Source organism: Phacochoerus africanus, chromosome 16 (assembly GCF_016906955.1).
Source record: "Phacochoerus africanus isolate WHEZ1 chromosome 16, ROS_Pafr_v1, whole genome shotgun sequence".
Taxonomy (NCBI): domain Eukaryota; kingdom Metazoa; phylum Chordata; class Mammalia; order Artiodactyla; family Suidae; genus Phacochoerus; species Phacochoerus africanus.
Window position 1 is genome coordinate 6,531,677 of NC_062559.1, and position 288,358 is coordinate 6,820,034.

The 288,358-nt window shown below is 45.4% G+C and overlaps 9 protein-coding genes across 13 annotated transcripts; 4 read left to right on the forward strand and 5 right to left on the reverse strand.

Annotated features, from left to right (window-relative positions):
• Positions 1–4,655: 4,655 nt before the first annotated feature.
• LOC125117761 (olfactory receptor-like protein OLF3) lies at positions 4,656–5,613 on the reverse strand. Its single transcript, XM_047763850.1, is given in 2 exon segments — positions 4,656–5,219; positions 5,221–5,613. Coding segments are annotated over 2 exon segments (957 nt in total).
• Positions 5,614–24,382: 18,769 nt separating this feature from the next.
• On the reverse strand, positions 24,383–25,305 carry LOC125117788 (olfactory receptor-like protein OLF3). Its single transcript, XM_047763866.1, is given in 3 exon segments — positions 24,383–24,943; positions 24,945–25,008; positions 25,010–25,305. Coding segments are annotated over 3 exon segments (921 nt in total).
• Positions 25,306–54,793: 29,488 nt separating this feature from the next.
• Positions 54,794–110,542, forward strand: TCAF1 (TRPM8 channel associated factor 1). Of its 4 annotated transcripts, none has more exons than XM_047763294.1 (9): positions 54,794–54,950; positions 85,834–86,466; positions 99,455–100,449; positions 100,740–100,837; positions 101,948–102,161; positions 102,416–102,655; positions 104,391–104,728; positions 106,619–106,869; positions 109,753–110,542. In XM_047763294.1, the coding sequence occupies exons 2-9, from the start codon at positions 85,847–85,849 to the stop codon at positions 109,760–109,762; spliced, it is 2,766 nt and encodes a 921-aa protein (XP_047619250.1). In that variant the 5' UTR covers positions 54,794–54,950; positions 85,834–85,846; the 3' UTR covers positions 109,763–110,542. The 4 variants fall into 4 exon arrangements, with proteins under 4 accessions (XP_047619250.1, XP_047619253.1, XP_047619249.1 ...); XM_047763297.1 differs by lacking the exon at positions 54,794–54,950 and adding an exon at positions 77,448–77,614 and having other exon boundaries at positions 106,619–106,895; XM_047763293.1 differs by lacking the exon at positions 54,794–54,950 and adding an exon at positions 77,448–77,614.
• A 12,505-nt stretch (positions 110,543–123,047) lies between these two features.
• On the forward strand, positions 123,048–191,323 carry TCAF2 (TRPM8 channel associated factor 2). Of its 2 annotated transcripts, none has more exons than XM_047763208.1 (8): positions 123,048–123,214; positions 174,891–175,524; positions 182,022–183,013; positions 183,284–183,381; positions 184,586–184,799; positions 185,095–185,334; positions 187,756–188,093; positions 190,759–191,323. In XM_047763208.1, the coding sequence occupies exons 2-8, from the start codon at positions 174,902–174,904 to the stop codon at positions 191,227–191,229; spliced, it is 2,976 nt and encodes a 991-aa protein (XP_047619164.1). In that variant the 5' UTR covers positions 123,048–123,214; positions 174,891–174,901; the 3' UTR covers positions 191,230–191,323. The 2 variants fall into 2 exon arrangements, with proteins under 2 accessions (XP_047619164.1, XP_047619165.1); XM_047763209.1 differs by lacking the exon at positions 123,048–123,214 and adding an exon at positions 140,061–140,445.
• LOC125117765 (leukocyte immunoglobulin-like receptor subfamily A member 6) lies at positions 136,266–141,476 on the reverse strand. Its single transcript, XM_047763855.1, is given in 10 exon segments — positions 136,266–136,410; positions 136,413–136,436; positions 137,458–137,589; positions 137,592–137,885; positions 138,104–138,398; positions 138,507–138,718; positions 139,020–139,151; positions 139,220–139,332; positions 140,427–140,543; positions 141,325–141,476. Coding segments are annotated over 10 exon segments (1,566 nt in total). The 3' UTR covers positions 136,266–136,315.
• Positions 191,324–229,614: 38,291 nt separating the features above from the next.
• On the forward strand, positions 229,615–230,592 carry LOC125117766 (olfactory receptor 10AC1-like). The gene has a single exon (XM_047763856.1). The coding sequence runs from the start codon at positions 229,615–229,617 to the stop codon at positions 230,590–230,592; it is 978 nt and encodes a 325-aa protein (XP_047619812.1).
• Positions 230,593–230,953: 361 nt separating this feature from the next.
• On the forward strand, positions 230,954–231,653 carry LOC125117758 (small integral membrane protein 15-like). The gene has a single exon (XM_047763849.1). The coding sequence runs from the start codon at positions 231,468–231,470 to the stop codon at positions 231,651–231,653; it is 186 nt and encodes a 61-aa protein (XP_047619805.1). The 5' UTR covers positions 230,954–231,467.
• A 21,184-nt stretch (positions 231,654–252,837) lies between these two features.
• On the reverse strand, positions 252,838–254,375 carry TAS2R41 (taste 2 receptor member 41). The gene has a single exon (XM_047763857.1). The coding sequence runs from the start codon at positions 254,373–254,375 to the stop codon at positions 253,452–253,454; it is 924 nt and encodes a 307-aa protein (XP_047619813.1). The 3' UTR covers positions 252,838–253,451.
• Positions 254,376–279,585: 25,210 nt separating this feature from the next.
• TAS2R60 (taste 2 receptor member 60) lies at positions 279,586–280,554 on the reverse strand. The gene has a single exon (XM_047763859.1). The coding sequence runs from the start codon at positions 280,552–280,554 to the stop codon at positions 279,586–279,588; it is 969 nt and encodes a 322-aa protein (XP_047619815.1).
• Positions 280,555–288,358: the final 7,804 nt, after the last annotated feature.

A 288,358-nucleotide genomic window follows, 5' to 3' on the forward strand; every position in this document is an offset into this window, starting at 1 on the left:
TTATTATATCATGGACATGATATTATTCTCAAATATTTTTCAGTGTCCAACTTTCTAAAGGCGTATTTGATGACTTTATTGTTTAGAACATCATCTTATTCTTCCCCTACACCGAACAATAATTTTCTCCCTTATATTGGGAATGTATTTCACAAGCAACTACTAATTAGAGATGTCTGTTATTTCTAAGGGGGTTAAATAATTTATTGAGAATTTAATTTAGTGAGACGAGACAGTATTTAAGAGAGCCTATGTCATGAAAAGGATAAACCTAGAAACTTGAGGAGTTCCCGTTGTGGCGCAGTGGTTAACAAATCTGACCAGGAACCATGAGGCTGCGGGTTCCACCCCTGGCCTTGCTCAATGGGTTAAGGATCCCGCATTGCTGTGGCTGTGGTGTAAGCTGGCAGCTACAGCTCCGATTAGACCCCTAGTCTGGGAACCCCCATATGCCACGAGAGCAGCCCAAGAAATGGCAAAAAGACAAAAAAAAAAAAAAGAAAGAAAGAAAAGAAACTTGACATAGGGAATATATGATTATACTTCTCTGTTTATACATACATAAAGTGCACTCTCAACAGTTCTGTTTGCTGTGAAAGGATGGTGACGATAATGCTTCAGGTGAACCCAGACAAGCTGAGGAACTGGGCAAGGGTGAAGGGCCCATGGGGTGGGTGTTACAGAAAAGTCACACTGTGACCAGCCACAGAAATGAGGATACAGGGTCTTCACATGGTTTCCTCTTTGAAGTGCCATATGTATACTATATTTCTATTGCCTACTAATTTCCTTCTCCTCTTTTCCTCCTACCATGTCATTTAAGGTATGGTCATGGTGATAAACTGTGAGGTTTACTCTACAGCTGGCAGGATACCCAAACAGAATTGTGGCATTTTTGAGGAGAAATGGGATCCACAAGGGAATTTTTAATCTTGGAAAAGATGGAACGTTCCTCTGAAATCTTTTCTAAATCCTGTGACTTGATTTTTCCCTTTGCTCATTGCCATTATCTTAACTCAGAGTCCCCTAATGCCTCAGTAGTAGCACTGGGGCAGCCCCCAGAGGGTCTCCTTGTCTTCAGCCTTCTCTTCCTCTGACTGATTTCCAGAGTGATCGTTCAAAAAGGTAAATTTTATTAATCCATGCTCCTTCTTAAAAATAGTTACAGCAAATGGCATTGTTTTGTTCTTTTTTATGGCTGAGCAGTATTCTACTGTGTACATATACCACATCTTAATCCAATCATCTGTTGATGGACATTTAGGTTGCTTCCATGTCTTGTCTATTTTTTAAAAAATTTTTTTATTACTCAAATAAATTTATCACATCTGTAGTTGTATAATGATTTCCATCCCACAGCCCAAGCACATCCCCCCACCCCCCAAACTGTCTCCTCTGGAGACCATAAGTTTTTCAATGTCTATGAGTCAGCATCTGTTCTGCAAAGAAGTTCAGTCTGTCCTTTTTCCAGATTCCACATGTCAGTGAAAGCATTTGATGTTTGTGTCTCATTGTATGGCTGACTTGACTTAGCATGATAGTTTCTAGGTCCATCCATGTTGCTAAAAATGCCGGTATTTCATTCTTTTTAATGGCTGAGTAGTATTCCATTGTACCACATCTTCTGGATCCACTCCTCTGTCAATGGACATTTTAGGTTGTTTTCATGTCTTGGCTATTGCAGATAGTGCTGCAATGAATATCGGAGTACATGTATCTTTGCGAGTCATGGTTTTCTCTGGATAGATGCTCAGGAGTGGGACTGCTGGATCGAGTGGTAGTTCTATGATTAGTTTTCTGAGGAATCTCCATACTGCTTTCCACAGTGGTTGCACCAATTTGCAATCCCACCCACAGTGTACTGGTGTTCCTTTTTCTCCACACCTCTCCAGCACTTATTGTTTGTGACTTTTTGATGATGGCCATTCTGTGGTTTTGATTTGCATTTCTCTAATGATGAGTGATGTTGAACATCTTTTCATGTGTTTTTTGGCCATCTGTGTGTCTTCTTTGGAGAACTGTCTGTTTAGCCCATTTTTGGATGGGGTTGTTTGTTTTCTTGGTATGGAGCTGCAGAAGGTGTTCATAAATCTTGTAGCTTAATCCCTTGTCAGTTGATTCACTTGCAAAGATTTTCTCCCATTATGTGGGTTGTCTTTTTGTTTTGTAAAAATCTTTACAGCAAATGGCATTATTTTGTTCTTTTTTATGGCTGAGCAGTATTCCACTGTGTATATGTACCACATCTTCTTAATCCAATCATCTGTCGATGGACATTTAGGTTGTTTCCATGTCTTGGCTCTTGTGAATTGTGCTACAATGAACATGCAGGTGCATATGTCTTTTTCAACAGATGACAGCCATAAAAAAGAACAAAATAATGCCATTTGCAGCAACATAGATGGACCTAGAGACTCTCATACTAAGTGAAGTGAGTCAGAAAGAGAAAGACAAATACCATATGATTTCGCTTATGTCTGGAATCTAATACAGGGCACACATGAACCTTTCCACAAAAAAGAAAATCATTGTTATGGAGAACAGACTTGTGGTTGCCAAGAGGGAGGGGGTGGGAGTGGGATGGACTGGGAATTTGGGGTTAATAGATGCAAGCTATTATTACCTTTGGAATGGATAAGCAATGGGATCCTGCTGTGTAGCACTGGAAACTATGTCTGGTCACTTATGGTGGAGCATGATAATGTGAGGACAAAGAATGTATACATGTATGTGTGACTGGGTCACCGTGCTGTGCAGCAGAAAATTGACAGAACACTGTAAATCAGGTATAGTGGAAAAAATAAAAATCATTATAAAAAAAAATCTTTATTGGCTCCCTGTTGCTGTCAAGATCAAGTCCAAAATAATTTAGAATTCAATGGCCTCCAAGGCCTGCCTCCTCCTTGCCACCTGCTTCATCCTCCCTGCTTCCTCCATCTTCTCTGCCATAAAAACATAGCTCCAGAATGCTTTTTGAACACCCGTGCTCTCTCCCAGTTCAGCACAAGTTTCTCCTTGACAAGCTCAGGTTGCTTGTCATCTAGATAACTTGTTCTTATTTTTCTGGTCCCCATCCAGACACTTTCTGGTCCTTTCATGAAAGAAGATTTCCATCACCTCTGAAGTCTTATTCTTTCTGCGGCATTTATGCTGCGTTTTAACTGCTTCCTTGTCAGTACCCCCCGCTGTGTAGTCATATCCCCATCAGGATTGTATCATATTAACTATCATCTCTCAAGAATTATTCATGCCACTGACACACAGTAGACCCTCCACTGATATTTCTGAATTAGCAACAAGCCCCCCAGCACTGACAACTTTGGGGATGCCTGTCTATATCATAAGAGATAATATTGACAGTTTTAGGGAAATTTAAAACGTCGAATGGACTTTAGATTATGTGGAACTTTGGTTCCACTTGCACACGGAGATTGTGTGATAATATGTGCAGAAATGGAAAAATTGCACATCAGCTGATGTAGAGAAAGGACTTCGAGATGTCTTTAAGGGGTGAGACAATAAGCTGCCATTATGTTCTTTCCCCCCCTTTCCCTTTCCTCATCCCTTGTACAATCATTTTCTCCCCCTCTTTTACCTTATTTAGGCTTCTTCTCAGAGGTGAAGTCTACTCCAGACTATTCCAAGCTCAGCAGATAGATTTACAAAGATCAACTAGGGTCCTGTTGTATGGGGGGGAGCAGGGATGGGGAAAGGTGTTTACCTGGAGACCAGAACATGACACCTGCACAGCTGAATGAATGGTCCTGATTCGCCAAATTAAATTTGTTCTACTTTACATTCGTTTTAGAAGAGGAATCTGTCCTTCCTTAGCTTAACTACATCTTTTATCTTATATATATAATTTCATATTTTATATGCTTATTTGTTTCTAAAAATCTCAGAAAAGGAGGTTATAGATTTTTCAAATATTGGAGCGTTTTAACATTTAAATGATACCCATTATATATCCAATAAAATTTCTCTCAAACTGTACAATATCAAGAAGAGCTTGAAATCCAGCTTTTCATTGACCAATAATACCTTGGTGTAAAAACAGCTTTGGTTATAGCAGCTTAAAAGAAAACCTTCAATTAATTCTTCCACTGATTCATAGGCTTTATGTCCACATGTCGTAGTTCCAGCACAAAAGCATTTTAATAGGCCTTGAGAGTAACAACACAACTATTGGAGGTGGGTATATACACCATACATTATTTTAAGTAAGTCTAAAATGTGAAAATATTTTTGTTCCCAGTAGAAACACAATAATCTTATACCGTGTAAGAACAAATGATCCAAAGTCAGAGTCATGAATAGACTCGTGATTACAAGCAGTATGACAAATCAAGACAGAAAATGAAAAAGAAAAGACAGAAAATATTTTTTTCCCAATATTCTCAGGCTATACGAGTGGAGAACAGGAAAATGTGAGTTCTGTTATACCAGTTCTTCATTTCTGCGAGCATGCTGCTAGGACATAAAATGGCCCTGTATTAAACACCCCAGCCTAACTCCTCAGCCTCCTACTCGATATCACCCGCACACATGGTGTCATCTCCTTCCTGGTTGCCAGGACAATGTGTTTGGTGCCTGTACACTAAGTGAGGTATGAAAACACCAAAGCAAAATTCTTTATGCTAGGCGATGCTCTTGATTCATCGAGTTGCCAACTTTGAAGTTAATCCAGATAAGTGCCCTAGTAGTTTCTGCCAGGCACCCTTCACCTCCTTGTTCCTTAGACTGTAAATCATGGGGTTCAGCACAGGCATCAAGATGGCATAGAAGACAGAGATCAGTTTCTCCTGAAGGACAGAGGGGCTGGAGTGTGGCTGGATATAAGTGAAAATGGCCATGCCGCAGCCCAGGGCAGCCACCGCGAGGTGAGAGGCACAGGTGTGGGAGGCTTTCTTTCTCCCCTCTGCGGCCCGGGCCTGCAGGATGGTGGAGGCGATCTGGATGTAGGACACGAGAACCAAGCAGAAAGGTGTCACCAGCAGGACAACGCTCGAAACCGCGATGGCCGCCTCGTTGGAGGACGTGTCTGCGCAGGCCAGCCTGACCACAGCTAGAAGTTCACAGGCTATGTGATCAATACATTTGTTTGTGCACATGGGCAACTGAAAGGTGATGGCAGTCTGCACGAGGGAGTTGCCAGAGCCGCTGAGCCAGCACGTGACGGCCAACCTGGTACAGAACCCTCCGTGCGTGATGACCGCGTTATCTCAGGGGGTTACACACGGCCACGTAGCGGTCATAGGCCATCACCGCCAGGAGAGCAAACTCGGTCCCACCCAGGCCCAGGGAGAAAAACAACTGGGCTGCACAGCTCACGAACGGGATTCCTTTGTGTTTGGCAAGCAGGTGCACGAGCATCTGAGGCACGATGTTTGTGGCATAAGAGACGTCCACAAGGGAGAGGTTGGTGAGAAAGAAATACATGGGAGTATGGAGTCGGCTGTCCAGTCTGATCAGAAGAACAATGAGCAAGTTCCCCAGCACTGTCACCAGGTACATGACCAAGAACAGGACAAAGAGAGAGACCTGAGTGTCCCAGTCACTGGACAGGCCAAGGAGAATAAACTCTTTCCCCCACGTCTGGTTTTCTGTTCCCATTTAAAAACAGATGGTTATTAATCTGAAGAGAGAGTCAGAAGCTGTTGACTCATAGAACCATAAAAATAACTTCTGTCAATATATACCATGTACAGTTGGCCAGCCTTAGTCAGATACTTCAGATTATTTATGGGCCAAGATGATAACAGGTTTCATCCTGATATGCGTTGTGTCCACTTTGCATCAGAGAACAAGCCTGTGCCTTCACAAGGACACGATGTAGTCTCCGGGAGGTCCAGTTAGCGCCTGAATATCTTTACCAACTTATCTCATATTCTAGGGCAAGGAAGGCATGGTAGGTAACAAGGGCAGCTAAAATGATAAACAGGGAAGAAAAACTTGGCTGGAAAGTTACAAAAACGACCTTAAATTCCTCAACTCTACCCATCCATCAGAAGGAAATGGATAAATCTATTATAAAAGGAATCATTGGGAAGAGGCAAGGTCTTGTGAAAAGATATGGAATCAGAGAAGCTAGGTCTAAAAACCGATTTTATTCAGGAGCTATGGCATTCTGGTTTCAGGACAAACATGTAGGTATGAAACAGGATAATGTTCTTCGACTCCCAAGTATGTTTAAGCTCACATGCAGGTAACTTATGAAGAAGGTATCTTGTGAGCTGTTGCTTATAGCAGGACTACGGCAGTGTGGGTATTAGTTGTAACACGACCTCTGCCTTGGGGTAAATAAGGTAGCAGGCATGCTTTTCCCACATGCACCCTACAGATTCAGACTTAGACAATATCGAGGGCGATTTTTAACAGCACTAAGGGCTCAGGAGTAGCGGGGTGACACTGAGGACCTAGGGGCCACTTGTCTTTCCATTTTATCTGTCCAGCCTCAGTGAGATGCAATGTGGTAGATGGTTATCGCTGCGTCTGGTTCTTTTTATTTTTCTCATTTCCATGTGCTATTGTTAAGGATCTACACTTGTGTGTGTGTGTGTCTTTTTGTCTTTTTAGGGCCACACCCACAGCACATGGAGGTTCCCAGGCTAGGGGTGCAATTGGAGCTGTAGCTGCCAGCCTACATCACGGCCACAGCAACACAGGATCCTAGCCGTGACTGCGACCTACACCACAGGGCATGGCAATGCCGGATCCTTAACCCACTGAGCAAGGCCAGGGATTGAACCTGCATCCTCATGGATGCTCGTCGGGTTCCTTAGCCACTGAGCCAAGACAGGATCTCCAGGGATCTACACTTTTATGTTGGCTCAAAATTAAGGAAATGAGAGTACAGCTGCTTGACTTTTTATTTACAAGAGAGAAAGGGAAGCGAGCACTTAAGTACCTTTCTTGATTGTTGAAGGGAGCGAAGGAGGGATGAATTCATGAAGGTCTACGGAAGGATGGAATTGACTGTTTCCTTTCACCCAGAAAGTGCTTTTTCTGTAGAGCTATATATGATAACATCAATTTCTAAGGTCAACCAGAAGCGATTTGCATTTTAATACTTTTATAGGACTGATTCATTCTTATCATTTCCTGTGCTGCCCAATTTCACGACCTTTCCTTTCCTTGCAGGGGACAAAATAAGGGCACGTAGGCGATAAGGCCATAAGAGGGCTTGAGGGCCGAAACAGAGCTGCTTGGGTCATCCCCAAACTCGTGGCAGGTGAGGGGGGGGTCTCTGAGCAGAAAAGTGAATATTGCCAATGCTTCCATTCTCTTCAAAGGGAAACTGTCACTAAAATGGGGGAGGTAATAGCTCAAAAATAAAATAAAATAAAATAAAATAAAATCAAAAAAAAATAAATAAAATGGGGGAGGGAGGCTAGAAGAGGAGTCTGAAGCAAACCATCAACATAAATTACAGGAAGGATTGTCGATTATAAGGCCTCCTAGAAGAATCATCAGCGGGAAAGAATCACTCATGATAAGCCCCAACAGGAAAAGACAAGCATTGCCTCTCCTATAAGAAATCGACAACCCCAGAAACACAACAATGAGAAACCATAATCGCTCTGAATTCTCAATTTTCTCCGAAGAACTTTTGTTCAAAACAACCTTCCCAATATCCTCCCTTTCCCTATAAATTAAGGTTCCTCTCCCTTGTTTGTAGGGCTTGCCTGCGGGTTTGGCTACAACGTGCACGTCCTCAATTGCAATTTCCCTTGCTACTCCCAAAGAAACCTGTTTGCTGGTAAAATAGCTATTTTCATTTTAAGTTCAGAACCCGTTAAAGGACAAAACAAAGCAAGCAGGTCTGGAAAGGGCCACTTGTTTCATGGTTCAGACACACCACGTGTTCATAAAGCTCTTTTGCATTGTCCCCACACCGGATCTCTTCCCACGGCTCCTCTTCTGTCGCTCTCTCGACATCATTGCACCACCATCCCTGACTTTGCTTTTCTTCAATCATGCTCAGGCTGAGAAAACATCTACTTGCCTTAAAGAAGGCATTCAAACCGAAGTCTAAAACTGTAAGCTACTATTTAATTTAAAAAAATCTGTAGTAGATCATCAACAAGGACCTGCTGTACGGCACAGGGAAGGATTTGATATTCTGTAATAACCTATATGGGAGAAGAATCTGAAAAAAGAGTGGATGTGTGCATATGGATACCCGAATCACTGTGCTGCACACCTGAAACTAACACAACACTGTAAATCACCTATACGCCACCATAAACTAAAAATTAAATTAAAAATAGAAATAAAAAATAGAAAATCTGCTACCTGTTGTTGAGTATACAGCAGATCTGCAGCAGAAAGCGGGTGTTTCTTTTTCTATTAATTTGGCAAATATATAAAGTGCCATCTGTGCTCGATGCCAGTGTTTCAAGGCGAGTATGACACGTATCTGTGTTTAATGACCTGACCCAGCCATACAGGAAATGACACAAAGCATCATCACATCATTTTTCCCCCGGATGCAGGTGCAAGCTGCCTGGAGAACATGCCAGCCAATGACTCACTGTGCTCCGCTTGCCCTGCACATATCTCTGCTACCGCTGTGGTCCCATTACAAGTGAGGGACAGCGTCACATCTAAAGGCACGTATGAGCTTCAGAGTCTAATCATTTCTGCTTTGAATTCATTCTCTTCCATTCCCTGAAGCAAGCCGCTTGGCCTGAGTCTCATAATTCTTCATCTGCATAATATGGATAATATTGGCCAACTGAAAGGATCACTGTTGAAAAGTAGGAGTTGAAGATCCGACATTCGGAGTTCCCGTCGTGGCGCAGTGGTTAAGGAATCCGACTAGGAACCATGAGGTTGTGGGTTCGGTCCCTGCCCTTGCTCAGTGGGTTAACGATCCGGCGTTGCCCTGAGCTGTGGTGTAGGTTGCAGACGCGGCTCGGATCCTGCGTTGCTATGGCTCTGGTGTAGGCCGGGAGCTACAGCTCCGATGAGACCCCTAGCCTGGGAACCTCCATATGCCGCAGGAAGTGGCCCAAAGAAATAGCAAAAAAAAAAAAAAAAAAAAAAAAGATCCGATATTCCTGTACTAGTGACTGAATTAGGGCAGGTACCCATCATTTGGGGATGAAAATTGATCTAACCTTTGATTTCATGCTCTCTCTCTCTCTCTCTCTCTCTCAGGATCTTCTTCCTTAATTTAGCATTTCTCTTTGCCATCTTGCAGTTTCCCCTACTCTTGATTGATTCCTTTTCCCTTGTTATAAAAAATATACAGACCTCTCAACATGAAGCAAGGAATCTTTGCTGTTTTTATCTTTGTAGGGCTGCGCCTGTGGCATATGGAAGTTCCCAGGCTAGGGGTCATATTGGAGCTGCAGCTGCCTGCCTACACCACAGCCACAGCAACACTGTGGGATCTGAGCCAGGTCTGCAACCTACACCACAGCTCACGGCAATGCCAGATCCTTAACCAACTGAGTGAGGGCAGGGATCGAACCTGCAACCTCATGGGTATTAGTCAGAGTCGTTTCTGCTGCGCCACAACAGGAACTCTTCTTTGCTGTTTCTCATTCTAATTTTTTCTTCCTTTCACATCCAGAGTTCTGTGTTTTCTTCTCAGTGTTTTTTAATTCTAATTCACCTTTTCCCATGTTTGTGATGCTCATTAATAAAAATAAAATCCTATTTTTTATCTTTTGGGTCATATGTTTACATTCAACAAATCTCAAATCTTACTTCTCCATTTGTTCTGAACGTTGCCTACTCAAAAATAAACAGTTCAGGAGTTCCCATCTTGGCACAGTGGTTAACGAATCCGATTAGGAACCATGAGGTTGTGCGTTCGATCCCTGGCCTTGCTCAGTGGGTTAAGGATCCGGCGTTGCTGTGAGCTGTGGTGTAGGCCGCAGACGCGGCTCAGATCCTGCATTGCTGTGGCTGTGGTGTAGGCTGGGGGCCACAGGTCCGATTCGACCCCCAGCCTGGGAACCTCTATATGCCAAGGGAGCGGCCCTAGAAAAGGCAAAAAGACAAAAAATAAAATAAATAAATCAACAGTCCATGCTGTCTGTTCAGAACATGGTAGTGGAGGAGACAGCATTAGGATGATGGAGTAGAAGGACTCGAGCTCACCTTCTTTCATGAAAACACAAAAATGACAACCAATTGCTGAACCACCATCAAAAAAATAGACTTGAAACTACCAAAAAGATATCCTACATCTAAAGGCTTCAAATATTTGTTACCGGAACAAGATAATAAGGGGAAAATTCTGATCACCATGACAGCTGGTATTAAAGCCAGAACTCGTCTTTATCAGAAGTTTTGAGGAGAAGGGAAATAAAATTTGGCTTTAGCCGTTTCCTGGCCCCCTTTTCTGGGCCTTTCTTCTAAATCTTCCTCTCTGAGCCACGTAGTTTCATTCTGCCTTTCTAATGCTCTATGCCAAGCCCTGCTTCCCACTAGAAATGGCCCGTGCTCTGAAACCGCCCTTTCCTCTTCTTACCTGGTAATGTAGAGTCATGGATACATCAGGCATCTCCTCCAGCCAGGCGGTCACAATTTATTTAAACTCTGGGCAGGAGCCCTCGCAGATGAAAGGCCCTTCCACGCCAAACTCTTGCAGCTCTCCCGTGTTCCTCTCAGGTACAGCCCCAAGTAACCACGTGGCCTCTCAACCTATGAAACTCTTTCCGCTTTTTTCCCACTGCCTCCTGCATTTTCCTTGCGCTTACAGTCCTGGAAGGGCTTTGAAGAACGATGAGAAATTGCTCATCAAGAAAGATTAGAAGTCTGACCCACAGGCAAAATCAAACCAAAATTGACAGCATTTTCATTAGGTTGGGGCTACAGAGTCAGCATCATTACTTGCGGTTCTCTGGCGATGGCTTCAGAGGCTTCTTTGCCATTTTAAAATCATTTTCTACTTGGATAAAACGTCCATGGCTCTTCTATGGACAAACACACCAAAGTACTCGATTAAGTTTTGCAAAGATGGACGCATGCAGCAGGGCTTGACACGTGGCTCAATTTTCTGCTTGCAGCATTCATGGCCACATTTTATTATCCTGCCCTGGTGTATTATACATTTAAACCTCTCTAACAACATTTTTACCTCTGCTGGCTGTCTGCTTCAATAAATCATCTTCTCCATCTCCTCCTACGTTAGGAAAAGAGAAGTATTGATTTGAAAAAATTCAGAACGTTTGCACTCTACAGAAGTGCTCCTAAATATTTCAACTTCCAGTGTTATATTTCAGAAGAAGAATATTCCCATTATTCATGCCAATTCAAAGACTACATATTTGGACAAAATCTTGGATCAGCTTCAAAAATCCAGTAGGTTTAAGGGTGAGCCTATTGCAGGTATCATCCCCTATCTCATTATAAAAATGGTGCACTATAGCTAATGGAAAAAAAGCCAAAGACTTTATCTTCCCTGAAGGTTTGTTTGTGCATCATATTTTCTAAAACCCTTTTGAATCTGAATAATATTGGCCTTCTCATTAGAGTCCTCTGCAATCTTAGCGGATATAAAGAGAAGTCATCAATACAGAAGCAGAGAACGTGAAGCGAAGTCACACAACCTATGGATATGTTTTCTTTCATGCTGGTCAAAATAAACCAAACCATACCTTTACTCAGTTGTCGATGAAAATGACACTTTAACTTAGAGAAATATGCATCTGATCTGTGGTTGAATATATGGGTGCTGTGAACATTGCATGCATGTATCATGGGTAGGAATATTTGCATCATCCTAATGTTTGGAACAGAGAACCCAGGACCATATGGATAGCTAATTTCTCAAAAATGGTTTTATATCCTTAGAAGGCAATTCGTTTTCTACTGGATTTGGTTGCCTAATGTTTCAAATCATCAACAATTATAGACACCAAGTTTGTTCAGTAAGGGCAAACCTGAAACCCTTTGATGATTTTTGTTTCCATGACTTAATTTTGTAAATGCTCGCCTTCTTTATATGTCTTGTTCTGCAAGTAAGACGAGGGCATTCTTTTGCAGTATAATTTCCTCAGTCGACCATGGCTCCCCAACACAATCCCTGCAGCCCATTTGAGAGACACCAACCTTGGAATGAGAGTCAGGAGACTTCAATTCTAGTTCCACTTTCACATTCTGAATAGCATATTGCTTTGAGTAATCCATTTCATCATCTTACAATTCTGTTTTCTAAATCTCAAAGGAAAATCAAAACACTTTGTATGCATACTCTAAGGGAAATAATTTAGATAAGCAACTTCATAGCAACTAACAATTTATATTTTGGAAACATGATACACTCTTCCTCCATGCTCAGGACTATTAACACTCAGGTGTAATTTGACATCTACCTTAGCGTCTGGAGCGATGATGTGGAATTCCTCCATAGTATCTCCAATTTCTAAATGTTAATCATTCTCTTCCTCACTTCCTCCATTTCACTATGACTCTTTCTGCCAGCACTAAAGTTTGGAGTTGAGAACCCTTCGAACAGAAATACTCCTAAGCCCCCAGATTCTGAAAAGTGGGATTGCTTCACTGCCTTTGCCATGCTTATTAGGATGAGAAGACGTTAACAGTCATGGCTCCTATCTCTGATCTGCATCCCTGACAAACCAGATCAGTCCTCTATCTGCCCCTGTAGAAACCTCTGTCTAAACACACCCTCTGTGGCTACCTCTTAGAGCGAGGGCTCATGATCCGTGTCAGACAAAACAGGCACGTTTCCTTCCATCCAGGTTCGTGTTGGTTCTAAAGAGTGTTTCCCACAACAGAGGGATGAGCCAGAAAATGCAATAGCCCAGACTCCTTGGTTCCTGGGCTAAGGGCACCTGGGACTAGTTCAGCTTGGAAGGGAAATGGCTGGGAGGGAGTTCACAATTGGCTCAAACCAAAATTAATGAACTGTAGCAGTGGCTAAATTAGCCACGTGGGCTGACAGGTTCCCCTCAGGAGCTTTATGCATTCATGTGAATTGCCGCCTCCACACCCAATTCTCAAGGGCAAGACCTTGATGCTACCCTTCTCCTCCCTGTCCAACACTGTTCTCTGCATCCTCCTCAAATTGCAGCAACCCACTGAAGCCTTAGGTCATCTCAAAACTCACTGAGGCCAGTGTTCTGAGGTTCGAGGAGATTCTCCTAGAACCCAAACTGACTTTTAGCCATCACACCCCGATTCTAGTGAGCAGTGACTAGGCCTGCAACCACCTGGTGAAACACCATTATCCAGTTCTGCTCCAGGATGCCCTGACCTCTCCTTCTGGAGCCAGATTTGTTTCACTCCTCTGAGATAATGTGCCAAGGGTCCTGGGCTGCTGTGGACACTTTATTTTGGATGGATGGCTGAGTACACTGCTCACGGTAATTGCAACATATAGAAAGATTTAAAACTCCAAATAAAACATAGAAAAATAGAGTTTTAGGGTCTCCCTTGGAAAAAAGGGGGAAGAGAATCCAAGTCCTTAATAAAGAGATCTTTCAGACCTCTTCAAAGTCTTGATACTCGTGAAAAGATTCAATATAATTTTGACAGAATGCGATCCCCTATCATTTTCTGATGTATTTTTAGGCATCCTGCACTCTTTCAGTGAATGCTTTATCTGTTTACTCATCCATCTACCAAGTAAAATACCCAGTAATTCTTAACACCCCCAGTAACACAGCCACTCATTTACCCAACTGTCTACAACCATCTCAAAATCCATTCGTCCATTTGCTCTTCGGCTCGTCCAACCATTTACGCCTTCCCTCATCCACATGCCGCCACATCATTGCCTAATATCCATTGGTAGTGTGTCGGGTCTTTTCTCCTCACCCAGTGTATCCTCCTCTGCTCCTCCACTAACATACGCTATCACATTCCCATGGCTTCCGACATTACAGCACGCGGTGACTCTGATGAAGCTTCTGTGATATCCTAGAAAGGAGGAAGGGAAAGTCGAGAGGCTTCTCCTTCCTGCCCTGAACTTCCAAACTCCCACAGAAGGGACAGACGGGTTGGATGTTTTCTCTGAAGAAAGCTGGAAAAACTCTATTACTGTGAGAGTTTGGTCACATTACCTGGAAGTTCACATTGCGACCATTTTTCTGCCCTTGTCTGCACACAACAGAGGTCAACCCCCAGATGCCAAGCGTCGAACAAGGACTCACAGCCCCTCAGGCACTCCTGCTCACAACCTGGGGAACTCGTCCTTCTCATCCAACTTCTGTCACTTGGCAAGTTGCAGCAACTCTTACTTCAAAATGTCCATCGCATGGACCCTCCCTTCTCACTAGCAACACGGCTGGTGTCTACTGTTGCAGCATTTTGTTCCTAAACACAACATAGGCCAGTGACTTTCAAAGCCGGATACGTTTCATTCTACCCAGGCTTGCTGGATCATAAATGATATAAGTAGGGTCCAGCCAACTGTGGTTGAAGGAGCCTCTCGGGTGTTTCTGATAGAACAAAACACTTTCCAGGTGTTTCTGAGAGGTCAAAACTTGAGAACTACTGGAGCCATTCATTTAGTAGACCCCTGCCACATGAATCTTTCATTATAACACTTTATTCTACCATTACCCACTTAATACTCTTTGATCTAAGTTTCCAATGACTTTAAAGCGATATCTCAACCATTAGAGAGAGGATTTTAAAGTAAATCACAACCTAAGAGTTTCCCTGCTTCCCTGGCATATGAGTCCCCATGATTCTAAAATTTTAACCATTTCCCAAACAGAAAATGCTCTCTTTCTACACAAGAAATTGGTGTCTGCCTCATAGGTGTCTGCCTAGAAATTGAAATACTTCCTTCAAGATATACAGATGGCCAGCAAACACATGAGAAAATGCTCAACATCGCTGATCATAAGAGAAATGCAAATCAAAACAACCATGAGATACCACCTCACACCAGTCAGAATGGCCATCATTAATAAGTCCACAAATAACAAGTGCTGGAGGGGGTGTGGAGAAAAGGGAACCCTCCTGCACTGCTGGTGGGAATGTAAACTGGTACAGCCACTATGGAGAACAGTTTGGAGATACCTTAGAAATCTATACATAGAACTTCCATATGACCCCGCAATCCCACTCTTGGGCATCTATCCGGACAAAACTCTACTTAACAGAGACACATGCACCCACATGTTCATTGCAGCACTATTCACAATAGCCAGGATGTGGAAACAACCCAAATATCCATCAACAGATGATTGGATTAGGAAGATGTGGCATATATACACAATGGAATACTACTCGGCCATAAAAAGAATGACATAATGCCATTTGCAGCAACATGGATGGAACTAGAGACTCTCATACTGAGTGAAATAAGTCAGAAAGACAAAGACAAATACCATATGATATCACTTATAACTGGAATCTAACATCCAGCACAAATGAACATCTCCTCAGAAAAGAAAATCATGGACTTAGAGAAAAGACTTGTGGCTGCCTGATGGGAGAGGGAGGGAGTGGGAGGGATCGGGAGCTTGGGCTTATCAGACCCAACTTAGAATAGATTTACAAGGAGATCCTGCTGAGTAGCATTGAGAACTATGTCTAGATACTCATGTTGCAAGAGAACAAAGGGTGGGGAAAAAAATGTAATGTAAGGATAACTTGATCCCCTTGCTGCAAAGTGGGAAAATAAATAAATAAATAAATAAATAAATAAATAAATTTTTAAAAAAGAAATACTTCCTTCAAGAAACATTTATAACAGACACACTAATATATGTTATCAATGGGTGTGTAAGAAGAACACGAATATAACAAATTATTTGCTCAAAAACTATGCATGTAATTTGGGTGAGCTTCTTCCATAAAGTGGATTGTTTGACTTAAAATTCCTCAGCTTAAAAATTATTTGCCATTGTTATATATTACTGAGCTGTTCATTATCAGCCCCTCCCACACTTCCACTTTATCTGTTTCAAAAGTCCTTCAAAAATTGAAAATGTCTACTCTGATGCATGATATTTATCATGGGAAGGCTGTGTGTCTTGGGGAGCTGAGGTTGGAGGGACGGATATAATATATGGGAATTCTCTGTACTTTCTGCTCACTTTTGCTGTAAATCTAAACTTTCTCTAGACAAAGAGCCTGCTGAAATTAATTGAGCTTGTTCTAGCCTCCGCTTCGTTTCTGGAAAGCTGGAAAGAGCCGTGATTTCATCCTAAAACAAGAAAAGGTTAGCTAATCTACACAAATCATAACTATTCTTAAAACCACGTGTAAGCTGAGATTGTAGGGCAAATAAAGAGCACAATCTCGGGAAAGATAGGCTATGAGCTCTGACCTACCTGGATGAGAGCATGGTAGGAAAACAGGGCCCTCCAGCCAGCTTTAACGAAGGGCTCATGTTTGAGTGTGGGGGACTATAAGTATAACACGGCTCAGAACCATGGCACAAAGAGGAGTTCCCACCAATCCTCAGTATTTTCTCTACAGAGGTCGAACAATCCTCACAGGAACATGTGGGGGAAAGTGAAAAACCAAAGAAAGACTTCTTTATGGTATAGGTCCAGGATAAGGCAGCCACAGCTGTTGCAGCACGCTGAAGGACGTCCCTAACCACCACATTACCCCTAACATGGAGCAAAAGCCTGAAGCCACTGGGGAAAGGACAATAAGCCCTGTGTGCCTCAGAGACACCTGAAGATTTATTAAAGAGGGAAAACAGAAAAGTAAACAAATAAACTATTGCACAGGGTCTCTGGGGCAGGCAACTGCTCTGTGTCTGGACCATCAAGCATTTATCCCCTCATTCTGCAGAAACGGCAAGAACACTAAGAAAGCCCCAACCCTGAGTCACAGGGACAAAAGATGCACATCCTTCTGAGACAGACCCAGGACAACAGAGAAGATACTGTTACCCACACCACCAGGCTAGCAAGAACTGAGGAAGCAGGAGCAGCAGTTTAGCATGGACTAGAGAGAACATGTGGAAAGACAGACTCTATGACATGCGAGGAGGGCTTAAAATTTCAGGGGGGAACAGGACTGCTAGGAAAATCCCTCCAACAACGGAATATCCCATGTTGAGCACAAGTAATGATGGAAAAACTAAATTTGTGGTTGCACTGAGGATAACCATAAAAACACAAAACCTCAAATCCAGTTGTACCCATGAGTGCCCGGAGCCCCATACTCTTCACAAGTCAAGACTACAGGACAAACAGCAGCAATGTGTCCATCTCAAGGCATAACACTCTTTCTATCATAGCCTAATATGATATGCACAAAATGTCTGAGTGCCAATCCAAATTAAAGGCCAGAGGAAAAGACAATAAAAATTACACTGTACTGAACAAAAAAAATTAAAGTGCAAGAATCAGACACACTTTGATTATAAGAACGACCCCACAGGAGAAGGATCACAATGGCAGGGGAGTAAGATGTGGCACTCATCTTCTCCCACAAACACATCAAAAAAAATCAAAATCTATGTGTACAACAATTCACACAGAACATCCACTGAACACTGGCAGAAGACCTTAAACCTCCAAAAAGGGCAAATAACCCTTCGCATAACTGGGTAGAACAAAAGGAAAAGAGAGAGAGAGAAAAAGAAATCAGGACGAGGTTAGCACTCCTGAGAGGGAGCTGTGACAGAGGAAAGGAGCCCACACGCTGAGAAGCCACCTCACTGGCAGGGAGATCAGCTGAGATGGAGGGACCTCAAAGTCTTGGAGAAAATTGCAGCAGCTGGACTGAGGAGCGCAAAGCAGAGTGAGAGCCACACAGTCCGTCTGCACCCCCCCTCCCCCCGGACACCGTAGCCTGAGACGCGGGGCAGGAGCTGGGTGCGGAGACTCAGGCTCAGGAGAGAGGACTAGGGTTGGCTATGTGGGGAGACAGTCTGAGGGGCTAAGGAGTGGTGTGCCATGGGTGCGGGAGCGGAGAGCCACAGCTGAGGGAACCCAGGAGGAGGTCTGGGCCCACAGGATAAGAAAGGCACCATTGTTGGGGAGGGTTGCAGGAGGAGAGGTGGACCGCCATAGAAATATTTTTCCCTGCACACGTGCAGACTCTCAGATGGCAGGGTGCCTCTGGCTCAGGATAAGTGTGGCAAGGAACCAATTGCGTGGGCTACAGGTGACAGAGCATCTCTTGTGTGGGCTATGGGTGACCAGGCAATGCTTGCATGGGCTAAGGGCAGTGGGGGGCTAAGTGTGGTACGGAGCCTCCTGCATGGTCTACAGGTGGTGGGACAAACCTCAGCAGTCATCTCAGACACCAGAGGTGGGAGGAGCCCACCACCACCAGGAGTCTTTGAACAGGCATCCCCTGTGTGCCCAGTCACCTCGGAGGTCAGGGAAGAAAAGGGCACTGAAACCAAGCACCACCTGCTATTGTTCTCACTCCCCTGCGAATGAACCCACCCTGCTTCTGCCACTTCAAAATGCTCCAAGCACCACATACCCCTGCTTGATCACTATCACGTCCCAAGGCCTTGCAACTAGGAGCTGATTACACCACCCTCCCATGGGTCTTTGCTACTGTCAAGGGCCCAGCAACCAGGCGCTAGCTACCAGCCCTGCCAATTGCCTCCATCTCCCTGGAAGCATGCACAGCATCCTAAAAACAAAAAGGAAGCTCTCACAAAATACCCAGGGGCGTTCACGCATAGAAAGAGCCCTCCAAGACTACAGAACACTGTAAATCAAGTATAATGGAAAAAATAAAAATCATATATAAAAATCATTAATCATGGAAATCAAAGAGGATTCAAAAAAATGAAAAGATATTCCATGCTCATGGTTTAGAAAAATTGATGTTGTTAAAACAGTCATATGACCTATAGCAATCTACAGATTCAATGAAATCCCTATCAAATTACCAATGACATTTTCCACAGAACTACAACAAACAATCCAAAATTTTATATGGAAACATAAGAGACCCAGAATTGCCTAAGCAACATGGAGGGGGAAAAAAAGAAGCAGGAGGCATAACTCTCCCAGACTTCAGACAAAATTACAAAGCTACAGGAATCAAGACATTGTGATACTGGCACAACAACAGACATACAGGCCAATGGAACAGAATAGAGAACCCAGAAATAAATCCAGACACCTATGGTCAATTAATCTTTGACAAAAGAAGCAAGAATATAAAATGGAGAAAAGACACTCTTTTCAGCAAGTGGTGCTGGGAAACCTGGATAGCTGCATGTAAACCAGAGAAACTAGAACACACCCTCACACCATGCACACAAATAAACTCAAAATAGTTTGAAGATTTAGGCATAATACAAGACACCATAAAACTCCTAGAAGAAAGCATAGGCAAAACATTCTCTGACATCAACTGTACCGATATTTTCTTAGGTCAGTCTCCCAAGGCAACAGAAATAAAAACAAAAATATACCAACCAATGGGACCTAATCAAACTGACAAGCTTTTGCACAGCAAAGGAAACCATTAAAAAAAAAAAAAGACCACCTACAGAATGGTAGAAAATGGTTTCAAATGATGCAACAGACAAGGGCTCAATCTCTAAAATATACAAACAACTTATACAATTCAACAGCAAAAAAACCAACAACCCAATTGAAAAATGGGCAGAAGACCTGAATAGACATTTCTGTAAAGGAGATATACACATGGCCAACAGGCACATGAAAAAATGCTCAACATCAATAATTATTAGAGAATTACAAATCAAAACTACAATGAACCTCTCCACCTCACACCAGTCAGAATTGCCATCATTAGCAAGTCAACAAATGGCAAATGCTAGAGGGAGTGTGGAGAAAAGGGTACCCTCTTTCACTGTTGGTGGGAATGTAAATTGGTACAACCACTATGGAAAATAGTATGGAGGTACCTCAGAAACCTAACTATAGAACTACTGTATGACCCAGCAATCCCACTCTGGCATAAATCCAGACAAAACTTTCATTCAAAAAGAAACATTTACCTTTATATTCACTGCAGTAATATTCACAATAGCTAAGACATGAAAACAACCTAAAGGTCCATCGAGAGATAAATGGATTAAGACAATGTGGTATATAGACACAATGGAATACTACTCAGCCATGAAAAAGAACAAAATAATCCCATTTGCAGCAACATGGATAGAACTAGAGACTCTTCATACTAAGTGAACTAAGTTGGAAAAGAAAGACAAATACCATATGGTATCACATATCTGGAATCTAACATATGGCAAAAATGGAACTACCTTCAGAAAAAAAAAAACAAACTCATTGACTTGGAGAACAGACTTGTGGTTGCCAAGGGGGAGAGGAAGGGATTGGGATGGACTGGGCCTTTGGGGCTAGTAGATGCAAACTATTGCATTTGGAGTGGATAAGCAATGAGATCCTGCTGTATAGCACAGGGAACTATATCTAGTCACTGTAACGGAACATGATGGAGGATAATGTGAGAAAAAGAATGCGTGTGTGTGTGTGTGTGTGTGTGTGTGTGTGTGTGTGTGTGTGTGAGAGAGAGAGAGACTTGGTCACTTTGCTGTACACAGAAATTGACATAACATTATGAATCAACTATAATTAAAATCTTTAAAAAAAAAAAAAGAACTACCCCACAGGGGTTTAAAGTAACTCTCATAAGTAAGTATAAGGATCTAGTGGAAAAAAACTGATTGTGTCATAAATGCTTGAGGGGTTAAATGGAAATGCTGGATGTGAACAACATAATCACAGAAATAAAGATTGTTCATGAGTAGACTTATTAGATCCAAGAAACAATCAGTGAGAATAAGGAAAACTCAGTAGAAACTAGCAAACCTGAAACACAGATTTAAAAATTTCTAATGATAAAAGGAGAAAAGAGCTTCCTGGGGTTGTAGGACAATATCAAACAATCTAACATACATGAAATTGGAAAATCCCAGAGAGACAGTGGAGACAAAAGTAGAAGAAATATTGAAGAGATAATGGTTAGGAGAAAAATAAGCAGCGAAAGAAATAAAAGCACAGTCCAAGAAACGCAGCCAACGAGGATACCTAAAAAATTAAAAACCTAGACACATAACATTCTAATTACATACAAGCCAAAAATAAAGTGTAAATATTAAAGCCGAAAGAAAAAGATCCATCCCGTAGAGAACAGAGCATTTAAGCAGAATTCTTCTCAGAAATTATGCAATCCAGAAGACAAATGAATGACATCTTTAGAGCCCGGGGAGTGGTGGAGGGCGGGCTGTCAACCAACAATTCTATATGTAGAGCAAATACTTCTTGAATGAAGGTGAAATAAAGGCATTTTAAAGCAAACAAGCTGAATGAATACATTTCCAGCAGTCCTAGGTCACAAGAAATGTTGATGAAACTCTTCGGAGCTTCTTGAAGGAATAATCCCCTATGAAGTGGGCCATGTGTGAGATGACATTGTATGTTACAGCACACCGGAAAGGCAGGCAGCTGTTGAAGGTTGCTGGGGTCATGGGGAAAAACGAAGCGTCCAGTCTGAAGAGGTTCTGTGGAAGGCTGAGCAATGACCCCCTGAAGATGTCCGGGTCCTGGGTCCCAGAACCTGGGAATATGCTGCCTTATATATGAAAAGGAACTTGCACATGAATTAAATTAAGAATCTTAAAGTGGAAATGGTCCTGGATAATTGCGGCGGTCTAAATGTTATACGAAGGACCTTATGAGAGCAGAGTGGGAGAAGCAGTGTCAGGAAGAAGATGTGAAAAGATCAGATTCCGAGAGAGGTTTCCTGTACTGTGTGACCTTGAAGTTGGGAGAAGGGGTGATGAGCAAAGACACGGAGCCTGGGTGAAGGTCCTGCCCTCATGGGGTGGAGAGTGAAGAAGACACTCAAACAATTCAGCAGGTAAAGAAATGAGGATTCGATCTTTACAGAATCTCCTTCGTGAAGGGTCATGTGTATATTTGACATGTGCATCCAAGTATTTGGGGCCAACTTTCTTCATTCATCACTTTCCCCTGTTTTACATAGCGTGTCTTCATGATAGTAAGTTTTGTACTTTGCTCCACCATTCACAGACTATTCAGGTGGGAGTGTGACATTTTAGAGCAGGTGGTTGAGCCACATAAAATTCCTTTCTAGGAAAACATGAAGTGGTCCTTCTGAGACCTCTTCTGAATCCAGCACTTGACTTTTCTGTTTTCCCATTGCCACTACCTTAGTTCAGATTCCTTTTATGTCTCAAGAGGACCCCTGGAGCAGCACGCCCTAGGGGGGGTCTCCTTATCTCTCAGCATTTCTTCCCTTGACTCATTTGCCAGAGGGAGTGACATTTTACCACCGTTAATCTTGATCAAGCCATAATCCTGCTTCAAAGCCCTTATTGCTACCTCCCCATTGCTTTCAGATAAATGTAAAAAGTAATCTGGGCTCTGACCCTTCGTGACCCTCCTGTATCACCCTCTCTGCTGCCCCCCTCTCTGTGCTGCAAGCGAGGCTTTGGAACATTCCCGAACTCTCATGGTCTCCCAGCTCTGTACTTTCCACACGTTGTTCTTTGGAGTTGTTGTCATCTGGATAACTTGTTCTCACTTTTCCGGCCTCCACCTAGTCTTTTTCTGATTCTTTCATGCAGAAGACTCCGGAAATCTGCCCTCGCCCAAATCGTGCTCTCTCTGTGATCCTCAGCACATATTGTACTTTAATTGTTTTCTACTCTGTCATCTCTGCTCTAGGGTCTTATTATTGGCAGCCATGCATCATACTGATTATGAAAACCAGTTCATTTGTCATACATGTAGTAGACACGCCATTAACATTTCTTGAATGAACACCGAGTCTAGCCCACTAGCATTGACACGTTTGAGGGTGTTTGCCTATAACATAAACTGGATGATTACGTTATGTCAATTAAAATAAAATGTCAAATGAGACTTCAACGCTGCCTGAACCCTGAGATTGTGTGAAAATGTGTTCATAAGCAGAATAACTGCGCATCCTTTGACTTAAAAAGAGTCAAGAGAAGAAAGGCTTTGAGACGTTTTCAAGGAAGCATGAAGATGAGCTGCTCTCATAGTCTTTCTCCTCTTTCCCCTGTCCTTATCCCTTGTGCAAGTATTTCTTTCCCCACCTTTTCCTTATTCAGGCTTTTTGCCCAGAGGTGAGGTCTACTCCAAACTGCTCTACCTCACTAGACTTATAAAGATCAATGAGGGCCCTCCTGGGTAGGATGGAGGAGGGATAGGAGAAGACCGGTCCCATGGAGCCTGGAGGGTGACACCTGGACAGCTGACTGAACTGTCCTGATTCACCAAATGCATAATAAAGTTGTTTTAGTGCTCGTTGGTTTTCACTGAGAAATCTGTTCTTTCATAGGTTACGTTCATATTTTATATTTTATACATTATCTCAAATTCTATGCGCTAATGTTGTGTCTAAATCTAGGGAAAGAATTCCACTTTTCACAGATTGAACAGTTTTTCATTTGAATGGTACCCCTTGTACATGCAACAAATTCCCTTCAAATATTTTGTATAGGAGTTCCCGTCATGGCACAGGGGAAATGAATCTGACTAGGAATCAGGAGGTTGCAGGTTCGATCCCTGGCCTCGTACAGTGGGTTAAGTGTTCCATGAGCTGTGGTGTAGGTTGAAGACATGGCTCGGATCCTGTGTTGCTGTGGCTCTTGCGTAGGCGGCAGCAACAGCTCTGATTAGACTTCTAGCCTGGGAACCTCCATGTGCTGTGGGTATGGCTCTAAAAAGACCAAAAAAAAAAAAAAAAGAAAAGAAAAAAAGAAAGAAAAAAAACCATTTTGTATAGTATCAAGGAGAGCTTGAAACTTAGTTTTTCCTTAGCCAGTAACAGCCACAGGTACAAACACCTTTATTCATTATCCATCATTGTAAAACAAGCCCTCCAGTAGATTCTTCCACTGAGTACTTCCAACACTGTGACAAAGGCTTTTTGTCCACATGTCATTGGTCCTAAACAAAACATTTTGATCAGCCTTGAGAGCAAAATTCATCTCAGAACTGTGACTCACACAATTACTAGATGTGGATAGCATGCATCAAGCAAGCCTAAAAGTGAAAGTGTCTTTGACCCCAACGGAAATACAATAGCCTTGTACAAAATTTGGATGAATAATAACCAGTAATCCAAAGTCAGATCCATGAATAGATTCATGATGACAAACGCTATGACACATCACAACAGCAAATTATGTTATTTTTCTCATTAATCTCAGGTTAAATGAATGGAGATTGAGTAGACGTGGGAAGTTCTATTACAGCAGTGCCTGATTTCTCTGAGCATGCAGCTGTGCCATAAAAATACTCCCACGCCCCACAGCCCAGCCCAACCATTAAGCCTCCAACTCAACATCGCTAGTACACATTTCATCATCTCCTTCCTGGTTGCCAGGGCAATGGAGAGATAATGCTTCATATCTCAGTAGGGTGGGAAAACACACATGCAAAACTCTATTCTCCAAATATGTCATGATTCTTCAAGTTGCCAGTTTGGATGTTAATCCAGATAACTGCCCTAGTAGTTTCTGCCAGGCACCCTTCACCTCCTTGTTCCTTAGACTGTAAATCATGGGGTTCAGCACAGGCATCAAGATGGCATAGAAGACAGAGATCAGTTTCTCCTGAAGGACAGAGGGGCTGGAGTGTGGCTGGATGTAAGTGAAAATGGCCATGCCGCAGCCCAGGGCAGCCACCGCGAGGTGAGAGGCACAGGTGTGGGAGGCTTTCTTTCTCCCCTCTGTGGCCCGGGCCTGCAGGATGGTGGAGGCGATCTGGATGTAGGACACGAGAACCAAGCAGAAAGGTGTCACCAGCAGGACAACGCTCGAAACCGTGATGGCCGCCTCGTTGGAGGACGTGTCTGCGCAGGCCAGCCTGACCACAGCTAGAAGTTCACAGGCTATGTGATCAATACATTTGTTTGTGCACATGGGCAACTGAAAGGTGATGGCAGTCTGCAAGAGGGAGTTGCCAGAGCCGCTGAGCCAGCACGTGACGGCCAACCTGGTACAGAACCCTCCGTGCGTGATGACCGCGTTATCTCAGGGGGTTACACACAGCCACGTAGCGGTCATAGGCCATCACCGCCAGGAGAACAAACTCGGGCTGCACAGCTCACGAACGGGATTCCTTTGTGTTTTGCAAGCAGGTGCACGAGCATCTGAGGCACGGTGTTTGTGGCATAAGAGACGTCCACAAGGGAGAGGTTGGTGAGAAAGAAATACATGGGAGTGTGGAGTCGGCTGTCCAGTCTGATCAGAAGAACAATGAGCAAGTTCCCCAGCACTGTCACCAGATACATGACCAAGAACAAGCCAAAGAGAGAGAGCTGGGTGTTCCAGTCACTGGACAGGCCAAGGAGAATGAACTCTCTCACCCAAGTCTGGTTATTTCTTCCCATTAAAAAAATGGAAGATTACTAATCTGCAGAGACAGACAGAAATAGCAAAAGCTGTTGAATTAACTGCAAAAAGAACTTCTTAAAATAATGCATATTATGTATGACCTTCCAGGCTTAGTCTAATGTTTTAGAATATTCATGGCCCCAGATGGCATGCCTGATCCTGGTATGCCTTAGACCTACGGTGTATAGATTGTATTACCTATACTGTTATTATATCTTGCGTCTACATGAGAGATGAGCCAAGCAGAGATTGGCACGACACTATAAGTCAAATACACTTTAATAAAAAAAATTTAATAAATTTGAAAAGAGAGACAAGCCATTTCCTTCAAAAGAACAAGGTGGTCTCAGGGAGTCTGTGAAAGCTTGGAGCTCTATATCCTTCCAATTTACCTTAGGTCCCAGGGCAAGAGAGTATGATAAGTGACAATGGGAAGTAAAGCAATAAACCATGATGATAAACATGGTTCAAAGTCAAGGATAACCCTACATAAATTTACTACACCACTCACTTACTCCTTAGTCCACTGAGCAAGGCCAGGGATCGAACCCTCAACCTCATGGTTCCTATGACAAAATGAATAAATAACCCACCAGAAAAATAGACATCTGTGAGTGGCCGATAAATAGTACAAACAAAGCCAGCATCTCATGGGAAGATCTGAGAGAACCTGGATTGAAACTTTGTTTTAATGACTTTCCAGGTATGTGATTGGGTTAGAGATTTAAGTTTTTAAGTAGAAAATGTGATCGTATTTCATAATTTACAAGTATATTTAGGGTCAAACATAAGTAATTCACGAGGAAGTTACTTTACAAACTATTACTGCTAGTGGTACTCTAGCCATGTAGGTATTTGTTGTAACAAGAGCTCCTTGCTAGGAGAGAGCAACGGACCTGCTGGACCTCACAACCCATCACAGCACACCCAATGCCAGCATGACTGCCCCAAGATACGAATACAACCATAGCTCTTTCATGTACAAGCCTTGTGATGTTGAACTCCTTGTGGAATTAAGAACATCTTAGATGGAGTGTCCACACAGTCGTTAATTAGGACCTGTTCTATCTTTATTAACTGTAGCTTTCATTAGAAGGTGTGTTTTTTAGAGCAAAGCATTTTACTAAAATAGCCTGTTAATACTTAAATACTTTTTGTGGATATGTCATCTAATTCTTTTAACCCATCAAAGAGTGTGTGTATATGTATGTATGTGTGTGTGTGTGTGTGTGTATATATACATATATATATATATAAAATTTCCTTGATTTTAAAATAACTTAAATTCAAAATAATTGATGTCAAAACATTCTGGTTTTCTGGTTTTCCCTCCTTGGACTCCTGATAGATTAAGAAATGGCATCTATATTTTAGGTTTTTGTATTTTTATTTATTTTTGTCTTTTTGCCTTTTTCTAGGGCCGCACTCACACCATATGAAGATTTCCAGGCTAGGGGTCTAATCGGACCTGTAGCCACCGGCCTACGCCAGAGCCACAGCAATGTCAGATCTGAGCTGCGTCGGCAAATTACACCACAGCTCACTGCAACGCCGGATCCTTAACCCACTGAGCAAGGCCAGGGATCGAACCCTCAACCTCATGGTTCCTCGTCAGATTCGTTAACCACTGCGCCACAACAGGCACTCCCATCTATATTTTTAAAGCCAAATAAAGGACAGAAAATAGGTTTGTCAGGTGATTTTCACTTACCTGCAGCGAACATTGTCTCCGACATTATCTTGAACCGGCTTTCAACTAAATAGAGCTGGATTCCTAGTGGGTCTCAGGGTGACAGTGAAATAACTGGTAGACAGTGTGCTGTGTATCTAAACACTCAGCGTCAGAACACTAAAGCTTAATCTTTTTCAACTCGAATGGATTCCAGGGATCTGACCCTATCAGCAAGCCTGTGTTGTGTATTCACTGACGTCAACAGGTAAGACAGACCCTGTGGTTTATATGTTCCACTTTTCACAATGGAAATGACATAGCGAAACCCTCCTCCTACGAGACGCAGGAACACAGCTCTTGCTCAAAGCCAGATGTGAACACTGAACACAGTTAAGAGGTGGTATTGTGAACTCTTCCTTCTGCACAAGACAATCTGTGTTCTTTTCTCAATATTTGTCCCCATTCTGGCTGCTTTACCTTTCTGCAGGTCCCTAATGCTCCTTTAATAAACAATAAAGCGCTATTTTACCTCCTTTGGGCCATAGCTTCCTCATACGCAGCCAATGTCAAATCACACCTTTCTAAAAATGCTTCGAGTTTTGTCAATTCAGAAATAATCCTTGCTGCCGGCACAAAACACAGGAATAAAGAACGACATACCGCTGTGGTTCATCTCCTTAGATGTGAGGGCTGAGAAGGAAGGGTTTCTTCATGCCTGTAGTGAATGGGTTGGGGTGGATTTAGGGAAATTATCGTGACATAATGAATAGACACAATAAGTGATAAAATATGAACGTGTCATTGAACTATTGTTACAAATTGTCTCCTTCTTGCCCAATCATGGATGCTTGAAATATTAGTAATTTATTCCCTTCATGGTGAGGTGGTCTTCCTTTTGGATTCTTTTGAAAAATATAATTGTTCTAAAATGGGCTTTTTAAAATATTAATTACATGATCTTATTGTGACTCTTTCAAATGGGTGAGTTAAGAGTAAAAACTGAGGTCCCTTACAAGTGGGGGTGGGATGAGGAAAGACACAAATTATAGGAGAAAGTAAGTATGAGGTTTGGAATGGAAAGACGAAATCCTTATAGTTAAAATATAATCTTTGATGACCCTAGTTAAAAGAAGTGCATTCCCCCATTATTCCTGTTATTAATACTTACAGCAAATGGAACCGAAATGCTTTCTCTCTCTGACAAAGAAATGGAAATAAAAAATGTTTTCAGGTTCCTAATACAACTCATCTTATATAGCTTAAGACAACTAATGAGAAATTCAAATTGAGTCAGTTATGATTTTTTGCTTAAAGAAAGAAAATATATCATTTAAGTTTAAATCAATTTGACCTTCAGTATTGGGGTTCCTAACGGCTTTGGCTGGGGCAAGTGAAAATCCTGAAAATAGAAGCAGAGCATCCCCCACGACCCATTCAATACAGGCATGAAGAAATCCTTCCTTCTTGGTCCTTATCTCTAAAGGGATGAACCACAGGGATAGGCCATTCTTTAATCCTGTGTTTTCACAGGCAGCAAGGATTGTTTTTGAATGGATAGAACTCAAAGCATTTTTTAGAAAGGTGTGATCTGAAGTTTGCCAAATATGAGGAAGAGGTGGCCCACTTGAGAGCAGGTCTCACAAGCTGCAGATAAATTTCTTTCTTGCTAATCCACATAGCTCCAAGCCCATATCCGTATAATGTTGAAATGATCATGCTCATGTTTTCAAAGAAAGATTTCTCTGACTCATGACTGAAGAGTTGGCTGATGTAGACACAGAGCCCATCAGTCCCGAGAAGGAACATCATCCTAATGTATGGACACAGAGAACCCTGCGCCCTTTGGGTGGCTGATATTTCAAACATAGGTCTAACATGCTGAGAATAATTCATTAATTCTTTGTGGGGTCCTGTGATCCTCTTTCAACCTGATTTGGTCACTTGACTTTTCACATAATTTGTGCTGAATTACGAGATCTTGTTTCTCAAACAGGTGCAACCCTGACATTCACCTTTGATGATATATTTCATAGTAGTCTCCACTGACAAATGCTCGCATTATTTTCATCTCTTGCCCCCTGTTTCTAGGACTGAGGTTTTCTTTTTCAGTGCAATTCCCTCTTTCTTGTGTGTCTCCATACTGCAGCCCCTACAGCCAATTCTAGAGGAACCAACACTGGGAGGAGTTAGGCTGCTGAAATCTTAACTGTAGCTCACCATCTGGAAGACCCAAGGACTCTGCATAAGCCATTGATTGTCTTACATCTTAATTTGTCTGTTATTAAAACGGAAAATCACAATATCTTATTATGAAAAACTTCAAAAATTGAAACGAGAGGCTTTAAAGAAATTAACAATTATCTTTTTTTTGGAAATGTAATATAATATTCCTACTACCTGCTAATTAATATCAATACCTAACTAAAGATTTTATACTCAAGCCTAAGACTTCTGCAAAGCAGTTATTTTTACTATATTTGCTACATTATTTTGGATAGATGATTTCACCAGTCATGTTTTATATCCGTAGCCTCTAACAAGTTATATAATTTTTGTTTCCATCCTAAATCCCCACTCCCACATGCTGTTGATACCTCTCAAATATCAATCAGTGTCTGACCAAGTTAGCATCTCTGCTTCCATCCAGGTTTAAGTTGGTCTAAAGTGTCGGGATGGAGCATGTGGAACAGACCTAAAGGGATGGATCCAAATTCCTTGGGCTCCAGGGCTTATAAGTCACCTGGGACTAATTGTGACTGGGCTCGACAGCTACTGGGAGGAAGCTCCAAAAACATCTCCAGCAGAGACCTAATGAGCTCCGGCAGCAGCTGCACTAGCAATGTAGGGCCAACAGATTCCCTCAAGAGCCCCATGCATTAGAGTGTTAATTATTGCTCCTGTTGCCAATTCACAAGGGCAGGGCCTCCGTGCTGCCTGCCCTTCTCCCTGTGGAAGGCGGTCCTCCATCCTTCTCCCACCAACATCTTCATTAGAGCCTTAGGTCATTCGAAAAGCAGAGAACCTGGTTTCTGCGGTCTTAGGAAATACCCCTACAGCCCAAACCAAACTTTACCCTCAATGTTCCAATCTAAGAACAACAACAAGTGCTGCGTCTAACTCTGGGGTAAATTCCAGTTCTCCCCTTTTGCCTCCAGATGCCCTCACTTCTTCTCCTAGAGACAGGAGATACACGCTTCCCTTCCCTAATGTATGTGCAATCTCATGGGGCTTCTGTGGGCAGCGCGAGGATAATGGGCATCCTGGTACATTTCCCATGGCACCATTTAAGCTGCAGAAATGACCATCAACATCACATTGACAGATTAAAAAATCCAAATCTACAGAAAGTTGACAGAGGGAGTATGAACAACTACTGAAAAAAAATGGAAAAGCAGTAAGGTCACCCCAAATCCCTAACACAGAAGGGTGGAACCTCTACACCTGTTCAAACAAAGTTTTTCAAGTATAATTAACAAATAAAATTGTCAAATATTTAAAGTGCATAAAGTGATGATTTGATATATGTATATATTGCAAAGAAATTAAAACTTTAACTTTTTATTTATTTTTTTTTAGGGCCACACTCGTGGCATATGGACGTTCCCAGGCTAGGGGTCGAATCAGAGCTGCAGCTGCTGTCCACAGCCCCAGCCACAGCAATGCAGGATCCAAGCCATGCCTGTGACCTACACCACAGCACTCAGCAATGCCAAATCCTTAACCCACTGAACGGGGCCAAGGATTGAACCCACATCCTCTTGGTATTAGTCGGGTTTGTTACTACTGAGCCACAATGGGAACTCCTCAAACTTGATTTTTTAAATGAAGCTTTGTAGGAGTTCCCTTCGTGGCTCAGTGGTTAACGAATTGGACTAGGAACCATGAGGTTTTGGGTTCGATCCCTGGCCTCGCTCAGTGGGTTAGGGATCTGGCATTGCCATGAGCCGTGGTGTAGGTTGCAGACATGGCTCGGATCCTGAGTTGCTGTGGCTCTGGTGTAGGCTGGTGGCTACAGCTGCGATTGGACCCCTAGCCTGTGAACCTCCTCCATATGCTGCGGGAGCGGCCCAAGAAATGGCAAAAAGACAAAATTAATTAATTAATTAAACTTAGTTTTTTAATTTTTAATGTTTTATTTATAGTTGATTTACAATGTTCTGTCAATTTCTACTGTACAGCAAAGTGACCCAGTCATACGTATATATGTACATTCTTTTTCTCACACCATTCTGCATCATGTTCCATTACGAGTGACTAGACATAATCCCCTGTGCTGTACAGAAGGATCTCATTGCTTATCCACTCCAAATGCAATAGTTTGCATCTAGTAACCCCAAACTCCCAGTCCACCCCACTCTCTCCCCTTCCCCCTTGGCAACAGCAAGTCTGTTCTCCACGTCCATAAGTTCATTTCTGTTCTGTAGATAGGTTCATTTGTTCCATATATTAGATCCCAGATTTAAGTGATACCATATGGTATTTGTCTGACTTACTTCACTTAGTATGAGAGTCTCTAGTTCCATCCATGTTGCTGCAAATGGCATCATTTTGTTCTTTTACGTGGCTGAGTAGTAGCCCCTTGTGTGTATATATAGTACAGCTTCTTAATCCAGTCATTTGTTGATGGACATTTAGGTTGTTTCCATGTCTTGGCTATTGTGACTAGTGCTGCAATGAACATAGGGATGCATGTATCTTTTTGAAAGAAAGTTTTCTCTGGATTTATGCCCAAGAGTGGGATTCCTGGGTCATATGGTAGTTCTATAGTTAGTTTTCTGAGGCACTTCCATACTATTTTTCCATAGTAGTTGTACCAATTTCCATTCCCACCAACAGTGAAGGACAGTACCCTTTCGCCACACCTTCTCCAGCATTTGTTATTTATTGACTTGTTAATGATGGCCATTCTGACCAGTGTGAGGTGGTAACTCATTTTAGTTTTGATTTGCATTTCTCTAATAATAATAATAATAATAATTATTATTATTATTATTATTATTATTATTATTTTGTCTTTTGTCTTTTTGCCATTTCTTGGGCTGCTCCTGCGGCATATGGAGGTTCCCAAGCTAGGGGTCGAACTGGAGCTGCAGCCGCCAGCCTACGCCAGAGCCACAGCAACGCGGGATCTGAACCACGTCTGCGACCCACACCACAGCTCATGGCAACGCCAGATCCCTAACCCACTGAGCGAGGCCAGGGATCAAATCCACAACCTCATGGTTCCTAGTCGGATTCGTTAACCACTGGGCCACGACAGGAACACCATTTCCCTAATAATTATTGATGTTAAGCATTTTTTCATGTGCCTGTTGGCCATCTGTGTATCTTTGGAGAAATGTCTATTCAGGTTTTTGCCCATTTTTCCATTGGGTTGTTGGGGTTTTTTTGCTGTTGAGTTGTATGTGTTGTTCATATATTTTGGAGACTAAGCCCTTGTTTGTCTTTTTGTTATTTTTATGGTTTCTTTTGCTGTGCAAATCTTATAAGTTTGATTAGGTCATATTCGCTTATTTTTGTTTTTATTTCAGTTGCCTTGGGAGACTGACCTAAGAAAACTTTTGTTTGGTTGATGTTTTGCCTAAAAACCCTAGGAGTTTTATGGTGATTTGTCTTACATTTATGTCTTTAAGCCATTTTGAGTTTATTTTTGTGCATGGTGTGAGGGTGTGTCCTAGTTTCATTGATTTACATGCAGCTGTCCAGGTTTCCCAGCACTAGTTGCTGAAAAGAAGGTCTTTTTCCCATTTTATATTCTTGCCTCCTTTGTCAAAGATGAATTGACCATAGGTGTCTGTGTTTATTTCTGGGTTCTCTATTCTGTTCCATTGGTCTGTATGTCTGATTTTGTACCAGTACAATGTGGTGCAATGTCTTGATGACTGTGGCTTTGTAATATCGCCTGAAGTCTGGGAGAGTTATGCCTCCTGTTTGGTTTTTATTCCTCAGAATTGCTTTGGCAATTGTGGGTCTCTTGTGGTTCCATATAAATTTTTGTATTGTTTGTTCTAGTTCTGTGAAAAATGTCATGGGTAATTTGATGAGGTTTGCATTGACTCTGAAGATTGCTTTGGGTAGTGTGGCCATTTTTACAATATTAATTTTTCCCACCCAGGAGCATGGAGTATCTTTCTATTTCTTTACATCTTCTTTAATTTCCTTGATTAATGTTTTATAGTTCTTGGCATATAAGTCTTTCACCTCCTTGGTCAGGTATATACCCAGGTATTTGATTTTTTGGGGTATAATTTTAACAGGTGTTATATTTTTGTATTCCTTTTCTAATATTTCATTGTTAGTATACAGAAATGTGACTGATTTCTGAATGTTAATCTTATATCCTGTTACTATGCTGAATTTGTTGATCAGTTCAAGTAGTTTTTGGGTTGAATTCCTAGGGTTTTCTATATATAGTATCATGCCATCTGCATACAGTGACAGTCACTGATTATTAGAGAAATGCAAATCAAAACTACCATGAGATACCACCTCACACCAGTCAGAATGGCCATTGTTAATAAGTCCACACATAACAAAGGCTGGAGGGGGTGTGGAGAAAAGGGAACCCTCCTGCACTGTTGGTGGGAATGTAAGCTGGTATAACCACTGTGGAGAACAGTATGGAGGTATCTTAGAGAACTACACATAGAACTACCATATGACCCAGCAACCCCACTCTTGGGCATGTATCTGAATGAAACACTTCTTCAGTAAAGTGTTTCTTCATGTCTCTTGCCTGTGTCATTGGATTCTTTGCTTTTCTACTGTTAAATTTTGAGGGGTCTTTGTGTATTCTAGATACTAGTCCTTTTTCAGATGTGTGGTTTGCAAATATTTTCTCCCAGCCTGTAGCTTAACTTTTTAATCCTTTAACACTATCTTTCTCAGTGTAGAATTTTATAAAATTGGTAAAGTTTTTTTTTTTTAATCTGTTTGCCTTTTCTGGGGCTGCTCTCGCAGCATATGGAGGTCCTCAGGCTTGGGGTCTGATCAGAGCTGTAGCTGCCGGCCTACACCACAGCCACAACCTATGCCACAACTCACGGCAATGCCAGATCCTTAACCCACTAAGCAAGGCTAGGGATCAAACCCACAGCCTAATGGTTCCTAGTTGGATTCGTTAATGACTGAGCCATGATGGGAATTCTGGTAAAGTCTTATTTATCATTTTTTTGGGTACATATATGTGTTTTGACTATGCGTTTTGTGCCAAGTGTAAGACTCTTTTCCTACCCTAGGTCTCAAGATTTTTCCCCTATGTTATATTAAATAATACAGAAGAATCCTTTGTGCCCTTTTCCCAGCTTCCTCCAATGGTAACATCTTGCAATTTATAAATTTATAGTTTTACATTTTACATTTAAGTCCATGATACATTTTAGGTCAATTTTTTAGTAAGCTGTAAAATCTACGGAGTTGCTGGGCTTTTTTTTTTTTTTTTTTTTTTTTAACCTATGGTAGGATGGACAATTGCTCCAGTACCATTAACCATTGTTATAAATTCTGTCTTTCCTCCATCAAATTGCTTTTGGATATTCATCAAAAATTAGTAAGATACATTTATGTATTTATTTCTGGGTTCTTTATTGTGTTCCTTTGATCTATGCATTTATCCCTTTTTCATTACCATGTAGTCTTTATTCCTGTAGATATTCAATAAATCTTAAAATTGCATAGATTGATCTCCTTCATTTTATATTCTTTTTTCAAAACTGTTTTGCTGTTCTACTTCCTTTGCCCTTCCATATCAATTTTTAAACACTCTTCTATATATGTACACAAAATAATTTGCTTGGCTTTTGATAGGAATTGTGTTAAACCTATATATAAATTTGTGAAGAATTGAAATGTTTTACCACAGTGAGTTTTCCAATCTGTGAGCATGGTATGTCTCCATTTATTTAAGTTATTTTTATTTCTTTTATTAACAGTGTGTTGTTTTAAACATAAAATTTTATACATTTTGTCAGATATGCCTATAATTATTTCATTTTTGTGCTCTTGTAATTGGTATTGTACTTTTAATTTCAGTGTCCACATATTTATTGTTAGTGTATAGAAATACAATTGATTTTTGTATCTTTTTCTTGTATCCTGTTGTCTTGATGAATTCACTTATTCTAGGAATTTTTCCTAGATTTCTCGGGGTTTTCTATTAGGCAATCACGTTATCTGAAAATAGGAAGAGTTTTATTTCATCTTTTCCAATCTATGTAGCGTTCTTTTCTTTCTTACCTTATTGCATAGCTAGAATGTCTAGCACTATGTTGAATAAGAACGTTGAGAGTAGATATTACCACGCTGACCCCAGTCTTTGGGGGAAAGTACTCATGTATTACTTAGTATAGTGATGGCTGTGGGGTTTTGTAAATGCTGTCTGTCAAGTTGAAGGAGTTCCTCTCTATTCCTATTTTTTGAGGACTTTTATTATGACTATTTATTGAGTTTCATCCAATGCTTTTTTGCATCAGTTTGATATGATCATGTAATTTTTCTTTCTTAGTCTGTAAATATGGCTTATACCTTGACTTATTTTCAGGTATTGAACCAGTTTTTCATTCATGAAATAAGCTCAGAGTTCCCGTCGTGGCGCAGTGGTTAACGAATCCGACTAGGAACCATGAGATTGCAGGTTCAGTCCCTGCCCTTGCTCAGTGGGTTAACGATCCGGCATTGCCGTGAGCTGTGGTGTAGGTTGCAGACGTGGCTCGGATCCCGCGTTGCTGTGGCTCTGGTGTAGGCTGGTGGCTGCAGCTCCGATTCAACCCCTAGCCTGGGAACCTCCATATGCCGCAGGAGCAGCCCAAGAAATAGCAACAACAACAACAACAACAACAACAACCAAAAAGACAAAAAGACAAAAAAAAAAGAAATAAGCTCCACTATGATCATGCTCTATGTTTATTTTATATATTGATGTATATATTGATTACATGTATATGATATATATGATATATATCATATAGATAATATATACACATTGTTAAGAATTTTTACGTCTGTTTTCAAGAGGGGTATTGGCTTGTAGTTTCCTTCTATGTGTTACTTTTTTAGAATTTTGCTATTAGGATAATTCTAGCTTCATAAAATAAATTTGGAAGGGTTCCTTTCTTTTAATTCTGGAACATATAAGGCAGAATTAGTGATAATTTTTTAAAAGGTCTGATAGAATTTTCCAGTGAAACCATATAGGCCTAGAGAGTTTTCTGGGCAGAGGGGTCAAAGTATTAATTCGGTTTTCCTAATAATTACAAGATTAAAAAAGGTGAGTACCTCATTACAGCCAGGTGGGGGTAAAGTCTAGGCTCTCCACATAGTCTCCACTGGCATGAAGGTGGGGAGGGCTCATTATGGCTGGCACGGATGAGAGTCCTGGCACCTTTCATGGTCATCTTTAACACTACCCCAGCAGGGGCTCTGGGAACACTAAGGAACCCCCTTCCCTGAGACCCAGGAAAAAAGAATGAGCCTAAGACTGAGAACCAGACAAGAGAAAAGAAATTTCTACCCCCTGTCAAAATAATACAGGCTGAAAGGCAATTGAGTGACAATTATAAAGAGCTGATGCAAAAAAGAAAATCTGTCCACCCAAACTTCTATACCCAGGGAAAATACCTTTCAAAGATCAAGGGGGAAATAAGAGCTTGTCATGCAAACAGAACCAGAATTTATTGCCAGAAAATCCACAATGTAAGAAAAAATATTCATGGAAGTTTGTCAGACAAAGGGAATATGACACCCATCAGAAATCTGGATACACACAAAGACACGTAAAGTAATAAAATGCTAAAATTGAAGATAAACATAAAACTCATTTTTTTTCAACTTTTAACAAACTACAAGATAATAGAGTCTAAAGCAGAGTCCATTCAGTGTTATCTTTTTTTTTTTTTGTCTTTTTGCCATTTCTTGGGCCGCTCCTGCGGCATAGGGAGGTTCCCAGGATAGGGGTTGAATCGGAGCTGTAGCCACCGGCCTACGCCAGAGCCACAGCAACGCGGGATCCGAGCCACGTCTGCAACCTACACCACAGCTCACGGCAACGCCGGATTGCCAACCCACTGAGCAAGGGCAGGGACCGAACCCGCAACCTCATGGTTCCTAGTCGGATTCGTTAACCACTGCGCCACGACGGGAACTCCCAGTCAGTGTTATCTTAAGAGAAGGACTCTGAAATAGCTTGTGGTCTTCAGCCTCTACAGATGGGGCTGCAGAGTTGGATCCAGATTGGAGACCCAATTCACTTCTAATTTAGTGTGCTTTTAATTTTGGCTGTACTCCTGATCTAGCATATAAACGGTGCAAATATATATATTTTTAAATTAGGATGCAAGTGAGAGAAAAATAGTCATATGAACACTTAATAGATAATTGATGATTTAAAGAATTATCAAATTTAATTAAGTGTAATAATAGTATTTTGGTAATAAATTTAACAAGTGTCTACCTTTTAGAGGTGCATAATGAAATAGAGCTTCAGAATCATTGAAGGGGAAATGCTGGTGTTATGTATAAAACAAATTAGCCATAATTTGATCATAGTTGAAGCTGTGTTGTATACATGTATACATGGAGATTCATCACAATTCCTTCTCATTCACAGAGTTTTAAAATTTTCTGTTAGAAGAAAATTTAATTCTATTAAGAGCTGATTATTTTAATGTAAAAATATTGAGCATATATAGCATATGTATTTATATACTAATAACACAAAATGGATTCTAAGATACATCAAAAATTTTTAGAAAGCAAGGTATAAATAATTTGTATGGTGTACTACCAACCTGTTAAAAAGGCTATATGTACAAACATACATACATACTTAGATGCTGTGTTTGCTTTGGAAGAAGTCTGCCATAAATGCATGAAAAAGATTTATATTTTATAATGCACCTTTTTGTACTATTAGAAAACTTCTGCCAGCCAGAAATAACTCCAAAGAAAGTTACATGTTTCATAACTCAATTTTCAAAATCGTGGCTCTATCCCCTACTAGCAATACAGCCTTAAGGACGTCTTAACCTCTCTTTGCCTCAGTGCCTCTTCTATAGAATAGGGATGATAAAAGCGTTTCCTCCAAAAGGAAATATACTAAATGAGTTAACAGGCAAAATGTGCTTCCCACCATGGCTTGTAAGAACTCAAAAATTCATGTTACTTGTATGCTTCAGAAAGGAAATAAGGAAATAGTCTAATGCCCAAGGGTTTCACAAGTTTCACCATGTAAGACATTACCCAGGTAGAAAAATCTGTTGAAAATATAGGATATCTCCAGCTGGGAAGCGATGGTTTGTGAGGTTGTGTAAGCTGTAATCCGGGGTTCCCAGGTACGGGAGAATTTGTTCTCCCCCTCCCCACCCCCAAGGGGACATTCGGTTATCTACTGGGCAGAAGCCGGGAATGCTACTAAGCATCCTACAATGGACAGGACAATTCTCACAACAAAGTACTACGCAGCCCAAACATCAGTAATGCCAAGGTTGAAAAATGCTCCCAGTGCTACTCCTTCCTGAGGAAGAGAAAGAGCCAGATCCAGGTTCCGAAGGGTAAACTTAAGAGTGACATTTTTCACTATACATATTGTCATATCCACAGTCACTCAAATGCATCATCTTAAGATCAGGAAGCTACCAAAATCCTTCACTTACTTTCGCATGCACAGAGAAAATGCAGGTGAATCATGGTATATATGTATGTGTGTATATGTATCTATTTTTTTGTCTTTTTTTTTGCCTTTTCTAGGGCCACTCCCATGGCATATGGAGGTTCCCAGGCTAGAGGTTTAGTCAGAGCTGTAGCCACTGGCCTACACCACAGCCATAGCAACGAGACCCTGCAGTCAGATTCTTAACCCACTGCACCATGGCAGGAACTCCTAAATCACTGACAGGTTGTCAGTGTTGTAAGATTGATTACACACATTAAGTGTCACAGTAGAGGGTGACCAATTATCCTAAAGACTTGTGGAGGAGTTCCCGTTGTGGCGCAGTGGTTGACGAATCCGACTAGGAACCATGAGGTTGCGGGTTCCGTCCCTGGCCTTGCTCAGTGGGTTAAGGATCCGGCGTTGCCGTGAGCTGTGGTGTAGGTTGCAGACGCGGCTCGGATCCCGCGCTGCTGTGGCTCTGGTGTAGGCCGGTGGCTACAGCTCCGATTCAACCCCTAGCCTGGGAACCTCCACATGCCGCGGGAGCGGCCCAAGAAATAGCAACAACAACAATAACAACAACAAAAGACAAAAAAAAAAAAAAGACGTGGATATTAAATGTTACATTCCACAGGAGAAACAAGTTGACTTTTGAAGCCCAAATGTCCCCAAAGGGTTTGCTTTATAGACAAACCTCAAGGATGCCTTTATGGTTATTAAATACCGTATCGGATTTTTATTCTCAAATATTTTTAATTTGTCCAACTCCCAAAAAACATGTTTCATCTTCACGACTTTATTGTTTAGAATTTCCTCTTATTTGTCCCTGCGTTGACGGCTCTCGACTCTCTCCTAGACCCAGAATGTCTTTCATAAGCAACAACTAATTAGGGGTGTCCATAGCCTCTAGATGGCCCACAGGAATTTAATTTACGGGCACTGGCTGCAAAAATATGGCCCTGAAACAAATAAGACCTATATAATGTAAAAGACAAAACTGGAATTTAGCATAGACTCTGCGGTACATGATATTGTGTTTCTTCACGTGGAAGGCTCACTCTCAACATTTCTGCTTTCTTGGAATGAACATTCGGATAACGCTTTGAGTGAAGAATCCAAACAAGCAGTGAAGCTGGGAGCAGGTAGAGACATCACGGGACAGGTGGCGGAGAAAAGCCACAACTACTGTGACAACAATATTTAAGAGGAATGAGGATTTTGTGTCTTCGCATATTTTCTTCCTGATGTGTCCTGTGTGTGTGCATTTTGTGTTTTTGACTCATTTTCTTCTTTCTTTCCTTTCCCCTCTGTTATATGCAGGGTGTGTTCACAGGGGCACATTTTTTACTTTGGTCCATTGGCTAGAGAATATCGAGAAAGGATGCTTACATTCTAGAGGAAAACCAGGGTCCATCCGGGAATCCTGGCCCTAGCGATGGATGCGTCTTTGACCCCATCAGAGAAGTCACTTAGTGCACTGTGCCCTGCCAGCTGTGCCCTGTGGTAGATGAGAGCTTTTTACAAGGGAGGAGTTGTTAAGGTGGGAAGAAGGAGAGACGTAGATTTGGGGTGGCCACAGGTGTGACATATAAGGGACATCTGTCATGATTTCTTCTTCTACCCCGCATCGGAAGCTAGAATGTTCTCAGCAACCCTTGCAGCAGGGGCACAGGCTTGCGACCCAAGCTCTGTTGCTCAGATGCTTTTGTGCCGGAACATGGCATGAGGACTAGTGACGCAGCGGGGGAACCACCCAGGATCAAATGTGACGAAGCTGGCACTAGAGGTTGTAGCAAGTCCAGTTTCCAGGATCAGTAGCAATAATGCTGCCCTAAGCTCTCTGCAGCACACACTACACGTCCAGGCCCAGTTACACCTTGAGCATGGCGTCCTTATGGAACCATCTCTCCAGAATGATTTTTGACTATTGTGCCTGACAGTGGTCAACTCCAAGCCTGCTTTTCAGAAGCTATGGGAGTTATTTAGCACCCCTCTTCTAAATGTGCTTTTTTTTTTTTTTTGCTTTATTTAGCCAAAGTTTTCATCTCTTGTTTGCAGCTCTGAATATTGGATGGTGATGATATGTGAAAACTCGATAAATAACAGGAATGGCACAACAAGCAAGATTTCTTCCTCCAGCTTTTCTGTTTTAACTTCCATAAGAGACAAAAGAAAAAAAAAATGGGTTTCTTTTTTAGTTTGTCCATCTGATTTTTCTTTAAAACGCTTGACCCACGCTATCACCACAGAGAAGAGACCTTCAAAGCATGTTGCAGAGATTAACCCTTGAAATTTCGAGGCACCAATCTCAGCTCACTGTCCTGACGTGACCTGAATGCACCAACATGATAGCTTTGCCCTATAAAAGGATGACTCACCACAGATAATTAGGAAAAGTACTTCAAGCTATCTGTCAGCAATTGCCTCTCCGGACAGTTTTCAACACCCGCCTTCTGTCCCTGCCGGAGTCAACCTCCTGGCTTAAGCATTTAGAACTAATTGAAAAGATATATTTGGTTTGCTTTTCTACCTTCATTATCTAGAAAAATCTTTAGTATTTGCCACCGTCAATCACCTCAATATTTTTGTCCCACCCACCTGAAACCCGGAAGGCAGCTTCTTAGACTCCTAGAATCATGCCCTTCCTTTTCGTAGGAAAGGGATGCACACACCCAGGGCTCGTTCTTTCCAGTCCTAAAAGTCCTTTTGATTTTTTTTTTCTACAGGCAGATCTCATTTTATGGAGCATCTCAGATGCTGTATTTTTTATAAATTTAAGTTTGGTGGCAACCCCGTGTTGAGTAAATCTATCGGGGCCGTTGTTGCAACAGCAGTTGTTCATTTCGTGTCTCTGGGTCACATTTTGCTTTCCTCGTGATATTGCAGACTTTCCCATTATTCTTATATTTGTTGCAGTGATGTGGGATCAGTGATCTTTGCTGTTACTGTTGCAAAAAAGACGATGACTCCCTGAAGACTCAGAAGATGGTCAGCCTTGTTTTAGGCAACTAAGTATTTTTATGGAAGTTCCCTAGGGGCCTAGTGGTTCAGGATCCAGTGTTGCCAGGTTGTCAGGTAGCTGCTGGGGCACAGCTTCATTCACTGGCCCCAAATTTAAAAAAATAATAATAAAGTATTTTAAAATTAAAGTATGTGTTCTTTAAAGACAGAAGGCTATCACACACTCAATAGACTGTAGTATAGAATAAACATGATTTTATGTGCACTGAGAAACCAAAAAATTATGTGCCTTGCTTTATTTCAATGTTTACTTTGTTGTGGTTATCTGAAAACGAACATTCGATATCCCCAAGGTATGCCTGTCTTCATTTTTTAAAATTATTTTCTGTCTCTTCTCAATAGATCAGGGTCTTCTGTTTGCTCAATGATATTTCCTGGGGCCACAGCAGTGCCTAGCACGTAGAAAGCGCATAAACATTAAAATGGTGTGTTGTTGGGGTGCCTCTGGCTGTAAAGGGGTGGTATTAGGGAGCTTCGTGATGACGGAGCACGTCTGTACCTTGATGGTGATGTTTACACACCCGTGCACGTGTGATAAGAACAGCACAGAACCATATATACCTACACACGAATGAGCGAATATAAAACTGGTGAAATCTGAATAGCTCTGTGGATTGTTCCAGTGTCTGTTTCCTGGCTGTGATGCTGTGCTATAATTACACAAGATGCTACCATTAGAGAAAACTAGGTGAAGGGGACACAGACACTCTCTGTACATTTTTTGTCTTTTTTTAAACAACTTCTTGTGAATCTACAGTTATTTCAATTTTTTTTAATTGTTGAAAGATTTAATCATTAATTAAACAAATTGCAACAACGTTTTAAAAATAGATATTTTAGGAGTTCCCATTTGTGGCTCAGTCGAAATGAATCCAGCTGATATCCATGAGGATACAGGTTCGATCCCTGGCCTTGCTCAGTGGGTTAAGGATCCATGAGCTGTGATGTAGGTTGCAGATGCAGCTTGGATCTGGTGGGTGCTGCTGTTCCTCTGGTATAGGCCAGCAGCTATAGCTCCGATTCGACCCCTAGCCTGGGAACTTCCATATGCCGCGGGTGAGGCCCTAAAATAAAACAAAAAATAAAATAAAATAAAATATAAACATAGAAATTTTAAAAGGAAGAAAATACTTAATGTTAAGTGTAGCTTTCTTTGGATCTTGTAATGATGGGACGTTTATTTTTTATTTTTTCTGCCTATCTGTTTCAATTCTTAATGGAACTGTTTCATCTGGGGCTTTAATTGTTGGTTCATACCTTTATTTATTTTTCCTATAGATACCCTCGGAGTCTCTTACCACAAAAGGAAGTCTTCAAATAATCCCTGAAATTTAAAACTATCAAACATCCCTCTCCCCCAGCCCCTAAGCCGAGAAACACGTCCATGCGGACATAAGCCTGTCCACAGGACTGGGGGAACCACGTGGATAATTTGGGTTTTTCTAACAGCAACAGTGTCTTTAGACAAGCTTTTAAAACTGCTTTCCTGCTTTCTGCCACTGCAATGATCAATCGGTCTTGATTGGCATTTGAAACTCTTTGAGCAGGTTTCATGTTGTGTTAGTACACCGGAAGGAAACACCTTCTCCTTGCTCCATCCCCTGAAACGGAGAAGCTCTGTGCGGTAAGGCCATGGAAAGCCTATGCCCACTCCTAGAAGGCAGGAGTTCTCTCCACTCCTAGAAGGCAGCAAGGCTTTTTATTTGTACTTATTTATTTTAATGCCAAACAACCTGCTTCCTTCTCTGCAGGCTCCTTTACCTGACAGCCCCTCCGTGATCCTTTTCCAAAGCTTGTTGGAACTAGCCACCTTCCTCTGGGCAGAATGCCTCACAGCACTTCAGTGAGAAAGCTGTGCCCGACTTGATGCTTTAAAAGAAAAAAATTACATTTTAGCAAAGCTAGAAGATTTGTGAAGAGTTTTGTCCTTTCTTTTCATCCAGCTCTGTGAGTGCCTTAAACACAGGAGTCCCAGAAGCAGTCTCTACACATTTTACTGCAGCAGGAGGGCCTTCACAGCAAAACTGCCAGCTCCTCAAGCCTCCAGCGAAGCCCAGAAGGAACAAAAGAGGCTTCTAGGGACAATAATTCTCTTTTTGCACTCTCTTTTCCTACATCTTAACCCCCAGGCTGTTGATCTGTCTCCTCGTCACTTCTTCGACAATAAATCTCTTTCTAAGCACGTTCTGAGCGGGAACAATAGCACAAACAAAGGAGCTTTTATCTCTAAGAGTTTCAGGAATACGACACATTTAGCTTAACAGGCATCAAGGAGGAAAGGACAGATAGGCAGTTCCTCAGGTGGGGACCTGGAGGGGACAGTCTTGGTGTGGGCACATGGTTGGACTGGCAGGTGTTTGTGAATGTCTTGAACCCTAGAAGGGTTGGGACTCTGGGAGCCCAAAGCGGGCAAAAGTTTTCCTGAAGATCGTGTTTCTGTTGTTTTCCACTGGTGTTACTCTCCTGACTTTGTTCTCATCTCGGAATTTCACACATTCCTCCCCCCACCCCGGGATGAAAACTGAGGTCCACAGAAGAAAAAGGACAACATTGCGCGAATGAATGACGGAGCAGAGGCAGGAGACCCCAAGTCCTCTCCCTTCTTTCTGCTCTTTCCGCCACACAGCCCTGGAGCTGAGGACACTCGCCCCCTGGTTACACTTGTTGGAGGGACTGGAAAAGGTGATCCGCCACCCAGCACCCAGCACCCAGCACTCAGCACTCAGCACTCAGCACACAGCACCCAGCACTCAGCACTCAGCACTCGCACACGCGCCATCCAGACCTGGGTGTGGCCGCAGCTTCCCTCTCCTGTTTACTTCTGCCCACGCTTCTCCCTACCCTCCCATCAATGTCTCTTCTACTCTGTGTGTGTGTGTGTGTGTGTGTGTGTCTTTTTAGGAAAAAGCACCCACAGCACATGGAAGTTCCCAGGCTGCCGCTGCCGGCCTACACCTTCGCTACAGCCACAGGAACACCAGATTCTTGACCCACTGAGCAAGGCCACGGATCGAACCCGCATCCTCATGGACTCTTGTTGGGTTCATTTCTGCTGTGCCACGATGGGAACTCCGACTTCTCCTCTTTTGAAAATCAAAATTGCATTTTACATGTGATTTCCCAACAATCTAATAGCTAGACGAATAATTCTAGTACATGCATATGACTTTTTAGACAGAGCAAAGGATTTCTCTACTCGTTCGTATAAACAGTTGTATAAGCCTGAAGCCCTGGAGCTGAGGGACATTAGCTGAGGGGCTTTCTGCCCATTAGTGTGTATGTCAGAGTGGGGTATTGGAAACCAATGGTGCGATGCACCTACACAGAAATCGAGGCCACTCAGTACTACATATCAAGAAAAAAGCTAAGAAATTGTCCTAAATAATCAAATAAATAAAGCTAACATGACACCCAACCTGTGCAAATACAAATAAAATACAACTGTGCAAATACAGACACAGATCAGTGACTTTAGGCATGTCATGGCCACTCCATTTGGAAAAAGTGAGTTGGTCGGGTTAGAAGATGGGGTGCAGTACATTAAACTAGCATTGGAGGACTAGTTGTAAGAGAGCGAAATGAGACACTTTTGCTAAAGAAACAACGTCTTTAACTGCTTGGCAAACACCAGCTTAATCAAGGAATGAGCATAAACATCATTAGTAAAAGGATACGTTGAAATCATGCACCATCCAATAAAATGAAGAACTCGGCATCACTTCTGGGATACTCTTTCCAAAATTCATAACCTGAAACAAATCACAAGGAAATAGCAGAAAGATTAAAACCGAAGATATATAAAATACCTGGTGGAGTTGTCAAAAGTTTCAAGGTGACAATGTGAAGGGAAAAACTGAAGAAGTGGTCTAGACTGAAGAAGTGTACAGAGATAGTGACAACCAGAGTTCCTGTCATGGCGCAGTGGTCAGCGAATCCGACTGGGAACCATGAGGTTGCGGGTTCGGTCCCTGGCCTTGCTCAGTGGGTTAAGGATCCAGCGTTGCCGTGAGCTGTGGTGTAGGTCGCAGATGCTCTCAGATCCCGTGTTGCTGTGGCTGTGGCGTAGACTGGTGGCTACAGCTCCAATTAGACCCCTAGCCTGGGAATCTCCATGTGCCACAGGAGCGGCCCTAGATAAGGCAAAAAGACAAAAAGAAAAAGAAAAGAAAAGATGGTGGCAATTAAATGCAACACTTGTGACTTAGACTAGCTTCTAACGCTAAATGCCGTTACTGGGATCATTAGCCAAATTTAGATGAGGTCTGACGATTAGAAGGGAGTGACGTATCAATGTGAGTTGTTCTGAGGGTGACCCTTGTATGATGTTTATATAGGAGAATTGCCTTACTGTTCAGGGGTGATTGGGTTATTATATTAGCAACTTGCTTTCAAGTGGTTCAGGGAAAAAAAACATTTTCTGTGGACTTTAAGTTCCAGAGTTTCCCACAATTTGGATATATTGATTTGGATATATTGGTTCAATCCGGCCTCACTCATTGGGTTAAGTATCTTGCGTTGCTGAGAGCTGTGGTGTGTCGCAGACGCAGCTCAGATCCCACGTGGCTATGGCTGCGGTGTAGGCCGGCAGCTGCAGCTCAGACTTGAATCCTAGCCTGGGAACTTCCACATGCTGTGGGTGCAGCCCTAAAAAGCAAAATAAATCAATAGATAGATAGATAGATAATATATGTGTATATATGAATTTATGAACTGCAAATTTGATTTTAAGCTAGTACCTCTTCCTAACTGCCCCATACCCTGGCTATACTTTCTCTCCTTTTAGGCTCTATTTGTGTTGGAGTCCAAGAAAGAAAGGAGAGAAAAGCCCATCAGGCCACATGTTTTTCAGTCTGTACCAAAAGGGTTTCAGTCAGCACATGGCGACCCTTCATAATGTTTGGAAAAGAAGATATTCAGTCTAACAGAAGTCTAGATGGTACGTTTATATGAAGTTGTTGAGAGTATAAACATATAAAATATTTGTAGAGGATAACTTGGCACTAGGTATCAAAAATCTTCTAAATGCAGTGTCCTTTGGCGTGTAACTTTTACTTCGAGGAATCCATCCTACAATCAGAAATGCAGATCAGGATGTTTTAGTAAAGAGATGTTTTTAAAGAGATTATTTCCATTTTCAAAGTGGAAAATGATGGAATATAATTTCAGCAAATGAGTTGAACTATTATATAGCCATTTAAAAAACGTATTTAAAGAATAATGACATGGTAAAATGTCCAATATATAAAGCACAGTGAAAAGACTGTAACATAGGACTGTATACAATACACACAACCATTTCGACTTGATAAATAAACATGCATAAATTTAAGATATAGACATATGTAGATGCAGATAAATTAAAATTGATTGCAATGTTAACTACAGTTATCTCTCATATGGGAATTACATGTAGGTGACTTAAAAGTTTTTGTTCTCGGATTTTAGGCATTTTCCCAATTTTCTGTAATAAACGTATGATAGTCTTATAATCAGGAAAAATATGATATTTTAATATAAATAAACCAACATATTGACAAAGTTTTATTCATGTCCAGATTCCTCAAAGTTAACAGAGATCTGGTACTAAACCTGGCAAAGGCAGTACAAGAAAAGAGGTCCATAGTCCAATTTGTCCCCGACTGGTATCCCCCGAACTCTGTCCCACACACTTTAATAGGTCTCCCAAGGAAAAAAGTTCCATTTTTAAATAAATACAAACAGCGTAGTAAATATTTAACAGCTTAATGACAACAGAATTTACCAGCGTTCCTGTCGTGGCTCAGCAGAAACATGACGAGCATCCCTGAGAATGCAGGTTCCATCCCTGGCCTCGCTCAGTGGGTTAAGGATCCGTCCTTGCTGTGAGCTGTGGTGTAGGTCGCAGATGCAGCTCAGATCTGGGGTTGCTGTGACTGTGGTGTAGGCTGGCAGCTACAGCTCCAATTCGACCCCTATCCTGGGAAACTCCACACGCCATTTTTACTAGATCAATTAAAAACACACACACACACACACACACACACACCACACACAGAAGAAATTCAATACGATGCCACACTTATTCCAGGTTTTATATATTTTGGCACAATAGAAATAAAAAGATATTTCGCTGAAGTGATAAATATTACCTTTCTACTTTAAATCAATAGCTAACATCATACTTAATAATTTCTTTAAAGAAAGTTGGTAGCATTTCTTCAGACTAGCAATGACTAGCTGGAAAATGTAATGAAACACACACAACTTACACACACACACATACACATATATACACACACACTCATATAATATTTCAATGGAAAAAAAAGCAAAATATAAATAGGATTTATATTCTGCAGTGTCAAGTCAAACCCTTACATAATCACAATGGTTGCATACCCAGGTTTGGGTTTGACCTCTTCCGCCCTGCTGCACTTGACTTTGGAAGTGTATCAGTCATGCTGGTAGTTTGCACTATTTCTCAGGGATGTTAAGGTTATCTAACCGGGGAGGGTGTTCATTTTTCTACAATAAACAAAGCACAACATAGAGGGTTGAGGTTTTTTGTTTTGTTTTTGCTGGAGGCTGAGGGCAGATGGTACCTTCCAGGTAAAGAGGGATCGCTATGAGCATGGATCAGCCCTCACTAGACCAGACGGGGAGGCCCTGGAGTGTGATGGGTTGCAAGGGAAACTTGTAATTAGCTTAAGGGATGGGGGTGGTTGAGAAGACAGGCTTCTCTTACACCCCAGGGTCTGTCGGCGTTTCCTGACTTTCAGAACACGTGAGTGTTGGGCAGCTTCTAGCCACTCTGGGGCTTGCTGACCCACATCCTGGAATTAAAGGGATGAGGGCAGACCAGACGGCAATAAGATGGGAGGACGTGTTGGAAGGTGTCCCCTCTCCCTGGCTCTGTTGAGGCAGACCCCTAGTGTTTGCAGTATTTGAGAGCTTCCTTCAGGAATGGCCAGCTTAAATCTAACTTGCCTAGGGTTATTCATCTGAAATCTGAGGGAGTGGAGGGCTGGCAAAAGCCAGCTAGAGGCAACTCGTCGGGTCTGTAGGCTACCATGCTCCCCGGCCTGTTAGTGGCGTCACTGGGAGCTTCCACAAGCCAAGGGATGTCCAGGAGTGCCTCCGCAAGTATCCAGGCTTGAGCCGGACCAAAAAAAAAAAAAAAGAGAGAGAGTGTGAATATTTATTTTTTTTGATCTTGCTTTAAAATAGATTATTTTTTATTCCCTAGATTGTTTTTATTCCTTTAGAGGGATGTTAGGTCATTTTTTTTTTCTTTCTCCGAACCACTTTATTTGAATTTCCAAATGGGGTTGAAAGACACAGAGAGAGAGCAAGAGAGAGAGACTGAAGATTTAGTGTGCAGACACTGTATAATTGAGTGACCAGGAGACAAAAAGACATATAAAACTTTTTTAAGCTAACTGTGATAACTTGAGAACTCTATGAAAGAACACAGATGAAGTCCTTCCAGAAATGTGCTGGTTAGCATAAATGCTTGCTTCTGTTAGACAGCAGCTAAAGGTGGCAGAAAGAGGCCAAATCATGAAATTCCCTTCCATCAATGTTTAAGGAAATTAATTTCAAGAAAGACTGGAGAGCACAAAAGAAATATTTCTTAGTATAAAGCAAAGAAAGAAGAGGCACCACCTCATTCCATAAACTTCTGCAAGTGATTATAACTTAAGTATAAATTCACAGTGTTTACTGAGCCCTTGTTATGTACCAGGCTCTCTTCAAGCCATATCTTAGGTAAAAATGGATATTTGAAGCCACGTGCCAGATCCCGCCTCTGCAAAAAGTAAGATTCTGGTTCATCCTGGAAAGACGTTTAAACACTGTCGCACGCTTATGCTTCCAATGTCCATATCAGAGCTTGAGAAATTGTCCTGAGGCGAGAAAGTGAGTGTACAAAATGCTAAGAATTCTCGCTGATATCATCCAGTCCTGAGACAGTGGAATGACATCGTGAGAAGCCCTGGAAAAAGTCAGAGTACCATCTCCCAACTGCAGAAACTTCTCTTTACTTTCACCATGGTCTTTGCAGCGAACAAGGAAACCTGTAGCACTCAAGTTTTCCCAGGGTTTCTAAATATTGTACCCTGAGTAGAGGGGCCCCCCGGCCCAGTGGAGAAAACCCTGGTACAGAACACTTAGCAATATTTCAGATGTTCTCATTGTGCAGAAATATTTGCCTAGGAATTCGCCAGCTTCTTGGTTGAATTAAAGTTTGCTTAGAAGTCATGTTGTTATGGAATCACTTTGTGTCCCCATATGAATTAATATGTTGAAATCTGAAACCCTAATGCGATGGTATTAGGAGGTGTAGCCTTTGGGGGCGGGGTCATTAGGTCATGAGCCATCGTGAATGAGGTTTGTGCCCCAGGAAAGGGATGAAGAAATTCAAGCTCTCTTTCTCAGCCATGGGAGGACACATCAAGAAGACAGCATCTGGGAGTTCCTGTCGTGGCTCAGTGGTTAATGAATCCTACTAGGAACCATGAGGTTGCGGGTTTGATCCCTGGTCTTGCTCAGTGGGTTAAGGATTTGGCATTGCCGTGAGCTGTGGTGTGGGTTGCAGAGACAGCTCGGATCTCGAGTTGCTGTGGCTGTGGCATAGGCCGGAGGCTACAGCTCCGATTAGACCCCTAGCTTAGGAATCTCCATGTGCTGCAAGAGTCGGCCCTAGAAAAGGCAAAAAGACAAAGGAAGGAAGGAAGGAAGGAAGGAAGGAAGGAAGGAAGGAAGGAAGGAAGGAAGGAAGGAAGGAAGGGAAAGAAGGAAGGAAAGAAGGAAAGAAAGACAGCATCTGTGAACCAGGAAGAGGGTTCTCGCCAGACCCCACATCTGCTGGCAACTTGATCTTGAAGTTCCCAGCCTCTGGTACTGTGAGAAACAAATATTTGCTGTTTAAGTATCCAACCTATATTTGGGTTATAGCAGCCCAAACTTAACCCAAACTGTCTAAGACACATAGTTTAAATTGAAAATAGTATCTATCGGAGTTCCCGTCGTGGCTCAGTGGTTAATGAATCCGACTAGGAACCATGAGGTTGTGGGTTCGATCCCTGGCCTCGCTCAGTGGGTTAAGGATCCGGTGTTGCCATGAGCTGTGGTGTAGGTTGCAGACGCGGCGCAGCCTGGATCCCGTGTTGCTGTGGCTCTGGTGTAGGCCGACAGCCACAGCTCCGATTAGACCCCTGGCCTGGGAACCTCCATATGCCGCAGGTGCGGTCCCAGAAAGAGCCAAAAAAAAAGGACCACAAAAAAGAAAGAAAGAAAGAAAGAAAGAAAGAAAGAAAGAAAGAAAGAAAGAAAGAAAGAAAGAAAGAAAGAAGAAAGAAAGAAAAAGATAGTATCTATCAGTAAGATCCTCTTTATTTTTTCCCATCCGTTTATGCACGGTGTTGCTTTCATAGAAAAGGCAGTCATTATCCTGACAAGAGAGGCGAGCAGTTAACCTTTCTTTTTAAAAAGTTCTCCCGCTTAATCAGTCTTCCTCCAGCTTTCCCCCATCCTCCCACTGTTCCTATTTTGATTATATTTATGTGAAGTGAAGTTCTTAATACTGAGAAAACTTGATTTCCAAACATAAAACGTTCCAAGCATAAGCTTTACAATTTTTCTCCTTCACGTTGGTGTAGTAATAATTCCATTGAAAAAAAATCTATTTTAGGAGTTCCCGTCGTGGCGCAGTGGAAACGGATCCGACTAGGAACCATGAGGTTGTGGGTTCGATCCCTGGCCTCGCTCAGTGGGTTAAGGATCCGGTGTTGCCATGAGCTGTGGTGTAGGTCGCAGGTGCATTGTAGATCCCGTATCGCTGTGGCTGTGGTGTAGGCCGGCAGCAACAGCTCCGATTAGATCCCTAGCCTGGGATCCTGGGAACCTCCATATGCCACAGGTGCGGCCCTTAAAAGACGAAAAGACCAAAAAAAAAAAAATCTATTTTAGTCCTGATAAAAGTTCATAGGGCGGGATTTATGAGATGAGGAAAATGGGGAGGGGAAAATATGCAGAAAGGCCTTCCTGTGGCAGATTCATTTCCCTGGGGGTTTCATTCCAGACTAGGATCAAGAGTAGTGTTCTGAAATCTTCCCGCTGCCACACCAGAAGGCCCTTTGTTACACAACATAGACCTCTAAGGGGTGGTGAAGAGAAAAAAACAACACACCAGGAAACACACAGGTAATAAGCGCGGTCCTGAGTTCCCGCTTCACTCTGGTAAACAAAGAGGAGCTCCTGTGAGGAGCTTGTATTCAGGAGTTAAGAGCAGTGACCAGCAGCAGCAAAGCCACATGGAGCCTGGGAGCAGCTGGGGGCGGGGGGACAGCAAGTTTCAAACGAATACTCCAGGGAGGGGAAGGGCTGGATAGGTCAGGGTTCTCCAGAGAAACAGAACCAACAGGATAGATGGATAGATAGCAGACAGATATGTAGATACATAGAGAGAGATTTATTATAAGGAACTGACTCCCACAGTTCCTTATAATGGAGACTGGCACATCTCAGAATCCGCAGCCTGGAGGCCCAGGGGAGCTGATGGTAGAAGTTTAGTGTCAAGGTCATCAGACCCAGCACTCAGGAAGAGCCCGTGTTTCAGCTGGAGTCCACCGGCAGGACAAAAAACCCCCCGACCCAGTTGGCAGCCAGAAGAATTCCCTGTTACTCAGGGGAGGGTCAGCCTCTGTGTGCCCAGGCGTCTCCCTTGCCTCCTTTCCTGGAAACCTTCAAGCCATGAGTTGTCACTTCGCTGCCAACGTCCGCTCTTGCTCAGAACTACCCTTCCAAGCCTGGGGGTTCACTTGCCAGAGGTTTCCAGAACCTGAGCAACCTGGCCATCCAGGGACAGAGGGATGGTTTCTGACTACAAAGTCCTTTGGGGGTGAAAGGCAAAGGCAGGATCTGGGTGTGTTTGTGCAGTTACTGTGGGTCATGGGGGAGCCGTGGAGCCAGATGTGCGTTGAGGAACCGCAAACTGTGTGTTCCCAAAAGACCCGGCTTCCTTGGGGTTGCACTTTCTCTCTCAGTCTCTCTGCCAAGACAGCTGCACTTCTCTCTTGCCAGACCTCCCCTCCTCTCAGAAAGTGACAGTCAACGTGACACATGCCTGCCCGCTTGCGCTCCCTCCACAGACACGCCCGCGGAACCCAGCATTTTCAGTTGGGGTAGTTTGTGCTGCACCATTGGTCACAGGGGTTTCGAGCTACAGCATCTCATCCAATCTCAACCTTTATCAAAAAAGGAACTGAAACGCAAGCAGTAGAAAGGGTTAGCTCAGGTGAAGAGGGAGCATGACCTTGACATTCAGAGTCTCATTAGATGGCTCCAGTGGTTTCTTTTCTTTCCTTTTTTTTTTCCCGGGCCACACCCCAGCATAAGAGGTTCCCAGGCTAGGGGTCAAATCAGAGCTATAGCTGCTGCCCACAGCCACAGCAACGCCAGACCTGAGCCACACCACAGCTCATGGCAACGCCAGATCCTTAACCCACTGAGCGAGGCCAGGGATCGAACCCACAACCTCATGGTTCCTAGTCGGATTCGTTTCCACTGTTCCACAATGGGAACTCCTCCAGTGGTTTCAATACAAAATCTGGAAAAGGCCAAGATCACTGGTCCAGTCATTTAGGCTGTGTGTGTGTGTGTGTGTGTGTGTGTGTGTGCGCGCGCCTGCTGGGGGCTGGAAGGAGACAAAGTCAGTGCAGCCTGTGACCCTTCTCTGGCCTGCAAACACATGCAGACGGCATGTGGACCTCAGCTCCTCTTCTCTGGCTGCTGCCTCCCTCCAGCTGAGCCCCCTGGCCCCTCCTCCTCTGAGGTCACTGACGTGCCCTTTGCAAACTGACTCTGGGCCTGGGGAGGAGGGTCTGGCCTACGAGAGGCCTGGAGAGCAAAGGACTTAATGGGGAGCCCGGGTAGATTGCGAAGTTATGCTGAGAGCCCCTGGGAGTTTAGAACATCTTGTCCCATCCTTTCTCATACATTCTTACAACACTGAGAAGCCACAGATTCTTGAGTGACAGTAAGAGAACAATGAAAGTGTTCTGTTGATAACGTGTTCTCCCCACTACACTATCTGCCTGTAAAAACGACAGTGTCTGAGGGAAAAAGAGGAACAATACCAATGAGAGAAGATGAACAGAAAAATCCGAGGGAAATGAGCGTAAAAAGGACCCGAATTTCACGTTGAGGAAGGTCCGTTGGATCCAGGGAGCAAAGGAACTTCCAGGTCACACTCGCTCCCAAGTGAGAGAGAAGCAGGGAACAGGATGCGAGGGCAGAAACAGGATCCAAGGCTGAGATCCTTGGCTTTGAAAACGGACCTAAGGGCCCCGAGCCAAAGAATTTGGGCAGCTGCTTTAAGCTGGAAAGGCCAAGGATCTGGATTCTCCACAAAGCCTCTAGAAGGAGCCGAGCCTTGCCTACGTGTTGACGTGCCCAGGGCGACACTCCCCCGCTGGACTTGTGACCTACAGAGCTACAAAGGAATGAATGTGTCATTTCAAGCTACTAAGTTTGGGGCCACTTGTTAAGGCCGCCCATAGGAAAGGAGCGTGCTCCCCAGCTGGTTAGTCAGGATGTGAGGATGGCTTCAGAGTCCAGACTGTCAGCAGCCGCGCCTTTTTTCTCCTGCCCAATATCTGTCTCCTATTTGCTGACTAGCACAACATTTGAACCCCTTCCTGTTTGATTTGGTTTATAAAACAATGCATGGGATATTTTAAAATAATGCAGTGGTCATGAAAATATCAACAGCGGCTTCTTCACTCTGAGCCCCTCCCCTTACGGATGCAATGTGAGATGTTCTTATATAAGAATGTAGCCATACCCTCCGTTTTACTGTAACTTCATTCTTCTAATTAAAAACCTGTCTAGGACCCACGGATTTGACTCGTCTTTGGAAACAATTACGCAGTATCTTGAAGTCTATTATTATTTGCAATGGCTCATTTGTCCATAGTCTAACGGATTTCTTTCTCGACAAAGTGCCCTGCCCTACTCCCAGGGCGGGGGCTGGGGTCTCCATCCTGGAATTAGGGCGGCTTCTTCTCATAGAAATTGACACAAAGCGAGGCCTCTGAGGTCTGGGGACAGCCAGCCAGGCTCCGCCCCAACTGCTGCGGGCACCAATCAGATCCCGAGGCCGCCCCCTCTCTGTCCCCCTGTCCTTTCCACGTCCCCAGACTCGGACTGCCGCCCAGTCCCTTTTGGCCCGAGGAGTTCCTGCCCCTTGGGAACTGCTGCGGCCCCTTCGTAGCCAGGGCACCCTGCCTCCGACCCGCGGTGCGAGAAGAGTGGGGCTCGGGGTGAGTAGGGGTCCATGACGGGTGGTGGACAGGAGAGGCCTGGCGGTGCGCGGGTGGCCCGGCGGGAAGACGAGCCAACGTGGGGGATGCCGATGCCCCGGAGTGTGTGTGTCTGGGGTCCGCGAAGCGTGGGGACGGATGCGAGGACTTTGCGCTCCCTGCGGGGCAGGCGGCAGCCGAGTGCGGTGGAGGATGGCTTGCTGTTTACTTATCACACCCTTCCCTAGGGTCTCCCTGCGGCTCCGTCTCTGTTTTCTTCCTGCTGCATTATTCGTACACCCTTCGCTTGTCTGGAGGGACAGGACCCCCTGTGATCTAGTGCTGTTTTTTGTGCTCTGCAGGGAGCCATCGAGATCTGAGCTGAAAGGAACCGTGGAGGTGATGTCATTTCACCTCCTGGGGACTTGCTCCTGAATTCTTTGGGGGTAGCTGGCTTCTGCAGAACCAACCCCCACCCCCGCCCCCACCCCAGGCCCCAAGGAACAGCCTTCTCCTCTCCAAGGGCGGAGGGGTGAGGGGGGCGGTCTGAGTGTGTCTGCGATGGGGAAGGAAGGGGCGAGGTGCGGGAGAGTGGGTGCGGGGAATCTGGCAGTCTGCTTAGTCTGCAGTGCATATGGCTTCAGGCAATGAGTGCTGGACTGAACAGTTCCCAGGTAAACAAGCCCCCGAGCTGGCCAGTGAGTTGGCTTAACCTGTAAGGAAGGAGGAGGGGGATGGGCTGGGGGTTTGGGATGGAAATCCTATCAAATTGGGCTGTGATGATCTTTGCAAAACCATAAATGTAATAAATTCATTGAGAAAAACAACAACAACCCGCAATGAAGGGGGAAAGCCTTACATATAGGAGAAAAAGATTTACAAATCGTGGAAACTTCTTGGAAGCAATGCAGGTCTAATGACTTATAGGACAGAATGTATTTGTTTAGCTAACCAAAATATCTAAACCCCAAAATATTTGTGAATTGATTTCATATCAAAACTTGGCGGAGTTCCCGTCGTGGCGCAGTGGTTAACGAATCCGACTAGGAACAATGTGGTTTCGTGTTCGATCCCTGGCCTTGCTCAGTGGGTTAAGGATCCGGCGTTGCCCGTGAACTGTGGTGTAGGTTGCAGACGCGGCTCCGATGCCACGTTGCTGTGGCTCTGGCGTAGGCCAGCGGCTACAGCTCCGATTAGACCCCTAGCCTGGGAACCTCCATATGCCGCAGGTGCGGCCCTGGAAATGGCAAAAAGACAAAAAAAGACAAAACAAAAACAAAAACAAAAAAAACCTTTGCTTTCTTTCTTCCTTTGGTGTGAACTTTTAAATTTCCTAATAAAAAATACGTAAAACATTTAAGGATAATAAAGTGAGCGCCTATCTCCTAGATCAAGAAATAGGGCATTGCAGTACATTTAGAAGCCCTTCTGTGTCCTGCGTCATACCCATTCTTCTCTCTTGGCTGAGAAGTAACATCTGTCCTGATTTTTTTTTTCTGTTTTTGCTCCTTTTTAGGGCCACACCTGTGGCATCTGGAATTTCCCAGGCTAGGTGTTGAATTGGAGCTTCAGCTGAAAGCCTATACCACAGCCACAGCAACACCATATCCTTAACCCACTGAGCGGAGCCAGGAATCAAACCTGCATCTTCATGGATATTAGCTGGCTTCCTAACTTGCTTAGCCACAAAGGGAACTCCCTGATTTTTTTGCATTAATCATTGCCTTACTTTCCAAAAATTTATACGTGTGTGTGCATGGGTATGTTGATTTTTCCTATTTTTTACTTTCATATTAACAGCATTCTACTGTACATATTCTTAAGTGTTTGAGCTTCACCTCTATTGATTTCTTCATTTTCACTGATTATGGTTTGAGGCTACTGCAGATTATCCATTCTACAAATGGGTTGTTGCCAGTTTGGGATTTGTACTAGTTATCTATTATTGTGTAACAGATTACCCCAACACTTAGCAGCTTAAAACAAAATGAACCCAAAAAAACCTATCATCTCACAGTTTCAAGTCACGAATCCGGGAGGAGCTTTGCTGGGAGTCTGACTCAGTATCTCTCACAGGCTTCCAGCAAGGTACTCACTGGAGCTATACAGTCATTTCAAGGGTGGAGGGAACCCCTTTCAAGCTCACTCACGTGACTTGTGGCGGGCCTCTTGGCTTCCCTGGCTCTGGTTGGACACATTAGCTCTTTGCCACATGCTCTTCTATGTAGGAACGAGTCACAACATGGCAGCTTGTTTCCATCAGCGTGAAGCCTTGGCGGAGAGAAAGGCAAAAGCCAGAGTCTCTTTGTAACCAAATCTCAAAAGTGACATTCCATCATTTTTGCCATCTTCTGTTCATTAGAAATAAGTCACCAGTTCCAGCCCACACTCAAAGGAAAGGGTTACACAAGACCATGAATTTCTAGAGTCAGGGATTATTGGGAGGCATTTTAAAGGCTTGCTACTACAGAGGATATTAGCAAATAAAATCCTCTATCGTGTACATGCCTTCTGGTTCACATGCACAAGGGAACTCTGGTTCCTCCCAGTATACACCCAGGTGTAGAATGACTGGGTTATAAGATTTGTGTATTGGAGTTCCCGTCATGGCTCAGTGGTTAACGAATCCGACTAGGAACCATGAGGCTGCGAGTTTGATCCCTGGCCTCGCTCAGTGGGTTAAGGATCCGGCATTGCCCTGAGCTGTGGTGTAGGTCGCAGACGCGGCTTGGATCCCGCGTTGCTGTGGCTCTGGCGTAGGCCGGTGGCTACAGCTCTGATTGGACCCCTACCTGGGAACCTCCATATGCTGCATATGTGGCCCTAGAAAAAGACCAAAAAAAAAAAAAAAGATTTGTGTATCTTCAAACTTATTAGGTTATTTCTAAACTGCTTCCAAAGTATTGAGCAAGTTTATACTCTCCCGTGTAGATGAGTTAACTGCTACTCTACATACTTATAACGTAGTGTATCAAGTTTCATTTTTAGCCAGCCTAGCACACATGAAGTAACACTCCATTTTTATTTTAATTAGCTTTCATCTGATAAGTGATGAAGTTGACCATATTTTTGTATAAAGATGAGCTATTGTCCTTTCTCTCTGAGAAATTCTGCTTCTTGTCTTTATTTTCATACTGTGTTATTTGTCCTGTTCTTATTGTCTCATTGGAATGCTTTTTTTTTTTTTGTCTTTTGTCTTTTGTCTTTTGTTGTTGTTGTTGTTGCTATTTCTTGGGCCGCTCCTGTGGCATATGGAGGTTCCCAGGCTAGGGGTTGAATCGGAGCTGTAGCCATCGGCCTACACCAGAGCCACAGCAACGCGGGATCCGAGTCGCGTCTGCAACCTACACCACAGCTCACGGCAACGCCGGATCGTTAACCCACTGAGCAAGGGCAGGGACCGAACCCGCAACCTCATGGTTCCTAGTCGGATTCGTTAACCACTGCGCCACGATGGGAACTCCCTGGAATGCTTTTTTAATGTAATTTGGATGCTAATCAACCCTTGTTAACTACTTTTTTTTGAACATTAATTTAGAAAGGCCTTTATTTTTTGACCCAGCCACACATACATGTATACATTCTTTTTTCTCCCATTATCATGCTCTATCATAAGTGACCAGACATAGTTCCCAGTGCTACACAGCATGATCCCATTGCTTATCCATTCCAAAGGCAATAGTTTGCATCTATTAACCCCCAATTCCCAGGCCCTCCCACTCCCTCCCCTTCCCACTTGGCAACCACAAGTCTGTTCCCCATGTCCATGATTTTTTACCACATATCAGATTCCAGATATAAGTGATATCATATGGTATTTGTCTTTCTCTTTCTGACTTACTTCACTCAGGATGAGAGTCTCTAGTTCCAACCACGTTGATGCAAATGGCATTATTTTGTTCTTTTTATGGTTGAGTAGTATTCCATTGTGCATATATACCACATCTTCCTAATCCAGTCATCTGTTGATGGATATTTGGGTTGTTTCCATGTCTTGACTGTTGTGAATAATGCTGCAACAAACATGTGGGTGCATGTGTCTTTTTCAAGGAAAGTTTGTCTGGATATATGCCCAAGAGTGGGACTGCAGGGTCATATGGAAGTTATACGTATAGATTTCTAAGGTATTTCCAAACTGTCCTCCATAGTGGCTGTACCAGTTTATATTCCCACCAACAGTGCAGGAGGGTTCCCTTTTCTCCACACCCCCTCCAGCATTTGTTATTTGTGGACTTATTAATGATGGCCATTCTGACTGGTGTGAGGTGGTACCTCATGGTAGTTTGATTCGCATTTCTCTAATAATCAGGGATATTGAGAATTTTTTCATGTGCTCGTTGGCCATCTGTCCATATTCCTTGGAAGATGGGTTGTTGGCTTTTTTGCTGTTGAGTTGTATAAGTTCTTTGTATATTTTAGAGATGAAGCCCTTGTCAGTTGCATAGTTTGAAACTATTTTCTCCATTTCTGTAAGTTGTCTTTTTGTTTTCTTTTTGGTTTCCTTTGCTGTGCAAAAGCTTTTCAGTTTGATGAGGTCCCATTGGTTTATTTTTGCTCTTATTTCCGTTGCTTTGGGAGACTGACCTATGAAAATCTTTGTAAGGTTGATATCAGAATGTTTTGCCTATATTCTCTTTCAGGAGTTTGATGGTGTCCTGACTTACGTTTAAGTCTTTAAGCCATTTTGAGTTAATTTCTGTGCATGGTGTGAAGGTATGTTCCAGTTTCATTGATTTACCAGCAGCTGTCCAGTTTTCCCAGCACCACTTCCTGAAAAGACTGTCTTTTCCCCATTTTGTATTCTTGCTGCCTTTGTTGATGATTAATTGACCATGGGTGCCTGGGTTTATTTCTGGGTTCTCTATTCTGTTCCATTGGTCTGTATGTCTGTTTTGGTACCGGTACCACACTGTCTTGATGACTGTGGCTCTGTAACATTGCCTGAAGTCTGGGAGAGTTATGCCTCCTGCTTTGTTTTTGTTTCTCAGAATTGCTTTGGCAATTCTGGGTCTTTTGTGGTTCCATATAAATTTTTGTATTGTTTGTTCTAGTTCTGTGAGAAATGTCATGGGTAATTTGATAGGGATTGCATTGAATCTGTTGAATTGCTTTGGGTAGTACGACCATTTTTGCAATGTTAATTTTTCCCACCCAGGAGCATGGAATATCTTTCCATTTCTTTGAATCCTCTTTAATTTTCTTGATTAATGTTTTATAGCTTTTAGCATATAAGTCCTTTACCTCCTTGGTCAGGTTTATTCCCAGGTATTTGATTTTGTGAGGTCCAATTTTAAAAGGTATTGTATTTTTTTATTCCTTTTCTAATATTTCATTGTTAATATATGGAAATGCAACTGATATCTGAATATTAATCTTACATCCTGCTACTTTGCTGAATTTGTTTATCAGTTCGAGTAGTTTTGGGTTGAGTCCTTAGGTTTTCTATATATAGTATGTCATTTGCATACAGTCACAATTTTACCTCTTCTCTTCCAATGTGGATACCTTTTATTTCTTTTGTTTGACTGCTGTGGCTAGGACTTCCAATACTCTGTTGAATAACAGTGGTGAGAATGGGCATCCTTGTCTTGTTCCAGATTTTAGTGGGAAGGCTTTAAATGAGATCCTGCTCTGTAGCACTATGTCTAGTCCCTTATGATAGAGCATGATAATGGGAGAAAAAAGAATGTATACATGCATGTGCAGCTGGGTCACCATGCTGTATAGTAGAAAAAAAAAACAATGTATTGGGGAAATTATAAAAAAATTTCTTTTTTTATTTATTTTTTTCCCACTGTACATCAAGGGGATCAAGTTATCCTTACATGTATACATTTTTTCTTTCAACCTTTCGTTCTGTTGCAATATGAGTATCTAGACATAGTTCTCAATGCTACTCAGCAGGATCTCCTTGTAAATCTATTCTAAGTTGGGTCTGATAAGCCCAGGCTCCTGATCCCTCCCACTCCCTCCCCCTCCCATCAGGCAGCCACAAGTCTCTTCTCCAAGTCCATGATTTTCTTTTCTAAGGAGAAGTTCATTTGTGCTTGGATATTAGATTACAGTTATAAGTGATATCACACGGTATTTGTTTTTGTCTTTCTGACTCATTTCACTCAGTATGAGAGTCTCTAGTTCCATCCATGTTGCTGCAAATGGCATGAGGTCATTCTATGGCTGAGGAGTATTCCATTGTGTATATATGCCACATCATCCTAATCCAATCATCTGTTGATGGACATTTGGGTTGTTTCCATGTCTCGGCTATTGTGAAAAGTGCTGCAATGAACATGCGGGTGCACGTGTCTCTTTTAAGTAGAGTTTTGTCCGGATAGATGCCCAAGATTGGGATTGCGGGGTCATATGGAAGTTCTATGTATAGATTTCTAAGGTATCTCCAAACTGTTCTCCATAGTGGCTGTACCAGTTTACATTCCCACCAACAGTGCAGGAGGGTTCCCTTTTCTCCACAGCCCCTCCAGCACTTGCTCTTTGTGGACTTATGAATGATGGCCATTCTGACTGGTATGAGGTGGTATCTCATGGTAGTTTTGATTTGCATTTCTCTTATAATCAGCAATGTTGAGCATTTTTTCATGTGTTTGCTGGCCATCTGCATATCTTCCTTAGAGAAGAGTCTATTCAGGTCTTTTGCCCATTTTCCCATTGGGTGATTGTCTTTTTTGCTGTTGAGTTGTACAAGTTGCTTATATATCCTAGAGATTAAGCCCTTGTCGGTTGCATCATTTGAAACTATTTTCTCCCATTCTGTAAGTTGTCTTTTTGTTTTCTTTTGGGTTTCCTTTGCTGTGCAAAAGCTTTTCAGTTTGATGAGGTCCCATGGGTTTATTTTTGCTCTAATTTCTATTGCTTTGGGAGACTGACCTGAGAAAATATTCATGAGGTTGATGTCTGAGTGTTTTGCCTATGTTTTCTTCTAGGAGTTTGATGGTGTCCTGTCGAATATTTAAGTCTTTCAGCCATTTGGAGTTTATTTTTGTGCATGGTGTGAGGGTGTGTTCTAGTTTCACTGCTTTGCATGCAGCTGTCCAGGTTTCCCAGCAATGCTTGCTGAATAGACTTTCTATTTCCCCTTTTATGTTCTTGCCTCCCTTGTCAAAGATTAATTGACCATAGGTGTCAGGGTTTATTTCCGGGTTCTCTATTCTGTTCCATTGGTCTGTCTGTCTGTTTTGATACCAGTACCACACTATTTTGATGACTGTGGCTTTGTAATAGTGCCTGAAGTCTGGGAGAGTTATGCCTCCTGCTTGGTTTTTGTTTCTCAGAATTGCTTTGGCGATTCTGGGTCTTTTGTTGTTCCATTCAAATTTTTTGATTGTTTGTTCTAGTTCTGTGAAAAATGTCATGAGTAATTTGATAGGGGTTGCATTGAATCTGTAGATTGCTTTGGGTAGTATGGCCAAATTTTTACAATATTGATTTTTCCAATCCATGAACATGGAATATCTTTCCATTTCTTTACATCTTCTTTGATTTCTTTGATTATAGTTTTATAGTTCTCAGCATATAAGTCCTTTACTTCCTTGGTCAGGTGTATTCCAAGGTATTTGATTTTGTGAGGTGCAATTTTAAAAGGTGTTGTATTTTTGTATTCCTTTTCTAATATTTCATTGCTGGTATACAGAGATGCGACTGACTTCTGAATGTTAACCTTATATCCTGCTGCTTTGCTGAATTCGTTGATCAGTTCAAGTAGTTTTTGGGTTGAGTCCTTAGGGTTTTCTATGTATAGTATCATGTTGTCTGTGTTCAGTGACAGTTTTATCTCTTCTCTTCCTATATGGATACTTTTATTTCTTTTGTTTGTCTAATTGCTGTGGCTAGGACTTCCAAAACTATGTTGAAGAGCAGTGGTGAGAGTGGGCATCCCTGTCTTGTTCCAAATTTGAGTGAGAAGGCCTTCAGTTTTTCCCCATTGAGTATTATATTTGCTGTGGGTTTATCATAAATGGCTTTGATTATGTTCAGGAATGTTCCCTCTATACCCACTTTGGTGAGGGTCTTGATCATGAATGGATGTTGGACTTTGTCAAATGCTTTTTCTGCGTCTATTGAGATGATCATATGATTTTTGACTTTTCTTTTGTTAATGTGGTGTATGACGTTGATTGATTTCCGTATGTTGAACCATCCTTGTGAACCTGGGATGAACCCTACCTGGTCATGGTGTATGATTTTTTTGATATGTTGTTGGATTCGGTTGGCTAAGATTTTGTTGAGAATTTTTGCATCTATATTCATCAAAGGTATTGGCTGATAGTTTTCTTTTTTGGTGGTATCTTTGTCTGGTTTTGGAATTAGGGTGATGGTGGCATCATAGAATGTCTTTGGGAGTATTCCTTCCTCTTCAAACTTTTGAAAGAGTTTAAGGAGGATGGGTACCAGTTCCTCTTTATATGTTTGATAGAATTCGCCTGTGAAGCCATCTGATCCTGGACTTTTATTTGTAGGGAGTGTTTTTATGACATCTTCAATTTCATTTCTAGTGATCGGTCTGTTCAGTTGGTCTGTTTCTTCTTGATTCACTTTTGGCAGGCTGTAAGATTCTAGAAAATTGTCCATTTCTTCCAGATTGTCAAATTCGTTGGCATATAGTTGTTCATCCTTGTTAACTACTTATACTGCAGATATCTGCTTTCAGGTTGGTGCTTAGCTTTTCTTTCAAAGTCTGTCTACTTCTGTCAATGACCTAACTTCCGAATTTCATTTCAATTTTATTATACTTTCCTCTGAAGTTTTTAAACTTTTGTATTTGGCAGTGCCTAAATCCACCTGGAAACGGATTGTTGTGCTATTTATTCCAAATGGCTAATCAGCTATCTCAGCACCAGTGATCTGCGTGAATCAAGTTTTTCACATATGTATGAATTTGTTTTAAGCTCCCTACTCTCTCATTATCTATTTGCCTAACTCCATACCAATACAAAATTGTTTTTAACTACTGGTGTTTTGTAATAAGGCTAAATCTCATAGGAAATATCCTCCAACCTCTTTATTCTAGTTCAAGAGTGTTTTAGCAATTCTTGGACCTTCGACCTTTCATATAAATATTTAAATAAACTTGTCAAGTTCTTCAAAACAGGAAACAAATAAGCAAAGAAAAAAACCTGCTGGAATTTTTATTGAAATTGCTTTAATTCTATATATCACTTTGAGGAGAAATGTCCTCTTCAAGATGTTAAATTTTTCCATCTATATACTTAGTATATAATGACATTTATTAGCTTACTGTTAATGTTTCTTTAATGTTTTATAATATTTTTCACTGTTTTCCTTTTGCTCATTTCTGTTAACTTTATTTCTAAGTACATTACAGTCTTACAGCTATTGTAAATAATTTATAAAAATTATATTTTGTAGCTTATTGTTTGTTGCTTATGTATGGAAATCCAATTGCCTTTTATATATTGATTATATATCAAGCTTGATAACTTCCATTAAAAATTCTCAATTTACCTATAGAATCAGATTTGCTGCAAAGGCAGTCGTATGATCTGAAAAGAATGACAGTATTTTTTCTTCCTTTCCATCCTTATACTTTTTTTTTTCCCTGTCTTATTGCATTGGCTAAGACCCCCAGTATGTATTCCAATTAAAAAAATATGTGTTAATGTAGAGAAGGGTGTCTTGTTTTATCCTTAAGATAATAAAGAAAAAGATTTCACTATATCAGCTTTAAATATCTCATTGATGATGGTTATTTTGTTCCATAATAAGAGAGTTTGGTTCTTCTTTTGGTAAGCACTTTTATTACAAGTAAATGTTTTATCGAATGTTTCTTCTGTGACTATTGATTTTCTCATATGATTTTAAGTATGTTAATATAGTGAGGTTTATTATTCAGCTTTTAATATTAAATCAACCTTACATTCCTGGAATAAACTCTCTGTGAGAAATATGTAATAACTTTTAGATATAGACATAAGGATAAGCATTAGATATTTGCATCTATATATGTGAATTGAAATTGGCCTGTAAATATTCTTTATGGTACTACCTCTGTTGTTAATATCATTTCGTAAAATAAGATAGGTAGTATTCTCATTATGCTATTCTCTGGAAGAATTTGTGCAAGACTGGAATTATCAAATTATTCAAATCACCAGTAAAACACCTTGGGTGTGGAGTTTAGTTTGTCAGAAGATATTAAACATGTTGGTCCAATTACTTTAAGAATTATAGGCCTATTTAGATTTTTTTTTAAATGAAATCAGTTTTTATAAATTGTATTCTCTAAGGTATTTAACCATTTCATATAAATATATATACTCAAAATTAATAGAACAAAATTTTTCACAATATTTTCTCATTATCTGTTTAAATATCTTCATCATTTATTATTTTGACCCCCTTTTCATTAATAATGTGTGTATATTTTCTTTCTCTTTTTGGTTTGATTAATTTTGCCCAGACTTGGACTACTTTATTAGCTCTTTCACATACGTACACCAAAAAACCATCTCTGTTTCCTTCATTGTTAATTATTTTATTACTTCTTCCTGCCTTATTTGAGTGTTTTTGTTATTTTCTAAGCTCTTAAGACATATACACAGAGTTCCTGTTGTGGTTCAGTGGATTAAGAACCTGACAGACATAGAGTCTGTGAGGATGTGGGTTCGATCCCTAGCCTCTCTTGGTGGGTTAAGGACCCAGCAAGCTGCAGTGTACGTCACAGTTGTGGCTTGGCTCCCGAGTTGCTGTGGCCATGGCATAGGCCTGCAACTGCAGCTCCGGTTTGACCCCTTGCCTGGGAACTTCCATATCTACAGGTATAGCCGTAAAAAGAAAATTTTTTAAAAAAGATATGTGCTTAACTCATTAATTTTGAGCTATTCTTCTTACATAAACTTTTCAGGCTATAAGTTTGTGTCACTGATCTTTAGCTATAACTCACACGATTTGACATGAATATTTTGCTATCATGCTCTAAATATTTATCATTTCCATTATAGTTTCTTATTTGAGCCATGAAGTTTTTAAAAAAATGTGTTTTAATTTCCAGCCACTCACATAAAGAATTTTTTATTATCTTCTAGTAAATGTTGACTAGCTAATTTATAATTAATTCAGAGAATATATGATGCATTTCTTTCGGATGCATTAAAGCATATAACCTAGCATGTAGTTTTATTTGTATGCTTGAAATAATGTATAGTCTCTAATTATATAACATCCTATATTATCATTAAAACAAGTGTGTTATTTATGCAATACAGATTTGCCCATCTTCACCAATCTTTTATCTGCTTGAATTATTAATCGCAAAAAATAGTTACATTAAAATCTCTCACTATAATGGTGGATTTTGAAATTTCTCATTGTAAATCTCTTTATTTTTACTTTATATATTTTGAGGCAATATTGTTAGGGAATTGAAATGAAGTTTTTATCATAATGTAGGAATGTAAAATACAATGGCTACCTCTTAATGTTTTTTGTTTTGCATTCATAATTTGTTCTTAAATCATTAAATCAAAGTTTTCTTTTTTTTGTATTTAAAAAATTACTTTTGTTTTCCATTACTTTTAGAATATAATTTACATTATTTAAAAATGTAAAAGAAACAGTAAACTCTGTTTTTTAGGAATTTTTTTTCACGCAGGAATTCATGTCTCTTTAATCCAGACATTAATGATTTATTTTCTCTTTAATAATATATATATACATATATTTTAAGTAGAAAAGCAAAAGGAGAATGGTTTCAACAGAGAACTATATCAGCATATACAAACAGATTATAGGGAAAATATGTTTTTCTAAGAATAGGACACATTAGCTATTTTTTTAACTATCTAATATTGTCTCAGCTTTCACCACCAATACATTTTGCCTAATTTACCAGAGCAATGTGTGTGTGTGTGTGTGTGTGTGTGTGTGTGTGTGTGTGTGTGTGTGTGTGTTATGGTCAAGAGGTATATACATAGGTATACACCAAGGGGTACATTCTTTTGTAATTTTAATTTAATTTAATTTAATTTAAAAAATTTTTCTGAAGTATAGTTGATTTACCATGTTGTGTTCATTTTTGTTGTAGAGCAAAATAATTCAAATAATTTTATATATAATTTTTCATATTCTTTTCCATTATGGTTTATCATTGGATATTCAATACAGTTCCCTGTGCTATACAGTTGGGCCTTATTGCTTATCCAGGTATGATAATTTGCATCTGCCAGTCTCAAACTCTCAATCCTTCCCTCCCCCACACCCCCTTTTCTTTGGCAGCCACAAGTCTGTTCTCTACATCTGTGAGTCTGTTTCTGTTTCATAGATATGTTCATTTGTGTCATATTTTAGATTCCACATATAAGTGGTATATGGCATTTGTCTTTCTCTTTCTGACTTCACTTAGCATGATGGCAGTATTTCATTCTTTTTTATGACTGAGTAATATATCATTGTGTGTGCGCGCGCGTGCGTGTGTGTGTGTACATACATACTCCACATCTTTATCCATTTGCCTGTTGGTGGACGTTTAGGTTGTTTCTATGTCTTGGATATTTTAAATAGTGTTGCTAAGAACATTAGGGTGCAGGTATCTTTTCAAACTATAATTTTGTCTGGATGTATGCCCAGGAGTGGGATTACTGGATCATACGGCAACTCTATTTTTAGTTTTTTTGAGGAACCTCTATTCTGTTTTCCATAGTGGCTGCACCAATTTGCATTCCTACCAACAGTGCTGGAGGGTTCCCTTTTCTCCAAACCCTCTGCAGCATTGTTATCTGTAGACTTTTATTTTTTTTAATGATTTTTATTTTTTCCATCATGGCTGGTTTACAGTGTTCTGCCATTTCCTACTGTACAGCAGGGTGACCCAGTTACACTTACAGGTACACATTCTATTTTCTCACATTATCATGCTTCATCATAAGTGACTAGACATAGTTCCCAGGGCTATACAGCAGGGTCTCATTGCTTATCCATTCCAAAGGCAATAGTTTGCATCTATTAACCCCAGATTCCCAGTCCATTCCCACTCCCAGATAAATGAAGTAAACACCAATCAAGAAAACTAAGAAAAATCAAAGTTTTCATGATTGGTGGTTACTTCATTTGTCTTTCTTTTATCCTTTGCTTTATAGCTTTCTTTCTAACCCTCTATTTTATTTGTTTATTTATTTTGCTTTTTAGGGCCACACGAGTGGCATATGGCAAGTTCCCAGGCTAGGGGGTCAAATGGAAGCTACAGCCGCTGGCCTACACCACAGCCACGGCAATGCCAGATCCAAGCCATGTCTGTGACATACACCACAGCTCATGGCAACACCAGATCCTTAAACCACTGAGCGAGGCTGGGGATCGATGCCGCATCCTCATGGATCCTAGTTGGGTTTGTCACCTGCTGAGCCCTGAAGGGAACTCCCTATATTTTAAATATATGTCATTAACTTATCTGTATTTTTTAAAGTCCTAGTTTTTTTTAAATTATTGCTTGACAATTTATAACTTATCATTGAATAATTCAGTCCGGTTATATTTACTGTAACTAGTAATACAATTAGATTTATTTCTACCATCTCATTATTTGCTTTTAATTTTTTCTACTTTATCTCTCTCTTTCATTCCTCTTCACTCTTTTTTTGCCTTTGTTTGCCCACATCACTCCTCCTCTTATTTGGAAGTTACATGTTCTAATGTTGTAGGTCAAATGTTTTAGCAGAAACTCTAGTCTTGAAGCACACATAACTCGTAACATTTATTGCGTGTAATCAACAAATAAAACTTGCATGTATCTAAGGTGTCCAATGGGATGTTTTGATATATGTACACACTGTGAAATGATTACCACGTCAAGCTAATTAGCATACCGGTCACCTCACATAGTTTAACTTGTTTGGTAAGAACAATCGAGATCTACTATCTTAGCATATTTCAAGTACATAAAGCAATATTATTAACTATAGTCAATGTGCTACCCGTTAGATCGCCAGAATTTAGCCTGCACGTCTGAAACTTTGCAAACTTTGATCAGTATTTCCCCACGTCCAACCTCTCCCCAGCTCCTAGTAGCCACCATGCTACTCACTGCTTCTATGAGTTCAATTTTTTGAGAGTCCACACAAGTGTGATTGTACAGCATTCCGGTCATACATGTAAGTGTGGTTATATGGTCTTTTTCTGTACGAATTATTTCAAAACCCAGTGTAACACCCTCGAGGTTCATCTGGGTTGTTACAAATGGCCAGATTTCCTTCTTTTTTTTTTTTTTGTCTTTTGTCTTTTTTGTTGTTGTTGTTGCTATTTCTTGGGCCGCTCCCGAGGCATATGGAGGTTCCCAGGCTAGGGGTCGAATCGGAGCTGTAGCCACAGGCCTACGCCAGAGCCACAGCAACGCGGGATCCGAGCCGCATCTGCAACCTACACCACAGCTCACGGCAACGCCGGATCGTTAACCCACTGAGCAAGGGCAGGGACCGAACCCGCAACCTCATTTAACCACTGCGCCACGACGGGAACTCCAGGATTTCCTTCTTTTTAACGGCTAAATAAATTCCATTGTGTGTGTGTGTGTGTGTGTGTGTGTGTGTGTGTTGCAGTTCACCAGTTCTGTGGTTATTTGTGTCTAATATGCTGTTACAGCCAAATATTGGATTCCTGATTTCTTGCTGTTGAGTTGCTTGTGTTCATTATGTATTTTGGATATTATTATTATTATTATTATTATTTTGGTCTTTTTGCCATTTCTTGGGCCGCTCCCGCGGCATATGGAGGTTCCCAGGCTAGGGGTCCAATCGGAGTTGTAGCTGCCGGCCTACATCAGAGCCGCAGCAACGCGGGATCCAAGCCGCGTCTGCAACCGACACCACAGCTCACGGCAACGCCGGATCCTTAACCCACGGAGCAAGGCCAGGGATCGAACCCACAACCTCATGGTTCCTAGTCGGATTCGTTAACCACTGCGCCACGACGGGAACGCCTATATTTTGGATATTATTAACTCCTTCTTGGATGTATAGTTTGTAAATATTTCCCTCCATTCTGTAGGTTGTCCCTTTACGCTGTTGTTTCCTTCACCGTGAAGATTCTGAGTGGTTTGATACAGTCCTGCTTATTTACTTCTGCTTTTGTTGCCTTGCTTTGGGGGGTCATATGCAAAATTGTATTGCCCAGCCCAGTGTTAGTCATTTTTGGCGTGTTTTCCCCTCGTAGCTTTAGAGTTTCAGGTCTTATGTTTAAGTCCTTAATACATTTTGAGTTGCTTTTTGGGTATGGCGTGGGAGAAGTGTTCAATTTCATTTTTCTGCACGTGGACATCCAATTATTGCAACATGATTTAATGAAGAGACTGTCCTTTCACTATTGTGTGTTCTTTGCACATTTCCCAAAGATCACTTGAATGTATGGTTACAGGATACAAAATCTACTTACAAAAATTGGTTTTGTTTCGGTATACTCACAGCAATTTAGCAATTTCCGAAAAGGGAAATTAAAAAATAATAATAATCTCATCTCAAATAGCATCAAAAGGAGTTCCCGTGCTGCCTCAGTGGTTAACGAACCCAACTAGCATCCATAAGGACACGGGTTTGATCCCTGGCCTCGCTCAGTGGGTTCAGGATCTGGCGTTGCCGTGAGTTGTGGTGTTGGTTGCAGATGCAGTTTGGATCCCATGTTGCTGTGGCTGTGGTGTAGGCTGGCAGCTACAGCTCTGATTCAACTGCTAGCCTGGGAACCTCCGTATGCCACAGGTGTGGCCCTAAAAAGACAAAAGACAAAGAAATAAATACATAAAAATAAAATAGCATCAAAACAGTTTAACCAAAGAGATAAAAGATCTGTACATCAAAAACTATAAAACACTGATGAAAGGAATTGAAGGCAGAAATAAATAAAAAGATATTCTGTGCATGGATTGCAAGAATTAATAATGTTAACATTTCTCTTCAGATGTGTATATAGAAAAGCTTAATAAACAAATTTATTCATCAGCAAACAGAGAAATCTGCAAACACAGACAGTGTGACTTCTTTCTTTCCATTTTGGATTGCATTAGTTTTCTTTCTTTCCTCATTGCTCTAAGTAGAACTTCTAGTGCTGTGTTGAGAAAAAAATGAGACGGGCACCCCTTGTCTTGTCCCTGATCCTAGAGAAGAAGCTTCTGGCCTTTCCTGCTTGAGTATGAGGGGAGCTGTAGGCTTGTCACACATGGCTTTTATCATGCTGGGGTCGGTCCGTCCCTTCTACATCCAATTTGTTGAGTTTTTGTCAGGAAAGGAGGTTGTATTTTGTCAAATGCTTTTCTGCATCTGCTAAGATGATTTTATCCTTCTTTTGCTAATGTAGGAGCACATTTATTGGTTTGCACATGTTGAATCATCCTTGTATCGCTGGAATAAATCCCACCTGATCTTGGCGTATGATTCTTTTAATGTCGTGCTGAATTCCCTTTGGTGAATTCGGTTTGCATCCATGTTTATCAGGGATAATGGCCTGTAATTTTCTTTCCCTGTAGTCTCCTTGTCTGACTGTGGTACCAACGGATGGGTAAGGCTCAGACAATGCAGTAACTTTAAAATAGGGTATCTGCTTTAATCCCCATCTTGTTACTGTGCTATTGTTATATTTTATATGCTTTAATTTTTTTTTTTTTTAATTTTAGGGCCGCACCCGTGGCATATGGAAGTCCCCAGGCTAGGGGCCAAATCAGAGCAGCAGCTGCCAGGCTACAGCAACTCCAGATCCGAGCCACGTCTGTGACCTTCACCACAGCTCACAGAAATGCCAGATCCTTAACCCGCTGAGCGAGGCCAGGGATCGGACCTACTTCCTTCCTACTACCAGCCGGAATTGTTACTGCTGAGCCACGACAGGAACTCCTTATGTGCTTTTATATCCCACACGATATATTTGTTTAATTAAATAGTCAGTATTAACTGGTAGTTGCTCATGTATTTACTCTTTCAGTATTCTCAATTCTTAGTTATGTATGTCCATCTGGGATCAGTTTTCTTAATTTGGAAGTACCTTTTTTAGTTTTTACACCGCATCGCTAACAAATTCTCTCAGCTTTTGTTTATCTAAAATTGTCTTTATTTTGCTTTAATTTTTTGAGGAATATTTTTGCTGTACTTAAAGTTTTAGATTGGCTTATTACCTTCTTCTTCTTCTTTTTTTTTTTTTTTTGTCTTTTTGCTATTTCTTGGGCCGCTCCCTCGGCATATGGAGGTTCCCAGGCTAGGGGTCGAATCAGAGCTGTGGCCACTGGCCCACGCCAGAGCCACAGCAACGCGGGATCTGAGCCGCGTCTGCAACCTACACCACAGCTCACGGCAACGCCGGATCGTCAACCCACTGAGCAAGCGCAGGGATCGAACCCGCAACCTCATGGTTCCTAGTCGGATTCCTTAACCACTGCGCCACGACGGGAACTCCCTTCTTTTTTTTTTTTTTGAAGCAGTACCATTGTGTCCTGGTTTCCATCATTTCTTTTGAAAAGGCAGATGTGGAGTTCAGCAGTTAACAAACCCAACTAGCATCCATAAGGACACAGGTTCGATCCCTGGCCTCGCTCAGTGGGTGAGGGATCCAGCATTGCCTTGAGCTGTGGTGTAGGTTGCAGATGCGGCTTGGATCTGTCGTTGTTGTGGTTATGGTGTAGGCCGGCAGCTGTAGCTCCAATTCGACCCTTACCCTGGGAACCTCCATGTGCCTCGGATGCGGCACTAAAAAAAAAAGAAAGAAAGAAAGAAAGAAAAGGCAGATGTATTACTGTTCCTCTGAATGAAAAGTATCCTTTATTTCTTGCTGCGGTTCAGATTTCCTCTCTGAATTTAAATGTGCCTAGGTGTAGTTTTCTTTGTATTTATTCTGCTTAGGGAATTTCTGGGGGTATTTTGGGGGGAGTTTGATGATCTCTTTCAGATAATTTTCAGTCATTATTAATGTATTGCTGTTTTATCATGACTTTCTACTATGTCTCATAATTCTTGTTATAGTCTTTTTATATCTTTTTATCTCCTTATGTATCATCCTTTCTTCTCCTTGTGTGTTAGTTTTTGGAAACTTTCTGCTGTTCCTCGTTGCAGTTCACCAGTTCTGTGGTTAATTGTGTCTAATACACTGTTATATCCAACTATTAGATTCCTGATTTCAATGATTATTTTTTACTTCTAAAATTTCCATTTTAATATTTTACGTGTTTTAATTCTATACTGGAATTCTCCAGCATGTCTCTTATTTAATCACGGTTAATTTTAAAGTTGGTCCATGTGTAAGGACTCAAATGTCTTAAGCACTTGTGAGTCTGTCTATTTTTTGGTTTCTCTTGAGTTCTTAAAATTTGTCCTTATTTTTAATCCTCCTTCTAAATATTCCTTTTTGGCCATGCCTGCAGTATGTGGAAGTTTCTGGGCCAGGGATCAAACCCAAGCCACAGCAGCGACCCAAGCTGCTGTAATGACGATCCTGGATCCTTAACCCACTGCGCCCCAAGGGAACTCCTCCTTCTAAATTTGCGATTGGATGCAGGGCATCATGAATGAAAAATCAAAAAGTTCTGATTGATGTTACTGTTTTTCAAAAAGGATTTTGGCAGAGGATGGGGGACAGATAAAGTACCAGCAGAGTCCTTTCACACTATCAAAGGTTAGCTTTACGCTTTCTTGACGCCAGTCTATTTCAGGTTGTTCCTTTATCCAAGAACAGAGACCTCGCTTCTCAGGCATGATTCTTATCCCTCTGCCATCCATTTTCTCATGTCTCAGTTGAAAGCAGGGTGTTAATAAGAATCATTTCCTTCGGTGGCACTTGACCTCCACATTCCCACACTATTACAGCTACTGAAATGACGGCTCAATGGATTGACATATGAGCTAAGATTTTCTGCACGTGTTTTGGGTCTCCCCATGCATGCGTGGTTTAGGAGTCAGCCAGTGACTTAAGGAAATTTGTACATAGATTTTTCGGTTCCTTTCGCTGAAGTTTCTTATCTCATATTTTGTCCTTTGAGTGTGGTAATCTTGAGCCAGTGAGACTGACACTTCCTACTTGGCCTGTTATCCTGCACTGTGAGCTGGGAATGTCCCAAAGGGTAAAGCCATAGTGAATGTGCAGCTCAGGTTCTGTATTTTCCTTCCCTCAGGATTACAGCTTCTCAAGTCCTGCTTATGTTGTTTGCTCTTCAGAGGTTTCCTTGTTTCCTCTACTGGGTCTAGCTCTTGCTGTTTTGTTTTTTGTCTTTTTGCCTTTTCTAGGGCCGCTCCCGCGGCATATGGAGGTTCCCAGGCTAGGGGTCGAATCAGAGCTGTAGCCACCGGCCTACACCACGGCCACAGCAATGCAGGATCCGAGCCGCGTCTGCAACCTACACCACAGCTCACAGCAACGCCAGATCGTTAACCTACTGAGCAAGGCCAGGGATCGAACCCACAACCTCATAGTTCCTAGTGGGATTCATTAACCCCTGCACCACGACGGGAACTCCTAGCTCTTGCTGTTTTTAGTGGAGTTCCAAACAAGGTATTTTCTCAATGACAGAATTAGAAGCCTCTCACCATTAAGCCTTACATCCCAGATTATTTATCTGAAATTATTTTATTTTTTCTTGAGATATAGCCTTTAGAATTCCTTCGAAAGTAAATCTTTTGATAATAAATTCTCATGGAGTTCTTGTTAAGACTCAGCAGGTTAAGAACCGAACCACGAGGATGCGGGTTCGATCCCTGGTCTTTCCCAGTGGGTTAAGGATCCCGCATGGCCACAGGCTGCAGCACAGGTCCCAGATACAGCTGAGATTTGGCGTTGCTATGACTGTGGCATAGGCTGGCAGCTGCAGCCCCAGTTTGACCCCGAGTCTGGGAACGTTCATATGCAGCAGGTGCGGCCCCCAAAGAAAAAAAATAATAAAAAATAAATTTTCATTATTTGTTGCTCTGAAAATAACATCTTTAAGACTCTTGTAATAGAAGGTAGTGCCCGGGGGGGAATTAGGGTGAGAAAACAGGGAGTGTAGCTTCCACACTATTAAGGATGTGCTGCTTTGAACATTTTAGTACAAAATCTTTTCATAACACATGTATGCATTTCTGCGGGGTATACCTTTAAGAGTCATATTACTGAATAGTCTTACTTTTATTTCAAAATTATTTTTGTGGAGTTCCCTTCTGCTCAGTGGTTAATGAAACTGACTAGGATCCATGAGGGTGTGGGTTCGATCCCTGGCCTCGATCAGTGGGATAAGTATCCAGTGTGGCCGTGAGCTGTCGTGTGGGTTGCAGACGCGGCTTGGATCCTGCATGGCTGTGGTGTAGGCTGGCAGCTGTAGCTCCAATTTGACCCCTAGCCTAGGAAACTTCACATGCCTCACGTGCTGCCCTAAAAAGCAAATATATATATATATAATATTTTAAAATACAAAATGTTTAGAGAAAAAATTATTGGTCAACCCTCCCCACTTTCTGAGGTAGCCAAATATACCCTTATTTTTCCTGTTAGATAAACAGAAACATACAAAAGCAGGGAAATACATTTTCCACTGAAAACATATATTGAAAGCATTCTTCAAAATGTGACCTGAGCTCATCCCTTTTAGAAACTGCATAACATTTTGTTGTATGGATATTTAATAACTTCATTCATTCCTATGTTGCTGAATATTTACAGAAACTATGTCTCAAAAGTTATTTTAGTGCTTTCAGGATTTTGTAGCAGTCTGTTACTCAGAACAGAAACTGGAAAGTAAAACAGAAACTCCAGGGGAAGTAGAAATAAGAAAGGATACAGGGGCGTTCTGTCATGGCGCAGTGGAAACGAATCTGACTGGGAACCATGGGGTTGTGGGTTTGACCCCTGGCCTCGCTCAGTGGGTTAAGGATTCGGCCTTGCGGTGAGCTGTGGTGTAGGTCACAGACGAGGTTCAGATCTGGCGTTTCTGTGGCTGTGGAGTTGGCTGGTGGCAACAGCTCCAATTAGACCCCTAGCGTGGGAACCTCCATATGCCACAGGTGCGGCCGTAGAAAGACCACAAAAAAAAAAAAAAAAAAAGGAGGATACAGGATTCATAATTGGGCTAATTAGGTGGCGTCTGAAACAGAGAAAGAGAGGATGGAACCGGAAATTCTGAGAGACATACAAAACAAAAGGCTTAAGGAAGAAAATCAAAAGAGCATGAACAGAAGGAGAAAATTTGCAGTATGGAAAATTGGTAATTTGTCCAGGTTTATCTGGCTCATTTGTCTCACTGAAGCGTGCTCTTCATTGCCTTCCTCACCCTGCATTCATCTGTGCCGTCCATCCAGCCATCAGGTGGACACCACAGAGTCCCTGGTTACAGCCACATGGAGTGGAGAATAAAAGAGTTCTTGGCTTATAAAATAAAACAGTTCTTGGCTTGTGCTCCCTGTCGTTTCGGGAGTTGTCATGAAACCCTGAAGTAGCACAGGATGTGGGCCTCTATCCACTTCACCTTGAATCCACATTCTCTGGACGCTGTTTTGTGCTACAGGGGGAAATTTAAAGACAGTCTTCCTGAGGACAGTTTGGTCTAAAGACACCTTCTCCTTGGGCACCAGGGAATAGGGGCCAAGGTGCGAGGACACAGGACGCTGTTCAGCGGGTCACACAGCGCTGGCGGGCCTCTGGCGCAGGCCACGAAAAGGAGCAAGTGGTTTTCCCTTCAGGTTCTCATGCTGAGCTCACCAAACTAGACAGATGAGCAGACGCCTGAGAGTCAAGACAGGACCTGGCCAGGCATGAAGCTAGGACCTGGCTCAAAGTGGCTCCCGCTCAGGAGCTGGAACAAAATTCAAGAAGCCCATACACAGGGCGAAATCATGTTTATAGAGATATTTCTAGAGGGGTTGTTACCAACTGTTTGAGGATATTTCATTACTTGACTAAACGAATCTATTTTTAATCACAGAATAATATATATTGCTGTTGAAGTGAGGTGTGTGAAGAAAGAGAAAATACAATTAATCTCCTTACTGTCTTTATTGACCGAGTCTTATAGTGTTGTTATATGTCTTCCATAAAACTTGTGCTTATATAAGTATATAAAATATTTTAAAATTTATTTGTACAAAACTGCAAACTCTCCATTTCACTAAATATTTATTAAAAATATAAATACAGGATAGCTCCTGCGGTGCAACGAGTTAAGGATCCCGCAGTGCCCTACAACGGCTAGGGTCGCTGCTGCAACGCGGTTCAATCCCTGGCCCGGGAATTTCCATATGCTGTGGGCGTGCCCCCCAAAATGAAAATATAAATACAGCCAAACTCCTAGCACATATGTACAGATTTTACCCATCCTTGGAAATGTGTATTATTTTATCTAAGATCTATCATTATTTATCAACCAACTCGCTTGTTGGGAAAGGGGCTCATGCGTTTCTTTTTCGACACACTGTACCGCGCGGGGGCTGGGGTCTCCATTTCTTTGGGGCGGCATCTTGGGCAGAAACTGACACAAAGCGGGGCCTCTGCGGTTTGGGGGCAGTCGGCCAGGCTCCGCCCCCAAACCCAAGTCCACCAATCAGCTTCGGGGACAACCCCCTTCTCCTTCCCCCCACCTTCTCCGCTGCCCACCTCCACCGCAGCCTCCATCACCACGTCCCTAATTTTCCCCTCCCAGGCTGTGTACCTTCTCTCCTCCTCCGCCCTCTCTAGAGGAGTCCCTTCTCCCTGAAGTAGCTGGCGTGGACATTGCTGGACAGCGGGTGAGTCTTGTCCAAAGATGGTTTCTGGAACCAGAGCAGGCCCCGGAGCGCCAACAGAGTTCCCCGTGGCTCGGCTGGGAGAGGGAGGGTCGCAGTAGGGGTCGAGGGGAGCGCGGAGGAGGGGGCCCAGAGAGGCTGCGAAAGTGGTCGGGTTTTTGGCCTGAGACCCCCTTGGGCCTAAGGAAGCAGATGTCTTTTAAAGAGGATTCCCTATGGTTTCTCCATGTCTGTTTCTGGCTCTGCTTTTTTTTCTACCACGTTGGTTCTGTATTCACCTCCGGGAAGGCAGTCAGCGAAAGTCTAAAGCATTCCTGCCCTCTCTGAACATTTTTCATCGTAAAAGCTTCCGAAGCTACAGATAAGTACAGAAAATAATATAATATTTATCAGATTCTGATATTTTATCACCTTCCCTTCAGCTCCCTTTCTCTTCCAGCGTCACTCTTTCTCCCTCTGTGTGTGTCTCTTTTCCTTTTTAAAACAAAAATCTGACATTTGAAACCTTTTTTTCCCACCAAGTCCCAGGCCACCAGCCTCAGAGGTAAGTTAAGTTGTATCCTTCCCGTGTATCTTTTTGTCCTTCTATTATTTATTTTTATGTATCAGTGTATGCATTTTTTGTTTTGAATTTTAATTGTTTTCGTGAAATTCAATAGTTCATGGTTTTACGTTGGTGCTACTCGTCTTGGCATTTAAGACTGAAAAGAAGCTTAGCCAGCCTGCCCTCTTTAGCTGAGAACCTTGACCTCTGGAAAGATAGAGGATCTCCTTGCCATCACTCCTGAATTCAGGTTCTCTTAATTTCTCTTCCTGGCCTTTCCGCTGTGTAAACCCTGCCAATGAGTTCAGCTACCCACATGCTCCTGTTGAACATGGTTCATGTGATTCAGTTTTTGGAAAGGGAATTGAAGGGAGAAGGGGAAAGGAAGTAAGACATGGATTTGGATCAACATCCTAGTCAGGATTAAAAGGTACGCATTTTCCTAAAACATTCATTAAATCTTCCTTTGACTTGAATATTTATTTTATTTAACAAACACTCATGCAGTCTTATGTATGCCGGTCGTTGATCTAAGAACTTTACAAGTATTCACTCACCATATTTAAGCCTCACAATCAATCTGTAACATAGATGCTAAATTTATCAACCCCATTTTATAGGTCATGAAACTGAGGCACAGAAGAACTAAGTAACGTGCACAAAGTCACTCAGCCTGTTAAGTGTAGCATTAAGACCTGAATCCAGGAGTTCCCGTGGTGGCTCAGTGGTTGACGAATCCGACTAAGAACCATGAGGTTGCGGGTTCGGTCCCTGCCCTTGCTCAGTGGGTTAAGGACCTGGTGTTGCCGTGAGCTGTGGTGTAGGTCACAGATGCGGCTCAGATCCCGCGTTGCTATGGCTCTGGCATAGGCCGGTGGCTACAGCTCGGATCCAACCTCTGGCCTGGGAACCTGCATATGCCGCAGGAGAGGCCCAAGAAATGGCAAAAACAAACAAACCAACCTGAATCCCTGCGCTCTGGTGACAGTCTGAATTCCTAACCGTCATACTGCATTATACTCCTGTAGCGCCAGATGAAGTCACCACACAAAGTAGGAACTTGCAGGTCATGGAAGGAAGGAGCACCTGTCCACTGGTTATCAGGAAGGATTTCAGAAAAGATTTAAACTGTTCACAGAAGAATAAATTTTAGCCACTTTTTGTGTGTTGAAATAATATATTATTTGTAATTTACAAAAGTAGTACATATGCAAATTATGCATAGTTCATATAAAAAGTTGCCCTCCACTCTTTCTCAGATTAAACTGTATTAGTGGGTAGAAATCTATCTGTCCCTTCCCTCGCCATAATACAATTACATGTAGGGCAGTTTTTTATTATCAAAATGAAAGCATATTCAACACTTTTTATTTTCCCCTAGGCATTATGTCAGGTACATTCCTCCAAGGAAATGGACATGTAAGCGCTAAATAAGAATTGAATAATATTCCGTAGACTGTGTCCCATGGTTTGTTCAGCCCTTTCCTTTACTAATGAAATAGAGAAGTTTATGTCTTTAATAAGACCGCCGTCCCCACTGCCAGGATGGGGGGCCACGGCAGTGCCCAGCCAACAGGGCCCGCGACACAAAGAAGCCCTGTCCCCTGCCAAGCTCCGCCCCTAGGCTCGCGGTCCCGCCCAGGAGGAAGTGGGGAGGAGGGGACAGGCCGGGAGCCCCTCCCCTCCTCCCGCTCCGTCTCCTCCCCGCTGGCCAGCCTTGCAGGGACTCCCCTTGCCCGCGGGACCGAGCGTCCCCCTCTGCACGCAGCTCTGCTTCCTCAAGCGGCCCCCGTAGAAGTTGTGGGGCGACCTGGTGAGTGGCCCTCTCCGAATGCCCCGCAGGCCAGACCGGGAGCCGAGGGCCGTGGACTGAGCTCGGGCAGGGGGAGGGCGGTGCCGGAGGCCGAAGGGGCGCGAGGTGGGCGAGGGAGGACCTGCGGGCCTGGGCGCGCGCGGCGAGGCTGCGGGTGCCCAAACAGGGTACAGAATCCCTCCCTGTTGTGCCCGTCTTCCTGCGGGTGATTGTTCTCTGTTCTCAGCTCTGCATCCCTCCTGCCGCATTGCTCCTCCTCTTTGGGTTCTGACATCTGAGGTTTGTTTGCTTGCTTTGTATGCACTGGCTTAGCCTAGAGAATCTGCGTGCAATCCGCGGCTAGATGGGATAAACTGCTGTCGTCCAGGGAGGCGGCAGGGCTTGCTCAGGGTCGCGCCGGTGACAGAGCATCACTTCTGCCCTACTGCCCTTTGATATTTGCAAACGCCATCTCAGAGACCGGGATCTCGCCCCCTCGCATCGGCCGCCTGGAAACTGGGGGATGTGTGTGTTTGTGCATGTGCGTAGGTGTGTCTAAGAAGGCCCAGCGAGCCGTGTACCCTCAACCCACCTAGACCTCCGTGCCGGCAGGCCTAGAGAATTCCTTGCCAACGCAAGCTTTTCTGCTGTCTCCCCTCCCCCTGCTGCTCCCCCCCCCCCCACACACACACCCAGCTCCCGCTCCACTCCTCTGACGTCACCGACATGCTCTTTGCAGATGGGCTCTGGGCCTGGAGAGGAAAGTCTAGCCAGGTGAGGAACTGGAGAGCAAAGGAGCAAGAGTCCACACCAGCCCCTTAACAGGACAGCCCGCTCCCACGTTATCCATCTGATGGGACACCCCGCTGAAGCAGGCTGATCAACAGTTTGTAAGGCGCAACGCCTCGATTTTATTCTTTATTTTTTTAACTCAGATTTCACCCCACCCCCCACCCCGCCCCACTTGTCCTCCTCCACTATGCTGTTTTTCTGAGAATTACCTAGTGAGAGAAGTGAGCAAATATGAGGAAGGAAAAGACAGCCCCAGGGGAATTAGGAATTGAGAAGGGGGTGCATTAAAATTGAAATGGGAGGAGTTCCCATCGTGGCGCAGTGGTTAAGGAACCCGACGAGGAACAATGAGGTTGTGGGTTTGATCCTTGGCCTTGCTCAGTGGGTTAAGGATCCGATGTTGCCTTGAGCTGTGGTGTAGGTCGAAGACGCGGCTTGGGTTGTTGTGGCTGTGGCTTTGGCTTGGGCTGGCAACTACATCGCCAATTGGACCCCTAGCCTGGGAACCTCCATGTGCCGTGGGTGTGGCCCTAAAAAGACAAAAAAAAAAAAAAAAGAAGAAGGAAAGAAATAGGGGAGGAGTTCCTGTCACAGTGCAGTGGAAACGAATCCGACTAGGAAACATGAGGTTTCGGGTTCGATCTCTGGCCCCACTCAGTGGGTTAAGGATCTGGCATTGCTGTGGTGTGGGCCAGCAGCTACAGCTCCGATTGGACCCCTAGCCTGGGAACCTCCATATGCTGCGGGTGTGGCCCTAAAAAAAAGACAAAAGACAAAAAAAAAATTTGAAATAGGGGAATAGAAAAAGCAAAAGTTTTAAATGGAGCCTACTTTGGGGGGAATGGAGGGAGGAATTGATTCTGGAGGGCCACAGTTGGGCCTTCAAAGATAATAGTAATGGTCTTTTTTTTGGTTTTGTTTTTGGTTTTTTTTTTTTGTTTGTTTGTTTGTTTTTGTCTTTTTAGAGCTGCACCTGCAGCATATGGAAGTTCCCAGGCTAGGGGGCTAATCGGAGCTACAGCTGCTGGCCTATGCCAGAGCCACAGCCGCGCCAGATCCCAGCTGAGTCTGTGATCTACACCACACCTCACGGTCTGTTTTTTAAGCTGGGTGATTGGTTTATGTAGAAGTTTGTTTAATTGTGTAATTGTTTTACTGTTACTACGTCTGTAGTCTACAAACGGACATATTCTTTTGAATGTACAAGTTAAAGCATTTTAAAATGAAAATCAAGGAGTTCCCGTCATGGCGCAGTGGTTAACGAATCCGACTAGGAACCATGAGGTTGCGGGTTCGGTCCCTGCCCTTGCTCAGTGGGTTAACGATCCGGCGTTGCCGTGAGCTGTGGTGTAGGTCGCAGAGGCGGCTTGGATCCCGCGTTTCTGTGGCTGTGGTGTAGGCCGGCGGCTACAGCTCCGATTGGACCCCTAGCCTGGGAACCTCCATATGTCGTGGGAGCGGCCCAAAAAATAGCAAAAAGACCAAAAAATAAATAAATAAATAAAATGAAAATCAAGTAAGACTGAGCGGGTAATATCTAAGACAGAAGGCAAAAGGGTTGAAGCCACCCCAATTCTGGCTACTGTTAGCAGAAGATGATGGACCCTGGGAAAGATATTGGACATGTAAGGAAAAAGAAACAAGGGGTTCATGGAAAAAAACGGCATGAAAGAGAAGACCCATAGAACTGGATGTCTGTGATAGGAATTCTTGTTCAAGGCCCGGGTAGCTCTCTGCTGAAGAAGTGGCCCCAGGTTTGCCCTTAGACCAGTCATGACTCTGTGGAGAATCCAGATGTAAACAGTGTCCTCTGACCTCTGTTATTACGCTACTTTGGGGATTTGAAATCAAACTGCAGTGCAGGATGTGGTACACTATTCAAGGCAGGCTCCCCACCCACCTTCCCTTCCAAATACCTCTGTTAAAGGGAACCCTGGGGCCTCTTTGTGGACGAGGTGGAGGGATTTGTAAAGCACTGTCCCTGAGTTACAGCTTGTGTCTGGGATGCCTTCTGCTTTAGAAGTGCTTTGGGTTCCATGAGTTACTGGACCTGGGGGAAAGGAAGTGGGATCCATGGAAGGAGAACCAAGAATGAAGAATCTAAGGGGAGAAATAAAAGCTTCCCCCAGGCTATGTTTCTCTGAGCTCCCCAAGCTAGGAGGGCAGACAGAGATTTAGACACAAAGAGTTAGCATTTGGTTCAGAACTCCAGGGTCTAGCTGGTTCAAGAGGGAACAGAACCAACTGCAAAGTTCAAGGAAGAGGAGGAGGAAATCAGATTTATTGGGCAAATGCGCACAAAGAAGGAAGTCTTTTTAGGGTAAGTGAGATAGAATCAGTTGATGAATCTAATCATTTATATACTCAATCATTTAATGTGTTTCCTTGCTTGAGTTTATACTACCTGTGCTGTTTTTTTTTCTGCTTTTTTGCTTTTTTGGGCCACACCAGTGGCATATGGAGGTTCCCAGGCTAAGGGTCCAATCGGAGCTACAGCTGCCGGCCTACACCACAGCCACGACAACATCAGATCTGAGCCGTGTCTGAGACCTACACCACAGCTCACGGCAACGCCAGATCTTTAACCCACTGAGTGAGGCCAAGAATTTGAACCCACAATCTCATGGTTTCTAGTCGGATTCATTTCCGCTGCACCAGGACAGGAACTCTTACCTGTGCTATTTTTAATTGTAATAGTAATGCATGCAACAGTTCAAAGAATGCAGACTTTTATAAAGAGAAAGAGTACTGGGCACCCCTTCCTTTCCTATGCAGTCAACGTAGCTTGTTGAAATGTGACCTCCATAGGTTTGTGTATATAAAATCCTAGTAACAGGCTTATATGTTTTTGGTACTTAACATGGACTCTGGGAGGTCCTGTTATGACTCAGTGGTAACGAACCTGACTAGGATCCATGAGGATGCCTGGCTGTGAGCTGTGGTGCAGGTTGCAGACACTGCACAGATCTGGCGTTACTGTGGATATGGTGTAGGCTGACTCCGGGAAGCCGAAAAAAATGCAGGGACTCAAAAAAAGAACCTTGCCTGACAGCAGAAAAACCTAAAGGCAGGTTCCTAACCAAGGAAGGGAGCTCACCTGAACGGTACAAGCCGAAGGTGGGCCTCTGGTCAGGATGAAAGCCTGCCTGCGTGGTACAAGCCGAGGCCAGGCCTCAGGTTACACAGCTCTCGCTTTGATGCTGATGGGGAAGAATCGGGACTTTCCTGGGAAAACAATTTCCATGTTTGCGCTGGAGAACATGGATTGTTTCTTGGGTGACCTAGTCTTTCCTGTTGTTTTATTTGTTATTCAGTTTTCCTCAGTCTTTCCTGATTATTTGCTTATTATTCTTATTTTCCATTCTTACTTTCCTGTGGCGATTTGTGATTTAACAAAATTGCAACAATAATATAATAAGAATTTCATCCTGAAGGACTTTCCCCTATTTAAATCCAACTGAGTTAAAACATAGTGTTTATCTACTAACTAGCTATATAGTAAACTTTAGAGTTAGGATTTTAATGAGGTTCATAAAAGTTAGACATGTATTATCCAAAAAACCTAGCTGTGAGTTTTGTCCTTGATTTTAGAAGCTTTTAAGTGATAGCTAGTTTCGTTAAGTTGGTTTATATTTTCTTACACTGTCTCCCTGCCATAACGCTTTAAAGATATGCACCAGTCTAAAAACAAGATTTGTGAATGCCAAATTCTTGTGTCTGTGACCTCTTCAAATTGTAAAGACTGGCTGGCCATGGGATGGTTTGTACTGAGTCTCCTCCTTTCCACATGATGTATGGTGCCTAATTGTCCCTAAATTGTACCCACTAAGTTAAGATAAAGATCTTAAAACAGGATGTGTAGCTGTTATGCCATGGAACAGTTGACCAATGTACTTTTAACACTGTGATGTCATCTGTAGTGAAAAACTGTCTATATCATCAACCACTGTTGCCAATAAAGTTTGAGGAGTCCAGCGCCCTGAAAGAAGGGACAGAGAGGCTGTCTCTATGTTGTACATTTGCCGACGCCGTCCATCTCCGATCGGGAGAAAGTGTACACTCCCTGGCCCCCGGAGCTGGCCTCTGGCAGGTTTTTGTGACTACGCATCCAGAGACATGCACACCTTTCTTTGCTGGGTCCTGGTGCGAGTGAGAATTGGTCTGAAGTTCATGATGTGTTACCTTCTGCTTCTGGTGTTCTGGGACCTAGACTCAGACCACAGAGGCTGTCTGCTTTCTTCGTACCCAGCTGGTGCCTGTGACCAGAGAACCCTTCCCGAGGACCCAGACTCTTCCGAATGAAATCCCAGCCCCACGCCGGGGTTGGCGCCCTCATTGGGAGGGCCAAGCGGGGTGGAGTGGGGGTGGGGAGGCAGTGTGCCCCGCCACGGTGTTGGTTTCCAGTGCTTGCCCAACCAAGCACCACAGACTGGGTGGCTTAAAACAACAGAAACGTCAGTTCCCTAACAGTTCTGGAGGCTTAGAAGTTTGGCATCCACGTGTTGGCAAGTTTGGTTGTTTCTGGAAGTTCTGGCGAGTCTGCTCCGTGCCCCTCTCCCCGCTTCTGGCGTTTGCCAGCAAGCTTTGTAGGGGCCTCATTCAAACCTCTGCCTCCCCGTTCTCATAGCCTGTGTATCGCTCCCCCTTGGTATCTGTGTCTGCAGTCAGATATCCTAGTCGTATGAGGACGCCCGTCATTCGCTTAGGGCCCATTCAAACCCAGTATGACCATTCTCCACTTGACATGGGCAAAGATGCTCTTTCCAGATACAGTCACATTAGCAAGTACCGGGAGTTCGTACTTAACTATGTGTCCACGAGGACACAATTCTACTGTCATTCTTCACGTCTCTCTGTTTCCTTCTGTGATGCAAAAGTGTTGTGCTCGTTCTGTTTGACCGTAAGAGTGTCAGCAGACAGGGCACCATAGGGTCTCCCCGACTGGAGACACTGCCCCACCTGGAGAGCGCGTGCGTCAGTTCACAGTGTCATCTGGTGATGGGAGGAATTGCCCAGCTACTGGAGGCACGGAGTGCTGGCTGTGTTTGTTTGTCTGCTCTTCGCCAGGCTGAGTCTTTGCTGTCCTCTCTGCAGAACTGGTCCAGCCATGGCGACTCCCTCTGCCGCCTTTGAGGCCCTGATGAACGGAGTGACAAGCTGGGACGTCCCCGAAGACGCCATCCCCTGTGAACTGCTCCTCATCGGCGAGGCCTCCTTCCCGGTGATGGTGAATGACATGGGCCAGGTCCTCATCGCCGGCTCCTCCTACGGCCGAGGCCGCCTGGTGGTGGTGTCGCACGAGGACTACCTGGTGGAAGCCCAGCTCACTTCGTTTCTCCTCAATGCCGTGGGCTGGCTTTGCTCTTCCCCTGGCGCACCCGTTGGCGTACACCCCTCCCTGGCACCTCTGGCCAAAATCCTCGAGGGCGCGGGCGTGGAGGCAAAGGTCGAGCCGGAAGTGAAAGAGTCCCTGGGGGTTTACTGCATTGATGCCTACAACGAGACCATGACCGAAAAGTTGGTCACGTTCATGAAGCGTGGAGGAGGCTTGCTGGTCGGAGGCCAAGCCTGGGACTGGGCCCACCAGGGCGATGATGAGAGGGTTCTCTTCACCTTCCCTGGGAACCTCGTGACCAGCGTGGCCGGCGTGTACTTCACCGACAACAAAGGGGACACGAGTCTCTTTAAAGTCTCCAAGAAGATGCCCAAGATCCCGGTCTTAGTGAGGTGAGTACGTGGGATCCAGTGGGAGATGGGCCCCAGGTCACAACGCAGGTAAATGGTTCTTGTCTTCAAACGGAGAGGCTTTGGCCCTCAAACATGGATCCGCTGTAAATGAACCAGAGTTTGAAAACACGTTGGGGCACTGGAGGGGCGGGGATCCCTGTTGTGGCTGCTTCCTTAGACCAGATTATTTCGTCTTTGAGGGGAGAAACATCTTCGGGACCATTCTGTACCCTGAAATGTAAGGAAAAGAAAAACGGGCAAGAGAGGCCTCCTAAGACAAAGTTTAGGGCGCTATGGGAAAGGTTATGAAATGTCCAGCCAGATGGGATTAGGCTGGAAGTAAGAACTAGAGGATTGAGAAGTGGAATTCGCAGAAAGGTAGCACAAGTTGTGTGTGCTAATAAATCTTACACCTTGGCGTTAGGAGATGATTTTTATCTATGGGGGCCAAAGACCTGGTGATAGAGAAGGGTGCAGGTGATGGGTGCAGAGATAGGCTACCTGGAAAGTTCTTTTAGGGTGCTGTCCAGCCTGTTCTGTTCATGTGCTCCAGCACCCCTACAGTGCTGAGCATGGAGCAGGTCACCAGTAGACATTTGCTGGCTGGGTGATTGGAGGGATGAAGAGACAGACGAGAAGCTGGACTCATTCCAGAAATAGGAAAAGTCGTACACCAGGCCGTGCGCTATATTGTACGTGAAAACACTCAGCATCCTTGGAGCAAGGCTCATGGGTAGTTCTGACTGAGGGGAGCAGAGTAAGGTAGGATTGGGTAAGGAGGGCGCACCAGGGTTAGTGTGGTGACTTGGGGGATGAGCTGTGGGCTGACCCTGGCATGGAATCCCTGGAACACCCCGCAGCTCCATTCTTACGGGTGCGAAGAGGAAAGAGGTGTTCAGGGGCACAGTGGTGATGAGATTGATCCAAATTCAGCTTCCCGGTGACCTCCAGCCTAAGGAACAGGAAAGTGAAACTCGGGCATAATTTATTTCTTGACAGTGTAACGCCCCTCAATTGCCTTAAAAGATTGTTCTCCATCAAAATCATACCTCTTTTTTCTTTGGCTAGGCCTATATCATCTCTCATCACCACTGAATCTGAATTTGCTTTTTTCTTTTTGGTTAGGTCTTTGTGTGTGTGTGTGTGTGTGTGTGTGTGTGTGTGTGTGTGTACGCCCACATGTGAAATCAACTTGAAGGCTAACGGGGGAGGAAAATTCAGACTTAATAAGGGAGGTACATAGCATCTCTTGTGCAGATTGTGGATTATTAGCCTTGGTTATTCACTAAGTAAGGCAGCATCACAACTCTTTTTCTTTTTTCTTTTTTTTTTTTTTTTGTCTTTTTGCTATTTCTTTGGGCCGCTCCTGCGGCATATGGAGGTTCCCAGGCTAGGGGTCTAATCGGAGCTGTAGCCATCGGCCTACACCAGAGCCACAGCAACGTGGGATCCGAGCCGCATCTGCAATCCACACCACAGCTCACGGCAACGCCGGATCGTTAACCCACTGAGCAAGGGCAGGGACTGAACCCACAACCTCATGGTTCCTAGTCGGATTCGTTAACCACTGCGCCACGACGGGAACTCCAACAACTCTTGACACTGTTCTTACACAGGTACGCATGTCATAGCATCACTCCTGTGCTGTGTGGGTCCTTTTTTGACTTGTGGGTGAATTGAAGATGGCAGCAGTGATTTTCCTAAGCTAATTGGCTGAGACGAAGTCAAGAGAAGGCACAGGTGCAAGGGAATAGGTGTATCTATGCGTGTTGCTAATGTATACATTTCTTAGCATATCTACATTAAGAAATGTGCATAGGTTGAGATGGGTAGAGGAAAAAGAAAAAAGCCAAACCTCTCCTGCTCAACCTACAGTTTTATTAAGATTAGTTCTCAAGCACCCAGTATCTCCCTCCCTCCCTCTCCTTTGCTCTTCCCTTCTTTATTTCCTTCCTTCTACTAAGTAATATAATCGTAGAGCCCAAAAAATCATAACAGTGCTGGAAAGTCCACATCAAGCCGTCTTTCTCCCGTCTGATGTAGTAGTGGTTACCAAAGGGTATACATTTATCCAAATTAATTAATTGTGTATCGAAATTGAGTGAATTTGACTTGATGTTAAATAAATCTCAACCTTTGAAAATATATTTTTTTAATAGGACTTTAAAAAGTAAACAATCTGAAATATAATCAGATTCATGTATATAAATGGCAATTCAGCATTATTTGTCATTGGGAAGAGTAGATGGGCAAATAAATTATAGAACATTATACAATGGATTATTAATTAATCATTAAAAATTGTTTTCAAGAGTATTTAAGGGCATGAGAAGAATCTTTGGGAGTCCTATAAATGGGATAAAGTAGGATACTAATTGATGTTCAGTGTGTTTCCAGTTTTGTTCAAAAATATGGCTATGTGTAGAAAATACTGCATAAGAAAAAAGCACCAAATATCTATAACAGGTAGGTCTCTTGATTGTGGGACAATGATAAGATGATTTTCAGTCATAAACTTTAATTTTCCAAACTTTCTGTCCAATTTTTTAATAAGGCATATATTTCATTACCTTGCTTCATATGCAGTTCAAAAGTCACATTAAAAGTCATCCACTTTAGGAGTTCCCGTCATGGTTCAGTGGTTAACGAATCTGACTAGGAACCATCAGGTTGCAGGTTCGATCCCTGGCCTCAGTTAGTGAGTTAAGGATCTGGCATTGCCGTGAGCTGTGGTGTAGGTTGCAGACGCGGATTGGATCCCGCATTGCTGTGGCTGTGGTGTAGGCCGGTGGCTACAGCTCCGATTAGACTCCCAGCCTGGGAACCTCCATATGCCTCGGGAGTGGCCCTAGAAAAGGCAAAAAAAAAAAAAAAAAAAAATCATCCACTTTGGGGATTTCCATCGTGGCGCAGCAGAAACGAATCCAGCTAGTATCCATGAGAACACAGGTTTGATCCCTGGCCTTGCTTAGTGGGTTAAGGATCCGGTGTTGCCGTGAGCTATGGGGTAGGTTGCAGACACGGCTCGGATCCTGCATTGCTGTGGCTGTGGTGTAGGCTGGCAGCTCTAGCTCTGTTTCGATCCCTAGCCTGGGAACTTTCATATGCTGTGGATGTGGCCCTAAAAAGCAAAAAAAAAATCGCCACATCTTTATAACACAAACATGCTTTTTATTAAATAAACAGAAAAAATTTTTTAATTCTTACTCTCCAAATATGTCACTTTCACTCTCCTTTCTAATATTTCTGAATACACTCACACACACACACACACACACACACACACACACACACACACACTCACGTACATGGTGTTGCCAATACAGTTGACCCTTAAACAACTTGGGGGATGGAGCACCCCTCTACACAGTTGAAAATCTGCATGTAACTTATAGTCGCCGTGACTGTGGTGTAGGCCAGCAGCTACAGCTTCGATTGGACCCCTAGTCTGGGAACTTCCATATGCTGTGGTTGTGGCCCTAAAAAGACAAAAAAAATAAAAAATCCCGGAGTTCCCATCGTGGCTCAGCGGTTAACGAACCCGACTAACATCCATGAGGATGTGGGTTTGATCCCTGACCTCACTTAGTGGGTTAAAGATTCAGCATTGCCGGGAAATGTGGTGTAGGTCACAGACGCAACTCAGATCCCACGTTGCTACAGCTCTGATTTGACCCCTAGCCTGGGAAACTCCATATGCCGCAAGTGCAGCCCTAAAAAGACAAAAAGGCAAAAAATAAACAAAATAAAAAAAATTTGATTAAAAAAAAATCCCTATTTACAACTCTTTTCATCGTTGCACATTATATTCCTCATCCATGTATAATTTTATGCCCTTGTCATCTTAGTATACTTGGTATTTTGAATTCTGCTCATAAACATTTTTCATCCTAATTAACCTTTAAAATTATCTTTGATTCATTTTCTGTGAATGCCAGTGCGTATACCTTATTTATTTAATCATCTGCCTGTTGTTGAGGATATGGATCTTTCTTCACTTGTAGTAATTGTGTAGTACTGTATTAAATATCTTCAAAGCATTTTAGAAATATTAGTCCGTGCTAGACACCAGCATGCTTCTGTTAGAATTCAAGAAGGAAGTTTATTTCCATCACAGGCCGAGTGAGGTTCCCATTGAAAGCCCCTGTGGATTGAGTTACTCTGCCCAAGTGTCATTTATTTTTAACTGTGCATTTGAACATGCGAGTGTGACTTAAGGTCGCTTTAACCTGTTACTTCCACATTTCTTACTAAATTCAATTCCAGATGAGATCTTGGGATCCTCTCAACCTTCTAGGAGTAAACGGTCTGCAGGTCTTATCAGAATGAATCACATTTTTATCAGAAGAAATCACCACGGAAATGACAGGAAAAATTAAACTCTAAGTAATAAAATGATGCAGTTTTAGCCTGGTGCGAATACCTGCAGCTTCAGGTGTGCCTGGGAGACATTAGCCTCCCTGTCTTGGCCCTGGTGCTCTGCTTAGACAACGTCCTGATCTACACTTAGAGCTCGAACCCCCACAGGGTCTTGACCCACGTGACCAAGCACACCCAGTGCCTCCTCCACCCAGTGCCTCGAGCAATTTCTGCTCCTCCCATCAGATTATCCTCGGAGAGAGATCTCTGCGGGCCTCCAGTTCTGAGGGCAGTGGCTGGGGTACTTGAGATACAGAATTAGCCCCACCTTTCTCTTAAGCATTTCACTTGAGCAAACATGGGATCCGCTGTCATAAACTCCTCACAGCCTCGGTGCAATGCTCAGGATTCTATTAAGCAAGATCTTATATACCGGGAATGGCACAGATTTTAGTGGAAGCAGATCTTAGTAAATTCCCAAACTGCCTGGAATTGCTCTAAAACCTTGAGCCCTAGGTCAGGCTCATCTCTAAAACAGGATTAACAATGACTACCTTTAAGGGTGGGTGTGAGCATTAAATGAATTAAGAAACATGCCCAGGAGTTCCCAGTGGTGGCTCAGTGGTTAATGAACCCACCTGGGAAGCATGAGGCCGCGGGTTTGATCCCTGGCCTCGCTCAGTGGGTTAAGGATCTGGCGTTGCCCTGAGCTGGGGTGTAGGTCAAAGACGTGGATCAGATCTGGCATTGCTATGGCTCTAGTGTAGGCTGGTGGCTACGGCTCCGATTTGACCCGTAGTCTGGAACCTCCATATGCTGTGGGTGCGGCCCTAAAAAGACTAAAAAAAAAAAAAAAAAGAAAGAAAGAGATCTGCTCAAAGTATCTAAAACACTTTAATTATCCCGACATCAGCCTCCATGCTATGGTATGCAAGCTTATGAAGTCATGAATATCATTCCCAAGCACTGAAATTACCTGGCAGCCGTCATTATGCTCTTAACCCCAAGCCATGTGTGTTTCAGTTGTCTAAGGTATTGACTTTTTTTTTTCGTTTTCATTTTTATTTTATTTTAACTGCTACTTCTTCCTACTTCCTTCTGCAAACTGAGGTGGCATCATCATGATTGAGTGTCACATTTTACTGTCTTTATACATTTAACAAAACAGGAACTGAACACTGAATTGGCTTTACCAATAAAGGGATTTGATGCAGATTAGACACATCATTACATAACCAATCTGAGGGAAGTTTTGGGAGAATCAACCACAACAGTTTACTTGCTCTCTTTTGGATTAGAAGGCCCTTGTGTCGGAGTTCCCATCGTGGCGCAGTGGTTAACGAATCCGACTAGGAACCATGAGGTTGCGGGTTCGGTCCCTGCCCTTGCTCAGTGGGTTAAGGACCCGGTGTTGCCGTGAGCTGTGGTGTAGGTTGCAGACGCGGCTCAGATCCCGCGTTGCTGTGGCTCTGGCGTAGGCCTGTGGCTACAGCTGCGATTCAACCCCTAGGCTGGGAACCTCCATATGCCGTGCGAGCGGCCCAAGAAATAGCAACAACAACAACAACAAAAAAGACAAAAAAAAAAAAAGGCCCTTGTCTCATTTTGACTCAAATCTCAGGCTTCTGTTAGAGTTCTAGTTCTCCGTTTGTTTGTTCGTCCATCCATTTAGCCGGGATTTTTTTAGTATATGCTACATCCCAGGCGTTATTTCTTATTTCAAGAGAATGATTTCCAAAGATTTGAGAATTACAAGCCCAGAAACATCTCCGATAATAATCTGGAAGCCTGGGGTTGCTGCCGGCAACCGCATGCCTTGACCTTAGTGTGTGCTTTCAGCTCTCTTTCTCCCTGTAAATGGAAAATGCTGGAGTAGAAGGTCCTTGTCCCCATTTCGGCTCTTGCTCCATCAAGACCGGCCTTCAGTCTTCGGTGATCCCCATATAGCCACAGAATCATCAGAGATGCAGAGAAAAGGGTGTCGTACAATGGCCATGCTCTGAAATGTCCACATGCTCCAAATTCCTTGGCTTGAAAACACACCTGTGAAACCTGAACTGGCAAGAAACATTATCAATGCCATATATCCATAGACATGTAGATATATAGATATCTCCATTTCATTTTAAAATATGGGAGTTCCCATCGTGGTGCTGTGGAAACAAATCCAACTAGGAACCGTGAGGTTGTGGGTTCAATCCCTGGCCTCCCTCAGTGGGTTAAGGATCCAGCGTTGCCATGAGCTGTGGTGTAGGTCACAGATGTGGCTTGGATCTGGCGTTGCTGTGGCTGTGGCATAGGCCACAGCAACAGTTCCAATTAGACTCCTAGCCTGGGAACCTCCATATCCCACTGGTGTGGCCCTAAAAGGACTATATGTATAGTCAAGGGATATTACATACAAAAGAGCCCTTTAAATGCCAGATTACGAAGATTTTAGAATTTTGGAAATTGACTTCTCCAAATGAGCTCAAAATGAGACAAGAAAACTGCCAAATTACTGAAGATAAACGTAGCTATGACTTCCCAAGTAGTTTGGAAAACCGAACTATCTGAGCAGACATTAGTAAGCTTATTTGTAACGAGAACCCACAAGTCCTAGGAGGTGACTGCTAGGATAGACAGAGCTCTGTAACTGCGATGTCAGGTCCAGCACGATGGGGTGAACATAATACCTATACCTAACTCGGCACGTCCTGCTACATGCCTAGCCACGTATAGTAGAAACATATTCATTGGTTCTCACAAAATAAACTGGAAGCCTTTTTTTTTTTTTTGGCCGCACTTGCGGCAGAAGTACCCTGCCAGGGATCTGACCCGTGCCACAGCAGTGACAACTCCAGATCCTCAGTCCACTAGGCCACCAGGGGAATCCTAGAAGTTTTTAAGGAGTGAATTCAGTGGGAAGATGTGCCACTTTAGAGGAGAAATTGCTCAATCACAATTCAGTTCTCTTTTCCTTTTCATGAACATTTTCCTTCTTTAACTTCAAAGTGTATACTTACTAAAAAAAAAAAGAAAATAGTTCCAAAGTATACAAAGCAAAAAGGGAAAGATTTGTCTGTTCCACCTCTGCCTCTTACTGATACTCCCGCCCAGAGGTGGTCACTGCGAGCAGTTTGGCTTGTATCTTTTTTTTGATAACTAACTCTACATGAACCCTTTCAGAAAATAAGAGAGAAGAAAAGTTTTTGAACCTTGATTAAACCAGTATTTCTATGGTTCTAAAGCCAAAGAAAGACACGGCAAGACAAGAAAACTACAGAACAGGAGTTCCCTTCGTGGCACAGCAGTTAACGAACCCGACTAGGATCCATGAGGTTGCCGGTTCGATCCCCAGCCTTGCTCAGTGTGTTAAGGATCTGATGTTGCCATGAGCTGTGGTGCAGGTCACAGATGCGGCTCAGATCCCGCATTGCTGTGGCTGTGGCATAGGCTGGCAGCTGTAGCTCCAATTAGACCCCTAGCCTGAGAACCTCCATATGCTGCAGGCGTGGCCCTAAAAAGCAGAAAAAAAAAGAAAGAAAGAAAAAGGAAAAGAAAACTATAGAGCAATGTCTCTTGTGAACATAGATGCAAAAATTCTTAATAAAATATTGTAAATAGACTATGACATATAAGAAGGATAATACATCATGACCACGTAAGGCTAATTCTAGCATCATGGCTGGTTTAACATTCAAGCATCAAATCAATTCACCATTACAGGATAAATGAAAAAAAGCACATCATTCAGTAGATTCATGCACACGCACACAAAAAACCTTTGACGAAATTCAATATCAAGTCACAATGAAAATTTCCACAACCTAGAAATAGGAAGTGATGAGAGTCAATATGATGAGTCATCTTTGAAAATCCTATAGTTAAGAACACACTTAAGATTGAGAACAAGGCAAGGAAGGATAGCTGCTCTCACAAGTTTTATTCAGCCTTGTGCTAGAGGTTCTAGCCAGCGCAGTAAGGCAAGCAAAAAGGCATAGATATTAAAAATTAAGAAGCAAGCTTATGTTTATTTGCAGAAAACATGATCTTCTATGTAAAAAATTCTCCAAATGCTACAAAAAACTACTGTAATAAATTTAGCAAGATTGCAGGATATGAGGTTAAGCTACAAAAATCAATATTTTTTTTATACTAGTAGCCGAAAATTGACCATGGCGATTGAAAATACAATATCAGTTAAAACAGGGCCCCAGGGAGTTCCCGTCGTGGCGCAGTGGTTAACAAATCCGGCTGGGAACCATGAGGTTGCAGGTTCGATCCCTGGCCTTGCTCCGTGGGCTAAGGATCCAGTGTTGCCGTGAGCTGTGGTGTAGGTTGCAGACGTGGCTCAGATCCCTACTTGCTGTGGCTCTGGCATAGGCCTGCGGCTACAGCTCCAATTGGACCTCTAGCCTGGGAACCTCCATATGCTGCAGGAAGTGGCCCTAGAAAAAGCAAAAAGACAAATAAATAAATAAATAAAATTTGAAAAAAACAAAAAACAAAAAAAAACAGGGCCCCAAATCCTGAAGTACTAGCAGATAAATGTAACAAAATTTGTCCAGCAACCTACATGCTTGAAAAACCACAAAGGTCACTGAGAAATTAAAACCTAAAGAAATACACTGTGTTGATGGGCCAGAACACTTAATACTTTTATGGTATCAGTTTTTTCCCAAATGATATGTAGATTCAGTGCAGTCCCAGTCAAAGTTCAGGTTGGTTCTAAAATTAAATGCAAATGAAAGGATCTAACATAATTTCAAGATGTACTGGAATTCCCGTCATGGCGTAGTGGGTAACAAATCCGACTGGGAACCATGAGGTTGCGGGTTCGATCCCTGGCCTTGCTCCGTGGGTTAAGGATCCAGCGTTGCCAAGAACTGTGGTGTAGGTCACAGACATGGCTTGGATCCCGAGTTGCTGTGGCTCCGGCGTAAGCTGACGGCTACAGCTCCGATAAGACCCCTAGCCTGGGAACCTCCATATGCCATGGGTGCAGCCCCCCCCAAAAAAACAAAAAGACCCTAGAAAAGACAAAAAAAAAAAAGACGTACTAAAAAGCTTCCATTATCACATCGGATTTGAGGTCATGATTAGAAGCCTTTACTCGCACTTAGATTATATGAGATTCCACTTTTGGTTTCTCCTAGTGTATGTGTGGTTTCATTTTTAAAATTTAAAAATCTGATGGATTTGCCGTCTTTTCTTGTGTGTTGCGAGAAGAATGGGTCCCGTTCATCTTATTCCAAATGGTGATCCAGCTGTGCCAACAACATTTATGGAAACATCTGTCTTTTCCCGGTAATATAAAATGCCACCTTTTATTACATACTGATATCCATGTTTACCAGGTTGCCTTTAATTTTTAAATAAAGGGACATTTTCCTGTCTGAGTTGAGAATTAACTAGTTTTTATAATCCACTTTCCATTCAAAATAAAAACTCTTTTTCTCCCATCTTTGTACTTTTCTGTGCTCACGCCTCACTGCCCAGGTTCTTTTGAAATCATCTAGGTTTTTGGCTCCGGTCTGGTTTACGTTTAGCTTTGTTTCTTTGTTCGCTTTGTTTGTAACACTGAGGCTTCTATTCATTCAAAATGACTTCTTGCCAAGCACCTCAGGGGTCATAAGAACATCAGCACTTTTTTAGTGTTAGTTATCAATTAGACTGTATTTTTGCCCCCCACTGCTTCACGTGGCTACTTTGTATTCATTTTTGTTTTTCTGGACCTACAGCATAATCTCGTGTAACTTTTCTGGAAACCTTCAGTGAGTAGTAAATTTCACAAGTCCTTGGACATTGTTTCAGTATTCCTTATGCCAATGAAGAGTTTTCCTGCCACTGTGTATCACACAGAGCATCTTATTGCCCTCAGATTGTCTCTGTTTTTAGGGCACTGATGTCACTTGTTTCTTTCTAGGTAATTTGTTTTTTGCTTTTCTTTGTACTTTGAAGTTCGTAAATATACCATAAATTGGTCAGATGTTCTTCATTTTCTTTATGCTGCTTGGCATTCGGATCGTCATTTTACTCTAAAAACTCAAATCTGTTTTTCAGCACAAAGAGATGTTCATTGAATTGTATGCTTATTTCCTCTTTGTTTCTCTTTGTTCTTTGCTTTCAAGAACCCCTAGGTCTTCATGAGCCTTCTCATCTGTCCTTTGTTCTCGCTACATTTTATTTATTTATTTTTTTTCTGATAATGTGCATCTTTTTGACCTTCGGCCGTGCTGTCTGGAGGAGTCACTTTCCTCAACTTTCCTGTTGATTTATTCATAGCCTTCATCTACGTCAAGACTTATTCTCTGCTCACGTATTAAATGGGATTATCTATTTGGCAATTATATCTTAATTATAATTAGTAACTTTTATAGTAGCCCGTTCCCCCTTTTTTGGAGAGAGAGATATTATCTCAAAATTCTCCAATGACATACAGTATTTATTTAGAACCTTCTCCGTTTATCACTGTTATCTTGGGGCTGTTGGTATTTCCTTTGTTTAGCTTGGTGCTGTTAATTTTCATCAAATATTTGATCAACTATTTGGTGCCTCTTGTTTACTTAAATGTTAAATGGTGTGAAATCTTAGATTGATCATTATTAGTTACAGAACTGTATTGTTTCAGGATGAATGATACTCCCTGTTCCTTTTTTTTTTTTCCTTGATCTTCTCTTTCACATATTTGCAGTTACAGATTCTTCTGTTCCTATGAGTTTCTGATCACTCTGATTCCACTTGATTCCTATTTCCTGTACATTCCCCGTCTATGTTTGCTAATTTGCCCATCTCAAAAATCCAGTGCTGTCATGGATTTATTCTTGTTTTGATAACTTTGGTTTCATTTCAGAACAGAGAGGGAGAAAAAAAGTAATCCAGTTCTGATTTTCTTTAATGAAACAATTATTTATCTCCCCATGCACCAAAGCTGTGACAGAGGATTCTGAAGATGCCCCTGGCTCAGCAGGACCTCACCTAGCAGCCTGCTGATGGGGTCCTGCTTAGTGACACCATGTCTGGGTCTCAACTTTGCACATACATTATTGCTTATCATGTCCTCACAGGCTAGTGTATAATCCTTGATACCAGTGTAGCTCACCTCTGCACTGACTGCATTTATAAAACAATCACATGAAATTTATGAACAGAACTCATCATGATAAGAATTAAAACATTTTCTATTTAATTTTGCATGCAGAAAGTACTAACATTTAAACATGACTTTTTTTTTTTTTTTTACTTTAAAATCAGCAAATTAAAGATACCCTAAGCTGTTGCTTGAGAACTATAAATGTCACAACCGCAGAACATTCTGCTTGGCCTGGCCAGTGATTTCTTTCTTTAGGCAGATGATCATGGGAGGCGGTGTTACAATCACAGGGCTGTGTGGTAAACCTGGAATCAGAGCAAGAACAGCTAGTCGAATGATTTTAATAGGGGCCTGCAAGGAGCTGGAGAGTCTTCTTGTGGGGTGTATCCTTGTCTCCAGGAAAGGTTCGTACCTGCTAAGAGGACTTACCAGTCAAGAGTCCCGCCAACCCCATCAGTCAAGAGTCCTGCCAACCCCAGAGAATATAACCCAGATATTGCAAATATTGCCATCTACCTGACCCCCATTTTTCAGTGTTTCCTTACAGCTGCCTCTGACCATACAGTTGCCACAGCTTTACTCAACAGTAGTGATATAACCAGCTCCGGAACCACGAGCTTAGAGAGATCACTCTACCTCCGACCCCCTGTCATCCCACCAGGTGTCCAGAGCTGCATCCCCCATTTGGGGATTATGGGTGTCCCGAAGTCTTACTGGACTTTTTTTTACTCGTAGACAAGAAGTGTTGGTAATGAGAAGAGCCTTATAGCATGGATATGCATCATGCCTGTTGGGCCGGCAACAAATGTGTGGAGTGCTGGGTTTAGACAACCAACCCTCTTGGGTTCAAGTAACAGGAAGGAAGATCTCACTAGAGTGGTGTCTGGTCAGCTCCCCTGCCCCACCTTTTGAGATAATAGTGATACTTCACTAGCGCCACCAACTCAGCTCTCTGCTGACTTTATTTGCAGAAAATTAGCTGCGTGAAATTTAGAAACAAGCCTCCTTATAAAAATGAAACCATGATTTCCCATTCACTTCTTTTGTGGCATGTGGAGGTTCCCAGGCCAGGGGTCGAATCGGAGCTATGGCTCCCGGCCTCCACCACAGTCACAGCAGCTCGGGATCTGAGCCGCATCTGCACCCTACACCACAGCTCACGGCAACACTGGATCCTTAACCCTCTGAGCGAGGTCGGGGATCGAACCCGCGTCCCCATGGCTACGAGTTGGATTTGTTTCCACTGTGCCACAAGGGGACCTCCCCTCACCCAATTCTTTATATAGTGCTTACAAGGCTGAAACAGGCACTTAAATCCAGGACATTTAGGATGTCATCTTGGGGAAACCCAGCAGGACTTCCTTCGAGGTTTCCTTTGGAGGGTTTGTACACCGAGACCGGGCAGAGCAGAAGCAACGGGCAACAGGTCCCCACACCCACTTTGTTCTCCCCACTGTCTGGGAGGAGCTGCGCCTGGTGTTAATGCAGTCGACGCTTGCTGTGTGCCGGGCGCGCTACTGAGCGCTTTGTGATAAACACCCGTATCGTTTGCAGTTGCGAGGATGATCTCTCCGAGGACAGAGATGAGCTCCTGCACGGGATCTCCGAGCTGGACATCAGCAACTCGGACTGTTTCCCATCCCAGCTGCTCGTGCACGGCGCTTTAGCCTTTCCCCTGGGGCTCGATTCCTACCACGGCTGTGTCATAGCGGCGGCGCGCTACGGCCGGGGCCGGGTGGTGGTGACCGGCCACAAGGTCCTATTCACTGTCGGCAAACTGGGCCCCTTCCTGCTCAATGCCGTCCGCTGGCTGGACGGGGGCCGCAGAGGCAAGATCGTGGTGCAGACGGAACTGAGGACTCTGAGCGGGCTGCTCGCGGTCGGGGGCATAGACACCAGCATTGAGCCCAATCTGACCAGCGATGCGAGCGTCTATTGCTTCGAGCCCGTGAGTGATGTGGGGGTCAAGGAGCTGCAGGAGTTTGTGGCGGAGGGCGGGGGCCTGTTCGTTGGCGCCCAGGCCTGGTGGTGGGCCTTCAAGAACCCGGGAGTGTCCCCTCTGGCTCGGTTCCCGGGAAACCTCCTCCTGAACCCCTTTGGCATCAGCATCACCAGCCAAAGCCTCAATCCCGGGCCCTTCCGTACCCCTAAGGCAGGGATAAGGACCTATCACTTCCGCTCCACCCTGGCCGAGTTCCAGGTGATCATGGGCCGGAAGAGAGGGAACGTGGAGAAGGGCTGGCTGGCAAAGCTAGGACCGGATGGTGCAGCTTTCCTGCAGATCCCTGCGGAAGACATCCCCGCCTACATGTCAGTGCACCGGCTCCTGCGGAAGCTGCTCAGTCGCTACCGGCTGCCGGTAGCCACCCGAGAGAACCCCGTCATCAATGACTGCTGCAGGGGTGCCATGCTCTCCCTGGCCACTGGGCTGGCCCACTCCGGAAGTGACCTCTCTCTCTTGGTCCCGGAAATTGAAGATATGTACAGCAGCCCCTATCTGCGTCCCTCGGAATCTCCCATCACGGTGGAGGTCAACTGCAACAATCCAGGTGAGAGGGGAGCCTTTGTGGGAGCCGGGCAGGCAGGAACTTAGAAGGATGGGGAGTGATGGCCTTAGTGGCTCAGCTCAGGACCAGATCACCTCGGGGGGCCGTCTCCATCCCGTGCCCTGCACTCTCAAGGAGACGGGGGTTGGGGTCTTAGGTAATGTTTGGAAGAGCAGAGCCAGGGCCACGTGGAGGCAGAAGGATGTACAGAGCTCATGAAGGGACCCTGGAAGCTGGGTGGGGATGGACTCATGGAGGAAGGATAGCATCTATTTCGCTCTTGCTTTTGGCAGGCACCAGGTATTGCTGGATGAGTACTGGGCTCTACATACCTGGAAGGCAAATTATAGAGGTCTCGCTGCCTGAAGCGGCTGCCTCTGCTGACCTAAAGGTGAGACATGCCCGCGTCACCACATAACACGGATGCCAAGCATGAGAGCCAGATACTCCTGCTTTCATAGTTAGCATCTTATTTGCTCCTCCTACCAACCCTTTTGGTAACACAGGGCGTGTACTTTTACCCACATTTTAAGGGTCAGGCAGCTAAAGTGCAGAACAGCTAACTGATTGATTGAAATGTGTGGATCCAGTAGATTTCAGAGCCCAAGACGCAAACTGAAGCCACTTCTACCTCAGGTCTTGTGCTTTTAAGTTACATCATCAGGTGGGGAAAAGAAAGCTACCTACCAAAGGGACGGTGCTCCAGCACCCAGCAGCGTCCTTTAAATCCTAAGTTCACCTTCTGTCCCCTGTACATCTCACATGGGAACACGAGGTCCTCCTGACGCCAGCTGCTTCGCTGGGACCCACCCCACATTGTTCCTCAGTTGCCCAGTCCGCTTTGGCTCTGTCCCTTTCACGTACTCCTGAAATGGAGCTGCCGTGCTGCGCGGTCCCCCTCGTGCATCCCCGTGATGCTGAGGCGCTCTTCCCTGCCTGGATCTATCCTGGTGCTTGTTTAGCATCAACCCGGGAAAACAATCGCAGGCCTCTGCTGAGGACAGGGACCACTCCGTCAGCCCGGGTGTGGGGGCCTCGGAGAACAGGATCCTGTGTCGGGCGGTCCCCCTGCCTCCCACCGGGCCTTCCCTCTGGTCAGCAAAAGGCAGGATCTCCTCTGCCCCTTCCCAGAGCCAGCCTCCCCACTAGGCAATAGGCAGCCTAGGATCCTGTGTTACGGAGACACCGGGGGACTCTGTGCGAGAGTTGCCATCCTCATAATGAGCCTCTGGGTCACACCGGGTGGCCCTCACATCAGGGTCTCAGCACGACCTTTGTGCAGCTGTGTGCCCTCCACCCCCCTGAGAGGACATCACATGATCTGGTCCATACAACCCTGAGGGACCATAACAATTTCATAGGTTTGGCACGCACGGCTTGTAAGTGGTGGGACACCTGGGTTTGTGTGGGTCACGGCCCCATGACCCTTCCTGTCCCCCCACCGTGGATGCTCTCCCCTTCTGTCCGGGGGTGACTCTCTGGAGGAATCTCTCTGTTCCAGGTTCAGATCGGCTGCCACACCGACGACCTGACCCGGGCCAGCAAGCTGTTCCGAGGCCCCCTCGTGATTAACCGCTGCTGCCTGGACAAGGCCACGAAGTCCATCACCTGCCTCTGGGGGGGGCTTCTCTACATCATCGTGCCTCAGAGCAGCAAGCTGGGCACTGTGCCCATCACGGTTAAGGGGGCTGTGCACGCTCCCTACTACAAGCTGGGTGAGTGGATGCCCTGGAGCGAACCCCGAGGGGCAAAAGAGCTGGGACTGGAGGGAGGGAATACGCTTCCTTAGACTCAGCTTTGGGGCCAAGGAGATAAAGACCAAACCACATCACATCCATGGGGATTTCACAGAAGGATGGGGGGCCGGGGGGTTGCCCATGGCCTGGATGTTCTCCTGCAGGGGTTCAAGTTGCGCGTGTTAACGTACGGGATTTGGGAAAGTGAGTTTCAAGCCCTGTGGTCCCTCTAGGAGAGACATCCCAGGAGGAGTGGAAGAGGCGGGTCCAGGAGAACCCAGGTCCCTGGGGAGAGCTGGCTACAGACAACATCATCCTGACCGTGCCAGCCGCCAACCTTCGCGCCCTGGAGAACCCTGAGCCTCTGCTCCGCCTCTGGGACGAAGTGATGCAGGCTGTGGCCCGGCTGGGAGCTGAGCCCTTTCCCCTGCGGCTGCCTCAGAGGATCGTCGCCGACGTGCAGATCTCAGTTGGTGGGTGCCCGGGGCGGGGGGCCCGGGGCGGGGGGGCTTTGTGCATCTGCCACATGACGGTCCTCCTCCCTCGCCACGGCCACGTGGTAGGCAGCCAGCAGGATACAAATGTTTTCTGGAGTTCAGTAGAAACGATGCCAACGAGGAGGTTGCAGGTTCGATCCCCCCCTGGCCTCGCTCAGGGGGTTAAGGATCCGGTGTTGCCATGAGCTGTGGTGTAGGTCACAGGCGCGGCTCAGGTCTGGTGTGGCTGTGGCTGGGGTGTAGGCTGGCGGCTGCAGCTCCAATTCAACCCCTAGCCTGGGAACCTCCATGTGCCGTGGGTGCAGCCCTAAAAAAACAAAAGACAGAAAAAAAATGTTTTTCTAGCAAGACCTTTGCGATGCCGTCTTTGCTATTTTAATGGAAAGGGGGAAGAATGCTTAGAAAAATAAGCTCCGCCTTTTATCCCAACAAAAAATTGGGAACTACCCAAGTGTCCAACAGTCCATGGAACAGTTAAGTCATGTCTTGTGTGTGCCTTCAGTGGACATTAAGGAGGACGTTTAAAGTGAGAGTTTCATGGCATAAGGACATGTGATGAGATTATGTGATGCATAAAAAGCAGGCCCCAGCACCATATATACACGGTTATGTTAAAATATTCAAGTTTTAGGGAGTTCCCTGGTGGTCTAGTGGTTAGGAGTCAGCGCTTTCACTGTTGCAACTCCAATTCAAACTCTGGTCTGTACACAGCAGCCAAAGTTATATATGTATATATGTATGTAATCTGCTACATGTATATATGTTACCAGTTTTAGTCAGCCTGTCAAGAAATGCTATCAAACAGTGGAAATGGCACAGCACACACACACCGGGCTTTCACGGATGTCCGTGGTTTAAAGGAGCGAATAAAAATGGCCGAGGACCTCTTCCCAGGTCACAGGTGTTGGAAGGAATTCAACAACTTCCAGAAGGCAATAAAGAGATGTTTGTCAGTGGGTCAAGAGACCTGAAAAATGGAATATATAGAAATTAAAGAACCAGGGAAATCTCTCTGAACCGTAGTTTTCACGGCTCATGTAGATCATCCCTAGGAAGCAGGAGTTCCCATCGTGGCTCAGTGGTTAATGAACCCAGCTAGCATCCATGAGGAGGCAAGTTTGCTCCCTGGCCTCGCTCAGTGGGTTCAGGATCCCGCGTTGCCATGAGCTGTGGTGTTGGTCACAGACGCGGCTCAGATCCAGTGCTGCTGTGGCTCAGGTGTAGGTGGGCGGCTACAGCTCCGATTGAACCCCTAGCCTGGGAACGTCCATATGCCACCACTGATGTAGCTGTAAAAGACAAAAAGACAAAAAAAAAAAAAAAAGAAAAAAAGAAAGTAGTGTCAGCATGGGCAAGTCCATATCGAAATAATGAGAACCACAAGCTCTTAACTGAGGACAGAGTGTGAAGACAGGTTCACGTGGACAGGGTGCGCTCCTAAAAATTGAAGCATCGAGTTAGTGACATGAACGGTGATTTATAACCTGCCCGGGCTCCCATAGCCAGTCAGAGGGAGGACGAAGGCACCAATACAGCATGGGAGGAGAAGGAGGGGAGCCCGGGAGGGTCTGGGTTTGGATGGCCCTTTGGAGCATTTCGAGGTTCTGCACGTCACGGGGGGCCTGGGTGTTTGGGAGATACAATGGAGAGAAGAATTTGGTTGGCTGCAGGGGAGCATGCTAACGCCCTCTCCCCCTCCTGCATTTCCCAGGCTGGATGCATGCAGGCTACCCCATCATGTGCCACCTGGAGTCGGTGCAGGAGCTCATCAATGAGAAACTCATCAGAACCAAGGGGCTGTGGGGCCCTGTGCACGAGCTCGGCCGCAACCAGCAACGGCAGGAGTGGGAGTTCCCGCCACACACCACCGAGGCCACCTGCAACCTGTGGTGTGTCTACGTGCACGAGACGGTCCTGGGCATCCCTCGTGGACGTGCCAATATTGCTCTGTGGCCCCCAGTTCGGGAGAAGAGAGTCAGAATCTACCTGGGCAAGGGTCCCAATGTGAAAAACTGGAACGCGTGGACGGCGCTGGAAACATACTTACAGGTGCGGACCCTGGGCAGGGTATCGTGGTGCCCAGGGGACCTCCTACTACTCGCTGATCTGCTTCCCTCCAGAGGCCCTGATAAAGCCCAGGCGTGGAGGGTGGACGTGCTGGTGATGACGCCTCTGCAGACATGACTGTGTTGCGATTGACAAGGGGGGGCGGAGGGAGTGGGATGGACGGGGAGTCTGGGGTTGGTAGATGCAAACGCTTACATTTAGAACCGATAAGCAAGGAGGTCCTGCTGTACGGCACAGGGAACTCGATCCAGTCTCTTGGCACAGACCACGATGGAAAAGAACACGAGAAAAAGAATGTGTATGTGTGTGTGCCAGGGTCACTTTGCTGTACAGCAGAAATTGACAGGGAACATTGTAAATCAACTGGAATGCAAATTAAAAAAAAGAAGACCTCACTGTGCATGACCCTAAAGCCGACTTAATTGCCGCAGCCCCACCTTTCCCCCCAGGATTTTGAGGAGATGTGTGAAGGTTGATAGAAAGCACAGAGAAAGGTTAAAAAATGGTAGAGGCACATGTCGTACCATAAAGATAGTTACTCTCACTGGCTTTAGACCGAACATACCGGAGATCAAAGCCAAACTGGGCTGTTTAAATAGCTGCCTAACACCAACCACACGCCCCCGCTCACACACACAACACACACACACACACACACACACACACACACAGTATGTGGGATAGGAGGTATTTCCACCCCTAGGTGATTAAAACCATCTTCTCTCTATGACTTGGCTGTGCCTTCGTTTCCACCTTATATGTCCAGGAGTCCTCACTGCCTGGACATGGAGGCAGCTTTTGCCTTGAAGTTATAATTCAACAGCCCCGTTCTGCCCCCCGCCCCCAGCCCCCGACCCTGGATCACCTTGGATTCTGGAACTCAGCCTCAGATCAGGCCTACTCTATTCTGGTCCTTCCACCTGCTCGAATTCTCCTGATTCCCCCTGTCGCACGAGTGACAGCGAAACCGCTAGGAGCCTCTGCTTTAACGTTGTCATTGGGACAGAAGACCCTCATCTGAGGTGTCAGGGTGAGGTTGGGACCCCTGAATCCCTCCGAGCTCCCAAGCTCTATAACCCAGCCTATTTCCAATGCCCTCAGCACGGCTGCCTTTGCCTCAATTGTGCCTCACTCTCAGGTCCCCCTCCGTACACTATACACTGTCGTCTGCTTCTCCTGGACGCACTTTTTTCCCAAAGGCTGTTTTGGTCATCTTGTAAACTGACATAGACCTACAGTAAGTACAGATTATGTCAGGATAAGGGTGGGAGTTCCCCAGTTGTGAGGGTTTAACTTGGCAACTATGAAAGACAGTGTCACTTCAACCAATTTCAAATACAATACTGTTGGTTTATGTGTGTGTGTGTGTGTGTGTGTGTGTCTTTTTAGGGCTGCAGTCTTGGTATATGGAGGTTCTCAGGCTAGGGGTTTAATTGGAGCTACAGCTGCCGACCTACACCACAGCTCACAGCAACGCCAGATCCTTAACCCACTGAGCGAGGCCAGGGATCGAACCTGCATCCCCATAGATACTCATCAGATTCATTAACCACTTGAGCCTTGACGGGACCTCCTCAAATGTAATTACTACTTCCATGGTCTAGTGAGACAAATGGATTATGATATTGGTAGGAAATCCCGCTGCTAATCTCTGCAGTTCATACCACGGGTGTTACTGTCGACTTCGCATTGAGCCCTGTCCTGGTTCAGAGGCTCTTCTGATCCCTGGACTGGGACAGCGGCCCGTGAGGCCAGATGAGAACAGGAGAGAGTCAGGGATGGAGACGAAGCTCACGCCTTCCTTCCGGGGGCGTGTGGGGGCTTCTTTTGTAGACCAGAGGTCTCATCCCGTTCCTTCCCTTCTCTTTCCAGCTCCAGGAGGCCTTCGGGTGGGAGCCATTCATCCGTCTCTTCACCGAGTACAGGAACCAGACCAACCTGCCCACCGACAACGTCGACAAGATGAACCTGTGGGTGAAGATGTTCTCCCACCAAGTGCAGAAGAACCTGGCCCCGTTCTTCGAGGCCTGGGCCTGGCCGATCCAGAAGGAGGTGGCGACCAGCCTGGCCTATCTGCCTGAATGGAAGGAAAATATTATGAAATTGTACCTCCTCACACAGATGTAAGGAGTGCCCAGCGAGGTGGCAGGTAGAGAGGTCTGGGGAGGTAGCAGAGATGGGGATTCACTCCTCGACCTCTGTTTCTTAGGGTCTGGCCTCGCCCTCTCCACTCACTGCCCCCCAGATCTTAGCCGTGTCTCTGGGGAGGGGGTTAAGAACCCAGAGCAAAGTGGGAGCAGAATTTCTCAGGAGCAAAGCCTTCTGTTTGCGTGAGTCTTGGCCCTGTGCTCTCAGCCTTAAGATTCCCCCACCCCCCGGCCCCCACTGGGCCCATGCTGAGCACGTGGGCCCCTGCTCCCAGGCCAGCCCTTGGTTCACCACTGTGGGCCCGAGCCCATGAGGGGGGGGTCTCATCCCGAGGGCTCCCTGGGCTTTTTTCGCCATCATTTCCCGAAGCACCTGACCATAGAACCCAACCGAAACACGCCTCTATCCTGATATTCAGACAGCTCCGGGGGATTCATATAATGTGTGTCTTGGGTGGTTTTCGAAAAGCCTTGAAAAGCAGTCTCGTGTGTACCAAGAGCCCATGGGTAGGGTTGGCTCTTGGGAAAGTTGCTTTATCTTTGAACTCCCATTTCTTTGTGCATGAGGTGAGGCTGGTAGTTCTTGGGCGGGGGTGGGGGCGAGGGTTAGGGTTAGGGTTAGGGTTAGGGTTAGGGTTAGGGTTAGGGTACCGAGCATGAATACTGAGCATGCCCTCCAAAGGGCTGTTTTATTTCACTCTGGCCCACAGAGCAGTGAGCTTCCTCCTCCCCATTCTCCCCCCACAGCCCAGAGGTTAAGGTCATCTCTCACCATTGACCCCTTGCCTCCAAATCCTGGTTCTTTCACCGGTTGTGTATGTATGCCTCTGGGCAAGCTCCTTAACGTCTCTGTGACTCAGTTTCCGCATCCGTAAAATGGGATCTATTTCATAGGACAGTTATGAAGATTAAATTGCAGTACCTCTAAAGTGACTAGTACAGTACCTGACAGTTTGTAAGCAGGTAGAGGAAAAAATGACAGCTGCCACTGTCATTGTCTAACTCGACCCCGTTCTGGAACTGGACCACACTTTTGGATGGCATTTACAGATGCAGTGAGTTAATCTGGCCCCATCCTGCACCGTATAAAACACTGACCCTGAAAGGATCCTGGTCCATTTCCCAGTTATCTAAGGAGAGTCTCTAAATTCAGAGTGGGGTTTTGAAAGCTACTTGGAATTTGGTCTCCTTCTTCATTTCCGTTTTTCAGATAAAATCCCTTCTTTAAGTCAAGAGGAGAAACCGCTTGAAAAGCCACATCGAGTCCATGAGGGTGTTTGTCCTTAGCAAACAAGAGGCATCTGGCTTAGTGATGGTGTTTATATTTCCGTAGTGACAGAGTCCTGTTACTGTTTCCAGATAAAGTCCATGCACAAGTAGAAGTCTTTACTTGGGGAGTTCCCACTGAGGCTCAGCAGTAATGAACCTGACTAGTATCCATGAGGACTCAGGTTCAGTTCCTGGCCTTGCTCAGTGGGTTAAGGATGTGGTGTTGCCGTGAGCTGTGGTGTAGGCCGCAGATGCAGCTCTGATCCTGTGTTGCTGTGGCTGTGGTCTAGACCAGCAGCTGCAGCTCTGATTTGACCCCTAGCCTGGGAACTTCCATATGCCATGAGTGTGGCCCTGAAAAAAGAAAAGAAAAAAAAAAAAAGAAAGAAAGAAAAGAAATCTTTACTTTGGAACCAGATAACTGAATATAGATGACCTGAATTTCATTCAATTACAGTACATACAGTACATTTTTCTTAACTTTTCTTCCAATCTTATTGGAACCCCCATTTATTTCTGTGAGGTTTCAGCTAGAGTTGGGGCTCCAGGATTCATGCTGTGTACATCTAGCCAGTTTTCCTTTAGCTTACTTCTTTGGATTTAGTTGTTTCAATACACTGCTTTATTTGCATTATTGGAAATCAAGTAGATGCATAGACAATAAGATTTGACCCAAACAATGTCTTTCTCTTATCAATCCTCAATCCTAGAATTATTTTTCCTTGTTTCATGAATAGCTCATTAAATAGGTATTTTAAATACAGAGGTTGACTGTTCCTTCAACATTTTAAAATAGTTGCTGTCCATTGGTGGGTTGTTGAGTAAGTGCCAAGTACAGATGGTTCCTTTTCATCTTCACAATAATCTTATGAATGGAAACGTACCACTCCCATTTTATGAATGAGAGAACTGAGTTTTATGGAGATGGAGTAATTTGCCTAGGCCCTTCTTGCTAATAAGGGATAGATCTGGCATTGGAACCCAGGCATTCGGATTACAGAATGTGTTTTAGTAACCACAGTGCTTTGAACAAGCAAATACATGAGTAAATGCAGAAACCAATCAGCAAATAGAAGAACCTTTATGTCCCTATGTGCCAGCACTTTGGCTGCTTGTACTACCCCCTCGTCTAATTTCATCAGAACAGAAAGTCCCTTTGTTTATTCCAAATACTGGTTCCAAAGAAGGCTTTTAGGTAGGCTCCTGAAGTCCACCAGGCTGGGATGCTCCCTTGAGCATCGTCCTGATCACCTGGGTTGTGGGACCCTCGGGTTTCCGTCCTTCTCGCTAGGACACCATGGAAACAGTCTACTGGCTCACTAGATTTTGAATGATGGGCTATTTTGGTAAAGAGTCTGACTCCCAAAAGTCCCAGATGCTGCATGTTCTCAGAAAGGAAATTAGATCCGTAGCCATTTAGAATAATATTTATATCCACTCTTATCCTGCTTCATCCATTTTCAGCAGTACAGCCCCGGGGACCTTTTAAAAACATAGTTATCCATGTCACGCCCTGTCTAAAAACTTACAGCGGGACTTCGATTTAAGATAATGAACTGAACCTCTAAGTTTCCTTCCCTCCCTCCTCAGGCCCCACTGAAACCGAAGACAAGAAACGTCAAAGAGAATCGACACATCTCAGCAAAGAAGAACGGAAGGATTTGGTTCTAAGTGAAGAAGATCTCAGCAAATGTGTGGAAGAGAGAAAGTGGGAGAAACGACGACGAAAGAGTGCAGCTGCTTTCGGACAGGACATAAGCAGATCGGAACAGCCTAACCCCAGAGAAATGTGGGCGTCTGAAAAATCCATCAGTTGTGAACCTGAACCCCATCCCGTCTACCGCAACCTTTGTGCGCAGAACACAGGCAATCTCCTCTTAGTTTCAGTGATAAAAGTGTATTGTTCTTGTTGTGTTTGTATAAAGGAAGTAAATAAACTGCCTGAGGAGAGGTAGAAGTTGGTGCTCCAAAAGAAAATTTCTCTTTTTTGTGGAAATAAGTGACCCCTTAACCTACTAGCTAATTCTCTCCTGGCAGTTGAGGTCCCGACCGAAGTATCCAAGTGCTTTCAGTTGTAGCGAGGCTTAGGGGAGCAGCAGACCCGCTACACAATGACAGAGGGGACTCACAGCCATGCTGTAAAAATCACCCGTTTTATGGATTCTTCAATGCGAATTGTCAGCCAGAACTTCTCGGACATTGAGCCTTGGGAGTAGGGGTTGGGGGGAGGGACCAGGAGAGAAGCATGGAAGAAAGACAGCCAGTTAGAATCAGGAGATGTGAAAAACACAGCAAACTCTGGGGGACACAGAGTTACCATGGGAAAAAATAAAAATTAGGTCTGAGATGTCTTTGTAAGGTAAAAACAGGATGCTACAAAGAAAAGGAAAACTCTGAAAATGAGAAGAGCCCTTAAAGTGAAATAACACTGCCAAAAAATTCTTAGAGACAGGCTGGAAAATTAAGTTGAAGGAATCTCCCTAGATATAGAGCAAAATGAAATAGAAAATATAAAGAAAGGAAAGAGACACGGACAATCAAGATCTAAAGGAGTTTTTGGAAGAGAGAACATAGAAAATGTAGGCGAAGAAAGAAAAAGAATTGAACAGAAAGAACTAAGTCTCCAAATTGAGGGGACCCCATCCAACCTATATCTAGGTGTAACCGTGTGAAATTTTGGTATATTAAGGATAAAGGGAAGCTATTGAAAATGCCAGGAGAGAAAATAAAATTAGGTCATCATACTTAGCTTGACTAAAAAGGGATGAGAAATAGACCAGGAGTAGATTTTCATCAGCTACACAATGCCAGAAGCCAATAGAGTGTCTTCACACATGGGAAATCTTCGTACCCAGCATTCCATAGCAAGTCACTGTCAAGGGTCAAGTCAAATAAAGAAATTATCTGACATGCAAGTTTTCAGAAAGTCCATCTGCTTTGCACCCTCACTGAGGAAGCACCCTGAGGAAGTTCTCCAGCAAAATGAGGACGAAAAGCAGGAAAGAAATGGCATCCGGAAAGCAGTGGACCTCACCCAGGATGGCTCACTCTAGACTGACAGTTATCCAGCAGGATGGCCAGCTCCAGAGTGACAGTTATCCAGCAGGATGGCCAGCTCCAGAGTGACAGTTATCCAGCAGGATGGCCAGCTCCAGAGTGACAGTTATCCAGCAGGATGGCTCACGCTAGACTAACAGTTAGCTAAGAGAACCATTTTAGATGGGAGTACACGGTCTCAGGCTCTCTAGGAAGAATGTGCATTCTGTGCCATAGATAGTATCCTTGAAAAGATAGAATGTTTAAGAATATGCAGGTGATACATTCTTTAGTCAACAACAACAACAAAGACAAAAATATCTCAAATTCAGGTCCAGTTATGAAACAATGACAAAAATACTCATGGAATTTAAGAAGAGACCCGACATTGGCAGTAGGTGCATTTCATTTCAAGTGACACAGGAATCATGACATTGGATATGTTTGGAAGAAGATATTCTAGCTTCTACTTAGCTCTCAGTAAACAGTATTTACAAAGCCAAAATAATGTGGATACTATTGGAATTCAGTATCCTGATCAGCCTATAGACAAAACATGGAAGCTTAATTTTTTTTATTCGGAAGTGAACTTGAAAGTAATTAATCCTGAAAAGAATAAAGAAAACAAAGAGGCTGAGAATGAGTTGGAGGAAGAGAGGTAGTAGGAAGAACAGAATTACTCATCTATTCAACGGGGGGATGAAAAAGCCTACAGTTAATGGAAAAAAACTAAGGGAAGAGTCACTGTTCAAAACTATAAATTAAACCAATCGAAGTATTAAAAATGGCATCAATCAAAAATTTGGGAAGGGATAGGCAAATGAAGGGTAAGACCAGTGTAAGTTAAATCCTTATCTTTTGTAATGGGGAATTATTAAAGACTGTCTAAAGTTAATAAGTCAAGAAATTATTGTTCAAGCATATTATTTAATGTTAGGAAGTCAGTTAACAGAATATCTAAAAAATAGACATTGTTCAATGCATTGCCTCTAGGATAGGGGACTAGGGTTAAAAGTGTGGGGTGGGAAACTGTGTTTTGCATTTAGTCCTTCTGTGCTATTTAATTTTTTACTTTGTGCATGTATTACTTTAAAAATTTCTAATAAACTCAAATAAAAATCCTTCAGTGGCTTAATAGTGGCTAAGATACAGGCCAACCAAAATCCTTAAAATGGCTTATAAAGCCTTCAAGTTTTGGGATCAACCGATGCATCCAGCTCACCATACCTCCCCGTTACTCTCTAGCTTGAGCCACCCTCCATACCCTCCAGCTCCTCAGACACGCTTCCCCTTTTCTTGTTTCTACAGGTGTACCCCACAAAAACAAAGCCCATCCCATATCCGCATGTGTCCTCAGATTAAGCTTAACTGCCTAGCGGCTTTACAGTTCTTGTTGATTGTGCAACAGAGTGTTTGTAAGATCACCCGCTGGTGTTCTTTTCCAAGAAGGCACACGATGTTTGTCTCTTTTCCAGGAGAATTTCAAGACTCCAATGGAGCGGTAAGCTTTCCTGAACTCCTGTTCATTTAACAATTGTGATAAGTTTTAGTCGTACGAGACCAGCTGCTGTCAGAGATTTCTGTCCACAGGCGAGTCTCCTTGGTTTTTTTCTTTGCCGTGTTGCCTGAGCATCACAATCCGTTTTGAGCTATTTTCCCCAACTAACGATCTAGTCATCTCCAGGCTCTCAGTTTTGTGTGTTCCGTTATGCCTAGCCTCTGGGGGGCTCTTCCTTATCCGTTAATCGACTTTCTTCTGCTGTCTTAACTCCCAAGGCCAACTGGAGCTTCTCTAATGAGTATTGGCCTTATAGCCAAACTTCAGTAGCTGCATTTATTGGAAATCCTTCCCATCTCTATAAGAACACACTGATATTCCTAGTCCCTAAACCAGTGTCCCTACCTGAAGTCACAACCTCACTTAATATATGGCACTTCATTAGCATACCCATACATAATATCAAATACTGCCCTAGGCACTGGCTCTTCTTGCTGACAAAAGTAACACCTTTCTTTCAAGACTGCTTCTCTCCTGTGTCCTTTACTCCTTCAAAGATTTTGGATCCCCCTACTTGGGTTTCATTTTGAAACATGTCTTTCATTGACTTATACCATTGGAGTCAGGCTTCCAAGGGTCACAAAGAAGAGGTGGGGTGATTTCTTAACTTTTCAGACATTTTCTAACTACACATATACAAAAACAATTCCACATGTCACTCAAGAATTATAGAAATGTTCCTTGGATTCTTGTGATTTAAATGCTATAAAGGGAAACGTTTCTTTGATGGGAAAGCTTGCGCGGTTTCAGTTATTTCCAATGCTATAGTGTCAGGTTGGCTTCCTAGGTATTAATTATATTAGAAGTAAATAAATGAGTGAGTAAATTAAAAGCCAGGTATGCACTGGCAAGCACTGACAGTGTCAGGAGCCGAGGACTATGGTAATGCAAACATGTGTACCTGAGGGCCATTAGAAAGTTAAGGCTGCTCATCTGTAGTATATAGGAACCCATATGTGATTAAGAAATATACACATGAAAGTACTGATTTTTTTTTTTTTTTTTGGTATAAACTGCCTAACTTTGGACATAAAATTCGCTTTCACGGATTGCCAGAATTACTGGGTATAATTTGAGAACTGAGATAACGCTGAAAGGGTGGGAGGGGAGGAGGGCAAAATGATCAAATGTACAATATAAAAACATCCGAGTGATGCTGAAGAGACCCCAGAGACCTGGAAGACCCTCCCTCCGTTTTCAATAGAGTGGGCTGTGCTCATGCCTAGTCTTATTGCTCTGAAGTGTCCATGCTTTAAACAGGAGCCAGGAACCTGGAAAGAGATCATTTAACTCATTCTTCGCACAAAATTCATAGAGGTGGGAGAGGAAACACCTGTTTTTTTTCGTTTTGTTTTTTTTTTTTTTTACATAGAGTTTCTCCTTTTCTTGCCATAGAGAAGCCAAAATGTTACAAAGGAAACAGTAAGAAACCTTATTTAAGGCTTTTGACATTTAATTACAAGAGGACTAGCCCTATGAACTTATGGATGACCAACTTAATCAAAACTTAGAGCAGACTTCAGTCTCAGGTCCTCAGAGGGAAACTGACCTGAACTATCAGAGGGAAAACAGCAGACTCATCAGGAGCATTCAAGTGACCTTTGTAGAAAGCCTAGTGGATCTCTGGTACTGGATAAAGAAGAGCCTTTGATGGGGTGGGGAGGAGAGAATACCCTCAGGTAAAGCAGGTAGGGATGTTTATGCTCTCCATGCAAAGACCACACGAAGAACTCAACTCTAGCTGAACAAGTTAGATATATGACCTGTGGCAGCACATCCTAGAGAACTGTGGGCCTCTCAGCAAAAGTGTGCTAGAAAGACCCTGTTATAGGATTTGAACTTGGAAGAAAGCAAAGCTTTGTTCTGGATTGGATGTTATCAAGAAGCTGGGGTGATTGGATAACTTTCTCAATCAATCTTATCTCTAGGAAGGACCAACTGAAGTGAGAATAAAACTGTCACTGGCTTTTTTGCCTAAGTAGCCATTACTCACTTTAGACAAGAGAGGTATGTTTGATATTTTGTGTTTGCCCAGAGAGCTTGTTTCCATCTTACTTCCTGTCTGATGTCGATTTCTGTGAAGCTGATAATGTCCCACAGGCAAAGCAGAGCCTTGTTCTAGCTGCTGTGGGTGTCAGACGACTTCCTGGGTATTGGGGGCTGCTTTTTATTTATTTATTTATTTTGCCTTCCCAAAACAAAAGATTACAGAAAGAGCCTTTGTTCCTCTTATAGAAAATTCAAAACTGCACTTCTCTGGCTGAGCGTAAGGGACAACTTAAACAAACAAAACTAATGTCATCAGGTAGGCAAGAGATACACTGGGAGAGGTCGCCTCTGAAAGGATGGTTCCCTAAAGATCTCTTAAACTTGGTGGAAGTCTTAAATATAAACCAAAATGAAGTGGGGGCCGTGCTCAGGACTCAGGGGGTCCTCATGTGTTGTCCCCACTCCTCAAATGTAGATGCCTAAACCATTCCGGGAGGAATAGGAAGCCGTGATGAGGGTAGCAGCTTGCTTTTACCCAGGAGGATAACACTGTATCTTTACGATCCATGTTGAGTTCCCTTGCTAACTGCTATAATTGGGCCACACAGAAAAAACTGGAATTTAAAACATACACTGAAAGATCTTTCCATCACCTGGATAAAGCTCGTATGAAAGGGGTAGCAGAAACCATTTCTCCAGGGCTCAAACTTACCTTGTTAGGGAGTTCCCATCATGGCACAGCAGAAATGAGTTCGACTAGGAACCATGAGGTGGCGGGTTTGATCCCTGGCCTCGCTCAGTGGGTTAAGGATCCAGTGTTGCCGTGAGCTGTGGTGCAGGTCGCAGATGTGGCTCGGATCTGTGCTGCTGTGGCTCTGGCATAGGCTGGTGGCTACAGCTGCGATTGGACCCCTAGCCTGGGAACCTCCATGTGCCGCAGGTGCAACCCTAAAAAAGGCAAAAAAAAACAAAACAAAAAAACCTCGTTAAACTTCGGATTTCTAATGAGTTAGAAGGCGAAGGTAGTGAAGGACCACAGCCTCGCTCAGATTGTCAATATTTTTTAGCACTAAACTAGATGAAGCCACTAGAGAAATACTTTCCCCAGTAAAATGTAAATGCTTCTTGTTTTATCTGCCATTTTTTAAGAAAGATTCCTAACATGTTTCTTAAACATTCATAAAACCATCATAAAATTTTGGCTTCTGTAAGATGTGTTTCCCACATTTTGGGCATCCCCTTCCAATCTAGCCATCGAGTCACCTGAATCATTAGATAAACATGTACTGAATACCTATTGTAATGTTAGTTACTGTTACAGGGTCTAGAAATACTGCTACGGGGTCTAGAAACGCAAGATAAACCAAAGTAGTGTGAAAGAAAATAAAACTCAGGATGGGGAAGCATGTTCTGTGGTAAAAGACTGGACAATGGGCGTGTTGGCTATTTTATGTGCTGGGGTCCAGGAAAGCCTCTCTGATAAAGTGATATTTGAGTGGATTCTTGAAGGAAATAATGGAGCAAATCATACAGATAATTCATGGCAAAGAGAGAAAAAACTGCATTTGGCACATTGAAAGCAGCACGACAGATGTGAGTTTGATGCCTGGAACAGTCAATAGCTGCCTTTTCAGGACTTGATCACAGGCTTCTGACCTTAACATGAGGGTAGGAGCCCCTGACCTCACGGAAACTCGCACCTTCTCAATGTCTGTTCTCAAACTTCAAAGTCAAGCCACACTTCGCAAATTGTGAATGTGGCTGTAAATCTTGCAGCTTCTCCCCTCTGAAATTTCTCTGACTAAAAAGACAGAGGAGCTCATCTCAGCCATTGCTGTGGCCTCTGCAAAAGGGACTGAATGAGTAACGCTGTCCTTTTCGGTACTAATTTCTGGGCTCCTGTCAAGTACCCCGTGGATCCAATTTCCTACAACTTGGAGCCAAATTCATATGGAAACATCTGAGCTGGAAACAACTAACAAAATTTGCAGAGCATTGGCAGTTTTCATCTTATGTATTTGAGGCCCATCTGGACAGATGTGTGGAGAGCAATGGGAACCTTAGGTTCAGTTATTCCTGGCTTCTCATCCTATATCCACCCCACCCACCCGCCTGCCCAAGCTGAATGATTCTCATCAGACCTTAGCTAAAACTGAAAGATTTGGATCCCAAGTCTCAGTATATAACAGCCTTAAGAAGAAAGATTCTAATGTCAGAGGAACTTTGGAATAAATCGATTTGGAAATAATTGCCTACATTTATAGGAAAAAAAAAACCCAACTATGTTATTGGTCCTTATAAGACTGGAAACTTCGACCTCCTTCCTCTGTAGGAATTTCGTTATGGAGATAGTTGACTTTCCATGATTTCCCAGTTCCCATGTACTAGCCCCTCTGGCATCTTGGTGTCTGCAACCCTTGTGGGATTGTGTGTGAAGATGTGGAAATCACACTTGCGTAGGCACGGTTGTAGGAAATTGGATCCACTGTGTGCATAACCACTGGGTCTGATATTTCCGAGCTGGGGAAAAAAATCCACTCTCAGTCTTGGGCGAAGTCAGTTTCACTGGTGCCCAGATGGCTGCCACCTTCCAGGCACAACCAAACTTTATGTTCGACCTGGAAATGGCAGGAGTTTAGAAATGTAAGAAGCCTCTCCCTTGTTCATTACAAGAGGAAGAGCGTTTCAGTCTGGATATTTCTGGAATGGCAGTGATAGGTTCCAAGACATCCTCTGTGACTGGAATATTACTGGCTCCTACCAAATATATTCCACATACTTATAACCCCAAAAGAAAATATAAGGCCATACTAATGAGAAGCCGCAAACTCTGGAGTTCCCATTGTGGCTCAGTGGGTTAAGAACCTGACTAGTATCCATGAGGATGTGGGTTCAATCCCTGGCCTGACTCAGTGGGTTGAAGATACCATGTTACCACAAGCTTCAGTGTAGGTCACAGGTGCAGCTCGGATCTGGCGTTGCTGTGGCTGTGGCATAGGCTGTCAGCTAGAGCTCTGATTCAGCCCCTAGCCCTGGAACTTCCATATGCTGCAGGTGTGGTCCTAAAAAGAAAAAAAAGAAGAGAGTTCCCATTGTGGCTCAGCAGTAATGAACCTGACTAGTATTCGATCTCTGGCCTCACTCAGTGGGTTAAGGATCCAGCATTTCTGAGACCCCTAGTGTGGGAACTTCCATATGCCGCAGATATGGCCCTAAAAAGACAAAAAGAAAGGAAGGAAGGAAGAGAAAAAAGAAAGAAAGAAAGAAGAAAGAAAAGAATCAAACTCTGATTTCACTGCTTTAAATAAATATGCAGGAACTTGCCCTAGGACATAGAACTTGGATAATTTGAATAAAGGTTAGCATACATGTACCAAAGAATGAAAAATGTCGTGGCTAAGTCTTTCATAAGTACTCTCAAGTTGATGACTCTGCTCTTTACTCCCACTGCAATACAGCTTAATAAATACGTGAGTGTTTTAATGTCAGGAGATGTAGTTATAACAGTACTTAGGTTAGCCCGGGTCCTTCGAGAAACAGAAGCCAGATACGGTCAGGCGTACAAGAGATCTATTAAGGGAAACGCTTGTGAGAGAACATGGAGCGGTGGTGAGACCATCAGACTGTGGTGTAGTTTTAACCCTGGTGAAGGAGAGTGAAAGAAGGACTGGCTTACACTGCAGTGCAGGTCTCAGAAGGTTTTGTCAGGGCCACCGGGGAGTCCTGGAGCTGAAACCACCCACCAAGAGTCCCAGGTCTCCAGAAATGGACCTGCCCTTGTAACCCCAGCGCGACGAATCACTGGCCATCAGAAGCTCCTGGGCAGTGTGGCCTTGGCACCAGGGATTCCAGGGTGCACCAGCTGGAGCCATCTATCAGTTACATACCCACTCCCTGCAACTGGAGATCAGAGTGGACTATTTTCCTGGCCACCATAGGACTCATTCTTAAAGCAGCTGTAGACACCTGTTCTGGATCATCTTAAATAGTGACTTAATAAACCTCCCCGGTGACTCATGTCAGTGCTGCACATAGGTGCATTTATCCATCTCGAGTCCTAAATTAGAGTGTGGCTAATCCTTTCCAGATTCTTGAGGTCCTTTAGGGAAAGAATATATGGGGCCACATTAATTTTAACTCAAAACTAAATATAATTGAAGAAGGAGGCCAATGACCATTAACGCTAGCCCATAGCTGGAAGCATGTGTAGAGCATAACCCCTGCATTTGGCTTAGTGAAAAACTGGAATTACTGCAGAATTTTTTTTCTCTAGAAATATAAAAACGGACTGATGTACCACTGGTAACAATAACAATCCTGATTTTTATATGCTTCCTGCATATGCTAGACAATTAAGTATTATTTATGCATATTTATTATTTGCAACCCCAAAAGAACAAGTTGGTGCAATGCAAAGGGTATGGATTAGCATGCTTGGCTTAAACTCATTTATATCTATCCTTGGAACTGGAAATGGCTTCATTTCCCCCGAACCTCACAGCAGCCAGCTGCCTCTGCCCAGGGCAGCGCCTGGTAACCAACCAGATTGCATACCCACCAGCATGCAATACAGCACTGCAGTAGTCAGGTTACCACAATAGGACTCCCATAACCCATTTAGAGGACACCCCTAGAGCACATGGTGACCAGAGCCGAGGGCACTGTGCCCCATACGCCATTTCCTAGACGAGGCTGTCTGCTTTCCCAGAGAGGGAAACAGATCCATAATACCATTATCCACTTCAACAGATAATGATAAAGATGTATTATTTATACATTCACTTTTTACACACACACACACGATGTAATAATAGCCACACAAAAGAATAACATCTTGTCATTTGTGACAACATGGATGGACCTAGACAGTATTATACTCACTGAAATCAATCAGACAAGAAAGAAAAATACTGTTTGATTTTACTTATACGTAGAATCCAAAATGGCCAAACATAACTGAACAGAAACAGAGTCATCGATACAGAGAATAAACAGGAGGTTGCCAGAGGGGAGGTGGGGGAGGAGGAGAAAAATAGGTGAAGGAGATTAAGAGGTACAAACGTCCAGATATGAAATAAAATCAGTCACAGATATGAAACGTAAGGTGTGGAAAAGAGCCAGTAATTACGTAATGTCCCCGTGATCATTTGTAACTGTGTAGACACATCGAATCACTATGTGCATAACGGGAACTAACAGAGTGCTGCAGGCCAATCATGCTTCAAAACCAAGCAAAACTCACAGAAAAGCCTATCAAATTTGTGGGTGTGAGAGGTGCGGGGTTGCAGTGGGGGGAATGGGATGAAGCTACTTAAAAGGTACAAATGTCCAGTTATAAGACAATAAGCTCTAGAGATGGAATGCAAAACATGACCTAACATGCTGTACCTTATACAGGAAAGTGGTCGGAGAGTAAATCCTAACAGTTCTCATCACACAAACCCCTTTTGCTATTTCTTTAATATTGTATTTGGAGTTCCCGTCGTGGCTCAGTGGTTCACGAATCCGACTAGGAACCAAGAGGTTGCGGGTTCGATCCCTGGCCTCGCTCCGCGGGTTAAGGATCCGGCGTTACCGTGAGCTGTGGTGTAGGTTGCAGACACGGCTCAGATCCTGTGTTGCTGTGGCTGTGGCGTAGACCGTCGGCTACAGCTCCGATTGGACCCCTAGCCTGGGAACCTCCATATGCCACGGGTGCAGCCCTAGAAATGGCAAAAAGACAAGAAAAAATATTGTATTTATATGAGAGTATGGATCTTCACAAAACTTACTGTGATAATCGTTTCATGATATATGTAAGTCAAATTATTATGCTCCACGCCTTGAACTTACATAGTCATTTATACCTCAATAAAATTGAAAGAAAAAAAGAAAGTTATACTGAAAAAAAGAACTGCAGTCGATGAAAAGGAAAAGTGTCCTGCATCCCCAGACACCCTGGAATCACTCGTCAGAGGGAACCACGGTCATCGAGTTCTTCACACACACACACACACACACACACACACACACACACACAAAGAAACGCACACAGACATGCACACAAACACATACACATAGAAGCTGTGTGTCTATATAAAATATCTTTCTATGTTAATGAGATAATACCTGCTGTATAGTGCTAGGAACTGTATCTAGTCACTTATGATGGAACATGATAATGTCAGAAAAAGAATGTATACATGTATGTGTGACTGGGTCACCTTGCTGTACAGTAGAAAATCGGCAGGACACTGTAAGCCATCTGTGATGGAAAAAATAAAACTCATTTAAAAAAAAAGAAAATTGGCTTTTCGCTCAGAAAAAATGAGATAATACTACACACACTAACCAACACTTTTTATTTTTTATTTTGTTTTGTCGAAGTCTAGTTGATTTGCAAGGTTGTGAACATTTCTGCTATGCAACAAAGTGATGCAGTGTTACGTATACACATGTCCATTCTCTCTCAGATTCTTTTGCCACCTATATGATCGTGGAATACTGGGTAGAGTTCTCGGCGCTAGAGAGAAGGTCTCCATTGGCCAGTCACTCCGTACACCTCAGGGTGCATATGCCAGTCCCAATACCCAAGTTCACCCACAACCTGTCCCTTTTGGTAACCATAAGTTTTTCAAAGTCTGTGAGTCTATTTCTTTTTTTTTTCTGTCTTTTTTTTTGCCTTTTCTAGGGCATATGGCATAGGGAGGTTCCCAGGCTAGGGGTCTCATCGGAGCTGTAGCCGCCGGCCTACACCACAGCCACAGCAACACGGGATCCAAGCCGCCTCTGCGACCTACACCACAGCTCATGGCAACGCCGGATCCCCAACCCACTGAGCAAGGCGGGGGATGGAACCCGCAACCTCATGGTTCCTAGTTGGATTGGTTAACCACTGCCAGGACGGGAACTCCCCCGAGAGTCTATTTTTATTCTGCAAATAAGTTCAGATTCCACATATAGGTGATATCATATGGCGTTTGTCTTTCACAGCCTTAGTATGACAGTTTCTAAGGATAGACCCATCCGTGTTGTTACAAATGGCAGTTAGACTGATTAGATAATTGTGAGCTGTCTTTGGCTTAAAGAATAGAAATGTACTTTGTCATGGTTCTGGAGGCTGGAAGAACAATATCAAGGTGCCAGCACGGTTTGGCTTCCCAGAAGCCTCTCTCGGTGGCTTGGGCCGGTCACCTTCTCCCTGTGTCCTCACAGTTTCCATCCCTGGCCTCACTCAGTGGGTCCAGTTGGGCCCACGCATTGCCCTAAGCTGTGGCGTAGGTCGCAAAGGCGGCTCGGATCCCACGTTGCTGTCTGTGGCTGTGGTGTAGGCTGGCAGCTATAACTGGGATTCCATCCCTAGCCTGGGAACGTCCATATGTTGGCGGTGAGGCCCCAAAAAAGCAAAAAACAAAGAAAACAAAACGAAGAGACAGTCATAAATATTTAAGAAAAACGGACACATCCGATAACTTTATCAACAGTGAGAAGATTTACAGGTAGAACCAGTGGTAGCACCACAGGGTGGGGGGAGGGTGCTATAGGGATCTGAAGCCCCCTTCTCGTAATCACTCTCAAGTTATAGCGTTCACTTTCCTACCCCTTCCTGCTTCCTGTCCTCCCCCCCCAAAAAAAAACCTCCACAAAAATAAAAATAGCGCATCTGCTGCGCAAAGCTGTTCAAAATCAGATTCCTAGTAAATCTAATACGCTAACCTTGATTTTGACCTTCTCGCCCCTCTCAGGTAGAAATTCAAGCGGCAGCCACTCCAAAGCTTTGGCTGCAATGGACGTGTCTGGTGCTGTAACACGCACGTTTCCTTCCCTGCCTGTCACTGCGCATCACCTCAGTCTGCAGCCCCAGACCGACTTCTTCACGCTGAGCTAGCTCCCTGGGTGCCCCGTCCCACAAATAAATCAACTCCTGCACGGGGTGCACGGCCGGGGGCTGACCACCAGGGGGCAGCCCCTGAACACAGGAGGAGCCGGGCGAGCGCGACGCGGCGGTCGCAGTTCCGGCAGCGGAGGGGCCCCGCCTCCACGCTGGGCCAAAGCAGACCCTCGGCCATGGCGTAGGTCACTGCCGGGGGATTTGTCCTCCCCGAGTCTGGTGTGTAGGAGACGCGGCGCTTGCGCTCCTCACCAAATCAGACACGAATGCCGCCGAGCTCCCGTCGCACCGCCAGAACCCTCCGAGGGTCGGGCGGCGGGCTTTGGCCCCGCCCCAGCGGGCGGGCGGACCCCGCCCACAGGGGACGGACCCCGCCCACAGGGGGCGGGCTGCGCACCCCGCCGGCTCCCGGCGCGCCCCGAGCGCCGCCCCGGGTGCGGCGGGACGGGTGGGGCCGTGGGGAGGTGGCCTTGGTCGCGGCTCCGACCCCTCGCCCAGTCCGCCAGCCTCTGCCGGCGGCGCCCCAGGACCGCTCGCAGAGCCGCCGCACCGGCCTCAGCGCCCGAGCCCGCGCAGCGCACCAACCCGGCCGCCGCAGTGTGAGTTTGCCCAGCGCTTTCGCTAGCGCGTCCGCGGGATGGGGTGCGGTGGGGGCTGAGCGTGCGCCGCCAGGCGCCGGACGCAGGCCGGCGAACGCCTAGCTGTCGTGGTGTTCTTAGGTTTACGTTTTCGTTTCGTTTCCACAGTTGTCTCAATACACTTTCTCTCGCCTCTCGGAATTTGGGAGTCAAGACTTTGAGAACAGATGAGTGAGTGCGTGCGTGGGTGGGTCTGTGCGCGCGCGTGCGTGCACGTAGTTCGGGAGAGTTGGGATCCGAGTTCTGAGAACCTTTTACACTTCTTCTGGGGTCTTTTGGTTGTTTTCCTGGAAAACGGGGGCGTCCTGATTCGTGACCGATGTCCCTGTCTGCTCAGAGGTGGTGGTTAGCTTGACCTCATGCTTGCGACTTGTCTCTGCCTTTCTTCCTGGAAACGGGGCAAGCCGAGATCCCTCAGCGCACGCGCCAGCCCTCAGCTGCAGACTGTGGAGTTTTGTGAATTCACTTGCCTGGCGGCGGTATTAGGAAATACGGGGCAGTGCTCAGGGAACCAGACCTCCTGGAGCTATCGAGTATGTGAAAGGTACAAAGTCTAGAAAATCGTGGGTAGCCTGGAGGCTTAACCAGGGTGAGACGCTCAGCTCTTACCTGGGGGGAGGCGATGAAAAGGCAGGGTTCTGATTAGGAAGAGCTTTGAGTAGGATGGCTTGAGGCCAGCGGCACAGGGAACTCTACCCTATAGTCTGCAATATATTCTTTGTGGGAAAAGAGTCTGAAAGAGAATGGATATGTGTATATGTATAACTGAATAATTTTGTTATAGACCAGAAATTATCACAATCTTATAAATCAATTATACTTGTATAAAACGTTCAAAAATGAAGGGGAGAAAAAAAGGGATGGCTTGAGTAAGATTGTAGATGAGACGGAAACCGGATTGGGTTCATCTGGGTGTGAAGGTGCATTGGCTAGACTGACACTTGAGAAACAGGTGAAAGATGAAGTGAGATGGCTGGTGGTGTGTGCAGACGGGAGGGAGGAAGGACAAAGTTGAGGCAGGTGCGGTGAAGGGTTTGGTGTCTGTCGATTTAGCTTGTTCCCCATAGCAAAGCCTCCTAGAAGTACCGACTGCAGGTAGCTTATTTGAGCCCATCACTGCAGAGTGATGAATCATATGGGGACGAGACCAGGAAGGAGGGGAAGCCCGCAGGGAAAGGCCTGCAGCTGAGCTGTTTACTGCTGTGGGCCTTGTGAACCTGGAGTCCTAGGTAGGCATTTACCTGGGAGCGGCTCCACCCAGTGATGCCGACTTGGGTGTCAGCTTCAGGGCTGCAGCTTGGCACCTGTTTAGGCGAGAAGGCTTCCCAGTGCCCAGAAAGTCTTCCAGGGCAGTGGCTGAAGTCAGAGGTGGTCCAGGGTACCCAGAGCACCTACTACATGGTCTGGCCCTTTGGGGATGCTAGAAAGGGCAGCAAAGGGGAAAGTGCTGGTTTTCTTGGGGCTCATGGTACACCCCATCCTGCTCAAGGCATGTTTATTGGCATCCCCTTCATCTTTGAAAATAGTACAACCTCTTTCCATAACGTGGAGACTAGCGTGTAAGTAATTCCCTTGAGAGGAGCTGCTCTGAAGGGAATAATGAACTCAATTTAAGGTATACCAAATTTTAAAAGGCCTGGTGGACCTCAGAATGCTCCAAAGTAGCGGTGGGAATCTCCCTAGTTGGGCAGACCTAGTAAATTGGAAGGCATTCCCAACTTGTTACATCTCCCAGAACTGATTTCTTTGTTTGCTTTTTTTTTTGTCTTTTTGCCTTTTCTTTGCTTTTTTTTTTTTAAAGTACTAAGCTTTTTATTTTTTTTTAATAGTGATCGTAACAATACAATTTCACAGGATTTCCATCCCATAACCCAAGAACATCCCCCCACCCCCTAAACTGTCTCCTTTGGAGACCATAAGTTTTTCAATGTCTGTGAGTCAGCATCTGTTCTGCAAAGAAGTTCAGTCTGTCCTTTTTTCAAATCCCACATGTCAGTGAAAGCATTGGATGTTGGTGTCGCATTGTATGGCTGACTTCACTTAGCATGATCATTTCTAGGTCCATCCATGTTGCAAAAAATGCTGGTATTTCGTTCATTTTAATGGCTGAGTAATATTCCATTGTGTACATGTACCACATCTTCTGGATCCACTCCTCTGTCGATGGACATTTAGGTTGTTTCCATGTCTTGGCTATTGTAAATAGTGCTGCAATGAACATCGGAGTACATGTGTCTTTGCGAGTCATGGTTTTCTCTGGATAGATGCCCAGGAGTGGGATTGCTGGATCAAATGGTAGTTCTCTGTTTAGTTTTCTGAGGAATCTCCATACTGTTTTCCAGAGTGGTTGCACCAATTTACAATCCCACCCACAGTGTACTAGGGTTCCTTTTTCTCCACACCCTCTCCAGCACTTATTGTTTGTCGACTTTTGGATGCTGGCCATTCTGGCTGGTGTAAGGTGGTACCTCACTGTGGTTTTGATTTGCATTTCTCTAATAATGCGTGATGCTGAACATCTTTTCATGTATTTTTTGGCCATCTGTATGTCTTCTTTGGAGAAGTGTCTGTTTAGATCGTCTGCCCATTTTTGGATGGGGTTGTTTGTTTGTTTGGTATGGAGCTGCAGAAGGTGTTTATAAATTTTGGAGATGAATCCCTTGTGAGTTGAATCACTTGCAAAGATTGTCTCCCCTTCTGTGGGTTGTCTTTTTGTGTTGTTTAGGGTTTCCTTTGCTGTGCAGAAACTTTGAAGTTTGATTAGGTCCCATTTGTTTGTTTTTGTTTTTACCGTCATTACTCTGATAGGTGGATCTGAGAAGATGTTGCTGTGGTTTGTGTCAGAGAGTGTTTGGCCTCTGTTTTCCTCTAAGAGTTTGATAGTGTCTGGTCTTCTGTCTAGGTCTTTAATCCATTTGGAGTTGATTTTCGTGTATGGTGTTAGGGAGTGTTCTCATTTCATTCTTTTCCATGTGGCTGTCCAGTTTTCCCAGCACCCCTTAGTGAACAGGCTGTCCTTTCTCCATTGTATATCCTCGCTTCCGTTGTCATAGATGAGTTGGCTGTAGGTGCGTGGGTTGAATTCTGGGCTTTCTCTCCTGTTCCACTGATCTGTATGTCTGTCTTTGTGCCAGTACCATACAGTTTTGATGACGGTTGCTTTGTCGTATAGTCTGAAGTCCGGGAGCGTGATTCCTCCAGCTCTGTGTTTCTTGTTCAGGATGTCTTTGGCTATTCTGGGTCGTTTGTGCTTCCAAACAAATTTTAAAATATTTTGTTTGAGTTCTGTGAAACATGTCCTTGGTAATTTGATAGGGGTTGCATTGAATCTGTAGATTGCCTTAGGCAGTATAGTCCTTTTGATCATATTAACTCTTCCAATCCATGAGCATGGTATATCTTTCCATCTATTTGTGACATCTCTGACTTCCTCCATCAGTGTCTTATAGTTTTCAGAGTACAGGTCTTTTGTCTCTTTGGGTAGGTTTACTCCTAGGTATTTTATTCTTTTGGATGTGGTGGCAAACGGGATTGCTTCCCTAATTTCTCTTTCTGCTCTTTCATTGTGAGTGTATAGAAATGCCATCGATTTCTGTGTATTAATTTTGTGTCCTGCAACGTTGCCAAATTGATGGATGAGGTCTAGGAGTTTTCTGGTAGAGTCTTTAGGGTTCTCTAGGTATCGTATCATATCATCTGCAAATAGTGACAGTTTTACTTCTTCCTTTCCAATTTGGATTCCTTTCATTTCTGTTCTTTCTCTGATTGCCATTGACTAGGGCTTCCAAAACTATGTTGAAGAGTAGTGGCGAGAGTGGACATCCTTGTCTTGTTCCTGATCTCAGCAGGAATTCTTTCAGCTTTTCACCATTGAGAAGGATGTTTGCTGTGGCCTTTATGTCATGCATGGCCTTTATGATGTTGAGGTAGGTTCCTGCGACGCCCACTTTCTGAAGGGTTTTTATGAGAAATGTGTGTTGGATTTTGTCAGAGGCTTTTCCCGCATCTATTGAGAGGATCATATGGTTTTTCTTCTTCAGTTTGTTAATGTGGTGTATCACACTGATGGGTTTGCGGATATTGAAGAACGCTTGCATCCCTGGGATAAATCCCACTTGATCATGATGTACAATCCTTATAATGTATTGTTGGATGCGGTTTGCTAGTATTTTGTTGAGGATTTTTGCATCTGTGTTCATCAGTGACATTGGCCTGTAGTTTTCTTTTTTTGTGTGTGGTGTCTTTGTCTGGTTTTGGTATCCGGGTGATGGTGGCTTCATAGACTGAGTTTGGGAGTATCCCTTCCTGTGCAATTTTTTGAAGGAGTTTCAGAAGGAGAGGGGTTAGCTCTTCTCTAAATGTTTGATAGACTTCGCCCGTGAAGCCATCTGGTCCTGACTTTTGTTTGTTGGAAGTTTTTAAATCACCATTTCAATTTCAGTTCTTGTGATTGGTCATTCATCTTTTCTATTTCCTAACCCTAACCCTAACCCTAACCCTTGGCGTACTTTTCTAAGAATTTGTCCATTTCTTCTAGGTTTTCCGTTTTGTTGGCATATAGTTGCATATGGTAGTCTCTTGTGATCCTTTGTATTTCTGTGATGTCCATTTTTACCTTCTCCTTTTTCATTTCTAATTTTATTGATTTGAGTCCTCTCTCTTTTTTTCTTGATAAGTCTGGCTAAGGTCAATTTGTTGATCTTTTCAAAGAACCAGCTTTTCATTTCGTTGGTCTTTTCTATGGTTTTCTTTGTTTCTATTTCATTGATTTCTGCTCTGATCTTTATGATTTCTTTCCTTCTGCTAACTTTAGGTCTTGTCTGTTCTCTCTCGAGCTGCTTTAGATGTAAAGTTAGCTTGTTTTTCTTGTTTCCTGAAGTGGGCTTGTATTGCTATAAAGTTTCCTCTTAGAATGGCTTTTGGTGCATCCCATAGGTTTGGGAGTGTTGTATCTTTGTTGTCATTTGCATCTAGGTATTTTTTAATTTCCTCTTTGATTTCTTCAGTGATCCATTGGTTTTTTAGTAGCATGTTGTTTAGTCTCCATGTGTCTGTATTTTTTGCAGATTTTTTCTTGTTGTTGATTTCCGGTTGTATAGCATTGTGGTCGGAAAAGATGCTTGATATGATTTCAATTTTCTTAAAGTTAGCAAGGTCGGATTTGTAGCCCAGGATGTGATCAATCTTAGAGAATGTTCCATGTGTACTTGAGAAGAATGTGTATTCTGTTGCTTTTGGATGGAATGTCCTATAAATATCTATGAAGTCCCCCTGGTCTGATGCATCATTCAGGGCCTGTGTTTCCTTATTGATTTTCTGTCTGGTTGATCTGTCCATTGCTGTAAGTGGGGTGTTAAAGTCCCCCACTATGATTGTGTTATTGTTGATCTGTCCTTTTAAGGTTGTTAGCAGTTGCTTTGTATATTGTGGTGAACCTATGTTGGGTGCGTAGATATTTAAAATTGTTATATCTTCTTCTTGGATTGATCCTTTGATCATTATGTAATGACCTTCTTTGTCCCTTAAAATAGCCTTCATTTTAAAGTCTATTTTGTCCGATATGAGTATTGCTACTTCAGCTTTCTTTTGATACCTGTTTGCATGAAATATTTTCTTCCATCCTCTCACTTTCAATTTGTATGTGTCCCTAGAAGTGAAGTGGGTCTCTTGAAGACAGTGTGTGTGTGTGTATATATATATATATATATATATATATGGATCTTGTTTTCGTATCCATTCCGCCAGTCTATGTCTTTTGGGTGGGGCGTTTAGTCCATTCACATTTAAGGTAATTATTGATATGTATGTTCTTATTGCCATTTTATTAATTGCTTTGGATTTTTGTTGCTCTTTTTTCTTCTCTTCTTCTCTTCTTCTCTCCTCTTCTGGTTTGATGAGTATCTTTAGTGTTGTATTTGCATTGATTTTTCTTATTTGCTTGTGTATCAACTATAGATTTTTGGTTTGCAGTTATTCTGAAGTATTGATATAAGAGTCTATATATATATATGAGATTGTTTTAAGTTGTTGGTCTCTTAAATGGAAATTCATCTCCAGTGTCCTGCATTTGTACCCTCCTCTTCTCATGATTTCTGGTTTTGGTGGCATAATTGCATGGATGATTTCGTATCTTTACTGTATATATACCTTTACTGGTGAGCCTGGTCATTTGTGGTATTTTTGTTTCTTGCTGCTGTCTTTTCTTTCCTGCCTAGAGAAGTTCCTTTAGTATTTGTTGTAAGGCTGGTTTCGTGCTGCTGAATTCTCTCAGCTTTTGCTTATCTGTGAAGGTTTTGTTTGATTTCTCCTTCAAATCTGAATGAGAGCCTTGCTGGGTAGAGTCATCTTGGTTGGAGGTGTTTTCCTTTCATCACGTTAAGTATCTCATGCCACCCCCTTCTGGCCTGCAGAGTTTCTGCTGAAAAATCTACCGATAACCTTATTGGGGTTCCCTTGTGTGTTCTTTGTTTCTTTTCCCTAGCTGCTTTCAAGATTTTCTCTGTCTTTAATTTTGATCAGTTTGATTAATATGTGTCTTGGGGTGTTCCTCTTTGGGTTTATTTTATATGGTACTCGTTGTGCTTCCTGGATTTGAGTGAGTGGTTCCTTTCCCCTGTTAGGGAAGTTTTTGGCTATTATCTCTTGGAATATTTTTTCTGTCCCCTTCTGTCTCTCTTCTCCTCCTGGCACCCCTATAATACAGATGCTGGTACATTTAACAGTGTCCCAGAGTTCTCTGAGACTCTCTTCATTTGTTTTCAATCATTTCTCTCTTTTCTGTTCTGCATCCACACTTTCCACTAATCTGTCCTCCACCTCGCTTATTCATTCTTCTGCCTCCTGTATTCTGCTGTTAGCTGCCCCTATTGATTTTTTTTATTTCAGTTATTGTATTTTGCATGTCTTCTTGTTTAAGTTTTATCTCTTGTATCTCTTTGCTCAGTGTTTCCTGTAAGTTATCCCCCTTTGCCTCCAGTTTATTGCCCATGTCTCGCATCATCTTCAGCATCAACAGTCTAAAGTGTTTTTCCTGGTGGCTGAAAATCTCCTGATCACTTAGCTGATTTTCCGGGGTTTTTTCTTTCTTCCTTGTCTGAGTTATAGTTCTCTGTCTTTTCATTTTTTATAGGTTTTTGGTGTGGTGATCTTTTTACAGATAATAGGGTTGTAGCCTCTTTTCCTTCTGGTGTCTGCCCCCCTTGTGGCTGAAGTCAGTATGGGGGGCTTGCTGAAGGCTTCCTGATGGGAGGGGCTGATGCCTGCCCCCTGGTAGGTGGAGCTGATTCTTATCTCTCTGGTGGGTGGGGCTTGGTCTCTGGATGGGATTAGAGGTGGTTGTGTGCCTGAGGGGTCTTTAGGCAGCGTGTTTATTGAGGGGTGGGGCTGTGATCCCACCTGGGTTGTTGTTTGCCTTGGGGCTTCTCAGCTACTGACTGATGGGTGGGGCCAGGTTTTCCCAAAATGGCCCCCTCCAGAGAAAGGCAGCTGCTGAATATTCCTGAGAGCCTTGCCTTCAATATCCTTCCCTCACAGCAAGCCACATTCACCCCCGTTCTCCTAGGAGGTCCTCCAAGAACTGCAGTCAGGTTTCACACAGATTCCTATGGAGACTTTGAGTTGCCCTGGGACCCAGTGCATGTGAACGTTTGTGTGCACCTTTTAAGAAGGGGGGTCTCTGTTTCCCCCAATCCCTCCTGCGCACAAGCCCCACTGGCCTTCAATGCCAGATGCTCCAGGGGCTCTTTCTCCCAGTGCCAGGTCCCCGCACGTGGGAGTTTGATGTGGGGCTCAGAACTCTGACTCCTGTAGGTGAGTCTGTGAGCCAGTTAGTTTCCAGTCTGTGGGGCTTCCCACCCAGGAGGTATGGGGTTGTTTATATCGAGTAATTGCTCCTCCTACCTCTTGATGTGGCCTCCTCTTTGTCTTCTGGAGTAGGATATCTTTTTGAAGGTTTCCGGTTCATTTGGTTGAAGATTGCTCAGCCTTTGGTTGTGAATTTTGTTGTTTTTAGGAGAGAAGTTGAGCTCCAGTCCTTCTATTCTGCCATCTTAATCCCATCCTCCTCTTTTGGCTTTTTAAGCCTCGGATCCTGTGTTACTGTGGTGTAGGCCGGCAGCTGTAGCTCTGATTCGACTCCTAGCCTGGGAACCTCCATATGCTGCATGTGTGGCCCTTAAAATAAAGGAAAATTAAAAAAAAAAAAGATCTCCCAGTACTCCCAGCACATAGAGTCTATCCCAGAGCAGCCAGCGTGCCCCCACCCTCTCCTCCTTAGGCCCTGTTAATAAGATGCCATCTGCGGATGGACCAGTGCTGAGGGTCTCTGGGCTGTGCTGTGACCGCGGGCGGGTGCATTTGTCCCTGGGCCAAGTGTGAATGTGTACTGTTCCCCCTCCCAGGTGAAGAGGAGCGGCCACTTATTTCCCTGGGGGCACAAGCTGCAGTCACGTGACCAAAGGCTGCCCAGTTCTCTCCTGGGGACGGTATCCATGCGGCACAGCAGCTGTGACAGGGGTGGGCGCTGGGTGAAGTCATGGCACTCCACCATCAAACACCCCCCCTGTCTTGGCTATATGCCCATGGCCTGCAGAGGTTCCGGGGGCCAGGGATGGCATCCGGGCCACAGCAGTGATAAATCCAGGCCCTGAACTCGCTGGGCCCCTCGGGAACGCCCAGCCTCAGGTACCCTTGACCCGTTCTGTTTCACAGGGGCCAGACTGCTGTCGAAAGCAGGGCTGTGCAGAGCCCCCGCCACCGCCTCTCTCCGGTGTGTGAGGGCGGCCCTGGTCCCTGCTAGTCCACCTGAGTGAGGGCTGGTTTGGATTCACTGTGCAAGGCATGTCAGAGTCACCTGGTTAGGGATGAGATTTGCTTTGCTTTCTTTCGAGACTGACTCTGTTTTCGAAGTTGATTCAGTGACTTTGTGGTTCAGTGTATCCTTTTAAGGCTTAAAAAAAATCTGTGTTACATCTTTGTTTGGGCACATCCTAGGGTTTATTTGGCCTCATGAGGAGGGCGCGGCTCTGGATGTTTCTTGGTTGCCCCAAGGGCTCAGCATGAACTTGAAACACCTCTTGTCACTGTGCAGGCTCTGGGAACTGAAGCAAAACTCTCATTTACTCTTGTTTCTTAAAATGTTAATAGAGGGAGTTCCCGTCGTGGCGCAGTGGTTAACGAATCCGACTAGGAACCATGAGGTTGTGGGTTCAGTCTCTACCCTTGCTCAGTGGGTTAACGATCTGGCGTTGCCGTGAGCTGTGGTGTAGGTTGCAGACGCGGCTCGGATCCCACGTTGCTGTGGCTCTGGCGTAGGCCGGTGGCTGTGGTTCCAATTCGACCCCTAGCCTGGGAACCTCCATATGCCGCGGAGCAGCCCAAAGAAATAGCAAAAAAAAAAAAGACAAAAAGGAAAAAAAATGTTAATAGATAAACCAAAGATGCTGGAGTTCCCATGGCGCAGTGGGTTAAGAATCCCACTACCTGCCTACACCACACCTCACAGCAGTGCCAGATTCTTTAACCCACTGAATGGCGCCAGGGATCGAACCCACATCCTCATAGATACTAGTCGGGTTACTGCTGAGCCACAACAGGAACTCTGATATTTTGTAGACTTTTTGATGATGGGCATTCTGATCTGTGTGAGGTTGTACGTCCTTGTAGTATTGATTTGCATTTCTGTAATATTTATCAAGCATATTTATCAAGATGTTGAGCATCTTTCATGGTATTTGTTTGTTTGTTTTTGGGTTTTTTGGCCGTCTTTATGCCTTCCTTGGAGAAGTGTGTTTAGATCTGTGCATATTTGATTGGGTTGTTGGGGGGGTTTTTTGCTATAAAGCCGCATGAGATTTTGTGCCATCCCTTGTCAGTTGCTTGTTTTGCGAAGGTTTCCTTCCATTCTGCGGGTTGTCTTCTCATTGTCTTCATGATCTCCTTTACTCTGCTTTTAAGTTTAATCAGGTCCCACTTGTTGATGTTCGTTTTTATTTTCATTACCCTAGGAGGTAGATCCACAAAGCTATTGCTGCAGTTTCTGTCAGAGTGTTCTGCCTATGTTTTCCTCGAGGAGTCTTCTAGTGGGTGCCCAGCCAGGCACCCACAGGGCTCTCAGCAAACACTGGGCTGCACCTCGGGGTGCGTATCAGATAGCCATTGCCTCTTGCAGCGCTGGCTTCCTGGGGGGTGAGCTGTGCAGACAGACAGGGCTTCACCCTGAGTCCCCTGCTCTGAGGTTCCTGCTTTGAGATTTGAACAGGGGCGCCTGCGTTTCCTTTCCTTTCTTTCTTTTTTCAGTCCACCCATGACAGTGGAAGTTCCCAGGCCAGGAATGGAGCCGGCTATGCAGTTATGGCCTGCACCACAGCTACAGGAATGCCACATCCTGAATGCGCTGTCCTGGGCACCCATGGGCCCTGCGTCTTCGATTATGTAGCCCGTCCTCTGCAGTTGTGCTTTTCTATTTGTTTGGCTCTTTTTAGTTTCTCCTTAGAGGACCTTGACCCAGGGATGTTGCAGGAAAGGGACACGTTCTTTTCTCTTCCCAAGAGCTCTTTCCTTTCTGTGTTCCCCGCCCCCAAGCCAGGAGACCCAGGCACCTGATGATGCCGAATCTGGAACCAAGCTTTCTGTGATCTCCACACGCCTGCCCATGGGGTGGCCCCCATCCCAAGTGAGCGTCTTGGTGTGGGATAAGTTCGTCATCTCACAGGGACCCAGGCTCAGTCCTGCATTGCATGCCACCTGGTGTTGGGCAAAGTGTTTGCTCAGAGTCCCAGTCTCTCACCTGGGCGGCAGCTCAGCGTCCGATTGAACTCAGGGGATGCTGATCAGGCAGGTGAGGAAAAGACAGCATCAGCGTGTGAGGGGTTTGCTGTCCCGGATCCACCGCCGCTTGTTGCAAATTGGTCACTAGTGTAGGGCGTGGCTGTCCCACCCTGCTCCAGCCCCACCTCACTGAACTGTGTGCACGTGGGGACAGGGAATGGCGCAGAGCCCACCACTTCCCCGTGATGAGGGGTAGACGAGCGTCCCCAAAGGTGCGTCCGCAGGGGCGTGGCCGGTGTTCTAGCCCCTGTGCTCTGCACCTGCCAGCACATCCTCGCCCGGTGTGTAACAACCACGGGGGCCACGTGGTGTTGCCCCTCCTCTCTTGATGGGATTCGACCAAACCCCGCCCCAGGAGGACCTGTTGTCTCCTTTTGAATTGGATGAGCTGGAGCCCCGGGCACACACACTCTCACAGTCTTCCCTTGCTGCCCATCGCGCTCCATGGGGCGTCCGTCGCCGGGAGCGTGAGCGTTGAAGTTTGTGACTCTCTGTCAGGCAAAACTCCGTCGCGTGTGGGCGCCAAGTGGTTCCTTTTTGGTGAGATTCGCTTTTGGGTTTTTACTGGTAACCACCCTTCTGTCCATAGTCTCACCCATGGATACGTGCAGTTATGCCCACGTGTTCTTCTGGGTTATAAAACGGTGGGCTGGAGCCGTGTGTCTCCTCCTTTTGATTGGTACTTTTTACGTCCCAGGCGGATGGGAGCAGTTAGTCCTCCTGCCGAGTATGTATTAGGACGCACAGGACTGAATGTTTTCTCCCACAGTTGACATTTTTCTTGCTTTATCTTTTCCCTTTCATGGGGATGCACTGGGATTTTGGCATCATAGGTTCATGAACACAGGGCATCAAATTGAAGTGGAAATGATCTCATCTTGATGCTTAGTGTAAATGACACGGCTGTGCCCAGCATCGTCGTCATCTGTGAGGTGTGCTTTCAGCTGCATCATCACAACCTCCCCCCCTTTTTTTGGTCTTTTTAGGGCTGCACCTGTGGCATATGGAGGTTCCCAGGCTAGGCGTAGAATTGGAGCTGTAGCCACTGGCCTACGCCACAGCCACAGCAACGCAGGATCCGAGCCCCGTCTGCAGCCTACACCACAGCTCGGGGCAACACCGGATCCTTAACCCACTGAGCAAGGCCAGGGATCGAACCTGTGTCTTCATGGATACTCATCAGATTTGATTCTGCTGAGCCCTGATGGGAACGCCCATCATACGGCTCTTGTCACTACTTCCCATCTCTGCTATCAGTGCATTCGCACAGGCACCTCGATGTTGGCCAGGAAGAGATATTCTAAAGACAGACAAAGGCCACAAGCATGACCTTTTAAAAATACATATTCTTTTTTTTTTTTTTTGTATTTTTAGGGCTGCACCCCCGGCATATGGAGGTTCCCAGGCTAGGGGTCTGATTGGAGCTGTAGCTGCTGGCCTACACCACAGCCACAGCAATGTGGGATCCGCGCCGTGTCTGTAATCTACACCACAGCTCACGGCAATGCCAGATCCTTAACCCACTGAGCGAGGCCAGAAATCGAACCCGACACCTCACGGTTCCTAGTTGGATTCATTTCTGCTGCGCCACAACAGGAGCTCCAAAAATGTTATATTCTTAAAGTCTGTTTATCAGCACAGCACCTGACTGTCACCCCAGACGCCAGGGTGTTCCTGCAGAGTGCACGTGTTTCTGGAGAAGCACCAGGTGTCATCTCATGGGGAAAGGAAGGCTTGACGGGGCAAGAGAGGGTTCTAGGGAATACTTTTGAATGAATGTGTTCCAAATTAGGCCACAGATTCATCCGTTTATTCCGTTACATGACCCATATTCTATTTCTGAGTGAAGGGATCTATCGTGGCCACGAGCACGCGGCAGTGAGGATGCGCATTAAAAATAAAGCAAAACACATTACATGGAAGTGGACCAGGGCACGCAGGTGTGTAAGGTGTGGGCACACACCTGGCGTGTGGGCTGCGCCTCGTGTCCCAGGTGAGAGAAGACAGGCCGTCGGGGAGAGGCGTCCATGGAGGAGGAGAGGCCTCGGTTTGGCGGAGGCAGAGCGCTGCCCAGGGACGCCCCAGTCCTCCCCCCGCACCCACACCCCGTCTCCCCCTCCACGGTCTCCGCGGGCGGTTCTCGCAGCACCGCAGCTTCTCTTCCAGAACCTCCGGGGCCCATCAGGTCATGGCCAAGGCTCTGCCCCTCTGGACGGCGCCCCGCGGCCTCTGTGCTCAGCTCCTGGCTGCGTCTCGGGTTCCTCCACGGCCGTGTCGAGCCCGGAAGAGCAGAATCCCGAGGCCCAACAGGATCAGGCCGGCCGCGGCCGTCGGACGAGGTTCCCCACCGTGTCGTCTTGGGGGGCAGAGGCTAGGGGTTGCGGGCAGAGAGGTCACAGAGGTCAGGGCAGATCCCAGGCCCCCCCAAATCCTGGGAAGCCCCTCCCTTTATAGGCCATGAACCCGAGGACCCAGCCCCGTAACTGAGGATTCCTCCTGTGCACCACTCGTGGGATCTGGCTGGTGGTGTGATGGGCGGGTGGTGTCTGCCGGTCCTGAGAATCACGAAGTGGGGGTGTGAGTGCGGAGCTGGGGACCCACAGCCCTTCCCTGGGTTCTGTGTCCCCTCTTGTCTGTGTGACTGTCTCAGACATTTCTGGGGTCAGGACCCTGTGCTGACTGAGCTCCAACAGGGCAGACTTGGGGCCCCTCCCCTGAGAACCGGAAGTTCAGCTGGTCAGTGGGTTGTGACCCCGCTCTGCCCCCATGGACCCCTCCTCCACAAACCCACACCGACCCCTGTGGGGGCCTGAGTCCGGGGGGTGGAGGGGCTGATCCTGGGAGCCTCCTGGGGGTCAGGATGGGAGGTGAGGGGGCTGGTCCCCACATCTCCCTCCCCATGACCACCTTCACCCACCCCCCTCAGAGCCCTGGGGTCCCCCCACGTCTCTGCTCAACCCCACCCCCTTGGACACCCAGCCTGTCCTTGAGCATCTGAGCAGCATTAGCTCCTCCGAGACTCAAAACTGCTGTGGGGTGGCCTGTGCGCCCCATGAGCAAATGGGCCCCGAGACTCCCCCGTTGTTGAATTGGGGCTTGGGGGTGGGGGCTGGGGCTCCCAGGGGTCCTGGGAAAGAGGCCAGGAAGGGGCTGGGGGCTGGGGCTGCCCCTGGAGTCCCTGCCTCACTAAACTCTCCCTGCACCTGCCCTGTGTCCTCCCCAAGACCCTCTGGGTGGGTGCCCTCCCGGCCCCTTCCAGACCCGGGGGAGGCAGGGCCTCTGAGGGGCAGGTCTCCTGACTCCCACCCCAGCCAGGAGCTCTCAGGGGACAGGGTCCTGGGCTGCCTGAGCTCAGGACAATGTCAGGGTCCCCTGACCTGAGACCGCGAGCTCCAGGGGGTCACTGGGATGTGACAGCAGGTAGGGGTCACTGCTGAGTGAGCCGTGGCACCTGTAGGTGCCCCCGTGGGCTGAGGTCACGGGACTCATGGAGAACTCGGCCAGGAACAGCCCACCAGGACGTCCAGGGGGTCCCTGGGGGCCGACCACAGGGAGGAGAGGTTGTGTCCACCGCAGCACCTGTATCGGCCCCCATGGAGGCCTCTCACCTCACCCAGGGGGAAGTGGGCCTGAGAGAGCCCAGCCTGGGGCTGCCGGGCAGGGCGCTGGGGGAGGTCCCGTGCCCCCTCCTTGGCCAGAGCGAACCTGTCGTAGCTGATGGCAGAGCGACACTGGAGGGTCAGGCTCTGTCCAGAGGCCACGACAGGGCCCTGCGGGGTCAGGAGGGAGGGCTTCCCAGAGCCCCCTGGGGAGAGAGAGCCCTGGGTTAGGGGCTGCTTCCCCCATGACCCCCTTGTGCCCCCGGCCCCCAGGTCTCACTGTCTCTCACACTCTGGGTTCTGGTCCGGGAGCCCCGCCCCCCCCCCCCCAGCCACCCCCTCACACGGGGCTCTGCTCTGAGCCAGCCCCCAGGGACCTGCCTGGGGCCCCAAAGCCTCTGGGACCAGGATGGGCCCTCCTCACCTGAGACCAGGAGCTCCAGGGGGCCACTGGGGGGTGACCACACCTGGGGTTTGTCTCTGAAACAGCCATAGCATCTGAACGTCGCCCTGTGGCTGGGGGTCACGGGGCCCACCGGGAGCAGGGCCCGGGTCTGCCTATTAGGGTATCTCTGTGTGTGCAGAGTCCAGGAGGGCTTGAGTTCTCCTTCCTTAGTCCGAATGAACCTGTCACATCCCTGCCGTGAGCCACCCTGGAGGGTCACGTTCCCTCCTGAGGCCACGACAGGGCTGGGCAGGGCTGAGAGGGCGGGTTTGCTCTAGGCTCCTAGGAGAGAAGGAGGCAGCTTGTTACCCGGGGCTCACAGTCCCTCAGCTCCCCCAGGGCTGGGCTGTGAGACGGACCCACTCTGAGAGCAGACCCCTGCCTGAGGGCAGAGCCTGAGGCTGGGCCCCCTGAGTGTCCTCTCACCTGTCACCACCAGCTCCAGGGCGTCACTGGGCTCTGACAAGCCAGTGTGGCTGATATAGTAACAGTGACAGCTCCCTGCGTAGTCCTGGGTCACGTATGGGATGAAGAAGTTGGCCTTGTCCCCAGCTTCTGGTGGCCTCAGTCTGTCCCCTAGAGCTGGCCTTCCCTCTGCATACAGATGGCACTCCTGGGCCCCCGGGGTCCCCTGACATCAGATGGTCACAGGGCTCCCCCAGGTGACCAGAGGGTCTGGCTCAGGCCAGAGGATGGGTTTGGGGAGGGTGCCTGGAAGGACATGAGAGACCAGGTCGCAAGGCCTCCCCACCCCCAGGCCCCCAGCTCTCAGCCCAACGCTCCCTGACTCCCCATCCTTCAGCCCCTCCCTGCCGTCTCCACGCCCAGTGCCTGGGGGTGGCCCCTTGTCCCCACGGAGGAGAGGAGGCGCTGGGACCCCTGGGCACAGACTCACCTGCCTGCACCTGGGTCCCCAGGCCCACACTCAGCCCTGGAGGAGAGTACCCGTGAGGACTCGCCCTGGACTCCGAGCAGAACCTCTCGTGCCCAGGCCCCCGCCGCGTGCTGGGTGTCCTGAGAGCACAGGCTGGTGTGGGGCGGGGGCGGGTCCCTCCCGGAGCAGGGCTCCCCCCACCCCTACCCCCCGCATCTCACCGAGGCAGAGCCGGGCGGGGAGCGTGGGGGTCCAGGCTGTGCAGATGGAGGAGAGCACGGCGCCCTCAGGACAGACAGACCATAGGGTGTGGCCGCTTGGAGGCTGGTCCTCCCTGTCACGGGGATGTCGCCTCAGCAGCCCCCCAGGAAGGGGACCTGCCTCTTCCTGGGAGCCTGGCACTTGTGTCCATGACAAACCTGGTGCCCCTTCCAGGTACAGGGGACCAGGGCATGTCCTCCCTCTCAGAGCCTCCCCTTGGGGTCTCCTTCCTCCTCTGCCCGTCCATCAGCACCTCCCTGTGGCTCCTCCGTGTGGACCGGGGTCACCCGTCCTGGAGATGCTTCAGATAAACGCCGGTTCCCGCTGCCCTGCAGAGCTCAGGTCACTAGAGCTGCCCCTCTAGCGTCTAAGTGCAGCTCAGTGCAGGTCAGCGCGGCCGTGAGTGCAGAGGAGCAGTCAAGGGCATGAGGGAAGGAAACAGGACTCTCAGCTTGGTCTGTGGCTTTTTTTTTCACGCCCTCCTCTGACTTCTCCTTTCCTGCAACAGCATCTACACCACCCTCCTGGGAACAAGCCCCTCAGTCATTCATGCCTTCTCGGTGCACCTGGTTTCTTGGACAGAACCACTTCCTCCTCCTCTGATTTGTCCTCAGACTTAGGGGACAGTGAGTCACGTTACTGAGAAAACCTGGCCTTCATTTAAATATCTGTCCCTCACCCACAGCCTTTCGAATTGAGCAGTGACACTGTGAAAGGGTTTTCTTCCCCATTTTCAAAAGTTCCTTTGAAACGTCCGTTTACCAGAGAGACTAAAGTGTGGTTTTTCCGCTCTCGAGATACCCTCGTGCTGTTTTCACGGTAGCTGATGCCGATTGTGGAGGTGGAAAGTGGCTCTAAGACCTGGGCGTCGTTAATATCTCGTGAACACTTGACATTGAGTCTAGCCTATGTATACAACTAGCGAATCACCATGTTTATCTGAAACGACTCCTGTGTTCCCCGGCAGCTGGAGCTCAGGAAAAACCAACAGACACGTGCACACATAACACAGAAAACTCCGTCCGTCCATCTGTGACTCTAGACATCGGCGTGAGAACATGGGGAAGGGAAGCACTGAGAACAACTGTTGGATGTTTTGGAGGCAAGAACATTGAGGGAACATCAGCTCTTTGGGAGAGATTGAGGATGCGTCCAGGCGACCCTGACGTGCCTGCTGGTTGGACAGGTAGACATGCTCGCAGGTCCTTGGTCATGTGAGGCTGGTCCTCAGGAAAGAAGCAAGGCTGGGAATAATTGTGAATCGTGAGCACAGAGGTGATAGATCTGACAACATAAAACGCAGTACAGAGGTGTCTCACCCTGAGGTTCACACAGCGGCTGGGGTGGGCTTCCTGTGAGAGGGGGACCCCGTGCCCGTGGTTACACCCGAGACCCGTGGTTGTGTGGTTCCTCCGCATCTAAATCCAGGGGCCAGAGGAACGTGTGACCAGAGCGACGGAGGGCGGGGGTTGTAGTGCAGGCATGGGCTCGTCTCTAGGGCCCTCGGTGTGAATAAAAAGGGGTCTGCCTCTTAGACCCCACTTGCAGGATCTTCGGCCTCAGGAGCTCTGTTGTCCAGTACACACTCTTTGTGTCCCTCTCGTACGAGACACGGACGCGCCAGCAACGAAGAGGAGCCAAGTAGGTGGTGCGTGGTGCTTCCCGTTTTTTTAAATAGATGCTGCTCCTTTTGACCTGGTGGAACATCAGCTACATTCCCTGTGCCGGACAGTCCGCTCTTGTATTTATTTTGCACACAGTAGTTTGTATCTCTTCATACCCTACCGCTATCTTGCCTCTGTCCCGCTTCTTCTCCCCACTGGGAACCACGAGTTTGTTCTCGCTCTTTCTTCTCATTCATTTTATTTTTCAGTTTCCACATATAGATTATTTTTTCAAGATGAGGTTATACTTCCATTTCCAAATCCAGCGGAACGCCTCAGAGTTTATCCTCGTCAAATCCCTTTGCACGTTTATAAATCCCGTCATAGACACTGAGTAACTTGGCTCCCTTTATTCCTACTGTATTGACTCGAGGCATCTCCTCTCCCAACCCCTTCCGCACCCTCCTCGGTCTTCACCCCTGCGCCCACTCCCCACGCTTCCTGGCTCCTTGTTGACAAGAACACCTCCGGGAGGCTCCCCCCCCTCTCCAGCATGGTCTCTCCTCGGGTGCCGGGTGCCCCTTGCGACCGTGATGAGGGACGCCCTCCCCATCCCCACCACAGTCCCTCTTCCTGAGAATCCCAGATCTCTGTCCCCGGTGACGGAGCGAGAGACGGGATGACAAGAACGTCCTGGGAACGTCGGACGCTTTGATCTGCGGGTTCTCAAAACCGAGCACGGTCATGTTGTCAGTGTCCCACTTCGGGTGGTGTCCTAAGAAGCCCCTTCGTGTGTCTTTGGAGTGAGGTCTCCCCTCTCAGGGAGAGCCGATCCCTGCCTCGTCCACTCCCCTGACCTGGGCCATTTGTTCTGGTGCTTGTGGGGGACGAGGAGGAGGAGGAGGAGGAGGAGGAGGGAGAGCAGCAGGATGCAGGTCACAGAGACCCCATCAGGAAGCCTGGCGCTTTCCAGGACCTTGGGCAGAGTGATGTCATGAATGCACCAAGAATGCGGTGTCGTGATCCCCGCCTGGGTGGAGGCACGTGCTGGGGTCTGTGCACGCATCTCCTCTAAGCCTCACTGCTGACGTACAGCATGTGGGTGCCACCCCAACCCCACCAGTTGTGCAGAGGAGTAACCTGAGGCTCAGAGAGGTCAATCGTGGGTCTCAGGTCACCCAGCCTGGAAGTGGAACCCAGGATGGTGGGCTCTCTTGTGCTGTCTTTGGGCTGTGGCCCAGGCAGACTCCAGCTTTGGGCTTGGGGGCTCCTTATTGATTGGAGTCACCTGTCCCTTGTCCCTCTGTGCCCCAGCCTCTCCTAAGCTGGAGCTGAATGTACCTCCTCACTGTGACTCCACTTCACCAACCAGCTATGGCTTCGGGGACTTAACCGTAGTGCACGGAATGTGGATGTGCTTAGATAAACCGCCTGAGCTGAGTTTCCCCCATGAACTGGGGCTGGCGAGTGTCCCCTTGCCCACTCTCCACACGTGACCGATGCAGAGAAAGCAGAGAGGATGGAAATCATTGCTCCAGATCTGAATGCCTTCCCTTGGGCCAGTGGGGAGGCCATGGGTCATCTGGGAGGACAGACAGATGCCCAGGGTGTGGTGCAGAGGCTGCAGCTGCCCACCTGGGTTCCCACAGCTGGGGACCCACAGCAAGGGGACTGCAAGCCCTCTGGGGTTATCTCAGCCCAGATCTGAGGTCTCATCTGAGTCCTGACTCTTTCTGCCTGGCCTGAACTCCTGCGCAAAGAGAACAGGGACTCAGCTTCCCATCCCGAGTCGGCCCCTGATGGGCTGGCTCTAAATAGGACTCAGAACCTACTTTCCCTTTAGCCCCAAATGGAATGTACTTCTTGTTTTTGGTCAGTTCATCCATAGATTATTACAAAGCACCTACTATGTGCGAGGCACCGGTGCCACACACCAGAAATACGTCTGTGATCCAGACAAACCCGTATCTTGTGTTCTGAGAACTCAGATTAGCTAGCAGCATATGGGCAGTGAAAGGCTAGTTTATTTACCAAGAGCAATAAGAGGAAGTCGGAGAACAGTGGGGGACCCCGGTAGACTATGGTTTAAGGAAAGGCTTTCTGCGGGGGAGGAGACCTAAGGGGTGAGAAGGAGATCCTTCTAGGGAAGAAAGGGCATTCCATAGATCCCTGGAGCCTCGGGCACTGTCCGAAAAGGAGGAAAGAGGGGAGGTGGTAGCTGGTCCCATGACGCTGTCCGTCATGCAGGGCCGCTGGATTCTGGCTTTAAGATCTAAGGACTCCAGAAGAAACGGACTGTCAGGGTCAGATTGTGTCACGAAGATCACGTCTCACTGCATCGCAATCGCCGAGATAAATGCAGTGTATATAGACCAATGAACCGTGCTTGAACTCTGCTAGTATGTGTCAGACAATGTTAGACAGACGGTTCTACGGATTTATCCTGTGGTCCTGGCAGAGCCCTTCGCACTCACAGGACCGTTTAGTGAAGCGAAATACAAAGAAGTAACCTGAGGTTTACTCTCCTGCTGGGTGCTCAGCTGGGGGTTGGGAATGGATTTGCTAGGACTCACTGGTTCTTGAAAAGCCGATCTGGGAAAACGCAAATGTATTAAATTGCTCACAATGTGACAGTGTATGAGTCTGTGTGTGTGTGCACGTGTGTGTGTGTATCTGTGCTGTAACTCTTGCGGTCTGGTTGGAGGGAAGCAGAAGTTAGCACGGAGGTTGGAGTGACATGTCTACAAGGTCATGAACAGCCTTGGTCAAGTTCAGATAGAAGAGTTGGGAATTTACCCTGGAGACAGGGAGCGGGATGGAAGGGTTTTGAGCAGGAACAGACAGATGCTGAAATGGATGTTGGAAAGATGCTGTGTGGAAGGGGAACTGGAGACGGGCGTGTGGCCTGGAGCTCAGAAGCCAGGAGGGTGGTGATGTTCCGTGGTGGGTGGGAAGGGTGCCCTTCACGCGCAGCCTTGGTTGGGTATAGACGCCGTGATGCCCTCAGAGATAGGGTGAAGCAAGGGGTGAGGTGGGGTACAGGCCTGGGATGCTCAGGGCGGGGATTGCCCAGTGGTCTTCTGCTCCCACAGGAAAGCACAGCTCTTCCTCCAGCCCTGGAAGGCAGGCTTTATTCTCCCACAGTTTCTGCCTTATTTTCAGTGTCTGTGCACAGCCGGAGCACCTCCCTCTCCTGGAGAATCGTTTGAGGGGTTTCTGACACTAATGCTGGGTATCACTTTCCACTTCAAACTGCAGAGATTCTTCACGTTTTAAACAAGAACGGCCCTCACGAGAGTTCCTATGTGAAGGCATTAAAACACACACATGCACGGGTCCATGCGCACTCACACCAGCACACACACATCAGCACATACCCACCCACAGCGGCACATACACACACACACCAGTCCCCCACCACACACACAGCCCACATACCAGCACACCCACACACCAGCACACACACACACACACACCAGCCACCCCAGCCCACACACTAGCACACCCACATACACCAGCACACACACACACACACACACACACACACACACACACACACACTTTAAATATAAATTCTGGTGCTATCACTTCCAGAACAGTTGAAGGCTACTTGACTCTGGCCTCCCTTTCCTCATTTGTAGCCTTGAGATGACAACCCCCACCCTCCAAAAAAGTCATAAAAATTCACTTTGCCTGTATTGTGGAGGAACAAACCCAGTTGTCTCGCAGAGCCGGAAGGAGACACTTGGAGTTTCTTTGCCCAGGGAAGCTGAAGGAGGCATCAACACACAAGCTAGGAATTGCCCTGTGGCTCCGTGGTGGGTTAAGGATCGGGCATTGTCACTGCTGTGGCACAGGTTTGATCCCTGGCCCCAGGAACTTCGGCATGCCCTGGGCAGGGCCAGAACAAAGAAACAAAAACAAAACAAAAAGCTGTATGTAAAGAATCACCAGTGTAATGACAAAAGGTTGTTACAGTACAGTGGGGGAGATTATGGTCTTTTCAAAAGCAATTGGATAATTCCATGGAAAAATACTACCTTTGACAGCTGCTTCACCCCACCTGCAATCACGATGTCAGGCGGAGTATAAACCAAAGGGGGGAGCGTGAGGCCCGCATTCTGGTGGATGGAGACGCCCCCTTCGTCCCTCCCCTGCAGTCTGCAACCAGTGAGACAGCCAGACTCCACTGAGGCGCTTCTGTCCACCACACCAGGGGGCCAGAGGACTCTCCATATCTGTACATCAACAGGCAGGAGGATGGGACACGTAGAGGGCAGACCCGAGGGAGCAGCTGAGCAGGTGCCTGCAATGCCAGGCCTCTGGCCCCAGCAGCTGATCTGCCAACCTTGAGAACCCGGTCACAGCAGGGCGCTGGGGCACCAAAGCTTGGCCTCCTGACTGTAGCCGTACCCTTGATCCCAGGTAACTGGGATCCTGTCCCACCAGCCGTGAAGACTCCTGTGATTCCTACCGCTCCCCATCCACAGTGTGCCATGCCAGCACTGGAGACAGCAGATCCTGCCCTCCCCTCCACCGTGGTGGAGCCTGCAACTCAAGAGATCTCAGATGCGGTGAAAGGGCCCACCCTCCCGGGGACCTGGAATTAGCAGAGCACAAGTGATCTCAGAGGAACAATCATTAATAATGAGGGCGCAGGGAGAAACCTTTGAGAGAGACAGTGGAGGGTGGGATGTGCCCCCTCTCACATAAAATCGGGGACAGCTCAGGCAAGAGAAACCAAAAATGTGTGCTATGTTGCTGCCACCTATTGGAAAACAAAAGCAAGTCCTCTAATTTCTTTCTAAGCTGTTGAATACTTAGAATCAAGTCGGAAAGATGTTTGCTACCTAAACTGTCCCTGCACAGTGACGACTCAGTAGGAACCACGAAGAACTGCAGTCACTGTGTACCATAAACAGACAATGACAGCCCTCCCGAAGCCGACTTAAAGTCGTGGAGCTTTGGGATGTAACTGTTAGAGAAGTCAGAAGAGCTCTCAGGAAACTCAAATGAGCTATAAAAAAAAACCCTCAGAAGGTAGCTCAGTGAACTTAGGCATACAATGCATGAACAGAAAGGCTACTTTATCAGAGAGCTTGCAACTCTCAAAAAGAACCAAACATCAATTTTGGAGCTGAAGAGGTCAATACACAAGATGAAGGCTACACCAGAAAGCCTTGGAAACTGAGCAAACCACGTGGAAGAGAGAATCAGCGAGCTTCAAGTTAGAAGCCTAGAAATGATACAAGCACGGAGCATTGAGGTATTTAAAATGAGGAAGAAGAGGAGATCAAGATGCTAAGGTCGGAGGAAGCTGAGCTCACCTCACCAGCACATCACAACCTCAGCTCCATGTGGAGTGACTCTCACTGAAATCCACCTGGAGACAGCAGAACAGCTCTGTAAAACCAAGGCTGCAAAGGTCCCCATGGGATCTAGTAGGAAGGAAGGAATGATCGTAGTTTTTAACTGAAATAGAAAAGGCTCCCACAAGAAATGAGAAACTAAAGAAGGTAAATCATGCTGGTAAAGACAAATATATAGTGAATGCTGTGCATCAAGCCTTAAATAAGATAGTATGAGGGTTAACAGACAAAACCCACAAATCAACTGTAACTACAATAAATAATTACTTAGTGGATAGACATGAAGATGTAAAATATGTCAAAATCAGGGAGTTCCCGTTGCGGCTTGGTGGTGGATGAACCCGACTAGCATCCATGAGGGCACAGGTTTGATCCCTGGCCTCGCTCAGTGGATTAAGGATCTGGCATTGCCATGAGCTGTAGTGTAGGTCACAGACATGGCTTGGATCCCACCTTGCTGTGGCTGTGGTATAGGTTGGCAGTTACAGCTCTGATTTGACCCCTAGCCCGGGAACCTCCATATGCCACACGTGTGGCCCTAAAAAGACAAAATAAAAATAAAATATATCAAAATCACAACATGTTGGGGGTAGTAAATAAGAGCTTTGAGAATATGTTTAAACTTAAGTGATTCCATTTAAAACAAGTGGGTATAGGAGTTCCCATAGTGGCTCAGAGGTAACAAACATGACTAGTATCCATGAGGATGTGGGTTCAATTCTTGGCCTCACTCAGTGGGTTAAGGAACCAGCATTGCTGCGAGCTATGGTGTAAGTCGAAGATGTGGCTCGGATCTGGCATTGATGTTGCTGTGGTGTAGATTAGCAGCTATAGCTCCAATTCGGACCCTGGCGTAAGAACTTCCATATGCTAGGCCTACGGCCCTAAGAAGACCAAAAAAGTAGGTATTCATAGGTCTGTATATATGAACTCCATGGTATGCCCAAATCAAAAACATACATATATACACAAAAACTAGAGAGAAAAGAACACAAACACAAAATTAAAGAAAATCATCAGGTCACAAAGAAAGAAACAAAAAGTATAAGTGAAGAAAGAAGAACTAAAAAACCAGAAAATTAGTAATAAAAATGGCAATAAGTATATACCTATCAATAAATACTTTAAATGCCAGTGGATTAAGTGCTCCAATCAAAAGACATAGGGTGGCTGAATGGATGAAAATGCAAGACCCATCTATGTACTGCCCATAAGAGTCTCACTAGACCTAATGACATACACGGACTGAATGTGAGGGGATGGAAAAAATATTTTTCACCATCAGAAATGACAAGAGAGCAGGGGTAGCAGTATTCATATCGGATAAAGTAGACGTTAAAACAAAATCTGTAACAGAAGGCAAGGTTTTTACACTATGTTCAAAGGCTCAAGTAAAGGATATTTCACTCATTAGTATATATGCATTGGTCCATATATACAACGATATGTATATATGCCATGATAACATATATATCAATAAAGGGATCATGAAAAGGATTTTACACTTATGAACATATATGCAGCCAATAGGGAGCACCTAAATATAAGCAGCAAATAGTAACAGGCATTAAGGGAGAATCTGACAATAACACAGTAATAGTAGGGACATTAACAAGCCACTGACCTCAATGGACAAATCAGAGGGAAAATCAATAAGGCAGCATGGTTTTAAATGACGCAATAGACCTATTGGTCTTAATAGATCTCTAGAGGACATTATATCAAAAACAACAATACGGTATTTTTCAAGTGCACATGGTATGTCCTCCAGGATAGAACATACCCTGGGACACAAAACAAATCTCAGTACATTTAATAGGGACATTATATCAAGAAGTTTTCTGGAGTTCCCGTTGTGGAGCAGTGGTTAATGAATCCGACTAGGAACCATGAGGTTGCGGGTTAGGTCCCTGCCCTTGCTCAGTGGGTTAAGGATCCGGCGTTGCTGTGAGCTGTGGTGTAGGTTGCAGACGTGGCTTGGATCCTGCGTTGCTGTGGCTCTGGTGTAGGCTGGTGGATACAGCTCCGATTACAGACCCCTAGCCTGGGAACCTCCATATGCCACGGGAGCAGCCCAAGAAATGGCAAAAAGACCAAAAAAAAAAAAAATTCTGACCAGAGTGGTATGAAATGAGCAGTGAAATCCAAAAGGAAAAAGCTGGATCTAACAAACATCCCGCAGCCTGTGAGAATGCCAGATCCTTAACCCACTGAGCCAGACCAGGGATCAAATATGCATCCTCACAGGGACAAATGTCAGGTCCTCAACCCACTGAACCACAGTGGAAATGCCTATATATTTCTTTTTTTTGTTCTTTTTCATCATGGTCTATGCCAGGAGATTGGGTACAGGTCCCTATGCTACACAGTAGGACTTTGTTTGTCTATCCATTCCAAATGTGATAGTTTGCATCTTCTAACCCCAAACTCCCAATCCACCTCACTCCCTCCATCCCCCTTGGCAACGACAAGCCTCTTCTCTAGATCTGTGAGTCTGTTTCTGTTTTGTGGATAGGTTCATTTGTGCCATATTTTAGATTGCACATGTAAGTGATATCATAGGGTATTTGTCTTTCTGTTTCTTAGTTCACTTAGTATGACAATCTCTAGCTGCATCCATGTTGTTGCAAATGACATTATTTCATTCATTTTTATGGCTTAGTAGTATTCCATTGTATACCTGTACCACGTCTTCTTAATGCATTCATTCATCTGTTGATGGACACTTAGATTGCTTCCATGTCTTGGCTATTTTGAATAGTTTTTCTGTGAACATTGGCATGTCTGTTCCCTTTTGAATTGTGGTTTTGTCTGGGTATATGCCAAGGAGTGGGATTTCTGGATCATACGGTAATTGTATAGTGTACCATTTTCACTGACTCGAAAAGAGAAAGTATAGTTGATTTACAGTGTTGTATTAGTTTCTGGTGTACAACCCAGTGGTTCAATATTTTAATAGATTATGTTCAACTCAAAGCTATTACAAAATAATGGCTGTATTTCCCTATGGGGTAAAATAGTCCCTTATTGGTCACCTGTTTTATACATAGTAGTTTGTTTCCCTTAATCCCTCCCCCGTCTTGCCTCCACTTTCTCTCTCCCCACTGGTAACCACTAGTTTCCTATATGTGTGAGGTGGTTTCTATTTTGTTATATTCATTCATTTATTTTTTAGATTTCATATGCAAGTGGTCTCATTGAGTATGTATCTTTATCTGCCTTCTTTCACTAAGCATAACACCCTCCAGGTCCATCCATGTTGTTGCAGATGGCAACATTTCATTCTTTCCTGTGTCTGGGGATGATTCCATGGTGTGTGTATATACTATGTCTTCTATTTCCCTTCCTCTGTGGATGGTTGCTTACGTTGTTTCCGTATCTTGGCCATTGTAAACGATACTACTGTGAACGTTGCAATGCATATATCTTTTCTAATTTGTGGGGGTTTTGGCAGTGCCCACTGCGTGTGGAAGTTCCCAGGCCAGGGATCAAATCTGCACTACCGCAGTGACCAAACCGCTTCAGTGTCAATGCAGGGTCTTAACCCACTTGGCCCCAAGAAAATTCCTAGTGTGTTTGTATTTTAAGGGTGTGTTCCCAGGAGTATAACTGCTGGGATTTTTGAGGAACCTCCATACTGTTTTCCACAGTGGCTGCACCAACTTATATTCGCACCTTCAGTGCACAAAATTTCCCTTTTCTTCACGTCCTCACCGACATTTGTCACCTGAGGGCTTTCGATGATATCCACTATGACAAGAGTGAACTGATAATCGCACTGCGATTTTGCTTTGCGTTTCCCTGATGATTAGTGTTGCTGAGCATCTTCTCATGGGCCTGTTGGCAAAGCCATCCGTCCACAGTGTTTGCAGCCATTACCGAGATGGAAATATTTGTGCTTACAGTGTGGAAAATTGCTCCGGAAAATGGTTTCTAAGTATGCGAATACTGTACAATCTTGGAAGTGTTCTACCATCCGAAACTTCTCGCTCCCCATGTTCTCTTGACCAGAAGTAGTGACATCTTTTCTCTGCAGATCCATTGAACAGTGGCCAGTTTTACTGGAAATTCCACATGGTTATCAAAGTAAAGTAGGAACATTGCGGCTGTGGACCTTTATCTGAACAAAACGAAGCTGTCTTTCTGCTTCTAACACTAAGGCGCTCAGTAGCTTTATGTCCCAAAGGCCGAAGGGAATTGTGGACACTCTGAAGAAATAACAGAAGAGAGGCTGGAGTCTACGGCCAGAGAAGGGACCGTGTTGTTGATGGCCTCGAGGGACACGATGGTTATGACAAGATAAAATTTCAGCACTGCATCTCCCATTTATCAAAAATCCACGCTTGTTTTCATATCGATGGTTTTTTCCAGAATGACTCATTCCAGGTACAGTACACTTGCCTTAAAAGACAGGCGTTTCTAAGCACTGACTCAGACGGAGGCATGGAGGCTTTCACTCTTGTTTTAAAGGGTCGACGTCGAGGTTTTCTCTGTGTTGACGTTTTCAGGGGCCGCGGAGGAAAAATCGAGGTTACTGTGGTCGTCTTGGATCCGCATATCGCAGAACGTAGACTGAAAGAGCATCGTGGGAAAAAGTGTCAGAAGGAAAGTGGATAAAGGAGTGGGATGAGGCGGAGGGACAGAGAAGGAGGAGACAAATAGGAAGAAAGAGAAGAAGGAGAGAGGGGGGGAGACGAGGGGAGGAGAAGAGGAAGAAGGAGAAAAGCCCCCCAGCTGGAATATTAGGGGCAGTAGGCAGAGGGAAGGGTGCAAACGCCCTAAGACCCAGGAGAGACCTGAAAACAGTCTCGTGCATGCTGTCCATCAGTGGAACCGAGCTTGCTCGGCTCCTTCTCCTCGGGTCCTGAAAGTGGCTTTCTTGTGTACAGGAGGTGAGGCCCGTCTTGTCTGATCCACTCAGCCCCGCTCAGTCCACGTTCCTCAGTTTCCCTTCACGGTTCCACCAGGGCAGGGCCCACACGGCCCGCAGAGCCTGGAAGACCAGCCCTGCCATGCCCATCCTGACGGACTTCCCCCCAGTGGGGTCCTGGAGAGTGGGGGCTAGGGGAGAGCCAGACTTCTTCATATGTGAGCCAGGCCCACGCCCCGCCAGGAACTCTGAAACGGAGCCCATTTCCCTCCCACTTTGCCGTGGTTCCTTCTGTCTAGATCCTCTCCCGTTGTCCTCAGAGCATCAGGAACCCTGGGGCTGCGCACAGGTAGGAAGGACTCTCATTTAGCCCTCCCTCGTCTTGGCAGATTTCCTTTGAACCTACTGGGTACCTTTCTCATGAGTGTCCTTTAATATTTCTGCCAAGTGACAGTGTCAGAAACCTCCACCTTCCTTCTGCACCACCTTCACCCCGCGTAACTAAAGTGCCTTTGCTTCTTACCTCCTGGAGAGGGAGCCCTCATGTGGCCCGCAGACAGGTGGGGAGAGGAAATTCGGAAGTAATCCAGTCCACCCACACTGAGTTCCATGAAAACAGGCCTCATCCCCTGTGTGTCCTGCTGACTGTGCCTCACGTGAATCCGGTGGCCCACGTCCTTCTCTAGTTTGTCACGGGGATGAGTTGGGACGTGCGGTTCAACCTCAGTCCATTCCCCTTTCCCCTTGGTAATGACCAGGGCCCTCCTCTCTGAAACTCCCGCAGATGAGCCCCAAGTAAGCCCCTCCTTCAGAGACAGGGTGTTTGGACGACCCAGAAGCTCAGGAATTTCCCTCTCTGGGCGACACTCGAGAGAGCGAGTGACCCTTGGAGTGAGTCTGGCTGACGATGGTAGGAAAGCCTCGTGGACGTGTGGGTGAGCCCAGAGCTCCCCAGCAGGACCTGGGATGCTGCTTTAGTTCTCACGAACGCTGTGAGTTTCCCAATCAGGAGTGCCCCCTCCCTGTGGGCTGGGGGCGGGGGGGGTTCTTACTCTCTTACCTGTCTTGAGGTCTGGCTCGGGAGCTCCTGGGAAAAGAAACACAGCAGGGTGAGGGGTGAGGTCCAGTGGAAGTCCCAGCCGAGCTCTTCCTCCTGAGTTCTGCACTGTGAGCCCCGTGTTCCTTCTTCACAATAGCCAGGATGTTGGCCTCGCTTGAACGCGCTATGACATGATTGGATTTTCTTTTCTCCCGGGCGGGGCTGCACAGGCACCTCACAGACTGAGAGGTTACACATCCTTCTGCAAACGTGGGGATCGTGAGTGCGAGCCTTTCCACAGCTGGCTTTGTCGATTTCCTGCTCTAAGTCACCTGCCTCACCTGGGCAGAGAGTCTTCAACGCATCAAGAGCTGTGAGCACAGTACCAGTTGAGGCTATGGGATGGTCCTATTTCCTGAGAATTAGGGAAACGTACACTCTTGTGGCTGTCATCTGGATGGGCCACCTGGTCTCTCTGGGGGCTGGGCTTCAGGGGGACCTTGGCTTCAGCCCAGGTGTCCTGGAAAACAGGTAGAGGATCCCTGAATATTCACAGGAGAACCTTCGGGACACGTTCTGACCATCTTTTATTCTTTGTCACTAAACTCCATACTCCAGAAGAGGGACCCAGGGTGGCTGCGGGGTCTGAAGGACAGTAGGATGGGGTTGGCTGGGGTGACACTGAGGTGACAGAACCCATAAGCGTCGAGGACAGAGGAAGAGGCTGGGATTTTCTTCTGAGTCTACTGGGGAGCCACTGAGGGAGTCAGCTTCAACAGTTGAGTGGATTCAAGATTGGGAATGATCACTGCAAAGAACCCAACTCCGTGAAGCAAAGCAGGAAGCTGATAGGGCTTACAGTGAGGTGCACTGCATTTTGATGGAGATGCCAGCTCCATGTGCACTTATATCGGGGTGAGCTAGGTAAACTAGGAGAACTCGGGTGCACACATACACACCTCACTTAAGGGTGGGCCAGCCAGGAGCTCTGTGATTCCTTCCACCAGAATCCACTGAACGACCCCTCCCTCCCCTGGGCTAAGGTCGCAGAGTTGGAGCAAGATGGTTCTGGATGTGAAGATGCTCACGATCAAGACACATTCTTCCCCAGGTGCAGGTGTCTCTTCTGCCACCTGGAAATCCCTGTGTGCGGGAGAGGCCAGGAGAGGTTTCTAGCACATAGATAAGGTGATGGCCTGGTGCAGCCTGTGATCTCCCATCATGGGCTGATGGCTCCCTCTCCGGGGTCTGCCATGCCCCTCTCTGCATCTTCCTGGGTGCATGGATCCTGAGGGAGACCTCGCACAGGACAAGGAGGAGGGTTGGAGGCTCCCCTCCAACTCCGTCATGGGAGAAGCTAGGACACCCTAGAGTCTTACATGTGGCCACTTCTGAAGACTGTTTCTGGGGCTTGTTCTTGTCCCCTGTGTCCACAGTTCCTGTGCTCCCCACCACCATCTGGGGCTCCTCTCAGACATGCCTTACAAGTTAGTCTGAGTCACAAGACATGGGATGTGCTCACCTGTGACAGAAAGATACAGTGGGTCACTTGACTCCAACTACCTGGAGGGAGAATGACTGAAGGAGCCGTAGCACCTATAGATCCCACTGTGGGCTGGGGTCCCGGGACCCAGAGGGAAGTCTGCCTGGGCTGTACTGTTGTGGCTCTGCTCTCTGCTCTGCCGGAATCCTGGGGCCTCCACCTCCATAAGCAGATGTTTCACTTCTGGGAACTGCAGGACAAGGTCACGTTATCTCCTGACCTCACCATGGGGCCCCCCTGGACTAAGAGAGAGGGTTTCTGGTGTAGACCTGGAAGAAAGAGCAGTTTATTTTTATTTTTATTTTTATTTTCCCACTGTATAGCAAGGGGGTCAGGTTATCCTTACATGTATACATTACAATTACATTTTTTCCCCCCACCCTTTGTTCTGTTGCAACATGAGTATCTAGACAAAGTTCTCAATGCTATTCAGCAGGATCTCCTTGTAAATCTATTCTAAGTTGTGTCTGATAAGCCCAAGCTCCCGATCCCTCCCACTCCCTCCCCCTCCCATCAGGCAGCCACAGGTCTATTTTCCAAGTCCATGATTTTCTTTTCTGAGGAGATGTTCATTTGTGCTGGATATTAGATTCCAGTTATAAGTGATATCACACGGTATTTGTCTTTGTCTTTCTGGCTCATTTCACTCAGTATGAGAGTCTCTAGTTCCATCCATGTTGCTGCAAATGGCATTATGTCATTCTTTTTTATGGCTGAGTAGTATTCCATTGTGTATATATGCCACATCTTCCTAATCCAATCCTCTGTCGATGGACATTTGGGTTGTTTCCATGTCCTGGGTATTGTGAATAGTGCTGCAATGAACATGTGGGTGCATGTGTCTCTTTTAAGTAGAGTTTTGTCCGGATAGATGCCCAAGAGTGGGATTGTGGGGTCATATGGAAGTTCTATGTATAGATTTCTAAGGTATCTCCAAACTGTTCTCCATAGTGGCTGTACCAGTTGACATTCCCACCAACAGTGCTGGAGGGTTCCCTTTTCTCCACAGCCCCCTCCAGCACTTGTTATTTGTGGATTTATTAATGATGGCCATTCTGACTGGTGTGAGGTGATATCTCATGGTAGTTTTGATTTGCATTTCTCTTACAATCAGCGATGTTGTGCATTTTTTCATGTGTTTGTTGGCCATCTGTATATCTTCTTTGGAGAATAGTCTATTCAGGTCTTTTGCCCATTTTTCCATTGACTGAATGGCTTTTTTGCTGTTGGGTTGTGTAAGTTGTTTATATATTCTAGAGATTAAGCCCTTGTCGGTTGCATCATTTGAAACTATTTTCTCCCATTCTGTAAGTTGTCTTTTTGTTTTCTTTTGGGTTTCCTTTGCTGTGCAAAAGCTTTTCAGTTTGATGAGGTCCCATGGGTTTATTTTTGCTCTTATTTCTACTGCTTTGGGAGACTGACCTGAGAAAATATCCATGAGGTTGATGTCCGAGAGTGTTTTGCCTATGTTTTCTTCTAGGAGTTGGATGGTGTCCTGTCGTGTATTTAAGTCTTTCAGCCATTTGGAGTTTATTTTTGTGCATGGTGTGAGGGTGTGTTCTAGTTTCACTGCTTTGCATGCAGCTGTCCAGGTTTCCCAGCAATGCTTGCCGAATAGACTTTCTTTTTCCCCTTTTATGTTCTTGCCTCCCTTGTCAAAGATTAATTGACCATAGGTGTCAGGGTTTATCTCTGGGTTCTCTATTCTGTTCCATTGGTCTGTCTGTCTGTTTTGATACCAGTACCACACTATTTTGATGACTGTGGCTTTGTAATAGTGCCTGAAGTCTGGGAGAGTGATGCCTCCTGCTTGGTTTTTGTTTCTCAGGATTGCTTTGGCGATTCTGGGTCTTTTGTGGTTCCATATAAATGTTTGGATTGTTTGTTCTAGTTCTGTGAAAAATGTCATGGGTAATTTGATAGGGATTGCATTGAATCTGTAGATTGCTTTGGGGAGTATGGCCATTTTTACAATATTGATTTTCCCAATCCAGGAACATGGAATATCTTTCCATTTCTTTCCATCTTCTTTGATTTCTTTGATTAAAGTTTTATAGTTCTCGGCATATAGGTCCTTTACCTCCTTGGTCAGGTGTATTCCAAGGTATTTGATTTTGTGAGGTGCAATTTTAAAAGGTATTATATTTTTGTATTCCATAAAGAGCAGTTTAGATAGAAGGGCTCTTCCTTACTCACACTGTCCTTCATGCTGCACCTTCTTTTTACAGTCCTTTTTTCTTGGAATTCTTCCCTGTAAGTGGTTGGTTTTCTGTCTGTTTCTTCTATCTGAATCACTTTTTTTTTTGTCTTGTTCCCATCTTTCTGCATCCATCCATCCATCCACCCACCCATCCACCTAGCTACCTACCTATATTTATCTCTTATCTAGCTACTTATCTATATCAGTTATATCAATTTATATTACTTGTCTTTCACCTACATACCTATTATATATCCACCTACTTACCAACCTGTCTATCATCTATTATCTATCTGCCTGTATCTGTTACTTATGTACCTATCACCTACCTACCTATTATCTATCTATATATCTACCTAGTATTTATCTATCCTCTATCTCTTATCTTTCTACTCATCTATTTATATATTTATCTATCATCTGTTATCTATCTCCCTGTATCAATTACTTGCCTACCCATCATCAGCCTATCTACCTACCGTCTACCTATCTACTTGCCTACCTGTTATCTATTATCAATCTATTATCTATCCATCTATCGTCTATTATCTGTCAGTCTGTCGATGACCCATCTGTCATCTCTATGGCTCTACTGTATCTCTGCCGTCTCTCCATCTCCACATCTTTCTCTGATTCTCTGACTCGTTCTCTTTGGGGGGCTCTCATCCACCTCCACATGACCATCCTACTCTATCTTTGTGGGCCCCTCAGGTCTCTGAATTTGAGGACTTCCCTGACCTCCCACCTTTCTCTCTACTTCTCTACCCTTTTCTTCCTTCCCCTCTCTGTGTCTCCGAATTGCTCTCTCACTGTTCTGTCTCTCTCTGCTATCACCTGTGCACAAGCACATGTGGGCTCTGTCCCGCTCACTTCCTATAAATCATTCTCTGCCCTTAGGTGCATGCCTTTTTCATGAATCTGCATTTCTTTGACTCTGCTTTCTCCCTCACTGTATCTCTGCAAGTTTGTAACTCGGTAATCCTGTAACAGCTGGGCGGCTTGGTACATGGGCCTGAGAATCCAGGATGGGGCACCAGAGGCAGACAACAGACAGGAGCTAGTGTTCAGAACGAGTGAGGGTTCCCCGTGTGTGCCTTTCTCCTTCCTGTCTGCATCTCCATGTCCTTTTCTGTCTGAATGTCCCCCTCTGTCTACACCTCCTCCACCTCTCTCCCTCCCTTGTCTCTGTTTCTCTGTCTCCAGCAGCACCAGACTCCATCCCCACTCTGCTTGTCCTTGGTACCTTTCCTGTTGTATCTGATCCCCACAGACCCCTTTCCTGATTAATGTGCTGGGGGTGGGAAGGGGTGACCCCTCCAGGATGCATTTCCAGGCTTTACTATCAGTCTCGTTCATGCTCTTTTTGACAAACTGGAATCCCTGGTGTGAGGGAAGAATGGAGCAGTAAGGCAGGGACTACAGAACCTCTCAAAGCCCACCGAACCGATGCCTGTGAATGTGGGGACGGCACATCTCCTGCTATGTCTGTGTCTTCTCCGTGGTACCACCTTCCACAGGGCACCCTGAGACCAGCACCATGAACACAGACCCCGCCCTATGTCACTGCAGCCTAGTGGTGGCACCAGCACCCTGCCCTTACCTGTTGCTGGGTAGTCTCATGTCCTCTCGTTGCAGTCCCAACTTGTCCTTCACCTGGATACCTGTTTTGTTACCTAGTGCTGCTGTCATACTTTGCCACAAACATGGTGGCTGAAAAAAAAAAAAATTGGTTTTCTTGTAGTTCTGGGGTCAGAAGTCTGACACAGGTCTCATGGGGTCAAAATCAAGGTGTTGGCAGGGCAGTGTTCCTTTTGGAACTCTAGGGGAGCACCAGTTCCTGTGCTGTTCCAGTGTCTAGAAGCTGCCTGAATTCCTTTTCTCATGACCCCTTTCTCCATCTTTGCAGCCGGCAGGGGGTGGTGGAGTCCTTCTCGTACTGCCTGACTCTAAAGTTCACTCCACGTTTCCTTCTACCCTGGTGATTACGCTGAGCCCACCTTGCTCTCCTAATCTCCAAGTCACCAAAGGAGAGAGGGAAAGGGGGAAAGCCAATTGAGAGGTAAAGAGTTCAGAGATACAAAGTAAAATGTATAGGTAGACAAGCAGTAAGGATATATTGTATGGGAGTTTCCACTGCAGCAGAACGGCATCAGTGGGATCCGCAGTACCAGGTTCAGGTTCCGTTTTCTAGCCCTGCACAGTGGGTTCAAGGATCCGGCATTGCTGAAGCTTCAGCACAGGTTGTGACTGTGGCTCATATCTGATTCCTGGCTGGGGAACTCCATATGCCATGGGGTGGAAAATATGTATATATACTATATAGCACAGGGAATTGTAGTCAGTATCTTGTAATAGCTTTTAATGGAGTACAATATGTAAAAATGCTGAATCACTATGCTCTGCACTTGAAGCTACTGTGATACCTGAATAGTCTATAGTCAAAATTTTAAAAAAGGAATTCTGCTTTAAAATTGTAACATCAGGAGTTTCTGTTTTGGCTCAGTGGGTTAAGAACCCAACAAAGGGCAAGGATCAAGACAGTGGAGGAGTAAGACGTGGCGCTCATCTTCCACAAACACATTTAAAAAAAAACAAAAAAAACTCGGAGTTTCTGGCATGGCGCAGTGGTGAACGAATACGACTAGGAACCGTGAGGTTGTGAGTTTGATCCCTGGCCTTGCTCAATGGGGTAAGGATCTGGCGTTGCTGTGAGCTGTGGTGTGGGTTGCAGACACAGCTCGGATCCTGCGTTGCTGTGGCTCTGGCGTAGGCTGGTGGCTACAGCTTCAATTAGACCCCTAGCCTGGGAACCTCCATATACTGCAGGAGCAGCTCAAGAAAAGGCAAAAAAAAAAAAAAGACCAAAAAAACCCAAAAAACAAAAAAAACCCATCTGCATGTAGAACAATTCATACAGAGCATCTACTGAACGCTGGTAGAAGAACTTAAACCTCCCAAAAGGGCAATAAACCCTCCACATAAATGTACAGAATTGACAGAACACTATAAACCAGCTATAATGGAAAAGAAATGATCAATAAAGAAACTAAACTATAAGGAGAAATAATTTCTCCAACAAACAAAAACTTAAAGAGTACAGCAGTCCTTGTTGCTGCAGATGGCATTGTTCTCTTTTATGGCTGAGTAGCAGCAACATGGATGGAACTAGAGACTCTCTGAGTGAAGTAAGTCAGAAAGAGAAAGACAAATACCATATGATATCACTTACATCTGGAATGTAATATACAGCACAAATGAACCTTCCCACAGAGAAGAAAATCATAGACGTGGAGAACAGACTTGTGGTTGCCTAGGGGGAGGGGGAGGGAATGGGATGGATGGGGAGCTTGGGGTTAATGGACGCAAACTATTGCCTTTGGAATGGATTAGCAATGAGATCTTTCTGTGTAGCACTGAGAACTATGTCTAGTCACTTATGATGGAGCATGATAATGGGAGAAAAAAGAATGTATACATACATGTGTAACTGGGTCACCATGCTGTATGGTAGGAAAAAAATGTATTTGGGAAATAATAATAAAAAATTTTATAAAAAAGAGTACAGCAATACTAAACCCATTCTAAAAGAAATACTGAAAGTGCTCCTCTAAATAAAAAAAGAAGTAAGAAGAAATAGGATGGAGGAAATAACAGTTGGAAAGCAGTCCCTTAAATAAGACAGTATACAGATATCAAAGGGGAAAAAAAAGTCTATTGTAAAAGCAATGATAAACACAAGGAACGGCAAAAGGACAAACATGAAGATGTTAGAAAAGGACTTCACAATCATAAAATGTGGGTAAGGAAAGTAAAAAAATCTCCACTCTTTTTTTTTTTAGAATGCTTTTAAGCCTATATGACTATCAGGCTAAAGCAAGCAGATATAGGTAGGGGTTAACATACTTGAAAAACAGGGCAACCAGAAATCAAAACCAAATGTTACATCCACGAAAAATAAAAAGAAGAGAACACAATCATAAAATAAAAGGAAATCATCCAACCCAACAAAGAAAGGAAAAAAGGAGAAACAGAATTAACTGGGAAACAAGGTTTAAAATGGCAATAAATACATATTTATCAGTAATTAACTTGACTGTCAATGGCCTGAATGCTCCAATCAAAAGACATAGAGCAGCAGATTGGACAAAATAGCAAGGGCCTACAATATGCTGTCTACAGGAGACCCACATTAGGGTAAAGGACACATGTAAATTGAAAGTGAAGGGATGGGAAAAGATATATCATGCAAATGGAAAAGACAGGAAAGCAGGAGCTGCAATACTCATATCAGACAAAATAGACTTTAAGTCGAAGGCCATAAAGAAAGAAAGACAAAGGAGTTCCCTTCATGGCTCATTAGTTAACGGACCTGACTAAAATCCATGGGGATGCATGTTCGATCCCTGGCCTCGCTTAGTGGGTTAAGGATCCAGCATTGTCATGAGCTGTGGTGTAGGTCATAGACGTGGCTCAGCTCCTGTGTTACTGCAGCTCTGGTATAGGCTGGCAGCTACAGCTCTAATGCTTTCTCGACCCCTAGCCTTGAAACTTTCGTATGCTGCAGGTGTGGCCCTAAGGAAAGAAAAAAAAAAAAAGGAAAGATAAGATGAACACTATTAAATGACAAAAGGATCCATTCAACAAGAGGATATTACAGTTGTCAATAAGTATGCCCCCAATATAGGAGCACCCAGATACATAAAACAAAAACTAACAGACATAAAAGGAGAAATTGATGGGAATACAATAATAATGAGACTTTAGCACCCCACTCATATCAATGGACAGATCCTCTAGACAGAAAATCAACAAGGCACCAGAGATCCTAAATGACACAATACAAAAAGTTAGACTTCATTGACATTTTCAGGACATTACATCCAAAAAAACCTAGAATATATATCTTTGCAGGTGCACATGGACCATTCCCAAGGATTGACCACCTACTGGGGCACAAAACTAACCTTAGCAAATTTAAGAGTATAGAAATTATTTCAAGTATCTTCTCTGACCATGATGGCATGAAACTAGAAATCAACCACCACATGAAAAGAAATGAGGAAAAATGGACTACATGGAGACTAAACAACATGCTACTGAAAAACCAATGGGTCAATGAGGAAATCAAAAGGAAAATTAAAAAAAAATACCTTGAGACAAATGGTGATGAAAACACAACTATTCAAAATCTATGGGATGCCACAAAAGCAGTGCTTCGAGGGAAGTTCATAGCTATACAGGCCTTCCTCAGAAAAGAAGGAAAATCTCAAATCGACACTTAACCCACCACCTAAAAGAATTGGAAAAAGAAGAACAAAACCTAAAGTCAGCAGAAGGAAGGAATCATAAAGATCAGAGAGGAAATCAATAAAATAGAGATTCAAAAAACAATAGAAAATCAATAAAACCAAGAGCTTATTCTTAGAAAGGGTAAAAAAAAAAAGTTGACAAACCTCTGGCCAGTCTCACCATAAGGAGAAGAAAAAAAACCCAAATAAAATAAGAAATGTGTACATTCTTTTTTCTCACATTATCGTGCTCCATCATAAGTGACTAGATGTAGTTCCCAGTGCTACACAGCAGGATCTCATTGCTAATCCATTCCAAAGGCAAATGGAGCAGGATAATGTGAGAGAAAAGAATGTGTACAGGTATGTGTAACTGGGTCACCATGCTGTACAGTAGGAAAAAAATAATGTATTGGGGAAATGAAAACAAAATAAGAAATGAAAAAGGAGAAATCTCAATGGATACTGAAGAAATACAAAAAAGAAAAAAAATAAGAAAATACTGTGAACAGATTATATGCCAACAAATTTGACAACCTAGAAGAAATGGACAACTGTCCTGAGGCTTACAGCCTACCAGAACTTAAGAAGAAATAGATCAGTTGAACTGATGGATCACTAGAAATGAAATTGAATATGTAATAAAAACACTCCCTACAAACAAAAGTCCAGGACCAGATGGCTTCACAGGTGAATTCTATCAAACATACAAAGAAGAAAGCGTGATAATGTGAGAAAAAAGAATGTATACATGTATGTGTAGCTGAGTCACCACGCTGTACAGTAGAAAAAAAATAATGTATTGGGGAAATAAAAAAAAAAGAGCAACTTCTTAAACTTTCCAAAAGGTTGAAGAAAAAGGAACATTCCCAAAGATATTCTGTGAAGCCACCATCACCCTAATACCCAAGCCAGCAAAAGATACTACCAGAAAGAAAATTATAGGCCAATACCTTTGATGAATATAGAGCAAAAATTCTCTATGAAATTTTAGCCAACCGAGTCCAACAACATATAAAAAAGATCACACACCACGACGAAGTGGGGTTCGTCTCAGGCTTGGAAGGATGGTTCAACATAGGCAAATCAATCAGTGTCATACACCACAGTAACAAAGGAAAAGGCAAAAACCACGGGATCATCTCAATAGATGCAGAAAAAGCATTGACAAAATCAAGCATCCATTCATGATAATCACTCTTACCAAAGCGGATATCGAAGGACATACCTTAACATAATCAAAGCTCTTTATGACAAATCCACAGCCAATATAATACTCAATGGAGAAAAGCTGAAAGCCTTCCCACTAAAATCTGGAACAAGACAAAAATGCCCACTCTCCCCGATTTAATTCAACACAGTACTGGAAGTCCTAGCCACAGCCATCAGATAAACAAAAGAAATAAACGTATCCAAATTGGAAGAGAAGAGATAAAATTGTCACCCTATGCAGATGACATGATACTATATATAGAAAACCCTAAGCAGTCCATGCAGAAACTACACAAACTGATGAATGAATTCAGCAAAGTAGCAGGATACAAGATTAACATTCAGAAATCGGTTGCATTTCTGCATACTAACAATGAAATATTAGAGAAGAAATATAAAAAGACATTTTAAAATCTCACCAAGAAAATTAAACACCTAGGAATAAACCTGACCAAGGAGCTGAAAGACTTATATGCAGAGAACTATAAAATACTAATCAAGTAAATTAAAAAGGATTCAAAGAAATGGAAAGATATTCCATGTTCCTGGATTGGAAGAATCAATATCATTATAATGGCCATACTACCCAAAGCAATCTAGAGATTCAGTGTAATCCCTATCAAATTACCCAAGACATTTTCCCCAGAACTAGAACAAACAATCCAAAATTATATATGGGACCATAAAAGATCCAGAATTGCCAAGGCAATACTTAGGAAGAAAAAAACTAAGCAGGAGGCATAACTCTATTATTATGTAATCTATTACATATGTTATTATGTAATAACAATATTACAAAGCTATACTCATCAAGACAGTGTGATACTGGTACCAAACCAGACATACAGACCAAAGGAACAGAACAGAGAACCCGGAAATAAACCCAGACACCTACGGTCAATTCATCTTTGACAAAGGAGGCCAGAACATAAAATGGGAAAAAAGCCAGTCTTTTCAGCAAGTGGTGCTGGGAAAACTGCACAGCTGCATGTAAATCAATGAAACCAGAACACACCCTCACACCATGCATGCAAATAAACTCAAAATGGCTTAAAGACTTAAAACCTAAGACAAGACACCATCAAACGCCTAGAAGAGAACACAGGCAAAACATTCTCTGGTATCAACCTCACAAATGTTTTCTCAGGTCAGTCTCCCAAAGCAACAGAAATAAAAGCACAAATAAAACAATGAGACTTAATCAGATTGACAAGCTTTTGCACAGCAAAGGAAACCATAAAAAAAAAAAAAAAAGAAGAAGGCAACCGATGGAATGGGAGAAAATAGTTTCAAATGATGCAACTGACAAGGGATTAATCTTTCTAAAATACACAAACAGCTTATACAACTCAACGGCAAAAAAGCCAACAACCCAATTGAAAAATGGGCAAAATACCTGAATAGACATTTCTCCACAGAAGATATACAGATGGCCAACAGGTATATGAAAAATGCTCACCATCACTGATTATTAGAGAAACGCAAATCAAAACTACCATGAGGGACCACCTCACACCAGTGAGGATGGCCATCATTAACAAGTCAACAAATAGCAAATGCCGCAGAGGGTGTGGAGCAAAGTGTACCCTCCTGCACTGCTGGTGGGAACGTAAATTGGTACAACCACTATGGAAAACAATATGGAGGTGCCATATAAAACAACCATACGAGCCAGCCATCCCACTCTTGGCCATATATCTAGACAAAGCTTTCACTGAAGAAGGTACATGCACCCGTATGTTCATAGCAGCATTATTTACGGTAGCCAAGACATGGAAATAACCTAAATGTCCATTGACGGATGAATGGATTAAGAAAATATGGTACATATACACAATGAAATACTACTCAGCCATAAAAAAGAGCAAAATAACACCATTTGCAGCAACATGGATGGAACTAGATACCCTCACACTAAGGAAAGTAAGTCAGGAAGAGAAAGACAAATATCATATGATATCACTTATATCTGGAATCTAATATCTGGCACAGATGAACCTTTCTACAGAAAAGAAAACTCATGGACTTGGAGAACATACTCGAGGTTGCTAGGGGGAGGGAGTGGGATGGATTAGGAGTTTGAGGTCAGTAGAGACAGACTCCTACATCTGGAATGGATAAGCAATGAGATCCTGCTGTGTAGCCCAGGGAACTATATCTAGTCATTTGTGATGGAACACGATGGAGAATAATGTGAGAGAAAGAATGTATATGTTTGTGTGACTCGGTCACTTTGCTGTACAGCAGGAATTGCCAGAACGTTGTAAATCAAGTATAATAGAAACAAAAAATAAAAACCTTAAAAACAGCACAAATAGCTCCCAGAAGTTTTTAAAAAATTTTTTTAAATAATGTGGAAGAACACAACATAGTGTCCATGAGGATGCAGGTTCAAGCACTGGCCTCACTCAGTGGGCTAAGGATCTGGCATTGCCACAGGCTGTGGTGTAGGCTACAGATCTGGCTTGCATCCCACGTGGCTATGGCTGTGGCATAGGCCGGCACCTGCAGCTCCGATTCAACCCCTAGCCCGGGAACTTCCATATGCCGTGGGTGTAGCCCAAAAAGAAAAAAAAAAAAAAAACTATATCATCAAGTCCGGCATGCGTGCTCAGGCTGCCAGCCTGCCCTGAGGATTTCAGATGGGCCAGCCAATCCTTCCAATAAACCTCTGTACACGTAACTAAGACAATGTACTATCTCCTCTTAGTTACGCTTCTCTGGAGAACACTGGGGGGCACCGTGATCCTCGGCTCTCTTTCTTCATGGTGAGCCCGTAACTCTATCACGAGCCCCAGTCCTCCAGACAATAGACTGACACGTCCTTTTCTAGGAAAGCTGACCAACATCAAAGGAAAATCCTAAGACACGAATACAAAGGTTTGTCACAGGTTCCCAAGTTCCAAAGCTCAGCACGTCTCCCCAGAGCGAATCGTACATCCCCAAAACCCACCCAAACCTCACATCTTTCCGTCTGACCCTTAAGTCTGTGGCTACCCGATCGTCTTCCCCTCTGATGTAGGAGGTAGAGACCCACACGGAGAGCAGACAGCCCTGTGGCGGAAACAGGGGCCCTTCCGTTAGAAGGAGACTTCCTAAGTATTATCACCAGCATCCTCAGAGACGGGGGACATGTCTTCACTATGAACGAGACGGCATTTTTATAACAGTGAAGGAACACTTGGATATTAAAATCTGATAGCAAAACACAAAATCCAGTGGAAGAATGAGAAAGTAAAAGGGCGGGGGTGGGGGGGGGAACAGAGCCCGAAAATAGATTTTAAAAAATATGGAAAACCAGAGAGAAAAGACGGGAGAGCAGGGACTAACTCCAGGTGGCCTCATATCTGAAAAGGAAATGCAAACACTGTTTCTAAGAGAAGAAATCAGCAAAGAAGTGAACTTCCTAGAAGTGAAGGACCTGGGTTTTCTTTTCCTCTTTCTGGCTGCACCCACAGCATATGGAAGTTCCAAGGCCAGCGCCCGAATCCACGCCGCTGCCACATGTGGACCTGTGCCCCAGCTGTGGCAGTGTTGCAGTCTTTAACTCACCGCTTCAGGCCAGGGATTGAACCCATGACTCCACAGAGACAGGAGCTGCTGCAGTTGGATTCTTAACCCACTATGCCAGGGAACTCCAGGACCTGTGTTTTCTGACTGGAAAAATCCAACCCAGTAGATACAAGTTCCCCTGATTGTGAAATTTCAGAAACCCAGAGGCAAAAAAAACCAAAAAACAAGAAAACCACAATACATCCTGCAAATGGCCAGAAAGAAAAGAAATAGGTGACATGCAAACAAAGAAGAAGCAGAAAATCTTCCTTACTCAACAGCAGAAATGAAAAGGCAAATCTCCATGTTCTGAAGAAAAAAAAAAAAATTCCAGTTAGAAGTCTGTGTTCAGCCAAACTGTCAACCATGTGTCAGAAAGCTCAAAGGCATTTCATGCACACAAGGTCCAAAATAAATGAACTCCCATGCTCCCTTTCTCAGAGAGCTACTGGAGAATGTGCTCCTGCAAGCCAAGCAAGAGAGGAGGGGTACAGGAAGCAAGACATCAGGCAGAGAAAGGTGATGGGGAGATGCCCTGAGATGGGGAAGGACCATCGCTGATGCCAGCTGGTCACTCGGCCTGAGGGCAGCCATCAGAGCAGAGCAGGGCAGAGGGGTCTCAGGGACACATGCTCGGGAAAATGAAATGATGCATCTTGATGTCTTGAGAGGAGATGTGGCCGCATGGAAAGCCGTTGGAGAGGGAATTCACCATCAAAACGTGAAAACGAAGCACACACAAAAGATGATGGTGACGTTCAGAAAAAAAGTCTTGTATAGCCAGTATCTCCTGGCTCACTGGCGCACGGTCTTTAGTCATAATAATGACATTAGTAAACACTGACCTAAACAAACAAACCAAAAACCTGCCAAGAAATGAATAGACCAGGAAAGAAAAAAGACAGATGCAGAGAACAAACCCACAGTTAGCAGTGGAGTGAGGAAAGGCGGAGGGGTAAGATGGTGTGGCTGACGAGGACCTGCAAACTCCTATGTGTCAAGTGAGCAAACTCCAAGTGTGCATCACAGGGAGCACAGCCAATATCTTATAACTATGAGGGGGGCACAATCTATAAAAATTGTAAACGACTGTGTTGTATACCTGAAACGAATATAATATTGGAAGTCAACTATACTTCAATACAAAATCATATGGGAAACGAAATACTTGGGGAGTCCCCGTCATGGCTCAGCAGTCAGTGAATCCGACTAGGAACCATGAGGTTGCAGGTTCGATCCCTGGCCTCTCTCAGTGGGTTAAGGATCCAGCGTTGCTGTGGCTGTGGTGTAGGCTGGTGGCCACAACTCCGATTCGACCCCTCGCTGGGGAACCTCCATATGCCGCAGGTGTGGCCCTAAAAAGACAGAAAGACAAAAATAAATAAATAAATAAAATGAATTATAGTGTAAAGATCAGGGTGACTTTCCAAGCTAATATTTCCAGTAATGTGTCGATCCTCATTAAAATGTATTGCTTTCCCCGTAGGAGGATTATTTAGAATCCTAGAATTCCACTGTGAGCAAAGAGCGATAAATGTTACTTCGGGATTTTTCAGTCTTCCTCCCTCCCTCCCTCCCTCTCTTTCCCCCCCCCCCTTTCTCTCTCTCTCCCCCTCCTTCCCTCCCACTCTCCCTCCTTTCCTTCCTTCCTTCTCCCTTTCCCTCACTTTTGTTCCCACACCCACGGCATATGGAAGTTTGCAGGTTAAGGGGTGGCATCAGAGCTGCAGCTGCCGGCCCACACCACAGCCACGGCAACACCAGATCCGAGCCAGGTCTGTGACCTGTAGCACAGCTCACGGTAACCCTGGACCCCTAACCCACTGAGCAGGGCCAGGGATCAAACCCGTGTCCTCCTGGGTACTAGTCGGGTTCATTACCGCTGAGCTGGAGCAGGAACACCTGTATCTTTTAGTCTTATCTGAAATTCATCTGATTGCTCAGAGATCCAGACTCAGAGATTCATCACCCTCATTCTCTCTATATATATTTTATTTAAATACAGTAATCTATTAACATAAATTTGTAGAAAGTCACCTTTTTTACAGCCAATTGAGGTAAGGAAAAAAGCACTCCAGCATATTTCTTGGGAAAAAAAAAAAAGACACCCCAAATATTAACAGCTTCCACCTTGAATTCAACAACCACATCACCTAATCCTCCTGCATATTTTGACCATATCCTTTTCTCTCTCAACCACACATCTTAAAATTTGAGATAACTTTTCTATTAAGCACTGTAAATGCAGTGGGTTTTTTTTTCCTTTTTTTTTCCTTTTTTTTTTATTACTCAAATGAATTTATTACATCTGTAGTTGTATAATGATCATAACAATCTGATTTCACAGGATTTCCATCCCACAGCCCAGGTACATCCCCCCACCCCCCAAACTGTCTCCTCTGAGACCATAAGTTTCTCAATGTCTGTGAGTCAGCATCTGTTCTGCAAAGAAGTTCAGTCTGTCCTTTTTTCAAATCCCACATGTCAGTGAAAGCATTGGATGTTGGTGTCGCATTGTATGGCTGACTTCACTTAGCATGATCATTTCTAGGTCCATCCATGTTGCAAAAAATGCTGGTATTTCGTTCATTTTAATGACTGAGTAATATTCCATTGTGTATATGCACCACATCTTCTGGATCCACTCCTCTGCCGATGGACATTTAGGTTGTTTCCATGTCTTGGCTATTGTAAATAGTGCTGCAATGAACATCGGAGTACATGTGTCTTTGCGAGTCATGGTTTTCTCTGGATAGATGCCCAGGAGTGGGATTGCTGGATCAAATGGTAGTTCTCTGTTTAGTTTTCTGAGGAATCTCCATACTGTTTTCCAGAGTGGTTGCACCAATTTACAGTCCCACCCACAGTGTACTAGGGTTCCTTTTTCTCCACACCCTCTCCAGCACTTATTGTTTGTCGACTTTTGGATGCTGGCCATTCTGGCTGGTGTAAGGTGGTACCTCACTGTGGTTTTGATTTGCATTTCTCTAATAATGCGTGATGTTGAACATCTTTTCATGTATTTTTTTGGCCATCTGCATGTTTTCTTTGGAGAAGTGTCTGTTTAGATCGTCTGCCCATTTCTGGATGGGGTTGTTTGTTTGTTTGGTATGGAGCTGCAGAAGGTGTTTATAAATTTTGGAGATGAATCCCTTGTGAGTTGAATCACTTGCAAAGATTGTCTCCCCTTCTGTGGGTTGTCTTTTTGTGTTGTTTAGGGTTTCCTTTGCTGTGCAGAAACTTTGAAGTTTGATTAGGTCCCATTTGTTTGTTTTTGTTTTTACCGTCATTACTCTGATAGGTGGATCTGAGAAGATGTTGCTGTGGTTTGTGTCAGAGAGTGTTTGGCCTCTGTTTTCCTCTAAGAGTTTGATAGTGTCTGGTCTTCTGTCTAGGTCTTTAATCCATTTGGAGTTGATTTTCGTGTATGGTGTTAGGGAGTGTTCTCATTTCATTCTTTTCCATGTGGCTGTCCAGTTTTCCCAGCACCCCTTAGTGAACAGGCTGTCCTTTCTCCATTGTATATCCTCGCTTCCGTTGTCATAGATGAGTTGGCTGTAGGTGCGTGGGTTGAATTCTGGGCTTTCTCTCCTGTTCCACTGATCTGTATGTGTGTCTTTGTGCCAGTACCATACAGTTTTGATGACGGTTGCTTTGTCGTATAGTCTGAAGTCCGGGAGCGTGATTCCTCCAGCTCTGTGTTTCTTTTTCAGGATGTCTTTGGCTATTCTTGGTCTTTTGTGCTTCCAAACAAATTTTATTTATTTATTTATTTATTTATTTATTTATTTATTTGTCTTTTGTTGTTGTTATTGTTGTTGTTGTTGTTGTTGCTATTTCTTGGGCCACTCCCGTGGCATATGGAGGTTCCCAGGCTAGGGGTCGAATCGGAGCTGTAGCCACCGGCCTACGCCAGAGCCACAGCAATGCAAGATCCGAGCTGCATCTGCAACCTACACCACAGCTCATGGCAACGCCGGATCCTTAACCCACTGAGCAAGGGCAGGGACCGAACCCACAACCTCATGGTTCCTAGTTGGATTCGTTAACCACTGCGCCACGACGGGAACTCCCAAACAAATTTTAAAATATTTTGTTTGAGTTCTGTGAAACATGTCCTTGGTAATTTGATAGGGGTTGCATTGAATCTGTAGATTGCCTTAGGCAGTATAGTCCTTTGGATCATATTAACTCTTCCAATCCATGAGCATGGTATATCTTTCCATCTATTTGTGACATCTCTGATTTCTTCCATCAGTGTCTTAGAGTTTTCAGAGTACAGGTCTTTTGTCTCTTTGGGTAGATTTACTCCTAGGTATTTTATTCTTTTGGATGTGGTGGTAAACGGGATTGCTTCCCTAATTTCTCTTTCTGCTCTTTCATTGTGAGTGTATAGAAATGCCATCGATTTCTGTGTATTAATTTTGTATCCTGCAAGTGTGCCAAATTGATGGATGAGGTCTAAGAGTTTTCTGGTAGAGTCTTTAGGGTTCTCTAGGTATCGTATCATGTCATCTGCAAATAGTGATAGTTTTACTTCTTCCTTTCCAATTTGGATTCCTTTCATTTCTGTTCCTTCTCTGATTGCCATGACTAGGGCTTCCAAAACTATGTTGAAGAGTAGTGGCGAGAGTGGACATCCTTGTCTTGTTCCTGATCTCAGTGGGAATTCTTTCAGCTTTTCACCATTGAGAAGGATGTTTGCTGTGGCCTTTATGTCATGCATGGCCTTTATGATGTTGAGGTAGGTTCCTGCGACGCCCACTTTCTGGAGGGTTTTTATCAGAAGTGGGTGTTGGATTTTGTCAGAGGCTTTTTCCGCATCTATTGAGAGGATCATATGGTTTTTCTTCTTCAGTTTGTTAATGTGGTGTATCACACTGATGGATTTGCGGATATTGAAGAACGCTTGCATCCCTGGGATAAATCCCACTTGATCATGATGTACAATCCTTGTAATGTATTGTTGGATGCGGTTTGCTAGTATTTTGTTGAGGATTTTTGCATCTGTGTTCATCAGTGACATTGGCCTGTAGTTTTCTTTTTTTGTGTGTGGTGTCTTTGTCTGGTTTTGGTATCCGGGTGATGGTGGCTTCATAGACTGAGTTTGGGAGTATCCCTTCCTGTGCAATTTTTTGAAGGAGTTTCAGAAGGAGAGGGGTTAGCTCTTCTCTAAATGTTTGATAGACTTCGCCCGTGAAGCCATCTGGTCCTGACTTTTGTTTGTTGGAAGTTTTTAAATCACCGTTTCAATTTCAGTTCTCGTGATTGGTCATTCATCTTTTCTATTTCCTAACCCTAACCCTAACCCTTGGTGTACTTTTCTAAGAATTTGTCCATTTCTTCTAGGTTTTCCATTTATTGGCATATAGTTGCATATAATAGTCTCTTATGATCCTTTGTATTTCTGTGATGTCCATTGTTACTTCTCCTTTTTCATTTCTAATTTTATTGATTTCAGTCCTCTCTCTTTTTTTCTTGATAAGTCTGGCTAAGGTCAATTTTGTTGATCTTTTCAAAGAAGAAGCTTTTCATTTCATTGGTCTTTTCTATGGTTTTCTTTGTTTCTATTTCATTGATTTCTGCTCTGATCGTTATGATTTCTTTCCTTCTGCTAACTTTAGGTCTTGTCTGTTCTCTCTCGAGCTGCTTTAGATGTAAAGTTAGGTTGTTTATTTGAGCTTTTTCTTGTTTCCTGAGGTGGGCTTGTATTGCTATAAAGTTTCCTCTTGGAATGGCTTTTGGTGCATCCCATAGGTTTGGGAGTGTTGTATCTTTGTTGTCATTTGCTTCTAGGTATTTTTTAATTTCCTCTTTGATTTCTTCAGTGATCCATTGGTTGTTTAGTAGCATGTTGTTGAGTCTCCATGTGTTTGTATTTTTTGCAGATTTTTTTCTTGTTGATTTCCGGTTGTATAGCATTGTGGTCGGAAAAGATGCTTGATATGATTTCAATTTTCTTTCTTTTTTTTTTTTTTTTGTCTTTTTGCTATTTCTTGGGCCGCTCCCGCGGCATATGGAGGTTCCCAGGCTAGGGGTCGAATCGGAGCTGTAGCTGCTGGCCTACGCCAGAGCCACAGCAACACGGGATCCAAGCCGCATCTGCAACCTACACCACAGCTCACGGCAACGCTGGATCGTTAACCCACTGAGCAAGGGCAGGGACTGAACCCGCAACCTCATTGTTCCTAGTCGGATTCGTTAACCACTGCGCCACCACGGGAACTCCCCCTGATTTCAATTTTCTTAAAGTTAGCGAGGTTGGTTTTGTAGCCCAGGATGTGATCAGTCTTAGAGAATGTTCCATGTGCACTTGAGAAGAATGTGTATTCTGTTGCTTTTGGATGGAATGTCCTATAAATATCTATTAAGTCCATCTGGTTTATTGTTGGAAGTTTTTTAATCACTGTTTCAATTTCAGTTCTTGTGATTGGTCCATTCATCTTTTCTATTTCATCTTGGTTTTTGTCTTGGAAGATCATACTTTTCTAAGAATTAGTCCATTTCTTCTAAGTTTTCCATTTTATTGGTGTATAGTTGCATATAGTAGTCTCTTATGATCCTTTGTATTTCTGTGATGTCCATTGTTACTTCTCCTTTTTCATTTCTAATTTTACTGATTTGAGTCCTCTCTCTTTTTTGTTTGATAAGTCTGGCTGGGGTTTATCAATTTTGTTGATCTTTTCAAAGACCAGCTTTTCGTTTCATTGATCTTTTCTATGGTTTTCTTTGTTCTTTTTGCCTTTTCTAGGGCTGCTCCCACAGTATATGGTGGTTCCCAGGTTAGGGGTCCAATCGGAGCTGTTTCCGCTGGCCTACGCCAGAGCCACAGCAATGTGGGATCCGAGCTGCATCTGTGACCTACACCCCAGTTCAGGGCAATGCTGGATCCTAACCCACTGAGTGAGGCCAGAGATTGAACCCACAACCTCATGGTTCCTAGTGAGATTCGTTAACCGCTGCGCCATGACAGAATTCCTGATTTAGTTTCTGAAAGGTCAAACTGACCTTTTCATCCAAAGAAATAAAACAATCAACTCAGGTCCACGCTCACCTTGATCCACCTGTTCCTGTGGGAGCCCTCGCTCCACTTAGGTTCGGCCTGTCCCTGTCTGGTTCCCTCCAACCATGCTGGGGCGTCTCTCTGTTAAAACGCTCTTCTGCAGCATTTTAGGCCTCAACGTAAAGGTCAGGTTTTCAGCTGCAGCATCGCTTTCTCAGGGAGGCCTTTCCTGTCACCCAATCTAAAGAGATGTTCCACAGAATAGAGAACCCAGAAAGAAACCCTGACACCTATGGTCAATTAATCTTTGACAAGGGAGGCAAGAACATAAAAGGGGGAAAAGAAAGTCTATTCAGCAAGCATTGCTGGGAAACCTGGACAGCTGCATGCAAAGCAGTGAAACTAGAACACACCCTCACACCATGCACAAAAATAAACTCCAAATGGCTGAAAGACTTAAATATACGACAGGACACCATCAAACTCCTAGAAGAAAACATAGGCAAAACACTCTCTGACATCAACCTCATGAATATTTTCTCAGGTCAGTCTCCCAAAGCAATAGAAATTAGAGCAAAAATAAACCCATGGGACCTCATCAAACTGAAAAGCTTTTGCACAGCAAAGGAAACCCAAAAGAAAACAAAAAGACAACTTACAGAATGGGAGAAAATAGTTTCAAATGATGCAACGGACAAGGGCTTAATCTCTAGAATATATAAACAACTTATACAACCCAACAGCAAAAAAACCAATCAATCCATGGAAAAATGGGCAAAAGACCTGAATAGACTATTCTCCAAAGAAGATATACAGATGGCCAGCAAACACATGAGAAAATGCTTAACATCTCTGATTATAAGAGAAATGCAAATCAAAACTACCATGAGATACCACCTCACACCAGTCAGAATGGCCATCATTAATAAATCCACAAATAACAAGTGCTGGAGGGGCTGTGGAGAAAAGGGAACCCTCCTGCACTGTTGGTGGGAATGTCAACTGGTACAGCCACTATGGCGAACAGTTTGGAGATACCTTAGAAATCTATACATAGAACTTCCATATGACCCCGCAATCCCACTCTTGGGCATCTATCCGGACAAAACTCTACTTTAAAGAGACACATGCACCCACATGTTCATTGCAGCTCTATTCACAATAGCCAGGACATGGAAACAACCCAAATGTCCATCAACAGATGATTGGATTCGGAAGATGTGGTGTATATACACAATGGAATACTACTCAGCCATAAAAAAGAATGACATAATGCCATTTGCAGCAACATGGATGGAACTAGAGACTCTCATACTGAGTGACATGAGCCAGAAAGACAAAGACAAATACCGTGTGATATCACTTATAACTAGAATCTAATATCCAGCACAAATGAACATCTCCTCAGAAAAGAAAATCATGGACTTGGAGAAGAGACTTGTGGCTGCCTGATGGGAGGGGGAGGGAGTGGGAGGGATCGGGAGCTTGGGCTTATCAGACACAACTTAGAATAGATTTACAAGGAGATCCTGCTGAGTAGCATTGAGAACTATGTCTAGATACTCATGTTGCAACAGAAGAAAGGCTGGGGAAAAAATGTAATTGTAATGTATACATGTAAGGATAACCTGACCCCCTTGCTGTGCAGTGGGAAAATAATAATAATAATAATGTTCCAGTCGCTCAACAGCCCGTCACTAATCTGACTGTTATTAATTGCTACATTTTATCCGTTTATTTACGTATTTATTTATTGTCCTTCCTTTTCTCAAGTCTTAGATTCAGGAAGGCAGGGAACCTGTCTGTTGTGTTCCTTGCTGTACTGCTAGGGCTTGGCACACAGTGGCGAACCTGACAGCTTGTTCTCATCTGAATGTGTTGAGTTGTTTGTTTTTTACTCATTCCTTCGTCTGTTCTGGTCAAGCTGAGTCTTTGCTTTCTTCTGTTGCAGCTGACTAAACCATGGCGACGACTCCCGCTGCTGCCTTTGAGGCCCTCATGGATGGAGTGACAAGCTGGGATGTCCCCAAAGGCCCCATCCCCAGCGAACTCCTTCTGATTGGAGAGGCCGCCTTCCCAGTGATGGTGAATGACCGGGGCCAGGTCCTCATTGCTGCCTCCTCCTATGGTCAAGGCCGCCTCGTGGTGGTGTCTCACGAGGGCTACCTGCTGGATGCTGGGTTGGCCCCCTTTCTTCTCAATGCTGTGCGCTGGCTCTGCCCCTCACCGGGGGCTCCCGTGGGAGTGCACCCATCCCTGGCATCACTAGCAGACATCCTGCAGGGCTCTGGGGTGGAGGCACAGATTCGGCCAGAACTGAGAGAACCCCTGGGCGTTTATTGTATCAGTGCCTACAGTGACGCCATGGCTGCAGAGCTGGTCCAGTTTGTGAAACGTGGAGGGGGCTTGCTCATCGGGGGCCAGGCCTGGTACTGGGCCAGTCAGCATGGTCGTGACAAGGTGCTGTCCCAGTTCCCCGGGAACCAGGTGACCAGTGTGGCCGGAGTGTACTTCACTGACACGTGTGGGGACAGAAGCCGGTTCAAGGTCTCCAAGAAGGTGCCCAAGATCCCGCTCCAGGTCAGGTGAGTGGTGCTGCCCTCGGGGAGCGGGGGTGTCTCATGCATGTTCACGGGAGACTTGATCCCCTCTTCAGGGAGCTTCGGTGTGAATACACGTGATTTTCCGCTCCTTTTCAGAAGCACAAATAAAAAAACAGGACCATTGAAATACACTGCGGCCCAAGAGGGGCTGGGTTCTTATTGCTTCTCCTCCCTGTGGCCAAAGCCACAGTCGTCTATTAGAAAAGCTTGTCCTGGAGTTCCCATTGGGGCGCAGGGGAAACGAATCCAGCTAGGAACCATGAGGTTGCGGGTTTGATCCCTGGCCTCGCTCAAGTGGGTTAAGGATCCGGCGTTGCCATGAGCTGTGGTGTAGGTTGCAGATGCGGCTCGGACCCGGCGTTGCTGTGGCTGTGATGTAGGCTGGCGGCTACAGCTCACATTAGACCGCTAGCCTGGGAACCTCCATATGCCGCAGGTGTGGCCCTAAAAAGGACAGAAGACAAAAAAAAGAAAGGAAAAGAAAGAAAAGCTTGTGTTATTCACCCCTGTGTCTCCCGTGTATAGTGCCTGGGACATGGGGAGTGTGTCATTATCTCTTAAATGAAAGAAAAGGCGTTTTTTCTTTGTGTGAGCACATACCATGTGCCAGGCCCCAGGCAGCAGACAGAGCCCTGCCCTCTTGTCACTTATATTCCAGTGGACAGTTAGACAATTAAGGAAACACATACATACTCTAGCAGGTGTCCATAAGCACTACAGCAAGGAAAGTAAAGCAGAATAAGTGATAGAGTGACAGGGAGGAGAGTGGAGGATATTTTATTTGGGGTCGTCCGGGAAGACTTCTCAGTCTGGTCCGGTCAGGATTAGCTGCTGTTGTAGACAGAAGGGGTTTACATGGGGGATTGACGAAGCAGAGGACGCACGCACTGAAAACGGCACAGGAGACAGCATGGTAACCGGGAGATGAACAGCAGTGGGACCGGTAGAGGGAGGCAGTGGTGCTCCCGGAGCCCAGGGGCTGTGACCTCCTGGTGGAGGCTGGAGCCATGCCAGGAGCCTGGGACCCCAGACGGAGGCGCTGTCCGGGGGGACCTGGAGTCTCAGGACACAGCGATGGCCATCATGATGTTGTACTTTTATCTTTATGGTTTCAAGATTGCTAATACTGCTTCAGGTCCTATTATCATATCTCGACAAGAATAAACCAGAATGAATATACCTGCTGCATATGTCCCTTTTAATGCACAAAATAATATATTTTCTTGGAGTTCCCGTCGTGGCTCAGTGGTTAATGAATCCGACTAGGAACCATGAGGTTGCGGGTTCAATCCCTGGCCTTGCTCAGTGGGTTAAGGATCCGGCATTACTGTGAGCTGTGGCGTAGGTCACAGATGCAGCTCAGATCCCACGTTGCTGTGGCTCTGGCGTAGGCCGGTGGCTGCGGTTCCGATTGGACCCCTAACCTGGGAACCTCCATATGCCACGGGAGTGGACCTAGGAAAAGCAAAAAGGCAAAAAAAAAAAAAAAAAAATATATATATATATATATTCTTGGAGCCCTGACTTCTGTTATATTTCAGGGGCCAAAGCTTGCTCACCTGGCCAAATCTAGCTCCCGGAGGCTCTAAGGGGCTGAATATTATTAAATGGGCACAGGCATCTCTGAAGAAATCAAGCTTCTGCTACAGGGAAGGGTGTGCACATATGTAATGAGCACCTGGCAGGGCCCTCAGCCCCAAGCCCTGGCTCACTTGGTGCCCTTCCCTCTGGGGGGGTTGGGAGGTAGTGGCTTACTCAGAGAAGCAGGGCAGGGCTGCTTCATACCAACTTGTCTTTGATTCTCATTCTGAAGAACAAACAAGTTAAATCCCATCAGCCTAATTCCTCTTAATTGGCCAAAGGACTCCTGGCTAGCACAGTAAAACCTGTTTTTCTTCATCTCCGTCTACATTTTTTTATCTCTGCCTCTGAGTCTGACATATATTTTGTGTTTGTTTTAACTTTTTTTTTTTTTTGTCTTTTAGGGCTGCATATGGAGGTTCCCAGGCTAGGAGTCGAACCGGAGCTGCAGCCGCTGGCCTCCACCACAGCCACAGCAACTCGGGATCTGAGCCGCGTCTGCGACCCATAGCACAGCTCACAGCAAGGCCAGGTCCTTAACCCACTGAGCGAGGCCAGGGATCGAACCTGCGTCCTCATGGATGCTAGTCGGGTTCATTAACCACTGAGCCATGACGGTAACTCCTGTTTTAACTTTGAATTGTGGAAGACTTCAAACATACACAAAAGTTGAGAGAACAGTGTAAAGGGACTCCGTTCAGCCATGACCCAGCTTCAATAACAGCCCAGAATGAAACGTCATAATTTCATTTAGAGCCCCACTCCCGCCTCACCCCGGATTATTGTGAAGCAAATTGCAGGCATCATATCATTCCATCTGTATTTCAGTATGTATCTCCAAAGATAGAAACTGTTTTGAAAACATAACCACAAGGCACCATTACCACACCTAAAAAAAGCAGTAATTCCTTAATGTGAATGAATTTCCTTAAATGAAATTCATTCATTTCCATGATGATCTCATTTTTTTATGGTTTATTATGATTGATCTTGTATTAAAACCTAAATATTTTGATTGCTTGATATGACTTTTATGTCTCATATAATGTTGGAATTTCCTTTCTCTCGTTTTTTTTGTCTCTTGCTGCCTTTTTGTGGAAGAAACGACTTACTGTGTCCCCAACAGTTTCCTGCAAAATTCAGTCTGAATTTTGCTGATTGAATCCCTGTGAGGTCATTGTCCCTGTGGAATCAGCTCGGTCTTGATTCTCCAGCAGGGATTGGCAAACTGTGGCCAGTGAGGCAGCCCCCTGTTTTAGTTTTTGCGTTTTTTATCTTTCTAGGGCATGTGGAAGTTCCCAGGCTAGGGGTCGAATCAGAGCCGTAGCTGCCTGCTGAGACCACCTCAGCAGGTGAGGGCTGAAGAAGGGGTGCTGTGAAACCTAAGAAAAAGTTAGCATAAAACAGGACACAGAGACATTTATCTTAAGTAAAGGTGGGAACCCGAGGACTCAAGGTCTCAGGGAACTAGAGCACCGCCTCCAGAAACCACACTGCTTTTATTGTGCTCTTTAAGATTCCATCAAGTGAGGAGGGGTTGTAGGTGCAGGGTATAGTTCTTTTATTATTTTAGAAGTCACATAGCTGGTCCGACCTTTAGGCATTTAACAATCATTAGTATTGAGGAAGCTTGGCATCTAGAGCATCCTCATTGCGTTTCCACAAATGGCATGCCTATCTGCCGCAACCTGAAACCCATCGTGCCTAGGTTTGCACCTTGTTCTCCTGGCTGATGCATATTCTGCTAACGACCGCTCATAAGCCCCCTGGAGCCATGAGGTTCCTCTTTCTCTTATGTTAACAGGACACATCGTGCTGTGCGCGTCCCTCTGCACAGGTCCGGCATGGCTGGACCAAGGCACGAGGTCCTCATTCAGCTGACCTCATGAATAACTTTTGCCTTTTGGTCTTTGTTCTTAAGCTTAAGTTATTTACCAGTGCTACGACTGTTTTTCAGGCAGGAATATGGGGTAAAGTAAAGCAGAACAAGATGGAGTTTTCAGCATAGAAAATAGAAGCAAAGAGGCTAAGAAAAGATTGTAGAAACATGTCTCCCGACAGCTGCCCGCCTCCACCACAGCCACAGCCACAGCCATGCAGGATCTGAGCTGTGCTGCAACCTACACCACAGCTCACGGCAACACTGGCTCCTTAACCCACTGAGCGAGGCCAGGGATCAAACCCCCATCGTCATGGATACTAGTCAGATTCATTATTGCTGAGCCATGACAGGAACTCTCCCTGCGCCCTGTCTTTGCAAGGCAAGTTTTATTGGAACACAGTGGGGTCTGTTTGTATACATATTGTCTGTGGCTGTTTTTGAGCTACAACAGCATGGTTGAGTAGTATCACTCGAGAACATATGACCCACAAGCCTAAGATGTGTATTATGGGGCTGCTAAGAAAGTCTCCCATCCCCTGGCTTAGAGGCTTGATCAGATTCATGTTTGAATTTTATGTAAATTGATGGGCAACTGCAATGACCCATGGCTTGATTCTTGTGGAACTGAAATGGCAAAAGCAACACTTTCTTTGCAGTCCCTTATCTTATAAGATATCAAGATATTTGGAAATTCAGGGCGTTCCCATTGTGGCTCAGCGGAAACAAATCTGACTAGTATCCAGGAAGAACCTGGGTTCAATCCCTGGCCTTGCTCAGGGAGTCAGCTATCTGGCCTTGCTGTGAGCTGTGGTGGAGGTCGCAGATACAGCTCGGATCCTGAGTTGCTGAGGCTTCAGTGTAGACTGGCAGCTGCAGCTCCGATTCAACCCCTAGCCTGGGGACCTCCATGTGCCAAGGGAGAGACCCTAAAAAGACAAAAACAAACAAAAACCAAAATCAGATCCAAAGGCACTTGCTGCTTTTATACTAAGACACAGGAGGGTCTGGGAAAAAATTAATCTCAGATCAACAGCTCACTGCACTTACACAGGGTATAACCTGCCAGGCCTAGAACATATAGGGAGCTGCTCATGAAAGAGTAAATACATACTAGTAGCCTAGGTGTATGTGCCTCTTGAAGTTTATGTGTCATCTCAAGTCCGTCGCCAGCACATCCCTGGAAAGTGCAGATCTTTTTCTGAGGGCTCTCAGCTTATAAGTAGGTTCTGTTTTCATATTCAAGACCCATGAATGTAGAGATTTTCCAGGGAAAGATAGTAGGAGATGAATGAGCCCAGATCCCAGAATTTCCCTCTCTCCACCCAGTCGGACCAAACGAATGAAAAAACAGTAGGCTGAGTGTGGAGATTTCGATGCTGACCCCATGTACCGCTAAAGCACGGTCCGTGGCAGCGCCAGGTGACCGAGGGGACGTGGTTCGCTGCTCCTCCTGATACCGTACCGATCCTTGAGGCACCACCACAAGAAAAACGTCGAAATCGTCAAGCCATGAAATGTCATTAGTGCCGTCTCACGTTGGAGAAGAATCAACAACACACTGGGTGTTCAGCACTTAAGGGAAAAAAACCCTCAAGTGTAAAAGCAGCAAAACTCCTTCGGGATTTGGTGGAGGCAGAAAAGGATGCTGGAGTTTGCCATCTACCAATCACAGCGGTGGGTTGAGCCCTCCAGTGAGTCCCCTGCCTGGTTGGGTGGAGTAGGCCTCACTCTAGGTCCCCAAAGATTGGAGGGGATCCCAGCCCCCGGCAAGGACGGCAATTGGCCCCAGTTGATATTTGCCCTCAGTTAACAGTACAAAGCTCAGTGATAAGAAGGTGGAGGAGTTCCCGTCATGGCGCAGCGGAAACGAATCCAACCAGGAACCATGAGGTTGTGGGTTTGATCCCTGGCCTCGGTCAGTGAGTCAAGGATCCGGTGTTGCCATGAGCTGTGGTGTAGGTTGCAGACGGCTCAGATCTGGCATTGTTGTGGCTGTGGTGTAGGCTGGCAGCTGTAGCTCTGATTCGACCCCTAGCCTGGGAACCTCCATATGCCATGGGTGTGGCCCTAAAAAAGACCAAAAAAAAAAGTGGAAAGAAGCATTATGCAGACCCCTGTATAATTTGAGAAGGTAGGTGGATGTGGTGTGTGTCTGCAGATGGGTCCTGGGTAGCTCAGAGTGAATATCGAGAACTCACCCACTCGAATATCAGAACACACAAAAGATCTGCTCATGCCAATTGTGAAAAAAACTATATAATGACTTTATAAAAGGGCTGTGATAAATGTAAGAGGGAAATAATAGAAATTTCACATGAAAAGACAGCAGAATCAATGGTGCCTGGAAGAAAAATGTGACCCAGTGAACAGAACAGAATGTTTATAGATTATAGACTTAGTGCATGAATACACAAATGGCGATGCATTCACTTCTCGAGAATGCTTCACTATGACAGGACTTTCTAAAAATATATATTAAATAAAATGAGAGACCGAATGAGATGAAAAGGGAGGAAAGAAGACAAATTAAGAACCACTCACCAGAGTTCCCACTGTGGCACAGCGGAAATGAATCTGACTAGTAACCATGAAGGCACAGGTTCGATCCCTGGCCTCGCTCAGTGGGTTAAGGATCCGGCCTTGCTGCGAGCTGTGGTGTAGGTCACAGAGGTGGCTTGGATCCTGTGTGGCTGTGGCTGTGGCGTCAGCCGATGGCTGCAGCTCCTATTGGACTCCTGGCCTGGACACCTCCATATGTCATGGGTGTGGCCTAAAAAAAAAGACAAAAAAAGAAAGGTACCCGTCACCCCAGGTGAGGTAAGTCAGGTAGCCACCACAGGGAACAAAAGAGACAAGGTGTGGCGGCAGTGACAGCACTGCTTTTCACACTGAACTCTGATCATTGCTGTCGTTTCTAAGGGAGCTTTCAAGCCGCCATTCAGAAAGCCGTTTCGTTTCCACGGGTCACTAACTGACCGACCTCAGCCCCTCTGTTTCCTTCCCCCATCTCTTCCAGCTGCGGTGCGGATCTCAGGCAGGATCAGCAGCAGCTCCTGGAAGGCATCTCGGAGCTGGACGTCAGGACGGGGGGCATCCCTTCCCAGCTGCTGGTCCACGGGCCCCTGGCCTTTCCGCTGGGCCTCGATGCCTCTCTGGGCTGCTTCCTGGCAGCTGCCCGCTATGGCCGGGGCCGGGTGGTCCTGGCTGCCCATGAGGGCATGCTCTGTGCTCCCAAGCTGGGGCCTTTTTTGCTCAATGCTGTGCACTGGCTGGCCAGAGGCCAGACGGGCAAAATTGGGGTGAACACACGTCTTAAAAACCTGTGTGCCCAGCTGTCGGAGTGTGGCCTGGAATGCAGTCTGGAGCCGCATCTGACGGGTGACTTGTGTGTCTACTGCTGTGCGGCTTACAGTGACAAGGAGGCCACACAGCTGCGAGAGTTTGTGGCCGAGGGCGGGGGCTTGCTGATCGGGGGCCAGGCCTGGTGGTGGGCCTCCCAGAACCCCGGCCACTCCCCTTTGGCTGGTTTCCCTGGTAACGTCATCCTCAACTGCTTTGGCCTCAGCATCCTAGCTCGAACTCTGGACCCAGGCTGTTTCCCTGTCCCTACCCCTGAGAAGCGGAGCTACCACTTCCGCAAGGCACTCTCTGAATTCCAGGCTACCTTGAACCACGGGGGTGGGAACTTGGAAAAGAGCTGGCTGGCAAAACTAGGAGCAGATGGAGCAGCCTTCCTACAGATCCCTGCAGAAGGGGTCCCTGCTTATGCGTCTCTGCATCGGCTCCTGAGGAAGATGCTGCGTCTGTCAGGCCTCCCAGCTGTGAGCCGGGAGAACCCAGTGGCCAGTGACTCCTGTGAGGCTGCGGTGCTCTGCCTGGCCACGGAGCTGGCGCGCTCTGGGACCGACTGCTCCCAGCTGGTGCAGGGGCACGGAACCGGGTCCTGCAGCTCCAATCCACACCCCCCAGAACATCCCTTCACGGTGGAGATTGACGGAAGCAACCCAGGTGTGGAGCGAGGGACCTGGGGGAGGGAGGGGGCTAGTGGGCCACAGGGGACAGTGCAGGCACTGAACCTTGGTGGGTCAGGTCCATTCTCTGTCAGGTACTTTGGAGGCGATAGGGGTCTGGGTTTGGCCCAGGGTTGAGGAGGGGTGCATACAAGAAGCATGAGCTGAGGTGTGCAGGGGGGGCTGTACTGCTGGGAGGCGCTGGGAGGCTCTAGGGGGGAGCAGTCAGGTGGGGGAAGAGCTCAGCCTCTTTCGTGGCTTTTTTCAGGCAGTGGTGATTCCTGGGTGAGTACAGGGCTCTACCTCCAAAATGGACAAAGTGCGGAAGTCTCCTTGTCTGAAGCTGCGACCTCTGCTGGCCTGAAGGTAAGACCAGAACACCCACTGCCACGTGGCAGAGCCACACAGCTGCTTCCCCGTCAGGCCCCGTGGGGACAGGGAGCTCGCGGCCCCGTTGTGCCCATGGCACAGATTTCAGCAGATGAAGCGGCGAACTTTCAGGGTCCCCGAGTGATGGGAGATGCCAGAGCTCCTAGGACCAGCTCCGCTCCTCAAACACAGCCCTCAGGGTGCCCCCTCCCAGCTGGGATGCGAGGGGAGGAGCACCTGCTACTGGTTCAGAACCTCAGCCGTTTCCCCAGACGTGGCCTTTCAGGGTGTTACCTCTTTACCTGGGTATCTGAAGCATCTACGTAATGCTGTCACTCTCAAAAAGAGGCCATCATACAGAATTAAAGTTCTTCCTGCCTCGGAGCTCCCGTCGTGGCACAGGGGAAACGAATCCAACAAGGAACCATGAGGTTGCGGGTTCGATCCCTGGCCTCACTCAGTGGGTTAAGGATCTGGTGTTGCCCTGAGCTGTGGTGTAGGTCGCAGATGTGGCTCAGATCTGGCGTTGCTGTGGCTGTGGCATAGGTCGGCAGCTGTAGCTCTGATTCGACCCCTAGCCTGGGAACCTCCATATGTCACAGATGCAGCCCTAAAAAAAGACAAAAGAAGGCTAAAAAATTAAAAAAAAATAAAGTTCCTCTTGCCTCGATTCAGACGGTCCCTTCCTACCGCAGTTAGGGTCTCTTTTGGGTCAGTCTCCTCTCTTGCAATTTCCTACATTGAACCTGAGAAAAGCAGTCCTGGGCCTCCAAACAGCCCTCAATCCATCCGCCCAGGAGGGGCGGCTGGGACCTCTGGTTGGGCCTCCTGTCTGTGCACAAAGGGCGGACCGGGGTCCCCTCTGCCTCACTCCCGGCATCGGCGTCACCATGATGCTGGCGCAAGAGCCCAAGTTCCACTCGGCAGAGGCACCGCGGGACCCTAGTCAGCCTCAGCCTCACCTCACCTCACCGGACGAGGGGCCGCTGTGGAGCTGTTTAAATCCCTAGAAAAGTGACTCTGCCTACCTTTCGGTCCGTGTGACGTTGAGAGTGCTAACATCTCATAGGTTCGCGTGCGTAGGTCACAGGGAAAGCTGGGGCTCTTCTAATACCGCCACCCACGCAGTACCGCACACAAGCCCAGCCCCGCAGCCCGGAGACCTGGCTTCTCCCCCAACCCGGTGGAATTGCCTCCCCAGGTGCAGATTGGCTGCCACACCGACGACTTGACAGGTGCGAGCACGCTGTCTCGAGCTCCGGTGGTGACTCACCAGTGCCTCATGGACAGGACCAAACGGTCGGTCTCCTGCCTCTGGGGTGGTCTCCTCTATGTCATTGTGCCCAAGGGCAGTAAGCTGGGCCCTGTGTCTGTCACCGTCCAGAGGGCTGTGCCTGCCCCGTGTTACACGTTGGGTGAGTGGGCCGAACACGGAGGGTAGCGGGAGACCTGGGGGCGCCTTGGTGGTTAAGGGCCGATTGCTGAGCGGAGGGAGAAGGCCATTCGAGGTGACGGTCAACAACCTGTATCCATGGAGACCTGGGGGCAGAACAGGGAAGGGTCTGGGGGCCTGTCCTTCACGTCCCCGCATGTAGACCCGCCAGACAATAGTTCATTATCTCAGCGTCCTTCTCCCGGAGTTTACGAGTTGTGTTTTTCAGCTCAGGGAACCTTGAGGAAGCAGGTGTCAGGGTCCATATTCATTCTCAGGAAAGACATCCTTGGACGAGTGGAGGAGCTGCATCCAGGAGAGCCTGGCTCCCTGGGGAGAGCTGGCCACAGACAGTGTCATCCTGACGGTGCCAACTGCAGCCCTCCGGGCCCTGGAGGACCCAGAGCCCGTGCTCCGCCTCTGGGATGAGATGATGCGGGCCATAGCCAGGCTGGCAGCCCAGCCCTTCCCCTTCCGCCGTCCAGAGCGGATTGTTGCCGACGTGCAGATCTCCACAGGTGGGTGCCCCAGAGGGATGCTCTCAGTCAGTCATCTCTTTATTACTTTGCCTTTTTTCAGTCTGTAACTTAACTTTCCTCTCCTTTTCTTTCCTTGGTCACACCTGCGGCATATGGAGGTTCCCAGGCTAGGGGATCTAATTGGAGCTGTAGCCACCGGCCTACGCCACAGCCACAGCAACGGGGGATCTGAGCCTTGTCGTGACCTGCACCACAGCTCACAGCAATGCCGGATCCTTAACCCACTGAGTGAGGCCAGGGATCGAACCCGCAATCTCATGGTTCCTGGTCGGATTCATTAACCACTGAGCCATGATGGGAACTCTGAGGGATTTTTTTTTCCCCTTTCAGATTCTCTTTCACTGCCAGTGATCAGTCCGTTCACATTCTTTGTTTCTTCTTGACTCAATTTGAGCAGGCTGTGTTTCTAGACCCTTGTCCATTTCTTCCAGGTTGTCCAGTTTGTTGGCATATAACTGTTGGTGCTTTCTTGCATTTCTTGTGTTTCCATGGTACTGATTGTTACTTCTCCTCTTTCATTTCTTATTTTGTTTATTTGGGTTCTCTCTCTTCTCCTTGGTGAACCTGGCCAGAGGTTTGCCAGTTTTATTTATCCTTTCAAAAAACAAGCTCTTGGTTTTATTGATTGCTTCCATTTGTTACCATTTTTAAGTCTCTATTTTATTTATTTCCTATCTGTTCTTTCTTTTTTTTTTGCTTTTTTTTGGGCTGCACCTGCTGCATATGGAGGTTCCCAGGCTAGGGGTCTAATCGGAGCTGTTGCTGCCGGCCTACACCACAGCCACAGCAACACCAGATCACCAGATCGGAGCTGCGTCTGTGACCTACACCACAGCTCACAGCAAAGCCAGATCCTTAACCTACTGAGCAAGGCCAGGGATCGAACCCGCCACCTCACGGTTCCTAGTCAGATTTGTTTCTGCTGTGCCACGATGGGAACGCCCTGTCTATCTTTATTATTTGCGTCTTTCTTCTGAATTTTATTTTGCCTTTTTTGAATGTCCAACATGTGTAAGGCATCATTTTACTAGTGAACTGAGGGGGAACAGGACACCTAAGACATGAACCTTGATGAGGATGAAAAGATGTTGACATGTGAAAAGGTCAGTCAGGTTCATCTGCAAGGTGAGAGTTCACAGGCTGGTGGGACAGTCTCAGAAAAATTGGTAGCAGGAGTTCAAGATGGCAGTGACGGTTGTTTCAAGGAGAGATTAAAATAGAAATACATCCTTCAAACCTAACTCAAGAGTTGACAATGAAAAGAGGGGGTAAAGAACTGTATGTTACAATCAAGTGGTTTAGAGCAAAGAAGGACATCTGAGAAAAATAAGGAAATCTGGTTCCAACATGCAGAAAATTCTGGACCTGTTCTGTCGTCTTTAAAAGGGACAAGAGGAGTTCCCGTCATGGCTTAGTGGTTAACGAATCCAACTAGGAACCATGAGGTTGCGGGTTCGATTCCTGGCCTCGCTCGGTGGGTTAGGGATCCGGTGCTGCCCTGAGCTGTGGTGAAGGTTACAGACGCAGCTCCGATCCTGCGTTACTGTGGCTGTGGCTGTGGCGTAGGCCGGTGGCTACAGCTCCAATTAGACCCCTAGCCTGGGAACCTCCATGTGCCACAGGAGTGGCCCTAGAAAAGGCAAAAAGACAAAAATAAATAAATTTAAATAAATAAATAAATAAAAGGGACATGATTCTCACTGTTAAAAAGTATAAATCTGGTCACCAGTAGTTTCCATAGGAGAAGGAATGACGCTGCTCTAGCTTCAAGGATCTTTCATTCAGACATAGGACCTAATCTTGCAGACGCACATGCAAAGAAACACACAAAAGGGAGCCCTGAATTATAGTGAGAGTGACTTTGTAAAGTATTGATATTCTTTTTTTTTGTCTTTTGCCTTTTGTCTTTTGTCTTTTTAGGGCCACACCCGCAGCATGTGGAGGTTCCCAGGCGAGAGGTCTAATCGGAGCTACAGCTGCCGGCCTACACCACAGCCATGGCAACGCCAAATCCGAGCCACGTCTACAACTTAGACCACAGCTCGCGGCAACGCTGGATCCTTAACCCACTGAGCAAGGCCACAGATCAAACCCGTGTCCTCATGGTTCCTAGTCAGATTCGTTTCCGCTGCGCCAATACGGGAACTCCCAGTATTGATATTCTTTGGGGCCAGAGTGAGGGGCAGGCAGCACTCCAGTGTGGAGGCTAGGATCTCTTCAGTTTCTGACCAAATCAAGGAAAGCACCTACTTTGCAATCATCCAGCACATTCTGGAATTATTGGGGGCAGCCAGGATGGTGAGGAAAAGTTACGCGGTGGAGAGGGATGAAGGGAGATGGGGTTGGGTGGACACCCCCCTGCCCCGTGCCCCGGCCTCACTCTGCCTTTGGTGTTCCCAGGCTGGATGCATTCAGGCTACCCCATCATGTGCCACCTGGAGTCGGTGCAGGAGCTCATCAGTGAGTCGGGCATGAGAAGCAGAGGTCTGTGGGGAGCCATCCATGAGCTGGGCCACAATCAGCAGCGGCACGGGTGGGAGTTCCCCCCGCACACCACTGAGGCCACCTGCAACCTCTGGTCAGTCTATGTGCATGAGACGGTCCTGGGCATCCCCAGGGCTCAGGCCCACCCGGCTCTGAGCCCTCTAGAGCGAGAGAAGAGGATCAGAACCCACCTGGGAAAGGGAGCCCCGCTGCGCGACTGGAATGTGTGGACAGCTCTGGAAACCTACCTCCAGGTACTGAGCAGAAATTCAGGGAGATGGGGACCCGCCAAACTCCCGATCACCTAACGTCCTGGGTCCCAGGAGCTCAACTCCTTCACCTCCCCCAGCAGCGGCCCGCCACTTCCCCGGGCCGCGTGGCGGTGCCTCTCAGGTCATACGTCTCTAAGGTAGTGACACCTGTCCCTGCTCACCCTCTGTGACGTCAGGATGAGAAGAGGAAATGAAAAGTATCATGAGAAGCAAATAGGTAGAGAGAACTACGCGCTCTCGGCCTGTTGGTCAGGAGCAGAAGTGCTGAGCGAGACGCTCCTGAGATTGAGTCACAGCTCTTCCCCTCGCTGATTTGGTCCTTTGCGCCCTCTTAAGTGTTTCAGAAGTGGTGTCGTTTCACTTTGTGCTCCCTCGCCTTAGTGTCATGGGTCAGATGAGGGTTGTGTCCTTGGCATCCGTACAGGGATCTGTAGGGGCAACTGCATTCCGAGGAGGCCTCGGAGAAGATCCGTCTGGTAACGAGATTCTCAGGCTTCCATCGCCCACTTGAAGTCTCCATGTTTTTAGGAGAAGTAGGTAGTCAGCCCAGTGGGAGAACACCAGCATCCCAAAGCGAGTTGGTTTCCTGGGAAATAAGCGTCAGTCCCCATTCCCCCCCCCCGCCCCCCGCCGTGTCCTGCTTTGACTTTGAGTGTTTCCACGTTGTCAAAGCTGCTCCCCAAATCACGTCTCCTGTGCTGTCTACCGCGACCTCATAGGCAGGGCTGTCACAGGCATGAACTGAGTCAGGGAGTTTAAGCATCTTGTCCAATATCACATTTAAGTGATGGACCAGAACCTAAAATCAGGAAATTTTGACAAGCCCGGGCTTTGGGACTTCCTAACCGTTTCTCTGATTTTTTTCCTCCCTTTTTACTCATTTTCTGAAGAGTGAGTGTGAGACAGCCCCAGTCGATGAGATGACTGCATTGCCTCGGCCCAAGGTTCTTCTAGAGCGAGTCTGAGGGCCTGCAGGGAAACAGACCTTCCTGGCAGTTGCTACTAAAGTATGAGACAGGGCCCAAGTTCACCTGCCCACCGGCCCCCCCAGCATGAATGTCATGTAGCAAAAGATAGGGGCAGACCCCTCATCTTGGAGTCTGAGACTCGGTCTCAGGACAGACAGACTCCTGCTCCTCAGCCCCCCACTGCTGCCTCAGCCCAAGTCCTCAGACTCCCCTTCTCTGTGCTGAAAGCCTCCTAAGTTGTTCTAGCATCTCGGTTCAACCCCCGCCATCCATTTTCCGCATCGCTTCCAGAACCTGAATCTTCTGTGTTTACACCCTCTGCTCCCCTCCGCGTCTAGAACAAGGTAGATGCTGCTTCCTTGGGTGTGGAAGGGCCTTTGATCATCAGACTTCCGTCGCCACCCCCAGCTTCATCTTGCAGTTCCCTGCCCCCATGGTTTCTCTGTCTCCCACTGGGACCGCATCTTGCTGTTTAGGCTTCTGCGCCTTCCCCGGGATCCTCCCTGCAGCTGAAACACGCTTGCACATCTTGTCTGTTACCTGTCAAGTCACCCATCAGAATTCAGCTCACTCGTCCTCTTCTCCCACCGTCATCTCCTTGACAAGCCACCTTTTTTAGGTCATTTGTTTACACATCTATCTCCCCCCTTGACCTGTGACCCCCAGAAAGAGGAGCACCCTAAAATCACTTTTGCCTAGCGCAATATCTTGAACATCGTGGATCTTTAGTCAGTGTTATAGGTGGAGCAGGCGTTTAGTGTGCCGACGTGTTAATTAGTAGTGACAAACAGGAGGATCTACGGCAGCCAAGGCGGCGAGAACACAGCAGTGAGGGCACAGGGATGCTGATCCAGCTGTCATCTGGCCTGGGGCTTTGACCCCCGGAGTCCGAGGTTTCTCCTCCATAAAACGTGAGGTCTTAGAAACCCCAGGATCCCTGTAATCGCAGCTAACAAGGGCCTTCCGCTCATGGCGTTCAAGTAAACTCTTCCCTAAAAAGTATGAGCCACTCTCCTTTTGAGCCCCTTGGGATATACCAGCTTCTTCCTCGTCTTGCCCCAAGGGCAGTGTTCCACAGACAAAAACAGCAGCCTCGAAGCGAGTCACAGATCTGAGAGGGCCACCAAAATAAACAGAGCAAGGATTTTATTATGTTTCTGGAAGGTATTGCAAGTTCCTAGCTTTTGGGTCCTAATCCATCTCGGGCTCAAAGCTGTCGGATGGCTAGGGGAAAAAAATGGGAGTCTGGGGATGTAACTTTTTTCCCACCTTTTTAATTATTCAGTGAATTTATTACCTTTAGAGTTGTACAATGATCATCACAGTCCAATTTTATAGGATTTCCATCCCACACCCCAGCCCATCCCCCCCCCCCCCGAGGGGGTATAATTTTTTAAGACTGGAGGTAATTGAATTGATTGATAACTCATTGAATGGGTCATCAGACCTCTTTTCAGACATTAGGTCCCTGCTAGATTCAGGGCGGACGGGGCCTGTGGCCAAGGTGTGGAAGGAGCCCTTGAGCTTGTATTTCTGTGCGGGAGTGAGATGGGTGATGGGGTGAAGCCGATGCGTGATGAAGGGGAAGAAATCGCTGGAAATGAGATGCCCTCAGGAACACGATGCTGCAGGTTCTTTGACAAACTTGCACCTCATTCTGCCCCTTCCTTCTCTCCCAGCTCCAGGAGGCCTTTGGGTGGGAGCCGTTCACCCAGCTCTTTGCCGAGTACCAGACGCTCTCTGACCTCCCCAGGGACAACACTGGCAAGATGAATCTGTGGGTGAAGAAGTTCTCTGAAAAGGTGGGGAAGAATCTGGCTCCTTTCTTTGAGGCCTGGGGCTGGCCTGTCCAGGAGGATGTGGCGGCTCGCCTGGCCTGTCTACCTGCGTGGCAGGAAAACCCCTGTGAAATCCTACACACCTTGCAGAAAGGAGTGAAGAAGTGTAAAAATGCTCCCTTTGAAGCGGATCTTTGGGAGTTTCTGCCGTGGGTTCCCGTCGTCTTTTCTCTACTCACCGTGGGTGGGCTGCAGTTCACCATGCGCCTGGCCAGCAGAAACAGAAGCCAGCTTCCCACTGATGGTGAAGAGAACCCACTGTCACCGAGGCCGTTGCCGCTAAGAATCCCTGAGTCTTTCTGGCAAGGCTGACCATCAGTAGTTCTTTGGCTCTTCACAGTCTCTGTTTGAAGATTCCCCTTCCCCTCCCCTTCCCTTCCCCCTATCCCCCCATCTGCCCTTCCTATCCCCATCCCCTTCCCCTATCTCCTATCCCCTTCCCCCTCCCCCATCCCCCCTTCCCCCATCCTCTAATTCCCCCCACCCCCATCCTCTCTAATTCCCCCATCCCCATCCCCTAATTCCCCCCATCCCCCATCCCCTAATTCCCCCATCCCCTTCCCCATCCCCCACCCCCCCCACTCCCCACCCCCTTCCCCTTCCCCATTCCCCCACCTCCCATCCCTCCATCCCCCCCCCTTCCCATCCCCCACCCCCTAATTCCCCCCCCCCCCCTACCCCATCCCCCCATCCCCTAATTCCCCCATCCCCCACCCCCACCCCCATCCCCCCCCCTCCCTCCCCTTCCCCATCCCCCCACCTCCCATCCCCCCCCCCTTCCCCCCATCCCCCCACCCCCACCCCACCCCCTCCCCCCATCCATCCCAACCCCCCACCCCCATCCCCCCCCCCCCCCCCTCCCCCATCCCAACCCCCCATCCCCTTCCCCCACCCCCCACCCATTCCCCCACTCCCATCCCCCTTCCCCCACCCCACCCCCACCCCCCCACCCCCCCCCCCACCCCCCCCTCCCCCCCCCCCCCCCCCACCCCCCCCCCCCCCCCCCCCACCCCCCTACCCCCCCCCCCCCACCCCTCCCATCTCCCCCCCCCCAAACCCCCCCCCCCCTCCCACCCCCCCACCCCCCCCCCCCCCCCCCCCCCCCCCCCCCCCCCCCCCCCTCCCATCCCCCCACCCCCCACCCCCTCCCCCCCCACCCCCCCCCCCCCCCATCCCCCCCCCCCCCCCCCCCCACCCCCATCCCCCCCCCCCCCCCCCCCCCCCCCCTCCCCCATCCCCCCACCCACTCCCCAACCCCCCCCCCCCTCACTCCCCCCACCCCCCACCCCCACCCCCCCCCCCACCCACCTCCCCCCCCCCCTCCCCCCCCCCTCCACCCCCCCCTCCCCCCCTCCCCCACCCCCCCCCCCTCCCCCCCCCCCCCCCCCCCCCCCCCCCCCCCCCCCATCCCCCCACCCCACCCCCCCCCCCCCCCCCACCCCCCTCCCCCCCCCCCCCTCCCCTCCCCCACCCGCCCCCCCCCACCCCCCCCCTCCCACCCCCCCCCCCCCCCTCCCTACCCCCCTTCCCTATCCCCCTTACCATCCCTGCACCAATTTACATTCCCACCAACAGTGTAGGTGGGCTCCCTTGTCTCCACACCCTCTCCAGCATTTCTTGTTTGTACACCGTGTTCTTCCTGGTCTTTTTAGGGCCACACCCACAGCACATGGAGGTTCCCTGGCTAAGGGTCGAATCGTAGCTACAGATGCTGGCCTACACCACAGCCACAGCAATGCCACCTCCGAACTTTGACAATGACCTACCCCACCGCTCACGGCAACACCGGGTCCTTAAGCCACTGAGCAAGGCCGGGGATCGAACCCATGTCTTCATGGGTACTAGTTGGGTTCATTAACTGAGCCACGATGGGAGCTCCTGAAGATCATTTCGTAGTGGAAACGCTCTGCCCAGGTGCTCCTTGGCCACGCACGCTGTTTACCTGCAGTCATAACACCCACACTTCGTTCACCACTTCTGACCACATCTGCAGGTACTGGGTGTTTCATGTTTTTGTCCCTCGCCAGCCTGTCCGTTGCATGAAGGCAGGTCTGGCTTCTGCGCTTCTCAGAGCTTTATAGCACAGTTCCTGATTTATGGAAAGTTTTTGGTGGATAAAGGGGTATCAGACTGATTAAAGATTCCCAACACCTAGCCCACCGATTATAATATAGAGCCCTAGGATATTTACTGAAATTCAAAGGATTTCTTCCGTGATTCTCTAAGGGAACTGCAATGTGATTTTAGCCTTTCTTGTATTTTTTTATATCTCATACCTGGGCTGCATAAATTTTGCCCATATTAGTGGTCAGAGGAGATGAATGGGAATTTTCCATTGGTCTCCTCCACATTCCTCTTACATGTTCAAGATTCAGTACTTACAAGAATAGTTTCAGGAGTTCCCGTCATGGCTCAGTGGAAACAAATCCAACTAGGAACCATGAGGTTGCCGGTTCAATCCCTGGCCTCGCTCTGTGGGTTAAGGATCCAGCGTTGCCATGAGCTGTGGTGTAGGTTGCAGACGCAGCTCGGATCCTGCGTTGCTGTGGCGCTGGTGTAGGCCGGCAGCTACAGCTCCGATTCAGCCCCTAGCCTGGGAAGCTCCATATGCCTAGGATGCGGATCTAGAAAAAGACCAAAAAAAAAAAAAAGAATATTTTCAGCAAAATGTTTTGGGTCCTGATGGGTATAATCAGTTTTTAAATCAATTCCTTAGGCCCTGACCTTTTATTGTCCGTGTCTTCTTCCACGCCCGTTTCTTTTCTGTCCTCATTTGAACTTCAGCCAACATCATCTTCCCTCAGCTGTCACTTCCCCCAGTCCTGCTATTTGTCATTACCTTCTGGATCAAGGGCATTCCTCATGCCAGGATGGTCCCCAGATCTCTTCATCATATCATCAGCCTGAATGTTCCAGTCCTCTCCCGTCTGTCCTCCAGATGGCACACTAGGCACAGGCTCCAGCCTCTTCCGCCCGGGCCCTAAATGACCAGAAAGACAAGATCTTTTCAAAACCGCTAACGCAGCTTTGGAAAGCCAGAGGGCAGGCCCCCTCTGAAAGATCCCAGGCGGTCGTATCCGGTAAAAGAAGGCCAGGACCTGCCCAGCACCACGTGCTTTGCAGAGCAGGAGCTGTTGTGAACATTTTCCAAGTCCAGAGAAAGTGGATTGCGGGGGGAACAGACACATCTCAAGACTCCAAGGATAATACAATTCTGTGTGGTCCATATGTTCACTGGATTCACATATTAGAACAATTTTATGGTTATGCCAAAAAATAGTCTGAAAATTTCGAGACCTAGTCATGATTAAACAATTTGCAGCAAAGTAGAAACTTCCTGTAACAAATTGTGTATCTGTCAGAAACCTTCGGTAAGCCTCTTACTCTGCATCCAAAAGTTAGAAGCACTCATATTCAATTCAAGAACATGAGAAGGGAGTTCCCATCAGTGGTTAACGAATCCGCCTAGGAACCATGAGGTTGCGGGTTCGATCCCTGGCCTTGCTCAGTGGGTTAAGGATCCAGCGTTGCCGTGAGCTGTGGTGGGGGTCACAGACGCGGCTCTGATGCTGCATTGCTCTGGCTGTGGTGTAGACCAGCAGCTGCAGCTCTGATGTGACTCCTAGCCTGGGGAACTTCATATGCCACGGGAGCGGCCCTAGAAAATACAAAAAAAAAAAAAGAACATGAGAAGAATGTTCACGCTTAGTGCTAAATTAAGCATATCCTTGGAGGTCCTTGGACAAAACAAAACCAAACCACCACAAACTGGAAAGGAAGGAGGAAAACAATCATTATTTTCTGAAAATACAGCCATCTATATTTTGAGGGGATGACTTAGGGGATGAGTGGATGGGATGGGGACAAAGAGAGCAAAGCTGTCAACCAGGGTCTTGGTTTGAGCCCTCAGTGTTTTTCATATCTTCACCCGAGATGGGGGGAAATGAAAGTATGGGATTAAATGAAAACACGAAATAGAGTACCCATAACTAGCATCCATGAGGATGCGGGGTTGATCCCTGGCCTTGCTCAGTGGGTTAAGGATCCAGCATTTCCATGAGCTGTGGTGTAGGTCGCAGAGGCAGCTCGGATCCTGCGTGTGGGTCAGCAGCTGTAGCTCTGATTTGACCCCTAGCCTGGCAACTTCCATATGCCACGGGTGCGGTCCTAAAAAAAAAAAAACAAAAAACCCATGAAATAGTCAGTCTGATATATGAGACTAGACTTTAGAGGTTTGGAGTATAGAAATAAGAGGAGCTATTAGATAGGCAGTTTGATAGATGCGTCTAGACTTCAGGGTAAAGTTCAAGGCTGAAGATATAAATTCAGAATTCATTAGAATAGATGGTATTCAAAGCTTTCGGCCCCACTGAATTCCTTCAGAGGGACACGGAAAAGGCTGTACGACGCTATTCCCAGGCAAGGAAATACGGTCGAGGACTGGCTTATTGAGAGAAGAAGAAGAAAGCCCAAATGTATTACCGTATCACGGAACTGTGGGAAAGAAAAGATATATTTGTTATAGCAGAGGAAGGGGGAGAGGTCAAGTCAGGATGTGGAATGTTCGTGAACAAGTCAGTAAAAGGGGGGTAGGGATCGACCTCAGGGTCAGTCCTTGGGGAGGCCGCTGGCGACGCCGCCAAGCTGGGTTGTGGCCGAGTCCGAAAACAGCTGGGGAAGGTGACGGAGAATGGGAGGTGAGGAGTGTGAGACAACCCACATTTCAGACACTTTTGATACATTTTTCTTGGTGAGGAAGCAACACGGGTGATAACTGGAGAGAGGAAGGACTAAGACGTTTTTGTTGCTACTGTTGCTTTGTTTTTGGTTTTTGTTTTGTCTTTTTAGGGCCACATCCGAGGCACATGGAGGTTCCCAGGCGAGGGGTCGAATCAGAGCTGCAGCTGCTGGCCTACACCACAGTCACACCAGATCCGAGCCGTATGTGCAGCCTACACCACAGCTTATGGCAACACTGGATCCTTAACCCACGGAGCGAGGCCAGGGATCGAATCAAACCCGGGTTCCTTGTGGATACTAGTTGGGTTCGTTAACCATTGAGCCACGAAGAGAACTCTGGAAGGAGAAATTTTGACTCAGGTACTTGAAAGAGGGGAAAGGCAACTTAAATTTAGTTTTATATGAAATTCTATTGTAATTTTCAAGTAAAAGGAAAGAGATTAGATTGTATAGGTCAGCCAAAGTGATTTTCTGGTAATTCAGTTGGATTTGAAATTTGTTATAGGCTTACTGTTTAAGAGACTAATGTGTAAAAGGTATTTTTTCTTCTAAAAAACTCTAATTAGCTCAGAGCTTATTTTTGCAATAGTAAAATATCAAGGAGTTTTTCACCTAAGAGTAATTATACCTTATTTCTCAATATGTCTTTGGGTATCAAGGATAAACCAATATTGACAAAAAACATTAATTAATTCATACCTAAAATCCTCCTATGAATGAAAAAGTGGAAACTTGACTAAATTCATACAGACTGCCTATTTGCTCTCAACTCATTTAATTCTATTTAATATTAAACTGACACAAGAGTGTTTAAAATTTTTTTTTTCCTCTCCTCTCTTGGCTGCTCAGTATTTGGGTCATCATTCTGTTTGGGGTCTTCCTCAAATAGCCGGAGTCCCCATGAAAGACAAGGTCCTTCTTCACAGCACACAAGCTGAAATGCCAAATATGGGGGGAGGGGGGTAGAGGGAGTGGGATGGATGGGGAGCTTGGGGTTAACGGATGCAAACTATTGCCTTTGGAATGGATGAGCAATGAGATCCTGCTGGGTAGCACTGGGAACTATGTCTAGTTACTTATGACGGAGCATGATAATGGGGAAAAAAAGCATGTATACATGTATGTGTAACTGGGTCCCCATGCTGTACAGGGGGGAAAAAATTGTGTTGGGGAAATAATTTTAAAAAATGACATTATCACTAGCTATTCGAAGAGGTGAAGTTATTAAAGAATTGTTATTTCATGTGTGAAAAAAATAAAAAAATTAAAATGCCAAATATGCATATTTCTTCCCCTCAACCCTGTAGCTCGAGAGTAGTGAGTTCTGTCCCCACTGGGACACTGATAACCAAGCAGATAACACAAGCGGGGGGTGAAAGGGTGGAATTAATTCTGTTGGTGGCATCCAGTGGCCAGTGGCTACAGCAGCCGCATCCTAACCAAACTCTTCCTGAAGCATACTTTTTGCTGCACTTCTGAACATCCAGATCCTGGCTCCTAGTGTATGCAGGCCCAGTTCTCCACACATACCATTCGTTATGAGAGCAGCCCAAATTATAAATGCCTTTCCTGTGCAAGGTAGCCAAGGCTTGCTTTCGGTTGCTTCCAGCAAGATCCCTGAGTGCTACACTAGACCTGCTCACAACCGTACCATCCCTAGGCCAGCCCGACAGCCTCTTCCTCCTAGAATTCCACCCCAATCTTGGAATCTCTGGAAACCCAAAAAGTACCTACATTTTCTCCTTTGCATTAGGTCCTATTTAGCTCCTGATGCTTTAAATCATGGGTGCCTAAAGTTGGTTTTAGAGTCAGGCAGAGGGAAAAGAGAAAATCAGTGTACCTCTCTAGGAAATAGGATTTACTGCTGTTTTCTCTTTCCCCAGTGGCTAACCAGTGCATTGCCCATAAATTTTCAGTAAATACTTGTTGAAAAGTAAATCCATGGGAAAAAATAAGAAAACAGTACAGAATCATGCTCAGAAAGTTGGAATGAGTGTCAGAAAATAAAGCATTCTCTGCTTTTCTCCACTCCTTCGAAGTTCTCTCTGGATATCATTTTCCTTATTTGTAAAATGAAGAGGCAAAATAGCTCCGATTACCTTTCATTCAGAAATTCTTTGATTTGGGAATAAATATACTGAAGATTGGATACTAAGACTCAGCACTCTGTTGGACCAGTTCAAAAAAAATGGTTCTTCTTTGGTAAGAAAAAATGGGCTTGTGTATTGTCTGTTTTCCCCAGCACTCCGCCTTCACACATAATAAATGTGGGTTTTAGTCATTAGTAAAGTTGTACGTGCCAATGTGTCACGTTTGCACACATAGCTTGAGTTCCCACGGAAGATGCCAAGCGCCTGCCATGAGCTATGCTGCAATGTCTGTGGAAAGGGTTGCCACTGAGGGGCCAAGCAAACCCATGTTCCCACAGCGCTGCCTGAGAGCACCCTCTTCTTCAGGTTAAACTCACGGACGCAGATTGCCCAGCTGGGTTTTAATTCAAGCGCTGCCTCTGCCTCCCCCCTGGGTCTTTCTATCACATACTCTTCTCCTCCCTGAGCACGTCTTTCTTTTGCCCGAAGTCCCTTTGCACAGGCCGGTGGTGAAGAGCCCTGGCAATAATGAGGCCCCAGGAACGCGTTCAAAGCCTGCTGTAAAACTTTTTAAATTAAACCCTTGAGATTTTAAGAGTTGTAATTAGAGTGCATGATTTGACACGAACTGAGATAACCCTGCCTTCCAGCCGGCATCGTCCGGTGCCCATGGGGCTGCTGGGTTCTGCGGGCCAAAGCCCTGGCAGAGAGGCAGGTTCCCGCCATTGACCATCCTGCCCCGGATGTGGGCAAAGTCTTCCTTGCACCTCGGGGAAGTATCCCAAATTCTCTCCTTGCTGAATAGTTAGTATGAAATTATTGAACCATTATCAGAAGCTAATAAAATTGACCGAAAGCCATAGACTCAGATTTGAAATCCATAGGAATAGCTTCTGGAATCTCCAAAGCCAGAAAGCCAGAAATTGTCTAATAGAATAGAGAGTCTAGTTAGGATGTCATGGATTGGATGGATGAATAACAAATATCTTCAAACGTATTTTACATCTTCTGAAAATTGAAATCTCAAGGAGAAGAATCCATCGGACTCAGCCTGGGCTGCATCCCCATCCCCGGAATAGGAGTGACCAGGACCAGTGGTTATTGTTTACCTGACTAGGAAGGAGTTACATCCTAAAGCCAGATCTGGCTAGTGACAGGAGGAAAATGAAGGAAAAGAAAAAAATAATAATAACAACAACCAATCTTCTGTACTTGGTAAATACACCTGCGCTGCAGAAGATGCGATACTTCTGAAGAAACTTCCATTTGTACACGAGATCTGCCCCATGAGATCACCTCTTCCCCTCAGCCCTCACTAAAACGACGATTACGGGATTCCGAAAGTTGTAAGTCTGCAAGGATCAAGGAAATGGGAATAGAGAAGAGCAACCGAGATTTTAATCTTTGCAAAAAAGATGGATGAGTGACTAACTTAGCAGACCAAGGGAAAGAGAAATCTAAACTGGAAATATAGTAGCTCTAAAGGCCAGATAATAGAAAGCTTCTGGAATTAGGGGAAGAGTAAGGGTTTGAAAGCTGGAGAAGATAAGGGCTGACTAAAAAGCCTGCACAGGAGTTCCCACTATGGTGCCAACAGAATTGGCTGCAGTATCTCTGCAGTGCCAGGATGCAGGTTCAATTCTCGGCCTGGCACAGTGGGTTAAAGGATCAGGTTGCAAGTGTAGCTCAGATCTGATCCCTGGCCTGGGAACTACATATGCCCCAGGGTGGTCAAAAAAGAAGAAGAAGAAAAAAAAAAAAAAAGCCTGCACAGAAACACTTAGATGAAAGTATTAATTAAACACTTAATATTAAAGTCAGTGAATGAGCTGCCCCTACTGTAATATTAGAGAAAACATACACACACAAATCTCAGGAGAAAGAAAAATATTACTATATATGTATACATATATGTATGTATACATATATAATGCATCTCCTCAGAGAAATTACAAAAGATAACAGCATCTACCAAATGAAAACAAATAGAACACCACATTACACAAGAAAAAGGAATATTAGAAAATAAAATGTTCTTTAAAATTAGAACTTTGGGGAGTTCCCGTCGTGGCTCAGTTGTAATGAACCCAACCAGTATCCATGAGGATATGGGTTCGTTCCTTGATCTCACTCAGCGGGTTAAGGATTCAGCGTTGCTGTGAGCTGTGGTGTAGGCGACAGGTGCGGCTCAGATCTGGCATTGCTGGGGCTGTGGCGTAGGCCAGTAGCCGCAGCTCCAATTTGACCCCTAGGCTGAGGACTTCCGTATGCCATGGGTGTGGCCCTAAAAAGAGAAAAAAAAATTAGAACTCTGACAGGAGAAATGAAAAAATTCAATGAACGTGTAGAATGGCAATCAAGGAAATCTCACTTATGTAAGTATAGCAAAAAGACATAGAGGAAAAACCAGAGACAATATACACAAAAGAAAGAGAGAATGAAGGCAGGCGAGCGAGCAAGCAAGCAAGCAAGGGCAGGCCAGAAGTTTTAACACCTGAGTTGGAGTCGGAAAATGAATGAACAAAGAAAGTGGAGGGAACAGTATTATCGAAAACACAATAAATGAGTATTGCCTGGAACAAAGGCCCCGAGTTTCAAGACTGAATGAACCCACTAAGGCACTCCTGATTCCTTTTTTAAATGACCCACCCCAAGGCCCAGTAGCATGATATGGCAAGTTACTTTGGACCAAGTGTTTTCGGAGAGAAAAAGAAAAATAGGTTATATGAAAGGGGCGGAGCATCAGAACAGGAACAGACGTCTCAAGAGCAATCCTGGAAGCCAGAAACAATTCTGAGAAATAAGGATTTTCATCATAAAATTCATACCCACCCAAGGTATGAAGCCATTGTGCAGACTGATACAGATATTATTAGACATTAAATACCTCAATAATTTTATTTTCCCACATTTTCTCTCTTTTTTTTTTTTTTTTGGTCTGTTTGTCCTTTTAGGGCCTCACCCATGGCACATGGAGGTTCCCAGGCTAGGGGTCCAATCAGAGCTACAGCTGCCGGCCCACGCCACAGCCACAGCCACAAGGGATCCGAGCCATGTCTGCGACCCACACCACAGCTCATGATCCTTAACCCACAGAGTGAGGCCAGGGATCAAACCCGAAACCTCCATACGAGTTGGATTTGCTTCCGCTGCACCACAACAGGAACTGCCTGGTTCACTATAATTATTGAGCCGACCTATTTCTGTACTGCTTATTAGAGGGACTGCCTGGAGTACTATGTTGAGTGGTCTCACATCCCTTCAGATCTCTCCTGCTTGGTTGGTTCATTTATCTCCAGTACTTATGTGTCGCCCAGAGTTAGTTGCTTGATAACTTAGGTTGATTATAATGATGATTCTAGGGTTGCCAATCACACTAGTTCAGAGACTTTCAAATGGTGAAGTCCTTTTCACCCAAAATAAAATTTTCAAAGATGAAGTGGATTTTTTAAGAAAGGAATGCCTTGCTTTAATTTAAGGAATAAGAGCTAATCCTTGGGGGGGCCTCTTAAAGCCACAAAATTTAAAGGAGACAGAAGATACTAGTTCCAAGGTCCTTTTTATGTCAATTGCAGAACCCACTGGGCGTTTACACTGCTGCTCCTTTTTAAGACTCCTCTGGTTCTCAAATATCATAACGGAAGCACTACATGAAGAAAATGCATCCGTATGTGCAGGTACTTGGAAACAAAGAGGGTGAACGCACTAAATTATTTGTGGTTGACATAAATAATTGTGGGTGACATGATAGGATGTTCTGGATTTGCATTAAAACATTGCAGCACCTCATACCATGCACAAAAATGAACTCAAAATTGCTTCAAGACTTAAACATAAGACACCATCAAACTTGTAGAAGAGAACATAGGCAAACCTTCTCTGACATCAACCGTACAAATATTTTTTTAGGTCAGTCTCCCCAGGCAATAGAAATAAAAACAAAAATAAACCAATGGGACCTAATTAAACTTACAAGTTTTGCACAGCAAAGGAAACCATTAAAAAAAAAAATGAAAAGTCAACTTACAGAATGGGAGGAAATAGTTACAAGGGCTTAATCTCCAAAATACACAAACAACTCGTACAACTCAACAGCAAAAAAACAAAAAACAAACAAACAAAAAAACCCAATTGGAAAAAGGACAGAAGACCTAAATAGACATTTTTCCAAAGGAGACTTATGAATGGCCAAGAGGCACATGAAAAAATGCTCAATATAACTAATTATTAGAGAAATGCAAATCAAAACTACAATGAGGTAGGGAGTTCCCACTGTGGCTCAGCAGTGATGGACCCTACTAGTATCCATGAGGATGCAGATTTGATGCCTGGTCTTGCTCAGTGGGTTAAGAATCAGGCATTGCTATGAGCTATGGTGTAGGTCATAGATATGGCTCAGATCTGGTGTTGCCGTGGCTGTGGCATAGACCAGCATCTGCAGCTTAGACCCCTAGGCTGGGAACCTCCATATGGAACAGGTGTGATAAAAAACAAACAAACAAACAAAAAACCTACTGTGAAGTATCACCTCACACTGGTCAGAATGATTTATCATTAATAATACTACCAAAAAACAAATGCTGGAGAGGGTGTGGAGAAAAGGGAACCCTCCTGCACTGTTGGTTGGAATGTCAATTTGTACAACTACCATGGAAAACAGTACGGAGAGTCCTCAGAAAACTAAATATAGAATTACCATATGATCCAGCAATCCCACTCCTGGGCATATATCTGAACAAAACTTTCATTCAAAAAGAAACATGTACCCCTATGTTCACTGCAGTATTATTCACAATATCCAAGATATGGAAACAACCTAAATGTCCACCAACAGATGAATGGACTAAGAAGATGTGGTACATATACACAATGGAATACTACTCAGCCATAAAAAAGAACAAAATAATGCCATTTGCAGCAACATGGATGGAATTAGAGATTCTCATACTAAGTGAAATAAGTCAGAAAGAGAAAGACAAATACCACTTATATCTGGAACCTAATATATGGCACAAATGAACCTTTCTATAGAAAAGAAACAAACTCATGGACTTGGAGAACAGACTTGTGGTTGCCAAGGCGGAGAGGGAGGGAGAGGGATGGACCAGGAGTTTGGGGTTAGTAGATGCAAATTATTGCATTTGCAGTGGATAAGCTGTATAGCACAGGGAATTATATCTAGTAACTTTTAATGGAACATGATGGAGGACAATATGAGAAAAAGAATATATGTGCGTGTGTATATACGTATGTATATGAGTTCGTACAGCAGACATTGACAGAACAATGTAAATCAGCTATGATAGAAAAAGTAAAAAACTAAAAAAAGAATAGCATATGGCACAGATAAACATATCTACATAATAGAAACAGTCTCAGATATGGAGAGCAGACTTGTGGTTGCCAAGGGGAAGGGGGAGGGAGTGGGATGGACTGGACAGGGAGTTTGGGGTTAATAGATACAAACTATTATATTCCGAATGGATAAGCAATGAGGTCCAACTGTACAGCCCAGGAGAGTATATCCAGTGACTTGTGACGGCACATGATGGAAGACAAAGTGAGAAGAAGAGTATGTATGTATGTATGTATGACTGGGTGACTTTGCTCTACAGTAGAAATTGACAACGTTATAAATCAACAGTAATAAAAAATTAAAACAAAAACAAAAACATTGCAGCAAAAAAAAATATATATATATATCTCCAAATATAAAATATATATTTATATCTCCAAAGGCTGTGGGGCAAAGATACATTAAACAGGGTTGGCAAAATTTTGCTAATTGCTGAATCGAATAATATAATTATTGTCCTATTTTTCTCTAAGTATATATGAAAATTTCTACAATAAAAAGCTATAAAATGTGTGGATGGCTGATGTTTATTAAAGAGGAAGCACCGGAGTTCCCATTGTGGTGCAGCAGAAATGAATCCTACTAGTGTCCACGAGGATGTGTGTTCGATCCCTGGCCTCGCTCAGTGGGTTAAGGATCTGGCATTGCCGTGAGCTGTGGTGTAGGTCTCTGATCTGGTGTGGCTGTGGCTGTGGTGTAGGCCAGCAGCTGTAGTTCCCATTTGACCCCTGGCCTGGGAACTTCCATATGCTGCAGGTGCAGCCCTAAAAATAAAAAAAAATAAAAATAAAATAAAACAGCGAAGGATGATGGTCCAGGTGCCTTGCTTATGGCATCTGAACTTCTACCAGGTTCTGTTCTTTCTGCTGCCAACAAACAGACCAAGCCAGGTCTCTCCTTCACTCTCATGATCAGCCAGCCTCTACTTCATGCTGTCATTACTCCCAGACTCTGAGCAAGACCATCCAGGATTAACTTCATCAGGAGGAGATAAGGAAATTGTCCAAGGCTCCTTCTCTTTATCTTTTTTCTCTGCTCCCCGTCTGCTCTTCCACCCACCAACCCCCTTGCTTCCCTGCACCCACCCAACTGCTACCTGCATACCGTCTGCCCTTCCTTGCTCAAGCTCCGTCGGTTTTTGTAAACCTTTTGACCAGCTGTGCGCAGACATTCGTAATATGTCACCTACACCTGCAGCTACATCAGCTATCAATCGATGCCAGAGAAATGAGGCTTCTGCCTCTCTCTGCCTTCTTGTGTCCTCTTGGTTTCCCTCTGACGACACGAATAATGACGCTGCTGCCGCCCCGACCCTCACCTGCTCTGCTTCCAGGATCTCTCCGATAGTGTCCTCACACGATGGGCACCGTCTGGCTTGAAAGAGTCGGGGAAAGGCAGGGAATGTGCGTAGAAAGTCCCGTGAAAATCAAGAATCTGTCCTAACATACTAACCAAAGAAGAACGAGTTTCAACGACACAGTGGTCAACGGGGCAAATGCACTAGGAAAATATATGAGAATAAGAAGTTAAAGAGGGCTTGGGAACTAGGAAATCATTACCAACTGTGATTCGTTCAGAAATGACAGAGGTGGGTTCCGGGAACATAAAAATCAGGCAAGGAGAGGGGTTGGATAGACTGAAAGCTTACCTAAGAATGTGTCCAATGATGGGGAGGAGAAAAAATATGATAGAATCACATGCAGAAAACAGTTCAACCCTGGGGGCTTTCAAAACAAGTCGGGTAGATCTGAAGGCAGAGAAAGGAGCCAGTGGAAAGAGAGAGAATGAAGAATCTAGGGAGTCAGGAAACAAGAGAACAAGGTGTTGGGACGGAGAATGAAGCCCATGGTGAATCGTTGGCCTTGGAGAAGAGCACACCTCTTTTCTGAGCGAAAATGGACAAGTGGAGGGTTCAACTTTTAGAGACGGATTTTGAAAAAGCTAAAGTCTATTCTTGAATGGTTTCAGTGTTCTCCGTAAAAATGTATTAAATTGAGATAACATTTGTAAACTACTCGGCACCTGGCTTAAAGTATAACAACCTTTTGACGTATGGTGGTCCTAGGAGACGATAGCAGTGCTTGGTAGTGAGAATGGCAGCAAACATTTATTGTTTACTAAATTCCAGGAACACTTCTAAGCTATTATATAGCAGTAATGGTGGAATTAGAAGGAGCCACAGTAGCAGAAATCAATAAGAAATATCTGTTTAAGTAAAGTGAGGAGTTTCCATTGCAGCTCAGTGGGTTAAGAACCTGACATAGTATCCATGAGGATGTGGGTTTGTTCCCTGGCCTTGGTCAGTGGGTTAAGGATCTGGCTGCAAGCTGCGGTATAGGTCACAGATGTGGCTCAGATCTGGCATTGCTGTGGCTGTGGTGTAGGCCTGCAGCTGCCGCTCTGATTTGACCCTTAGGCCAGGAAGCTCCATATGCCACAGGTGGGGCTGTAAAAAGAAAAAAAAATTAAAAATTAGAAAAAAAGAAGATTTAAAAGAAAAGAATAAAGTGAGTGGAAGTAAGCTTAAGAGAAACAGAAGGTTGGTAGAGAGAGAAACTCTGGGCAATCTATTATGAAGTGTCTGTAGGAACCCACTTGAAGTTTGGCCAGGCATTGGAATTGGGAAAGGTTTGTAGGTGTATGGTCAGAAAGCAAGCTAGTGGAATGGGTAAAATTGGAATAAAGAGGCAGTCATATCACACAAACAAGGGCACAACTAGTTAAAAGGTTTAGTAGATGTTAGCTTAGAGGAGTGTTGGTGATACTCAGCTATGAAGCTTAATCATTATCTCCTTGCTACTCATTAAGGAAAAGGGTGGAAATAGTCAAGAATGGGAAGTATGGTTAGCATATTACAACTTAAGTGCTGGAGTCACTGTAAATGCAGGAGATGAACGAACTGGACAATGGGGGACAAGGTTTGACAGTATTAATTCATGTAAAAAAATTAATCATATGACTGCAAGGAGGTTGAAAATAATTGCCCTCATTCCCCCATTGCTCAGTATTTATTATGAGAAATCATCCAAAATGGTAAACGTGATTTTAGACATTTTATTAAATGGTGATAATAACTTCTGATATGCATTGGTAATACCATAGACTGCAAATGAGAGGACTGGGTACTAATGGAAAGATCAATCATGATTTGGTACTAATTAGCTACACCAATTACATCCTTTCCCATTCCCACTGATTTCTAAGGATAAAGGGAAAAACTATGCCTCAGGAAATGAGGCAAATAGCTAATTTGACCGCAATCCCTTTGTGATACAATAATGTTATTTCTCATGCAAGGTTCTTCTTTTCATATTCTATTCAGGTATTTACTCAGGTGTTTTTAAGACACCTGGCATCATGCTTCATCTCTTTATCCCTTTTTTTTTTTTTCCTTTGGCTGCAGAAGTACCTGGGCCAGGGATGGAACCCAAGCCAAAGCACAGTCTGAGCTGCTACAGTGACAATGCTGGATCCTTAACCCACTGCACCACAAGGGAACTCCCAGCATTTCTTTTTCTTACTGTTTTTACGCATCATTATATTTTGAGACTTATTAATGTAAACATACTTAAATCTACTTCATCACTTCTAACCTGCATGTCCATCATTGGCATGTAGCATATTTGCCTGCCCATTTCTCTACAGTCGAGCAGTCAAGCTATTTCCAACTCTGCTGATTAAACTTCTAAGACTTATCTTTCCTGTCGTGATGCAATTTCACCAGAATTAAGTTATTCATAGTAACTGCACTAATTATTCGTCCACTCATACAGGAAGCTTCCTATTTTTCCACAAACTCACCAGCACTTTATATTATCCGACATTTTAATTTTTGCCTAGTTGATAGTTATACATGAGTTTTTCACTTATTCTTGCTTGGTTTTTGTTTTCTGCCTGCTTGTTTCTTCTAATAGTTTGTTTTAGCATCTCGTAAGTGTCAGGTATGATGATCACTGTATTAAACCATCTGGCTGGAGCTGGGCTGTAGCCCCAAACTCAAATTTGGTGAATGTTATTTCACCAACAAGGTTATAGCAATAGTTCAAAAGGTATCACTTATATTTATCATCAAAATTTAGAAAACCAGAGGCGGGGCCAGGAGGGGAACGTCAATGGATTACATGTTCCAACAAATTGCAACTAGTTATCGTGAAAGATATTTGGGGCAGAGCTGCCTGATAAGAATGTGGAATTAATGAAGATGAACATATATGACCTGCTGACTTCATGTAAACCCAGCTTCCTTATACTCCATGTCCTGCCTCAGCAGTGTACCTGACCCTGATTGGTGATTTTTACTTAAATCCCTTGAGAAATAGGACAATTTTACTTTTGTTTCTTGATGGAAGAAGATAGCCCATGAAAATGGAAAACAAAAGAAATCTGGAGTATCAAACAAAATAGATTTTAAAACCAAGCAGGAGGCATAATTTTCCCAGACTTCAGGCAACATTACAAAGCTACAGTCATCAAGACAGTGTGGTACTGGTACTGAAACAGACATACAGACCAATGGAACACAATAGAGAACCCAGAAATAAACCCAGACACCAATGGTCAATTAATCTTGGACAAAGGAGGCAAGAATATCAAATGGGAAAAAGACACTCTTTTCAGCAAGTGTTGCTGGGAAAACAGGACAGCCGCATGTAAACCAACAAAACTGGAACACACCCTCACACCATGCACAAAAATAAACTCAAAATGGCTTAAAGACTAAACGTAAGACAAGACACATCAAACTCCTGGAAGAGAACATAGGCAAAACATTCTCTGACACCAACCTTATATTTTCTTCAGTCAGTCTCCCAAAGCAAAAGAAATAAAAGCAGAGATGGGATTAACATGTCAGAGTAGAAGGACTAGAGCTTAACTTCCCTCCTAAAGACAACAAAATTCACAACTAAAGCCTGAGCAATCGTCACCCAAATGGACCGGAAACCTTAAAAAAGATATGCTACTCCAGAAGAAAAAGAGGAGGCCACATCAAGAGGTAGAAGGAGCGATTTCACGATATAAACAACCCCATACCTCCTGGGTGGGAAGCTCCACAGACTGGAAACTAACTGGTTCACACAGACTCATCTATAGAAGTGAGAGCTCTGAGCCCCACGTCAAGCTCTCACATGCTGGGATCTGGCACGGGGAGAAGGAACCCCTGAAGCATCTGGCATTGAAGGCCAGTGGGGCTTGTGCACAGGAGCTCCACAGGACTGGGGGAAACGGAGACCCCATTCTTAAAAGACCCACACAGACTTTCACATGCACTGGGTCCCAGGGCAAAGAAAAATCATCAAAAGAATCTGGGTCAAATCTGACTGCAGTTCTTGGAGGACCTCCTGGGAAAACAGGGGTGAATGTGGCCTGTTGTAAGGGAAGGACATTGAAGGCAAAGCTCTCAGGAATATTCAGCAGCATGCCTTTCTCTGGAGGGGGCCGTTTTGGGAAAATATGGCCCCACCCATCAGTCAGTAGCTGAGAAGCCCCAAGGCAAACAACAATCCAGGTGGGATCACAGCCCCCCCCCTTAGTAAACAGGCTACCTAAAGACCCCTCAGGCACACAGCCACCTCTAATCCCATCCAGAGACCAAGCCCCACCCACCAGAGGGATAAGAATCAGCTCCACCTACCAGGGGGCAGGCATCAGCCCCTCCCATCAGGAAGCCTACAGCAAGCTGCCCATACTGACTTCAGCCACAAGGGGGGCAGACACCAGAAGGAAGAGAGGCTACAACCCTATTATCTGTAAAAAGATCACCACACCAAAAATCTATAAAAAATGAAAAGACAGAGAACTATAACTCAGACAAGGAAGAAAGAAAAAACCCCGGAAAATCAGCTAAGTCATCAGGAGATTTTCAGCCACCAGGAAAAACACTTTAGATTGTTGATGCTGAAGATGATGCGAGACATGGGCAATAAACTGGAGGCAAAGGGGGATAACTTACAGGAAACACTGAGCAAAGAGATACAAGAGATAAAACTTAAACAAGAAGACATGCAAAATACAATAACTGAAATAAAAAAAATCAATAGGGGCAGCTAACAGCAGAATACAGGAGGCAGAAGAATGAATAAGCGAGGTGGAGGACAGATTAGTGGAAAGTGTGGATGCAGAACAGAAAAGAGAGAAATGATTGAAAACAAATGAAGAGAGTCTCAGAGAACTCTGGGACACTGTTAAATGTACCAGCATCTGTATTATAGGGGTGCCAGGAGGAGAAGAGAGACAGAAGGGGACAGAAAAAATATTCCAAGAGATAATAGCCAAAAACTTCCCTAACAGGGGAAAGGAACCACTCACTCAAATCCAGGAAGCACAACGAGTACCATATAAAATAAACCCAAAGAGGAACACCCCAAGACACATATTAATCGAACTGACCAAAATTAAAGACAAAGAGAAAATCTTGAAAGCAGCTAGGGAAAAGAAACAAAGAACACACAAGGGAACCCTGATAAGGTTATCGGCAGATTTTTCAGCTGAAACTCTGCAGGCCAGAAGGGGGTGGCATGAGATACTTCACGTGATGAAAGGAAAACACCTCCAACCAAGATGACTCTACCCAGCAAGGCTCTCATTCAGATTTGAAGGAGAAATCAAACAAAACCTTCACAGATAAGCAAAAGCTGAGAGAATTCAGCAGCACGAAACCAGCCTTACAACAAATACTAAAGGAACTTCTCTAGGCAGAAAAGAACAAGAGAAGAAGGAAAGAAAAAAGAGCAACAAAAACAAATCCAAAGCAATGAATAACATGGCAATAAGAACATACATATCAATAATTACCTTAAATGTGAATGGACTAAACGCCCCACCCAAAAGACATAGACTGGCGGAATGGATACGAAAACAAGATCCATATATATATATATATGCTGTCTTCAAGAGACCCACTTCACTTCTAGGGACACATACAAATTGAAAGTGAGAGGAGGGAAGAAAATACTCCATGCAAACGGGGATCAAAAGAAAGCTGGAGTAGCAATACTCATATCAGACAAAACAGACTTCAAAATGAAGGCTATTTTAAGGGACAAAGAAGGTCATTACATAATGATCAAAGGATCAATCCAAGAAGATATAAAAATTTTAAATATCTACGCACCCAACATAGGTTCACCACAATATATAAGGCAACTGCTAACAACCTTAAAAGGACAGATCAACAATAACACAATCATAGTGGGGGACTTTTAACACCCCACTTACAGCAATGGACAGATCAACCAGACAGAAAATCAATAAGGAAACACAGGCCCTGAATGATGCATCAGACCAGGGGGACTTCATAGATATTTACAGGACATTCCATCCAAAAGCAACAGAATACACATTCTTCTCAAGTGCACATGGAACATTCTCTAAGATTGATCACATCCTGAGCTACAAATCCGACCTTGCTAACTTTAAGAAAATTGAAATCATATCAAGCATCTTTTCCGACCACAATGCTATACAACTGGAAATCAAAAACAAGAAAAAAAACTGCAAAAAACACAAACACACGGAGACTAAACAACATGCTACTAAACAACCAATGGATCACTGAAGAAATCAAAGAGGAAATTAAAAATTACCTAGAAGCAAATGACAACAAAGATACAACACTCCCAGACCTATGGGATGCACCAAAAGCCATTCTAAGAGGAAACTTTATAGCAATACAAGCCCACCTCAGGAAACAAGAAAAAGCTCAAATAAACAACCTAACTTTACTTCTAAAGATGAGCGAGAAGAACAGACAAGACCTAAAGTTAGCAGAAGGAAAGAAATCATAAAGATCAGAGCAGAAATCAATGAAATAGAAACAAAGAAAACCATAGAAAAGATCAATGAAACAAAAAGCTTCTTCTTTGAAAAGATCAACAAAATTGATAAACCCCTAGCCAGACTTACCAAGCAAAAAAGAGAGAGGACTCAAATCAATAAAATTAGAAATGAAAAAGGAGAAGTTAACAATGGACATCACAGAAATACAAAGGATCACAAGAGACTACCATATGCAACTATATGCCAATAAAATGGAAAACCTAGAAGAAATGGACAAATTCTTAGAAAAGTACACTCTTCCAAGATGAAACCAAGATGAAATAGAAAAGATGAATGGACCAATCACAAGAACTGAAATTGAAACGGTGATTAAAAATCTTCCAACAAACAAAAGTCCAGGACCAGATGGCTTCACGGGCGAAGTCTATCAAACATTTAGAGAAGAGCTAACACCTCTCCTTCTGAAACTCCTTCAAAAAATTGCACAGGAAGGGATACTCCCAAACTCAGTCTATGAAGCCACCATCACCCGGATACCAAAACCAGACAAAGACACCACAAAAAAAAAGAGAAAACTACAGGCCAATGTCACTGATGAACACAGATGCAAAAATCCTCAACAAAATACTAGCAAACCGCATCCAACAATACATTACAAGGATTGTACATCATGATCAAGTGGGATTTATCCCAGGGATGCAAGCGTTCTTCAATATCCGCAAATCCATCAGTGTGATACACCACATTAACAAACTGAAGAAGAAAAACCATATGATCCTCTCAATAGATGCGGAAAAAGCCTCTGACAAAATCCAACACCCATTTCTCATAAAAACCCTCCAGAAAGTGGGCGTAGCAGGAACCTACCTCAACATCATAAAGGCCATGCATGACAAACCCACAGCGAACATCCTTCTCAATGGTGAAAAGCTGAAAGAATTCCCGCTGAGATCAGGAACAAGACAAGGATGTCCGCTCTCGCCACTACTCTTCAACATAGTTTTGGAAGCCCTAGTCATGGCAATCAGAGAAGGAACAGAAATGAAAGGAATCCAAATTGGAAAGGAAGAAGTAAAACTATCACTATTTGCAGATGACATGATACGATACCTAGAGAATGCTAAAGACTCTACCAGTAAACTGTTAGAGCTCATCCATCAATTTGGCAACGTTGCAGGACACAAAATTAATACACAAAAATCGACGGCATTTCTATACACTCACAATGAAAGAGCAGAAAGAGAAATTAGGGAAGCAATCCCGTTTACCATCACATCCAAAAGAATAAAATACCTAGGAGTAAACCTACCTAAAGAGACAAAAGACCTGTACTCTGAAAACTAAAAGAATTAAAAGCAAAAATAAACCAATGGGACCAAATCAAACTTACAAGCCTTTGCACAGCAAAGGAAACCATTAAAATAAAATAAAATAAAAGATAACTTACAGAATGGGAGAAAATAATTTCAAATGATAATAATAATTTAAAATATACAAACAACTTATACAACTCAACAGCAAAAAACCAACAGCCCAATTGAAAAATGGGCAAAAGACCTGAATAGACATTTTTCCAAAGACATACAAGATGGCCAAGAAGCACGTGAGAAAATGCTTAACATCACTGATTATTAGAGAAATGCAAATCAAAACTACTATGAGGTACTACTTCACACTGGTCAGAATGGCCATCAAGTCAACAAATAATAAATGCTGGAAAGGGTGTGGAGAAAAGGAAACCCTCCTTCAGTGTTGGTGGGAATGTAAATTGCTACAACCACTATGGAAAACAGTATGGAGGCACATCAGAAAACTAAATATAAAAAACTACCATATGACCCAGCAATCTCACTCTTGGGCATAAATCCAGACAAAACTTTCATTCAAAAATATAAATGCAAAAAAAAAACAAAAAAGATACATGCACCCCTATGTTATTGAAACACTATTCACAATAGCCAAGACATGGAAACAACCCAAATATCCATCAACAGATGGATTAAAAAGATGTGGTACATATACACAATAGAATACTACTCAGCCATCAAAAAGAACAAAAGAATGCCATTTGCAACAACATGGATGGAACAAGAGACTCTCATACTAAGTGAAGTAAGTCAGAAAGGGAAAGACAACTACCATATGATATCACTTATATCTGGAATCTAATATACGGCACAGAAAGGAAACTCATGGACTTGGAGAACAGACTTGTGGTTGCCAAGGGGGAGGGAGAGAGAGTGGGATGGACTGGTAGTTTGGGATTAGTAGATGCAATCTATTGCATTTGGAGTGGATAAGCAATGAGATCCTGCTGTATAGCACAGGGAAATATATCTAGTCACTTTTAATGGAACATGATGGGGGATAATGTGAGAATAAGAATATATATATAATAATAACTATACACACACACACACACACACACACACACACGTATTACTGGGTCACTTTGCTGTACCACAGAAATTGACAGAACAGTGTATATCAACTATAATGGAAAAGATAAAAAATCATTAAAAAAATTCCTTTTCTTGGCGTTCCTGTCATGTCTCAGCGGAAAAGAATCTGGCTAATATCCTTGAGGATTCAGGATTGACCCCTGACCCTGCTCTGTGGTTAAGGATCCAGTGTCGCCATGAGGTGTGGTGTGGGTCGCAGACGCAGCTCAGATCCCACATTGCTGTGGCTGTGGTATAGGTTGGCAGCTACAGCTCTGAGTCAACCCTAGCCTGGGAACTTCCATATGCCATGGGTTCAACACTAAAAAGACCAAAATAAATAAATAAATAAATAAATAATCCATCTTTTTTGTTGTTTTTTTAACCAAGTTCACGTGAAGATCTGGGTCTGTTTCTGAGTTGTCAACCCTTTCCCAAATGCCTGTTTTTTTTAAAAATGCAAATATCAATGTGTTTTACTAATTGTTGCTTTGCAGTATATCTAAATATCTGGAGGGTTACTCATCCTCTCACCTCTTCACTTTAGTTTGAAATTTTAAATTTTTATGAGTTATTTTAGGGTCTTTATTTTTCTATATATATTACATCAATTTACTAATCCTCATGATTCCTATTGTGATTATTATTGAAATGCATTTAGTGAATCTCCATCTTAGAAAATGACATTTTTACAAGGAAAAAAGTTTTTTTGTCTTTTAAGGGACGCTTCCACAGGATATGGAAGTTCCCAGGCTAGGGGTCGAATTGGAGCCACAGCTGCCAGCCTGCACCACAACCACAGCAATATAAGATCTTATCCGAGCTCCATCCATGATCTATGCTGAAGCTGGTGGCAATGTTGAATCCTTAACCCACTGAGCAAGGCCAGGGATCAAACCCACATCCTCATGGATACCAGTCAGGTTCTTAACCCACTGAGCCACAACGGGAACTCCAAAAAAGTTTTTATCCATTTATAAATATGGCATATTTCTAACTTTGTTTGGATTTACTTTTCTGTCCTTTACTAGAGTCTTATATTTTTTTATAAAGCCCTTGTGTATTTTGTTAAATTAATTCCTGTGTATTTTATGATTTGTGTTGCTACATAATGGTATCTTATTTTTTACTATATTTTCAAATTGATTATTGATGGTTTAGAGAAACCTGACTTACTTTTATATGTTAATCTTAGGAAATTTTGCTGAGCTCTCTTATTGGTATGACTCATTTGCCCATTAATTCTCTTGGGTTTGTGTTGGTTTTTCTTTTTTTTTTTTTTTGTCTTTTGTCTTTCTGAGGCCACACCTGCGGCATACAGGTTCCCAGGCTAGGGGTCTAATCAGAGCTGTAGCCACCGCCCATATTACAGTATTTATATTTTATATTCATCTTGAAAGTTACAGGGGTGCATGTATCTTTTTTGGGTTTTTTTTGCATTTATATTTTTGAATGAAAGTTTTGTCTGGATTTATGCCCAAGAGCGAGATTGCTGGGTCATATGGTAGTTTTATATTTAGTTTTCTGATGTGCCTCCATACTGTTTTCCATAGTGGTTGTAGCAATTTACATTCCCATACCACAGCCACAGAAACATGGGATCTCAGCCGTGCCTGCATCCTACACCACAGCTCAGGGCAACGCTGGATCCTTAACCCACTGAGTGAGGCCAGGGATCAAACCCGCAACCTCATGGTTCCTCGTCGGATTCGTTTCCACTGTGCCACCATGGGAACTCCAATTCTCTTGGATTTTTAACGTAAAGGATCACATCATCAGCAAATAATTATATTCTTCTCCATATCAATGTTTTTTTGGCCGCGCCTGCAGCATATAAAATTTCCCAGGCCAGTGATCGAACCCATGTTACAGCACTGCACTGACAATATGGGATCCTTAACCTGCTGTGCCAAAAGGGAACTCCTCTGTATCAACTATTTTCTTTCCTTTTGTATTGGCTAGAATTCTAAGTACTGTGCTAATATAGGTATCACTTATACTTATCATATGTGTCTTATTCCTGACTTCAGAAGAACTGCTTCAGATTTATCCATTAAATAAAACATCTGTGGTACAATTTTTATATTTAGTTTTTACTAGGTTATAAATTCCTCTCTATCTCTAGCTTTCTAAGAATTCTCATTACTTTTTCCATGTGTTTTGAGATGACTCAGTTTCCTTTAGTCAACCAACGTGATAGTGAATTTATAGATTGTTTTGGAGTTGAATCATCGATATATTCCTGGAAACACTGTCACGTGGTAAAAATAGGTTGTTTTTTAAGAAACATTAAATTTCCTTGGATAATATATACATATACATAATTTTTTTTCCTTTTTTGGCGACACCTGTGGCATACAGACGTTCCCAGGTCAGGGATCGAATCCGAGCTGCATCTGTGGCCTATGTCACATCTGCCACAACACCAGATCCTTAACCCACTGCACTGGTCTGGGATCAAACCCACACCACCACAGAGATAATGCCAGATTATTAACCCACGGCCCCATAGCAGGCAGTCCAAATTTCCTTAGAATGTTAAAAACTATTTTCATCTGTAAAATTAGTGTATATTTTTACATAGTATGCTTATGAGACATTTTAATCTAGTTTATGCAAACCTCATAAAATGAGTTGGGTGATTTTTTAAATTTTCTAAAACGCATCATATATAGGGATAATATATATTTTATTTATATTTATTCTATTTGTATTTATTACAGTATTTATATTTTATATTCATCTTGAAAGTTCAGTAAAATCCACCAGTAAAATCATTTTCCATGAGAGTAGTGAGAAAAGCAGAGAGGTTGTTTATTTATTTATTTATTTTTGCCATTTCTTGGGCCGCTCCTGGGGCATATGGAGGTTCCCAGGCTAGGGGTCTAAGCGGAGCTGTAGCCACCGGCCTACACCACAGCCACAGCAACTCGGGATCCGAGTCGCGTCTGGGACCTACACCACAGCTCACAGGCAACACCAGATCCTTAACCCACTGAGCAAGGGCAGGGATCGAACCCGCAACCTCATGGGTCCTAGTCGGATTCGTTAACCACTGCGCCACGACGGGAACTCTCAGAGAGGTTATCTTTTTAATGACATAGTGACTCAATGTTATTAATGATTTTAAGTCTATCAAGCTTTCTATTTCTTCTGGAACCGTTTAGGCTTTTATTTTCAGATAGGTATGTACTACATCAAATACTTTTTGATAATATAATTTTATTATTTTTAACCTCTACTATATCTATTTTTAATGTCTCCATTTTCATTTTTTAATTCACTTGTAACTTTTCTCACTTTTCCGTGGTGAACATTCCAGACATTTATCGGTCTTCCTAGAATTTTCAGAGAATTACCTCAAGGTTTGGCTTCTGATCTGTTTTGTTTCTCTTCTGTGCCCTTGACATAGCAGTATAATTTCATTTATTTTGATAGCTTGCAGTTGACTCTATTGCTTTTCTCTCTATCTTCTATATTTCTGTAAATTGCCCCAGAAAAGTATGCAAAGCCCCCCAAAGAAATGAACTTTTCCTCCAGAGGGATCATACATATATTCATCACAATGAATAATTTGACTGACTGCTTCCCTACTGAAGTCAAAGAGAAGCAGCATTTTCTCCCCTAGAAGCCGCCTCCCCACCCCCACCCCTCATCCCACCCGCCTCCACCATCAGTCAGTTTGCAATCTGGTGACACATGGGTGACACACGCCTGAGGCATGTGGAGATGAGGTGAGTAATGCCAGTCTCTGTTCAAACACAGACCCCACCGGATTCTGAGTCTGAGAAAACGCACCCCACCCTCCAAAGGGGGGTGGGGCACGGCAGAGACCCCACCCCCACCCCCACCCCCGCTCCGAGGGCCCCGCTGGCCATTCCCTGTGTTAACACACCTCTTCAGATAAAACTAGACTCCGGCCAAAGGAGATGGTATGGATACGACTCCAAACCCCTGTCCCGGGTCAATTTTGCTCTTGGTCAGGGCTTATGCATCCTGCGAATTACGTCCAAGATCCTCTTGGCCCCGTTTCCAAAATTCCGCACCATGACTACGCGGCTGCTTAGGAATGACTGACGTCACCACATCCGTGAGCCCTGATCACTAAGGAGGCCGGTCCAGACCCAGTCCGTTCCCAGGGGCTTCTCACCTTACAGGAGAACTATGTACACAGAAAGAACGAGAATGAGAGGACACGGCCGGGGAGAGGCCGACACGGAGTTCTCGACTGAGACACGTGTCGACCAGGACGCTTCCGCGTAATAAGAAATGACATTTATGGAGCACTTTAGAATTTATAAGATCATGAGGGAAACAGGGAGTTGGTATTGAAAGGGTAAGAAATTCCAGTTATGCTTTGCGGATCAACCCTAGACCTCTCTTGTACAATATTGTGCCCAGAGAGAACGCCGCATGGTGCCCTTCAAAATATGATAAGGGGAGAAGTCACGTTCAGGGCTCTTGCCACGAAAGAGAGGGCGGGAGAGAGAGAAAGAGACAGAGACCCCAGGAAACCCTGGAAAGTGTAGGCTATGTCTATGTCTATTCCCTTAATTACGGTAATGGGAACAGGGTTGTTTGTCCATATCTAAACTCATCAAATTGTACACATTAAATGGGTACAGGTCTTTGTTTTGTTGGTACAGATCTTTGTATTCCAATTACACTTCAAAAGAGCTGTTAAAAATAAACTAAAATATCAGAACAAGATCTGCTAACTAGGCATAGGTTGGGTTATTCTTCTTATAGTTAAGCCATGCAAACTAAGGCTTGCACAAGGTAAATTCTCTCTCTCTTTTTTTTGGTTTTTGCTTTTTTTTAGGGCTGCACCCATAGCATATGGAGGTTCCCAGGCTAGGGGTTGACTCTAAGCTACAGCTGCTGGCTTACACCACAGCCACAGCCACAGCCACAGCAACGCAGGATCCGAGCCGCATCTGGGACCTACACCACAGCTCATGGCAACACTGGATCCTTAACCCAATGAGCGAGGCCAGGGATTGAACCCACAACCTCATGGTTCCTAATCGGATTTGTTTCCACTGCGCCTCAATGGGAACTCCAACAAATTCTTCTTAAAGTGTACAGAGTGAGAAAATAAAGGCAACTTGGGGGTTAGGAAGCTAGAATTCTAGAACCCAGAATTTTTTGTTTCCAGCTCCTTCCTTCTCTACGGGGTTTAAGTTCTGCCCTCTTCCAGCCTCTTGTGTAGCTCTTTCCACTTTATAAAGAAGGGGTCATGAAGAAGAGTAAGGCTCGTAAGATACTCCTTCAACCTTCCACTGTACCTTGAACAGAAGAATGGTGCAGGGATTGAAACAAGTGTTTGTTATCAATGGGGGAAGGCATCCTACTGTATCATAGACTCACGTTCCATGTGAATAGTTTATGATGAAGGTGTCCAAATCGGATGACAGGCAGACACAAGGACGCGGTTTACTCAGCTGAGAGGTGTAGACTGCAGAGTCCCCCCTGGTCTCCCTTTTGGTTTCATCTCATCTTCCTAAATCCTCTACCTTAAGAGAAGCCCTGGGCTCAGTTTTGGAACCCGTCCTCTTTTCTAACTAGACTCATTCACATACTTGCTCACCCAGTCTCATGACTTTAAATATCACCTGAAACTGATCATTTCAGGTTTAAACCTTGAACTTGTACCTCTCCCCTGAACTGCAGATCGTGTGTCCAACTGCCCGTTAGACAGATGCACTTGGACAACCAACAGAGATCTCAAACAATAGGCCCCACATTGAGGACTTCCCATGATGGCGCAGTGGAAACAAATCTGACTGGGAGCCATGAGGTTGCGGGTTTGATCCCTGGCCTCCCTCAGTGGGTTAAGGATCCAGCGTTGCCATGAGCTGTGGTGTAGGTTGCAGATGCAGTTTGGTTCTGGCGTTGCTGTGGCTCTGGTGTAGGCAGGCAGCTACAGCTCCAGTTAGACCCCTAGCCTGGGAACCTCCATATGCCGTGGGTGCAGCTCTGAAAAGACAAAAATGTATATATATGCCCCACATTGAACTTCTGGTCACTCCTCCCTCTAGACTTGCTCTAGTTGAGGGCCTTTCTCATCTCGGGTATCCTTCCTGTTGCTCAGGCAAAAACAAAAATCCTTCCGGCCCCTCTCTTTCACATCCATATCCAGTCCAGCAGGAAACCGCTGGCTCCACGTTGCAAATATATTCAAAATCCAGCCATGTTTCACCTTTTCTACGACTCATCTCCTTCCTCTAAGTCCGATTTTCCCTTGCCTGGACTATCATGCTGAGTTCTCTGCTTCCACCCCGGCCTGCTAGAGTCTGTTCTCAACACAACAGCCAGAGCGATCTTTTTATATCATTTCAGTCCTTAAAGCCTCTGATGCTTCCTCATCTCACACAGAGCAAAAGCCAGTTTCTCACAGTCCCCTGCAAGGCACCTCCTGCTGGCTGCCCACAGCTTTTCTGACCTCATCCGCCACTGTGTGTCCTCGCTTCATCCCAGCCAACTCGGCCTCCTCCTGTGCCTCAAATACACCAGACCTGACCAGCTAATTCTTCTGCCTCGAATGTTCTTCCCTCAGATAACCACATGAATCACTTCTTTACCTTCTTCAAAATCTGCATCAAATGTCTCCTTCCTGAGTTTGTCATGGCTCAGTGGTTAATGAATCTGACTAGGAATCATGAGGTTGCAGGTTTGATCCCTGGCCTCGCTCAGTGGGTTAAGGATCCGGCGTTGCCATGAGCTGTGGTGTAGGTTGCAGGCAAGGCTCGGATCCTGTGTTGCTGTGGCTGTGGTGTAGGTTGGCAGCTACAGCTGTGATTCGACCCCTAGCCTGGGAACCTCCATATGCCACAGGAGCGGCCCTAGAAAAGGCAAAAAGACAAAAAATAAATAAATAAATAAAATAAAATAAAATTGCATGTCACCCTTTCACATTTCCTGTCCTCCTTTATTTTTCCTCATTTGATTTACTTTCAAATATGCCATATCATTTACCTAATCTGGCTACTGTCTATTTAGCTCTTCTTTCTCACACATAAGCTCCATGAGGACAGAAATTTTTGTCTATTTTGTTCCTTGATCTGTATACCCCAATAGATCAAAACCTGGCACATAGTAGGTACCCAGTAAACAGGCGTTGAATTATTAAATCAAAGTATAAATGAATGAATAAGTGAATTGGAACAGGCAACGTCTACCGTCCTATGGCGCCGCTGCACATACACGCAGGGACTTGGCACACAATAGCCGAAGAATCAAGAGCAAGTTTTCAGCTCTCGAACTTAGAGGGACCTTGCAGAGTCTTCAAGGTCATACTCCAGAGTCAGGAGGACCCCTTGGTGGGAGCTTCCTAGTGCAGTTTTGGGGGGATCCATGCACACATGTGAGAGTTAAGGAAGGCAATTCATTCACGCAACTCAACAGCCAGCTCCCTGCTGTGGACACTGGACAAACTAACCGACCTTAAACCCAACACCTCACCACAGGTTCTAAAACAACCCACTAGTCCAGCAGACACAGATGGGAATTGCTGTGATGACACAGGAGCGTGGAACCCCCTAAGGAAAGAGCGTGGCACCAACGGGACAGAGAGCATCTTGGGCAGGGGGTCGGCATGAAATAGGAAGGGTTGTTTCCCTTTGGACGGCTGCAGAGTCATTGCCTGTGGGTCAAGCCTTCCCCCCCACATCTCCTACCTCGTGGAGGGATTTTGTGGCAAGAGAATTCATCAAAGGCTGCCTTTGTTCTTGCCCTCCCTCTGGAAGGGGCCAGGATAACCTTCTCCTCGTTGTCTCCCCAACTCTCCAGAGATATGAGCACGCTAAGGTATAGCACCGACCAGACACAGCTCATCAGAGCCCGCTGTGGAAATCCCTCCGGGCGCCATCCCCTCTGCAGCCTCCTATCCCTCCTTCTTCTCCTTTCAACCCTTCTCCTCCTCCACCGCTGACCGCTGCCGCTCTCGGGTCTGCTGTTTTTCATTTCACCTACACTCTCTCTAACCTCCAGTCACCCTGACCTGAATCTCCTCTCCACCTGTCCTCTCCAAGTCACCCCTCTCTCTCTGAGCCCAGGGAAGGAGACGCCTGCGGGATAGGAGGGCAGAGGAAGAGAAGGCGACACCAGGGCAGAGCATGGACATAAGGAAACAAGGATATTAAAATGCGTCCCAGGTAGGTTGGCTCGGAAGAGGTAACTGCTTGTGAGAGAAGCATTTATTCCCATGCCACGGCCCTCCTTAGATCAGATCCAGAGCCCCACATCAGGAAACCACAGACCACCCGGTGTTCACGGTGCTGTAGCCTGTGGAACCCTTTCATCTTGGGTGGTGAGGAAGGGCGAGGCATGGGAAACAGGAGGCAGCAACAGATGCCAGGATGCTTAGGTGCTGCTTCTATTTTTATTGAATGCCTGTGCTCAAAAGCATCTCTTCTGCCTCATCGTCCCCGCTAAAAATGAGAGGTCTAGCTTCTCAAGTCAACAGAGGTTTTCATGGCCAATCACACCCAATAATATCTTCTTTCCATAGAATAATATGTAGGAAGAGAAGTGAGGGAAATATGATTTCTTCAACTCTCAGAGGCAGAATGGAACGTATTCAAGATGTTACCCGTGACCACAACTCGGCTTCACAGGACATAAAAACTTGCCCACTGACGAGACCGTGACAGGGGGTCTCCATTTACGCCTCCCCTTCTGGACAAAGGACTACAGCCCCAAGTCCCAGAAACAGGACCTCCCCTTGAAGAAGAGGGAGGCTCCCATCAGAGTCCATCCTTGGGGGTGGCTGAATCCTGTGCCTTCTCTCTGTGCCTTTGATGCTCTTTCTTAGCAACCACAGGAGTCTTTCTAGAAACTTGAGGGTAAAGATTGTGGGCAGAGTATCCCATTAGAAAAAGGTCCTGCTGCCAAAATTATGCACAGCGATGGGTTTGCGGGTGGTGGGTTTTTTGAGGTGCCCCTGGCTTTCTGAGATATGCTCCAAAGAGATCAGCAACCATCTCTCCCGGAAGGCAGTTGGCCCAGGAAATGAACATTTTTTCTTTACCAGGGCTTTTTTTTTTTTTTTTTCTTTTTCATGTTAATGAATCGTGGAAACACCCTGCCAGAGCTGAGGTCACCCTTTACTTCTCTTTCTTAGCCTCATGGGCGGCACGTGGAAGTTCCCAGGCTAGAGATCAAATCCGAGCCACAGCTGCAGCAGCACTGGATCCTTAACTGACTGTGTCAGGCAGGGGATGGAACGTGCACCTCCTGAGACAATGCTGGATCCTTAACCTGCTGCACCACAAAGGGAACTCCTAAGATAGCCTCGATTTTCTCATCCATGTGGCCACCTTGCCCCATTGCTCAGTTACAGCTCAGTCTATGGCCGAAAAAAACAGTGTCTACTGAGTTTTTGTTTATTAGTTAGTTGGTTTTTGTATATATATATATTTTTTTCTTTTTATGGCTGCACCTGTGGCATATGGAAGTTCCTGGTCTAGGAAATGAATCGGAGCTGTAGCTGGTAGGTCTACGCCACAGCAAGGCTGGATCCGAGCTGCATCTTCGACCTATGCTGCAGCCTGCGGCAATGCTGGATTTTTAACCCACTGATCGAGGCCAGGGATCCAACCCCTGTCCTCATGGACGCTAGGTTGGGTTCTTTATCTGCTGAGCCACAGCAGGAACTCCTCTTTTGAGTTTTTTGGGGGAACCCTCTTTGCTATTTTGTAGCACGAGATGCAGTTAGAAATGAAAAGTATTTTCAAACCTACTAAGACCAAAGTAAACTTTCGGAACAAATTAGATTCTTTATAAAGCAAAACGCAAATATTTACTTAAGTAGATAAAGTTAACCGACCTTCAGTCCTGGAATACTTTTCAAAATGTAACCGCACAATGATCATGCATTTATGGGAGATAAAGTTGAATTTTGCAGTCCTGGAACTGGGACAGTCTCTTCGCCAGACAATTTTGATGTGGAAGATTAAAGTACTTGTGTTTGAAGCACATCCCTCTTCCTCTGGCGGAAGCCTGGGTCAGAGATACTCGTTTAAATGGATGCTGCTTCATTCAAGCAGAGCGTTTCGTTAAAAGCATAAAGGCAGAGAGCCAGCTCTAAAATCAGCAGGACTCCTCGATTTGTATGGTTCAGAGCTCCTCTCCAGATGAAAATAAAAGGGAGCAGGAAGCCTGAAATGACACCTTACTCAAAGTTCTAATCCCGCAATTGATTTTTGGAGAAAAGAGTGGCAACTATTCGGGGAGCTCTTAACACAAGTACACACATTGTCATAATTCTGAATTGTCAGGAAACTTTAGGACATATTGGCCAAATTGCAAAACTGAAGGTAACATATTGACCCAGAGCTAAGAACTAAAAGATTACCCATAAAACCATCATTTTAAGAAGGGCTCCAGAGCAGACACAGGAAATATCAAGGGCATTTCATTTTTATAACGTGTAGGATCACTAAATACTTCAGAAACCACCATAAAAAGGGAAAAGCAAAAATGTTTGTGTAAGGAAAACATTCCGTATTAAATCTACTTAAATGCTTTTAGTGGATAAAGAGGCCAACAAGAAACGAGCAAAGACTTCTATTTAGACTTTCAAACGCCTTTGACAAGCTTTCTTACCAAATTTAGTCATAGGGACTCATAGACTGCTTTATCATGTAAAAGAAACAGTTCGCAAGACAGAAACACCATGCCTGAAAAGAGGCTCAGGCTGAGATCATAAATGGTTGGAAGAGGGAGCAGAGTGAAATCCATATAACCAAAAATAGCATTTAGCTCCTCTAAGTAAAGCAATTCCCAAACTGATAAGAAAACCTTGAAAGATGTAAGATTGCCTGACAGAGCAAGAAAAAAGGTAAATGGGTTTTAATTCAAGGGATTTTATTTCAGAACACAAATCTAAATCTGAAACATATAATAAGGCAAATACGCGTTAGTGAGTTTCCAGTTATCTGTCATAAACCAAGGAAAAGGCCGAGGTCATAGGAAAAGGAGTCATTAGAGTGGGTACAGTTGTCAGCCGCGCTGCAGATGGAGCCCAAAGGCTAACATGATACCGTGGAAGATGGGTTATCACACGATGGGATTAATAACTATCTCACTTTGTACCCAGGACTGTGCTGCAAGCTTCCTTTGCAACACGGCTATGAATTAGGCACCATTATCTCTACGTAGCCACAAGGAGACTGAGGATAGGGAAGCTTAGAACATCACCCCCAAGTAACGTGGCTAGCACGTGGTTGAGCCAGGACCCGAAGATGTCTTCGTCCATAATCTACATAGTCTTAGAAAGACAATAGGAAACCAAGGAGAAAAAAGTGGAAAAGACAGAGAGAGGGGCAGATGATGAAAATAAAAATAATGATAGTAGGATGTGCGTGTGGAGAGGGAGAGAGAGAGAGACTTATCTGTGTCCATCTCTACTTTTCTCCCCAAGAGTCTCCTAAATCCAGAATATGATGTGCATCTTTGCTTCTCGGACCCCAGAAGGCATCTGAAAAAGCACACTCAAGGAGTGAGCAGATTTACACGGTGGAACAATGAATACTCAGAGGAAGTGTGATCTAAGCCTGCCAACATGAAGGACAGAGATGGGAATGCTCTTGAGTCTTTTTGTGCACCTACTATGCCGGGGGGGTTGCACTAGTTTTTAACCTGTTCTCTCACATCCCTTTTTTGTTATCCCCATTCAACCCGGAGGAGGCAAGGTTTGGGAAGCATTAATTACCTTGTGACCATCCCAAATCAAGCACCTATCAAAGCACAAAGCAAAAATTTAGACTCTGGAGACGCTTTCTATTTCACTGAAGATTAAGGAAAAGAAAAATATTTTCTGAATGCATCGTATGTGTTTTCCCTACAAAGAACTGGATGAAAATAGATTTCAGAATCATCTGTGCAAATTTATAGATAGATGCTCATAACAGTCAAATTAGGGACATGCAGGCATATCTACAGTTCTAAATTTAACTGCCCATGGGACCATGATCTGATTTTTCTGTGACCTCTCCTCTGATGTTTTTGTAAACAATGATACTAGATCAATAGGCTTAGATCTACTTCGGAAGTCAATTCTGGCAGAAACAGAACCATCAACCAGGAGCTGTGAGTGCAGCGCTACTGCCCACAGTTAGTGGTGTGGTCTCAGGCTGGTTTTATGACCTGCTGAATCTGGACCATCTGATCTTCAGGTTCAGCATGCTATGGAATCCTCAAGACCTGGGGGGGGGGGCTGACCTACTGGATGCCTTCCAAATCTCCCTGTTCCACAATTTCTCCTTAGAAGCACTTTGACTGACTGGTAAAATGACTGACTGATTTAAAAAATCATTATTACAGATCATTTTTTTTTTACTTTTAATGCTCTTATTCATTTGTTTCTATTTCATTTCACTAATTTTCTAGTTTTAGTATATCCTTTGCAGCTCCTTTCTGCGTTTATTTTCTCTAACCTCTTTAGTTGAATGCTTTGATCATTATTTATCACTCTGACTTCTCTTCAAATGAATTTAAGTTTACACATTTCCTTTACTGCTTGAGCAATATATTTCCAAAAAAAAAAACTATTTAGTATTACAGATCATTTTAATTATTCTGCACAGCCAAAATCAAATCCCAGATCCACAGCCCCGGCCCAGAAAGGCTTTCAGGCACATCTAGATGTCCTGGGCCCTCAGCCAACCATTAATCTGTGGGCGCTCCATGGAGCCTTTACACAATTAGAAAAACAGATCTGTCAGAACAATTACAAGAGTAATGATGAGTGTCAAAGCTAAGGAGAAATTATTGTTACTATTTTTTATTTAATGATTTTTTTTTCATTACAGCTGGTTTACAGTGTTCTGTCAATTTTCTACTCTACGGCATGGTGACCCAGTTATACATACATGTATACATGCTTTTTTTCTCCCATCATCATGCTCCATCATAAGTGACCAGACATGGTTCCCAGGGCTACACAGCAGGATCTCATTGCTAATCCATTCCAAAGGCAATCGTCTGCATCTATTAACCCCAAGCTCCCCATCCATCCCACTCCCTCTCCCTCCCCCTTGGCAACCACAGGTCTATTCTCCAAGTCCATGATTTTCTTTTCTGTGGAAAGATTCACTTCTGCTGTATATTAGATTCCAGATATAAGTGATATCATATGTATTTGTCTTTTTCTGACTTACTTCACTCAGTATGAGTCTCTAGTTCCTTCCATGTTGCTGCAAATGGCATTATGTTGTTCTTTTTTACAGCTGAGTAGTATTCCATTGTGTATATATACCACATCTTCTTAATCCTGCTACCTTGGAAATGTTAGCAAAGGGAAATCTGAGGACAGAAATGTCTAGGAGAGTGTAGGTCATTTCTGGGCAGGGGAAGGTAGGAGATGTGGGAAAAGGGAGTGGGTGTGTCTTATGTGAGAAGGGTTTTTAGGCGAGTGATAAGTAAGGAAGACAGTATAGTTGATGACATCATGGACTAGCAGGGACTAGATTGCTTGAGTGAAAACCCGGCTTTATCACTGATGAGCTTCCTGACATTGAATTCCTTTGGCCTCAATTTCCTCACTTGTATGGTAGGTGTAATAAGAGTCCACATACTTCATTAGATGGTGCTAGGCTGGGACTAAGTGAGTTAAATGCATAAAGTCCTTACGAGCTTTTGCCATTATTGTTGGCGTTATTAAGCACGTGGAAGACTGAGAATTCAGCTCTTCTGGCGCTGGAGGAGGAAAGTGACTAAGACAAGCCTCACAGTGTGTTCCCTCTGTAACTTCTCCCACTGGGCTGGAGACTTTTTTTCTTTCTTTCTTTCTTTGTCTTTTTTTTTTTTTTTTGGTCATTTTTTAGGGCCACACCCATGGCATATAGAAGTTCCCAGGCTAGGAGTCGAATCGGAGCTGCAGCTGCCAGCTGCCACAGATCCAAGCCGCATCTGTGACCTACACCACAGTTCATGGCAACGCCCGGATCCTTAACCCACTGAGTGAGGGCTGGGATCGAACATGCATTCTCATGGTATTAGTCTGGTGTGTAACCGCTGAGCCACAACAGGAACTCCTGGAGCCTGGTTGGTTTTATATAGGCTACATTATTGAAGTTGTAAAAGTATCTATTCCCCTTCTCCCTCTCAGGGAAAAGACACATCTCACATGCATTCCTAGTTTGTGACACACATGTGACAACTCAGCCTAAAAACTCCAGACGACATAGGAATACGCCTCAGTCTCCTTTTGACTGACTCGAGCGATCTGGCTGGCTTTCTAGGGTCTGGTTTGTGATACACACCTTGAACTTAGAGTTACTGACGCCACCGCCCAGCCTGTCTTGTCATCTCCATTTCTGTGAGGTTTGAATGTGAAGGAAAAAGAAACTGGATTTTTTGTGTTTCTCTGCCTCCCCACCCACCTCTGCTTCTCTAAGGCAAGGAAAAGGCAGAAGGAAAGAACCAAAGGGAAGCAAAGCCAGAGAAAGAGAGCTCTCCTGGTGACTTGACAGCTTTGTCCTGCCTGAACCTTCCGGACAGTCAGGCTTCTCTCTCTCAGTCACACCCACAGCTACAACACCTGGCAGAAGAGGCACTGGACGCAGGTTTGTTAAATTTAACTGAGGGGGGGGGGATGATGGGAAATGAGTCCACATTCCTTAGACCCACCCACCCACAACCCCACCCTATTCCTCCTCCCTAACCACACAAACCTCTGTGGGGCATTCCCCTGGATGATAAAAAAGAACACAGGTGGACACTGACAAATAGAAAGCCTGAGAACGCTCCTCAAAAAAGAGCCCTAATAGCCCAAATCGAGCTGTTTGCCCTCCTTCTCGTTCTTGCATCAAATTTACCGACTGCCCGTGGCCCAGCTTTCTTGCACTTGCACTTGCACTAGCTCCACTGATGACACGCAGTGACTCAGAGTCCCTAAGACGAAATCATGGTGCAGCTGACAATTGAAATTCATGGGAGCAGACACAAGGAAATAAAAAGAAAATCGCATTAATAACGATCGGAAAACTCAAACGTCCTCCTCCAGGGGACATGGCCTTGAATTCTTACCACCTCGGGTTCCCTGACCCTGGAGGTTTATAACAATTGCAGCCAACCTACATGCTGTCAATGTTTTCCAAATGTTGCCTGCAATGAGTGCCCGGATCATGCTTAGAAAGAGACTGTGTTCCGACAGCAGATCTGGCACGTGCTGCTACCTCTGAAGGACAAGTTGGAGCAGATACACAGCCTCGCTTGTTCTCACGCTGACAGAGTGTTATTAAGAATGTCAGGACATATTGTTCCTGACGTGTCCAGCAAGGCCCTTCCGCTCACCATCGCCTCCTGCCCAAGTGGCTGCCTCAGTGTCAGGCCCAGATATGGGTCTCTATTTAAGGCTAAATCAATATGGATTGACTGATGCCAGGGACCTTTTAACCTTATATGGGGTCTTGGGAAGCTCTGGATTCAGCCTCAGGAATGCAGACTCGGTTCCTAACTTTGCAGGAGCTGTTAAGCCCTTCATCCTGCCCCTCCCCGGCGTTCGCTTTTCCTCTTTAAAAATCATGCTATCATATGAGATGACGGCTAAGATCCCCAACTGTGCTACGTTCTCGGGATTCTGGGTCACACCACATAAAGCACCTCAGAAGTGGCACAGTAGGGCAGGCAAGAGGAAAGAGAAGCAGAGCCTAAAGCCACAATGCCTGCTTGGGGAGCGGGGGCCAAGGTGGATTAATACGGTAGCTGTATAGGACCCAGAAAATAAGTGGAGCCCGAAGAGAGGGAATTCTTTGGAGGTGGAGGTCAGGATCCATGCATTGTAAAGAAAGGCCCTAAGGGAGCGCCTGCAGCAGAAGCACAGTGGAAACGAATCTAACTAGTGTCCATGAGGATGCGGGTTCGATCCCTGGCCTCGTTAAGGATCTGGCATTGTGGTGAGCAGTGGTGTAGGTCGCAGACATGGCTCAGATCTAGGGTTGCTGTGGCTGCGGTGTAGGCCGGCAGCTGTAGCTCCGATTGGACCCCTAGCCTGGGAACCTCCATATGCCGATGGGAAAGATCACGCTGAGAAAACAGCTATAGGAAATCTAGTCCAGGAGGCAGGAAAAAAGTGCACCATTTTTCAGAACAAGTTAATAAGATGTCCCTCATGGGGAGAGGCCCGGGATTGGACCTGTAAAGCCTCCCGGCTCTGGGCAGCCCTTCTCCCTCCCACCCTCTAAGCTCCACCCAGCCCCTTCTTCCTCAGCAGAGCCAGAGGATCCACAGCCCGCACACGCTCCCTTCCCCTGTTTCTTCTCTACAGGCGCCTCTGGGCAGCCGGTGCATGGACAGCCCCAGCAATGCCACCATGCCCTGTGGCTTTCTCCTTCAGGGCTTTGCTGAGTTCCCACATCTGAGGCCTGCGCTCTTCCTGCTGCTGTTGGCGGTGCACCTGGCCACCCTGAGTGGGAACCTGCTCATCCTGGTGGCCGTGGCCTCGGTGCCCAGCAGGCCACCCATGCTACTCTTCCTGTGCCAGCTGTCAGCCATCGAGCTCTGCTACACGCTGGTGGTGGTGCCCCGCTCTCTGGCAGACCTGGCCTCTCCAAGTCTTGGCCTAGGGAGCCCCATCTCCTTCCTGGGCTGCGCTGTTCAGATGCAGATGTTCGTGGGGCTGGGTGGCTCCGAGTGCTTCCTACTGGCTGCCATGGCTTATGACCGGTATGTGGCCATCTGCCACCCGCTGCGTTATGCAGCTGTAGTGACCCCCGGGCTGTGTGCACGGCTGGCCCTGGTCTGCTGCCTCGGGGGACTGGCGGTGTCCGTGGGGCTCACGGTGGCTGTTTTTCACCTGCCTTTCTGCGGCTCCCGCCTGCTAGTGCATTTCTTCTGCGACATCACGGCGCTGCTGCACTTGGCCTGCACGCGGAGCTACGCGGAGGAGCTGCCCCTGCTGGGGGCCTGCCTGGTGTTGGTGCTGCTGCCCTCGGTCCTCATCCTGGCCTCCTACGGTGCCATCGCCGCCGCCCTGCGCCGCCTGCACTCCCGGCAGGGCCGGCGCAAGGCCGCCTCCACCTGCGCCTCGCACCTGGCTGTCACCTTCCTCCACTACGGCTGCGCCACCTTCATGTACGTGCGGCCCAAGGCCAGCTACTCGCCGCGGCAGGACCGCACACTGGCTCTTGTCTACACCAACGTCACGCCGCTGCTCTACCCGCTCATCTACAGCCTGCGCAACCGCGAGATCACTACCGCCATCCGCAGGGTGCTGGGGCGGTGGCGGCCCTGCCCAGCCCAGGGTCAGGGTGTGTGTGAGCCTTGACAGCAGGCAGAGACCCGGCCGGAGCAGGCAGCTCTGCTCCCTGAAGCTTCCCCTATCTGGACGAGTCTGCATCGGGAACGCCCCCGGGGACCTCAAGAACTGGATACAGGAAAGAGAATCTGGAAAAGGATCCACAGAAAGCGAGTCTCTGGGCGGTGGCCCCATCCTCCGCCCCTCCCTTGAAGAAGAGCCAAAGACAGTGTGGACTAGAACCCTAGACCTCCATTCAGGGGCTCGATGAGCTCTTGCTGAGCTCTTGCCATGTACTAGGCCTGGGCAAGGCGGTGGGCTTGTAGTGGCAAGGGCAGCACAACGCCTGCCTCAGGGAGCTTAGAGAAGGCAAAGAAGGGCAGATGTGGGGAGCAAAGAGGACATGGATGGAGTGGCTTAGGCCAGACTTGTCAAGGGAAGAGGGAGTCAAGGAAAGCTGCCTGGGGGACAAAGGTGGCTCATGGAGAACTGTGGGCTGGGGAGAGGGCGACCAGGTGAAGAGTCAAGAACGCCCCAAATGGAGGGTGAGTGGGGAGTGGGGGTCGGACCTCAAGATTCCAGGCGTGATGTAGGGGAGGCTGGTGGCGCCCGATGCCCTGGTCCTGCCCCCATGCCCAGCGGTTGCGGATACTGCGCCCACTAAGCCAGGTTTTGCGGGGACGACCCTGCATACCCGGAGACTGCCTGCTGTACAAGCCCCGCCGGGCTGGCGCTCCTAGAGGCGGAGGGTCGGCCTTTTCAACCCAACCAGGAGGTAGAATTAAGTCTTCTCTCGGAAGTGTATGGTCGAGCTAAAGGTGACGACCACTAAGGGTCATCTGACATTGTGATTGGTTAATAATCCCAGGACAAAATCACTGCGCAAGCGTAAGACGGCTGCACAGATGTTTGATATAAAAGCTTGGGCGGAGTGTGCTGTAGAAGGGGCTGCAAAGGACCCACATGGCTTCCTTACAACAGGTATGGTGGCCCTCACGCCACTGTTTCTGGCCAGCGCTGCACCGTCCTGGGAATTGGCCAAGATGATCGAGGCCAGGGAAAAGGAGCAAAAGAAGCAACAAAAATGTTAAGAAAATATTGCAAAAGCTAAATGACTAAAAAAAGATTGAAGGAATGAACAGGCTCTGCAACTGGAAGAAAATAGTTTGGAAAATTATGCAGCTTTGGAAGGACCATTAAGGTTCTTTTCCGGACCTTGTGACAGGATTATGCAGTGAACGAAGTCTGAGCATATGGAAGAATCATGTTGGTTCTCACCTGTACTATAGCATCTTGTAGGCTTTGGTGTGGAAGTCTCTTGACAGGTATTGTAAATTGGCATTTACGCTACCAAGTCTTTTTTAGTCATTTGCCTTTTTGCAGCTTAAGTACTAAAATGAAAGCATCCTGTGGATAAAAATGACTTGAGAATGTGAACTCTATTCAAACCATGGCTGAAAATTATCAGGTGTTCTGGACAAAGGAAGTTAAAAATGTAAAAATCAGAACTGTCCTGAGATAAAAAGTGTGTGCTTTAGCTGAAAAGAGATACAGTATATGATTTACCTCTTTTATCGTAATTGTTTATTTCTTGGAATAGAATCATTTCTGGCTTTCTCAGAGCAAAATAATATTCAATGAATATTTCTATTTCCTGCATTTTTCTCATTTCGGCTTTTGAGATACTGGCAATTATTAAATGTTCTGCATTTTTTTCAATCTAATTTTACACAGACTTTCTCTTATTATCTTAACTAGGTAGAATAACACTGGATATAACAATTTTTGTACTTATGAACGCTGCCATTTTCCCAGAAGTGACTTGCTGAGTAGAGTAACACTGTGATTTAAAGCTTGCAGTAAAAAGGCCAAACTTTGTAGTACCTTAGAACCAGCTTACTCTCCCTTGGGCTAAGTACAAGTGTGAAGTAGTTAAAATGTCTGATCAGGAGTTCCCACCGTGGCTCAGTGGTTAACAATCTCAACTAGCATCCATGAGGATGCGGATCCCCGGCCTCGCTCGGTGGGTTAAGGATCCGGCGCTGCTGGGAGCTGTGGTGTAGGTCGCAGACGTGGCTTGGATCCAGCATTGCTGTGGCTGTGGTGTAGGCCGGCGGCTACAGCTCCGATTAGACCCCTAGCCTGGGAACTTCCATGTGCTGTGGGTGCAAACCTGAAAAAGACAAAAACAAACAAACAAAAAACCCCACATCCTCTGGATACTAGTTGGATTCTGAACCTGCTGAGCCACAACAGGAACTCCTAAGTGACTTTTTTAAAAAACTGCCTGTTCCTCCAAACAGAATATAAAGCCTATGAAAATTGTCTGCTTTACTCACCATGACCTTCCCTGGGCCTAAAGGGTGTTTGTCATGTAGTAGCTCCTCACTACTGAATAGCAGTAAATTGTTAAAGAAATGAGTGAACACATGTTATGTTATAAGAGCATTTACATATAAACACACACAGAGTATCATGTGTGTATTAGCATGTGTGTGTGCTTCTGCATGTCCTAAAATTTTACATGCGTGCGCACACACACACACACACACACACACTGGCAAGCATATTAAGAGTCTGGGGAACTGGGGAGGGGGCAGATTTTACTTTTCTTGACTACTTTCCTTAAATACACGTATGCACTATTTATTTAACAAGTGCTTCCAAATAAAAATAAATGCTAGGCGGGGAAAAAAGAATGCAGAGAGGAGTGGTTTTTTTTTTTTTTTTCCTAAAAGAGCAATTAAAACATAGAAGAAAATGTGAGAGAGCATGGTGTCATGGAAACCAAGGAAAGAGAGTTTCCAGGATGGAGTGAGCAACAGTGCCAAAGGAGACGCCTGTTTCTGAAATAATAACGATACTGAAGACAAAGATGAATTTAGAGGGATGATGCCTAATCCAGCCCAATGAGCGTCAAGCTCACCTGTACCAACCTCAGCAAAGCATGTGCAAAGGGCCAGCAGCCAGGCACCCACCACACCCACTTCCAGAAGTGCTGTCTATAGCCGGAGATCATACAAGGACTGCCTGGCCCCAGCCAGTTCCGAAGAAACGTGGAGAACCAGCTCAAATCATGTTTAATCACCTGCCAGAGTAGAAAGTAACATTGGCTTTGTTTTAAATGCTGAAATCTTAAACACCGTTTCAAGACCTGTACCTGTGATTTGTTTTCCTCCAGGATGGTAAGGTGGCAGACACAGAGACAACTTCCTTTGAGAGAAGAGTTTGTTTAGTTCTAGCGAGAGAAGGGGGCAGGCCACACCACACGGGGCCCATGGGGAAGCAACGGGCCAGTCGGGAGGCAGAAGGACAGAGGGGAGAGCGTGGCTGTCAGCCACTATTGTGGTTTCTGAGGGAGTAATGGATGCGGCAGCGTAGGAGACCCTGAGGCTGCTTCGGATGGGATAGTTTGAATAATTGCTAGGCTCTGGGCCACAGGAGTGGTCTCTAGCTGTCCAGTCTAGTGGACCTGGCCCTGGGGTGACAGGGCAGGGGAGATGGTGGCTTGGTGCCTGAGTGTTAGACAAAGGAGATCATTGCGATGCGGGCTTTGGAATCATTGGTTTGCCTGTGAAAACTGTCCTCAGATGGAATTTGGTTGGTGAGGTCTAGGAATTAGCCAGCTCTGGGAAGAATGGTCTGTTCCCCACCAGCAAGGCCTCCAATATGTCAAAACATCATACAGTATAGAGGGTTTTAAAAACATGATGATTTTGTTTTATTTCACAAGGGACTGAAATAACATGATACTGAAGCCAGAGGCTTCATCAGACTCTACAGATGATACACGAGACAGTGTGTGTGGAACAAAATATTTCTTTAGCCTTTCAACAGGACCTTCATAGATTCTTTTACATACATAGCTATCTTTGTTTTCTTCTTTTTCTTCTTCTTCTTTTTTTTTTTTTTTTTTGTCTTTTTGCCATTTCTTGGGCTGCTCCCACGGCACATGGAGGTTCCCAGGCTAGGGGTCTAATCAGAGCTCTAGCCGCTGGCCTACACCTCAGCCACAGGAACTCAGGATCCGAGCCACATCTGCAACCTACACCACAGCTCACGGCAACGCCGGATCCTTAACCCACTGAGCAAAGCCAGGGATCGAACCTGCAACCTCATGGTTCCTAGTCGGATTCGTTAACCACTGAGCCACGACAAGAACTCCAGTACGTAGCTATCTTTGTACAGCAGATCCCATCACGGCAAGTACCCCAGTTGCTGCGGCTGAAAGGAAGTGCTACATGGGGATGCAGTCCGCCCCTCCCAGATTCTTCTCTCCACCACCTCCTCGTACCTGTCCACACTCATTTCTTTGCTCTGAGCCTCTCAGTCCCTTTGGCTCCTGACTTCTCCCATTCGTCAGTTGCTCCAAGCTCCCCTGCTTCCCTTCAAAACCAAGATCTCTCGGACTCAGTCTTTAATTACTGGAACCAACGCTCTCAACTCCCATTGTCTCTGCGTTCTATACACCCCACCTGACAAATCTTAATACTCCCCTCACTTCTCACATAATTTGTGAGAGTGCAGTACTGTTGGTGTCAGTGCCACTGGAATTTCATCAGGTCTGACCTCAGCTGGAAATTATCCTCCACCCAGCAATACCCCGAGATCACAGCTTCCTCACTTAGCTGAACCCTATAATCACCTGGAGAACTTTAAAAATACTGATTTTTAAAGTTACCAAGGGGGAGGGGAAGGGAGTGGGATGGACCAGGAGTTTGGGGTTAGTAGCTGCACACGATTGCTCTTGAAGTGGGTAAGCATTGAGATCCTGCTGTGTAGCACAGGGAACTAGTCACTTGTGATGGAACACGATGGAGGATAATGTGAGAAAAAGAGTGTGTGTGTGTGTGTGTGTGTGTGTGTGTGTGCGCGCGCGCTTATGACTGGGTCCCTCGGCTGTACAGCAGAAATTGACAGAACATTGTAAATCAACTATAATTAAAAAATTAAAACAAGTGAATAAAAGAATAAATAAATAAATAGAAATACTGATGTCTGGCCCGAACCCTAGAGATTTAGACTGAATTGGTCTTGGTCAAGTTCAGGCATTGGAGTATTTTTTTTTTTTTAATGATTTTTATTTTTTTTTTCCATTATAGCTGGTTTACAGTATTCTGTCAATTTTCTACTGTACAGCAAATTGACCCAGTCACGCATACACACATACATTTTTTTTTTCCCACATTATCCTCCATCCTGCCCCATCACAAGTGACTAGATATAGTTCCCAGGGCCAGACAGCATCGGGATTTTTAAAAGCTCCCATTAGATGCTTCTGAGGGGCGGCCTTCTCTCTCAGTAACACCTACCCTTCACCATGGAAAAGGTTGACATCCTCCTCCTTAAATGTCATCCTTCCACTTGGGCTTCAGATTCCATCTTTACCCGTCTCCCTCAGAGTTTTACATCGTTTACTGCTATTTCTGGAGCAGGTAGCTTAAGCTCAGGCACACAGACTCCTTTACGATAGAAAAGTTCCAATGACTTGGATGACACAGGTCCTTTTCCTTGAAGTGGAACGTTCCCAATGAGGTGGTGGCAACTAGATTGCTAAAAACAAGCGGTTTCCAGTCAATAAAGCCCTCCCCAGGTGGGGGAGGTAAAGGGATGAGCTGGTTAGAAGGGGGCAGAGGGAGGGAACTAGAATAGAACAGAGTCCTCCAGAAAAGATTTTTTTTTAAAAAGAAGTAAACATGGAAGATTCTTATTAAATCTTCAGTGAAATTTCCCTACCAATGAGACAGTTTCCTGCATCTAAACTAAGCCCCGTGCAACAGGCACATGAAAAGCAGCTCAGTATCTCTAACCATCAGGGACATGCAAATCACTGAGTCCTCACCTCACACTTGTCTGAATGGCTATTATCAAAAAGACAACAAAGAACACGTGTTGGCAAAAAGGTGGAAAAAAAGGAACCCTCTTGCACTGTTGGTGGGAGTGTAAACTGGTGCAACCACTATGGAAAACACTAAAGAAATGCCTCGAGAAATTAGTAATAGAGGGAGTTCCCTTCCTGGCGCAGTGGAAATGAACCTGACTAGGATCCATGAGGAGGACGATTCCATCCCTGCCTCGATCTGTGGGTTAGGGATCCGGCCTTGCCATGGGCTGTGGTGTAGGTCACAGACTCGGCTCGGATCTGGTGTGGCGGGGGTGTAGGCCAGCAGCTACAGCTCCGATTAGACCCCTAGCCTGGGAATTTCCATATGCCGAGGGTGAGGCCCTAAAAAGACAAAAGACCAAAACAAAACAAAAAGTTTCCTGGGCTGGAATCTGCCCTCTCCAGCTCCACAGAATAAGACCTCAAAAGTTTGCTACGCTTATAGCAAAGCTTGAGCATCAGTTCTAACCAGAGACACTTCTAAAAAGGTATTTCCAAAACATCTCTTCCAAAATTCCAAAGGCGGCACAAAACACTTCGGTTTGAGGCAGAGAAGTGCTGGAACAGCTTGTATTTTGCAAGAGAGAAAACTAAGAAAATTTTGAGTTTACAAGGCTCAACAGGATGGAAGTAAATGTGTGAGGGGGAAAAAATTTCTATTTGGAATCTTGGTTTGACTAGAACCTTTCTTCTAAAATGTTGAAAGTATTTTAAACAAAAATACCTATTGGTTGAGGGCTCACATGGTCTAGACATTGTGCTGGGGGCTTCACATGGATTCTCTCCTTTGATTCTCACCAGAGCCCCGTGAGGCGGACACTCTCATTCTCTCCCTTTTACACGTGGAGAAACTGAGGCAAAAGACACTTGCCCAGGGCCATCAATGCACAGCGTGGGGAGCCAGGATGCTAAAGTCAGCATTTGGGGTTAGGCACCTACACCCTTAGCCACTAGGCTTTGCTGCCTCCGGCCACGAGGTGTTCTGCTAAGTAGGTAAGACCACCTCTGCTACGGAGAGTGCGTTTGACACTTTGAAAATTTGAACGTCTTGGGGAAAAGGTCCCAGCCAGAAAGAGATTCCCAGCTTGCAGACCACCAGCTCTCACATCTCTTCTGTTCTGGAAACTAAGAAGCACTGGCTCCTTGAACATCCTGAATGCTCAGGGTATAAGCAGAAAATGACTTTATTCCTTTTCGCCTCCATACCCTCGAGCCTGCACTGCGGAGCACCCGGCATCTAAATCCACAATACAGAGATGGAGGCAGGACGGCCCAAGAGTGAGAAGACGTGCTCACCCTCTCCCACAAACACATCAAAAAACACATCTGCACGTAAAACGATGCCCACGGAACATCCACTGAATGCCGGCAGAAGAACCCAAACCTGCAAAAAGGGCAAGACACTCTTGACATAACAGGATAGAAGAAAAGGAAAAAAGAGAAAAGGAATCAGGATGGGACTAGCACTCCCATGAGGGAGCCGGGAAGGAGAAAAGGAACTCACACCCTGGGAAGCCACCTGACCAATGGAAAGATCAGCCGAGTCGGAGGGATCCCCAAGATGCCGAGAAAAGCACAGCAGCAGGTCTGAGAACCAAAAAGCAGAGAGATGCACAGAGCACCTGAACCACTGGCACAGACGCCACAGCCCGAGATGCTCGGGTGGGGGCTGGGCGCTGAGACTTGGGCTCTGGAGGTCAGTCCCTGGGAGCTGGCTGGGGTCCGAGGTGAGGAGACAGCCTCAGGAACTAGGGAGCAGTGCGCCACGGCAGGGGGAAGTGGTACACTAAGGGCTGGGGTGGGGAAAGCCAGGGCACAGGGAACCTGGGAGAAGGTCAGGACCCCCAGGAGAGACAAGAGGCCATTGTTGGGGAGGGGAGAAGAGGAAGGGGGGCCACCATAGAAAACTCTTTGCACCCCAGCGTCCATGCTTGCCTGCTGGCTGGCAGAGAGCAGACCATTCCCATCCGGGCACACCCGCGCAAACCCGCCTCACCAAGCCCGCGGTGCCTGGGGTGCCCACACCATGGAGCCATCCTGCCAGACCCGCCATGATCTACTTGCCCACCCACGCAAAGCCACCCTGCCAGGCCCACCAAGCTCTAGGTGCCCACACCCTCCCATGTGGATCCACCCCGCCACGCCCAGCACTCTCGGGGCCACTGAGCCTGAGCCTTTGTGTGGAGCCGCCCCACCAGGCCCCCGCACTCTGCTCACTGGCCCGCGCAGAACCGCACCGCCAGGCCCAGCAAGCTATACACACCCGCCCACGCGGAGCCGCCCCACCAGGCCTGCTGCGCTCAGGGCACCCATGCCCATGAGTGGAGCTGCCCCACCAGGCCCACCATGCTCTACACGCCCCCGCCCACCTGGGCGAAACCACCCCGCCAGGCCCACCATGCTCTACGTGCCTGCGCCCTGTGCCAAATTACAGTTTGGCTTCTCCAAATTCACGGAAAAAGAAAAACACCAGCAAGATGAAGAAGCTCAGAAACCATTCCCAGTTAATGCAATAGGAGAATTCCCCTAAAGCAGTCAACAGTGAAACAGACCCCTCTGCAGTCTGACGGACACTGAGTTCAAATGCTGAAGGAATTGGGAGAGGATATGAACAGTAATGCAGATTCTGCATTAAAGGAACCAGAATATATAAGGAGGAGACAAGAAAAACTAGAAAATTCATTTGCAGAGCTACAAACTGAGCTTGAGGCAATAAAGAGCAGAATGAATAATGCAGAGGAACGAATTAGTGACGTGGAAGATAAAATCATAGAAATCACCCAGTCAGGACAGCAGACAGAAAACCAAATGCAAAAACATGAAAGCAATGTAAGAGATCCATGGGATAATATAAAGCAGGCCAATCTACGCATAATAGGAATTCCAGAAGGAAAAGAAGAAAAGGGGATTGAAAATATATGTGAAGAAATTGTGGCTGAAAACCTTCCAGATCTAAAGCATACGGATATCAAGACACAGGAAGCACAGAGGACCCCAAACAAGCTGAACCCAAACAGGCCCACACCAAGACACAGATAGTATAATGAAAATGGCAAAAGTTAAAGATAAAGAAAGGATTCTCAAGGCAGCAAGAGAAAACCAAAGTGTTATTTATAAGGGAACCCCCATAAGGCTATCAGCTGATTTCTCTACAGAAACACTACAGGCCAGAAGGGAATGGCAAGATATATTTAAAGTGCTGAAAGGAAAAAATCTGCAACCTGGAATACTCTATTCAGCAAGAATATCATTTAAAATAGAAGGGGAGGAGTTCCCGTCGTGGCGCAGTGGTTAATGAGACCGACTAGGAACCATGAGGTTGCGGGTTCGGTCCCTGCCCTTGCTCAGTGGGTTAACGATCCGGCATTGCCGTGAGCTGTGGTGTAGGTTGCAGACGCGGCTCGGATCCCGCCTTGCTGTGGCTCTGGCATAGGCGGGTGGCTACAGCTCCGATTCAACCCCTAGCCTGGGAACCTCCATATGCCGTGGGAGTGGCCCAAGAAATAGCAACAACAACAACAAAAAGACAAAAAAATAAAAAATAAAAAATAAAATAAAATAGAAGGGGAAATAAAGAATTTCTCCAACAAATAAAAAGCTGTAAGAGTACAGCAATACGAAACTCATTCTAAAAGAAATACTGATAGGGCTTCTCTAAATTAAAAAAGGAAAAAAAAAAGAGAAAAAGAGGAAGAACTAGGATGGAGGAAACCATAATTGGAAAATGGTCACTTAAATAAGCCAGCATACAGATCTAAACACGGAGATAAAAAAAAAAAAAGAGGACCTCAAATCATGCAATGTGGACAGGGGACGTGAGAAAAAATAGATTCTTTTTTTTATTTTTAATGATGGGTTTGAGCCTATATGATTATCAGGATAAAGTAAGCAGATATAGGAAGGGGTTAACATACTTAAAAAACAGGGCAACTACAAATCAAAACCAAACATTACATTCACAAAAAATGAAACGTAATCAAGCATGAAATAAATGGAAACCATCCAAGCAAAAAAAAAAGAAGATAAACATAAAATCAACAGGAAAACCAGGTTTAAAATGGCAGTAAATAAACATCTATCAGTAATCACCTTAAATGTCAATGGACTGAATGCTCCAATCAAAAGACACAGAGTGGCAGATTGGATAAAAAAACAAAAACCTTTAATCTGCTGCCTACAAGAAATTCACCTTAGGGCAAAGGACACATATAGATTGAAAGTGAGGGGATGGGAAAAGATATTTCATGCCAATGGACCAGACAGGGAAGCAGGAGTAGCAATACTCACATCAGACAAAATAGACTTTAAAACCAAGGCCATTAGGAAAGACAAAGAAGGACACTATTTAATGGTTAAAGGATCCATTCAAGAAGAGGATATTACAAACGGCAATATCTATGCCCTGCGGAGGTGCCATCATGTCTCAGCAGTTAATGAATCTGACTATGAACAATGAAGTTGCGGGTTCGATCCCTGGCCTTGCTCAGTGGGTTAAGGATCCAGTGTTGCTGTGAGCTGTGGTGTAGGTCACAGACTCGGCTCGGATCTGGCATCGCTGTGGCTGTGGTATATGCCAGCGGCTACAGCTCTGATTGTACCCCTAGCCTGGGAACCTCCATATGCTGTGGGAGTGGCCCTAGAAAAGACAAAAAAAAAAAAAAAACCCAAAAAACCTGTAGTCAAGTCTACTTTGCTGAGGCAGGATTTTTTTTTTTTTTTTGGTCTTTTCTCCTTTTAGGGCCGCACCTGCAGCATGTGGAGGTTCCCAGGCCAGGGGTCTAATCAGAGCTACAGCTGCCAGTCTACACCACAGCCACAGCAATGCCAGATCCGAGCCATGTCTGCGACCTACACCACAACTCACGGCAACGCCAGATCTTTAACCCACGGAGCAAGGCCAGGGATTGAACCCGCAACCTCATGGTTCCTGGTTGGATTCGTTTCCACTGCACCACGATAGGAACTCCTGAGGCAGGATTTTAATCATTCCTTTCCTCTACCCTTTAACACTCACCCATGCGCGCATGTTGTCCAAAGACCATTCAGTAGTATCGCACGTTGTGCCAGTAAGTTGATGTCCCAGCATCTCTATCCCAATGTGCTATATCTATATCAATAACAATTTTTAAATTTTAATTTAGAGTCATATTAGAAAATGTTTGTTGCAGACAGTTTTCAAACTACAGATGAGCGAAAAGAAGAAAGTTAAAACCTCTATAAACCTATTATCAGAGATAACCCACGGACATTTTATGATCATCCTTCCAGCTCTTTTTCAGTGTTTCTGTCTTTATAGACATCTGACTCCCTCTCTGTTGTTTTTTCAATTGAGAATCATACTGAACTTACTCTTTTCTAACCTATTGTTTTCATCCAGTTACGTATCATCTGTAACCTTCGTGCTTGGAAAAGTAGGAAAAGATGCATTTTTGTTTTACCAGCAAGGAAATACTTTTATTAGATGACCACACCCTGCGTTGTCTGCAAGGTGATGTCCAGCAGTTCTTTTTCTTTGCCCTTGACTCACCTCTATATTTATCCTAAGTCTATCTTTGGTGCGGGTCAAAAGCCCCACCTGTCAGGTGTCCATCTCTCCTTCTCTTCTTCCTCATGGTACCCTCAGACTTTTTTTCCCCCTCTGCCCTCCCCTCAACTTTGGGCTCCAACTGTCAGTCGAAAGGCCTCATCAGTTTTCAGGGCTTGAGGCTGGAAGAGCTTCAGGTTCTCTGAGTCCTGGGGCTTAACTGGATGGGGAAGGAGCCGAGGAGAGCCTAAGACTGTACAGGTCCTGCGCCACGGGAAGAGCATGAAATGAAACCACCCTTCCCCGGTCCACTGTCATTAGGATGACAAATATTCAAGACAGTTAAATTTTTACCTTGCCGATATTCATTGGTTAATTCTCGCAGAAAAACTCGAATGTGGTCCTTGCTGACAAGGTCCCTGTTTCTCTTCCTCATCTTACCAAAGATTGTGTTCTATTATTAAAGAAATGAAACTGCATCCCAACCCACTGTTTTCTCAGCTCCTTCTAGTAATTCCAGTGAAGAGATTCAAACTGTCATGGAAGATGATCAATAACTGGGAGATCAAGCTTAGTGAAAGACAGAAAACTTCTGATAGCATGAAAACACACAACTCAGCATCAAGGAGCCTGTGGGACTATTTGAACGACTGTGAACTCGAGACTTCTTGATGGCTTCCTGGACATGGACGTGATGGTTCTACTGAGAAATTTCAACTTTACTCACCACCCTCTGGTCATTAAAACTAGATCTGTGGGAGAAGAGAAGATGCAGTCATCTGCTCTTAGGAAGGAAGTCACACTCAGATTTAATTCCACTTCTCCTTTCCAATTAATCTCAAAATTATACTTTTGACCATCTCAAAACTATACTTTTGACCAAAAGTATAAATATTCTTGTCTCCTGACTCCTGCCAAGTGTCCTCAGCAATGCCATAGCCTTGAAAAGCAGTGAAAGACTCCAAATTAAAAAAGTCAGGGAAGAACTCATTAGTCTGGAAACTAGAAGGACAATTAAAAGTTGGGATAAAATGTTTTCAGAATGTTTATCCCATTGGGAACTTAGAAGCATGGGGAGCTGTGGTTGCTGAGAAGAAGCTGTGAGCAGAGGAGGTGGGGGTGCGCACGGAGAATAAGAACCACAGCAAGAGCAAGTAATTACCCACTGGGGATTCTTAGGTTCTGAAAAATGATCAGCTAAGACTAAGTCAAACCTCCACCTCTAAGAAGAGGCAGGACAACTGCTTCAAGGAAGTCCTGAAAGATGAGCTGCCTCCCTGTCTGAAGCGAGTTCTGTGCATAAGCTCAGCTTCAAGAGTCCTCCACGGGGAAGGATGGGAGGGTGACAAAATAGATCCCAAACCTTTGGGAGCAGCCAGAACTGTCCTGGGATCCTCCACTCTGCCTCTCTCTCCAGTTGCAATTAGAAGGGCTTTGATTCTTCCTACTCAGTAGAGTCCTCAGTCTGGGCCAGTCATCTAAACAGTAGGAACAAAAGGGCTCAGGATATAAAGACATTCACTCAAAGAGCTGAAGAGTGGAAATCAACAGATAGAGGCTCTTAACTTCACGCCATGTGGACGATGCTGGAGATCAGACAAAGCAAGAAGGTGGGATTGGCATAAGAACCAAAGACAGACATGGACCCCTTTTCTTCTCAGGCTTGACCCCTGATCTAGTGGTGTGAGGGATTATCTCCTTCTAGGAATTATCCGGGGCCAATTTTGGAAAGAAACGCATGTGTCAGAAGCCTACAAGTCTTTCAGCCTTGACCCAAGTGTTTCTCCCATTTGTTTGTTTGGTCCCTTCCCCGTTACCTTAGCCTCTGATTTTCAAGCCAGACAGAGGTCTCATTCACTGATGAGATGCACTGATTCAGTGATGTGAACACTTTGACCCCCAAGCCCAGTAACCCATATCTCATTTCCTACAGCCGCACTAGCTATGCATAAGCATGACAAAGACCGATTAAAGACCATAGTTCCGGTCGTGGCTCAGCGATAACAAACCCAGCTAAAATCTACGAGGATGCAGGTTCGATCCCTGGCTTTCCTCAGTGGGTTAAGGAGCCGGCATTGCCATGAGCTGTAGTGTAGGTCGCATATGAGGCTCGGATCTTGAGTTGCTGTGGCTGTGGCATAGACCTGCAGCTGTAGCTCTGCTTCAACCACCAGCCTGGGAACTTACATATGCCACGGGCATGGCCCTAAAAAGCAAAAAAAAAAAAAAAAGAGAGAGAGAGAGAGAGAGAGAGAAAGAGATCAAAGATGTTTCCCTTTTTTTTTTTTACTAGTTTAAACTACAGCTTATGTATATTTATTTATTGCAGACCTTTAGAGTTGGAAGAAATCTTGGTGTTTACATAACTTGCTCATTCTACAGATGAAGAAATGCCGATTCAAAAAGGTAGGGACTTACAATGATACTAGATGGGTTGTTTTGTTTTTTTCTTGTTTGTTTTTTTTTTTTGCTATTTCTTGGGCTGCTCCCGCAGCATATGGAGGTTCCCAGCCTAGGGGTTGAATCGGAGCTGTAGCCACTGGCCTACGCCAGAGTCACAGCAATGCGGGATCCGAGCCGCGTCTGCAACCTACACCACAGCTCATGGCAACGCCGGATCGTTAACCCACTGAGCAAGGGCAGGGACCGAACCCGCAACCTCATGGTTCCTAGTCGGATTCGTTAACCACTGTGCCACAAAGGGAACTCCCTTAGATGGTTTTTTTGATGCAGGTTGAAAACCAAGTCTCCTTACGATCAATCTACATACACTGCAAACCACATTTACTTCTTCAAGAAGCAGATGCACCGGTTGTTTCTTTGCTTCAACTTTAGTTTTTCTACTGTCTTCCTGCCTATTTACACAGTCTGACTATTTCCACTCACCAGACTTGATACCCATGATCCCTCTGAAAACTCTGATAAGCTCATGAAACTTATTCTCTCCATTCGCCTTCCAAGATGAGTTCCTGGAGGTGAGGTCCAGGCTCTACTGATGCCTTTCACCTCCACACCCGCCCCTGGAGCTGGCTCAACTCGGTGCTCAGTGAAGTTTCAGGAAGTCAAGCAAAGTGGAAAGAAATTCTCTAGTTTTCCCCAAAGGCTGAGAACAAGGACACATCCATGAGTAAAAATGGATGTTTTTATCATCATCTAAAAACGGAATCAAAATTTTATTGGAAAAAAAGGTATGGAGCTTGCATTTTGTGTAGAGAATGGTACTTCCCAAAGGGTACAAAGAGATTTTCTGCCTTCATTCTTCACTTCACTTAAGCAGGGTGTCTGCATTTAGGCGATTTAGGCAAGATGGTTTATTGCCAAGGGGCTTTACGGCTCACATTCTGTTAGCCTTCTGGCCTTTAGAGCACATATTCGTATTATTTCTTCCTCCCTTATCACTGGGCAGAACGGACCTCCCTTGCTGAGTATAATGGTTATTTGTGTTTACTGAGTATTTAACAAAGTACATCCATATTCATTTCTTCATCTGACCTTATTCAAGATATTGTGAGATAGGCATTATCATTATTCCTACATTTCAAATGAAGAAACCAAGGCTCAGAGAGGTCAAGTAACTTGCCTAGGGAACACAGCAGGATAATCTAAGAGGCAAACTAGAACTTGGATCTTTTGACGCTCGTTCAGACTTTCCCACTCACCACACAGCATTTCTCTGCCTGGCCAGATAGCTGTCCTGAGCCTCGCTCTAGGATTGTTCAGGTTCTCCCTTCCAAGACCACATCCTCTGGAACCCTTCCAGTCCTCACGAATGGGCTCTGGGAGAACTGAGAATATTCAGTGCAGCCTTAAACCTGGCTCCAGGTGGGTTCCCAGGTAGATGTGATACCTGGGCCAGTCACCTTCTCCCTGGTCCTTGGTTTCCTCGTCTGTAGAAGGAAATGGATGGAATACGCCATCTCTATGGTTCCTTTTGTTTCTAGCATTTTTCCTTTTCTCCTATAGTAACGGGGCCCCAGATTCTGGAGGGAATCTGGAACCATGAGAGCACCTCTGGAGGTGAGGATTCTGGATCCTGCGGCAGCCTCTGGGTTGTAGTAGATCAGAGCTGAGTTGCCTTCTCTGCTCCTACAAGAATCAGGCTCTGTGGGCAGCCACAGGCTCCCTTGGGCAGTGTTCAGAATCCCAGCCACCAAATGCTGTGCTCTGGCTCCAGAACCAGGTCTCCAACCCTGAGAACTTAAAGCCAGTTTCTATTATTAGTATTTTCTCCAGTGACACCTGCTGGCCACCGCAGGACCAGGGCTGAGTGGAAGGCTCCATCCAGGTTTTCGGCTCTCTCCGTCTTATAATCAGAGCCCAGGCCCTCTTCCCAGCCAAAGAGAATCTGAAGTGGAGTATCCTTCTCAGTTCTGTTGTACTCGATGACGTGGCTCTGCTCTGGTTTTCTCAACCCTGACGTATTGCATTTGTCCTTTGTTAGGCTGTCTCATTTCATTCTCACCAAGGTCCAATTTTTTAAAATGTCTTATTTGATTCTGTGGCGATGCTGATTTTCTAAAAGCAAATTCCTAACCTTAAAAACAAATTTCTAACATTTTCTACAGGTTGGTTGAAAGCATAGTGCCTCATATACTCTGTATTTTTAACAGTTGAGTTAATTAATTTAATTATTTTAAGAGCAAGCAACACACCTTGTTTTGCTTTTTGTTTTTTGTTTGTCTTTTTGCCATTTCTTGGGCTGCGCCCACGGCATATGGAGGTTCCCAGGCTAGGGTTGGCGCTGTAGCAACCTGCCTACACCAGAGCCACAGTAACGTGGGATCCAAGCTGTGACTGCAGCCTACACCACAGCAACACCGGATCCTTAACCCACTGAGCGAGGCCAGGGATCGAACCCGTAACCTCATGGTTCCTAGCCAGATTCGCTAACCACTGAGCCACGACAGGAACTCCAAGCAACACACCTTGAGATGACATTTCTATTAAGAAAAACTGATGACATTTAATTCTATGCTTACAGATGATTGGTCAATATATTGGGAGGAAATAACTCAGGCAATTTTAACCAAGAAAGAATTCACTCTCCCTGGAAAGAAATCAGTGCCTGTCCGTCACTTCATACTCAGCAGCAACACGTAATATCTTTTGTTTCCAAATGCTTTCATTCCATGACTTTGCTAATCATTTATTTCCACATCTAAATAAATGCCTGCAATTTACTATATAAATTGGACGTGATTGAGAAATAAAGCATCATGGCCGTTGTCATTTAATTATAGCCTCAAATTTAATAAGCCAACTAGTAAACTTATTCTCCTTCAGAGCACTTAGCACAGTTCTACTTCATTAATTTTGTCATTATTAATTTAATCGCTGTCCCTGATTAAATTATAAGAACCAAGGAGCAGGACTTGTGCTTCTGTGTTTCCGGTTCACAGACAGGTGTCTGAGGTCCAGCACAGTCCCTGGCCCATGGCAGGGGCTTCACAGATACTGGTTTCAAGGATTTAAACTTCATCCAGACTGATGGGCACAAGAATGATGGGAGAGGTCTCCTTTCTCGGCAGTGGCCTAGACTGGAGACCAGAAGAAAGACAGAGCGTATGAATTCAGTCTTTTAAGGATGCCACTGAGGACCTCTGGGTACCCCTCTTGGTCTCAAGCATCTGTGTGTCATACTTGCCCCACGGCCACCCCACAGTGAAGGCTCCTTTCTTTCTTCCCTGTCTTGCACTTTCCTTCCCTCCTTTTTTGTTTTCCTACCTTCCTTCCTCAGCTTTTCTTTCTCTTTTACTTTTTGGTTTTGGTTTGGAGTTTTTGGTTGGTTGGTTTTGCCTTTTTAGAGCCGCAGTTGCAGCACATGGAAGCTCCCAGGCTAGGGATTGGATTGGAGCTACAGCTGCCAGCCTACACCCCAGCCCCAGCCACGCAGGATCCGAACCACGACTGTGACCCACATGACAGCTCACGGCAACGCTGAATCCCGGACCAAGTGAGCAAGGCCAGGCATCGAACCCGTGTCATCATGGATAAGAGCAGGGTTCATTTCCCGTGCACCACAACGGGAACTCCTTACTTTTTTTCTTTCCTCCTATTATCCTCCCTCCCTTTCCTCCACTTTTTCCCTCTATCTTTCCGTCTATAGTGATAGCCCATCTCCTATATAATTGCTTTTTTTTTTTTTTTGTCATTTCTTGGGTCGCTCCTATATAATCGTAACTGTGCTGGATCCCAGATGCCAGAGGATGACGGGAACAGGGACTTTACCCCTGAGTCTAGTGTGAGATCTCCGAATGTCATTTTCTCCACCATCTCCACTGCATTCTCCCCTAAACACCTGGGTTAAGGAACTCGAGGGAAGGTGCCCCACTTCTAGCTCCAGTCCTGGCAGAAAGCTTACCCCCAGACGCCTAAAGTGAGATCTTTCCTCTCCCCGTGCCTGCCTTTGCTCCTCTGCTGGCAGCCTGACCCACCTGCTCCGTAGGGAGGGACAAGCTGACCTGGGAGACTGAGTTTGTCCTGATGGGCCTTTCCAGTGACAGGCAGACCCAGGCTGGACAACGGGCGCGTCATGCTCCTGATCAGGCAGGATGCCTTCTTCACCTGCCCATGTCCTTCTTCCTCTGCAGCCTCTCCTCCATGGTGGAATCTGCTACCCAACCAGCAGGGTTCCCCAGAGGCAGGCGCCCGTCCTCCTGGAGGAGACCATCTCCTCGACCCCATGTGGGGGCCCAACGCTTCCCCGACTCTGGAGGGGACTGAGTTGATGCCACTGGCAGCACCGACCCATGACCACTCGGCACCGACCCCTTGCGCTCCATGGCAGCCATCAGCCAACTTCTGACCATGGTCTCTTGGCTTGTGGGCATGGCTAATTTTGTAGTGGAGATGGCAGTCACGGTGCATTTGCACACCTGTGGGTACCGTGTGCTGAACTATGTGGCCTGTGTGGGTGTCACACACACCAAGGCGCCCTGGTAGACTCTAGTGTAGTTGTGTTGCTGGTGCCTTGAGCTGAATACTGGGTAGGAACTCAGCTGAAGAAACAGAGAAGTACCGAAGAACTCAGAAGGAAAAAGCAGTAGGCTTCCCCTGACAACAGTGAAGCTTACGCTAAGGGATAAAGTGTGCGTGTGCAGCTGTATACACAAACGTGTATGTGTGTGCACGATGGACTCTATGTCTCTGAAGGCATCGATAACTAACGACTCTGGAATCTTTTTAGCTTTAGCCTTTTTCCATCAAGATTCAAGCAGTTGACATCAATCAGAAATATTAAATATTTGTTGACTGAGTGAACATCAGAATAATTCCCACAACCGCTTGCTTCGTTGTCTTAAATATCAGTTTCACCATCTAGTCACCCAATCAAACGCCGCATTTAGTGAACATCTCTTCTGGGCTCAGCTTGACTCCCTTCATTGCCACTGTTATCATCATAACTTCCCCCGAGTGCTCAGAGCATCACGGGGGCTGGATACCACGCAGGAAACAGATTTGTTTGCAATACACCACACCAGGTGACGCAAGAGTGAATCTAATATGTAGTCCTTCTCCATAACCTGGAGATTATTTGGGAAGATAAGAGGTAAGTACCAAAAAAAGACACTGCCGCACAATCCAGCAATGGAAAAACACAGTTAAGCAGTATTTGGTAAATGGCCAAATGTGAGATAGATTAAAGGACCGTGGAATTCCCAAAAAGCCCCCACGCGGGAGAAAAATCTGGGTGATTTACAAAGGAACTGAAGGGGAAGGAGCTATTACATTGGCCGAAGCAAGTGGGAGAACTTGGATAGATGGGGGGAGAGAGAGAGAGGTTCATTCTTGGACCGTGCGGGCGTGACGTAAGCCAGGTCAGGAGACAGAAAACACCTGAGGTCTGTCCGGGAAGGAGTGAACAAACCAGTCTGGTTAGAGCAGAGATTTCATTTTGCGGAGTCGTGAGAAGAAGGTAAGGCTGAAAAGTGGGGACGGTGCGTGTAATAGGGCTTGGAAAACAAGGCCATGGAACTTGCATCGGAGGCAGCAGCCAGAGAGCAGAAGAGCACATCTAATATATATCATTCTGCAAGTGAGACTAAGAGACCAAAGTAAACAGGACAAACCTTTTTCTTCTTTTAGTCCCACAACCTCTCTAGTTCATGCTTCACCAGCGGAACAAGTGAGTCAACTGCTTATAATTCAGTTTCCTCTAATGAGGGTAAACGTCATAAGCCAGGCAGCGTTTAAGACAAGGTGGAAAGACCAGGAATGGGGAAGCTGGTGGAAGTTATTTAGAATACAGGGTACTTCTAACAGGGTAATGTTAGAAGTAAAAATGAATGATCAGACCTCCTGAAATGGAGAACTGAACTGAGGGCATAACTACAAATAAAGTGCCTTCTATTTTCCTTTTTTTTTTCCCAAAAAAATGAGAAGATAACCATGCCATCTGAGTAACATCTGAAGACCAAGCAAAAATAAACAGAGCTTACTTGGTGTTTTCTTTTGAGTGTTAGTTCTGATAACAGCCCTGTTTTTCTGTCTCATGTCACATCTCAAGCAGCAACCCCCCTCCCCGGGTTAGACAGGTCCCATCCTGGTTAGGAAGGAATTTGGAGTTTGTTTTTCTAATATTGGTTCACGAAATGAATGAGTCTCACCAAGGCACTAGCCTGGGAAAGTCTTCCCAAAAAATTGTTTCTTTTCTTTTTTCATGGAGAATAAATCAGTGCGAGAAGCTCAGGAGAACCAAGCTCAGGATCCAGGATGGGAGCGAGATGAGGAGAGCATTTCTAGAATCACTAAGAGACGCGGGAGGGAGCAAATGGGTGTGATGCAACTGTGCTCTGAACACACCTGGGAGTTCACCGGCAGAGGTTTCCTGACTGCAGGACCTCCCTGCTCCTCAGGCACGAACCGCATCTCTTCCATCCAGAACAAAATCTCGCCTAGAGCGTTCTCAGCTTCACAGGATCTGGAGCAGGGATACCACTGGAGAGCGGGAGCTTCTCAGCCTGGAGCTCACTGATGGGTGTTGGCTCTCTGAGCTCCCTGGAATTGTGCTCAAAAGTGGTATCCCACCCAATTTTTGTCACTTCCTGAGGGAATCCTTCTGCTATGCACCCCTCCCCAGCCCCCAACTCTGCCATGATCAATAAAAAAATAACTCAAATCCAAAATGAAGATATAGCCTGTCCGTAGAAAATAAACACAAATGTCTCTAGGCATATAAATTAATGATAAACCTTACTCAAAATAAAAGTCATGCAAATTACGACTACACTAATATGCAGTTTTTACCCGAGTAACCAAAAATATGAAGTGTGAAAACAAGCATGCTCATAAACTCCAAGTAGGAAAGTAAACTCGTCCAAACCTATAGAGGGCAACATTTATCAAAATTAGAAATGCACATGCCATTTGAACCAGTAATCCTGTTTCATGGAATTTGTCCTAGCGTTGATTTTCACAGGTGCAACATTGCATACATAGAAGTACAGTGAACATGACAACCCTGCTAGTATAATGGCAAACTACAGGACACAACCGAACTAACCACAAACCATGACCAGTTAAAAAAATGGTGGTATGTTTTAAAAGAGTGAGAAAATGCCACGTGTGGCCACATGCACCAATGTTCAAGATCGACGCATGGTTAAACAGAAAGAACAGGAGTTCCTGCTGTGGCACAGTGAGTTACGGACCTGACTGCAGCAGCTTGGGTTTCTACAGAGACACAGGTTCAATTCCTGGCCCAGGCACTACCTTATGCCACAGGTGCAGCCATGACAAAAAAAAAAAAAGAAAGGACACAACAAGCATGGCATGAATGTTGTACCGTTGGTGTCCAAGGTCACAGGGTATGGAATGCAGCATCACGTAAGCGAGTTGACTGGCTAGTTGGCGACTTACTCTCATAGAATAAAGTATCCCTAGAAGGACAGACGTGAAACTGACAAGCATACCTCAGAAGAGAAAGGTGGGAGAAAGATTTTTTTTACATATACTCTTTAGTACATTTCAAATTTTTAATCATGCAAACATATTACCTATTAAAAAATTAATGTGTAGGTAAAAATGTAGAATAATTTGCCAAAAGATTTTAGTTCATGCATGTGTACACACTCAGCATTATGAATTGTAATCAACGGGAAAATTATTTTTGCTCTCAGAAGAGGCATCTCTTCCTTATCAAGGATCCAGTTGCAAGCTCATCTCTGAAATTTGCACATTGATGTCTTTTAGCAAAAACCTTTAAGCCTACCTTAGAGGCCCACAACTCTAAAATTTTCTCCAAAACTATTTCTAAAAACTTCTGCATAGTAATCGGAACAAACTATTTGAAAACAATCTTTAAACATAAGATTCAATGGGGGGGGGGTGATTCTTAAAAAAAAACAAAACAACAGGTTAAACAGTTTTGAACACTAAGTGAAATTCTTCATTCTTTTTCGGAACAAAAAAGTACATGTTTATTCAATTCACATATGACGTGGAGAAATTTGCTTTAGGAAAATGTTTGAGACAATCTGAAAAGGAGAAAAAGCATAATGTGTGATTCTAAAGGGAGAATAAACATATGGAAAAAGTCTGGCTGCCACTTAGGCTTCAGACAGGAGCAAATCAAAACCAGAATAAGAGAAATATTAAGAAGAGATGGGCGATTTAAAGAAAACTTCTAAGTAGTTTTAATAAAATTAAATTCAAAGTATCCAAGTTTGGTGAGAGCAAAAGAATCTCCATGGAAAGAAGAGCAGTTGGGCCTCACAGCCCAGGCCACTGTCCAGAGCTCCTGTCCCTTGGGGCCCCCCTCATGACCATTAGATAACCCAGGGAAGGTCGCTGCTTCCTCATCCACATCCTAGTTCATTAACAGACACAGTTTTTCTTTTTCTTTCTTTCTTTTTTTTTTTTTTTTTTGGTCTTCTGTTTTTTTAGGGTGGCACCCTCTGTATATGGAGGTTCCCAAGCTAGGGGTCTAATCGGAGCTGTAGCCACTGCCCTACACCACAGCCACAGCAACGCAGGATCTGAGCCATGTCTGTGACCTACACCACAGCTCACTGCAACACTGGATCCTTAACCCACTGAGCGAGGCCAGGGATCGAACCCACAACCTCATCATTCCTAGTCGGATTCGTTAACCACTGAACCACGACGGGAACTCCCCACCTTTTTTCTTAATTTCCCAGTAGGCAGTCGAGATAAGTACAGTTAATCAAGTCTTTTTAACTAAAGCATTGCACATAATGGAGGGGATACAGAGAGCAGCATAGAATTTTATTTTCTGATCTTCTAAACACCATTGGCCTTCTGGGGCTCCCAGGGCCACATTCGAATAGTGTCCCAAGGAAGGAATTATCTTCAGAGACTCCCCACATGTTACTCCCCCCTTCCTCTCCCCAAAGGAGAACAACCCCCACAGCCTGATCCAATAAATATATGCTCATGAAGAGGTTTCCATGTGAGTGGGCTGAGGCTCTGTCACACTCGCTGGAATCTCTCCCAACGGCCTGGATAAGGGGATCAAGCCACCTAGGCCACCCGGAAGCCCCTGGCCAACAGAGTTAGCTGCCCGAACACCCCTCGAAGCCTGAGGTTGCTGAGGATGAGGACAAAGGGATGGATGGATGTGCACAAGTAGGTTAAAATTTGCCACGGCCAGTACCAGTCGCTCTCGGAGAAGATCCCCACAGCATCGATGACCAGGGACACGAAGGACAGAGCGTAAAGAACCAGGAAGGAGATGAGTGACTTCAGAGCTCTGATGTGTGCCTGGGCGCTGGGGTCCTGTGGGGTGTGGGCACTGCGCTGCATCCTCCACGAGTGTCTCCTCAGAGAATTAATCAACAGAGCAATGGAGACCAGAAAAACAGAGCAAGGAATTGAGAGGGTGATCAGTTTCAGGGGCAGGAAATAGTGCGTTTCCAGCCTCCTGCTCCACTGCTTGCAGGTCATGTTCCCAGAATAGCTTCTAATCAAGTATCCTTTGTACAAAGCGTGGTTCCCCCAAAAGAACAGCAGGGCCACGATGAAGGAGATGAGCAGAGAGCCCAGCAGAAGCCAGGGCACGGACCCTGGGAACCTCCACTTCAGCCAAAGGAAAGCGGGGTGGGTGAAGTTAGCGATCTTCATGCAGAAGAGGACGCTGAGCCAGGAGCCAAACCAGAAGGTGACCGAGTTCAGGAAGTCCCAGGGGAGCCCAAAGTACTGCCAGGCGGGCCCCCTGCAGTACTCGACCCAGTGGAAGAAGTAGTAGAAGTTGTTCCCCACGCCAACCCACTGCAGGCAGAAGCGGGAGGCACCCAAGCTGATGAGGATCAGGTCTGAGGGGAGCAGCCGCCCGTGGCGCGCCCATTCCCGGCTGAGCACCAGCACAATGAAACCATTGGCCAGGAATCCCAGGACGCACAGCAGGACAAAGAGCAGCACGAAGAGGACTGTGAAGGCTACGTGCATTCTGGCCCCTCCTCCGGTCACCACCCGGTGCCTGGGTCTCTGGCCTCCTGCCTATCCCCACCCACAGTCCCTCTTTCAGTCTCTCCAGGGGGATGTGAGAAGAATGCTCGGGCTCTGCCTCTGAGCCAGGGCTCCCTTCGAAGGAGGATGCTCAGGCTGCAGAGGAAGGTGAGCTCAGCTCGGGGAGCATGCAAATCTAGCCCGGGCTCAGTTACCGTGAGGGCTACTGACTGCCCCTGATTTGCTTCCTCTGGTTTTGCCTGCACGCTGCCCTGGTTAGTGTCAACATAGACGGTTGTTTAGGGTCTCTGCTCGGATGAAAGGAAGGTGCACATATTGAGGTGTGGTGAATGCATTCTGGTTTATAGGTGATTCCACTTGAAATCTGTGCTCAATACAACAGCTTGTCCTAGGGTCTGATATGCATGGTACATCTACCATTAAAAAAAAAAAAAAAAAAAAAGAGGAATGTACGACTGGATCACTTTGCTGTACAGCAGAGATTGGCACAACATTGTAAGTCAACTCTACAATTTTGAAAACATATTAAAAAAAATGGGAGTTCCCCAGTTGGTTTGGACGTAGCCCACGCTCCTCCCCCACCCCACCCCCACTGTAACTATGGCCCCGCCCACCAGCCTCTGTGTCACGTGTTTATGCTTCACAGTTTATACTGTGCCTTTTTTTTATTGTTTAGGGCTGGGAGAGGTGGTTTTTTTCCACTGGAAAGGGGGATACCCTATGGCTTCCTTTTTTTTTTTTTTTATCACTCAAATGAATTCATCACATCTGTAGTTGTATAATGATCTTAACAATCCAATTTCACAGGATTTCCATCCCATAACCCAAGCTTCCTTGATGCAGAATCATTCACTATGTCATGGATGCAGGTTATTCAATAAACACAGATCGGTACCACCAAAAAAAAAAAAAAAAAAAGGGAGTTCCCATCATGGCTCAGCAGTAACGCATCAGACTAGTATCCACGAGGACATGAGGATGTGGGTTCGATCTTTGGCCTCGCTCAGTGGGTTAAGGATCTGGCATTGCTGTTGAGTTGTGTAGGGCAGCAGCTGCAGCTCTGATTCAACCCCTAGCCTGGGAACTTCCATATGCCATGGGTGTGGCCCTAAAAAGACCAAAAAAAAAAAAAAAGACAAATGGGGTAAATGCGCCCTCCCCGTGATGCCAGTGCTCCTACTCCTTCAAAGACGAGGTTCCCTTGCCAGGTGGTGCTGCCTCACGGCGTACGTGCTAATCTTCCTCTTCTGAAGGCTTGAAGGAATGTCCCCCTGTCGTGTTGGATGTGTATTTTTTGTGTGGACAAGATACAAAGCTGCGGTTCAGGCATCCAAAGTGGAGGCGAGTGGCCACTGCGGACGGGGTTTCAAACAGGTCCGGCCTTGCTGAGAACTTGAATACTCTGGACTATGCCACACTCAAAGGACATCCATCAACAGGTGTGTTCAAAACACCATCTGCTGACTGCTGCCAGCGAACATCGATGGTCTCAAGGTCGCCCCTTGTAACTAAGCAGTCATTACAGACCCCAGCCCATTTTGGCTTAACAAGCACACATTAACCTGCCAGCTCCAATCCTACTTCTTGACAAACAACTTATATACATGTGTGCGGTTCGCCGAGATATAAGCCGCCCCGTTTTTCAGTCCCGCGGAACCCCATTTAAGTGCTTCTTGAATCTGTGTCTCCTGGGCTCTAGGCCTCAGTTTTGCTCAAACAAAACTGTTTTCAATGCCTGTGATAGACCGTTTATTGACTATTTCTGTTCACAGTTCCATCCTTTTCATTCCACCTTTAGCCCCTATAAACCTATCTCTCCCCATCAGATCATTCTCAAGACATTAAGTATACAGGCAGTAAGTGTACGGAGACCCTTACCCGGCCAAGACCCAGGCAAAGGGATGATACCAGAGGAATCTGTCTCCAGCTGAATTTTCCTGCTACACCCCCCCCTCCCCTCTCAGAAGTCGTATCCTTCAAGATCCAACACTTCGGCCCACTTTCTACCAAATATCCTCTTAAACACCTCGTGGACCTGAGCTATTGATTGATAGTGGTTTAAATGGAGTTTGCGTTTCCAATGAGAAAATTCATTTCTTTGTGGTAGTGGACCTGAAGCTATCTGCTTCTTGCCGCGTGTGGGTTGGAGGCCGCTCTCAGGGCTAGGGGCCATCCTGGGTCTTCCACGGAGACCGTTTTAACCTGGCAGCTCAAACCAGCAAAGAGTCCTTAGGGAAAGTTGACCAGCAAGATGGTGGTTAACCGTCAAAACGTAATCACGGGAGTGATGCTCCTTTACTGTGTTATCTTGGGTAGAAACAAGTTGCCGCAGAAGCTCAAAGGGAGGGGGTTCCACAAAGGTGCACTTACCAGGGGTGAGGGTCACGGGGGGCCACCTTGGAGTCTGTCTGCCACACTACCTTAGCTCACTCAGCACATCAGCCTCCACCAGCAACATCAAAAGACATCCTGAAACTGACCGTATTAACGGCCTGAACCTAACCAGAACACACATTGGGACTTAAACCCACGTGCCAGGACTCGAACCCGGCCCAAACCCAGACTGGGACTCGAAACCGAGGTTTTAAATGAGAATCACTCACCCTGTGTCTGGGCTCACTGAGGTTCGGGTTCTTCGTGTCTCCGCGCAGAAGGAATCCAGTGATAGGCGAGGAATAGATTTACTAGGATAGGACGCTAGGGAGAGAGGCCAGCAGGCAGGCTCGGAAGCTCTGCCCAGAGGATCCGGTGGGCTACAGTTTTATCCTCCAGGGGGAGGGGGGGGTGGAAAAGCCCGCCCCTTCCTTTCTGGGAGTAGTAGCTCCTCCTTAGTATCAGGTAAGGGGTGTATTCAAACCCGCAGAAGGGCGGTCCTCAGACCCTTGCCCTTGGTCTGCATCTGAACGCAGCCCTCACCCCATCCCCCACCCAAGGACCTCACTCAATTCTTAAGGCTCCACTAATGACGCAAACCTGCCTTGCTCTGATGGCTTTTTTGAGCAATTGATTTACTTACCATAATCTCCCAATGTCCCCTAAGTTTCCCTCCTTATCTGCGGCCCTTTATTGGGACTTCTAAAATACCTCTATCTACTCCATCCCTATCAACACCAGAATTCCCATTGTGGCTCAGCAGGTTACAAACACAACTAGTATCCATGAGGATGCAGATTCAATCCCTGACCTTACTCAGTGGGTTAAGTGCATTGCCCCAAGCTGTGGTGTAGGCCACAGATGCAGCTCAGATCTGGTGTTGCTGTAGCTGTGGTGTAGGCCAGCAGCTTCAGCTGCTGCTCCTATTCAACCCCTAGCCTGGGAACTTCCATATTCAGCAGGTGTGGCCCTGAAAAGAAAAAAAGAGAGAGAGAGAGATACCTCAGACACCATGTTGAATAGTAAAAATAGGGAGTTCCCACTGTGGCTCAGCAGGTTACAAACATGACTAGTATCTATGAGGATGCGGGTTCAATCCCCGGACTTGCTCAATGGGCTAAGGATCTGGCAATGCCACAAGCTGTGGTGCAGGTCACAGATGCAGCTAGTATCCCAAGTTGCTGTGGCTATAGTGTAGGCCAGCAGCTGTAGCTCCAATTCAACCCCTAGCCTAGGAACTTCCATATGCCATAGGTGTGGAAAGCAAAAAAATAAAGTAAAACTATATTTATTCTTGAATAAAAATATCTTCAAGTTGATTCATAGTTAAATATTTTTGGTTTAATACTTCAAATTTGTCCTTCCTCCACATTTGTTTAAAACTTTTTTTTAAATGATTGTATATCCATTATAAAATATGACTTTGTCATGAGAGAGTCAACAAAGAAAATGAGTCATACAATGTGACCATTGACTGTATAATTGTACTAAAATTAAAATCCACAGTAAAAAGAAAAATCCCATTAAAGTTGAGTAAATACGCATTTTTCTCACTCTTAGATATAGGTTCCTTATACAGGTTTTACTCATTCATTCATTCATTCGCTCAACAAATATTTACTAAGCTCTAATATACACAAGGTACCTATTCTGCTCAGTAGGGATAGAGCAGGGAGCAAAGAAGGAGGATTCCTGCTTTTAAACTTGCACTTCAATAGGAATAACCAACAATATGCAGACACTTGAACAAAATATTTTCACACTCTAATCAGTGCTTTTGCTGTGGCAGCTGCCCAGCGGCCCCGAGGCGAGGCTGCGTGTATCAGCTCTAGCGACAGCCCTGTGGCTGTCGTGCATCAGCTCCAGCAGCTCCGTGGCTGCAAAGGATCCGCTCTTTTACCTGGCAAGAAACCAAGCGAGCCGTCGGAGAGGTGGAGAACTCAGGTTTATTACACCGGCAGGCTCTGAGGAGGTCGCTCTCCGGAGTCTGAGCCCCAAAGAGGGGTTTCACGAAGTTGTTATGGGCTGGCTCTTCCGGGCCCATGCCTGGCTGGTCGGACCGGCGTGAGAACAGGCAGGGTTGTAATCGTGGAAGCAACTTTGCAGAAGCAGATGTGTCGGGGAGAGGCGGTTGGGGCAGTTAGCTGGACTTTGCTCAGTCATCACGGCCAGGGTCTCTCCTTTCTACTTTTTTATCAGGACATTTTCTCCTATACTTTGAAGAAAACAGAAGAGTAAGATTGCTGAAGAGTGGGTGGAGAGGCGTTCCCATCGTGGCGCAGTGGTTAACGAATCTGACTAGGAACCATGAGGTTGCGGGTTCCATCCCTGGCTTTGCTCAGTGGGTTAAGGATCCGGCATTGCTGTGAGCTGTGGTGTAGGTCGAGGATGTGGCTCAGATCCCTAGTTGCTGTGGCTCTGGCGGAGGCTGGTGGCTACAGCTCTGATTAGACCCCCAGCCTGGGAACCTCCATATGCCGCAGGTGCGGGCCTAGAAAAAGACAAAAAAAAAAAGAGTGAGTGGAGAAAGAAAAGTTGCTCCTTTAGGCCGGACAAGTCTTTCTTAGGAAGTGAGGTGGCTTGAGGGGCCAAGTAGAGCCTCCAGCATGCGTAACGGGCTATACTCACAATCCTATCAAACCATCATTTTCTTCATTCTCTTCCACCATTTCTTCCAACTTTACCCAGCAAGGGAAACTTTTCCTGCCAGAGAAAAAGAATTCCAGCAGGTCATATGACTTTAATTTTCGCTGTTATCAAACAGGTTGTCCCAAGATCACTTCAAGTCACAAAACGGCCTCAAGCCAGGTACTGGACGTTTCAGCTCCATATATGACAAGTAGATAACTGCGGCTTCAACCCCTCTGAGACTAGCTGATCCAGACGGAGACTAGAAAAGGAACAAGTGGGTCTTACTTGGAAGTGGCCCACAATGGAGCAAAAGCATCTCTCTTTTGAAGGATCCCTCAGGAATCTATCCTCAGCCCATTGGCATTCGCCACCATATCACTGCTGCTGCTACTGGCGTTGCCACACTCCACCAGGCAGCCCTATTAGATCTCAAGACACCCTCACACACGTGTTCTCTCCCTTGTAGCCCACAGCCTGTCCCCCAGTCTTCAGCCACAGTCTCTGGACTCTGCCCCCCAAATCAGCCAGTCCATCAGTCTCTCATTCTCTTAATCCCGAGGCAGAAGCAAGACCCTCGTTCCCTGCTGTAACCGAGCAGGGCCCCGTAGGGCTCCTGGGCACAAGCCTTTCTGTGTCCTCCATTTCTTGTTTTTAGGGAATAAGCCTCAGCTTCCAGGACCTTTCCTGAGTTCCAAAGGGCACTTGCTAATCAGGGAAGGGCGGGGATGCAGAGAGCAGGGAGGAGCCCTCCAGAGACCACAGTGCAGCCTTGGGGCAGGTCCTGGTTCCTCCTCAAGGAACATACAGAACAATATCGTGGAGCCTTTCTGCAGAACTAAACCCCCAACAAATGGAAGAACTACTTGAGGAAGCATTCTTCATTCCAGGAAGAAGGAGGACCCCCAGAACCAGTCTGGGGGGGGGGTCCCTAAACACCAGCTTTGAAAACAATGCAAGCTTGCCTCTACCCTGACCCTTATCTGTGGCCCTGTTTTCCACTCCCAAATGATAAAACCACCCCCTCACCCCTTCCCAGGGGGGCACAGTCTTTAATGCATTAGCCTGCTGTGGCCCCCTTTGCCTGGCAAAGCAGTAAAGCTGTCTTTTTCTCCTGCACCCAAAACTCTGTCTCTGGGTTTCTATTCGGCAATAGCAGACAGAGGCTGAGTTTCAGAGTTTCAGCAACACTATGCCCCCCAACATAAGAAACAACCTGGCAAGCTTTGCGATTGGCCCCATGGAAGCTCTCAGCCACCCCCAGATGTGAGGTGATGGGAGGCATTTCTGGTCCTCCTTGGGAGAATATGGAATGGGATTCATAGCACAGCTTTTTCTAAAATATTTATACCTCACAAAATCCTGTCTCTTCTACTGTCTCAACCCTTTTATTTTATCAAAGGATTTCAAGAGTTATGAAGGGTTTATGTCCTTTTCCTTGGAACACCTGCATATCGCGACTGGCAACCCAGTTTGAAATCTCAGATCAATTACCTCCTTGCGTCTGGTAGAAACTGCAGCGGTTGACATCGTGTTATTTCAAGGACAAGTCAAGAAAGTCCTGTTAGTGAGGAGAGGAAATTTGGATACGATCCTAATGTAACTGAAACCATTAGAGGGGTTTAAACAGGGGAGTAGGAGCATTTAATTCATGTTTTCGATCAGATCCTCTGGGCTTTGACATAAAGCGTGGCGTTGAAAGAGGGCAAAGGCTCCTGCGTTAAACCACTTACAAGCAGACGGGGCTTGTCCTCAAGGGGAAGCACTGAAGGTGGTTGGCCCCGATGAGATGATGGTGTATTTTGAAGGCAGATGCAGCAGAATTTGCTTGATGTGGGGATGAGAGAAAGGAATCAAGGACGAAGCCTAAATTGGGTTTTTTAGGGGGGTTTTATTTGTTTGTTTTTGGCTGCAGGTGTGGCATATGGACGTTCCCAGGCTAGGGGTCAACTCAGAGCTGCCACTGCCAGCTTACCCCACAGCTACAGCGACATAGGGTCCAACATGTGTCTTCGACCTACACCACAGCTCACCGCAATTCCAGATCCCCAACCCACTGAGTGAGGCCAGGGATCGAATCCACATCCTTATGGCTACTAGTCGGATTTGTTACTGCTGAGCCACAATGGGAACTCTGAATCCTAAACTTTTCATTTCAGCACCTGGAAGACCTTTATGGAAGCATTTACTGAGATGAGGACGACGGAGGGGAGATATTTTGTGGGGGAGACTCTGTTGTGTTTATGTTATGATGGAGGTACCTGCTAGAGAGCTAAGGAAGAGTTACGACTGGAGCAACGGGTTTGGGAGGCACCCACAGTCACACGGTATTTAAAGCCATTAAACCAGATGAGATCATGCGGGCGAGGAATGTAGGAGGAAATGGTTCAGGTGCTGGGAGAAAGCCTGGCACCTTCACCCTTTAGGAGCTGAAAGCCGAGGGATGCAGCAGAGGGGATTTGAATGAGACGAATGTTGGGGAGGGGGTTCCAGGTCTTGAGTTCATGCTCAGGGACAAGAGGAGGAGGAAAGAAACCAGTGGGGAGAGCAGTGTGGGAATGGAGCATGTGCTGGAGAGATTCTGGCTGTCCAGGGGTTCTGTCTGTGCTCTCCGGGGAGAGGCCCTAAGGCAGATACTTTCTACATGTTGGAACTTTTTGGTTTGTTTTTGTATGTTTTTTGCTTTTTAGGGCCGCATCCTCGGCACATGGAAGTTCTGAGGCTAGGGGTCGAATTGGAGCTACAGCTGCCCGCCTACACCACAGCCACAGCAACACGGGATCCGAGCTGTGTCTGGGACCTACACCACAGCTCATAGCAACGCCAGATCCCTGACCCACTGAGTGAGGCCAGGAATCAAACCCCATCCTCATGGGTACTAGTCGGATTTGTTTCCACTGAGCCATAATGGGAACTCCTTGTATGTTTTTAGAGTCATCTGTATATAAATGACTGGGCCACTTTGCTGTACAGCAGAAATTGGCATGTCATAAATCAATTTTAATTTGAAGAAATAAATGAAGTAATGACATATTGGAGTTCCCGTCGTGGCGCAGTGGTTAATGAATCCGACTAGGAACCCTGAGGTTGCGGGTTCGGTCCCTGCCCTTGCTCAGTGGGTTAAGGATCCGGCGTTGCCATGAGCTGTGGTGTGGGTTGCAGACGCGGCTTGGATCCCGCGTTGCTGTGGCTCTGGTGTAGGCGGGTGGCTACAGCTCCGATTCAACCCCTAGCCTGGGAACCTCCATATGCCGAGGGAGCGGCCCAAGAAATAGCAACAACAACAACAACAAAAAAAAAAAGACAAAAAGACAAAAAAAATGAAGTAATGACATATTGATGAGAATGGAGAGAAATTGGGACTTGTGTGCTCTGTTGTTAGGGGTATAACATGGGGCAGCCTCTGTGGAAAACAGTATGACTTTTCCTTAAAAAATGAGAAACAAGGGTTTCCATTGTGGCTCAGTGAACCCAACATAGTGTCCATAAGGATGCGGGTTCGATCCCTGGCCTCACTCGGTGTGTTAACGATCCAGCGCTGCCGCAAGTTACAGCATAGGTCGCAGACACGGCTTGGAGCCAGCATTGCTGTGGCTGTGGTGTAGGCTGGCAAGTGCAGTTCCTATTCGACCCCTATCCCAGGAACATCTGTATGCCATAGGTGTGGCCATCAAAAGAAAAAAAATTAAAAATATTAGTAGCATATGATTCATAAATTTCACTTCTGAATATGTACCCAAAAGAATTGAAAGTAGGATCTGAAAAGATTTTTGTACTCCCCTGCTCTTAGCAGCATCATTCAAAAGTTCAAAAGTAGAAATACCCAAGTATCAAAGGACAGATGAATGGATAAACAAAATCAAGTAATATACATACAATGGAATATTATACAGCTTTAAAAAAGATTGTGCTTAGCATGTATCACAACACACTGAGTGAAATAAGCTAGTCACAAGACAACAAATAATGTGTAATGACACTTCTATTAGATACATAAAGTAATTAAATTCATAAAGACAGAAAGTAGTACGTTGGTTGTCAAGGACTGGGGGATAGAGGGGTGTGATGGAGCTGTTTTAATACTACTGAGCTGTACACTTAAAATTGGTAAAATGGCAAATTTTATGTTATGCGTATTTTACCAAAATTAAATTTTTTAATTAAGTAAATTTTTAAAAAGCATTTAAGTGACTACTTCAAAGTCGCAAGAGGAAGATTTTCTGAGTTAGATTTTCGCATACTGTCTTGTATGTTCTGCTGTCATCTCGTGAACCACCACTGTGTATTGGGTGGGGGGAGGGGGTGGATGAGACAGTAAAAGAGAACGGAGGTGTCATCACCAAAATGATGACATCAGAGGCCCTGGGCTTTCCTTCCTCCCACGGATACACCAAATATACAGCCACACATGGACCACTTCCCTCCAGAAACTAGTTGAATGACTCCCACATATTGGGCTGCTGAGAAAACACCCACATTGAAATGGGTTCAAGAGGCTGAGATGCTCTCTCACCAGAAACCCACTGCTGGCGTAGGGAGCCCTCAACTGCCAGCTTCTCCTAAGGAGCAAAGAGTTGGGAACGAATATCTAGTCCAACTTTCAAGGCTGCTCCCTGCAGGACAGGTCCCCCAGGTCACCGAGCTCAAAGAGCTAACGTGGCTTTGCATTCACAAGTCCCACAGGAAGGGGGCCAACAAAGCGGTTGTTAAATGGTCATGCAACACTCCCCACAGCTTTCCCCAGACTCAGGGAACAGGGCGCAGACCCATCTCCCAGGCTTTCCCTGGAAGGCGTTCGACTTCGTACTTTCCCACTTTCTGCCTGAGGGTCTGGTTTCTAATCAGCCTGTGTCCAGGTAGCCCCTGGGGGCATCAGAGGAGCCCAGAGGGAGCTGGTGGTCCTGGTGCCCCTGTCTACCCCTCAGCCCACTCCAAGAGTGAGCTCACACCAAGCCTCCAGGTTCTCCCTGGAAAGAGGCTGTCCACACATTTTGCACCCTAACTCTGTGCCTGCGCACAAGGAAGAACTGGCTCTCAAATCACCCAGCTCTGGGAGCTGATGGGGTTGAACATTCAGGAGTCTCCTGACGCCACATAAAAAAAGAGATGCCATTCTATTTGGGCACACAGCATTCCCAGCAACGACTCCCTCTTGCTCAGCTGGCACTGAGCAGTCAAAAAACACCCAGCTCCTAGTATCTCTGTTATAGGGGCTAGACTGCGTATGGAATGTCCTGACTTTCCCAAACTCACTATTTATTTATTTATTTATTTATTTATTTATTTATTTATTTATTTATTTTTGTCTTTTTAGGGCCACACCCGAGGCATATGGAGGTTCCCAGGCTAGGGGTCTAATCGGAGCTGCAGCTTCTGGCCTACGCCACAGCCACAGCCACGCAGGATCTGAGCTGCATCTGTGACCTACACCACAGCTCATAGCAACGCCAGATCCTTAACCCACTGAGCAAGGCCAGGGATCGAACCCGCAACCTCATGGTTCTTAGTCGGATTCGTGAACCACTGAGCCATGAAGGGAACTCCTCCCAAACTCATTTTATGAGGCCTGCCTTACCCTGATATTAAAGCCAGATGAGGACAGTGTGACAAAAGAAAATTGCAGGCTAATATCCTCGATGAACACAAATGCAAAAATCCTCAACAAACTTAACAAAACCAAATTCAACAATACATTAAAAGGATCATACATGGCTATCAAGGAGGATTTATTCCTAGAATGCAAAGATGGCTCCACTAATGCATATCAATAAACGTGCTATGCCACATTAACAAAATGAAAGCTATAAATCACATGGCCATCTCCACAGATACAGAAAAAGCAATAGGCAAAATTTCAACACATCCTTTCATGATAAAAAAACTTTCAACAAATTAGGTATAAGTGGGATATGGCTCAGTATAAGAAAGGTTATATATGACAAGCCCAGTGGTGAAACACAAAACATTTTCTTCCAACATCAGGAACAAAACAAGGATGCTCACTCTCACAGTTTTTATTCAACATAATAAAAGTCCTGGCCAAATCAATCAGTCAAGAAAAAGAAAGAAAGCCATCCAGTTGGGAAGGAAGAAATATTATTTTCTCCCTTTGAAAATGGCATATATATATATATACAGAAAAATCTTGAAAACTACATACACGCAGACACACACACAGACACAGACACATACACACACCCTGTTAGAACTGAAAAAAAATCCAGTACAATAACAGGATGCAAAATCAATATTAGTTGCATTTCTACACTAACAATGAAATATCTGAAAGGTAAATTAAGAAAACAATCCTATTTACAATAGCAGCAAAAACAATAAAATATTTAGGAATAAGTTTAACAAAGGAGGAGAGAGATCTGCACACTGAAAACTTAAACAGCAATGAAAGAAATTAATGGCATATAAATGAAAAGACATTCTGGGAGTTCCTGTTGTGGTTTAAGAACCTGGCATAGAATCTGTGAAGATGTGGGTTTGGTCCCTGGCCTCCCTCCCTCCCTGGTTAAGGGTCCAGTGTTGCCCCAAACTGCAGCATCGGTTGCAGATACGGCTCAGATCCATTGCTGCGGCTGTGGCATGGGCTGCAGTTCTGATTCAACCCCTAGCCTGGTAACTTCCATATGCTGCAGATGCAACTATGAAAAGAAAAGCAAAAATGGGCAAAACACCCAAATAGACTTTTTTTCCCAAAGAAGACATACAAGTGAAAACGTGTTTAATATCACTAGTCATCAGGGAAAATGAAAATCAAAACCTCAGTGAGTTATCATGTCACATCTATCAGAACGACAATTTTCAAAAAGTTAGGAGATGGCAAATGCTTGCAAGGATATAGAGAAAAGGTAACCCTTGAACACAGTTGGTGGAAACTGGTACAGCCACTCTGAAAAAGGCAGGTTCCTCAAGAATTTAAAAATAGGGTTACCATATGATCCCACAGTTCCACCTTTGGGTATATATAGATCCAAAGTAAATTAAATCATTGAGTCAAAGACCTCTCCATACCCTGATGGTCATTATAGGCTATTCACAACAGCCAACATGGAAACAACCTGAGTATCTGTCGATGCATGAGTGGATAAAGAAAATTATGACACAGATATGCATATATAAACACATGTATATACATTCATAAATACACAATGGAATATTATGTAGCCTTTACAAAAGAAATCCTGCTATTTGCAACAATATGGATGAAACTGGAAGGCATTTTGAAATAAGCCAGACCAAGAAAAACAAATACTATATGACCTCACGTGTGGGGTTGCCAGAGGCTGGGTGAGGGTTAAACGGGGTACAGACTTCACACTGGGAGATTAATAAGGTCTGTAAGGTGTAACACGGGGACTGCAGTCAATGACACTGCATGGACTAATTTAAAATTGCTGAGAGAGGAGAATTTAAGGACACTCACACCAAAAAAAAAAGATACATATATCAAGTGAGGGACGTGTTAATTGATCATAATCCTTTCTCAGTGGACGTGTGTATCAAAGCATCATGTTGTACACTGTGTGTTGTCATTTCATTTCTGCATTATACCTCAATAAAAAAGCTGGAGGAGTTCCCGCCATGGCGCAGTGGTTAACGAATCCGACTAGGAACTATGAGGTTGTGGGTTCGATCCCTGGCCTCGCTCCGTGGGTTAAAGATCCGGCATTGCCGTGAGCTGTCATGTAGGTCACAGATGTGGCTCGGATCCTGCGTTGCTGTGGCTCTGGCGTAGGCCGGTGGCTACAGCTCTGATGAGGCCCCTAGCCTGGGAACCTCCATATGCCGTGGGAGCGGCCCTAGAAAAGGCAAAAAGACAAAAAAATTAAAAAATAAAAATAAAAAAATTTAAAAAGCTGAAAAAAAATTTCAATCAATCAAAAAATCACTATGGGGAGTTCCTGTTGTGGTGCAGCAGAAACAGACCCCGACTAGTATCCATGAGGACGTGAGTTCGATCCCTGGCCTCGCTCAGTGGGTCAAGGATCTGGCATTGCCCTGAGCTGTGGTGTGGGTCGCAGATGCTGCTTAGATCTGGCATTGTCGTGGCAGTGGTGTAGGCCAGCAGATGTAGCTCTGATGTGACCCCTCACTTGGGAACTTCCACATGCCTCACCTGCTGCCCTAAAAAGCACACACACTCCCAGAAAACTAGGAATGTTAACTAAGAAGTGTAGAACACAATATGCTGTCTTTTTAACTATTATATTATCATTCAAATGCATAAACCTATGATAGGATAAATGGAAACAAGTATAAAGAAACACATGACTGGAAATTATGAGAGAGCGAGAACCACTGATACTTTTTTTTTTTTTTGTCTTTTTGCCATTTCTTGGGCCACTCCTGCGGCATATGGAGGTTCCCAGGCTAGGGGTCTAAGCGGAGTTGTAGCCGCTGGCCTACACCACAGCCACAGCAACAAGGAATCCGAGCCGCGTCTGCAACCTACACCACAGCTCACAGCCACGCCAGATCCTTAACCCACTGAACGAGGCCAAGGATGGAACCCGCCACCTCATGGTTCCTAGTCGGATTCATTAACCACTGAGCCACGACAGGAACTCTAGAGAACCACTGATACTTTTGATGCAAAACAGAATAATCGTAGTAAATATCCCCAAAGTAGCAGAGTCAGCAATCATGACCGTCTTAGAGAATACAGCATTTGGCTGTAGTGGCTAAAAACAGTAAATGTGAAGTCAAGACAGAAAAATGCATGCTCCTTGGGACTTAAAACCATAATGCAGAAACATACTGGCTGAGAATCTAGGAAGAACTGAGTCACTGCCGTGACAACCCTGGACCCTTAACCCACTGTGCCTCAAGGGAACTCCAAAAAGTATGTTGTTCTTTCACAGAACGAAGACTGTCTTCTCCGGTCCCCGCATCCCCCACACAGTGGGCACTAAGGAAATATTTGTGGAATGACTGAGCTTGGTGGCTTTTCCTTTTTAAAATAATCCTTGTGTCACCCTTGTAAAAAACTGCATTACTGACATTTTGTTACAGATGCTTTCAATATTCAGCTCTTTGAGGAGCCTGAGTTAGCAAGACTTTATACAAATCCTATGATAACAGAAGCATGAGAGGAAACGTTGTCCATACAAAAATGTTAGTCTAATTTTTAGAGCCTTGAAAGTCTCATCTTGCTACCAGAAGGCTGATAAAGATAACAGATGAGTAAAAACTCAACCACAGTAATACGTGTAACAAAAAAATTTCAAACACAGATAAGGTAAAGCATAATATTAGTAACTCACATAAATTCAGTCGCTGGCTTTAACTTGAGACACGCAGGTTTCCCACAGCTTCCTTGGAGTCAAAATGTAAATGCTTTCCAATTCTAAATCTTTTTTTTTTTCTTGTCTTTTTGCCATTTCTTGGGCTGCTCCCGAGGCACATGGAGGTTCCCAGGCTAGGGGTCTAAGCGGAGCTGTAGCTGCCAGCCTACACCAGAGCCACACACAGCAACTTGGGATCCGAGCCGCGTCTGTGACCCACACCACAGCTCACAGCAATGCCGGATCCTTAACCCACAGAGCAAGGCCAGGGATCGAACCCGCAACCTCATGGTTCCTAGTCGGATTCGTTAACCACTGCGCCACGACGGGAACTCCCCAATCCTAAATCTTTGAACCAGGTCTTTTCTTTCCCTATTTGACACATCATGTCAACGGTCTCCTTGAATCTGATCCCTAAAGGATTGAATGGATCCTACTTTTGGTGCTGGCCGGCATCTCAGCGCTTCCAAGTCTGTCAGCAGGAGGAAACTACCTACCTCAAAAAAGTAGTCCTAATCCCTTATCTTATGAAAACTACAGTTCTCCCAGAGGGCAGAAATTCCGTGGTGCCCACAAAAACTGTTGCACTTTAGTTCTGATGCGATATAATAATCTGATGACATGGGCGCAGTTTCCCATTTAAAAAAAAAAAAATCACCCTGAGCAAAACAGAGAATGAATACTATCATATAAGTATTGTCTTTTAAACAGTTTGTTCAACCTTTTCTTTAAAAACTGGTTTAATTTTGGAGTTCCCGTTGGGGCTCAGTAGTTACCGAATCCGACTAGGAAACATAAGGTTGCAGGTTGGATCCCTGGCTTTGCTCAGCGTTTCCATGAGCTGTGGTGTAGGTTGCAGATGCCGCTCGGCTCCCGCGTTGCTGTGGCTCAGGCGTAGGCCGGCGGCTACAGCTCCGCTTAGACCCCTAGCCTGGAAACCTCCATATGCTGAAGAAGTGGCCCTAGAAAAGGCAAAAAGACAAAAAAAATAAATAAATTAAAAATAAACTGGTTTACTTTTGAGAGTTCCTGTTGTGGTGCAGCAGAAACGAATCAGACTAGTATCCATGAGGATAAGGGTTCCATCCCTGGCCTCTCTCAGGGGATCTGGCATTACTATGAGCTGTGGTGTAAGTTGCAGATGTGGCTTGGATCCTGCATTACTGTGGCTGTGGTGTGGGCAGGCAGCTGTAGCTCCAATTTGAGCCCTAGCCTGGGAACTTCCGTATGCTACAGATTCGGCCCTAAAAAAGCAAAATAATAATAATAATAATAATGATAATAAGTAAAAAAATAAAAAAGCTTTAATTTTATGAAAAGAAAAATAAAAGTACTAAAGGAAAAAAAAATCCGCCACTCCCCCCACCCCCAGGCTTGAGTTTCCATAACTATATTGCAGGACAAATACTACTTATAGTCAAAAGATGTGTTGTTAGTCAGCTCAGCCTAGCACAGTTCAAAATGCATTCAGCCACCCGCTGCTAAAGCCCAGCTTCGAAAGCTTTCATCTGTTATCAAGGCCAACCACCCAAGCCTTGGAACTTAGATTCATTGCCAGCCTGTGACAGAGGCCACCCCTATGAGTGACCACCAGGAGCCACTTCCAGGCTCACACCTGCTTCACAACTCTCATCTGATTTCAGGGTTAATTTCCCCTCTCAACGCTCCTCCCACATGGGCTCTAATTCTTGTGACTTTAAATCTCAAGATGATTCCTGTTCAGCTGAGCAAATCCCACAAGAGGGGCCAAAAATACAAGATGTAATTCTATAGGAATTCAAAGAAGGAAGCCATTGGTGACATTAAGGAGTTCCCACTGTGGCTCAGTGGGTTAAGAACCCAACTAGTACCCATGAGGATGCAGGTTTGATCCCTGGCCTCATTGCGTTTAAGGATCCAGCATTGCCGTGAGCTGTGGTGTAGGTTGCAGACACGGTTCAGAACCTGCGTGGCTGTGACTGTGATGTAGGCCAGCGGCTGCAGCTCTGATTCACCCCCAGCCTGGAATCTCTCATAGGCCACAGGTGCAGTCCCAAAAAGACACACACACACACACACACACACACACACACACAAAGTGGGGGGGGAGTTCCTGTCATGGCACAGCGGAAATGAATCTGACTAGGAACCATGAGGTTGCAGGTTCGATCCCTGGCCTTGCTCAGTGGGTTAAGGATCCGATGTTGCCATGAGCTGTGGTGTAGGTCGCAGACACCGCTTGGAACTGGCATTGCTGTGGCTGTGGTGTGGGCTGGCAGCAACAGCTCTTAGACCCCTACCCTGGGAACCTCCATATGCCTTGGGTGCAGCTCTCAAAAGACAAGAAAAGAAAAAAAGAAAAGAAAAAGAAAGAAATGTCAAAATCAAACAGACTGTTATCAAAGGTAGATGGAAATTGCCCCATGTCATATATTTGAGACATAAAATTTGTAGCAAAACTTTATAGATAATGTTAGACACCTGTATCTGATTAATTTACCATTTTAGAATTCTCTCTACTGAATCCTCTCTCTCTCCCTCTCTCTCTCCTATATCAACTATTAGTATTTGACTCTGGTCACTTTAGCTTTTAACTATTCTATATCCCTCTAACTGGTTTATGTACGATACATGGTAGACTTCTTGAAGGTTTAAATCCTATATTCGCATTTCCATTACACTTGGCAGGGAGATATGTACCTAGAGCTCTGTGTCTAGATGTCCAAGAAATTCTTTTACAAATATAAAAGAAGCATGGCAATTATCTCTAACAACAACTGTAGGAAATGGGACGACCGAGTATTTTATCAACAAACCAGCAAAAATCTGAATTTATAAGAGCATGTTAATTGACACTCCAGTTTCTAGCAGCCACAGTTACTTCTATAGGCATAGAAATGATGACATGTTGCATTAATAAAACAATCTAGGGGAGTTCCTGTGGTGGCTCAGTGGTTAGCGAATCCGACTAGGCACCATGAGGTTGTGGGTTCAATCCCTGGCCTCACTCAGTGGGTTAAGGATCTGGCATTGCCGTGAGCTGTGGTATAGGGTGCAGATGCGGCTCGGATCCCGCACGGCTGAGCCTGTGGCATAGCTAGCACCTACAGCTCTGATTCGACCCCTAGCCTGGGAACCTCCATATGCCGCGAGTGTGGCTCTAAAAAGCAAAAAAAAAAAAAAAAAGAATTTCCGGACTCATAGTGAGGTGATGAGAAAGAAGAGTTCACTGAGATAAGAAATCCTGCTAGGAGTTCCCACTGTGGCTCAGAGGAAACAAATATGACTAGCATCCATGAAGGCACAGTTTCGATTCCTGGCCTCGTTTAGTGGGTTAAGGATTCGAATTGCCGTGAGCTGTGGTGTAGGTCACAGATGCAGCTTGGATCCCGAGTTGCTGTGGCTGTAGCTTAGGTTGGCAGCTACGGCTTGCATTTTGACCTCTAGCCTAGGAACCTCCACAGGCCGTGGGTGTGGCCCTAAAATGACAAAAGCCGAAAAAGAAAAAAGAAACCCTGCTAGCAAAGCACAACGACCTCCTGATCAGCAGGGAGAGCTGACCCCAAATGCGTGGTTGTGTCTTTTTATGGTTCAGGGAGAGAGGAGAGGTCTTCCCGTACACCTGCTGACCTGCTGCTTGGCTGGGGAAAGAAGGGTCTTAGGATACACTTGCTTGTTGGTTGGGGTATATGAGGCCCCTATAGGGGTGGGGTGGGGAGTGGGCCATATACCTTTCCTAGTAGGGGGCAGGAAGGAGCAGGCCAGGCTGCTGGAAAGGGGGTGGGCTTGAGAACTTTGGACCCATGACAATGAAATGGGTGGAGCGAAAAGGGTCCCGTCATTCTTATCTCAGCCGGAGGCTTTTGGAGCTCTCTCTCCTTGGCAAAGCCTTGAGGTCCCACCAAAATGTAGGCTTTTACTCTAGGTTGAAAAGCAAATGGAAAATTATGAGAGATGTGATATAATCGGGCTTATATTTTTAAAGGATCTTGTTAGCTGATATATGGAACATAGAGCAGGAGTTTCCTTGTGACGCCGCAGGTTAAGGACTGGACGTCGTCACTGCAGTGGCTTGGGTCGCCGCTATGGGGCAGGTTTGGCCTGAGAACTTCCACATGCCTTAGGCACAGCCAAAAGAAAAAAGAAAAAGAAAGAAGAAAGAAAGAGGAAGAAGGAAAGAAAGAAAGCAAACAAGAGTAGAAGCTGCAAAACCCATTAGAAGGCCATAATCCAAACAAGAGCTATGGCACTGAGTGGCAGCAGTAGAGGTGGCGGGCAGTAAGGTCCTACAATTAAAGTCCATTTGGAACATTGAGTTAACAGCTCTAACCCTAATTTTTTTCAAAGTGTAGTTTCAAGGGTTAGCTTTCAATAGATTGCACTGGAGGAGCGGTTGGCTGCATATAAACCCCTTCCCAAAAGCAGTTTATCTAAAAGTGGTTTAGCCTCAGGTTAAATGGCTTAGCATCAGAATCGCTGCCTGACTGGAAGGTTAACCATTTTGTCCAAAGCAACTAGAAGAACCACATCCTGAAACAGGAAAAACAGTGATGGAAGCCTGTTGAAGCAGGAAGATATCAGGAGTTTAGTGTTGCATATGGTAAGTTTGAAATGCCTATTAGACCCTCACATGGGTGTTTCAAGAAGGGATATACAGAGATCGATCAGAGATAGACAGTCTGAAGGTCAGACCACTTAGGTCAAGCTCTCCAGAAACAGAGCCTGGGAGTACCCACGGTGACGCAGTGGGTTCATGGTCCAGCTTGTCTCTGTGGAGGCGCTGGTTCAATCCCCAGCCCAGTGCAGTGGGTTTAAGGGTCCAGCGTTACTGCAGGTGTGGGGGAGGTCTTGGCTCCACCCCTGGCTCAGGAACTTCCATTTGCCGTGGGTGTGGCCAAAACAAACAAACAGAAGAGCTGAATCAGAGCCTGAAATATTCTTGTGCAAGTGATTTTTTGAGGAATAGCCTTCAGAAGAAACCTATAGAAAATTAAGGGACATAGACAGGGCAGGGACGGAATCTAGATTAATAAAAAAAAAAAAAGTGGTTTGAGGGTTCATCTAGACCTGGTGTGATGCTATAGAGAGGACAGGAGTGTAGGATGCTAGAAATGTGAACTCCTAAATTCTGCCACATCTTCCTTATCAATAGAGGCAACTCTTCCTCTTATCTGAGGAAGCTGGTCACCCCCCTGCAGAGCCTGTCACAGATGCCCCAGTGGTAGTTTCCCTGCAAGGCATTCTTTTTTTTTTTTTGCAAGGCATTCTTTTTTTTTTTTTTTTTTTGCAAGGCATTCTTGATCCCATCTCCCTTCCTTGCTTCTGGACCTACAACCAGACTCAAGTCCTAGCAAGCCCAAAAGGGTAAGACACAAATTGTGACCAGTGAGAAGGTGATACCAAAATCCTAGGTGAGGAAAGCGCTGATCAAAGGGTGTGTGCATTAGTAAATGTGACAGATATGGCCAAATTGACCTCCACGGATACCTACTCATTTATACTCTCATCAGTGGTGTCAAGGAATATATTTCTGCAGTTCATTGATGGCCTAGTGATAAAGGATCCAGCAGTTGTCATTGCTGTGGTTTATATTGCTGTGGAATATATTTCTGCAGTTCATTGATGGCCTAGTGATAAAGGATCCAGCAGTTGTCATTGCTGTGGTTTGGGTCACTGCTGTGGCTCAGGTCTGATCCCTGGCAGGTGGGAACTTCCCACCTGCCTTGGGCACAGACAAATAGAGAGAGAGAGAGGGAGGCAGAGAGAGAGGGAATATATTTCCTGCAATAATTTGGTGAAAAAGTATTTCCAAAGTTTAGGAGTTTTGCCAAATAGTTTTTAAAATGGCATCTCAGTATAGTTTTAATTTGCATTTCTCTTGTTATAAATTAGTTTGACTACCTTTCCTATGCTTAAGAACCATCTGCATTTCCTTCTCTGTGAATTACATTTTTTTAAAATTATTTGTCTTTTTTTCTTTTGGGTTGCTGTTTTTTCCTGTTGTTTCCAAGAGCTCTTTATATATTAGAGATTTAACTTTCACTATACATGCAGGTATTTTCCCAGATTTTTTTTTTTTTTTTGTAAAGTGCGTTTGTGTGTGTGTCATTTTAGGGCAGTACCCTTGGCATATGGAAATTCCCAGGGTAGGCGCTGGAGCTGCAGCTTTCAGCCTATGCCACAGCCACAGCAACAGCATATCGGAGCTGCATCTGTGAACTACTCCACAGCTTGTGTCAACGCCAGACCTTTAACCCACTGAGCAAGGCCAGGGAATTGAACCTGCATCCCCATGGATACTAGTCAGGTCCTTTTGTAAATTTCTTGGGAATTTTTACCATGCAGAATTTTTCATTTAAATCGATCCATCTTTTATTTTATGAGTTGAATGGATTTCCCGCAGCCAAAAGTTTTAAAAGAATCCTCATCCTCCCACTTTTTCCAGTAATTGTATTGTTTTTAACATTCAAATATTTTATCTATTTGAACTTTATTTATCCTGGTGCATGACAGCATTTTAATTTTTTTCAGATGGCTATCCTGTTATCTCAGTATCAATTATTGAATAATCCATTTTCTTCTGATCTGAAATATTATTTTTTTCGCTTTTTTTTAATGTGCCTGCAGCATAGGGAAGGTCCCAGGCTAGGGGTCGAACTGAAGCCGAAGCTGCCAGCCTACACCACAGCCACAGCAACATGGTATCCAAGCTGAGTCTGCAACCTACACCACAGCTCACAGCAATGCCAGATCCTTAACCCACTGAGTGAGGCCAGGGATTGAACCTGCAACCTCATGGATACTAGTTGTGTTCACAACCCACTGTACCACAGCAGTAACTCTCAATATTATTTTTATCTACACTACATTTATACTAAATGCCCATATAAGTATTTGTTTTCTGGACCATCTATTCTACTTGTGTATAGTCACGCATCCTTTTTAAGTGTTAATATTCATACCTTATATCAAACCACACTTTAATGTAAAATAGAGCTTGTCTACCTTTTTTAAAAAAAATTCTTCCCACTACTGTAACAACCTTAGAATATGTTAGCACCCTTTTTTACAAGTTTAGAAGCGAGGGGTGGGGGGAGTTTACATTTTTATAGGTCTTACATTAAATTAAGAAATTAACTTAAGAGTAGCTAATGGCTTTTACAAGGCTGAGTCTTCTCATCCAAAAACACGATACTGTATTCCATTGATTCATGTCTTCTTCCATGGTTTTCTGAGAGTGTTATAAATTTCCTTTGTGTATCTCTTACACATGTCTTATAAGATTTATTTCTAAGTATTTTGTCTTTTTTTTTTTTTTTTAAGGTCTGCTCTCACAGCATATGGAAGTTCCCAGGCCAGGTACTGAATCAAAGCTGCAGCTGCAACCTAGACCACAGCTGCAGCAACTCTGTATCCTTAACCCACTGCGCTGGGCTAAGGGATCAAACACCGCCAGCGACAAGACCAGATCCTTAACCCTCTAAGCCACAGTGGGAATTCCATTTTTTCATCTATTTGTCGTTACTACAAATAGAAACCTTTCTTTCATTCTATCTTCTATCGAGTGATTTTTTGTATATACTAGAAAATTTTGATTTCTGTGCATTATTTTGCACCTGTCTACTTTATGAAATTCTTATTGTTCTATAGTAGTTTTTACGTTGATTATTTGGATTTTTCAACCATGCAAACTTATATTTTTACTTCTCATTTCCAATGTCTCTAATTAATTTCTTTCTTAATTATATGAGGTTAAAATGTAAATAGTGGTGTTGTACTCATTCTTTTAATATCATGACTTTTGTAGCAATATCTAGATTCATTAATTATGCCGCAGATCTTGAACATAGACATTATCGAGTATTTTATCAAAAATTTGTATTAAATTTTTTACAAGAGACAACATTTGAGGAGGAGATTATTTGAATTTTCCTTCAGGCTCATCTCTGTGGCATTGCCAGTTCAACCCCTGGACCAGCACCATGGGTTAAGGCTCTGGCATTGCTATAGCTGTGGCAGAGGTCGAAGATGCAGCTCGGATTTGATCCCTGGCTCAGAAACTTCCACATGCTGCAGGTGCAGCCGAAAAAGAAAAAAAAAAAAAGCCTTAAGCACATAAAAGACGTAAGTAAATAAATTTTCTGGCGCAATGCCTCACACAAAACAGGCAATCATAAGTGATTGTTATTAATGCCATCGGTAAGCATGATGAAATTAGATTGCAGGCAAAAATTAATGGCAAAAATCTTGCTCGGTATTTTATTTCATTTTTTATTATTTATTTATTTATTTATTTATTTATTTATTTATTTATTTATTTATTTTTGTCTTTTTGCCATTTCTTGGGCCACTCCCGCAGCATATGGAGGTTCCCAAGCTAGGGGTCGGATCAGAGTTGTAGCCGCCGGCCTACGCCACAGCCACAGCAATGCAGGATCCAACCCACGTCTGCAACCTACACCACAGCTCACGGCAATGCCGGATCCTTAACCCACTGAGCAAGGCCAGGGATCGAACCCCCAACCTCATGGTTCCTAGTTGGATTCGTTAACCACTGAGCCACGATGGGAACTCCCTTGCTCGGTATTTTAAAAATACAAGGAACCTTACTACTCTTTTATATTTCCCAGTGTGTTCAAGTTCCAGGGTGATTTCTCCCTGTGGGGAGGTCATTCAGATTCTGGTAGATATTCTGTTCTCCTAGGCTAATAACACGAAGAAGAGAAGGAACAAAGAGTAACTGATGGAATGTGCTTAGGACAGGGCCACCAGGTCCGTAACAAAGAGGAGAAATGTCACGTTACTTGGATTTCCAGAGGAAGGAGCTTCGCAGTTGCTTAGCAATATGTAAATGCACAAGAAAGAAGGTAAAGCTATCGTCATATCAGGCAAATTTTACTTTCTCGCCCATTTATTATTTCTACATCGTGCTTAACGCAAAGAAAAACAGAATATATATGTGGCCTCCAAAAATAAGCTGGCCAGACGGCGAAGGGACTACAGCTGAAACATAACCATAAAACTGCGTTGGGGGAGTTCCCGCCGTGGCTCAGCAGAAACAAGGATGGGGTGTGAGGGTAACATCGCATTTAGGGATCAGAAACTCATGCGCGTCCTTTAGTCGCACATTTCAACGGAAAGGCCAGCAGAAGACGCTTGCAAGGGTCCATGAAGGGACCCCCAGCACGTCACTAATGAGCAGGATGATCACTTGAGGGAGTGAGAGGGGGAAGAAGGGAGGAGGCACATTTATTAAAGAAAGGAAGAACAGGAGTTCCCGTCGTGGCGCAGTGGTTAACGAATCCGACTAGGAACCATGAGGTTGCGGGTTCGATCCCTGGCCTTGCTCCATGGGTTAAGGATCTGGCGTTACCGTGAGCTGTGGTGTGGGTCGCAGATGCGGCTTGGATCCCACGTTGCTGTGGCTCTGGTGTAGGCCGGTGGCTACAGCTCCGATTCGACCCCTAGCCTGGGAACCTCCATATGCCGCGGGAGCGGCCCAAGAAATGGCAAAAAGACAAAAAAAAAAAAAAGGAAGAACAGTAAAGAGGAAAAGGTGGACGACTGGTGCAGAATTGGGAATTTTTGGCCAAGCGGGGGATAGAAAAGAGGCAGGAGAGGTGAGGGGCTCAGAGACTATGAATGTTGGCCTCGAGAAGCCAAAAGCAGGGACCTGCCTTCTAATGCAGAGGAGAAGGGGAGAAACAAACAAACAAACAAACAGGAAGTAAGGCCAAGAGATTCTAAAGCAAGTGGAGGGACATCGAGGGACCTCGGCTGGAACAGTTCAAGAGAGAACTGAGCTTGAGGAAGGCTTGAGGTCTCTGAAAGGCGGAAGAGCACTTCACAGGCTTCGCCACACCACGCCGCGAGGCTTCTTCGTACATCTTATTTATCAGCTGCCTCTCCATGTCAAAAATTGTAGCAGATGCCAAGGTCAACATAAAAGAAGTCACATCTGGGAGTTCCTGTCATGGCGCAGTGGTTAACGAATCCGACGAGGAACCATGAGGTGGTGGGTTCGATCCCTGGCCTCGCTCATCGGGTTAATGATCGGGCGTTGCCATGAGCTGTGGTGTAGGTGGCAGACACGACTCGGATCTGGGGTTGCTGTGGCTGTGGTGTAGGCCCGCAGCTACAGCTCTGATTAGACCCCTAGCCTGGGAACCTCCATGGGCCATGGGTGCCGCCCTAACAAACAAACAAACAAACAAAAAAAAACACATCTGGGTTCATGGACCTTAACATTTGTAGACGAGACTAACAGATGTGGGGCTACTGCAGAGAACGCAAACAACATACGAACCCCTAGCATTCAGAGAGATCTCAAAAGTACCCTGTGAACATACAACACTCGGGTAACACGCAGGACCACACGGGCACAAATTACACCATGCTTCGTAACCCCAGGAACCCCTACATGGGAGGAAAGAGAACTTCATAGCAGTGGATGGCTGGATTGGGGTAAGTGATTAAACCACAAGGAGGAAGAGGAAGTGTGGTGTTACAGGATGAAGCCAGAGGAGAACTGAGCTTCCACAAATCTTCTCCAGTCGTGATTCAACCAATAAAAATTGAACCACGTGTCGGGATTCTTGCATCCGGTTTCCAGCAGGGTAACGTTAAACGCCGGGAGTTTAGTCACAGGGAAATAAAAGTTCCCTGCTTCTTCGGCCACATCAAGTCCCACAGGGAACACCAACCCTATCAGCGACACCCTGATGAGGGCACATCAGTGAGACTAGGCCCCTGCTTCAGGACCTTCCATCTCATCTGAAATCTTATTTCACTGAAGTTCTTCTCATCATGAAAGTGGGCCAAAAGGGAGAGATCATGCAATGCGGCAGAGAGATTTAAAGCAGCAGCGTCCCATGCCACCCAGGCCTTCTGCATCAGCGTCTCTGAGGCTTTCATCAGTGCCACCTCAAGAGGCCCCCTAATATGGGGGAGCAGCCCCTCGCTAGCACAGCTCTCAGCCTGCGGTTACTCAAGAGCAGAACGATGGGGTAGACGGCTGTGCACAGATAAATCAGCGTTTGCCCAAGCCAGTACCTGAGCTCCTGGGATGGAAACACACCCACCGCGTTGAGCACCAGTGACAGAAAGTAGGAGATGAAGAGGACGGCAAAGGAGACGAGAGCCAGGAGAGCCTTGACGTGTGCCTGGGCACTGGGATCACGAAGGCCTGAGATGAACAGGAAGACCTTCTTGGTGTGTCTCCCCAGCGATGTGAGGAGCAGCACCATGCCGGCGACGAAGACACTGCTGGGGACGGTCCAGGTAGCAATTTTCAAAGGGAAGAAGTAGAACCTCTCATAGGATCGCCTCAGAGCATTTCCAGTGACATTCCAGGATGGCAGACCCCTCTTTAAATAGTTCTCATATATTCTGTGGTTGCCTATGAAGAAAAGAATGGTGCTGAGGCTGGAGAAACCCACAGAGCTGAGCAGCATCCATGGGACCAACCCCGACACATTCCGTTTTAGCCAGAGGAAGGCAGGATGGGTGAAGGTGGCGATTTTCACACAGTAGAAGACGCTGAGCCAGGTGGAGAACCAGAGCGTGGCAGCATTCAAGAAGTCCCACTGAAAGGCTAGGAACTGGAATACCGGGTCGTACGGGAAGGCCATCGGATGCAGGAAAATATAAAGGTTCTTGCTCATCATCACCCATTGAAGACAGAAGCAAGAGGCCCCCAGGCTGACCAGTAACTTATTGCAGGGTGACAGTGTTCTTCGCAGCAACCACTCCATGCCCAGCGCTGCAGTGATTAAGCCGTTACCCACCAATGCCACCAGGCACAAAAGGAGCAAGATGATAACGAAGATGGTAGCTCTCTTATCAGCCACCTGAAGTCCTGGAGCCACACCCTCTGCGCTCATCCCTCCTGCAGACAAGATGGGTCCCAAATCTTCAAGGTCTATCCTGTAGGGTGGCTCTGGAAGGCTCGGAATGATCTGGATCCTTCCAGCTGCCCCAAGTACAGAGGACAAAGTAGAGGGTGTGGGCTATCTGAGGACCGTGAAGAGGTGACTTCTCAGAATAGATGCAAATGTAGTTCAGGCTCAGTTTCAAAAGTCCCCCTGCCTGCCCATGAATTTGCCTGTCCTCCCTCTGCCTACCGTCTGCCCATGGCAACCCCAGTGTGGATTCTGTGTCAGGCCCTTGCACCTAGAACCCCTTACGTGAGAGCCTGTGCTTCTCCAGGCTGGCATCTAAAACGGGACCTCACACCTGCGGCCTGCTTGGCGAGGAAACCCAGGGGCCGAGCCTCTCATCCACAGTCAGCGTTCTCATCCGTGGTTGTTTGATAGGTTCTGGGCCCTGTTCTGAGGGATCATCATTGTCTGAGGTTCTCATAAGGACCGAATGATGCAGGTGCCTCTAGGAAACCCCTCTGACAGACAGCAAACTGAGCAAAACCTCTACTGACAGAGGTTAATTCAAATCCTATTATTTATAGCGACCATTCTCTTCAAATAGAACATAGGAAACCATTAGACATAATCAGGTGGGTGAATTTTTTTTTTTTTTTTTTAAGGTCTGCACCTGCGGCATAGGGAAGTTCCCAGGCTAAGGGTCGAATCAGAGCTACAGCTGCCGGCCTACACCACAGGCACAGCAACGCAGGATCTGAGCCACCTCTGCAACTTACACCACAGCTCAGGCAATGCCAGATCCTGAGCAAGGCCAGGGATTGAACCCATGTCCTCACAGATACTCGTTACCACTGAGCCATAACAGGAACTCTGGTGGGCGAATTTTGTAACCATAATTTACTAGTGAGCTTTAAAGGACATTTCACAGAGAAAACCCTGCTGAGACAGCTATAATACCAGTGGGCTACGGCAGGAAGAACCCTGGGCTAGGAACCAAGGCAGGGGTTAGTCCTAGTTCCACTCATCACTGTGAGTTATTGGATATGTCAGTAGACCCCTCTGTGCCTCAGTATCTCCATCTGTAAGATGCGAAAATTATCATCTTTTTTTTTTTGCTTTTTAGGGCTGCACCCGCAGCACATGGAGGTTCCCAGGCTAGGGGTCCAATCAGAGCCACAGCTGCCAGCCTACACCACAGCCACAGCAACGCAGAATCGGAGCTGCATCTGTGACCTACACCACAGCTCTCCACAACGTCAGATCCTTAACCCACTGAGCGAGGCCAGGGATTGAACCTGCAACCTCATGGTTCCTAGTCAGATTTGTTTCTGCTGCACCATGACGGGAACTCCCTGTCATCTGTTCTAATTCACAAGATAAGGCTAGAATCTAGGATTAGAATCTCAGTTTTCAGAGTGAAAGAAGACATTAAATAATTTTATAGATGAAATAAATTAAGCCTCAAATTACAGATTAAGACTCCCACTTAAAGTCACAGTTAGGTGGAGGAAAGACCAAGATCCAAACTGACCCCAAGACCAGAAATCTTTGCACAGTCAGCAACGCATCCTGTTCTCCTATCTGCTTCATCCCCAGCTGGAGTCAGAAAACCAGGTTTTGGAGTCTTGTCTCAGTCACCATCTACGAATTTTTGGACTAGTCGTTTAACCTCTCTGAAACCCTCTTTCTTCACCCCTAAAGTGTGGATCACAAATAAATGTGTACCTTTATAATATATATTATATTATTACATATCATAATATATAAACTATAAATCTCTACACACGCATAAGAAATAAGGAAGGTGATGATGACGTCTGTTATTCTAATGACTACCTTTTATTCCACCCAGCCTTTGGAGGGACGAGTAATCCAAGAATAATTCAGGAGAGCATCGGAGATGCAGCAGAGGTCCAAAGCACCAAATCTGGGATATCCACTTTCATTAGATATCTAATTTCTAATTTAAACTAATCTAATATCTAATTTAAGTAGCAGAAGGTGGCATAAGCAAAGGCCACATTTTCCACAGAAATGAGGTTCAAAGAGTCAAAAAAAAAAAAAAAAATCTGCAATCGTGTGGGTGCTTATTTACCCAGGTGAGAGGAAGCAGGTTAATATGTCACAGGGAGAGAGGCAGGAAGCAATTGTTCTGGGTCAAAGATGGCAATGCTAACGCCTCAGGGATCCAGTGACAGGCGAGGGAGGGAGGTTTACAGGACACTCAGCTCCGGACCAGCACCATTGCCTACAAATTCCGTGCATGGGACCCTACAAAGAGAAGATAGCTTTCCAGTTCCTGGTTCACCTGGGACAAAAGTCCAGTTGGAATTGTTCTCCCAACACAGAAGCCTTGCTAGTAAACATGTTTCCTGGGAAAGAAGAGGTGAACTAAGGTAGCTCATTCATGCTCTGTTTCTGTGAAGATGCAAATCTCCAAGGAATGGAGTTCCCCACTCGGCTCTCTATCTGCCCTTGTTCGTCTGGCGAACATCAGGCTGTTTCCTGCTGGAACTTGGAGCGATAAGGCAAACTTTGAGCTCGTAACTCTGGAGTTTGGCCAAACACAAACCTCTCAATATGGAAAATAGATCTCTTTTTTTTCCTTTTAAGGTTATTTTAATTTTCTCTTTCCTTTTATTGAAGTATCGTTGACGGAGTTTCCGTCATGGCTCAGTGATAACAAACCCAACTAGCATCCATGAGGATGCAGGTTCGACCCCTGGCCTCGCTCCGTGGGTTAAGGATCCAGCATTGCCGTGAGCTGTAGTGTAGGTCGCAGACACAGCTCAGATCTGCGTTGCTGTGGCTGTGGTGTAGGCCGGCAGCTGTAGCTCTGATTTGACCTCTAGCCTGGGAAACGCCATATGTGGATATGGCCCTAAAAAGCAAAAACAAACAAACAAAAAAAATGGAGTTAAGATCTGAAAGAAAAAAAAAGTGTAGATGATTTAGGAGTTCCTGCTGTGGCACAGTGGGTTAATGATCCAACTTGTCTCCCTGGAGGTGCCAGTTTGATCCCTGGCCTGAGAACTTCCATACGCTGTGGCAGAAAAGGAAAAAAAAAAGTAGACTTGATTGACGATGTTGTACCAATTTCTGCTGTACAGCAAAGTGACCCAGTCATACATACACATACACATTCTTTTTCTCGTATTATCGTCCATCACGTTCTATCATAAGCGATTGGACGTGGTCCCTTACGCTGTCCAGTAGGATGGAAAACTTGTCTATTTCCCCATCTATCCTCTCCATCTTAGGTGGTTCATATTATGGGAAAGATAGGCTGTTAGCCCTCAATTCAACTAACAACAATTTATAGGCATCTCCTGTCAACTGTAATGACCTTGTGACACGTGCTTGGGCTACAACCATGAACTGGGTTATCTGCCCTCAAAGGGCTTTCCTGAACTCATCATAAACCACAAAAATGTACTGGGTATATACTGTGTGGAGATGAAGTTAATCCAAGAGGGAGAATGATCATTTATAGTTTAGTATGCAGCATCTTTTACTGAGATTCGTATGGTGTTTGTGGTTTTGTTTGTTGCATTTTGCTTTTTTGTATTCAGATTTTCTTATTTGCTGGACGCAAGGTCTGCGAATTTGGGATATTCCACAGGTAGCCTTTACGTGTGTCATCCTGAGGGCAGTAGATTCTCTCTGTGGGAAACACTTAGCTCAGGTCTCTTTCTCAGAGGATTAAAAAGGACTCCCGGGCTGTGTAGTTCTAAATGTATGTGTCACCCCATTGCCACCCCGAGAATTCTCAGAACTCAGTAGCAGCAAGCTCCTCCGTTTCGGGACAACAGCGATACTATCTTGTATGTTGAAAGAAGGAGAAATGATACCAGTAAAAGAGGTGGAAGTGTGATTGTGTCTAGGAAATAGTTTGGCTACAACAGAAGATTCGCATACGGGAATGGTGGCACATCAGGCTGAAAGGTAGGCCCGGGAAAGAGTCCGATGCATTCCGCTATACGCCCCATTATACGCCCCCAGGAAGCCCTGAAAGTCAGGATGAGATCCTGGGCTGTGTCTTTGGTCCAGATGAAGCCATCAAATGTGTGTTGGCTCTTTATGAGCCAGAGCCTAGGAGAGGGAGGTTGAGAGCATCAACCAAGTTAAAACCCCTGGGATAAGCCCACTAGACCCGGCATAACCCAAGAGGCTGTGAAGATGTCGCAGAACACGAGAGGCACCACCGTGCCCTCCCTGCTGGAGACATTCAATAAAGCTCTGGAGCTCTGCCCAAGGTAAAGCCAGTCATCCAGGTGGCACCCATGAGGCTCCTGCCTTTGCTGCCTCGACCCAACCCTCTTTTGGCTTAACCCCCAAGGTTCAGTCCCCACGATTTATCAATGCCCTCCCAGCTCACTCATGCTGCAAAAAAAAAGAAAAAAAAAAGAAAGAAAGAAAAAAGAAAGAAAGAAAAGAAAGAAAGAAAGAAAAGAAAAGAAAATCTTTTTATGATAGGATAGTCCCAGCATTCCAGTGTCCTCTGTCCAACCTCACCCTCTCTCCACCCTCTGGGAAATCCCTTATACTCCCCTCCCACAATTTAGGAAGCTCCCCTTTCAAAGCCTGTATCGACTTCTTCCAACTGAAAGCTCCCCACTGTTAGCTCCCCTCTATTCTTCTTTCTTGCTCCTCTTACCATAGCTCAGCTTCTAGCTGGCATTGTAACATAATGTTTGGGGGGGGGTCTCAGCTTCCCAACATTGCCAGACAACTTACTATCAATGCAGTTATCGATTTGAAAGGTCTTTGTAACCTCTACTCTCTTCTGTTGTTTATTACTCCTCTTTTTACCAGCTCAGACCTATAAATCTCTGTTAAACCATGTGTGGTGCTTCCCCCAATCTCGTCTCAGCTCTTGGTCTCCATACTTTTTTATAGTAAACTCTTTATCAGTTAAAAAAAAAGAACATGAATTCCACTCTCTGCATTGATTATATTCGTGTAATGCTCTAATATATTATGCCCATTATACAACACGTACCAAGAAAAGCAATTAAAAGGATGAGACCAAAATAAATGGAAACTGAAACTGCCACACTTTTCTTTCCACATCCAATGGAGCATTTTGCACACACTCTGGGATACAAACACCCTAATACAGAGACTACCATTCTAGACACTGGCCGCCAGGGTCACCTCCTAAGTAGACAGGAAGAGTAAGATTCTCAGAATTAAGAACGGTGGGAGTTCCCATTGTGGCACAGCGGAAGTGAGTCTGACTAGGAACCATGAGGTTGCAGGTTCGATCCCTGGCCTCGCTCAGTGGGTCAGGGATCCCGTGTTGCCATGAGCTATGGTGTAGGTCACAGATGTGCTCAGATCCTGCGTGGCTGTGGCTGTGGGGTAGGCCGCCAGCTGTAGCTCTGATTTGACCCCTAACCTAGGAACCTCCATATGCCGCAGATGTGGCCTTAAAGAGCAAAAACAACAACAACAAAACACTGTAGCAAATTTCCTGTTTCCCATCTCTGTCTTCTATTGGCCAGAACCTAAAAGCATTTCCAAATCGGACAGTTCCTTTTCATTCAGCATACAGTAAACAGACAAAATCATGGACAGGACCTAGGAGCACAAAACTCACATATGCCCTCAGATGTCTATGAATTCAAAAGAAACGGCTCCGTAGACAAACATTAGTCCTTTTTTTTTTGGTCTTTTTTTCTTTTCTAGGGCTGCACCTGCAGCATATGGAGATTCCCAGGCTAGGGCTCTAATCAGAGCTGTAGCCTCTGGCCTACACTGGAGCCACAGCAATGGGAGATCTAAGCCACGTCTGTGACCTACACCACAGCTCACGGCAACGCCGGATCCTTAACCCACTGAGCAAGGCCAGGGATCGAACCCCAAACCTCACAGTTCTTAGTCGGATTCATTAACCACTGAGCCAAGAAGGGAACTCCGATAAACACTAGTCTTAAGGAGGGCCAGAAGGAGGGAATGGCGAAGATAAGCAAAGAAAGGAAAGAAGGAAGTCCAGATGGGCCAAAAGATCACAGGCTATGGGGAGGAGCAGATGGGGAGATAGAAGCTTTCTTGGGCTAAGCAGAGACTGAACTCTGAGAGCAGAGCAGTGATGAAGCCAGTTGATGCATGTGGGACGACCTACATCATCATTAAAAAGGAAAGAAAAACCCAACACTTTATTGTCAGGGTCTGTGCACACAGCTTGGAAAAAAGAATTTTCCAGATTCAAAGCAAGGTAAAGAAAAGAAGGTTTATTGAGGCAAGAGATGCACAGGGGGCAACGTCTTGATAATCAAGGAGAGCTGACCCCGGGCGCACGGCTGTGTGTTTTGAGAGCCGAGAGACAAAGGGGAGAGGGGAGATGTCTCGCCATGCACCTGCTGACCTGCTGGTTCGCTGGGGAAAGATGGGGTCTTGTGATACACTTGCCGGTTGGCTGGGGTGTATAAGGCCCCCAGAGGGAACCGGCACATATCTTTCCTGGTCGGGGGGCAGGAAGGAGTAGGCCAGGTTGCTCCCAAGTGGGGGGGAGGTGGCATTACAATGAGATGGGGGGGCAAAGCTAAGGGTCTGGTAATTCTTGTCTTGGCCAGAGGCTTTGAAGTCCCACATTTGTGCTAACCACAGAGACAACTGACCACCCCTGCAAGTCTCTGTAAAGGGAGTATGGACACTACAGATGTGATAAATTCATTTGAGTAATAAAAGTTTTTTTAAAGTTAAATAAAAATAAAAGTGACATTCTCCTTCTTAAAAAAAATAAATAAAGGGGGGGGGGGTTATGGACCAAAATGTTGCATGGAGGCTGTTATTTGGGCTTCTTGTACAGTGAGTAAGAGAGGCCTATGAAGACATGAGGCCACCATCCTAGGCCAAGGGGGTTGGGGTCCCAGACCAGAGACTAGGGCCAGTGGAATGGACGATGGAAACAGGGGGATGGAAAAAGAATTAACAGGGCAAAGAAAGAAGAGAGAAGAACGAAGGCAATAAAAAGAGGAGAGCCCTTCAGTCACAGCCTCGTCCAAGGATAGTTGTTATTGATACTGATAACTCAAGACAAACGGCTCTTCGTCCAGAGCTCACCAAGGCCTCTTCTTTAGGGCCCTTCTCAGCTTGGGGCTGCTTTGCCCCAAGATCCTGGAGTGGAGACAGATGCCTGCGTAGGTCACCACTTCCCAGGCCCAGGGCCAGTGGTGCCAGAGCCATATGCCATTCAGAGCAACAGTTATTGGGGACAAGAAATGTGATGTGTAGAGATGCGGAAGAAGGCAAGGGACTTCGGGGCCACGGTACGCGCCTGGGGGGGGTGCTAGGATCATGAGGTCCCCCATCGGGGTCTAGGGTCCCTTATCTGCCCCAAGTGCCGGACCAGGGAGAACATGAGCAAGAGAGTGGACGCCAGGAGCAGGAAGAGTGAACTCCACCCCAGGAGAACTGCCCGAGATGGGATAAAGTACCAATGGGCTGAAGTCCATCAGCCAGGGTGCCGCTGTCGTGGGAGTTCTGGGCCGCCATCATCAGCAAAAGACTTGCGTTCTCTATGGCCGATGGGAGGAAGGGTCAGTCCCGATACAATCGGGGAGTCCAGCAGCAGCCTGGGTGCTGATGGAGAACTCCTCCTTTTCAGCAGAGGAAGACGGAGTGGGAAAGGGAGGTCTTCCCAGAGTAGAGAAGAGCGAGCAAGGCAGTCAGCCCGCAAGAGCGAGTGCTGAGGAAATCCCGGGTGAGGTTGAAATAATCTTTGGAATAAGAGTCAAAGGAAGCCAGGAGGTTGTTCAGGAGGGACTTCCCATGCAGACAGAACCAGGCGGCGGCCAGGCTG

Coding starts and splice junctions, on each gene's coding strand:
- LOC125117766 (XM_047763856.1), top strand. CDS start 229,615: ATGGACAGCCCCAGCAATGCCACCATGCCCTGTGGCTTTCTCCTTCAG.
- TAS2R41 (XM_047763857.1), bottom strand. CDS start 254,375: ATGCACGTAGCCTTCACAGTCCTCTTCGTGCTGCTCTTTGTCCTGCTG.
- TCAF2 (XM_047763208.1), top strand. CDS start 174,902: ATGGCGACGACTCCCGCTGCTGCCTTTGAGGCCCTCATGGATGGAGTG. Junction 183,014..183,283: donor GATTGACGGAAGCAACCCAG/GTGTGGAGCGAG, acceptor GGCTTTTTTCAG/GCAGTGGTGATTCCTGGGTG. Junction 188,094..190,758: donor CTCTGGAAACCTACCTCCAG/GTACTGAGCAGA, acceptor CTTCTCTCCCAG/CTCCAGGAGGCCTTTGGGTG.
- TAS2R60 (XM_047763859.1), bottom strand. CDS start 280,554: ATGAGCGCAGAGGGTGTGGCTCCAGGACTTCAGGTGGCTGATAAGAGA.
- LOC125117758 (XM_047763849.1), top strand. CDS start 231,468: ATGTTTGATATAAAAGCTTGGGCGGAGTGTGCTGTAGAAGGGGCTGCA.
- TCAF1 (XM_047763294.1), top strand. CDS start 85,847: ATGGCGACTCCCTCTGCCGCCTTTGAGGCCCTGATGAACGGAGTGACA. Junction 100,450..100,739: donor GGTCAACTGCAACAATCCAG/GTGAGAGGGGAG, acceptor TGCTTTTGGCAG/GCACCAGGTATTGCTGGATG. Junction 102,656..104,390: donor CGACGTGCAGATCTCAGTTG/GTGGGTGCCCGG, acceptor TGCATTTCCCAG/GCTGGATGCATGCAGGCTAC.